The 288,358-nt window shown below is 40.8% G+C and overlaps 12 protein-coding genes across 17 annotated transcripts in view; 9 read left to right on the top strand and 3 right to left on the bottom strand.

Annotated features, from left to right (window-relative positions):
* LOC140557181 (testis-specific serine/threonine-protein kinase 2-like) overlaps nucleotides 1-893 on the top strand; it is a 35,981-nt gene extending 35,088 nt beyond the window's left edge. Inside the window, exon 6 of the mRNA XM_072681431.1 lies at nucleotides 767-893. Within this exon, the coding sequence (XP_072537532.1) occupies nucleotides 767-893 (127 nt within the window). The remainder of the gene's footprint in view (nucleotides 1-766) is intronic.
* Nucleotides 894-7,182: 6,289 nt separating this feature from the next.
* Nucleotides 7,183-10,745, top strand: LOC140557110 (testis-specific serine/threonine-protein kinase 2-like). The gene is made up of 5 exons (XM_072681298.1): nucleotides 7,183-7,997; nucleotides 8,236-8,394; nucleotides 8,648-9,114; nucleotides 9,215-9,269; nucleotides 10,619-10,745. The coding sequence occupies exons 1-5, from the start codon at nucleotides 7,183-7,185 to the stop codon at nucleotides 10,743-10,745; spliced, it is 1,623 nt and encodes a 540-aa protein (XP_072537399.1).
* Nucleotides 10,746-42,057: 31,312 nt separating this feature from the next.
* LOC140537117 (testis-specific serine/threonine-protein kinase 6-like) lies at nucleotides 42,058-42,816 on the top strand. The gene has a single exon (XM_072659318.1). It carries the CDS (start codon nucleotides 42,058-42,060, stop codon nucleotides 42,814-42,816), a length of 759 nt encoding a protein of 252 aa, XP_072515419.1.
* Nucleotides 42,817-55,827: 13,011 nt separating this feature from the next.
* On the top strand, nucleotides 55,828-59,498 carry LOC140557018 (testis-specific serine/threonine-protein kinase 6-like). The gene is made up of 4 exons (XM_072681185.1): nucleotides 55,828-56,642; nucleotides 56,881-57,057; nucleotides 57,308-57,770; nucleotides 59,493-59,498. Exons 1-4 carry the CDS (start codon nucleotides 55,828-55,830, stop codon nucleotides 59,496-59,498), a joined length of 1,461 nt encoding a protein of 486 aa, XP_072537286.1.
* Nucleotides 59,499-64,078: 4,580 nt separating this feature from the next.
* Nucleotides 64,079-66,135, top strand: LOC140556925 (testis-specific serine/threonine-protein kinase 6-like). The gene is made up of 4 exons (XM_072681072.1): nucleotides 64,079-64,893; nucleotides 65,140-65,298; nucleotides 65,548-65,995; nucleotides 66,100-66,135. Exons 1-4 carry the CDS (start codon nucleotides 64,079-64,081, stop codon nucleotides 66,133-66,135), a joined length of 1,458 nt encoding a protein of 485 aa, XP_072537173.1.
* Nucleotides 66,136-82,585: 16,450 nt separating this feature from the next.
* On the bottom strand, nucleotides 82,586-110,513 carry phf1 (PHD finger protein 1). Of its 3 annotated transcripts, XM_072692374.1 has the most exons (16): nucleotides 109,833-110,508; nucleotides 109,209-109,287; nucleotides 105,106-105,187; nucleotides 103,281-103,367; nucleotides 101,820-101,914; nucleotides 100,123-100,271; nucleotides 99,088-99,183; nucleotides 98,936-99,004; nucleotides 98,698-98,821; nucleotides 98,364-98,431; nucleotides 97,889-98,020; nucleotides 95,706-95,784; nucleotides 90,059-90,174; nucleotides 89,535-89,618; nucleotides 88,281-88,349; nucleotides 86,357-86,448 (listed from the first exon to the last, which is right to left on the bottom strand). In XM_072692374.1, exons 2-15 carry the CDS (start codon nucleotides 109,284-109,286, stop codon nucleotides 88,289-88,291), a joined length of 1,320 nt encoding a protein of 439 aa, XP_072548475.1. In that variant the 5' UTR covers nucleotide 109,287; nucleotides 109,833-110,508; the 3' UTR covers nucleotides 86,357-86,448; nucleotides 88,281-88,288. The 3 variants fall into 3 exon arrangements, with proteins under 3 accessions (XP_072548474.1, XP_072548475.1, XP_072548476.1); XM_072692373.1 differs by lacking the exon at nucleotides 88,281-88,349 and having other exon boundaries at nucleotides 82,586-86,448; nucleotides 109,833-110,499; XM_072692375.1 differs by lacking the exons at nucleotides 86,357-86,448; nucleotides 88,281-88,349; nucleotides 89,535-89,618; nucleotides 90,059-90,174 and adding an exon at nucleotides 94,514-95,541 and having other exon boundaries at nucleotides 109,833-110,513.
* A 6,730-nt stretch (nucleotides 110,514-117,243) lies between these two features.
* rgl2 (ral guanine nucleotide dissociation stimulator-like 2) lies at nucleotides 117,244-163,550 on the top strand. Of its 4 annotated transcripts, XM_072692355.1 has the most exons (20): nucleotides 117,244-117,421; nucleotides 122,975-123,159; nucleotides 138,251-138,298; nucleotides 143,093-143,173; nucleotides 144,487-144,653; nucleotides 144,842-144,895; nucleotides 147,942-148,135; nucleotides 150,408-150,520; nucleotides 151,386-151,601; nucleotides 151,715-151,818; nucleotides 152,879-152,963; nucleotides 153,685-153,741; nucleotides 154,308-154,394; nucleotides 154,511-154,543; nucleotides 155,860-155,981; nucleotides 156,073-156,162; nucleotides 157,339-157,432; nucleotides 157,725-157,949; nucleotides 159,337-159,451; nucleotides 159,712-163,550. In XM_072692355.1, the coding sequence occupies exons 2-20, from the start codon at nucleotides 122,995-122,997 to the stop codon at nucleotides 159,891-159,893; spliced, it is 2,232 nt and encodes a 743-aa protein (XP_072548456.1). In that variant the 5' UTR covers nucleotides 117,244-117,421; nucleotides 122,975-122,994; the 3' UTR covers nucleotides 159,894-163,550. The 4 variants fall into 4 exon arrangements, with proteins under 4 accessions (XP_072548456.1, XP_072548457.1, XP_072548460.1 ...); XM_072692356.1 differs by lacking the exon at nucleotides 138,251-138,298; XM_072692357.1 differs by lacking the exons at nucleotides 117,244-117,421; nucleotides 122,975-123,159 and adding an exon at nucleotides 134,937-135,050.
* A 1,636-nt stretch (nucleotides 163,551-165,186) lies between these two features.
* Nucleotides 165,187-176,079, bottom strand: dnase2 (deoxyribonuclease II, lysosomal). Its single transcript, XM_072692354.1, has 7 exons — nucleotides 175,852-176,079; nucleotides 174,542-174,637; nucleotides 174,140-174,299; nucleotides 172,885-172,975; nucleotides 171,629-171,793; nucleotides 168,236-168,463; nucleotides 165,187-167,559 (listed from the first exon to the last, which is right to left on the bottom strand). The coding sequence occupies exons 2-7, from the start codon at nucleotides 174,634-174,636 to the stop codon at nucleotides 167,192-167,194; spliced, it is 1,107 nt and encodes a 368-aa protein (XP_072548455.1). The 5' UTR covers nucleotide 174,637; nucleotides 175,852-176,079; the 3' UTR covers nucleotides 165,187-167,191.
* A 5,934-nt stretch (nucleotides 176,080-182,013) lies between these two features.
* On the top strand, nucleotides 182,014-195,751 carry LOC140556839 (B-cell receptor CD22). The gene is made up of 11 exons (XM_072680967.1): nucleotides 182,014-182,062; nucleotides 183,217-183,573; nucleotides 183,805-184,062; nucleotides 184,789-185,058; nucleotides 186,636-186,905; nucleotides 187,992-188,261; nucleotides 192,826-192,907; nucleotides 192,994-193,042; nucleotides 193,475-193,564; nucleotides 194,515-194,648; nucleotides 195,272-195,751. The coding sequence occupies exons 1-11, from the start codon at nucleotides 182,014-182,016 to the stop codon at nucleotides 195,369-195,371; spliced, it is 1,929 nt and encodes a 642-aa protein (XP_072537068.1). The 3' UTR covers nucleotides 195,372-195,751.
* Nucleotides 195,752-197,960: 2,209 nt separating this feature from the next.
* LOC140537110 (myelin-associated glycoprotein) lies at nucleotides 197,961-204,367 on the bottom strand. Its single transcript, XM_072659304.1, has 4 exons — nucleotides 204,292-204,367; nucleotides 202,560-202,952; nucleotides 198,617-198,704; nucleotides 197,961-198,330 (listed from the first exon to the last, which is right to left on the bottom strand). Exons 1-4 carry the CDS (start codon nucleotides 204,344-204,346, stop codon nucleotides 198,288-198,290), a joined length of 579 nt encoding a protein of 192 aa, XP_072515405.1. The 5' UTR covers nucleotides 204,347-204,367; the 3' UTR covers nucleotides 197,961-198,287.
* Nucleotides 204,368-208,279: 3,912 nt separating this feature from the next.
* On the top strand, nucleotides 208,280-239,003 carry hpn (hepsin). Its single transcript, XM_072680846.1, has 12 exons — nucleotides 208,280-208,298; nucleotides 225,262-225,363; nucleotides 227,466-227,507; nucleotides 228,757-228,886; nucleotides 229,482-229,592; nucleotides 229,750-229,790; nucleotides 231,095-231,260; nucleotides 231,487-231,683; nucleotides 235,773-235,868; nucleotides 236,225-236,367; nucleotides 236,825-236,989; nucleotides 237,869-239,003. The coding sequence occupies exons 1-12, from the start codon at nucleotides 208,280-208,282 to the stop codon at nucleotides 237,920-237,922; spliced, it is 1,266 nt and encodes a 421-aa protein (XP_072536947.1). The 3' UTR covers nucleotides 237,923-239,003.
* A 21,359-nt stretch (nucleotides 239,004-260,362) lies between these two features.
* On the top strand, nucleotides 260,363-287,045 carry LOC140567149 (phospholemman-like). Its single transcript, XM_072692353.1, has 8 exons — nucleotides 260,363-260,519; nucleotides 278,169-278,218; nucleotides 279,875-279,907; nucleotides 280,029-280,052; nucleotides 281,576-281,650; nucleotides 281,805-281,841; nucleotides 282,255-282,304; nucleotides 286,346-287,045. The coding sequence occupies exons 2-8, from the start codon at nucleotides 278,185-278,187 to the stop codon at nucleotides 286,363-286,365; spliced, it is 273 nt and encodes a 90-aa protein (XP_072548454.1). The 5' UTR covers nucleotides 260,363-260,519; nucleotides 278,169-278,184; the 3' UTR covers nucleotides 286,366-287,045.
* Nucleotides 287,046-288,358: the final 1,313 nt, after the last annotated feature.

Genomic DNA, 288,358 nt, shown 5'->3' with positions numbered 1-288,358 from the left:
CTGCTTTGCAACAACATCAGGTTCTCAAAAGCAGTATAACCAAATTTGACTCGACTAGTTGGAGCTCCTTTTGGTGGCAACCTGTAATCAGGGAGGCTGTCAAGTGGAGGAAGGCTCTGGGTACTCTCGATTCCATTGAGGCAGCAGGCAAAAAAGGTAACAGCTATTGCAGAGTAGTTTGGAGAGGCCATGGAGAAAGACTTCAGTGCAGCCACAAGGAGGTTCTGGAAAGCACTCCGACAACTCAGAAGGTGAAGGAGCGACACTGTCCAAACTGTGCTCAGTAAGGGTGCTGAAGCTCTGAACTCAGCTGAGGGTATTGTTGGGTGCTGGATAGAACACTTTGAGGAACTCCTAAACCCGAGGAACATGGCTTCTATCCAGGAGGCAGGGCTGGAGGCTACTGGGGCATCATCCATCTTTTCTGGCTGAGGTTACTGAGGTAGTTGGAAAGCACCACAGTGGCAAATCAAGAGTAGATGGGATTTGCCCAGAGTTGCTAAAGGCTCTAGACATTGGGGGGCTGTCTTGGTCGAGACAATTTCTAGTGTTGCATGGACCTCGGGCGCAGTGCTTCTGGACTGGCTAACCAGGGTGGTGGTCCCCATTTTTAAGAAAGGGTACTGGAGAGTGCATGCAAATCATTGATGCATCACATATCTCAGCCTCCCTGGAAAGTTTAGTCCAGTATAGTGCAAAGGAGAATGCACCTGATAGTTAACCCTCAGATTCAGGTGGAGTAATGCGGATTCTGTCCTGGCTGTAGAAAGTTGGACCAGCTCCTCACTCTCGCTGAGATTGTTGAGGGGACATGGGAGTACATCACTCCAGTCTACATGTGTTTTGTGGAGAAGGAGAAGGCTTCCGACTTTGTTCCCCAAGACATCTTGTAGGAAGTGCTCCTGGGGTATCGGGGGTGCGACAGGTGCTGATGCGAGTCGTGCAGTCCCTGTACTCTCGGTGTGAGAGCTGTGTCCGTATTCTCAGCACTGAAGCTTGTTCAGTGTTGGTGTTGGACTCCATCAGAGCTGTGCCTTCTCTCACTTCCTGTTTGTGATATTCATGGACAGGATAGCAATGCGAAGGCAAGGGCAAGGATGGCTTCAGGCGGGGGGCCGGGGGCTTGTTTCTGCTGTTTGCAGATGACATTGTCCTGCTGGCTTCCGCGTGTGAAGGCCTTCAGCAGCACTTGAGCAGTTTGAAGTGGTCAGTATAAGAATCAGCACCTCCAGATCTGAGGCCATGGTGGTCTCCCGCTCAGTCTTCTGTTATCTCTGAGAGGCTGCTGCCTCCATTGTGTCGAGGAAAGCCAGTTTCTTTTTTTCCTCCTAGAGTAAAAACTAGATATTTACCATCTCTCTACCTGAGTCTGAGCTCTGAAGATGAATCTCAGATTGGTCCAGGTGTAAGATCTCAGACCTGACCCAGAGTGTGTAAAACTAAAGAGCTGATCATTTATCATAAAGATTTTATTATAAGATGATACAATAATAATAAATATTCCTTAATAAAACACAGCTGTTCTAGTATCTTATAGAGGATCTATAAAAATGTAAAATATTACAATAAATAATTATTCACAAACAATTCTGTTTGTTGGTTTCTTACTTTCTTACTTGTTCAATAGTATAAAACCCATTTTTCTTCACAGGTTTAAATGATTGTAACATCATAGGATTAAAGAACACAGAAAAAGCAACGTCAGTAATGATATATTGAAAAGGGAATGATGGAAACAAAATTAAACCCACTTGAAATATTGTATAGAACATGTTAAAACTTCTGATATGTAGTTTATATTATTTACACTGTTAAAAATATATTATAGATTATATTCTACAATATGCTATAATAATTATAGCTTATAATATCCTATATAACGGGATATTATTTAAATTTGTACAGTTTTAGAGTGGAAACAAGGAAAGCAGCACCATGCCCAAATCTGGCAACCCAATTTATTTGAGCTTTACTTTTACTTTTACAAAGGCTGCTGTAAATCCTATTTACAAGATACTAACCATTAAAATTAGCCTCTCTATTCTCTCTATGCTCTTTACACAAACTATAAAAAAGTAGTTATTTTTCTTGTTATGTTTGATGTACTGATAATGTCTTAATAGTGATGTTAATACAATAATAAAAGTAATTATGATATAATAATAGTAATAATAATAATAATAGCAGCAATTGGTAGATTCATATTTTGAGTCTATTTTAACTTCAATGTAGTTCAAAATGGAAAGTGGGCAACTAGTCTGAGGCAGGTAGCGGTAGCTGGAGGGTCAGCCGCTGGTCTGAGGTGGGCAGCAGAACAGCCTAACGGATAATCTTCTATCAGTGTCAGGCTGGACAGGTCAGCAGTCATTTTATTTAGAAAACAGTAAAGAGATGGAATGAATTCTCTCATTTATAGATAACAGAGAATGTGACATTAGCAGAATGTGGCTTGCGACTCTGGCAAGTCTGACGATAACAGCTTAACTAAATGGAGAGAGCCAGAAGATAAAACAGACACGAGAGCACCTTAAAAAAACTGGCATCCATCCTCTCCACCATCTACAAATGTGTGCAATTAGCAATAATGGCACCAACATCTCAGATTACCACAATGCCCTGTGTCTATAAACCTCTGGGTTATTGAGCAACAGAGCAGAAGATTGACAGATCAGACACAGTAAATACAGCAGTATACAATATTACTGTTATACTGCCCAACCCTATGGTATAATCCTGTGGTAATACAAGACTGAACACTGTTGTACTCAGCCAGCATATAATCACACTCTGTAGCACAGAAAAATGATAAACTTGCTCTCACAGCTTTTCACACTGAAACCAAGCAATCAACCATTCAGTAAAATATAACTGAATACCTAAGGAAATGTGGCCTTGTGGGAATGACTACACCCTGATGGTGAATGAAGGGGAGTGAGGACACACAAAATGTGCAAGGAGAACCAGGAGAACCCAAGGTTTACTTTAGAATATTGTATTGCACCACAAACCCACTGTACGTTACAGAAACAGCACAGCTGACTCAGGTTACTGGAATATGTTGGTATTTTTATTTCATTTTAATATGTTTTAGGCTGTCATGGACCAATTACTATTCATTTTCCAATTAATAATTGGATTATTAATTATTATCAGTTCATTTAACTCAAAGATGAATGAAAATGACTAGGAACAGTACAGCTCATTCATTGAACATAAGATTTTAAGCTCAATGGGAAGAAGGCTACAGCTGATGGCCCAACATATTTTTGGCCAACAATTTCTACATATCATGTTGTGACAACATTTCTCTTCATAGTAACAGAAAATATCAAAAGAAGGATTTTTAATGGTGATTTAAATTAGTGCCTTAATCTAAAGCCTAATCCTCACTGACGGGAGCCGGGTAGCCGAGGGTCGGAGTATCTGCACTAATCTGGATCCATCGGCTGCTGCATTGTTCACAAGTCTTATTTCCACCCATGCACCACAATACTAATTTCTCTAATTTGCTTCACTTCTTTGTTAAGCAGCAGAATGGTGGTCTCCTTCACTGAGGAGAGGTCATTAGTAAATTTAACAGGGGTTGATGTGCAGGACTGGAATGAATATCTATAGATCCTGTCTGCTCTCTTCTCATTAAAGGAAACAGACATACAGGAAATAGAATTGGTTGATTGGTCCATTGGGTTTATATGTAATAGCAACTAATGTGTCCCTTCCTGTAAACTGCACTGAGGGAAATATTACTGCAGCAGTACATTTACACAGCTCAGATAAACATGAACCTATTAGCACCATGCTTTCTAATGCCAGGAGTGGGCTGGAGGGGTATAAAGCCCCCCAGCACTGAGCTGTGGAGCAGTGTGACTGTGTTCTCTGGAATGATGATGGGGCTCCATTCAGTACTTTTGAAATGAGTTGGGGAATTAGGGAGGAGGTGGGGTGGTGATCGTTTGCATGTTGGTGATTTGCTCCTCATATAAATAAAAAAATCATCAAAAATGTGTTTGATGAAGTTTGTCTAATGTTCAATTTACATTTAAGTAATGTAAAGGTGCACATATTTGTCACTGTACAGTGTGGACTGTACAGCGAAATGTGTCCTCCGCATTTAACCCATCTGGTAGTGAACACACACTGACACACACACATGTGTTAGGGGCAGTGAGTACACACACACACACACACACGCTCCAGTGCCCGGGGAGCAGAGAGGGTAAAGGGCCTTGCTTAAGGGCCCAACAGTGGCAGCTTGCCGAGCCCGGGAATCGAACCCACAACCCTGTTATCGATATCCTGGCGCTCTAACCGCTGAGCCACCACTGCCCTGTCTAATGTTAAATTTATTTATTTATAGTTCTGAACAAATTCAGATGGGCCCATCGTTACAGCCCACCTTAATTCCACTTCTAGGCTCCATATACAGTGTAGAATCCAGATGGGGCCCATGTTTTACTCCTCCTGGTCCCATTACTGACTCTGGTGGGCATACACATGTGGGGCCAACGTGGAACCCGAGGACAAAAGCTTCTGGTTCCCGGTTGGGCTACCCAAACAGTTATCTGACAACTATTGTGAACATTTGAGAAACTGGGAGTTGATAATGGTAGAGAGAAACATAAAGAGTGTATCTCCAAATAGTCCCATGACCAAGCGTAAGGGACGTCTCGAAGAAGTGGTCAATAAAAGGCTACTCATCAGAATCCACTACGATGTGATGGGCAATGCTTTTATCAGTCGTTCACATTTTAGGTGTTGACCTGCTGCCTGCTGTCCTGCTCTGGGGCCTCACACTGATTCATCCTCACCTCACTGCAGGACTATGCTTCTGACTGTTTACCTGCATGGGCTTGATAATCTCACTCACATTTTCATCTTGTGTGGCTTGACGTCACATTTACCTTTATTTACCTTAGGAGGATGGGTTCCCCTTTTGAGTCTAGGTTCCTCTTAAGGTTCTTCCTCTCGACTAGCTTGCTCAAAAGAGGCTCTTTAAAAAATCTCTGTAAAGCTGCTTTGTTATAAAAAGCCTATATAAATAAAATGTAATTGAATTGAATTGTCTTGCCGCTTCCACAAGATCAATCAGGTTTGATGACGGTGGAGTGGAGGGATGACAGTATTTCAGGGTGCTCCTGTATCTGTGTTACCTTCTTGCTCTCCTTTTTTAGTTAGACTGTTATAGTCTGATCTGCCGCACTAGCCACACTCTGACAATGTCACTACATTGAAGTTCACATATTACCATAAGCATAACAACAGAAGAGCTATTAACAACAAACAATAAATAAACGTAAGCAGGGCCGGTGGGGATATATGAAGTATGTACGAGAGCAGCATGTGTGTTATTGCACTATACACACGTGGACAAAATTGTTAAAGGTGAACTTGAAGCTCAAGGAACATCAGTGTCAGAACGCACCATCCGTCGTTGTTTGAGCCAAAGTGGACTTCATGGGAGACGACCAAGGAGGACACCATTGTTGAATACAAATAATAAAAAGCCAGACTGGAATTTGCCAAGCTACATGTTGACAAGCCCCAAAGCTTCTGGGAGAATGTCCTATGGACAGATGAGACAGAAATGGAACTTTTTGCCAAGGCACATCAGCTCTATGTTCACATAGAGAAGCCAAAACTTTGTAGTACCGACCCTGAAAATACCCAAGTGTAAGGATTTTTAGTGATTCAAATTTTATACTGTAAATCACTTTAAATATTGGTCAGAAATGTTTGGTCATATGTCATTTTGTCCTTCTAACAGATTACGACTTCTAAATGTTTAAAATGGCTCCCGGCAATGTTCTCCCACAGCCTGGTTGTCAAAATATCATAGGACGACAACATGGACCCACCACCCTTGAGGTCTAGGTTCGGACTGTAGTGCAATGCCCATCGGGCAAAAGGACCCTTGGCGCCATTGATCTTGGCATGTTAAACAAACCTTTGTCTGTCTGTCAGTGTACATTACAATAACAGGATAAACCAGATCAAATATATTTTATATTCCAGCAGATCTGACTGGAACACAGAGGCTCCAAAAAAAAAAAAAAAACACATGATGCACTGGGGGTTAACCGATGTGAGAACTGAACCTGAGGTGAAGTGGTTAGTAAACTACTCTATCTAGAACCACGACTCAGTGTTTCTGCTGTATGGTGATCAGCAGTGATGTATAAGGGGCTGCTGTTGTTGCTTCAGAGAGGTCAGACTCTCATACATTAAAGCAGCAACTGTTAAAATAAAAGCAAAAACACCCATGTTCTCCATTTTTGTTGGACAGAAATGGAATCTGGCCTCTGACTTTAACCCATGCATGCAGTGAAAACACACACACACTAGCGAGGAGCCTTTGCTGCACCATCCAGGGCACTGAGAGTGTTAAAAGCCTTGCTCAATGGCCCAACAGTGGCAGCTTGCTGAGCCATGGTATCGAACCCGCAAACCCACCATCAATAGCCTAGTACTCCAAATGCTGAGCCACCACTGCCCATTGCATAGTAACAGGAAACCTAAGTTATCACTTGACTTCACTACACAATATACTTCTTTCCACTAGATAAAGACATGACCGAAAATATTGGCACCCCTGCCTTTCTTTCAAAAAATGCATCAACATAACGTACATGTTATTACTAAATCTGAAGACTGTCAAAGTATTTTGCATTTCAAGGTAGAGCCCAGTTTCAAAAAGCTGGGTCTTTGTCAGAGGTAGTGGTGTAAAAAAAATTCAGATTAGCACAAAAAAGGGCACACAAATGTGCAACAGTAATTTTAGCTTTTAGTTTGAAAGAATTTTGTATTTCTGTTTTGTTTGTGTGACTTTTATTTTGACACATTTTCACAGCACAGTGTGTGTGTGTGTGTGTGTGTGTGTACATACAGTCCTGTACAGCCAATGAAGAAACTGACCTCACTGACCCCAGCTCACCTCTCCATTGTGATGTCATACTGATGACATCACAGAACCCTATAAAAAGGGGTGTTCTCTCCCTCATTGGCTCAGTCAAGGATTCAGCAGCTCTCGAGACACTTGATTTCTACGGTCTAAATGACAGTGATGTCATTTGGTTAACACAGTTATCTAGAGCCATCTTATCTAGAACCAGAAACAGGTTCTACATCTGATTTTCTTTCAAAACTTTCTAACTTTCAGCTTCTCTTTTAATCCACAGGGAGAAAATGGCCACTGAGACAGTCCTGAGACGAATGGGCTACACGGTGCTGCGCAAGATAGGTGAAGGGAATTTTGGCCAGGTTAAACTGGCCACCTCTGAAAAGCACCCCAACCAGGTGGCTATTAAAATAATAGACAGCAGGAGGGGGTCAAGTACTTTAGTTCAGAAATTTCTGCCCCGGGAACTCGCCATTCTGAAAAAAGTGAAGCACCCTCACATTGTTGAGGTGCACAACATTATTAAGATGAATAACGGACAGGTCTGTATCGTGATGGAGGCTGCTATAACAGATCTCAATCGGGAGATCAAGCTGCGCCACCACATCCCCACTGGCCTGGCCAAAACCTGGTTCTCCCAGCTTGTCAGTGCTGTGGTCTACCTGCACAAGCAGGACATTGTGCATCGAGACCTCAAATGTACAAATGTTCTGCTGACAGCTGATTATCAAGTCAAGCTAGCAGACTTTGGTCTTTCACGCTTTTCAAAAGGCTTCCCAGAAATGAGTGAGACATATTGCTGCACTCGTTTCTACGCTGCACCGGAGGTGATTAGGCGTCAGCCTTATGATCCAAAGAAAAGTGATGTGTGGAGCCTGGGAGTGGTTCTTTACGTAATGGTTACCGGGTCCGTGCCCTTTAAAGAAAAGCGTGCGCATAAATTGCTACGGGTCCAGCGTAAAGCCCTGCAGTATCCAGTTGGGATCACAGTGGAGGAGCCCTGTCGGGCCTTAATTTCCTACATGCTGCAGTACGACCCTTCAACTCGCCCGTCTGTGACAGATGTGGAAAAGCACCCATGGCTGCAGTCACGCCAAGAATGGTAAGCAAACCGCTGCATTAGAAATATCTGCAGGGGGTGTTTCACAAAGAGGCATTTCTCAGCTAGTCAGATAACTTTAGCCCAATGGTGAGGATAGGAATGTCCCTCAGCTCTTCTTCTATTGGACAGGCTGGGATCTGGAATTTTCTGGCTGAACTAAGAATCCTGCTTTGTGAAACACCCCCAGATTTTTTGAGCTGTTTGATTTATAATTTGTTTCTTTTATTGTCATCAACAGTGAAACGGGTGAGGCCGCAGGCCCGTCTGTAGCTGAGGGTAAAAGCGCTCCACAGGAAAATCTGTTTGGGACGCCTGAGAAACACCCTAAGGTAGATGGTTTCTTCTCCAAAACTGACGCTGATGAGCAGAACACCATTAAGCGGTTGAAGAAAATACAGTATGTTTGTTTTGTTTTGTTTTTTTATTATGAATATATATTACTTATGAATTCATTTATTAAGTGCTTCATTTGTTCCATGTGTTGTATCTCAGCTCTGAAAACACTGGAACTAAGGAGACACACTTGGTGTACTGTACATAGTATGCACTGATAAAGGTTACTCAGAGTGCAGAGCTGTTCTGTAAATAGGTAACGTACAGCATTAGTTCACTAACACTAAGGACCTTTTCTTTATTACTTATGTCCCCAGAGTTATAGGCAGGTTCACTGTGGAAGTCATTGATGAACAGGATGGGGTAAGCACTTCTCATCAGGACATCAGTTCACCTCAGGAAGACAACAGCAGTAGAGCTGGGGCAAGTCTCACTTCCCGAAGCGTAGAGGCGGTGGGGGAGGAGTGTGGCTGCTTCAGCTGCAGTCCACTTTGTGCTACAATTAAAAGGGCGGCTAAAGCTTACCTTGTAGCACCGTTCCTCAGAACCTCCCAGTCACTTCGAGGGAGGATGAAGAGATTCTTCACAGTGAACTGTAAGGTGCACAACTCCTCCAGTGCTGCCTCTACAGAAGCTCCTGCTTCTTCCAGTTCTAAACAAAGCTGTGAGGATGGGATTTCGGACATCTTGCTCTGTGGGCCGGTGGTTGAGGATGAAGCTGTTCTCCCACAGCCCACAGTGAGGCAGAGATCCAGGAGGCTGAAATTCCCCAAGTTTAAGGTATGTGAGTCGATTTCTGAGTGATCCAGATTTCTTACTGTATAATCACTTTAATATTGGGCAGAAATGTCTGATCAATCTTTGTCCTTTTGTCCTTCCAACAGATCCCAAAAAAGACGAATGCGGTTCACCCCCTGTAGATGTCTTTCATGGCTCCCGGTAATGATAACATACTGGGTGGATTCCATTCTGAAGGAAAAATCCTGCTCCATGGGCTGGTGGTGGAAGCAGAGCCTGTGCTCCCACAGTCCACAGTGATGCAGAAAACCTGGAGACTTAGGCTCCCCTTCAGATTATTCAAACTGACATTACTCAAACTGAGGTTACCCCAGTTGGCCTGAGCCTGAACAAATAACTTGGGGCGACTATCTGGACCCACCACCTCTAAGGTTTGGGTTTGGAGTGCACACAATTTGTCCATGATAGGAAACACCATGTTCAAAACCCAGAGATTGTACCTTGGTTCACTCATAGTGTCTCTTGGGTGACTTATATTTACATTTACATTCACACCTTTACACCTGACTTTACACCATTTTTAGTAATTTATAGGTTTTTTTGATCAGAGGAGGATGGGTCCCCCAAAGTGAGTCTTGGTTCCTCCCAAGGTTTCTTCCTCCAGCTCTGAGGGAGTTTTTCCTTGCCACTGTCGCCTTTGGCTTGCTCACTTGGGGTTGCAATTTTATTTGTTTTTATTTATTGATTTATTAATTTGATCTGTTATTTCCATATTTCTGTAAAGCTGCTTTGCAACAACATCAGGTTCTCAAAAGCAGTATAACCAAATTTGACTCGACTAGTTGGTGCTTCTTTTGGTTGCAACCTTTAATCAGGGAGGCTGTCAAGTGGAGGAAGGCTCTGGGTACTCTCGATTCCATTGAGGCAGCAGGCAAAAAAGGTAACAGCTATTGCAGAGTAGTTTAGAGAGGCCATGGAGAAAGACTTCAGTGCAGCCACAAGGAGGTTCTGGAAAGCACTCCGACAACTCAGAAGGGGAAGGAGCGACACTGTCCAAACTGTGCTCAGTAAGGGTGCTGAAGCTCTGAACTCAGCTGAGGGTATTGTTGGGTGCTGGATAGAACACTTTGAGGAACTCCTAAACCCGAGGAACATGGCTTCTATCCAGGAGGCAGGGCTGGAGGCTACTGGGGCATCATCCATCTTTTCTGGCTGAGGTTACTGAGGTAGTTGGAAAGCACCACAGTGGCAAATCAAGAGTAGATGGGATTTGCCCAGAGTTGCTAAAGGCTCTAGACATTGGGGGGCTGTCTTGTTCGAGACACTTTCTAGTGTTGCATGGACCTCGGGAGCAGTGCTTCTGGACTGGCTAACCAGGGTGGTGGTTCCCATTTTCAAGAAAGAGGACTGGAGAGTGCATGCAAATTATTGATGCATCACATATCTCAGCCTCCCTGGAAAGTTTAGTCCAGTATAGTGCAAAGGAGAATGCACCTGATAGTTAACCCTCAGATTCAGGTGGAGTAATGCGGATTCTGTCCTGGCTGTAGAACGTTGGACCAGCTCCTCACTCTCTCTGAGATTGTTGAGGGGACATGGGAGTACATCACTCCAGTCTACATGTGTTTTGTGGAGAAGGAGAAGGCTTACGACTGTGTTCCCCAAGACATCTTGTAGGAAGTGCTCCTGGGGTATCGGGGGTGCGACAGGTGCTGATGCGAGTCGTGCAGTCCCTTTACTCTCGGCGTGAGAGCTGTGTCCGTATTCTCAGCACTGAAGCTTGTTCAGTGTTGGTGTTGGACTCCATCAGAGCTGTGCCTTCTCTCACTTCCTGTTTGTGATATTCATGGACAGGATAGCAATGCAAAGGCAAGGGCAAGGATGGCTTCAGGCGGGGGGCCGGGGGCTTGTTTCTGCTGTTTGCAGATGACATTGTCCTGCTGGCTTCTGCGTGTGAAGGCCTTCAGCAGCACTTGAGCAGTTTGAAGTGGTCAGTATAAGAATCAGCACCTCCAGATCTGAGGCCATGGTGGTCTCCCGCTCAGTCTTCTGTTATCTCGGAGAGGCTCAGAGTAGAGCTGCTGCTCAATTGTGTCGAGGAAAGCCAGTTTCTTTTTTTCCTCCTAGAGTAAAAACTAGATATTTACCATCTCTCTACCTGAGTCTGAGCTCTGAAGATGAATCTCAGATTAGTCCAGGTGTAAGATCTCAGACCTGACCCAGAGTGTGTAAAACTAAAGAGCTGATCATTTATCATAAAGATTTTATTATAAGATGATACAATAATAATAAATATTCCTTTAAAAAAACACAGCTGTTCTAGTATCTTATAGAGGATCTATAAAAATGTAAAATATTACAATAAATAATAATTCACAAACAATTCTGTTTGTTGGTTTCTTACTTTCTTACTTGTTCAATAGTATAAAACCCATTTTTCTTCACAGGTTTAAATGATTGTAACATCATAGGATTAAAGAACACAGAAAAAGCAACGTCAGTAATGATATATTGAAAAGGGAATGATGGAAACAAAATTAAACCCACTTGAAATATTGTATAGAACATGTTAAAACTTCTGATGTGTAGTTTATATTATTTACACTGTTAAAAATATATTATAGATTATATTCTACAATATGCTATAATAATTATAGCTTATAATATCCTATATAACGGGATATTATTTAAATTTGTACAGTTTTAGAGTGGAAACAAGGAAAGCAGCACCATGCCCAAATCTGGCAACCCAATTTATTTGAGCTTTACTTTTACTTTTACAAAGGCTGCTGTAAATCCTATTTACAAGATAATAACCATTAAAATTAGCCTCTCTATTCTCTCTATGCTCTTTACACAAACTATAAAAAAGTAGTTATTTTTCTTGTTATGTTTGATGTACTGATAATGTCTTAATAGTGATGTTAATACAATAATAAAAGTAATTATGATATAATAATAGTAATAATAATAATAATAGCAGCAATTGGTAGATTCATATTTTGAGTCTATTTTAACTTCAATGTAGTTCAAAATGGAAAGTGGGCAACTAGTCTGAGGCAGGTAGCAGTAGCTGGAGGGTCACCTGCTGGTCTGAGGTGGGCAGCAGAACAGCCTAACGGATAATCTTCTATCAGTGTCAGGCTGGACAGGTCAGCAGTCATTTTATTTAGAAAACGGTAAAGAGATGGAATGAATTCTCTCATTTATAGATAACAGAGAATGTGACATTAGCAGAATGTGGCTTGCGACTCTGGCAAGTCTGACGATAACAGCTTAACTAAATGGAGAGAGCCAGAAGATAACACAGACACGAGAGCACCTTAAAAAAACTGGCATCCATCAACTCCACCATCTACAAATGTGTGCAATTAGCAATAATAGCACCAACATCTCAGATTACCACAATGCCCTGTGTCTATAAACCTCTGGGTTATTGAGGAACAGGGCAGAAGATTGACAGATCAGACACAGTAAATACAGCAGTATACAATATTACCCTTATATTGCCCAACCCTATGGTATAATCCTGTGGTAATACAAGACTGAACACTGTTGTACTCAGCCAGCATATAATCACACTCTGTAGCACAGAAAAATGATAACTTGCTCTCTCAGCTTTTCACACTGAAACCAAGCAATCAACCATTCAGTAAAATATAACTGAATACCTAAGGAAATGTGGCCTAGTGGGAATGACTACACCCTGGCGGTGAGTGAAGGGGAGTGAGGACACACAAAATGTGCAAGGAGAACCAGGAGAACCCAAGGTTTACTTTAGAATATTGTATTGCACCACAAACCCACTGTAAGTTACTGAAACAGCACAGCTGACTCATATGTTGGTATTTTTATTTCATTTTAATATGTTTTAGGCTCTCATGGACCAATTACTATTCATTTTCCAATTAATAATTGGATTATTAATTATTATCAGTTCATTTAACTCAAAGATGAATGAAAATGACTGAGAACAGTACAGCTCATTCATTGAACATAAGATTTTAAGCTCAATGGGAAGAAGGCCACAGCTGATGACCCAAAATATTTTTGGCCAACAATTTCTACATATCATGTTGTGACAACTTTTCTCTTCATAGTAACAGAAAATATCAAAAGAAGGATTTTTTAATGGTGATTTAAATTAGTGCCTTAATCTAAAGCCTAATCCTCACTGACGGGAGCCGGGTAGCCGAGGGTCGGAGTATCTGCACTAATCTGGATCCATCGGCTGCTGCATTGTTCACAAGTCTTATTTCCACCCATGCACCACAATACTAATTTCTCTAATTTGCTTCACTTCTTTGTTAAGCAGCAGAATGGTGGTCTCCTTCACTGAGGAGAGGTCATTAGTAAAATCAGAAAATCGGGTGATGTGCAGGACTGGAATGAATATCTATAGATCCTGTCTGCTCTCTTCTCATTAAAGGAAACAGACATACAGGAAATAGAATTGGTTGATTGGTCCATTGGGTTTATATGTAATAGCAACTAATGTGTCCCTTCCTGTAAACTGCACTGAGGGAAATATTACTGCAGCAGTACATTTACACAGCTCAGATAAACATGAACCTATTAGCACCATGCTTTCTAATGCCAGGAGTGGGCTGGAGGGGTATAAAGCCCCCCAGCACTGAGCTGTGGAGCAGTGTGACTGTGTTCTCTGGAATGATGATGGGGTTCCATTCAGTACTTTTGAAATGAGTTAGGGAATTAGGGAGGAGGTGGGGTGGTGATCGTTTGCATGTTGGTGATTTGCTCCTCATATAAATAAAAATAATCATCACAAATGTGTTTGATGAAGTTTGTCTAATGTTCAATTTACATTTAAGTAATGTAAAGGTGCACATATTTGTCACTGTACAGTGTGGACTGTACAGCGAAATGTGTCCTCCGCATTTAACCCATCTGGTAGTGAACACACACTCACACACACACACACTCCAGTGCCCGGGGAGCAGAGAGGGTAAAGGGCCTTGCTCAAGGGCCCAACAGTGGCAGCTTGCCGAGCCCGGGAATCCACAACCCTGTTATCGATATCCTGGCGCTCTAACCGCTGAGCCACCACTGCCCTGTCTAATGTTAAATTTATTTATTTATAGTTCTGAACAAATTCAGATGGGCCCATCGTTACAGCCCACCTTAATTCCACGTCTAGGCTCCATATACAGTGTAGAATCCAGATGGGGCCCATGTTTTACTCCTCCTGGTCCCATTACTGACTCTGGTGGGCATACACATGTGGGGCCAACGTGGAACCCGAGGACAAAAGCTTCTGGTTCCTGGTTGGGCTACCCAAACAGTTAGCTGACAACTATTGTGAACATTTGAGAAACTGGGAGTTGATAATGGTAGAGAGAAACATAAAGAGTGTATCTCCAAATAGTCCCATGACCAAGCGTAAGGGACGTCTGGAAGAAGTGGTCAATAAAAGGCTACTCATCAGAATCCACTACGATGTGATGGGCAATGCTTTTATTAGTCGTTCACATTTTAGGTGTTGACCCGCTGCCCGCTGGACTGGACCCTTGCCGCTAACCCTTGTGGGAAATCCTGACTCCTGACCCGGACCTTGGAGGAATCACTGTCTCCGTGTTTAGCTTGTGTTTTCTGCTTTCTATCACTTTCTAGTGCTTATTTTTTATATCTGTTTAGTCATCTACTTTGTCGATTCACGTGTCAAACAGGTTTGCCCTGCTCAGCAAAACACCCGCTGAGGAGCCTGTTCACAGTACTCTGGTAATAGGAGACTCTATTGTTCACGTGAAGATAGCTAGTCCTTTAGGGGCTCCAGCAGTGACCGTTAGCCGTTTACCGGGAGCCAGAGAGCCGGACATTAGCGGCAACCTTAAGCGGTTAGCAAACAGGAGATATTCAAGGATAGTTATTCATGTAGGGGTCAATGATATTCATCTGCGGCAAGCAGAAGTTACGAAGGATAATATATAATAGGGTAAGGGTACTTTCGTGCAGCATAGCCCATAGTCTGCTAGTTAGTCGGCAGAGGAGTGTAAAAGGCTGCTGACAAACCAGAGCCGAGACCAGGCCGCAGACAGACAGGTTAAACCGACCGTCTGAGAGCTGCTTTGAGGCGTCACCCAGGTTTCACTGTATTGAGACTGTGTCTGTGCCCCGAATTAAACGCAAACATAGAACATCTAGATCAGCTCGTTTTAATAATTTGATCAGTGGAAAATTCAAATTCGCAATCAAACGATAACAGCAGCAACTCAGACCTAAAGCTAAGTCTACTTAACATTAGATCACTAAACTCGAAAGCAGTTATTATAAATTAAATTATATGTGATCAGAAACTAGACGTTCTCTGCTTCACTGAAACCTGGATTAGACCTGATCAATATGTAGCACTAAATGAAGCCACCCCTGCAGGTTATAAATATGTACATAGCCCTAGATTATCAGGCAGAGGAGGTGGAGTATGCATAATCTATCAGAATACACTAGATATTATTCAAAAACACTGTAACACCTTCACTTCTTTTGAGATTCTCTACATTAATATATCAAATTCAGCCACAAATAAAAATGCATTCACACTAATTAATATCTATAGGCCTCCAGGGCCCTATTCTAAATTTTTAAAAGAATTTAGTGATTTTGCTGCAGACTCGGCAGTGTGCAGCGACAAAGTTATAATAGTAGGAGACTTTAATATTCATTTTGTAAAAGCAGACGATCCATTAACAAAGGCGTTTGTATCAGTTTTAGATTCTGTCAGAATCACACAAAACGTAACTGGACCCACACATTACTGTAACCATGTCCTAGATCTAGTCCTGACCCTGAGTGTTAGCATTGATCATCTAAATATTGTACCTCAGAGCTCAGTAATATGAGACCATTATCTAATCTTCTTTGAGCTACATCTTAGGCAAAATGTTCATTTGTCCCCCCAACACTGTCTAAAGCGTACAGTAACCCCAATGACAGCTGTACAGTTTACTGAAAAACTCCCACCCCTATTGACCTTAGCTCACACTCCATCAGACCAAACGGAGCTCGATAAATTAACAAATGATCTAGAAAATACCCTTCGATCAACCTTAGACAAAGTAGCACCGTTTAAAAGTAAAATGACAAGGCAAAAAAGGCTCGCACCGTGGTACAGTGATCAAACTCGTACCTTAAAACAAACGGTGCGGAAACTAGAGCGTAAATGGCGGACGACCAAACTAGAGGTGTTCCACTCTGACTGGAAGGACAGCCTTAGTCAATATAGAAAGACACTCATTAAAGCTCACTCAGCGTATTTGGCCTCGCTGATCGAGAAAATCAAAAACAATCCCAGAGTTCTTTTTAGTGAGATCTCTAAACTTACTAAAAGCCAGGCAGATTCTCAACCCCAGATTCCAACATCTTTAACCAGTCATGTTTTTTATGAATTATTTTAATAATAAAATAGAAAATATTAGACAACAAATCCAACCCTGCTTATTAAATCAAACATGGCCGTCACCTGGTGGAGCTGTTTTAGAACATAACTTAGTTGTAGAACAAAGGCTGGAAGCCTTCTACCCACTTCCACAGCCAGAACTAGAAAAAATTATTTCCTCAGCAAATTGTACAACTTGGGCACTTGACCCAATTCCCTCTAACATACTAAAAGAAATTCTCCCAATCATAATCAGACCTCTTTTAACAATTGTAAATTCATCCCTTAGCCTTGGGCATGTACCCTAAACCCTTAAAATAGCAGTCATAAAACCTTTACTCAAGAAACCAAATCTTGATCCTAGCGTATTATCTAATTACAGACCCATCTCCAACTTAACTTTCGTATCTAAGATATTAGAAAAAGCTGTGGCCCAACAACTCTGCTTATACCTGAGTAAGAATGACATGTATGAGAAATTCCAATCTGGATTCAGACCCATTTACAGCACAGAGACAGCCCTAGTGAAAATTACAAATGATCTCCTTCATGCCTCTGATCAAGGCTATGTATCTTTATTAGTCCTACTAGACCTTAGTGCAGCCTTTGATGCAATAGATCATACTATGTTACTAGAAAGATTAGAGAAAATGGTTGGAATCACAGGAACAGTCCTATCTTCAAATTACACAGAAGTAAGATATGGAGTTCCGCAAGGCTCAATTTAGGACCGCTATTATTTACATTTTACAAATTACCACTGGGCTCAGTTATAAGCAGACATGGCGTTAATTTCCATTTCTATGCAGATGACACACAGCTCTATATATCAGCCAAACCTGACGATAAATTCAGATTACAGAAAATGGAGGACTGTGTAAAAGATATAAAACTCTGGATGTCACATAACTTCCTTCTCCTCAACAGTGACAAAACCGAGGTTCTCCTTTTAGGTCCAAAAGATACTAGAAATAAACTATCTGACTTAATGTTAGACTTGGCTGATGCTTCCATCATTCCTGATCTAGCAGCTAAAAATCTTGGTGTCATATTCGACTCAGATTCATCATTTGAGCAGCATATAGCTAATATTAGTAGAACAGCCTTTATGCAGCTTAGGAACATTGCCAAACTAAGAAACTCCTTATCTCTACAAGACGCAGAAAAGCTAGTACACGCTTTTATTACCTCAAGGCTAGATTACTGTAATGCACTACTGTCAGGTTGTTCCAGCAGGAACCTCAATAAACTTCAGCTGGTTCAAAATGCTGCAGCCAGGGTCCTTACTAAAACTAGAAAATTTGACCATATCAGTCCAGTTCTATCAGCACTTCATTGGCTCCCAGTTAAATTCTGTATCGAATACAAGATTCTTCTATTAACATATAAAGCCCTACATGGCCTCGCTCCTGAGTACCTGCGGGATCTTATTACATATTACGAACCATCAAGACTACTTAGATCTCAGGGTGCTGGACTCTTACTCGTTCCCAAATTTCAGAAAACCTCAGCAGGTGGAAGAGCCTTTTCTTATAAAGCCCCCCAACTCTGGAATAACCTTCCAGATAATGTTCGGGACTCAGACACAGTCTCAATCTTTAAATCTAAGCTGAAAACTCATATGTTTAGTTTAGCTTTTGGTAATTAATGTTTCTTAGATAAAGGCTGCGGGTCCAGGGGTTCGCGGACCCAGGGAATTGTAGTATACTGAGATGCTGGAGCTGTCGTCTCGCTGCTTACATGCGATCACTCAGGTTTGTGGACGGTGGAGCAGATAGATGCAGGCGTTTTCAGGGTGCTCCCGTGTCTGCGTTACCTTCTGGCTCTCTCCTTTTAATTAGGCTGTTATAGTCAGACCTGCCGGAGTCATCAGACACACTCTGATACTGCTCAACATTCTCTGCCCTCCATAAAATTCCTCTCAGAACTAACTCTCTCTTTTTACAATCTCCGAGTAAATGGCCACCCAGCCCAACCTGCAGGAAGATTGCCCGCTGAGGTCCCCTCTACCTGCATCAAACCAGCTGCCACCTATCGGTCCAACCAGCAGGCCCCCCACCCACCACCACCTATAGCAGACCAGCGGCTCACCCGCCTACCACTGCTACCTGTTTAATGACCATGTTAAAACCTAAAATAAAAATGGACTTGTAACTATCTGCCACTATTAATATCACCACTATTAACTATCTGTTGTTTCTAGTTTGGTAATTTATGTTTAAATTAATGTTAATGTTTAAATAGTTCTGACCAGAGGAGGATGGGTCCCCCTTATGAGTCTTGGTTCCTCCTAAGGTTTCTTCCTCCAGCTCTGACAGAGTTTTTCCTTGCCACTGTCCCGTTGGGGCTCACTGGGGGTCTTTGATCCAACATGTCTTACGTTATTTCTTCTTTCTTCTTTGTCTCTGTCTTTTATTAATTACTAATTATGTAAAGCTGCTTTGTGATGACAACAGCTGTAAAGAGCTATACAAATAAATCTGACTTGACATGACTTGACTTGACTTGATCCTCACCTCACTGCAGGACTATGCTTCTGACTTTTACCTGCATGGGCTTGATAATCTCACTCACATCTTGTGTGGCTTGATGCCACATTTACCTTTATTTACCTTAGGAGGATGGGTTCCCCTTTTGAGTCTGGGTTCCTCTTAAGGTTCTTCCTCTCGACTAGCTTGCTCAAAAGAGGCTCGGACCCGAATCTCTGTGAAGCTGCTTTGTTATAAAAAGCCTATATAAATAAAATGTAATTAAATTGAATTGTCTTGCTGCTTCCACAAGATCACTCAGGTTTGATGACGGTGGAGTGGAGGGATGACAGTATTTCAGGGTGCTCCTGTATCTGTGTTACCTTCTTGCTCTCCTTTTTTAGTTAGACTGTTATAGTCTGATCTGCCGCACTAGCTACACTCTGACAATGTCACTACATTGAAGTTCACATATTACCATAAGCATAACAACAGAAGAGCTATTAACAACAAACAATAAATAAACGTAAGCAGGGCCGGTGGGGATATATGAAGTATGTACGAGAGCAGCATGTGTGTTATTGCACTATACACACGTGGACAAAATTGTTAAAGGTGAACTTGAAGCTCAAGGAACATCAGTGTCAGATCGCACCATCCGTCGTTGTTTGAGCCAAAGTGGACTTCATGGGAGACGACCAAGGAGGACACCATTGTTGAATACAAATAATAAAAAGCCAGACTGGAATTTGCCAAGCTACATGTTGACAAGCCCCAAAGCTTCTGGGAGAATGTCCTATGGACAGATGAGACAGAAATGGAACTTTTTGCCAAGGCACATCAGCTCTATGTTCACATAGAGAAGCCAAAACTTTGTAGTACCGACCCTGAAAATACCCAAGTGTAAGGATTTTTAGTGATTCAAATTTTATACTGTAAATCACTTTAAATTTTGGTCAGAAATGTTTGGTCATATGTCATTTTGTCCTTCTAACAGATTACGAAATGTTTAAAACGGCTCCCGGCAATGTTCTCCCACAGCCTGGTTGTTAAAATATCATAGGACGACAACATGGACCCACCACCCTTGAGGTCTAGGTTCGGACTGTAGTGCAATGCCCATCGGGCAAAAGGACCCTTGGCGCCATTGATCTTGGCATGTTAAACAAACCTTTGTCTGTCTGTCAGTGTACATTACAATAACAGGATAAACCAGATCAAATATATTTTATATTCCAGCAGATCTGACTGGAACACAGAGGTGCTAAAAAAACCCACATGATGCACTGGGGGTTAACCGATGTGAGAACTGAACCTGAGGTGAAGTGGTTAGTAAACTACTCTATCTAGAACCACGACTCAGTGTTTCTGCTGTATGGTGATCAGCAGTGATGTATAAGGGGCTGCTGTTGTTGCTTCAGAGAGGTCAGACTCTCATACATTAAAGCAGCAACTGTTAAAATATAGGCAAAAACACCCATGTTCTCCATTTTTGTTGGACAGAAATGGAATCTGGCCTCTGACTTTAACCCATGCATGCAGTGAAAACACACACACACACTAGCGAGGAGCCTTTGCTGCACCATCCAGGGCACTGAGAGTGTTAAAAGCCTTGCTCAAGAGCTCAACAGTGGCAGCTTGCTGAACCATGGTATCGAACCTGCAAACCTACCATCAATAGCCCAGTGCTCTAAATGCTGAGCCACCACTGCCCATTGCATAGTAACAGGAATTAGTTATCACTTGACTTCACTACACAATATACTTCTTTCCACTAGATAAAGACATGACCGAAAATATTGGCACCCCTGCCTTTCTTTCAAAAAATGCATCAACATAACGTACATGTTATTACTAAATCTGAAGACTGTCAAAGTATTTTGCATTTCAAGGTAGAGCCCAGTTTGGTCTTTGTCAGAGGTAGTGGTGTAACGCATCACAAAAAAAAATCAGATTAGCACAAAAAAGGGCACACAAATGTGCAACAGTAATTTTAGCTTTTAGTTTGAAAGAATTTTGTATTTCTGTTTTGTTTGTGTGACTTTTATTTTGACACATTTTCACAGCACAGTGTGTGTGTGTGTGTGTGTGTGTGTACATACAGTCCTGTACAGCCAATGAAGAAAATGACCTCACTGACCCCAGCTCACCTCTCCATTGTGATGTCATACCGATGACATCACGGAACCCTATAAAAAGGGGTGTTCTCTCCCTCATGGGCTCAGTCAAGGATTCAGCAGCTCTCGAGACACTTGATTTCTACGGTCTAAATGACAGTGATGTCATTTGGTTAACACAGTTATCTAGAGCCATCTTATCTAGAACCAGAAACAGGTTCTACATCTGATTCTCTTTTAAAACTTTCTAACTTTCAGCTTCTCTTTTAATCCACAGGGAGAAAATGGCCACTGAGACAGTCCTGAGACGAATGGGCTACACGGTGCTGCGCAAGATAGGTGAAGGGAATTTTGGCCAGGTTAAACTGGCCACCTCTGAAAAGCACCCCAACCAGGTGGCTATTAAAATAATAGACAGCAGGAGGGGGTCAAGTACTTTAGTTCAGAAATTTCTGCCCCGGGAACTCGCCATTCTGAAAAAAGTGAAGCACCCTTACATTGTTGAGGTGCACAACATTGTTAAGATGAATAACGGACAGGTCTGTATCGTGATGGAGGCTGCTATAACAGATCTCAATCGGGAGATCAAGCTGCGCCACCACATCCCCACTGGCCTGGCCAAAACCTGGTTCTCCCAGCTTGTCAGTGCTGTGGTCTACCTGCACAAGCAGGACATTGTGCATCGAGACCTCAAATGTACAAATGTTCTGCTGACAGCTGATTATCAAGTCAAGCTAGCAGACTTTGGTCTTTCACGCTTTTCAAAAGGCTTCCCAGAAATGAGTGAGACATATTGCTGCACTCGTTTCTACGCTGCACCGGAGGTGATTAGGCGTCAGCCTTATGATCCAAAGAAAAGTGATGTGTGGAGCCTGGGAGTGGTTCTTTACGTAATGGTTACCGGGTCCGTGCCCTTTAAAGAAAAGCGTGCGCATAAATTGCTACGGGTCCAGCGTAAAGCCCTGCAGTATCCAGTTGGGATCACAGTGGAGGAGCCCTGTCGGGCCTTAATTTCCTACATGCTGCAGTACGACCCTTCAACTCGCCCGTCTGTGACAGATGTGGAAAAGCACCCATGGCTGCAGTCTCGTCAAGAATGGTAAGCAAACCGTTGCATTAGAAAGATCTGCAGGGGGTGTTTCACAAATCAGCATTTCTCAGCTAGCCAGATAACTTTAGCCCAATGGTGAGGATAGGAATGTCCCTCAGGTCTTCTTCTATTGGACAGGCTGGGATCTGGGCTTTTCTGGCTGAACTAAGAATCCTGCTTTGTGAAACACCCCCAGATTCTTTGAGCTGTTTGATTTATAATTTGTTTCTTTTATTGTCATCAACAGTGAAACGGGTAAGGCCGCAGGCCCGTCTGTAGCTGAGGGTAAAAGCGCTCCACAGGAAAATCTGTTTGGGACGCCTGAGAAACACCCTAAGGTAGATGGTTGGGAGAAGGTAGATGGTTTCTCCTCCAAAACTGACGCTGATGAGCAGAACACCATTAAGCGGTTGAAGAAAATACGGTATGTTTGTTTTGTTTTGTTTTTTTATTATGAATATATATTACTTATGAATTCATTTATTAAGTGCTTCATTTGTTCCATGTGTTGTATCTCAGCTCTGAAAACACTGGAACTAAGGAGACACACTTGGTGTACTGTACATAGTATGCACTGATAAAGATTACTCAGAGTGCAGAGCTGTTCTGTAAATAGGTAACGTACAGCATTAGTTCACTAACACTAAGGACCTTTTCTTTATTACTTATGTCCCCAGAGTTATAGGCAGGTTCACTGTGGAAGTTATTGATGAACAGGATGGGGTAAGCACTTCTCATCAGGACATCAGTTCACCTCAGGAAGACAACAGCAGTAGAGCTGGGGCAAGTCTCACTTCCCAAAGCGTAGAGGCGGTGGGGGAGGAGTGCGGCTGCTTCAGCTGCAGTCCACTTTGTGCTGCAATTAAAAGGGCGGCTAAAGCTTACCTTGTAGCACCGTTCCTCAGAACCTCCCAGTCACTTCGAGGGAGGATGAAGAGGTTCTTCACAGTGAACTCTAAGGTGCACAACTCTTCCAGTGCTGCCTCTACAGAAGCTCCTGCTTCTTCCAGTTCTAAACAAAGCTGTGAGGATGGGATTTCGGACATCTTGCTCTGTGGGCCGGTGGTTGAGGATGAAGCTGTTCTCCCACAGCCCACAGTGAGGCAGAAATCCAGGAGGCTGAAATTCCCCAAGTTTAAGGTATGTGAGTCGATTTCTGAGTGATCCAGATTTTTTACTGTATAATCACTTTAATAGTGGGCAGAAATGTCTGATCAATCTTTGTCCTTTTGTCCGTCCAACAGATCCCAAAGAAGATGAATGCGGTTCACCCCCTGTAGATGTCGTTCATGGCTCCCGGTAATGATAACATACTGGGTGGATTCCATTCTGAAGGAAAAATCCTGCTCCATGGGCTGGTGGTGGAAGCAGAGCCTGTGCTCCCACAGTCCACAGTGATGCAGGAAACCTGGAGACGTAGGCTCCCCTTCAGATTATTCAAACTGACATTATTCAAACTGAGGTTACCCCAGTCGGCCTGAGCCTGAACAAATAACTTGGGGCGACTATCTGGACCCACCACCTCTAAGGTTTGGGTTTGGAGTGCACACAATTTGTCCATGATAGGAAACACCATGTTCAAAACCCAGAGATTGTACCTTGGTTCACTCATAGTGTCTCTTGGGTGACTTATATTTACATTTACATTCACACCTTTACACCTGACTTTACACCATTTTTAGTAATTTATAGTTTTTTTTTTTATCAGAGGAGGATGGGTCCCCCAAAGTGAGTCTTGGTTCCTCCCAAGGTTTCTTCCTCCAGCTCTGAGGGAGTTTTTCCTTGCCACTGTCGCCTTTGGCTTGCTCACTTGGGGTTACAATTTTATTTGTTTTTATTTATTGATTTATTAATTTGATCTGTTATTTCCATATTTCTGTAAAGCTGCTTTGCAACAACATCAGGTTCTCAAAAGCAGTATAACCAAATTTGACTTCTTTTGGTGGCAACCTGTAATCAGGGAGGCTGTCAAGTGGAGGAAGGCTCTGGGTACTCTCGATTCCATTGAGGCAGCAGGCAAAAAAGGTAACAGCTATTGCAGAGTAGTTTGGAGAGGCCATGGAGAAAGACTTCAGTGCAGCCACAAGGAGGTTCTGGAAAGCACTCCGACAACTCAGAAGGGGAAGGAGCGACACTATCCAAACTGTGCTCAGTAAGGGTGCTGAAGCTCTGAACTCAGCTGAGGGTATTGTTGGGTGCTGGATAGAACACTAGGCAGGGCTGGAGGCTACTGGGGCATCATCCATCTTTTCTGGCTGAGGTTACTGAGGTAGTTGGAAAGCACCACAGTGGCAAATCAAGAGTAGATGGGATTTGCCCGGAGTTGCTAAAGGCTCTAAACATTGGGGGGCTGTCTTGGTCAAGACACTTTCTAGTGTTACATGGACCTCGGGAGCAGTGCTTCTGGACTGGCTAATCAGGGTGGTGGTTCCCATTTTCAAGAAAGGGGACTGGAGAGTGCATGCAAATTATTGATGCATCACATATCTCAGCCTCCCTGGAAAGTTTAGTCCAGTATAATGCAAAGGAGAATGCACCTGATAGTTAAACCTCAGATTCAGGTGGATTAATACGGATTCTGTCCTGGCTGTAGAAAGTTGGACCAGCTCCTCACTCTCTCTGAGATTGTTGAGGGGACATGGGAGTACATCACTCCAGTCTACATGTGTTTTGTGGAGAAGGAGAAGACTTACGACTGTGTTCCCCAAGACATCTTGTAGGAAGTGCTCCTGGGGTATCGGGGGTGCGACAGGTGCTGATGCGAGTCGTGCAGTCCCTGGACTCTCGGTGTGAGAGCTGTGTCCGTATTCTCAGCACTGAAGCTTGTTCAGTGTTGGTGTTGGACTCCATCAGAGCTGTGCCTTCTCTCACTTCCTGTTTGTGATATTCATGGACAGGATAGCAATGCGAAGGCATGGGCAGGATGGCTTCAGGCGGAGGGGCCGGGGGCTTGTTTCTGCTGTTTGCAGATGACATTGTCCTGTTGGCTTCTGCGTGTGAAGGCCTTCAGCAGCACTTGAGCAGTTTGCAGTGGTCAGTATGAGAATTAGCACCTCCAGATCTGAGGCCATGGTGGTCTCCCGCTCAGTCTTCTGTTATCTCGGAGAGGCTCCGAGTAGAGCTGCTGCTCCATTGTGTCGAGGAAAGCCAGTTTCTTTTTTCCTCCTAGAGTAAAAACTAGATATTTACCATCTCTCTACCTGAGTCTGAGCTCTGAAGAATCTCAGATTAGTCCAGGTGTAAGATCTCACAACTGACCCAGAGTGTGTAAAACTACAGAGCTGATCATTTATCAGAAAGATTTTATTATAAGATGATACAATAATTAATAATAATAAATAATAATTAAATATTCCTTAACAAAACACAGCTGTTCTAGTATCTTATAGAGGATCAATAAAAATGTAAAAAATTATAATGTGTGTTTGGGTTTTGATTGTTCTTCATGTCTTGTTTAGTTCATGTGTTTCACCTGAGACTGGGGGTACTTTAGGAGCTCTGACACTGAGCTCCTCACCGAGAATTTCTTGTTTAGGACCTCGAGAGGTTCCGGACACAGATCATGGTGTGTTTAGGCCAGCTTCGGCTCCTTTGGTCTTTCAGACTTTGGTCTTTCACGCTTTTCAAAAGGCTTCCCAGAAATGAGTGAGACATATTGCTGCACTCGTTTCTGCGCTGCACCGGAGGTGATTAGGTGTCAGCCTTATGATCCGAAGAAAAGTGATGTGTGGAGCCTGGGAGTGGTTCTTTACCAAATGGTTACCGGATCCGTGCCCTTTAAAGAAAAGCGTGCGCATAAATTGCTACGGGTCCAGCGTAAAGCCCTGCAGTATCCAGTTGGGATCACAGTGGAGGAGCCCTGTCGGGCCTTAATTTCCTACATGCTGCAGTACGACCCTTCAACTCGCCCGTCTGTGACAGATGTGGAAAAGCACCCATGGCTGCAGTCACGCCAAGAATGGTAAGCAAACCGCTGCATTAGAAATATCTGCAGGGGGTGTTTCACAAATCAGCATTTCTCAGCTAGCCAGATAACTTTAGCCCAATGGTGAGGATAGGAATGTCCCTCAGCTCTTCTTCTATTGGACAGGCTGGGATCTGGGCTTTTCTGGCTGAACTAAGAATCCTGCTTTGTGAAACACCCCCAGATTCTTTGAGCTGTTTGATTTATAATATGTTTCTTTTATTGTCATCAACAGTGAAACGGGTGAGGCTGCAGGCCCGTCTGTAGCTGAGGGTAAAAGCACTCCACAGGAAAATCTGTTTGGAAAGCCTGAGGAACACCCTATGGTAGATGGTTGGGAGAAGGTAGATGGTTTCTCCTCCAAAACTGACGCTGATGAGCAGAACACCATTAAGCGGTTGAAGAAAATACGGTATGTTTGTTTTGTTTTGTTTTTTTATTATGAATATATATTACTTATGAATTCATTTATTAAGTGCTTCATTTGTTCCATGTGTTGTATCTCAGCTCTGAAAACACTGGAACTAAGGAGACACACTTGGTGTACTGTACATAGTATGCACTGATAAAGGTTACTCAGAGTGCAGAGCTGTTCTGTAAATAGGTAACGTACAGCATTAGTTCACTAACACTAAGGACCTTTTCTTTATTGCTTATGTCCCCAGAGTTATAGGCAGGTTCACTGTGGAAGTCATTGATGAACAGGATGGGGTAAGCACTTCTCATCAGGACATCAGTTCACCTCAGGAAGACAACAGCAGTAGAGCTGGGGCAAGTCTCACTTCCCGAAGCGTAGAGGCGGTGGGGGAGGAGTGCGGCTGCTTCAGCTGCAGTCCACTTTGTGCTACAATTAAAAGGGCAGCTAAAGCTTACCTTGTAGCACCGTTCCTCAGAACCTCCCAGTCACTTCGAGGGAGGATGAAGAGGTTCTTCACAGTGAACTCTATGGTGCACAACTCCTCCAGTGCTGCCTCTACAGAAGCTCCTGCTTCTTCCAGTTCTAAACAAAGCTGTGAGGATGGGATTTCGGACATCTTGCTCTGTGGGCCGGTGGTTGAGGATGAAGCTGTTCTCCCACAGCCCACAGTAAGGCAGAGATCCAGGAGGCTGAAATTCCCCAAGTTTAAGGTATGTGAGTCGATTTCTGAGTGATCCAGATTTTTTACTGTATAATCACTTTAATAGTGGGCAGAAATGTCTGATCAGTCTTTGTCCTTTTGTCCTTCCAACAGATCCCAAAGAAGACGAATGCGGTTCACCCCCTGTAGATGTCGTTCATGGCTCCCGGTAATGATAACATACTGGGTGGATTCCATTCTGAAGGAAAAATCCTGCTCCATGGGCTGGTGGTGGAAGCAGAGCCTGTGCTCCCACAGTCCACAGAGATGCAGGAAACCTGGAGACTTAGGCTCCCCTTCAGATTATTCAAATTGACATTATTCAAACTGCGGTTACCCCAGTTGGCCTGAGCCTGAACAAATAACCTTGGGTGACTTACATTTACATTCACACCTTTACACCTGACTTTACACCATTTTTCATCATTTATAGGTTTTTTGGATCAGAGGAGGATGGGTCCCCCAAAGTGAGTCTTGGTTCCTCCCAAGGTTTCTTCCTCCAGCTCTGAGGGAGTTTTTCCTTGCCACTGTTGCCTTTGGCTTGCTCACTTGGGGTTACAATTTTATTTGTTTTTATTTATTGATTCATTAATTTGATCTGTTATTTCCATATTTATGTAAAGCTGCTTTTCAACAACATCAGGTTCTCAAAAGCAGTATAACCAAATTTGACCTGACTTGTTGGAGCTCCTTTTGGTGGCAATCTGTAATCAGGGAGGCTGTCAAGTGGAGGAAGGCTCTGGGTACTCTCGATTCCATTAAGGCAGCAGGCAAAAAAGGTAACAGCTATTGCAGAGTAGTTTGGAGAGGCCATGGAGAAAGACTTCAGTGCAGCCACAAGGAGGTTCTGGAAAGCACTCCGACAACTCAGAAGGGGAAGGAGCGACACTATCCAAACTGTGCTCAGTAAGGGTGCTGAAGCTCTGAACTCAGCTGAGGGTATTGTTGGGTGCTGGATAGAACACTTTGAGGAACTCCTAATCCCGAGGAACATGGCTTCTGTCCAGGAGGCAGGGCTGGAGGCTACTGGGGCATCATCCATCTTTTATGGCTGAGGTTACTGAGGTAGCTGGAAAGCACCACAGTGGCAAATCAAGAGTAGATGGGATTTGCCCAGAGTTGCTAAAGGCTCTAGACATTGGGGGGCTGTCTTGTTCGAGACACTTTCTAGTGTTGCATGGACCTCGGGAGCAGTGCTTCTGGACTGGCTAACCAGGGTGGTGGTCCCTATTTTCAAGAAAGAGGACTGGAGAGTGCATGCAAATTATTGATGCATCACATATCTCAGCCTCCCTGGAAAGTTTAGTCCAGTATAGTGCAAAGGAGAATGCACCTGATAGTTAACCCTCAGATTTAGGTGGAGTAATGCAGATTCTGTCCTGGCTGTAGAACGTTGGACCAGCTCCTCACTCTCTCTGAGATTGTTGAGGGGACATGGGAGTACATCACTCCAGTCTACATGTGTTTTGTGGAGAAGGAGAAGGCTTACGACTGTGTTCCCCAAGACATCTTGTAGGAAGTGCTCCTGGGGTATCGGGGGTGCGACAGGTGCTGATGCGAGTCGTGCAGTCCCTGTACTCTCGGTGTGAGAGCTGTGTCCGTATTCTCAGCACTGAAGCTTGTTCAGTGTTGGTGTTGGACTCCATCAGAGCTGTGCCTTCTCTCACTTCCTGTTTGTGATATTCATGGACAGGATAGCAATGCGAAGGCAAGGGCAAGGATGGCTTCAGGCGGGGGGCCGGGGGCTTGTTTCTGCTGTTTGCAGATGACATTGTCCTGCTGGCTTCCGCGTGTGAAGGCCTCCAGCAGCACTTGAGCAGTTTGCAGTGGTCAGTATAAGAATCAGCACCTCCAGATCTGAGGCCATGGTGGTCTCCCGCTCAGTCTTCTGTTATCTCTGAGAGGCTCAGAGTAGAGCTGCTGCTCCATTGTGTCGAGGAAAGCCAGTTGCTGGATAGAACACTTTGAGGAACTCCTAATCCCGAGGAACATGGCTTCTGTCCAGGAGGCAGGGCTGGAGGCTACTGGGGCATCATCCATCTTTTATGGCTGAGGTTACTGAGGTAGCTGGAAAGCACCACAGTGGCAAATCAAGAGTAGATGGGATTTGCCCAGAGTTGCTAAAGGCTCTAGACATTGGGGGGCTGTCTTGTTCGAGACACTTTCTAGTGTTGCATGGACCTCGGGAGCAGTGCTTCTGGACTGGCTAACCAGGGTGGTGGTCCCTATTTTCAAGAAAGAGGACTGGAGAGTGCATGCAAATTATTGATGCATCACATATCTCAGCCTCCCTGGAAAGTTTAGTCCAGTATAGTGCAAAGGAGAATGCACCTGATAGTTAACCCTCAGATTTAGGTGGAGTAATGCAGATTCTGTCCTGGCTGTAGAACGTTGGACCAGCTCCTCACTCTCTCTGAGATTGTTGAGGGGACATGGGAGTACATCACTCCAGTCTACATGTGTTTTGTGGAGAAGGAGAAGGCTTACGACTGTGTTCCCCAAGACATCTTGTAGGAAGTGCTCCTGGGGTATCGGGGGTGCGACAGGTGCTGATCCGAGTCGTGCAGTCCCTGTACTCTCGGTGTGAGAGCTGTGTCCGTATTCTCAGCACTGAAGCTTGTTCAGTGTTGGTGTTGGACTCCATCAGAGCTGTGCCTTCTCTCACTTCCTGTTTGTGATATTCATGGACAGGATAGCAATGCGAAGGCAAGGGCAAGGATGGCTTCAGGCGGGGGGCCGGGGGCTTGTTTCTGCTGTTTGCAGATGACATTGTCCTGCTGGCTTCCGCGTGTGAAGGCCTCCAGCAGCACTTGAGCAGTTTGCAGTGGTCAGTATAAGAATCAGCACCTCCAGATCTGAGGCCATGGTGGTCTCCCGCTCAGTCTTCTGTTATCTCTGAGAGGCTCAGAGTAGAGCTGCTGCTCCATTGTGTCGAGGAAAGCCAGTTTCTTTTTTCCTCCTAGAGTAAAAACTAGATATTTACCATCTCTATACCTGAGTCTGAGCTCTGAAGATGAATCTCAGATTAGTCCAGGTGTAAGATCTCAGACCTGACCCAGAGTGTGTAAAACTAAAGAGCTGATCATTTATCATAAAGATTTTATTATAAGATGATACAATAATAATAAATATTCCTTTAAAAAAACACAGCTGTTCTAGTATCTTATAGAGGATCTATAAAAATGTAAAATATTACAATAAATAATAATTCACAAACAATTCTGTTTGTTGGTTTCTTACTTTCTTACTTGTTCAATAGTATAAAACCCATTTTTCTTCACAGGTTTAAATGATTGTAACATCATAGGATTAAAGAACACAGAAAAAGCAACGTCAGTAATGATATATTGAAAAGGGAATGATGGAAACAAAATGCTACAGATAGACACAGTAAATTCAAAAGTTAAACACACTTGAAATATTGTATAGAACATGTTAAAACTTCTGATGTGTAGTTTATATTATTTACACTGTTAAAAATATATTATAGATTATATTCTACAATATGCTATAATAATTATAGCTTATAATATCCTATATAACGGGATGTTATTTAAATTTGTACAGTTTTAGAGTGGAAACAAGGAAAGCAGCACCATGCCCAAATCTGGCAACCCAATTTATTTGAGCTTTACTTTTACTTTTACAAAGGCTGCTGTAAATCCTATTTACAAGATAATAACCATTAAAATTAGCCTCTCTATTCTCTCTATGCTCTTTACACAAACTATAAAAAAGTAGTTATTTTTCTTTTATTGTTTGGTGTACTGGTAATGTCATAGTAGTGATGTTAATACAATAATAAAAGTAATTATGATATAATAATAATAATAGTAATAATAATAATAATAATAATAATAATAATAGCAGCAATTGGTAGATTAATAGTTTGAGTCCATTTCAACTTCAATGTAGTTCAAAATGGAAAGTGGGCAACTAGTCTGAGGCAGGTAGCAGTAGCTGGAGGGTCACCTGCTGGTCTGAGGTGGGCAGCAGAAGAGCCTAATGGATAATCTTCTATCAGTGTCAGGCTGGACAGGTCAGCAGTCATTTTATTTAGAAAACAGTAAAGAGATGGAATGAATTCTCTCATTTATAGATAACAGAGAATGTGACATTAGCAGAATGTGGCTTGCGACTCTGGCAAGTCTGACGATAACAGCTTAACTAAATGGAGAGAGCCAGAAGATAACACAGACACGAGAGCACCTTGAAAAACTGGCATCCATCAACTCCACCATCTACAAATGTGTGCAATTAGCAATAATAGCACCAACATCTCAGTTTACCACAATGCCCTGTGTCTATAAACCTCTGGATTATTGAGCAACAAAGCAGAAGATTGACAGATCAGACACAGTAAATACAGCAGTATACAATATTACTGTTATACTGCCCAACCCTATGGTATAATCCTGTGGTAATACAAGACTGAACACTGTTGTACTCAGCCAGCATATAATCACACTCTGTAGCACAGAAAAATGATAAACTTGCTCTCACAGCTTTTCACACTGAAACCAAGCAATCAACCATTCAGTAAAATATAACTGAATACCTAAGGAAATGTGGCCTTGTGGGAATGACTACACCCTGATGGTGAGTGAAGGGGAGTGAGGACACACAAAATGTGCAAGGAGAACCAGGAGAACCCAAGGTTTACTTTAGAATATTGTATTGCTCACACAAACCCACTGTACGTTACAGAAACAGCACAGCTGACTCAGGTTACTGGAATATGTTGGTATTTTTATTTCATTTTAATATGTTTTAGGCTGTCATGGACCAATTACTATTCATTTTCCAATTAATAATTGGATTATTAATTATTATCAGTTCATTTAACTCAAAGATGAATGAAAATGACTGAGAACAGTACAGCTCATTCATTGAACATAAGATTTTAAGCTCAATGGGAAGAAGGCTACAGCTGATGGCCCAACATATTTTTGGCCAACAATTTCTACATATCATGTTGTGACAACATTTCTCTTCATAGTAACAGAAAATATCAAAAGAAGGATTTTTAATGGTGATTTAAATTAGTGCCCTAATCTAAAGCCTAATCCTCACTGACGGGAGCCGGGTAGCCGAGGGTCGGAGTATCTGCACTAATCTGGATCCATCGGCTGCTGCATTGTTCACAAGTCTTATTTCCACCCATGCACCACAATACTAATTTCTCTAATTTGCTTCACTTCTTTGTTAAGCAGCAGAATGGTGGTCTCCTTCACTGAGGAGAGGTCATTAGTAAATTTAACAGGGGTTGATGTGCAGGACTGGAATGAATATCTATAGATCCTGTCTGCTCTCTTCTCATTAAAGGAAACAGACATACAGGAAATAGAATTGGTTGATTGGTCCATTGGGTTTATATGTAATAGCAACTAATGTGTCCCTTCCTGTAAACTGCACTGAGGGAAATATTACTGCAGCAGTACATTTACACAGCTCTTACACAGCTGAACGGTACTCACTATAAGCAGCTTTTAAGCAGCACCTGTTTTTCTGACTCGGTTAGTCTGAATGAACATTGATAATATTCATTTTTCTCTAAACATGAAGCTATTAGCACCATGCTGCCTAATGCCAGGAGTGGGCTGGAGGGGTATAAAGCCCCCCAGCACTGAGCTGTGGAGCAGTGTGACTGTGTTCTCTGGAATGATGATGGGGCTCCATTCAATACTTCTGGAATGAGTTGGAGAATTAGGGAGGAGGTGGGGTGGTGATCGTTTGCATGTTGGTGATTTGCTCCTCATATAAATAAAATAATCATCAAAAATGTGTTTTGTGTTTGATGAAGTTTGTCTAATGTTCAGTTTACATTTAAGTAATGTCTAATGTTACATTTATTTATTTATAGTTCTGAACAAATTCAGATGGTCCCATCATTTCAGCCCACCTTAATCCCATTTCTAGGCTCCATTATACATTGTAGAATGCCCATGTTTTACTCCTCCTGGTCCCATTACTGACCCTGGTGGGCATACACATGTGGGGCCAACGTGGAACCCGAGGACAAAAGCTTCTGGTTTCTGGTTGGGCTACCCAAACAGTTAGCTGACAACTATTGTGAACATTTGAGAAACTGGAAGTTGATAATGGTAGAGAGAAACATAAAGAGTGTATCTCCAAATAGTCCCATGACCAAGCGTAAGGGACGTCTAGAAGAAGTGGTCAATAAAAGGCTACTCATCAGAATCCACTACGATGTGATGGGCAATGCTTTTATCAGTCGTTCACATTTTAGGTGTTGACCCGCTGCCCGCTGGACTGGACCCTTGCCGCTAACCCTTGTGGGAAATCCTGACTCCTGACCCGGACCTTGGAGAAATCACTGTCTCCGTGTTTATCTTGTGTTTTCTGCTTTCTATCACTTTCTAGTGCTTATTTTTTATATCTGTTTAGTCATCTACTTTGTCGTAACTGCTTTTAGGTTGTGTTTACAGTCCACAGTTTAACAAAAAGACTGAACAGCGGAGTACCCCTACAACAACCTTTATTTCTGTGCCCAAATCAGCTGAAAGCGGTAATAGTATTTTATGATGGCTGTTGCTGGACTTTTTGAGAAGTGAGAAGTGAGAAGTGTGGCATGTTTAGTCTAGACCCCTTTTCCACCGCTAGTGATAAGGATAGCATTTGTACTAAATGTGAGCTAGTTAGCTCTCTGGTGGAAAAGGTGGAGCAGTTAGAGGTGAGCATCATGGGGCTACTGAAGGATAGGCAGCAGGAGTCACTGGTAGCAGCCCCGGATGCCTTATGGAGAGCCAGCACCCCCCACTCCGGCGTTAGAGCCCTCACAACGGGGCGAATCGGTGATGTCTCGGCGGCATAGTCGGAAAGCTAAGGCTAATGTTAGCACTAAGGCCGAAGCTAGCCCACCGGAACATCACGCTCCCCCTGATTCGCGTGTCAAACAGGTTTGCCCTGCTCAGCGAAACACCCGCTGAGGAGCCTGTTCACAGTACTATGGTAACAGGAGACTGTTTACTGGGAGCCAGAGCACCGGACATTAGCGGCAACCTTAAGCGGTTAGCAAACAGGAGATATTCAAGGATAGTTATTCATGTAGGGGCCAATGATATTCATCTGCGGCAATCAGAAGTTATGAAGGATAATATATAATAGGGTAAGGATAATAATAAAGAGGTGGTTAAACTGGCCCAGACGATGTCAGATGCCGTAATTTGCTCTGGTCCCATCCCAATGAGGCGCGGTGCTGAACCGCTGGGTGTCCAAGTGGTGTTCAGAAAATCATGTGGGCTTCATAGATAATTGGTTAAAGTTTGGTTAAAAGCACTAAATGAAGCCACCCCTGCAGGTTATAAATATGTACATAGCCCTAGATTATCAGGCAGAGGAGGTGGAGTATGCATAATCTATCAGAATACACTAGATATTATTCAAAAACACTGTAACACCTTCACTTCTTTTGAGATTCTCTACATTAATATATCAAATTTAGCCACAAATAAAAATGCATTCACACTAATTAATCTATAGGCCTCCAGGGCCATATTCTAAATTTTTAAAATACTTTAGTGATTTTGCTGCAGACTTGGCAGTGTTAATAGTAGGAGACTTTAATATTCATTTTGAAAAAGCAGATGATCCATTAACAAAGGTGTTTGTATCAGTTTTAGATTCTGTCAGAATTACACAAAACTTAACTGGACCCACACATTACTGTAACCATGCCCTAGATCTAGTCCTGACCCTGAGTGTGAGCATTGATCATCTAAATATTGTACCTCAGAGCTCAGTAATATCAGACCATTATCTAATCTTCTTTGAGCTACATCTTAGGCAAAATGTTCATTTGTCCCCCCAACACTGTCTAAAGCGCACAGTAACCCCAATGACAGCTGTACAGTTTACTGAAAAACTCCCACCCCTATTGACCTTAGCTCACACTCCATCAGACCAAACGGAGCTCGTTAAATTAACAAACGATCTAGAAAATACCCTTCGATCAACACTAGACAAAGTAGCACCGTTTAGAAGTAAAATGACAAGGCAAAAAATGATTGCACTGTGGTACAGTGATCAAACTCGTACCTTAAAACAAACAGATAATGTTTGGGACTCAGACACAGTCTCAATCTTTAAATCTAAGCTGAAAACTCATATGTTTAGTTTAGCTTTTGGTAATTAATGTTTCTTAGATAAGGGCTGCAGGTCCAGGGGTTCGTGGACCCAGGGAATTGTAGTATACTGAGATGCTGGAGCTGTCGCCTCGCTGCTTACACGCGATCACTCAGGTTTGTGGACGGTGGAGCAGATAGATGCTGGCGTTTTCAGGGTGCTTCCATGTCTGTGTTACCTTCTGGCTCTCTCCTTTTAATTAGGCTGTTATAGTCAGACCTGCCGGAGTCGTCAGGCACACTCTGATACTGCTCAACATTCTCTGCTCTCCATAAAATTCCTCTCAGAATGAACTCTCTCTTTTTACCTTCTCAGAGTAAATGGCCACCCAGCCTGACCTGCTGGAAGATTGCCCGCTGAGGTCCTGCGTCAAACCAGCTGCCACCTACCGGTCCAACCAGCAGGCCCCCCACCCACCACCACTCATAGCAGACCAGCGGCTCACCCGTCTACCACTGCTACCTGTTCAATGACCATGTTAAAACCTAAAATAAAAATGGACTCGTAACTATCTGCCACTATTATTATCACCATTATTAGCTATCTGTTGTATCTGGTTTGGTAATTTATGTTTAAATTAATGTTAATGTTTAAATAGTTCTGACCAGAGGAGGATGGGTCCCCCTTATGAGTCTTGGTTCCTCCTAAGGTTTCTTCCTCCAGCTCTAAGGGAGTTTTTCCTTGCCACTGTCCCGTTGGGGCTCACTGGGGGTCTTTGATCCAACATGTCTTACGTTATTTCTTCTTTCTTCTTTGTCTCTGTCTTTTATTAATTACTAATTATGTAAAGCTGCTTTGTGATGACAACAGTTGTAAAAAGCTATACAAATTAATCTGACTTGACTTGACTTGTCCTGCTCTGGGGCTTCGCACTGATACATCCTCACCTCACTGCAGGACTATGCTTCTGACTGTTTACCTGCATGGGCTTGATAATCTCACTCATATCTTGTGTGGCTTGATGCCACATTTACCTTTATTTACCTTAGGAGCATGGGTTCCCCTTTTGAGTCTAGGTTCCTCTTAAGGTTCTTCCTCCTGGCTAGCTTGCTTAAAAGAGGCTCGGACCTGAATCTCTGTAAAGCTGCTTTGTTATAAAAAGCCTATATAAATAAAATGTAATTGAATTGAATTGTCTTGCCGCTTCCACACGATCACTCAGGTTTGTGGACGGTGGAGTGGAGGGATGACAGTATTTCAGGGTGCTCCTGTATCTGTGTTACCTTCTTGCTCTCCTTTTTTAAATAGACTGTTATAGTCTGATCCGCCGCACTAGCCACACTCTGACTGTAAGGGGTGGCTCTAAGACAAGGCCTCCTCTTCCACCAGGGGGAGGCCCCGAGTCACCCCAGCCAGTAATCGAGCCCTATTCCCTACACCTGGGCAGTAGGCTATATAGGCACACAGATCCAGTTGCCCCACTGCTGGATCTTTTGATTCTGGTGTTGTGTGTGTCTGTGTGCCTGTGTAGATCTCGAGTTGAAGGCTGAGCGTGTGTCACTCCCCTTCGTGTGTCCCTCCCGAGTTTGTCTCCCTGTGTCTGTGCAGTGTGTGTGTCTGTGTGTGCGTGTAGCACTCATACACTTGTGTACCAGAGGAAGGCAGGAGTGTCTGTCTTCCCTGGTGTGTGTGCCCGTGGGTGTGTGTATGTGTGTGTGTTTGCACACATACACTAGTTTCACAGAGGAAGGCAGGAGTGTCTGCCTTCCCTGTAACTTCTCAGTTTTCTGGTTTCTTTTGGGAGATCCTTTTTGCCCTCAGTTGTATTTCCCTCTAGTGTTTAAGAGGTAGCCAGCTCTCCCCTGGTGTCCTTTGTTTGTTTATTAAACCCACCTCTTTTTAAGTTTCATTTGTTGGCCGCCTTCATAACTGCGTCAGTCTCGCCACGGCGCGGCCTGGGTAAGAGTCCCGAGAGGCTTTATTTTTCATTTCCGTTTTACCTTCTCTAAGATTGAAAGACTCTGCACTTGGGCCCGTTGGTCACGTGATCATGGTAGCTCACTCAGTAGCGCGCTGGCCCGCCAACCTGGTAGCCTGGGTTCAAACCCCGCTGTAAGTGAGCACCACATTACACTGACAATGTCACTACATTGAAGTTCACATATTACCATGAGCATAACAACAGAAGAGCTATTAACAACAAACAATAAATAAACGTAAGCAGGGCCGGTGAGGATATATGAAGTATGTACGAGAGCAGCATGTGAGTCATTGCACTATAAACACGTGGACAAAATTGTTGGTACCCCTGGGTTAATGAAAGGAAAACCCACAATGGTCACAGAAATAACTTAAATGTCACGCCCGCGTCGCCGCGCCCGCTCTAGGGACGGTCTTGAGCCGCGGCCAGCAGGCTCTCATGAGGACGTTTATATTGACAGTCACGTTTAAGTCAAGCTTCACAGACTTTTATGTTGACACTTATGTTCAGGTTTTCCTTCACGGTTAAGTTCATTTATGTTCATTGTCTGATTAACACGTTTCACCTGAGGCTGGGATATTTAGGGGCTAGCACTAGCTGCCCACTGCCGAGAATTGAGCCAAAGTCACTGAGCCAGATTCACGGAGTCGTACTCATTGAGTAGAACTTACGGATGTTGTTCGTGGTAGTGAGCGGATCTCGTAGAGCCATACTCAGTGTACGGACAGTACACAGCTAAGGTAGTTTCAGTATTCATGCTACTGTTTGCATAGGCATAGCCTAACTAACCAAGGGCGGCAAGGTTCAAGTTCACGGTCCTATTACCCACGAGGTCGTCGGAGAAAGGCTTCCTCTCTATCCAGGTTCACGCTAGTGGTACCGTTCATGGGCGAGCCTCGTTATCATATCGGTTCTGTCTTTTGGGTTCGGCAGCTGATCTCTCAGCTCTCATATCACGTAAGTTAAAGAGTGCCTGACGAGCGCTGTTTTGGTTATCACTAGTTTCCCCAGGCACTGCATGTAGGTTTTGGTTAGCGTTATAGTTACTACTCATTCCCGGCACGCTAGCCTAGCCCCTAGTGTCTCATCATCCTCAGGTGTGCACCTTTATTTTGCCCAAGTTCATTTGTCACGGCTGTATTTTGGTTTATCCTTTGTCCCTGTAAGATTGCTGCTTTTTCTTGTGTTTACCCCGTTTATTGTTTTACTAAACGTTCTTGCTTTGGACCATCCCCTGCGAGTGTTCACCCTCGCAGTCAGACCTGACCAGTCAAGACAGAATTCTCGGCAGACAGCCTCCGAACAGCGGGGATGGAAGCCTTTATTCAGGCTGTTCGCGCCCAAGGTCAATTCTCAGGGCAACAGCAGCTCACTCTGCAGAGTGTGTCAGAGACTGTTGGTCACCTGGTGCAGCAACACGCGGACCAGCAGCAGTTCAGGGGCTCACAAAACTAGTCCAGTCTTCGTTAGAGCCTACTAGTCCTCCCAGCCCTGTCACGACTTCCCTTACTTCGTATCCGGTTGGCAATGCGGTGAGTGTTCTCGTTCCAGGGACTCGATCACGTTGCCTGTAAGGATATCCTACCAGGGCCAGTCTGTTGTTGTTACAGGACTGATCGACTGCGGAGCGGAGGGCAGCTTCCTGCGAGCGGACATCGTGGAACAACTGCACATCCCGACCGAGCCACTCCCGAGGCCCCTCCACATCACCGCCCTGGACGGACAGTGACAACCTGTGGGTCCCTGGCCTATCACTCACATCACCGACGGGTTCAAGTTCGCCGTAAGCTTCCTCCACCAGGAGGTGGCATCACCGCTGGTTCTTCCGGTCCCCGAGTACGAGATGATCCTAGGTCTGCCCTGGTTGAGCCAGCATAACCCCCACATTTCCTGGCCCGAACGGGAGATTGTGTCCTGGTCCCCGTATTGTCACGAACATTGCCTTAACCTAGCCCCACTTAGAGTCATGTTGACCTCTGTAGAGAGCCCCGAACCTGAGAACTTAGTAGTGCTGACCCCAGAGTATGCCGATATGCAGGACGTGTTCAGTAAATCCAGTGCCGCTAAGCTCCCCCCTCATCGCCCGTACGATTGCGCGATTGATCTAGTGGAGGGTGCCACATTGCCCAAAGCTCGGATCTACCCCCTCACGGGGGAAGAGTAGCGGGCAATGGAGGACTATATTACAGAAGCATTAGCTCAGGGATACATCACCCCATCCAAGTCTCCGGTGGCTTCAGGGTTCTTTTTAATCCGGCAGAAGGGAGGTGGGTTGAGGCCATGCATTGATTATCGGGCACTCAACACTATCACAAAGAGATATCCTTATCCTATGCCGTTAGTCCCGTCTGCCCTCGAACAGTTGTGGGGAGCCCGGACCTTTACGAAATTAGATCTTAACTTAGTACGCATCCGGGAGGGGGACGAGTGGAAGACGGCGTTCATGACCACCAGGGGGCATTACCAGTACCGGGTCATGCTGTACGGGTCAGCTAACGCTCCCTCTGTCTTCCAGGCATTCATCAATGACGTCCTCAAAGACTACCTCGGACGCTTCTCGGTGGTCTTTCTGGACGACATTCTAGTGCACTTCCCCGACCTGCCCACGCATGTTCGGCATGTTCGGCATGTTCAACTGGTCCTGGCGAGGCTCAGGGCCCACCTGCTATACGCTAAATTACAGAAATGTGTATTCCATGTCAGCGAGATCCCCTTCCTGGTGTAACCCTTATGAAATATGGAGCTACCAGAACCCCATATATCATTTAGAAGTGCAATAGCATGTAGCATCCAAACGAGGGCACCATACATTGTCCGTGCGTCTATAGTGGTAAAAGAAGTGGTTTCTATCGTCTTTCCTTTTTTCTCTGATGGTAGAACCGCGTGTGCATCGTGCTGCGGTAGATAGAAGATTCCTGCATGGAAATGTTGCATAATACCCCTAAAATGTTGAATATTGTCATATATTAAGACTAATACGCTGCTCTTATGTCAGTATTTCAGCTATAAAGCCTGAAAGGAAGCAGTTCTGTCGAGTATTTCCGTCGAGTATTTAAAGTGTTTAAAGAGCTCCGGTGAGTCAGAGCAGCAATTCCTTTGCTCTGCTATCTTGGCTAAACTCTGAATGGGAGATTTCACCTTACGTTAAGGCTAGTCGGTCAGTACCAGCACTAGCCTAGTGAAGCCTTAAAGTGACAGTACATGTATTTTGATGAGCTTTATAACATTTGTTGGTTGATTTTATGTACTTTAATGGTTTATGGTTTAAGTAATGTTGTTATTGGATATATTATGGATATCAGAATGTGCACTTTAAATAAGTGTAGCTATGGTTTTATTCAAATGAATGTTAAAAAGGATAAAAATATTAGTTGCAGATTAAAATAGATAAAAACAGTAAAACAGCAATTCATTGTCATTGATAAAATACTAAATTGTTATTGTGATGTATGGTAATTCCTTACATGATTAAATATTAATGTTGCTGTGATGTTTAAAAAGCCAGTTCATATTTTGTAAGTATACCATTAGTTGGTTGTAACATGTTATTCTGAACTGAAAGACAAAGAGTTTATGAGATCTTATGTTAGAAACAGAATAATTTACTGTACTGCACTATTGTGTAGATTGTTTTTTTTTTCTAGAGCCAGAAAATGAGTGGGGAAATGGTCTGATGGCGAGTCCAGCCCAGTGAGACTGCTGATGGTTGTAGAAGTGGTGTGGCCTACCATACGACTGCCTGCAGAAGAACTTTCGGATATCTCCAGTTGCTTATACGACAGCAGATAAGACCTTAAGCATACCATTTATCCTACCCGGGTAGACAGGTCTTAGACACAGTCATAACCGCATTAAGCATCATTCCTTCACTACATCCATTGAAGGATACGAACTGAACTCTATCTTGGATCCGGAACTCCACTTAATTAAGGGACAGTGTGTTTTTCATAAAAGGGACTCCTCCCTATTTTCCTATTCGAAACCATTTTTTCTATTTTGTTTAAAAGAGCTCTATTTTATTTCATTATTCTTCTTTATTTTATAAAATCAGCGCTGAATGTTTTATTGCATCATTTGTGGAGCAATAAATGTGTTAATCCTTCAACTTCCCGTCAAATCATCTCTGATTTAAAGACATGCCGCTGTCCGAACCTAGTTAGATGTTAGGGACACTTTTATTACTCCTTTTAGTAAGCACAGGTGCTACATAAATCTGAAGACTGTCAAAGTATTTTGGAGTTCAAGGTAGAGCCCAGTGTCAAAAAGCTGGGTCTCTGTCAGAGGTAGTGGTGTAACGCATCACAAAAAAATTCCAGATCATTTTTCAGATTAGCACAAAAAAGGGCACACAAATGTGCAGCAGTAATTTTAGCTTTTAGTTTGAAAGAATTTTGTATTTCTGTTTTGTTTGTGTGACTTTTATTTTGACACATTTTCACAGCACAGTGTGTGTGTGTGTGTGTGTGTGTACATACAGTCCTGTACAGCCAATGAAGAAACTGACCTCACTGACCCCAGCTCACCTCTCCATTGTGATGTCATACCGATGACATCACAGAACCCTATAAAAGGGGTGTTCTCTCCCTCATTGGCTCAGTCAAGGATTCAGCAGCTCTCGAGACACTTGATTTCTACGGTCTAAATGACAGTGATGTCATTTGGTTAACACAGTTATCTAGAGCCATCTTATCTAGAACCAGAAACAGGTTCTACATCTGATTCTCTTTCAAAACTTTCTAACTTTCAGCTTCTCTTTTGATCCACAGGGAGGAAATGGCCACTGAGACAGTCCTGAGACGAATGGGCTACACGGTGCTGCGCAAAATAGGTGAAGGGAATTTTGGCCAGGTTAAACTGGCCACCTCTGAAAAGCACCCCAACATGGTGGCTATTAAAATAATAGACAGCAGGAGGGGGTCAAGTACTTTAGTTCAGAAATATCTGCCCCGGGAACTCGCCATTCTGAAAAAAGTGAAGCACCCTCACATTGTTGAGGTGCACAACATTCTTAAGATGAATAACGGACAGGTCTGTATCGTGATGGAAGCTGCTATAAGCGATCTCAAACGGGAGATCAAGCTGCGCCACCACATCCCCACTGGCCTGGCCAAAACCTGGTTCTCCCAGCTTGTCAGTGCTGTGGTCTACCTGCACAAGCAGGACATTGTGCATCGAGACCTCAAATGTACAAATGTTCTGCTGACAGCTGATTATCAAGTCAAGCTAGCAGACTTTGGTCTTTCACGCTTTTCAAAAGGCTTCCCAGAAATGAGTGAGACATATTGCTGCACTCTTTTCTGCGCTGCACCGGAGGTGATTAGGTGTCAGCCTTATGATCCAAAGAAAAGTGATGTGTGGAGCCTGGGAGTGGTTCTTTACCAAATGGTTACCGGGTCCGTGCCCTTTAAAGAAAAGCGTGCGCATAAATTGCTACGAGTCCAGCGTAAAGCCCTGCAGTATCCAGTTGGGATCACAGTGGAGGAGCCCTGTACTACATGCTGCAGTACGACCCTTCCACTCGCCCGTCTGTGACAGATGTGGAAAAGCACCCATGGCTGCAGTCACGTCAAGAATGGTAAGCAAACCGTTGCATTAGAAAGATCTGCAGGGGGTGTGTCACAAAGAGGCATTTCTCAGCTAGCCAGATAACTTTAGCCCAATGGTGAGGATAGGAATGTCCCTCAGGTCTTCTTCTATTAGACAGGCTGGGATCTGGGCTTTTCTGGCTGAACTAAGAATCCTGCTTTGTGAAACACCCCCAGATTCTTTGAGCTGTTTCATTTATAATTTGTTTCTTTTATTGTCATCAACAGTGAAACGGGTAAGGCCGCAGGCCCGTCTGTAGCTGAGGGTAAAAGCGCTCCACAGGAAAATCTGTTTGGGATGCCTGAGAAACACCCTAAGGTAGATGGTTGGGAGAAGGTAGATGGTTTCTCCTCCAAAACTGACGCTGATGAGCAGAACACCATTAAGCGGTTGAAGAAAATACAGTATGTTTGTTTGTTTATTTATTATTATGAATATATATTACTTATTAATTCATTTATTAAGTGCTTCATTTGTTCCATGCGTTGTATCTCAGCTCTGAAAACACTGGAACTAAGGAGACACAATTGGTGTACTGTACATAGTATGCACTGATAAAGGTTACTCAGAGTGCAGAGCTGTTCTGTAAATAGGTAACGTACAGCATTAGTTCACTAACACTAAGGACCTTTTCTTTATTGCTTATGTCCCCAGAGTTATAGGCAGGTTCACTGTGGAAGTCATTGATGAACAGGATGGGGTAAGCACTTCTCATCAGGACATCAGTTCACCTCAGGAAGACAACAGCAGTAGAGCTGGGGCAAGTCTCACTTCCCGAAGTTTAGAGGCGGTGGGGGAGGAGTGTGGCTGCTTCAGCTGCAGTCCACTTTGTGCTGCAATTAAAAGGGCAGCTAAAGCTTACCTTGTAGCACCATTCCTCAGAACCTCCCAGTCACTTCGAGGGAAGATGAAGAGGTTCTTTACAGTGAACTCTAAGGTGGACAACTCCTCCAGTGCTGCCTCTACAGAAGCTCCTGCTTCTTCCAGTTCTAAACAAAGCTGTGAGGATGGGATTTCGAACATCTTGCTCTGTGGGCCGGTGGTTGAGGATGAAGCTGTTCTCCCACAGCCCACAGTAAGGCAGAGATCCAGGTGGCTGAAATTCCCCAAGTTTAAGGTATGTGAGTCGATTTCTGAGTGATCCAGATTTCTTACTGTATAATCAATTTAATATTGGGCAGAAATGTCTGATCAATCTTTGTCCTTTTGTCCTTCCAACAGATCCCAAAAAAGACGAATGCGGTTTACCCCCTGTAGATGTCTTTCATGGCTCCCGGTAATGATAACATACTGGGTGGATTCCATTCTGAAGGAAAAATCCTGCTCCATGGGCTGGTGGTGGAAGCAGAGCCTGTGCTCCCACAGTCCACAGTGATGCAGAAAACCTGGAGACTTAGGCTCCCCTTCAGATTATTCAAACTGACATTATTCAAACTGAGGTTACCCCAGTTGGCCTGAGCCTGAACAAATAACTTGGGGCGACTATCTGGACCCACCACCTCTAAGGTTTGGGTTTGGAGTGCACACAATTTGTCCATGATAGGAAACACCATGTTCAAAACCCAGAGATTGTACCTTGGTTCACTCATAGTGTCTCTTGGGTGACTTATATTTACATTTACATTCACACCTTTACACCATTTTTAGTCATTTATAGGTTTTTTTGATCAGAGGAGGATGGGTCCCCCAAAGTGAGTCTTGGTTCCTCCCAAGGTTTCTTCCTCCAGCTCTGAGGGAGTTTTTCCTTGCCACTGTCGCCTTTGGCTTGCTTACTTGGCGTTACAATTTTATTTGTTTTTATTTATTGATTTATTAATTTGATCTGTTATTTCCATATTTCTGTAAAGCTGCTTTGCAACAACATCAGGTTCTCAAAAGCAGTATAACCAAATTTGACTCGACTAGTTGGAGCTCCTTTTGGTGGCAATCTGTAATCAGGGAGGCTGTCAAGTGGAGGAAGGCTCTGGGTACTCTCGATTCCATTGAGGCAGCAGGCAAAAAAGGTAACAGCTATTGTCGAGTAGTTTGGAGAGGCCATGGAGAAAGACTTCAGTGCAGCCACAAGGAGGTTCTGGAAAGCACTCCGACAACTCAGAAGGGGAAGGAGCGACACTGTCCAAACTGTGCTCAGTAAGGGTGCTGAAGCTCTGAACTCAGCTGAGGGTATTGTTGGGTGCTGGATAGAACACTTTGAGGAACTCCTAAACCCGAGGAACATGGCTTCTGTTCAAGAGGCTGGGCTGGCGGCTACTGGGGCATCATCCATCTTTTCTGGCTGAGGTTACTGAGGTAGCTGGAAAGCACCACAGTGGCAAATCAAGAGTAGATGGGATTTGCCCAGAGTTGCTAAAGGCTCTAGACATTGGAGGGCTGTCTTGTTCGAGACACTTTCTAGTGTTGCATGGACCTCGGGAGCAGTGCTTCTAGACTGGCTAACCAGGGTGGTGGTCCCCATTTTCAAGAAAGAGGACTGGAGAGTGCATGCAAATTATTGATGCATCACATATCTCAGCCTCCCTGGAAAGTTTAGTCCAGTATAGTGCAAAGGAGAATGCACCTGATAGTTAACCCTCAGATTCAGGTGGAGTAATGCGGATTCTGTCCTGGCTGTAGAACGTTGGACCAGCTCCTCACTCTCTCTGAGATTGTTGAGGGGACATGGGAGTACATCACTCCAGTCTACATGTGTTTTGTGGAGAAGGAGAAGGCTTACGACTGTGTTCCCCAAGACATCTTGTAGGAAGTGCTCCTGGGGTTTAGGGGGTGCGACAGGTGCTGATGCGAGTCGTGCAGTCCCTGTACTCTCGGTGTGAGAGCTGTGTCCGTATTCTCAGCACTGAAGCTTGTTCAGTGTTGGTGTTGGACTCTATCAGAGCTGTGCCTTCTCTCACTTCCTGTTTGTGATATTCATGGACAGGATAGCAATGCGAAGGCATGGGCAGGATGGCTTCAGGCGGGGGGCCGGGGGCTTGTTTCTGCTGTTTGCAGATGACATTGTCCTGTTGGCTTCTGCGTGTGAAGGCCTTCAGCAGCACTTGAGCAGTTTGCAGTGGTCAGTATGAGAATCAGCACCTCCAGATCTGAGGCCATGGTGGTCTCCCGCTCAGTCTTCTGTTATCTCGGAGAGGCTCCGAGTAGAGCTGCTGCTCCATTGTGTCGAGGAAAGCCAGTTTCTTTTTTCCTCCTAGAGTAAAAACTAGATATTTACCATCTCTCTACCTGAGTCTGAGCTCTGAAGATGAATCTCAGATTAGTCCAGGTGTAAGATCTCAGACCTGACCCAGAGTGTGTAAAACTAAAGAGCTGATCATTTATCAGAAAGATTTTATTATAAGATGATACAATAATAATAAATATTCCTTAAAAAAACACAGCTGTTCCAGTATCTTATAGAGGATCTATAAAAATGTAAAATATTATAATAAATAATTATTCACAAACAATTCTGTCTGTTGGTTTCTTACTTTCTTACTTGTTCAATAGTATAAAACCCATTTTTCTTCACAGGTTTAAATGATTGTAACATCATAGGATTAAAGAACACTGAAAAAGCAACGTCAATAATGATATATTGAAAAGGGAATGATGGAAACAAAATGCTACAGATAGACACAGTAAATTCAAAAGTTAAACCCACTTGAAATATTATATACATGTTAAAACTTCTGATGTGTAGTTTATATTATTTACACTGTTGAAAGTATATTATAGATTATATTCTACAATGTGCTATAATAATTATAGCTTATAATATCCTATATAAAGGGATGTTATTTAAATTTGTACAGTTTTAGAGTGGAAACAAGGAAAGCAGCACCATGCCCAAATCTGGCAACCCAATTTATTTGAGCTTTACTTTTACTTTTACAAAGGCTGCTGTAAATCCTATTTACAAGATAATAACCATTAAAATTAGCCTCTCTATTCTCTCTATGCTCTTTACACAAACTATAAAAGAGTAGTTATTTTTCTTGTTATGTTTGGTGTACTGATAAAGTCATTATAGTGATGTTAATACAATAATAAAAGTAAATATGATATAATAATAGTAATAATAATAATAATAATAATAATAATAGTAATAATAATAATAGCATATTAACAGAAAATATCCAAAGAAGGATTTTTTTAATGGTGATTTAAATGAGTGCCTTAATCTAAAGCCTAATCCTCACTGAGGGGAGCCGGGGAGCCGAGGGTCGGAGTATCTGCACTAATCTGGATCCATCGGCTGCTGCATTGTTCACAAGTCTTATTTCCACCCATGCACCACAATACTAATTTCTCTAATTTGCTTCACTTCTTTGTTAAGCAGCAGAATGGTGGTCTCCTTCACTGAGGAGAGCTCATTAGTAAAATCAGAAAATCGGGTGATGTGCAGGACTGGAATGAATATCTATAGATCCTGTCTGCTCTCTTTTCATTAAAGGAAACAGACATACAGGAAATAGAATTGGTTGATTGGTCTATTGGGTTTATATGTAATAGCAACTAATGTGTCCCTTCCTGTAAACTGCACTGAGGAAATATTACTGCAGCAGTACATTTACACAGCTCTTACACAGCTGAACGGTACTCACTATAAGCAGCTTTTAAGCAGCACCTGTTTTTCTGACTCGGTTAGTCTGAATGAACATTGATAATATTCATTTTTCTCTCAGTTATGAATGAGAGGAAATGGTATAAATGTATTTCTTAACATTTTATTCATTACATTTAGCATTAAAACAACACTGAAACACTTCTGTACAATTCATAGATTCATGTTTGGCCCATTCTGGAGTGTGAGTACATGCTGTATGTATAGTGTGTGTATAGTGTATAGTGTATGTATAATATATGTATAGTGTGTGCATGTGCGCAGAGTGTGTGTATATAGTGTATTATGTGTATAATGTATGTATAATGTGTGTATAGTGTGTGTATAAGGTGTGTATTATGTGTATAATGTGTGAATAGTGTGTGTATAGTGTGTGTATAATGTGTGTATAGTGTGTGTATAAGGTGTGTATACTGTGTGTGATTGTATAATTTGACACAGATGCAAATGCACAAGTTCAGCTTGTCTAGTCCCTGTAGAGAAGTCCTGGCAATAGAATAAGACTCTTAGCAAGAGCAGATAAACATGAACCTATTAGCACCATGCTGCCTAATGCCAGGAGTGGGCTGAAGGGGTATAAAGCCCCTCAGCACTGAGCTGTGGAGCAGTGTGACTGTGTTCTCTGGAATGATGATGGGGCTCTATTCAGTACTTCTGGAATGAGTTGGAGAATTAGGGAGAAGGTGGGGTGGTGATCGTTTGCATGTTGGTGATTTGCTCCTCATATCAATAAAATAATCATCAAAAATGTGTTTTGTGTTTGATGAAGTTTATCTAATGTTCAATTTACATTTAAGTAATGTCTAATGTTACATTTATTAATTTATAGTTCTGAACAAATTCAGATGGTCCCATCATTTCAGCCCACCTTAATCCCATTTCTAGGCTCCAAATACATTGTAGAATGCCCATGTTTTACTCCTCCTGGTCCCATTACTGACTCTGGTGGGCATACACATGTGGGAACGTGGAACCCGAGGACAAAAGCTTCTGGTTCCCAGTTATCTGACAACTATTGTGAACATTTGAGAAACTGGAAGTTGATAATGGTAGAGAGAAACATAAAGAGTGTATGTCCAAATAGTCCCATGACCAAGCGTAAGGGACGTCTGGAAGAAGTGGTCAATAAAAGGCTACTCATCAGAATCCACTACGATGTGATGGGCAATGCTTTTATCAGTCGTTCACATTTTAGGTGTTGACCCGCTGCCCGCTGGACTGGACCCTTGCCGCTAACCCTTGTGGGAAATCCTGACTCCTGACCCGGACCTTGGAGAAATCACTGTCTCCGTGTTTATCTTGTGTTTTCTGCTTTCTATCACTTTCTAGTGCTTATTTTTTATATCTGTTTAGTCATCTACTTTGTGGTAACTGCTTTTAGGTTGTGTTTACAGTCCACAGTTTTACAAAAAGACTGAACAGCGGAGTACCCCTACAACAACCTTTATTTCTGTGCCCAAATCAGCTGAAAGCAGTAAGTGTATTTTATGATGGCTGTTGCTGGACTTTTTGAGCGTGAGAAGTGTGGCATGTTTAGTCTAGACCCTTTTTCCACCACTAGTGATAAGGATAGCATTTGTACTAAATGTGAGTTAGTTAGCTCTCTGGTGGAAAAGGTGGAGCAGTTAGAGGTGAGCATCATGGGGTTACTGAAGGATAGAGAGCAGGAGTAGCCCCGGATGCCTTATGGAGAGCCAGCACCCCCCACTCCGGCGTTAGAGCCCTCATAACAGGGCGAATGGGTGATGTCTCGGCGGCATAGTCGGAAAGCTAAGGTTAATGCTAGCGCTAAGGCCGAAGCTAGCCCACCGGAACATCACACTCCCCCCCCGATTCGCGTGTCAAACAGGTTTGCCCTGCTCAGCGAAACACCCGCTGAGGAGCCTGTTCACAGTACTCTGGTAATAGGAGACTCTATTGTTCACGTGAAGATAGCTAGTCCTTTAGGGGCTCCAGCAGTGACCGTTAGCCGTTTACTGGGAGCCAGAGCACCGGACATTAGCGGCAACCTTAAGCGGTTAGCAAACAGGAGATATTCAAGGATAGTTATTCATGTAGGGGCCAATGATATTCGTCTGCGGCAGTCAGAAGTTATGAAGGATAATATATAATAGGGTAAGGATAATAATAAAGAGGTGGTTAAACTGGCCCAGACGATGTCAGATGCTGTAATTTGCTCTGGTCCCATCCCAATGAGGCGCGGTGCTGAACCGCTGGGTGTCCAAGTGGTGTTCAGAAAATCATGTGGGCTTCATAGATAATTGGTTAAAGTTTGAGGGCAAGCCTGTTTTTTTAGGTAGGGATGGCGTCCACCCCACACGGAAGGGTGCTGCCCCACTTTCGTGCAGCATAGCCCACAGTCTGCTAGTTAGTCGCAGAGGAGTGTAAAAGGCTGCTGACAATCCAGAGCCGAGACCAGGCCGCAGACAGACAGGCTAAACCCACCGTCTGAGAGCTGCTTTGAGGCGTCACCCAGGTTTCACTGTATTGAGACTGTGTCTGTGCCCCGAATTAAACCCAAACATAGAACATCTAGATCAGATCATTTTAATAATTTAATCAGTGTTAAATTCTCACAATCAAACGATAACAGCAGCAACTCAGACCTAAAGCTAAGTCTACTTAACATTAGATCACTAAACTCGAAAGCAGTTATTGTAAATGAAATTATATGTGATCAGAAACTAGACGTTCTCTGCTTCACTGAAACCTGGATTAGACCTGATCAATATGTAGCACTAAATGAAGCCACCCCTGCAGGTTATAAATATGTACATAGCCCTAGATTATCAGGCAGAGGAGGTGGAGTATATATAATCTATCAGAATACACTAGATATTATTCAAAAACACTGTAACACCTTCACTTCTTTTGAGATTCTCTACATTAATATATCAAATTCAGCCACAAATAAAAATGCATTCACACTAATTAATATCTATAGGCCTCCAGGGCCATATTCTGAATTTATAAAAGAATTTAGTGATTTTGCTGCAGACTTGGCAGTGTGCAGCGACAAAGTTATAATAGTAGGAGACTTTAATATTCATTTTGAAAAAGCAGATGATCCATTAACAAAGGTGTTTGTATCAGTTTTAGATTCTGTCAGAATCATACAAAACGTAACTGGACCCACACATTACTGTAACCATGCCCTAGATCTAGTCCTGACCCTGAGTGTGAGCATTGATCATCTAAATATTGTACCTCAGAGCTCAGTAATATCAGACCATTATCTAATCTCCTTTGAGCTACATCTTAGGCAAAATGTTAATTCTTCTCCCCAACACTGTCTAAAGCGCACAGTAACCCCAATGACAGCTGTACAGTTTACTGAAAAACTCCTATCCCTATTGACCTTAGCTCACACTCCATCAGACCAAACGGAGCTCATTAAATTAACAAATGATCTAGAAAATACCCTTCGATCAACCTTAAGCAAAGTAGCACCGTTTAAAAGTAAAATGACAAGGCAAAAAAGGCTCGCACCGTGGTACAGTGATCAAACTCGTACCTTAAAACAATCAGTGCGGAAACTAGAGTGTAAATGGCGGACGACCAAACTAGAGGTGTTCCACTCTGACTGGAAGGACAGCCTTAGTCAATATAGAAATGCACTCATTAAAGCTCGCTCAGCGTATTTGGCCTCGCTGATCGAGAAAATCAAAAACAATCCCAGAGTTCTTTTTAGTGAGATCTCTAAACTTACTAAAAGCCAGGCAGATTCTCAACCCCAGATTCCAACATCTTTAACCAGTCATGTTTTTATGAATTATTTTAATAATAAAATAGAAAATATTAGACAACAAATCCAACCCTGCTTATTAAATCAAACATGGCCGTCACCTGGTGGAGCTGTTTTAGAACATAACTTAGTTGTAGAACAAAGGCTGGAAGCCTTCTACCCACTTCCACAGCCAGAACTAGAAAAAATTATTTCCTCAGCAAATTGTACAACTTGGGCACTTGACCCAATTCCCTCTAACATACTAAAAGAAATTCTCCCAATCATAATCAGACCTCTTTTAACAATTGTAAATTCATCCCTTAGCCTTGGGCATGTACCCCAAACCCTTAAAATAGCAGTCATAAAACCTTTACTCAAGAAACCAAATCTTGATCCTAGTGTATTGTCTAATTATAGACCCATCTCCAACTTAACTTTCGTATCTAAGATATTAGAAAAAGCTGTGGCCCAACAACTCTGCTTATACCTGAGTAAAAATTACATGTATGAGAAATTCCAATCTGGATTCAGACCCATTTACAGCACAGAGACAGCCCTAGTGAAAATTACAAATGATCTCCTTCATGCCTCTGATCAAGGCTATGTATCTTTATTAGCCCCACTAGACCTTAGTGCAGCCTTTGCTACAATAGATCATACTATATTACTAGAAAGATTAGAGAAAATGGTTGGAATCACAGGAACAGTCCTATCATGGTTCCAATCTTATCTAACTGGACGCTATCAGTTCGTGAAGAACAAAGATTTATCTTCAAACTATGTAGAAGTAAGATATGGAGTTCCGCAAGGCTCAATTTTAGGACCACTATTATTTACATTTTACAAATTACCACTGGGCTCAGTTATAAGCAGACATGGGGTTAAATTCCAGTGTTTTGCAGATGACACATGGCTCTATATATCAGCCAAACCTGACGATAAATTTAGATTACAGTAAATGGAGGACTGTGTAAAAGATATAAAACTCTGGATGTCACATAACTTCCTTCTTCTCAACAGTGACAAAACCGAGGTTCTCCTTTTAGGTCCAAAAGACTCTAGAAATAAACTATCAGACTTAATGTTAGACTTGGCTGATGCTTCCATCATTCCTGATCTAGCAGCTAAAAATCTTTGTGTCATATTCGACTCAGATTTATCATTTGAGCAGCATATAGCCAATATTAGTAGAACAGCCTTTATGTAGCTTAGGAACATCTCCAAACTAAGAAACTCCTTATCTCTATAGGACGCAGAAAAACTAGTACATGCTTTTATTACCTCAAGACTAGATTGCTGTAATGCACTACTGTCAGGTTGTTCCAGCAGGAACCTCAATAAACTTCAGCTGGTTCAAAATGCTGCAGCCAGGGTCCTTACTAAAACTAGAAGATTTGACCATATCAGTCCAGTTCTATCAGCACTTCATTGGCTCCCAGTTAAATTCCGTATTGATTACAAAATTCTTCTATTAACATATAAAGCCCTACATGGCCTCGCTCCTGAGTACCTGCGGGATCTTATTACATATTACGAACCATCAAGACTACTTAGATCTCAGGGTGCTGGAAACTTACTCGTTCTCAAAATTCAGAAAACCTCAGCAGGGGGAAGAGCCTTTTCTTATAAAGCCCCCCAACTCTGGAATAACTTTCCAGATAATGTTCGGGACTCAGACACAGTCTCAATCTTTAAATCTAAGCTGAAAACTCATATGTTTAGTTTAGCTTTTGGTAATTAATGTTTCTTAGATAAGGGCTGCAGGTCCAGGGGTTCGCGGACCCAGGGAATTGTAGTATACTGAGATGCTGGAGCTGTCGTCTCGCTGCTTACATGCGATCACTCAGGTTTGTGGACGGTGGAGCAGATAGATGCAGGCGTTTTCAGGGTGCTCCCGTGTCTGTGTTACCTTCTGGCTCTCTCCTTTTAATTAGGCTGTTATAGTCAGACCTGCCGGAGTCGTCAGACATACCCAGATGCTGATTCTCAACATTCTCTGCACTCCATAAAATTCCTCTTAGAACTAACTTCTCTCTCTTTACCTTCCCCGAGTAAATGGCCACCCAGCCCGATCTGCAGGAAGATTGCCCGCTGAGGTCCCCTCTACCTGCATCTAACCAGCTGCCACCTACCAGTCCGGCCAGCGGGTCCCCCCCCAACCCGCCACCACCCATGGCTCACCCGCCAGCCGCTGCTGCCTGTTTGGTGGCCGTGCTGAAACCTAGATGGACTCGTGCCTGTCTGACACTATTAATATCACCACTATCAACTTTCTGTTGTATCTGGTTTGGTAATTTTTATCATTAATGTTTAAAACAGTCTGATCAGAGGAGGATGGGTCGGGTCCCCCTTGTGAGTCTTGGTTCCTCCCAAGGTTTCTTCCTCCAGCTCTGAGGGAGTTTTTCCTTGCCACTGTCGCAGTTGGCTTGCTCACTGGGGTCTTTGACGCCTTATGTTATTCCTTCTTTCTTCTCTGTCTCTGTTCTTTATTAAGTACTAATTATGTAAAGCTGCTTTGTGACGACAACAGTTGTAAAAAGCTATACAAATAAATTTGACTTGACTTTCCTTTTTTCTCTGATGGTAGAACCGCGTGTGCATCGTGCTGCGGTAGATAGAAGATTCCTGTATGGAAATATTGCATAATACCCCTAAAATGTTGAATATTGTCATATACTAAGACTAATACGCTGCTCTTATGTCAGTATTTCAGCTATAAAGCCTGAAAGGAAGCAGTTCTGTCGAGTATTTCCGTCGAGTATTTAAAGTGTTTAAAGAGCTCCGGTGAGTCAGAGCAGCAATTCCTTTGCTCTGCTATCTTGGCTAAACTCTGAATGGGAGATTTCACCTTACTGTATTAAAGTTAGATATTATGCAAGAGAAATGGGGGAAATAAAAAACCAATCAGAGTTATGAAAATGTTCTAGTGCTTAGTAAAAAGAGATGGTTACTGCTAATCGCAGGCCGATGCTAACCGCTAGCTAGCGCTAATCGCCAAGTTAAGGCTAGTCGGTCAGTACCAGCACTAGCCTAGTGAAGCCTTAAAGAGACAGTACATGTATTTTGATGAGCTTTATAACATTTGTTGGTTGATTTTACGTACTTTAATGGTTTATGGTTTAAGTAATGTTGTTATTGGATATATTATGGATATCAGAATGTGCACTTTAAATAAGTGTAGCTATGGTTTTATTCAAATGAATGTTAAAAAGGATAAAAATATTAGTTGCAGATTAAAATAGATAAAAACAGTAAAACAGCAATTTATTGTCATTGATAAAATACTAAATTGTTATTGTGATGTATGGTAATTCTTTACATGATTAAATATTAATGTTGCTGTGATGTTTAAAAAGCCAGTTCATATTTTGTAAGTATACCATTAGTTGGTTGTAACATGTTACTCTGAACTGAAAGACAAAGTTCATGAGATCTTATGTTAGAAACAGAATAATTTACTGTACTGCACTGTTGTGTAGATTGTTTTTTTTTCTAGAGCCAGAAAATGAGTGGGGAAATTATCTGATGGCGAATCCAGCGCAGTGAGACTGCTGATGGTTGTAGAAGCGGTGTGGCCTACCGTACGACTGCATGCAGAAGAACTTTCGGATATCTCCAGTTGCTTATACGACAGCAGAAAAGACCTTAAGCATACCATTTATCCTACCCGGGTAGACAGGTCTTAGACACAGTCATAACCGCATTAAGCATCATTCCTTCACTACATCCATTGAAGGATACGAACTGAACTCTATCTTGGATCCGGAACTCCACTTAATTAAGGGACAGTGTGTTTTTCATAAAAGGGACTCCTCCCTATTTTCCTATTCGAAACCATTTTTTCTATTTTGTTTGAAAGAGCTCTATTTTATTTCATTATTCTTCTTTATTTTATAAAATCAGCGCTGAATGTTTTATTGCATCATTTGTGGAGCAATAAATGTGTTAATCCTTCAACTTCCCGTCAAATCGTCTCTGATTTAAAGACATACCGCTGACCGAACCTAGTTAGATGTTAGTGACACTTTTATTACTCCTTTTAGTAAGCACAGGTGCTACATAAATCTGAAGACTGTCAAAGTATTTTGGAGTTCAAGGTAGAGCCCAGTGTCAAAAAGCTGGGTCTCTGTCAGAGGTAGTGGTGTAATGCATCACAAAAAAATTCCAGATCATTTTTCAGATTAGCACAAAAAAGGGCACACAAATGTGCAGCAGTAATTTTAGCTTTTAGTTTGAAAGAATTTTGTATTTCTGTTTTGTTTGTGTGACTTTTATTTTGACACATTTTCACAGCACCGTGTGTGTGTGTGTGTGTGTGTGTGTGTACATACAGTCCTGTACAGCCAATGAAGAAACTGACCTCACTGACCCCAGCTCACCTCTCCATTGTGATGTCATACCGATGACATCACGGAACCCTATAAAAAGGGGTGTTCTCTCTCTCATTGGCTCAGTCAAGGATTCAGCAGCTCTCGAGACACTTGATTTCTACGGTCTAAATGACAGTGATGTCATTTGGTTAACACGATTATCTAGAGCCATCTTATCTAGAACCAGAAACAGGTTCTACATCTGATTCTCTTTCAAAACTTTCTAACTTTCAGCTTCTCTTTTAATCCACAGGGAGAAAATGGCCACTGAGACAGTCCTGAGACGAATGGGCTACACGGTGCTGCGCAAGATAGGTGAAGGGAATTTTGGCCAGGTTAAACTGGCCACCTCTGAAAAGCACCCCAACATGGTGGCTATTAAAATAATAGACAGCAGGAGGGGGTCAAGTACTTTAGTTCAGAAATTTCTGCCCCGGGAACTCGCCATTCTGAAAAAAGTGAAGCACCCTCACATTGTTGAGGTGCACAACATTGTTAAGATGAATAACGGACAGGTCTGTATCGTGATGGAAGCTGCTATAAGCGATCTCAAACGGGAGATCAAGCTGCGCCACCACATCCCCACTGGCCTGGCCAAAACCTGGTTCTCCCAGCTTGTCAGTGCTGTGGTCTACCTGCACAAGCAGGACATTGTGCATCGAGACCTCAAATGTACAAATGTTCTGCTGACAGCTGATTATCAAGTCAAGCTAGCAGACTTTGGTCTTTCACGCTTTTCAAAAGGCTTCCCAGAAATGAGTGAGACATATTGCTGCACTCTTTTCTGCGCTGCACCGGAGGTGATTAGGTGTCAGCCTTATGATCCGAAGAAAAGTGATGTGTGGAGCCTGGGAGTGGTTCTTTACGTAATGGTTACCGGGTCCGTGCCCTTTAAAGAAAAGCGTGCGCATAAATTGCTACGGGTCCAGCGTAAAGCCCTGCAGTATCCAGTTGGGATCACAGTGGAGGAGCCCTGTCGGGCCTTTATTTCCTACATGCTGCAGTACGACCCTTCAACTCGCCCGTCTGTGACAGATGTGGAAAAGCACCCATGGCTGCAGTCACGTCAAGAATGGTAAGCAAACCGCTGCATTAGAAATATCTGCAGGGGGTGTTTCACAAAGAGGCATTTCTCAGCTAGCCAGATAACTTTAGCCCAATGGTGAGGATAGGAATGTCCCTCAGGTCTTCTTCTATTGGACAGGCTGGGATCTGGGCTTTTCTGGCTGAACTAAGAATCCTGCTTTGTGAAACACCCCCAGATTCTTTGAGCTGTTTCATTTATAATTTGTTTCTTTTATTGTCATCAACAGTGAAACGGGTGAGGCTGCAGGCCCGTCTGTAGCTGAGGGTAAAAGCGCTCCACAGGAAAATCTGTTTGGGATGCCTGAGAAACACCCTAAGGTAGATGGTTGGGAGAAGGTAGATGGTTTCTCCTCCAAAACTGACGCTGATGAGCAGAACACCATTAAGCGGTTGAAGAAAATACAGTATGTTTGTTTGTTTATTTATTATTATGAATATATATTACTTATGAATTCATTTATTAAGTGCTTCATTTGTTCCATGTGTTCTATCTCAGCTCTGAAAACACTGGAACTAAGGAGACACACTTGGTGTACTGTACATAGTATGCACTGATAAAGGTTACTCAGAGTGCAGAGCTGTTCTGTAAATAGGTAACGTACAGCATTAGTTCACTAACACTAAGGACCTTTTCTTTATTGCTTATGTCCCCAGAGTTATAGGCAGGTTCACTGTGGAAGTCATTGATGAACAGGATGGGGTAAGCACTTCTCATCAGGACATCAGTTCACCTCAGGAAGACAACAGCAGTAGAGCTGGGGCAAGTCTCACTTCCCGAAGCGTAGAGGCGGTGGGGGAGGAGTGCGGCTGCTTCAGCTGCAGTCCACTTTGTGCTACAATTAAAAGGGCAGCTAAAGCTTACCTTGTAGCACCGTTCCTCAGAACCTCCCAGTCACTTCGAGGGAGGATGAAGAGGTTCTTCACAGTGAACTGTAAGGTGCATAACTCCTCCAGTGCTGCCTCTACAGAAGCTCCTGCTTCTTCCAGTTCTAAACAAAGCTGTGAGGATGGGATTTCGGACATCTTGCTCTGTGGGCCGGTGCTTGAGGATGAAGCTGTTCTCCCACAGCCCACAGTGAGGCAGAAATCCAGGAGGCTGAAATTCCCCAAGTTTAAGGTATGTGAGTCGATTTCTGAGTGATCCAGATTTTTCACTGTATAATCACTTTAATATTGGGCAGAAATGTCTGATCAGTCTTTGTCCTTTTGTACTTCCAACAGATCCCAAAGAAGACGAATGCGGTTCACCCCCTGTAGATGTCTTTCATGGCTCCCGGTAATGATAACATACTGGGTGGATTCCATTCTGAAGGAAAAATCCTGCTCCATGGGCTGGTGGTGGAAGCAGAGCCTGTGCTCCCACAGTCCACAGTGATGCAGGAAATCTGGAGACTTAGGCTCCCCTTCAGATTATTCAAACTGACATTATTTAAACTGAGGTTACCCCAGTCGGCCTGAGCCTGAACAAATAACTTGGGGCGACTATCTGGACCCACCACCTCTAAGGTTTGGGTTTGGAGTGCACACAATTTGTCCATGATAGGAAACACCATGTTCAAAACCCAGAGATTGTACCTTGGTTCACTCATAGTGTCTCTTGGGTGACTTACATTTACATTTACATTCACACCTTTACACCTGACTTTACACCATTTTTAGTAATTTATAGTTTTTTTTTTATCAGAGGAGGATGGGTCCCCCAAAGTGAGTCTTGGTTCCTCCCAAGGTTTCTTCCTGCAGCTCTGAGGGAGTTTTTCCTTGCCACTGTCGCCTTTGGCTTGCTCACTTGGGGTTACAATTTTATTTGTTTTTATTTATTGATTTATTAATTTGATCTGTTATTTCCATATTTCTGTAAAGCTGCTTTGCAACAACATCAGGTTATCAAAAGCAGTATAACCAAATTTGACTTGACTTGTTGGTGCTTCTTTTGATGGCAACCTGTAATTAGGGAGGCTGTCAAGTGGAGGAAGGCTCTGGGTACTCTCGATTCCATTGAGGCAGCAGGCAAAAAAGGTAACAGCTATTGCAGAGTAGTTTGGAGAGGCCATGGAGAAAGACTTCAGTGCAGCCACAAGGAGGTTCTGGAAAGCACTCCGACAACTCAGAAGGGGAAGGAGCGACACTGTCCAAACTGTGCTCAGTAAGGGTGCTGAAGCTCTGAACTCAGCTGAGGGTATTGTTGGGTGCTGGATAGAACACTTTGAGGAACTCCTAAACCCGAGGAACATGGCTTCTGTCCAGGAGGCAGGGCTGGAGGCTACTGGGGCATCATCCATCTTTTATGGCTGAGGTTACTGAGGTAGTTGGAAAGCACCACAGTGGCAAATCAAGAGTAGATGGGATTTGGCCAGAGTTGCTAAAGGCTCTAGACATTGGGGGGCTGTCTTGTTCGAGACACTTTCTAGTGTTGCATGGACCTCGGGAGCAGTGCTTCTGGACTGGCTAACCAGGGTGGTGGTTCCCATTTTCAAGAAAGGGGACTGAGGAGTGCATGCAAATGATTGATGCATCACATATCTCAGCCTCCCTGGAAAGTCCAGTATAGTGCAAAGGAGAATGCACCTGATAGTTAAACCTCAGATTCAGGTGGAGTAATGCGGATTCTGTCCTGGCTGTAGAACGTTGGACCAGCTCCTCACTCTCTCTGAGATTGTTGAGGGGACATGGGAGTACATCACTCCAGTCTACATGTGTTTTGTGGAGAAGAAGGCTTACGACTGTGTTCCCCAAGACATCTTGTAGGAAGTGCTCCTGGGGTTTAGGGGGTGCGACAGGTGCTGATGCGAGTCGTGCAGTCCCTGTACTCTCGGTGTGAGAGCTGTGTCCGTATTCTCAGCACTGAGGCTTGTTCAGTGTTGGTGTTGGACTCCATCAGAGCTGTGCCTTCTCTCACTTCCTGTTTGTGATATTCATGGACAGGATAGCAATGCGAAGGCATGGGCAGGATGGCTTCAGGCGGGGGGCCGGGGGCTTGTTTCTGCTGTTTGCAGATGACATTGTCCTGCTGGCTTCCGCGTGTGAAGGCCTCCAGCAGCACTTGAGCAGTTTGCAGTGGTCAGTATAAGAATCAGCACCTCCAGATCTGAGGCCATGGTGGTCTCTCGCTCAGTCTTCTGTTATCTCTGAGAGGCTCAGAGTAGAGCTGCTGCTCCATTGTGTCGAGGAAAGCCAGTTTCTTTTTTTCCTCCTAGAGTAAAAACTAGATATTTACCATCTCTCTACCTGAGTCTGAGCTCTGAAGATGAATCTCAGATTAGTCCAGGTGTAAGATCTCACAACTGACCCAGAGTGTGTAAAACTAAAGAGCTGATCATTTATCAGAAAGATTTTATTATAAGATGATACAATAATAATAAATAAAAACACAGCTGTTCTAGTATCTTATAGAGGATCTATAAAAATGTAAAATATTATAATAAATAATTATTCACAAACAATTCTGTTTGTTGGTTTCTTACTTTCTTACTTGTTCAATAGTATAAAACCCATTTTTCTTCACAGGTTTAAATGATTGTAACATCATAGGATTAAAGAACACAGAAAAAGCAACGTCAGTAATGAAATATTGAAAAGGGAATGATGGAAACAAAATGCTACAGATAGACACAGTAAATTCAAAAGTTAAACCCACTTGAAATATTATATACATGTTAAAACTTCTGATGTGTAGTTTATATTATTTACACTGTTAAAAATATATTATAGATTATATTCTACAATATGCTATAATAATTATAGCTTATAATATCCTATATAACGGGAATTTGTACAGTTTTAGAGTGGAAACAAGGAAAGCAGCACCATGCCCAAATCTGGCAACCCAATTTATTTGAGCTTTACTTTTACTTTTACAAAGGCTGCTGTAAATCCTATTTACAAGATAATAACCATTAAAATTAGCCTCTCTATTCTCTCTATGCTCTTTACACAAACTATAAAAAAGTAGTTATTTTTCTTGTTATGTTTGGTGTACACATAATGTCTTAATAGTGATGTTAATAAAATAATAAAAGTAATTATGATATAATAATAGTAATAATAATAATAATAATAATAATAATAGCAGCAATTGGTAGATTAATAGTTTGAGTACATTTCAACTTCAATGTAGTTCAAAATGGAAAGTGGGCAACTAGTCTGAGGCAGGTAGCGGTAGCTGGAGGGTCAGCCGCTGGTCTGAGGTGGGTGGTAGAAGAGCCTAACGGATAATCTTCTATCAGTGTCAGGCTGGACAGGTCAGCAGTCATTTTATTTAGAAAACAGTAAAGAGATGGAATGAATTCTCTCATTTATAGATAACAGAGAATGTGACATTAGCAGAATGTGGCTTGCGACTCTGGCAAGTCTGACGATAACAGCTTAACTAAATGGAGAGAGCCAGAAGATAACACAGACACGAGAGCACCTTGAAAAACTGGCATCCATCAACTCCACCATCTACAAATGTTTGCAATTAGCAATAATGGCACCAACATCTCAGATTACCACAATGCCCTGTGTCTATAAACCTCTGGATTATTGAGAAACAGAGCAGAAGATTGTCAGATCAGACACAGTAAATACAGCAGTATACAATATTACTGTTATACTGCCCAACCCTATGGTATAACCCTGTGGTAATACAAGACTGAACACTGTTGTACTCAGCCAGCATATAATCACACTCTGTAGCACAGAAAAATGATAAACTTGCCCTCACAGCTTTTCACACTGAAACCAAGCAATCAACCATTCAGTAAAATATAACTGAATACCTAAGGAAATGTGGCCTTGTGGGAATGACTACACCCTGACGGTGAGTGAAGGGGAGTGAGGACACACAAAATGTGCAAGGAGAACCAGGAGAACCCAAGGTTTACTTTAGAATATTGTATTGCACCACAAACCCACTGTACGTTACAGAAACAGCACAGCTGACTCATATGTTGGTATTTTTATTTCATTTTAATATGTTTTAGGCTCTCATGGACCAATTACTATTCATTTTCCAATTAATAATTGGATTATTAATTATTACCAGTTCATTTAACTCAAAGATGAATGAAAATGACTGAGAACAGTACAGCTCATTCATTGAACATAAGATTTTAAGTTCAATGGGAAGAAGGCTACAGCTGATGGCCCAAAATATTTTTGGCCAACAATTTCTACATATCATGTTGTGACAACTTTTCTCTTCATAGTAACAGAAAATTTCAAAAGAAGGATTTTTAATGGTGATTTAAATTAGTGCCCTAATCTAAAGCCTAATCCTCACTGACGGGAGCCGGGTAGCCGAGGGTCGGAGTATCTGCACTAATCTGGATCCATCGGCTGCTGCATTGTTCACAAGTCTTATTTCCACCCATGCACCACAATACTAATTTCTCTAAATTGCTTCACTTCTTTGTTAAGCAGCAGAATGGTGGTCTCCTTCACTGAGGAGAGCTCATTAGTAAAATCAGAAAATCGGGTGATCTGCTCATGAGGAGTTGGCCAAAATGCCTGCTAAGAGCTGCAGATATCTCATTGACAGGTACAGGAATCATTTGATTGCAATGATTGCCTCAAAATGTTGTGCAACAAAATATTAAGTTAAGGGTACCATGATTTCTGTCCAGGCCTGTTTTAGGCATGAGTTTATTTTATTTTTTTAAAATAATTCTGTTGAAGTATGGTTGAAAAGCAATGTCTGACTTTCATTGATTAATTTACATAGCATTTTATTTATTATTACTTTTGTCAGATTCAAGTTATTTCTGTGACCATTGTGGGTTTTCTTTCATTAACCAAGGGGTACCATCATTTTGTTCCACGTGTGTAGAGATATAAGGGAGTAAGACTATAGATCAAATATTATTACTAGGAGCCACAGTGGCAGGAGAGTGAGACTACAGTAACAACAGCAGGTCAGGTAGAAATAACAGTGCAAAGAGGAACTAAAGCTTTGTAGTACCGACCCTGAAAATACCCAAGTGTAAGGATTTTTAGTGATTCACATTTTATACTGTAAATCACTTTAAATGTTGGTCAGAAATGTTTGGTCATATGTCATTTTGTCCTTCTAACAGATTACGACTTCTAAATGTTTAAAATGGCTCCCGGCAATGTTCTCCCACAGCCTGGTTGTAAAAATAACATGGGACGACAACATGGACCCACCACCCTTAAGGTCTAGGTTCGGACTGTAGTGCGATGCCCATCGGGCAAAAGGACCCATGGCGCCATTGATCTTGGCATGTTAAACAAACCTTTGTCTGTCTGTCAGTGTACATTACAATAACAGGATAAACCAGATCAAATATATTTTATATTCCAGCAGATCTGACTGGAACACAGAGGCTCCAAAAAAAAAACCCCACATGATGCACTGGGGTTAGACGATGTGAGAACTGAACCTGAGGTGAAGTGGTTAGTAAACTGGAATCAGAGTAATCTAGAACCACAAAGCAGCAACTGTTAAATAAAAGCAAAAACACCCATGTTCTCCATTTTTGTTGGACAGAAATGGAATTTGGCCTCCGACTTTAACCCATCCATGCAGTGAAAACACACACACACTAGCGAGGAGCCTTTGCTGCACCATCCAGGGCACTGAGAGTGTTAAAAGCCTTGCTCAAGGGCCCAACAGTGGCAGCTTGCTGAGCCATGGTATCAAACCCGCAAACCCACCATCAATAGCCCTGTGCTCTAAATGCTGAGCCACCACTGCCCATTGCATAGTAACAGGAAACCTAAGTTATCACTTGACTTCACTACACAATGTACTTCTTTTCACTAGATAAAGACATGACCAAAAATATTGGCACCCCTGCCTTTCTTTCAAAAAATGCATCAGCATAACGTGCATGTTATTACTAAATCTGAAGACTGTCAAAGTATTTTGGAGTTAAAGGTAGAGCCCAGTGTCAAAAAGCTGGGTCTCTGTCAGAGGTAGTGGTGTAACGCATCACAAAAAACTGTTTCGGACCAGATCATTTTTCAGATTAGCACAAAAAAGGGCACACAAATGTGAAGCAGTAATTTTAGCTTTTAGTTTGAAAGAATTTTGTATTTCTGTTTTGTTTGTGTGACTTTTATTTTGACACATTTTCACAGCACAGTGTGTGTGTGTGTGTGTGTGTGTGTGTGTGTGTGTACATACAGTCCTGTACAGCCAATGAAGAAACTGACCTCACTGACCCCAGCTCACCTCTCCATTGTGATGTCATACCGATGACATCACGGAACCCTATAAAAAGGGGTGTTCTCTCCCTCATTGGCTCAGTCAAGGATTCAGCAGCTCTCGAGACACTTGATTTCTACGGTCTAAATGACAGTGATGTCATTTGGTTAACACGATTATCTAGAGCCATCTTATCTAGAACCAGAAACAGGTTCTACATCTGATTTTCTTTCAAAACTTTCTAACTTTCAGCTTCTCTTTTAATCCACAGGGATAAAATGGCCACTGAGACAGTCCTGAGACGAATGGGCTACACGGTGCTGCGCAAGATAGGTGAAGGGAATTTTGGCCAGGTTAAACTGGCCACCTCTGAAAAGCACCCCAACCAGGTGGCTATTAAAATAATAGACAGCAGGAGGGGGTCAAGTACTTTAGTTCAGAAATTTCTGCCCCGGGAACTCGCCATTCTGAAAAAAGTGAAGCACCCTCACATTGTTGAGGTGCACAACATTCTTAAGATGAATAACGGACAGGTCTGTATCGTGATGGAAGCTGCTATAACAGATCTCAATCGGGAGATCAAGCTGCGCCACCACATCCCCACTGGCCTGGCCAAAACCTGGTTCTCCCAGCTTGTCAGTGCTGTGGTCTACCTGCACAAGCAGGACATTGTGCATCGAGACCTCAAATGTACAAATGTTCTGCTGACAGCTGATTATCAAGTCAAGCTAGCAGACTTTGGTCTTTCACGCTTTTCAAAAGGCTTCCCAGAAATGAGTGAGACATATTGCTGCACTCGTTTCTACGCTGCACCAGAGGTGATTAGGCGTCAGCCTTATGATCCAAAGAAAAGTGATGTGTGGAGCCTGGGAGTGGTTCTTTACGTAATGGTTACCGGGTCCGTGCCCTTTAAAGAAAAGCGTGCGCATAAACTGCTACGGGTCCAGCGTAAAGCCCTGCAGTATCCAGTTGGGATCACAGTGGAGGAGCCCTGTCGGTCCTTAATTTCCTACATGCTGCAGTACGACCCTTCCACTCGCCCGTCTGTGACAGATGTGGAAAAGCACCCATGGCTGCAGTCTCGTCAAGAATGGTAAGCAAACCGTTGCATTAGAAAGATCTGCAGGGGTTGTTTCACAAAGAGGCATTTCTCAGCTAGCCAGATAACTTTAGCCCAATGGTGAGGATAGGAATGTCCCTCAGGTCTTCTTCTATTGGACAGGCTGGGATCTGGGCTTTTCTGGCTGAACTAAGAATCCTGCTTTGTGACCCCCCCTCCACCCCCCAGATTTTTTGAGCTGTTTGATTTATAATTTGTTTCTTTTATTGTCATCAACAGTGAAACGGGTGAGGCCGCAGGCCCGTCTGTAGCTGAGGGTAAAAGCGCTCCACAGGAAAATCTGTTTGGGACGCCTGAGAAACACCCTAAGGTAGATGGTTTCTCCTCCAAAACTGACGCTGATGAGCAGAACACCATTAAGCGGTTGAAGAAAATACGGTATGTTTTTTTTTATTTTTTTTATTATGAATATATATTACTTATGAATTCATTTATTAAGTGCTTCATTTGTTCCATGCGTTGTATCTCAGCTCTGAAAACACTGGAACTAAGGAGACACACTTGGTGTACTGTACATAGTATGCACTGATAAAGGTTACTCAGAGTGCAGAGCTGTTCTGTAAATAGGTAACGGACAGCATTAGTTCACTAACACTAAGGACCTTTTCTTATTGCTTATGTCCCCAGAGTTATAGGCAGGTTCACTGTGGAAGTCATTGATGAACAGGATGGGGTAAGCACTTCTCATCAGGACATCAGTTCACCTCAGGAAGACAACAGCAGTAGAGCTGGGGCAAGTCTCACTTCCCGAAGCGTAGAGGCAGTGGGGGAGGAGTGTGGCTGCTTCAGCTGCAGTCCACTTTGTGCTGCAATTAAAAGGGCAGCTAAAGCTTACCTTGTAGCACCGTTCCTCAGAACCTCCCAGTCACTTCGAGGGAGGATGAAGAGGTTCTTCACAGTGAACTCTAAGGTGGACAACTCCTCCAGTGCTGCCTCTACAGAAGCTCCTGCTTCTTCCAGTTCTAAACAAAGCTGTGAGGATGGGATTTCGGACATCTTGCTCTGTGGGCCGGTGGTTGAGGATGAAGCTGTTCTCCCACAGCCCACAGTGAGGCTGAAATTCCCCAAGTTTAAGGTATGTGAGTCGATTTCTGAGTGATCCAGATTTTTTACTGTATAATCACTTTAATATTGGGCAGAAATGTCTGATCAGTCTTTGTCCTTTTGTCCTTCCAACAGATCCCAAAAAAGACGAATGCAGTTTACCCCCTGTAGATGTCTTTCATGGCTCCCGGTAATGATAACATACTGGGTGGATTCCATTCTGAAGGAAAAATCCTGCTCCATGGGCTGGTGGTGGAAGCAGAGCCTGTGCTCCCACAGTCCACAGTGATGCAGGAAACCTGGAGACGTAGGCTCCCCTTCAGATTATTCAAACTGACATTACTCAAACTGAGGTTACCCCAGTCGGCCTGAGCCTGAACAAATAACTTGGGGCGACTATCTGGACCCACCACCTCTAAGGTTTGGGTTTGGAGTGCACACAATTTGTCCATGATAGGAAACACCATGTTCAAAACCCAGAGATTGTACCTTGGTTCACTCATAGTGTCTCTTGGGTGACTTACATTTACATTTACATTCACACCTTTACACCATTTTTAGTAATTTATAGTTTTTTTTTTTGATCAGAGGAGGATGGGTCCCCCAAAGTGAGTCTTGGTTCCTCCCAAGGTTTCTTCCTCCAGCTCTGAGGGAGTTTTTCCTTGCCACTGTCGCCTTTGGCTTGCTCACTTGGGGTTACAATTTTATTTGTTTTTATTTATTGATTTATTAATTTGATCTATTTTTTCCATATTTATGTAAAGCTGCTTTGCAACAACATCAGGTTCTCAAAAGCAGTATAACCAAATTTGACTTGACTTGTTGGAGCTTCTTTTGGTGGCAACCTGTAATCAGGGAGGCTGTCAAGTGGAGGAAGGCTCTGGGTACTCTCGATTCCATTGAGGCAGCAGGCAAAAAAGGTAACAGCTCTTGCAGAGTAGTTTGGAGAGGCCATGGAGAAAGACTTCAGTGCAGCCACAAGGAGGTTCTGGAAAGCACTCCGACAACTCAGAAGGGGAAGGAGCGACACTGTCCAAACTGTGCTCAGTAAGGGTGCTGAAGCTCTGAACTCAGCTGAGGGTATTGTTGGGTGCTGGATAGAACACTTTGAGGAACTCCTAAACCCGAGGAACATGGCTTCTGTTCAAGAGGCAGGGCTGGAGGCTACTGGGGCATCATCCATCTTTTATGGCTGAGGTTACTGAGGTAGTTGGAAAGCACCACAGTGGCAAATCAAGAGAAGATGGGATTTGCCCAGAGTTGCTAAAGGCTCTAGACATTGGGGGCTGTCTTGTTCGAGACACTTTCTAGTGTTGCATGGACCTCGGGCGCAGTGCTTCTGGACTGGCTAACCAGGGTGGTGGTCCCCATTTTTAAGAAAGGGGACTGGAGAGTGCATGCAAATTATTGATGCATCACATATCTCAGCCTCCCTGGAAAGTTTAGTCCAGTATAGTGCAAAGGAGAATGCACCTGATAGTTAACCCTCAGATTCAGGTGGAGTAATGCGGATTCTGTCCTGGCTGTAGAACGTTGGACCAGCTCCTCACTCTCTCTGAGATTGTTGAGGGGACATGGGAGTACATCACTCCAGTCTACATGTGTTTTGTGGAGAAGAAGGCTTACGACTGTGTTCCCCAAGACATCTTGTAGGAAGTGCTCCTGGGGTATCGGGGGTGCGACAGGTGCTGATGCGAGTCGTGCAGTCCCTGTACTCTCGGCGTGAGAGCTGTGTCCGTATTCTCAGCACTGAAGCTTGTTCAGTGTTGTTGTTGGACTCCATCAGAGCTGTGCCTTCTCTCACTTCCTGTTTGTGATATTCACGGACAGGATAGCAATGCGAAGGCATGGGCAGGATGGCTTCAGGCGGGGGGCCGGGGGCTTGTTTCTGCTGTTTGCAGATGACATTGTCCTGCTGGCTTCCGCGTGTGAAGGCCTCCAGCAGCACTTGAGCAGTTTGCAGTGGTCAGTATAAGAATCAGCACCTCCAGATCTGAGGCCATGGTGGTCTCTCGCTCAGTCTTCTGTTATCTCGGAGAGGCTCAGAGTAGAGCTGCTGCTCCATTGTGTCGAGGAAAGCCAGTTTCTTTTTTCCTCCTAAAGTAAAAACTAGATATTTACCATCTCTCTACCTGAGTCTGAGCTCTGAAGATGAATCTCAGATTAGTCCAGGTGTAAGATCTCAGAACTGACCCAGAGTGTGTAAAACTAAAGAGCTGATCATTTATCAGAAAGATTTTATTATAAGATGGTACAATAATAATAAATATTCCTTAATAAAACACAGCTGTTCTAGTATCTTATAGAGGATCAATAAAAACTAAGATATTAAAATATTATAATAAATAATTATTCACAAACAATTCTGTTCTGTTCTGTTCTCACTTTCTTACTTGTTCAATAGTATAAAACCCATTTTTCTTCACAGGTTTAAATGATTGTAACATCATAGGATTAAAGAACACAGAAAAAGCAACGTCAGTAATGATATATTGAAAAGGGAATGATGGAAACAAAATGCTTCAGATAGACACAGTAAATTCAAAAGTTAAACACACTTGAAATATTGTATAGAACATGTTAAAACTTCTGATGTGTAGTTTATATTATTTACACTGTTAAAAATATATTATAGATTATATTCTACAATATGCTATAATAATTATAGCTTATAATATCCTATATAACGGGATGTTATTTAAATTTGTACAGTTTTAGAGTGGAAACAAGGAAAGCAGCACCATGCCCAAATCTGGCAACCCAATTTATTTGAGCTTTACTTTTACTTTTACAAAGGCTGCTGTAAATCCTATTTACAAGATAATAACCATTAAAATTAGCCTCTCTATTCTCTCTATGCTCTTTACACAAACTATAAAAAAGTAGTTATTTTTCTTCTTATGTTTGGTGTACTGATAATGTCATAGTAGTGATGTTAATACAATAATAAAAGTAATTATGATATAATAATAATAATAATAATAATAATAGCAGCAATTAGTAGATTAATATTTTGAGTCCATTTCAACGTCAATGTAGTTCAAAATGGAAAGTGGGCAACTAGTCTGAGGCAGGTAGCAGTAGCTGGAGGTCAGCCGCTGGTCTGAAGTGGGCAGCAGAAGAGCCTAATAGATAATCTTCTATCAGTGTCAGGCTGGACAGGTCAGCAGTCATTTTATTTAGAAAACAGTAAAGAGATGGAATGAATTCTCTCATTTATAGATAACAGAGAATGTGACATTAGCAGAATGTGGCTTGCGACTCTGGCAAGTCTGACGATAACAGCTTAACTAAATGGAGAGAGCCAGAAGATAACACAGACACGAGAGCACCTTGAAAAACTGGCATCCATCAACTCCACCATCTACAAATGTGTGCAATTAGCAATAATAGCACCAACATCTCAGTTTACCACAATGCCCTGTTTCTATGGACCCCTGGATTATTGAGCAACAGAGCAGAAGATTGACAGATCAGACACAGTAAATACAGCAGTATACAATATTACCGTTATACTGCCCAACCCTATGGTATAATCCTGTGGTAATACAAGACTGAACACTGTTGTACTCAGCCAGCATATAATCACACTCTGTAGCACAGAAAAATGATAAACTTGCTCTCACAGCTTTTCACACTGAAACCAAGCAATCAACCATTCAGTAAAATATAACTGAATACTTAAGGAAATGTGGCCTTGTGGGAATGACTACACCCTGACGGTGAGTGAAGGGGAGTGAGGACACACAAAATGTGCAAGGAGAACCAGGAGAACCCAAGGTTTACTTTAGAATATTGTATTGCACCACAAACCCACTGTAAGTTACTGAAACAGCACAGCTGACTCAGGTTACTGGAATATGTTGGTATTTTTATTTCATTTTAATATGTTTTAGGCTCTCATGGACCAATTACTATTCATTTTCCAATTAATAATTGGATAATTCATTATTACCAGTTCATTTAACTCAAAGATGAATGAAAATGTACAGTACAGCTCATTCATTGAACATTAGATTTTAAGCTCAATGGGAAGAAGGCTACAGCTGATGGCCCAACATATTTTTGGCCAACAATTTCTATATATCATGTTGTGACAACTTTTCTCTTCATAGTAACAGAAAATTTCAAAAGAAGGATTTTTTAATGGTGATTTAAATTAGTGCCTTAATCTAAAGCCTAATCCTTACTGACGGGAGCCGGGTAGCCGAGGGTCGGAGTATCTGCACTAATCTGGATCCATCGGCTGCTGCATTGTTCACAAGTCTTATTTCCACCCATGCACCACAATACTAATTTCTCTAATTTGCTTCACTTCTTTGTTAAGCAGCAGAATGGTGGTCTCCTTCACTGAGGAGAGCTCATTAGTAAAATCTGAAAATCGGGTGATGTGCAGGACTGGAATGAATATCTATAGATCCTGTCTGCTCTCTTCTCATTAAAGGAAACAGACATACAGGAAATAGAATTGGTTGATTGGTCCATTGGGTTTATATGTAATAGCAACTAATGTGTCCCTTCCTGTAAACTGCACTGAGGGAAATTACTGGAGCAGTACATTTACACAGCTCAGATAAACATGAACCTATTAGCACCATGCTGCCTAATGCCAGGAGTGGGCTGGAGGAGTATAAAGCCCCCCAGCACTGAGCTGTGGAGCAGTGTGACTGTGTTCTCTGGAATGAGTTGGAGAATTAGGGAGGAGGTGGGGTGGTGATCGTTTGCATGTTGGTGATTTGCTCCTCATATAAATAAAATAATCATCAAAAATGTGTTTTGTGTTTGATGAAGTTTGTCTAATGTTCAGTTTACATTTAAGTAATGTCTAATGTTACATTTATTTATTTATAGTTCTGAACAAATTCAGATGGGCCCATCGTTACAGCCCACCTTAATTCCACTTCTAGGCTCCATATACAGTGTAGAATCCAGATGGTGCCCGTGTTTTACTCCTCCTGGTCCCATTACTGACTCTGGTGGGCATACACATGTGGGGCCAACGTGGAACCCGAGTACAAAAGCTTCTGGTTCCCGGTTGGGCTACCCAAACAGTTAGCTGACAACTATTGCGAACATTTGAGAAACTGGGAGTTGATAATGGTAGAGAGAAACATAAAGAGTGTATCTCCAAATAGTCCCATGACCAAGCGTAAGGGACGTCTGGAAGAAGTGGTCAATAAAAGGCTACTCATCAGAATCCACTACGATGTGATGGGCAATGCTTTTATCAGTCTTTCACATTTTAGGTGTTGACCTGCTGCCCGCTGTCCTGCTCTGGGGCCTCACACTGATTCATCCTCACCTCACTGCATGACTATGCTTCTGACTGTTTACCTGCATGGGCTTGATAATCTCACTCACATTTTCATCTTGTGTGGCTTGACGTCACACTTACCTTTATTTACCTTAGGAGGATGGGTTCCCCTTTTGTGTCTAGGTTCCTCTTAAGGTTCTTCCTCTCGACTAGCTTGCTCAAAAGAGGCTCTTTAAAAAATCTCTGTAAAGCTGCTTTGTTATAAAAAGCCTATATAAATAAAATGTAATTGAATTGAATTGTCTTGCTGCTTCCACAAGATCACTCATGTTTGTGGACGGTGGAGTGGAGGGATGACAGTATTTCAGGGTGCTCCTGTATCTGAGTTACCTTCTTGCTCTCCTTTTTTAGTTAGACTGTTATAGTCTGATCTGCCGCACTAGCCACACTCTGACAATGTCACTACATTGAAGTTCACATATTACCATGAGCATAACAACAGAAGATCTATTAACAACAAACAATAAATAAACGTAAGCAGGGCCGGTGGGGATATATGAAGTATGTACGAGAGCAGCATGTGTGTTATTGCACTATACACACGTGGACAAAATTGTTGGTACCCCTGGGTTAATGAAAGGAAAACCCACAATGGTCACAGAAATAACTTAAATGTCACGCCCGCGTCGCCGCGCCCGCTCTGGGGACGGTCTTGAGCCGCGGCCAGCAGGCTCTCATGAGGACGTTTATATTGACAGTCACGTTTAAGTCAAGCTTCACAGACTCTTATGTTGACACTTATGTTCAGGTTTTCCTTCACGGTTAAGTTCATTTATGTTCATTGTCTGATTAATACGTTTCACCTGAGGCTGGGATATTTAGGGGCTAGCACTAGCTGCCCACTGCCGAGAATTGAGCCAAAGTCACTGAGCCAACTACCACTGTTGTTCGTGGTAGTGACGGGATCTCGTAGAGCCATACTCAGTGTACGGACAGTACCCAGCTAAGGTAGTTTCGGTATTCATGGTACTGTTTGCATAGGCATAGCCTAACTAACCAAGGGCGACAAGGTTCAAGTTCACGGTCCTATTACCCACGAGGTCGTCGGAGAAAGGCTTCCTCTCTATCCAGGTTCACGCTAGTGGTACCGTTCATGGGCGAGCCTCGTTATCATATCGGTTCTGTCTTTTGGGTTCGGCAGCTGATCTCTCAGCTCTCAAGTCACTAGTTTCCCCAGGCACTGTCTGTAGGTTTTGGTTAGTGTTATAGTTACAACTCAATCCCGCCATGCTAGCCTAGCCCCTAGTGTCTCATCATCCTCAGGTGTGCACCTTTATTTTGCTCAAGTTCATTTGTCACGGCTGTATTTTGGTTTATCCTTTGTCTCTGTAAGTTTGCTGCTTTTTCTTGAGTTTATTGTTTTACTAAACGTTCTTGCTTTGGACCATCCCCTGCGAGTGTTCGCCCTCGTAGTCAGACCTAACCAGTCATGACAGAATTCTCGGCAGACAGCCTCCGAACAGCGGAGAGCCTTGAATCAGGCTGTTCGCGCCGAAGATCAATTCCTGGGGCAACAGCAGCTCACTCTGCAGAGTGTGTCAGAGACTGTTGGTCACCTGGTGCAGCAACAGGCGGACCAGCAGCAGTTCAAGGGCTCACAAAACTAGTCCAGTCTTCGTTAGAGCCTACTAGTCCTCCCAGCCCTGTCACGACTTCCCTTACTTCGTATCCGGTTGGCAATTCGGTGAGTGTTCTCGTCCAGGGACTCGTCTCCCGGTCGATCACGTTGCCTGTAAGGATATCCTACCAGGGCCAGTCTGTTGTTGTTACAGGACTGATCGACTGCGGAGCGGAGGGCAGCTTCCTGCAAGCGGACATCGTGGAACGACTGCACATCCCACATGTCGACCTCTGTAGAGAGCCCCGAACCTGAGAACTTAGTAGTGCTGCCCCCAGAGTATGCCGATATGCAGGACGTGTTCAGTAAATCCAGTGCCGCTAAGCTCCCCCCCTCATCGCCCGTACAATTGCGCGATTGATCTAGTGGAGCGGCCACATTGCCCAAAGCTTGGATCTACCCCCTCACGGGGAATAGTAGCGGGCAATGGAGGACTATATTACAGAAGCATTAGCTCAGGGATACATCACCCCATCCAAGTCTCCGGTGGCTTCAGGGTTCTTTTTAATCCGGCAGAAGGGAGGTGGGTTGAGGCCATGCATTGATTATCGGGCACTCAACACTATCACAGAGAGATATCCTTATCCTATGCTGTTAGTCCCGTCCGCCCTCGAACAGTTGTGGGGAGCCCGGACCTTTACGAAATTAGATCTTAACTTAGTACGCATCAGGGAGGGGGGCAAGTGGAAAATGGCGTTCATGACCACCAGGGGGCATTACCAGTACCGGGTCATGCTGTACGGGTCAGCTAACGCTCCCTCCGTCTTCCAGGCATTCATCAATGACGTCCTCAAAGACTACCTCGGACGCTTCTCGGTGGTCTTTCTGGACGACATTCTAGTGCACTTCCCCGACCTGCCCACGCATGTTCGTCATGTTCAACTGGTCCTGGCGAGGCTCAGGGCCCACCTGCTATACGCTAAATTACAGAAATGTGTATTCCATGTCAGCGAGATCCCCTTCCTGGTGTAACCCTTATGAAATATGGAGCTACCAGAACCCCATATATCATTTAGAAGAGCAATAGCATGTAGCATCCAAACGAGGGCACCATACATTGTCCGTGCGTCTATAGTGGTAAAAGAAGTGGTTTCTATCGTCTTTCCTTTTTTCTCTGATGGTAGAACCGCGTGTGCATCGTGCTGCGGTAGATAGAAGATTCCTGGTACGAAAATATTGCATAATACCCCTAAAATGTTGAATATTGTCATATACTAAGACTAATACGCTGCTCTTATGTCAGTATTTCAGCTATAAAGCCTGAAAGGAAGCAGTTCTGTCGAGTATTTCCGTCGAGTATTTAAAGTGTTTAAAGAGCTCCGGTGAGTCAGAGCAGCAATTCCTTTGCTCTGCTATCTTGGCTAAACTCTGAATGGGAGATTTCACCTTACGTTAAGGCTAGTCGGTTAGTACCAGCACTAGCCTAGTGAAGCCTTAAAGTGACAGTACATGTATTTTGATGAGCTTTATAACATTTGTTGGTTGATTTTATGTACTTTAATGGTTTATAGTGTAAGTAATGTTGTTATTGGATATATTATGGATATCAGAATGTGCACTTTAAATAAGTGTAGCTATGGTTTTATTCAAATGAATGTTAAAAAGGATAAAAATATTAGTTGCAGATTAAAATAGATAAAAACAGTAAAACAGCAATTCATTGTCATTGATAAAATACTAAATTGTTATTGTGATGTATGGTAATTCCTTACATGATTAAATATTAATGTTGCTGTGATGTTTAAAAAGCCAGTTCATATTTTGTAAGTATACCATTAGTTGGTTGTAACATGTTATTCTGAACTGAAAGAGAAAGAGTTCATGAGATCTTATGTTAGAAACAGAATAATTTACTGTACTGCACTGTTGTGTAGATTGTTTTTTTTTCTAGAGCCAGAAAATGAGTGGGGAAATGGTCTGATGGCGAGTCCAGCGCAGTGAGACTGCTGATGGTTGTAGAAGCGGTGTGGCCTACCGTACGACTGCCTGCAGAAGAACTTTCGGATATCTCCAGTTGCTTATACGACAGCATATAAGACCTTAAGCATACCATTTATCCTACCCGGGTAGACAGGTCTTAGACACAGTCATAACCGCATTAAGCATCATTCCTTCACTACATCCATTGAAGGATACGAACTGAACTCTATCTTGGATCCGGAACTCCACTTAATTAAGGGACAGTGTGTTTTTCATAAAAGGGACTCCTCCCTATTTTCCTATTCGAAACCGTTTTTTCTATTTTGTTTGAAAGAGCTCTATTTTACTTCATTATTCTTCTTTATTTTATAAAATCAGCGCTGAATGTTTTATTGCATCATTTGTGGAGCAATAAATGTGTTAATCCTTCAACTTCCCGTCAAATTGTCTCTGATTTAAAGACATGCCGCTGACCGAACCTAGTTAGATGTTAGTGACACTTTTATTACTCCTTTTAGTAAGCACAGGTGCTACATAAATCTGAAGACTGTCAAAGTATTTTGGAGTTCAAGGTAGAGCCTAGTGTCAAAAAGCTGGGTCTCTGTCAGAGGTAGTGGTGTAACGCATCACAAAAAAATTCCAGATCATTTTTCAGATTAGCACAAAAAAGGGCACACAAATGTGCAGCAGTAATTTTAGCTTTTAGTTTGAAAGAATTTTGTATTTCTGTTTTGTTTGTGTGACTTTTATTTTGACACATTTTCACAGCACAGTGTGTGTGTGTGTGTGTGTGTGTGTGTGTGTGTGTGTGTGTGTGTGTGTGTACATACAGTCCTGTACAGCCAATGAAGAAACTGACCTCACTGACCCCAGCTCACCTCTCCATTGTGATGTCATACCGATGACATCACAGAACCCTATAAAAGGGGTGTTCTCTCCCTCATTGGCTCAGTCAAGGATTCAGCAGCTCTCGAGACACTTGATTTCTACGGTCTAAATGACAGTGATGTCATTTGGTTAACACAGTTATCTAGGGCCATCTTATCTAGAACCAGAAACAGGTTCTACATCTGATTCTCTTTTAAAACTTTCTAACTTTCAGCTTCTCTTTTGATCCACAGGGAGTAAATGGCCACTGAGACAGTCCTGAGACGAATGGGCTACACGGTGCTGCGCAAAATAGGTGAAGGGAATTTTGGCCAGGTTAAACTGGCCACCTCTGAAAAGCACCCCAACATGGTGGCTATTAAAATAATAGACAGCAGGAGGGGGTCAAGTACTTTAGTTCAGAAATATCTGCCCCGGGAACTCGCCATTCTGAAAAAAGTGAAGCACCCTCACATTGTTGAGGTGCACAACATTCTTAAGATGAATAACGGACAGGTCTGTATCGTGATGGAAGCTGCTATAAGCGATCTCAAACGGGAGATCAAGCTGCGCCACCACATCCCCACTGGCCTGGCCAAAACCTGGTTCTCCCAGCTTGTCAGTGCTGTGGTCTACCTGCACAAGCAGGACATTGTGCATCGAGACCTCAAATGTACAAATGTTCTGCTGACAGCTGATTATCAAGTCAAGCTAGCAGACTTTGGTCTTTCACGCTTTTCAAAAGGCTTCCCAGAAATGAGTGAGACATATTGCTGCACTCTTTTCTGCGCTGCACCGGAGGTGATTAGGTGTCAGCCTTATGATCCAAAGAAAAGTGATGTGTGGAGCCTGGGAGTGGTTCTTTACCAAATGGTTACCGGGTCCGTGCCCTTTAAAGAAAAGCGTGCGCATAAATTGCTACGAGTCCAGCGTAAAGCCCTGCAGTATCCAATTGGGATCACAGTGGAGGAGCCCTGTCGGGCCTTTATTTCCTACATGCTGCAGTACGACCCTTCCACTCGCCCGTCTGTGACAGATGTGGAAAAGCACCCATGGCTGCAGTCACGTCAAGAATGGTAAGCAAACCGCTGCATTAGAAATATCTGCAGGGGGTGTTTCACAAATCAGCATTTCTCAGCTAGCCAGATAACTTTAGCCCAATGGTGAGGATAGGAATGTCCCTCAGCTCTTCTTCTATTGGACAGGCTGGGATCTGGGCTTTTCTGGCTGAACTAAGAATCCTGCTTTGTGAAACACCCCCAGATTCTTTGAGCTGTTTGGTTTATAATTTGTTTCTTTTATTGTCATCAACAGTGAAACGGGTGAGGCTGCAGGCCCGTCTGTAGCTGAGGGTAAAAGCGCTCCACAGGAAAATCTGTTTGGGACGCCTAAGGAACACCCTAAAGTAGATGTTTGGGAGAAGGTCGATGGTTTCTCCTCCAAAACTGACGCTGATGAGCAGAACACCATTAAGCGGTTAAAGAAAATACGGTATGTTTGTTTGTTTATTTATTATTATGAATATATATTACTTATGAATTCATTTATTAAGTGCTTCATTTGTTCCATGTGTTCTATCTCAGCTCTGAAAACACTGGAACTAAGGAGACACACTTGGTGTACTGTACATAGTATGCACTGATAAAGGTTACTCAGAGTGCAGAGCTGTTCTGTAAATAGGTAACGTACAGCATTAGTTCACTAACACTAAGGACCTTTTCTTTATTACTTATGTCCCCAGAGTTATAGGCAGGTTCACTGTGGAAGTCATTGATGAACAGGATGGGGTAAGCACTTCTCATCAGGACATCAGTTCACCTCAGGAAGACAACAGCAGTAGAGCTGGGGCAAGTCTCACTTCCCGAAGCGTAGAGGCGGTGGGGGAGGAGTGTGGCTGCTTCAGCTGCAGTCCACTTTGTGCTGCAATTAAAAGGGCAGCTAAAGCTTACCTTGTAGCACCGTTCCTCAGAACCTCCCAGTCACTTCGAGGGAGGATGAAGAGGTTCTTCACAGTGAACTGTAAGGTGCACAACTCCTCCAGTGCTGCCTCTACAGAAGCTCCTGCTTCTTCCAGTTCTAAACAAAGCTGTGAGGATGGGATTTCGGACATCTTGCTCTGTGGGCCGGTGGTTGAGGATGAAGCTGTTCTCCCACAGCCCACAGTGAGGCAGAAATCCAGGAGGCTGAAATTCCCCAAGTTTAAGGTATGTGAGTCGATTTCTGAGTGATCCAGATTTTTCACTGTATAATCACTTTAATATTGGGCAGAAATGTCTGATCAGTCTTTGTCCTTTTGTCCTTCCAACAGATCCCAAAGAAGACAAATGCGGTTCACCCCCTGTAGATGTCTTTCATGGCTCCCGGTAATGATAACATACTGGGTGGATTCCATTCTGAAGGAAAAATCCTGCTCCATGGGCTGGTGGTGGAAGCAGAGCCTGTGCTCCCACAGTCCACAGTGATGCAGGAAACCTGGAGACTTAGGCTCCCCTTCAGATTATTCAAACTGACATTATTCAAACTGAGGTTACCCCAGTTGGCCTGAGCCTGAACAAATAACTTGGGGCGACTATCTGGACCCACCACCTCTAAGGTTTGGGTTTGGAGTGCACACAATTTGTCCCTGATAGGAAACACCATGTTCAAAACCCAGAGATTGTACCTTGGTTCACTCATAGTGTCTCTTGGGTGACTTATATTTACATTTACATTCACACCTTTACACCTGACTTTACACCATTTTTAGTAATTTATAGGTTTTTTTGATCAGAGGAGGATGGGTCCCCCAAAGTGAGTCTTGGTTCCTCCCAAGGTTTCTTCCTCCAGCTCTGAGGGAGTTTTTCCTTGCCACTGTTGCCTTTGGCTTGCTCACTTGGGGTTACAATTTTATTTGTTTTTATTTATTGATTTATTAGTTTGATCTGTTATTTCCATATTTCTGTAAAGCTGCTTTGCAACAACATCAGGTTCTCAAAAGCAGTATAACCAAATTTGACTCGACTACTTGGTGCTTCTTTTGATGGCAACCTGTAATCAGGGAGGCTGTCAAGTGGAGGAAGGCTCTGGGTACTCTCGATTCCATTGAGGCAGCAGGCAAAAAAGGTAACAGCTATTGCAGAGTAGTTTGGAGAGGCCATGGAGAAAGACTTCAGTGCAGCCACAAGGAGGTTCTGGAAAGCACTCCGACAACTCAGAAGGGGAAGGAGCGACACTGTCCAAACTGTGCTCAGTAAGGGTGCTGAAGCTCTGAACTCAGCTGAGGGTATTGTTGGGTGCTGGATAGAACACTTTGAGGAACTCCTAAACCCGAGGAACATGGCTTCTATCCAGGAGGCAGGGCTGGAGGCTACTGGGGCATCATCCATCTTTTATGGCTGAGGTTACTGAGGTAGCTGGAAAGTCACACAGTGGCAAATCAAGAGTAGATGGGATTTGCCCAGAGTTGCTAAAGGCTCTAGACATTGGGGGGCTGTCTTGGTCGAGACACTTTCTAGTGTTGCATGGACCTCGGGCGCAGTGCTTCTGGACTGGCTAACCAGGGTGGTGGTCCCCATTTTTAAGAAAGGGGACTGGAGAGTGCATGCAAATTATTGATGCATCACATATCTCAGCCTCCCTGGAAAGTTTAGTCCAGTATAGTGCAAAGGAGAATGCACCTGATAGTTAACCCTCAGATTCAGGTGGAGTAATGCGGATTCTGTCCTGGCTGTAGAACGTTGGACCAGCTCCTCACTCTCTCTGAGATTGTTGAGGGGACATGGGAGTACATCACTCCAGTCTACATGTGTTTTGTGGAGAAGGAGAAGGCTTACGACTGTGTTCCCCAAGACATCTTGTAGGAAGTGCTCCTGGGGTATCGGGGGTGCGACAGGTGCTGATGCGAGTCGTGCAGTCCCTGTACTCTCGGTGTGAGAGCTGTGTCCGTATTCTCAGCACTGAAGCTTGTTCAGTGTTGGTGTTGGACTCCATCAGAGCTGTGCCTTCTCTCACTTCCTGTTTGTGATATTCATGGACAGGATAGCAATGCGAAGGCATGGGCAGGATGGCTTCAGGCGGGGGGCCGGGGGCTTGTTTCTGCTGTTTGCAGATGACATTGTCCTGCTGGCTTCTGCGTGTGAAGGCCTTCAGCAGCACTTGAGCAGTTTGCAGTGGTCAGTATTAGAATCAGCACCTCCAGATCTGAGGCCATGGTGGTCTCCCGCTCAGTCTTCTGTTATCTCGGAGAGGCTCAGAGTAGAGCTGCTGCTCCATTGTGTCGAGGAAAGCCAGTTTCTTTTTTCCTCCTAGAGTAAAAACTAGATATTTACCATCTCTCTACCTGAGTCTGAGCTCTGAAGATGAATCTCCGATTAGTCCAGGTGTAAGATCTCAGAACTGACCCAGAGTGTGTAAATTTAAAGAGCTGATCATTTATCAGAAAGATTTTATTATAAGATAATACAATAATAATAAATATTCCTTAATAAAACACAGCTGTTCTAGTATCTTATAGAGGATCAATAAAAATGTAAAATATTATAATAAATAATTATTCACAAACAATTCTGTTTCTTGTTTTCTTACTTTCATCGTTGTTCAATAGTATAAAACCCATTGTTCTTCACAGGTTTAAATGATTGTAACATCATAGGATTAAAGAACACAGAAAAAGCTACGTCAGTAATGAAATATTGAAAAGGGAATGATGGAAACAAAATGCTTCAGATAGACACAGTAAATTCAAAAGTTAAACACACTTGAAATATTGTATAGAACATGTTAAAACTTCTGATGTGTAGTTTATATTATTTACACTGTTAGAAATATATTATAGATTATATTCTACAATATGCTATAATAATTATAGCTTATAATATCCTATATAACGGGATGTTATTTAAATTTGTACAGTTTTAGAGTGGAAACAAGGAAAGCAGCACCATGCCCAAATCTGGCAACCCAATTTATTTGAGCTTTACTTTTACTTTTACAAAGGCTGCTGTAAATCCTATTTACAAGATAATAACCATTAAAATTAGCCTCTCTATTCTCTCTATGCTCTTTACACAAACTATAAAAGAGTAGTTATTTTTCTTGTTATGTTTGGTGTACTGATAATGTCATAGTAGTGATGTTAATACAATAATAAAAGTAATTATGATATAATAATAGTAATAATAATAATAATAATAGCAGCAATTGGTAGATGAATAGTTTAAGTCCATTTCAACTTCAATGTAGTTCAAAATGGAAAGTGGGCAACTAGTCTGAGGCAGGTAGCGGTAGCTGGAGGGTCAGTCGCTGGTCTGAGGTGGGCAGCAGAAGAGCCTAACGGATAATCTTCTATCAGTGTCAGGCTGGACAGGTGGGCAGTCATTTTATTTAGAAAACAGTAAAGAGATGGAATGAATTCTCTCATTTATAGATAACAGAGAATGTGACATTAGCAGAATGTGGCTTGTGACTCTGGCAAGTCTGACGATAACAGCTTAACTAAATGGAGAGAACCAGAAGATAACACAGACACGAGAGCACCTTGAAAAACTGGCATCCATCCTCTCCACCATCTACAAATGTGTGCAATTAGCAATAATAGCACCAACATCTCAGTTTACCACAATGCCCTGTTTCTATGGACCCCTGGATTATTGAGCAACAGAGCAGAAGATTGACAGATCAGACACAGTAAATACAGCAGTATACAATATTACCCTTATACTGCCCAACCCTATGGTATAATCCTGTGGTAATACAAGACTGAACACTGTTGAAATCGGAAAATCGGGTGATGTGCAGGCCTGGAATGAATATCTATAGATCCTGTCTGCTCTCTTTTCATTAAAGGAAACAGACATACAGGAAATAGAATTGGTTGATATGTTGGGTTTATATGTAATAGCAACTAATGTGTCCCTTCCTGTAAACTGCACTGAGGGAAATATTACTGCAGCAGTACATTTACACAGCTCTTACACAGCTGAACGGTACTCACTATAAGCAGCTTTTAAGCAGCACCTGTTTTTCTGACTCGGTTAGTCTGAATGAACATTGATAATATTCATTTTTCTCTCAGTTATGAATGAGAGGAAATGGTATAAATGTATTTCTTAACATTTTATTCATTACATTTAGCATTAAAACAACACTGAAACACTTCTGTACAATTCATAGATTCATGTTTGGCCCATTCTGGACTGTGAGTACATGCTGTATGTATAGTGTGTATATAGTGTATGTATGTGTATATATATTGTGTATTATGTGTATAATGTGTGTATAGTGTGTGTGTATAAGGTGTGTATACTGTGTGTGTGTGTATAATTTGACACAGATGCAAATGCACACATTCAGCTTGTCTGGTCCCTGTAGAGAAGTCCTGGCAATAGAATAAGACTCTTATTAAGAGCAGTGTGACTGTGTTCTCTGGAATGATGATCGGGCTCCATTCAATACTTTTGGAATGAGTTGGGGAATTAGGGAGGAGGTGGGGTGGTGATCGTTTGCATGTTGGTGATTTGCTCCTCATATAAATAAAATAATCATCAAAAATGTGTTTTGTGTTTGATGAAGTTTGTCTAATGTTCAATTTACATTTAAGTAATGTCTAATGTTACATTTATTTATTTATAGTTCTGAACAAATTCAGATGGGCCCATCGTTACAGCCCACCTTAATCCCACGTCTAGGCTGGACCTGGTCCCATTACTGACCCGGGTGGGAGCCCGAGTACAAAAGCTTCTGGTTCTCGGTTGGGCTACCCAAACAGTTAGCTGACAACTATTGTGAACATTTGAGAAACTAGGAGTCAATAATGGTAGAGAGAAACATAAAGAGTGTATCTCCAAATAGTCCCATGACCAAGCGTAAGGGACGTCTGGAAGGAGTGGTCAATGAAAGGCTACTCATCAGAATCCACTACGATGTGATGGGCAATGCTTTTATTAGTCGTTCACATTTTAGGTGTTGACCTACTGTACACAATGTATAAACCTAATTTGACCAAAAGTCATATAGAACATCGAACCAAACTTGTACTGGACAACAATTCAACCCATAAAAACAAACAAAAACAAACTAAACTAAACAAAAGAAAACAAAAATAAAAGAGTACAGTCTGCTAGTTTTTGTCCCTTGACTTTAAAGTTAACCCTGAATTGTTTTTTAAAAATCCATCTATGGTCTAAAAAACACTTCACAGGTGCATCATACATGATTTTTCATGAAGGAAAAGAAAGAAAAAAATACAATACATTCATTTCATCCACTGATGAAGTTAACCTCACTCGCATGAGGAATTACTGCTCAGACTCATCAAAGTCTCTAATCTAGAAAAGGACTGTGTTGCTTCTTTAACGTTCCATGCAGAGACGTCTTGCATCCAAAGGCCTTAGTTGTCTTTTAAGGTTTATAAATGTCATAAATGGGACAACATTTAGAGTAAAATCCAAGCGTGAACTATTCAAATGATTTAACTACAGTGAAACTGATAAATCCTGTAACTCTGCTGATCTTGGCATAATGCATTTGATTATTAATCATAATACTTAATGCGCAAAGTATACTTGCTTTTTGAGTTTTTGGAGAATTTAAGGCCATTATTTATAAAAATACATTTAATTAAGGCTAATATTTATCACCACAGCTTCCACATTAAGTAACAGATCAAGCGTCTCAAATGTACTTCAATACTTTGCGTACAAGCCAACTACTGCTGGACCTTTTGGAGGCACTCGTCCTCTACGTTATGTCCTTATAAGCCTGATGCCCAGTTCTGATTGGACTGATTGGACTAGTTTGTTTTACATTTACATCAACAGCTTTTGTCTGATGCTCTTATCCAGAGTGACTTACATCTACATCATGTTACAAGTAGGAGAATGTAGTGTTAGGAGTCTTGCTCAAGGACTCCTATTGGTGTGGTATGCCCTAGTCTTTGGGCCCCTAGTCTGCTATTGGAAGGGTGATGTTGTCATTCAGTGACTCTGTCAGGGGCCAAATCATTATGACTGGACAATAAAGGCCTATGGGGTGAACAGTGGTGAGTGCGGTGTAGGGTGAGCAGTGGTAAGTGCCTTGTGGGGTGAGCAGTGGTGAACACCCACCAGTGCTCCAACTGATAGCGGGGTGATAACTGAAGCTTTGGTCATCCAAGGTTCATTGTTGTGTGAGGGAATAAATGCTATTTTGTCTGATCCAAACTGTAGCATAAATCTCCCATTTTTTTTGGTAATGGTTACAGGAGGAATGCGTCACAAGACACAACGCAGCACCCGTCAGCAGTGCCTATGCTAACCCCTGTCCACCATGCAAAATCCAACAATAGACACACAAGACTTAATACTGGAACTTGGAGGAATGGAAGATTTTTTGCCTTGGCCTCCACATTTTCCCCAGACCTCAATCCGAACAAGCTTCTGTGGGATGTGCTGGAGCAGAAGATCAGATCTTCAACAGCTCCACTTTGCAACTTAAAGGGTCTGCTGCTAATGTCTTGGGGACAGATACCAATAGCTACCAGCGACCATTTTCACCTGTTCTTTCAAAACAATCTGAATTGTCCAGCAGATTAGTTTTTTAAATTGTTATCAATATATTTTCTATCATTACTACCAGCCAGATAAAGCTTTCCTCTTATAGTTTGTCTTCAAGATTCATTGAAAGTTCTTATTTATTGAAATCTGAGCAATTAAAAGTTTGGTTTGAGAAACCATTGACAAATATGTGATCTTATGCATGGTTATCCAGTAGAGCTGCTATGTAGGACACTGTGTGAAGACTCTGGGTATATCCATAGCTGTACATTCCTCCCTACTATTTGTGTTACAGGATTTACAGTAGGCTGCTTAAGTCATTTGAGTACGCTGCGCACACACATAATTACCACATCTGAAACTTTTAAATGAGCTCAGTGCAGCTGAATCAGTAGAAAGTAAATCTGTAGTGATTACATTCACTGAGCTAATTTAAAAACTGAAGAAACATCTTCTAGCTGATCCCCTTTAACTTCAACTTCTCTATTTTTCTTCAGTGCACACTTATTGATGGTGCAGACAGTATTTCTCCAAAACCAGAAAGTGAAGGTTTTACGTTTTACCTGCTGGATAACAGAATCAGGTATGACAAATGTGACGCCTACACTGTATGTCCAAAAGTTTGTAGACACCCCTTCTAATGAATGCATTCAGCCACTTTAAGTTCATTGCTGACACAGATGTGCAGATGCGCACATATGCAGCTTGTCTAGTCCCTATGGTTCTTTCCAAAGAACTGCCAATAGAGTAGTACACTCCATTGGGCTAGAGGGGTATAATACCCCCCAGCATTGAGCTGTGGATTAGTGGAGCTGTGTTCTCTGGAATGATGACGGTGCTCCATTCAGAACGTCTGAGATGAGTTGGGGAGTTGGAGATAAGGTATGGTGGCGATCAACCAACATCCTGACCTCACCAATGCTCTTGTTGATGAATGCAATCTAATCCGCACAGCAATACTCCTTCAAAATAGTAGAAAGTCTTCCTCCCTGGACAGTAGGGACAGTTACTCTAACAAAAACAGGATAAACTCTTTTTTTGATTTCAGAAGAAACGACAAATGAGCAGTGTCCCAATACTTTTGTCCATATAGTGTAGGTAGAACATCAGTTCTGATTTAGTGTAGTCTGCTTAGCATCTTCTGGTTACAACATGAGCTTAAAATTGTTTACTTTACTAAGATGAGTGTTTAATATGAGGTTAACTGCCGGGATTTTGGCTTTGCTCATTGTGGGTCATGTTCTGGTCTAGAAAGGGTCTACTAAGCTTGAGCACTTGAAGGTGTACTTAAATAAAGTGAATGATGAAGGTGTTATTCAACGTCTCCATATCAGATGATCCCTAGACGTGCAAAATGGACGTTTCTCTATTGCCTAATTACACTGTTGATCAGACCGGCTCTTTCTAGGTCATCGATCATTAAAAGGTTGCATATTAGGAAGGAATACCTAATTACGACTCAGATTTATCAGTATTATCAGTATTTCTCAAGGGTGCCCTTCTTCCCTGTTAAGGTAATATTACAATTACTGGTGTACTTTATGACCTCCCGATAAACATCTCTCTGGCAAATCATAACTCTTAAGACTGTGATGAGTGCATAAACAACATAGAATAGCTTATATCGTGTATATATATAATACAAATCATGATAGTAAAGTTCAAGGCATTCTAAAGGTGTTTTCTAACAGTATTCAAAATATAGGAGACGCCTGCGGGGGGAAAAGAGATCTAACAGTATAATCCCACAGAGTGAAGTTGCTGTTGAGCTCAACCTGGATTTGTTTTATGTAATTTTTTTCCTCTTTGCTTGCTGAGACTCGAGTCCAGTGCTCTGTCAGCCGCACATATACAGCCCACTCTGATCACACAGGTTCATCGAGCTTTCCTTGGTCACTCCCTACTTGTTTAATGTTATGTACTCTCGCTGTTTATCTCTAACCCAAGAGCTCCAAAGCTCCCTCTTTCTGCATCTTTCTGCCCTCTTCTCTCTCTTTCTCCGTTAGTAGACTCTCACGTTTCCCCACTCCACCAGGTACTGGACCTTCCCGTCCGGCGTGACGCGTCTAGCCAGAATCCTGACGGCCTCCCCGCCGCCCCAGCCTCTCGCTGAGGGCCCGTCCATGCTCACTCCGTTTGGGTAGGGAGTCACATCTCGCAGGAACAGTGAGGGGCACTGCTCGAACCTCTGGCCAGCTTGATGAGAGGCCGAGAAGGGCAGGCAGGGCGCCGGAAGCCGACAAGGGTCCTCTGCACTGTGGGAGATGCGAGGAGACAAAGGAGAAGATGACAATGTGAAAGACAAGACGCTGAGTCTTAATCACCAATCGTTCTTATTTAAGGACAATGGGGACACTTTTTAGACAGTTCTTAGGAAGATACGGCTAAACAAGAGCCCATTCTCATTACGATGGTCTCAAAGTCAGTCCTGGGGACCTTGAGTTTGTGTTTTCCTACTCTAACACACCTGACCCAACACCTTAGAAGCTTGTTAATAAGTTAAGAATTGTATCAGGTGTGCTAGATGAGGAACAGGGACCAGACCGGACCAACACTGTCCTATACACAATACAAAAACACTGTATAGACCATAAACATTAAGCACAGAACAGTACAGACTAGTGTACGGAAGATGGAGTTGGAGGGGGGGTGGGGGGTGGGTGGTAGAATGAATCCTTTTCACAACGACCAATGAAATGACAGTTATGTCATTGCAATATAAATTGAATCTAATATATAAATGGAAATCTAAGTTTCTAAGACAGAAAAACCAGACACAGGTCATTAGTGTTAATCACATGTTTAGGATAACAGAGCTGAGAACGCCACATTTACCGTCTGTGAACTGAAAAAGTTTAAGTTTTGAGGTTTTCTCTGTATAAAAAGCTGATGTTATAATGATTTCGCAGATGATACTGCAGTTCCAGCATAAACTGTCAATCACACTCAATGTATATTCATCTATCTTGTTTTAAAAATAAAATTAGTAGAAATAGTTAGATATATTAGATTTTTTTTACTTAAGTAAAAAAAATTAAACCCTACTTTTACCAGACTTTTTGAACCAGAACACTGGCACTTTTACTTAGAGCAGCATTATGGAGAATTGGTATTTCTTGCTTTTGGGCTCCCCCTACAGTTGGGAAGAGTAATTTGCTATTTGAGCCTCCCTTAATGACCTGCTTTTTTGCAAAGGCTGAGAGACAAGAACCGCCAGTGAAGGTGAGAGAAGCATGTGGATTAAGGTAGTAAAGTAATATTATAGGATGTTACACTAATTACTGTTACTATCATTATTATTATTATTATTAAGGTTATGTGGCATTACACAGTTTTGTGCCCTGAGTCACATAGTGCAGTGAGCCTGGAGTAGCAACAATAGTGTTGTAATGTAATGTAGTTGACCTGTAATGACACTATCACAGGTCAGTGGAGTATCAAACCACCACAGAGTCCTACTGTCTTAATCAGAAGAAATCTTGGGCTGTTGTGAAAAGGGTCCATTGTCTATATGTATCAGTGTGCACTGGATTGGACATGAGGAATAGGGATGAGGTACCTGAGACCTGATTGTATGTACACTGTAAAAAACAAAGGTGCTACAAAGGGTCCTTAAGCGATGCCATAAAAGAACGAATTTAGGTTCCATTAAGAACCGTGTTTATAAAAGAGATGTGTGAGAGAAGGTCTGAAGAATCTTCACTTGATATAACGGTTCAATAACAATTTAAAGGTTCTTCACACTCACACGTCTTTAACAAACATGAAAATGAGTTTTTCTCTGGCTTCGCTTAAAGCTGCATTACGCAAGAATTGGTACTTCTTTGCGAAGTGTAATTTGCTCTTTGAGCCACCTCTAAGATATTTGCTTTACACACATGCATTTCTGGACAAGCTGAGAGATACAGAACCGTCACTAAGGGTGTGTTTATACTTGTAGTTCGGTTCCCTTGATCCAGACCAAACAAGAAAATCATACATTGCATATTATGTTGCATTTTAGTCCTGGTTTACTTTACGTTCATACTGAAATATATATCTGCAATCAATCCAAAATTAGGGGGAAGAAATGTGACGTATGACGCACGTATGACTTCAAGTAGAGGTCTGCACAAGGAGGGGCATGTCCGCGGGTCCTGCGTGATCCACCGAGTAACTAGCAGGAAGAAACGTATGTTATGATAAAGCTTAAAAATTTTTTTACTGTGGCTGCATCCCAACTCACACACATCTGACTTTGCTACACTACACTAATGAGTGCGATTCTAATGATGACTAGTGTTGAAACACTGTGTAGCATGTTAGTGTGTGGTTTGGGACACAGCCCTGCTAAACTAAAGCATCAGACAGAAAAAGTTAAAGCACAGAGACTCCCAATTTCAGCTGCAAGAACGCCTATAACACAACTATCTTGTGACATCACGTCCTGCTTTCGGTGCATTTAGACCCCTTCGGTTTCTTAATGTGTTCATACTTCAAACGCACCACAGCAGAGTTCGTTTAGAGACTGAACTATAAAATTTGAAGCTTGTTTGGTGCGCAACAAAGTTCCACAGGCAGCGTTCACACTTACTCTAACGAACCGCATGAATGGAGCAATCACACCAGGCTTTGTTTTAATCGAACCACAGCTGACAAGTATAAACACACCCTGAAAGTGAAGAAGGCATGTGGACTGAGCCGGCAGAGTACTATTACAGGGTTTTTCATGAACATGAATGGGGTTTCGCAGAGTTACACAGTTCTCGTAAGTGTGTCCTGCCTGCCTCACCTCACTTCCATAGTGCAGTTAGCAGCGATCTGGGCCCAGAGTGGGAATTATGGAGGCGCTGTTCTATCTATGGAGCATTACCACGATTTTGAAGCTGTTATTTTAACCCCTTAAACAGCCTATGGTCACCCGGTGGGCCGAAAATGTTTTTCCAAACGTTCATTACCAGAACATAGCCCCACCGGTTTGTACAGAACTCCATGTAGCTACTGATTAATACACTTTAGTGTGTAATAAGCCTTAAGAAGATTAAGAAGTTAAGTCAGTAAAGCAACATGAGGCAGAAGTGTTCAACAGCTTTGGGAAAAGCCAATAATACGCTGAAGGCATCTGGGCAATACTTCTATAATAGGAGATGTGACCATGACAGGTGGAATTGCTGACTTCTATTACTAATACTACATGAACAGTAGCCGCAGCTCAAATAATAAAACTGTGATAACATAATTTCACAGACATCAATTTCAAAAGTGCCAAATCTATCTCCATTACATACTGCTGACTTTAATATCTCATATACCAAAACATCAGAGAGTATTAACAAACAGAAACCGGCCTCTGTTTACAGACCTGTAGTGATGCAGAGTTCGAGACAGACCCTGAGATCCATTGTATGATGGATGATACAGAGCAAACATTCTCTTGGGAGGAGACCTGTTCAAACAAACACATGTTTCACCCTTAAAATGTGTGCACTGCTGACCAACCCTGCTATTCAGAATACAGAATTGATTAATAAATCAGTGTCCAGTTCCAGTGCATCTCATTAAGCCATTCATTAGAGCAGCTAAACACAGTGTCAGTTATCAAAACATCAGGAATTGTCTAGGGCAGGGCTTCTCAGTCGCATTCTGGCGTGCCACTGCCCAGCGCATTTCAGAGCTTCCCCTGCTCCCAGCACACTCAATTCAACTAATGAACTAATTAACAGACCCCTCCCGAGGCGAGGTGGGTGTGTTAGAGCAGGAAAACACTACAGAATAGAGGGCAGTGGAGCTCCAGGATCAGTGCTGAGAAGAGCCTGAGAGCCTGACTTCCACCTAAACCCAAGGTGGTGACTGACCTTGGTGTGTTTTCAGAGAGTCAATACTAACCCCAATCCTAGTTCTTCCTCAGATTTCCGGGTGTTGTAGACGTTCGCCCCACCTACATATCCATGGCAACATGGCACCAGATCTATGGGGTTGGCAGTAACACCTGGTGGACAGGTCTGGAGGGAACAGAACACACTGGTTACAATTTACAAAAAAAACAACAACCCAATAATGGCTGAAATAATGCCTGGTATAACCCACCAACGTACTCACTCACAGCTACTGTGGTAAGGATTTAGCAGGACAGCATACCGTATGGTACTGTATTGTGGATAGCATGTTGGCTTGGGCAGTGCTGGCTCAGTGGTTAGAGTACTGGGCTATCGATCACAGGGTTGTGGCTTTAATACCCTGGTTAGCTACACTGTCACTGTTGGGACCTTAGCTCTCACCTGGCATTAACATGCGTTTTGTGTCCAGATAGTATCTCAGTCGACTTTGACTGGAATCTGTTCACACTTGTCATTAAAATGGCCCCCAGTGTGACCAGATAAGATCCCATCTTACTTTCCAGGGTAAAAAAGCACACCAGCACAAACAGCATTTCCCCTTAACTTCCTGTAAACAGAGGCTTCTCATCAAAATTGTCCTGCTCTGGAAGACTGAACAGTTTAGAGGGGAGGTGGGGCTTCTACAATGCGGTGGAACAATAGATGGTTCTCGGATTGGCGTAACGGCTCTAAGAGAAAATGCAACTGATTATTTAAATTGCAAGAAAACACACTGTGTAATACTGCTCTCATCTACCGGCAAATAAACACACACACACATACAGCGAGGGAGAGAGAAGCCAAGATCCACAGGAACAATTACTCATATTAAAAAAAATTTCGACAGGCGTATTTCCGCTTGTCTGACAGAGAACAGGAGTCTGATCACAGAGAACGGATCACATTGCATTTATACACATACTGAACATGGTTTGAGTGATCCAATCGTAATTCATTTACAATGCATTTTTAGACTTGTTTACACCTGAATTTTCGTGCGGACAAGTGAAATCTGAACGTGATCTGATCCCACTAGATAGCATGACAGATAAGAACACTTTCAGTAGATTTTCGGCCTGTTTGGTACTGCCAATTAACCCACCATTTGTATCTCTTCTTAGCACTAGCAATACTTCGAACACTAGGAGAGTAAAGACTTAACACGTCCCCTCTGATACATGCGAAGCCAGCCACTGCTCCAACACACCAGCTAACAGCTAAGAGAGCAGGATCTCCCCACCCGGAGAGAGCAAGGCTAATTGTGCTCTCTCGGACTCCGGCCACTGATGACAAAGCGGCATGGCTTGGGATTCGAACTCACAACCGTTTTCCCATAGTCATGAGTTAGAATTTGGTCCTAAAACAAAATCTTTAAAAACATTTTCATGGCAGTGATATGAAATGTAAATTAATTTTTTTACAAATATGCATAATTTCACACCAAAGACACACTGGAAAAATAGTTCACTGGTAATTTTAGGTAGAAAATAGAGCAGCTAGATACACTGTAAAAAATTCAGTGAAAAACAAAACATTTAGAGCAATTTTCATGAAAGTGTCGGCAGAGACGCATCAATATCTTCATATCTATATCAGATTTGTCCTGAATTATTATGATCCACTTTAAATAAAGTGACAATAATAAAAGTCTAAAGTAAAATACCATTATTTTTGAACTATTGCAATCAATCACCTTCAATAAAGGAACAGTGTTGAAGGCGCTGCAACAAAATTAATCTGCCAAACACTGACAAGAATTATTCTGTGGTACCCCATGGGTATACACTAGCACACAGCCAGCACAAGACAGCACTAGGACTATTGGCCTTTATTTTGCGGTTCTTGTTTGTCATTTAAGAATTGTAAACATAAATATAACAGTAATAAAATTAACCCTAAAATTACAAAGATAAAACTTTAATTGTTAGCATGGACAATCTGCATGTTTAACTACAGATTTAGTAATTCTTGTAATTTGACATATACTTGATTGTAATTAAAAAGGTAGAAAAACGACTGTATAAATTATTTATTTTCTGTATAAAAAATAAACATAATATGTCATTATTGGCAAAATACTTAAAATACCAGTTTGGCAGTTTGGTTGTTAATTTACAGATGATGACCATACATTTACAGGGTTTTGTATACAATAAAAAAAGAAAACTACTTAAAATATCTAGAGTTATTTTCCATAGAATTATTATAAAATATATAATAATTTTTTACAGTGTATGAGTTATAGACCCCTGATTCCTATCACCACCACTATAAAGAAATCAGAGTGAGTCTGTTTCTCTGCAATGAACAACTGCACTGCAAACCCCACTCTGAATGACTCTAACCCACTACACTAAATTATGCTGAAATTTTGAAAACTTGGTGAAATCCCCCTTTAAGAGTCAGAGAATATCACATAAACCCGTATCTAACCTTGCTCGTGTTGATCCCACTTATGCGCTAAGCTTTGATCTAGCACTGTTTTTCTGTCTGTGATATGCTTATAAATACAAGGACGCGGGCAAATGAGACCGGAACCAAGATCAGCACTCTTAGCTAGAGAGGCTTGATAAACAGGGGTGAGCGAGAGCATATTGTGGGTGAGTGTATGCTCGGTGCATGGCAGCAGTGTGTTAGAGCACGGTGTCAGAGTTTCGGCACTCATGCAGAATCTAAATGACGGCATTACTCGGTGGTGCATTTCCCTTCTGCACAAGTCATTTGACAATAGCAGCATGACACAGCATCTCAAAGGCACCCGTAATCTCGCTGCAACATGGCCAGATAAGAAGGCATCAAAGGCGGGACCACTGTAAACGTTCTATTATTGCTTGGGAAGTGCTTTAGCTTACATCTCATTTTATAGCACAGACTGCAGATTTGTATCCGAGGATAGTTCCCCTGCTCCTTTCTCCTGTGCAGATCTTTCTACAGTGCAGGACCGTGGCGAAGAAGGAGAAAATATCACAGTACAGTGTGCAGATGATGCACTGCCACTTTAAATTTGCAAAGCTCCAGCAACACTATTGTCAGCCTGCCAGTGCCACCTGGCCAGACTGTAATCGACGGCAAAGCGCATCTGGACAAACTGCCGAACCATCTACCAAACATGACTGCATTTTCCTGCACCCATATGACAATAAGCTCACCAGAGAAGTGGGTTTCTCAGACCCATATGAGCTAAACCAAACCAAGCAAGCCTACAGTTATTAATGTTTACCTGTAATTACAGACATGTGAAAAATTAGAAGACCCGATAAAAAAAACTTTGACATTTTGAGCATATTTAAACATCTGGATATTAGATCTTTATTTAGACAATATTGAGAGATGGGAGCAATCTAACTAAACTCATACAACTGAAGAAATGTCTTTAATAATCAACTGTAAAATGCGATTAACAGAAATGCAGTTTTCTTGTGAGGAAAAAAATAGAACACTCCACATTTATCACTACTTAAAATGGTTAAAAAAGAAGCAGGTGCAGAACATCAGCTGCAGATGATTAAAACATGGTTAGAGCAGATTCTGGAGGAGCCTGTCTTGTATTGAAACCTCAGACATTTAGCTTGGTTTGCTAGTGAGTGGTGAAGATCACCATGGCCAGATCCAAAGAGCTCTCTGAGGCCTTCAGAAAGAAGGCCGTAGATGCAGAGGAGTCTGGGAAGGGGCTTTAAAAGATCTCAGAACAATTAGAAATCAGCTGTTTAACTGTCTGCTAAATCATATACAAGTGGAGAACATTTAAAACAACTGCCAACATGGCTTAATCAGGCCTTCCTAGCAAGTTTAGTTTAAGAGCAGACCACAAAACGAGTAAAGAAGCCCCTAACAATCCCAAAATGCTATCAGGGGACCTACAGGCGGCTCTTCTCACAGTTAATGTTAATGTACAGCATCTACCATCAGAAAGAGACTGCACAAGTTTGGCTTTTATGGGAGGTGCACATGGGGGAAATCCTTGCTGACAAAATAAAAAAGAAATAAAAAAAAAAAATCAGGACAGGACTGAAGGACCTTGACACCCAGACCAGGACTTCTGGAAAGAGCTTTCGACAGAAGAATCTTAAGTCTTGCCCTGAAGTTTTTGGGTTTTTTGACAGTATAGGCTTTCTTCTTACACAACTCCAATTAAAAGCAACCATTCCTTCACAAGAAAATTATATTTCATTAAATGATGTTTAAAGATATTGCTTCAGCTGTGTGTGTTAGATTAGCTCCACCTCCCAATATTGCTCACATGAAGATCAAATGTCCAGATGTTTCTGGTGGGACTTTATTTGGAGTGGTCCTTTTTAGACGAAGTAAAACACTGATCAGACTCTCAGAAACAGATCAACAACGTCTCAGTGATGTAGCAGTATCGGCACTTTCAGTTGGTCATCAAGAGACTTTTACTGAAGACTTCATTCCAGGGGATAAGGTTAGGAGTAGGACCAGGGTTAGGGTTAGGTCTTGGGTTGGGGTTAAGGTTAGGAGTAGGACCAGGGTTAGGGTTAGGTCTTGGGTTGAGGTTCAGGTTAGGAGTAGGACCAGGGTTAGGGTTAGGTCTTGGGTTGGGGTTAAGGTTAGGAGTAGGACCAGGGTTAGGGTTAGGTCTTGGGTTGAGGTTCAGGTTAGGAGTAGGACCAGGGTTAGGGTTAGGTCTTGGGTTGAGGTTAAGGTTAGGGGTAGGGCCAGGAGGAGGGTTATGTTTTGGGTTGAGGTTAAGGTTAGGAGTAGGGCCAGGATGAGGGTTAGGATTAGGTTAAGGAATAGGACCAGGATTAGGGTTAGGTTTTGGGTTGAGGTTAAGTTTAGGATTAGCCTTTGGGTTAAGGTTCAGGGTTTTAGTAAGGGTAAAGATAAGGCTGGTTTAGTTTTCTTCATGGATAAAGTCTACTCTAAGTGCGGCATCAACAGACCATCTTCAAGATATTCACCTCAGTGTATTCAGATGTTTCACTGCTGCTACAGCACTGATATGCTGCTGATGTGTTACTGATACTCTGTAAAGAGTCACAAAGGACCACTCCGAATAAAGTGCTACCAGGTTTCCATTGGGGCTCCTAATGTTTTCACATGACTATATATTTAAGACAATGTGCAAAAGAGATCAGAGACTGCATTTCATTAATTAAATTAAAGTTAGGGATGAGTTTGGGTGGTGATCATCCAATACCCTGACCTCACTAACAGTCTTGTTGCTGAATCCAATAAAATCTTTACAGCAATGGTCTTCCACAATTTAGCAGAAATCCTTCTTCCCTAGACAGTAGAGACAGTTACTCCAACAAAAGCAGGATCAACTCTTTTTAATACCCTTAATTACAGAAGACACAACGAACGTGCAGGTGTCCCAATACTTGTGTCCAGATAGTGTACATAGAACTTAATGTCTGTTTTGACTGGAAATGGAATAAATGAAGGAGGATGCATCCTAAGCCTCCAAGGGTTAAACACCAGAAAGCAAAATGGCAGGCCGGCAATCTCGCATGTGTCACCAGGAGCGAGCTGTAAACACAAAGACAATTGAAGTTAACAGGTGAATCTCGTCGCCTGGCTGGGATTGCCGGGTCACTTTCACGTTTGAGAGGAGCTCATTTTTGATGCAGGCGGACGTGGCCCCTGCCGGTCTTCCTCCTGACCGGGCTGCAGTTAAAGACAGAAGCACTGACCTGTGTCTCCACGATGCGCCGCTTTGATTTGCGAGGCTCTGGCCCTACCGTTCGTCTCTGGCAGGGCAGTGACAGGGGGCTGTGGACCAAATGACAGAAGATCATTCAGTAACCTTGATGAGTTTCCTCCACAGAGCTGGAATGGTAGAACGTGTGTCAATACGCGGAGAAGGCATGCAAAATAATATCGCATATGGATGAGCTTTTCTCTTCAGAGAGAGAAAGGAAATCATTTTGCTTGCTACTCAACTTTTGGATGTGACAGTGGGTCTATTTTCTATAAGAAATTGTTAAAAAAGAGGAATTTGCTCCAGGAAATGGTTAAAATGCTAACCATTTAACCAGTTATTATTGTCGCTTGGCTGCACAAATTAAACTATTACACAAATGACTTTGTTAGTTACATAATGAACTGTTTCAAGACCAAGAAAGACAAAACTCTACAAAAATCAGTAATTTGAGTAAATTCAAATCATAATAAAACATCTCCTTTTCTTCTTATCATCACAAATGTTATGTTATTTGAATGAGATTGGTCCAACTGTTTCAATGAGCTGCAACATGCCGTCTACTATTGAGGATAACTGGGACTTCTAAAGCTTAACAAACCTCTAAGAAAGCATCCAAAAAAGCCAGAGGTTTAACTGAGCCAGAGCTCAACAGAGCAGAGCGCCATCACTTTTGGTTTGTGAGAAAAGGAAGCAGATCTGAGTTTGGGTACTATGATTAGATGGAAATGTGAATATTTTCCAGTAAAATCCATTTAACTACAGTGATAAACTGAACTGACAGATCCCGCCCTTCCCAAACCAGTCCTTTTCCACATAAACAGGGCATAATTGCGACCCCTGCTGTTTTTCAATTCTTGCAAGATGGCATAGTTACAGTTAGCTTGCTAACATTGTTCAGTACTGATTAATAGTGCCAGCCTAGTTAGACTTGATGATGTAGGGAGACTGGGTTTTCAGTAGTCTCTGAAACATATTTCTTAATCTGATTGAATCCATTTTTCTGATTTATCAGATATAAAAGTTAATGACCTAGAAGAAATACTGCAACAGAAATTCACTAAGAGAACAAAATGAACTAAGTCAATTAAATGAATGCAACAGAGAGGCCATTACTTTTAATTACATTAGAAATTCCAATTCAGGGGCTGCATCCTTCGGAGGTTGAGTTCAAATACAGTTGAATACCGTCAGAGCAGTGCAACTAGGCTGTCCCATGTCTAAGGCTCATTAATATGCGGCCGAGAAACCTTTCCTTCTTTTTCATGGCGATGAAGGATCGAACGGGCGAATCCTTTAAAAGCCAACAGATCTCGAGATTCATTACGTGCCAACACTGAGGTCTACGCAGCCTTTCGAATGCTATGCCTTCGTATATATTGTGTCCTTAAATCATTTTTACTAATTGTCTAACAAAAATGTCAATGTACAAAAATGTACTTTAATGCAGTCAAGGTAAATTAGTAGACCAATCCAGAAAAAATGGATGTATTCAGGGGTCAAACAGGGAATTTCCAAATTCCGAATTTCATGTGGTCAGATAAGGAGTCCTAGTTTTATGGGTTTCAGTAAAGATGCATGTATTTGTGAAATGTGTTCTCCGCGTTTTACCCATCTGTGGTAGTTCACACACACACTAGTGAACTAGGGGCAGTGAGTACACACACACCCAGAGTGGTGGGCAGCCAACTCCGGCCCCTGGGGAGCAGAGAGGGTGAAGGGCCTTGCTCAAGGGCCCAACAGTGGCAGCTTGCCGAGCCCGGGTATTGAACCGACAGCACTGTCATCAATAGCCCAGAGCTCTAACCGCTGAGCCACCGCTGACCTTGTACGATGGGAACAGTATTGTTCAATTTATGTGAGGTTCTCAGCACTCAATTCACGACAATAGCTGTGTCCCAATTCAGGGGCCGCATCCTTCAAAGGGCGCGACATACGGAGGTGTACCGTGGCCGTGACGACAAAGTGTACTGCCTACAAATACAGTATACAAGTGTATAAACCTACAATACCAGACTGGCAGATTTATAAAGCTGCTCAAATAGCTACTGAGCAATATGCAAATTCAAGTGACATTCAGGTAGAATATAAGAGCACAATTTGTCCACGTATGAGTGTGTTTGGCTGATGATCAAGGTGTGTGAGAAGAAAGCCTAGCGCAGCCCTTGTGCTGACCTTCTGCGATGTGTGATGCTGACAGGCTGGTCAGCGATGAGGGGCGATGAGTCAGATGACAGCGGGGGAGGAGCCCGCACTTGAAGGCCGAAAAGACATTTTTTCTTCTTGATCTCTTTGCCCGAGACGAACCTTAACAGCAAATGAAAATGCTGGGGTGAGAACGTGAGCCGTTACAGCAGCAGCACAGAGCTGGGCAGCGCTCTGTGTATTACGTGCAAATGCAATAAAAAAGGCAATGGCTTGCAAATTTGATAAAGTGATCTGGGGATTACTGCAGTAATTGTAAGGCTGCTATCACGTCAAGAATAAAGCTGCATCCACATTGTCTGTAATTACATAATACAGCGATTCCTCGGGCGCAATTAGGACAACGCACTAGTGCAGAATTCGAGTAGCCCACTCATATTGAGGGTTAAAAGTAGATCTGGAGAAATTACAGCACTGTTCTCTGGTTATATAAGATCTGTCTCACCTGTCTTTGTGGGAATTTAAAGCGTTGAGCAGATTGTTGCAGCGATCTTGCTTGGGTGTATCTGACAACTGAGGGACGGCAAGAACACAAAGAAACCTTCAGATGCATATAAATAACTGTCAGCCACGATGCGAATGCAGTGGGACATGCATTTCAGTAGAAGGTGGTTGTATTTAGTAACACTGGAAAAATGAGAAGAGGCGAGAAGATGGCAGTGATTAAAAACACGGCTGTTCAACCTCATAGAATGCTGAGTTTGTGCTATGTTTAATCGAGTCTTATCCTCAGGGCTGGTTTGATTAGCATGTCTGTATATACAAGATTTTCCTCGTACCGTGCCCAGCAGCAAAGAATCCCAGTTCTCGTTCGTGAAGGACATTATTTCGTGATCGAAATCAAAGTATTTCCTCTTGCAGCACAGAGACAGATGATACAGCACCAAATGGGCCAAATCTACCCTAAATGGATGGAACAGAGACCCAAAATAACATCACTTACACAAGTCGATATCACGCTTTTTTTAGTTATGCGTGCTCGCTGACCGAATACAGTAAACAGAAAGGCGGTCTTACCAGGTCATAGGCAGTCTCTGAATGGTCTCTGGTCCGTTTGTACAAACCGAGCACTGGAACTGATAAAACCTTAAAGGGAGATTGGAAAGAGGGTGGCATGTAAAACCAGTAGTGCAGCACCAGCGTAGATTTAATGCCACCGATATCCTCACCTGTCTCCATAAAGCAGAGGTTTAGTCAGGCACTGGGTGCAAGCTTCGTGAAACCACTGGCCGCAACTGCCGCACTGCAACATCTTCAAGTTCCACCTAATAAAAGAAGATGCGATGAGAACTGATGGAGGTGTTAAATCAGTCAGCCTGCATTTTAGAACTGTCTATAAGCTATAAATGCATTTGGCATCACTTTAAAGGAGTTTAAAGGAATAGTTCACTAAATAACAATAAGGAGCTTTGACTTTAAATTAATCTTACTTAATATACAGATTTTCCTTCTATAATGACAGTAGATAATGGCAAATTAATCATCAAATAACATAAAAATTTCTTGTGTGTGTGTGCGTGCATGCAACCCTAACTCATTTTACCGGATAACAGAGAATTTGATCTGAAATTCTGATCTCCATTGTTTTGAGAAATTCTCTAAACACAGGAAATCAGAATTCTTCAACTAAGCAGTTTATATAAGGGTCTTGAAGAACAGGAGGAGGAGTTTGAGGCATGGTCCTTTCATAACTCCACTTCAAGTTAAAAAATTGACCTTATCTCTAGAGACCAGAACCAGCCATTTAATACAGTCACCTTTACCGAGACACTGAAAAAGAGAATTCCCTGGAAAACAAACACCAGTTCTCAAGGTTTTCAAAAAATACTTTACATCAGAAGTCAAAGGTCTGGAAGCAAGGGCTTATGCTTAAATGCCTGAAATGTGTTTGTTAGTATAATATTATCAGTGAATTTTTTTTTTTTTCCTTAAATCAGCTAAATTACTGTGTGCCTTATTAAAGGTGAAATAGTGCAATTACTGTCCTTGTTAGTGTTTTCAATCAGGTGTGTTGTGAGGTAGGATAAGTCTAAAAAGCCATGCTTGGTAGGGCACTATTACTAATTTCACAGTTCTGAGTTTCACTATTACTGTAAAAAGTGGAAATACAGACCCAAAGACTGCTACCATATTTACTGCAGAAAAGTTCCATTAGAAAAAAAATGACATTTGAGGCCACAGTGAAAAGTGCAGGTTTGACTCACTCTCCAGGTCCGGCACAGTAGCAGTAACACTGTTGCTGGTTGGTCAGGTGCTGGGGGTCCCAGTCTAAGGACGACAGCTGATAGGGCAGCCTCAGTTTCATTAACTGCATGAGTCGGGCGAAGCGCCCTCGTTTTAAGGCTCCTCCTCTCTAGGATGAAACGCATCCTGTCAGTTCAATGCATCGCATCACTCATCACCCCCCTCCCACCCCCCTCCTGTCATGTAAGCAGATTTAATAGAGATCTTATTTGAAGATTGGAGTTGAGAAAAGAACAGCTGAAAGGGAAAGTCATTATATTTTCCGAACTGAGGTCAGACGAATAAGATTTCTATCGTCAAATGGGGTTGTCAGCCGGGGGTGTAAAACGCCAGAGCTGACGGACAGATTAAAGAACAAGCCCATTTAGCGAAGCAGACTCCCAGCCATCACCTGCAGAGCACTGCTACCTAATAAACACACAGCCCAGCATAAGTAATTCATGGACTTTCACAAAGAGTCGCACCAAAGGTAGAGATTGGAAGCGCACCCGTGCTGTTTCCTCACATCTCAAGTGCTTAAGGCAAAAACCTTGTATCTCCATTTTTATTGTTCTTCACTTTTTGACATATTGTGAATCTGGCAGTTGTTCTGTCCATTGTGCCCATGACGAATTTCATGACGAATGGACCAATAGAAATGCTCTGAAATGACTGGCAATAAAATCTTTTTACATTGACTTCTATTGAAACTTAAGAAGGGTTTTACCTTCTTCTGTAAATTTGCTATTTTGAAGATACAGGTAGCAACTTGCTTCTCATTTCCTAAAAAAAACTAGCCCATGGTCCCTAGTTGGCCCATAGCCATTGATCAAAAATTATTAAATGCATTTTTTAACAGTTATGACCTAACGAATACGACATAGCACCTCAAACTACTGATGCCCTCTTTAACTCGTTTACAGAACAAGCAAGTTCACAGTGGTCATGGTAAAACAGATCATCTGGGGTCTCTGAGGTCACCAGGTACCACCACTCCCCACCACAATGTCTTGTGCTCTTACAATACATCAAAGGAGAGCTGGTGGGACTTTTATTTCTTCAAGGTGAAAAAAAAAAGAAGGCTCACCCAGATATAAAAGTCACCGGCAGCTCTCCTTTGATCATCCACAATTTTGGGCACCCACTGTCGCCACGGCAACGAGTACACGGCGGTGCGCCTCCATCGGTCGTGTACCGTTACTGTTTTACATTACCGAACAAACTGAAACATGTACACACAGCATTACCCTGATCCACTGGTTCCAAGTGTAGACTACTGCTTACCTACAGCACACTCTTCAAAGGGTTCTTTGAGGGAGAACCCTTAGAGGAACCACTTTTGGTTCCATAAAGAACGATGTTTGTAGAAGAGATGTGTGAGGGTAATAAAAGGTTTACAAAGGTCTTCATGAAACCACTACTGGTTTTTATCTGGCATCCCTCAAAGAACCCTTGGAAGCACCATTATTTTTAAGAGTGTAGTTATAGGTAGCTAGGTTCAGTAAGTAAAAATTTACTTACTAAACTTACTAAATACCCTAAGGGGTATTGCTTTAAAAATTAATTAACAATATGGTAGGGAAAGGTAGTGAAAGGTAGAGCAATTTTTCACTCTGACCACAACACAAGTGTTCTGTCCATATCATGCAGCCCTAATTCACACAGTGCACATCCAAACCTTGGTTGCAACAGCAAAGACACATTGGCGGCAGATCCAGGAGTTGCTGTCAACCTCAGGTTCAATGGTTGGAGTATGGCACTGTGGATGATAACCTGAAATGACAAAGAAAGATCAGTTCACACACAGCTGAACCACAGTTCAAAATGCCCTTTCAAAAGTTCAATTAAATATTTAACCTTTTCCACAGGCCCCCTAGTGGCCATTCTGCTGGCTGAATGGAAGTCAACCGGTCAGATTTTTTTCTTTACTGGTTTCAATTTGCTTTAAAATAAGGTCGTGCTCATGTCACAAACTTACCAGCATGTGGAATCTGAGCTTTCAGTGCTCTTCCGCTCATGCAGAGTTATGATCACTCATCTTCTTATAAGTGATGTGTGATTTCTATTCCTATTCATGCGTTTTCTTGTTCAAACTGAGAGTTTCTGACCCCAATAAACTAAAAAGCTTTCAGCTTTTAATCAGGTTTAATGTGCAGCAAGTAAACACTTGAGCTGCCTATACCTCAATTTACATATGTGATAAACAACACCTGCACAAACTCTGTAAAAAGTGTTCTGGAGATAAAAAAAAACAACAACATCATAAAAATGGCCGTAACCAGTTTCTGGTCTTTCATAAAATGAAACTTTAATTCAGTTTAATTTGTACATGATTTTGTGCTGTAAAGTCACTTTGGAAGAATCTAGGGTATCAAAGTGACACTGGGATGGTACCTCCCTCATCTCTGGGGTAGTACCCTCAAAGGTACCATTGCAGTAACTTTAGTTAAGGGACATGACTGTACCATATTCAGCCCCTCGTCCAAATCGAATATCTTATAAATACCATTTCTACCTTATCTATGACAAGGTCTTCGCAACCCTCTACCTTGTCTAAGTCTTCGCAACCCTCCATCACCCCATCATCTCCTCATCCTTCCTTGCTCCATTTATCAGAGAAGGGGGACTGGCTTCCTACCACAAGCATAAGCACAAGCCACTTGAACTCCAGCCCAAGCTCACTCAGCCTAGAGTTCTCTCTACTCTCTTACAACCTCCTCCCAAATCACCATGCGCTGAAGGCACGGTCTGAACTAGCAAACTGAACCTTAAGAGTCATGCTGTGCCTCTGAGGGTACATTTACATTGTTTGTACCTCGATGAGCAAACGCATATCTGCACAGTAGTGGACAATACCCAGTGGTGGCAGTCACTTGTGGTAGTCAGTCAGTGGTCATGTGACTTATTTTGGGCTACATAAAAGAGAAATCTCCTCACAGTAAAATCTATGGTGTGAAGAAATAGTACAGACTTTGAACAGTGTACCAGAAACAACAGTTTATGGTTAAGATTCACAAATCAGTGCCAACTTCACATTATGACTACTTCTTAGATTCAGTTCTCCAGTCTTCATGGGTGGATATCACACAGTAATTGTTGTGCTTTAATAGGAAGATGTTGGTTACACTTGTTTGCTTACCGTGGCGGCATTTCAGACAGTTTATGAGAGGCTCTTTTAGAGGCGGTCCGTCACAGACACAACAAACCTCCTCTCCACTGGCTGAGACTGACAGAGAGAAGGAGGGGGCGAGAGAAACAGAGAATGAGAGGGAGCATGAATAGGATGTGGCATGTAAATGAACTAAACTGAGAACAAATTCTGCAACATTCAGTCCTAATAATCTGATTAGTGACAGAATACATTCAATTATCAAATAAATAATTAGAAATATTCACAAACACACTATATATCACTCTAAGGAGTAATGTATAATGTTATAAATTATATATATATATATATATTTAATTTTATATAACATTCCTACAGGAAGCCGTGGTGGTTTTCCATCACTGTGTTCATCATTAAAACATCTCAAAGGTTCTCCTCATGGAGTCTAGTGTTATTTAGAGTTCTCCTCCAACACCTGGTTTGGTAAATCAGGTGAGCTGCTGCTGCTGCTGCTGCTGCTGCTGGAGTTGAACACATCCTCCACGCTGTGCTGGCTAGACTGGGGGACATCCAGGAGAAACCTGGAACCAAGCTCTGCTTTTAAGACCAGCTCACAAGATCTCACTCACTTTCTTCAGAATGAGAAGATCTCGCTTCTTTTCACTGGATTTATCTAGAGTTTGTACAGTAAAAACTGCAATACTGCATGTGCACTATATGTACAAAAGTATGGGGACACATGCTCATTTGTTGTTTCTTCTGAAATGAAGGGTATTAAAAAAGCTGCTGCTGTTCATCCTGTTGGAGTAACTGTCTCCACTGCCCTGGGAAGGCTGTCTACTAGATTTTAGAGCATGGCTGTGAGAATTTGATTGCAATCAGCAACAAGAGCGTTAGGAAAAGGTCAAGATGTTGAATGATCACCATCCCACCTCATGTCCAATTCCCCAACTCATCACAAAAGTATTGGATGGAGCTCCATCCATCATTCCAGAGAACACAGTTCCACTGCTCCACAGCTCAATGCTGGGGGGGCTTTATACTCCTCTAGCCCACGCCTGGCTTTAGGCATGAGGCCATAATTTGCTCCAGAGAGTCCTATTGGCATTACTTTACTTCTCTACAGGGACTAGATAAGCTGTGTGAGTGTGCATTTAAGATACTTTAGGTTGCAGCCCTAGTGCAAACTGTGTTTATAATGGCTGCAACGTAAAGTAGCTCAATGCATTCATTACATCAAGACGTATAGTGTGTGTATAGATGCGTTGAAAGTTCAATTAGAACAGCTCATTTAAAAGCTTAGCAGTTTTTAAAGTACATATATCAATTACGAGGTGATATTCAGGATTTCGAGACTCATATCAGTGTTACAACAGAAAAGGGATCTTATTATATGTAATAATCTGCTGTTTTGAGTTAAAGCTATTTTGTCCCAAACTATGTAATTATACAATGTACGCCAACCAAGCGCCCAAATATGGCTTTTTTCACACACAGCACATCAGCAAAATCAAAATACTCACCAGAAATATATTAATATTAATGTTTAAAAGTAATAAAAATCCCACATATCAAAGTTAACTAACCCTAACTAACACAATCACATTTGCGCACATGTTTATACTGATCCAGTCTTTTTAGATTTAGTGTAAATCACACATATAGACTTATCAAGACAGTGAAAATGCTATTCAACAATTTCTCTTCTGATCCATTGAGCACCATTAACCCGAGCGTGAGCATATGTAACACACATACTGAATCTTGTCCTGGATCCTGCTGGCAGTGTGAATGCACTGTTGTTGCTGAGAAAGCTGCTGCACAGCAAGTGAAGGGTTAAGACTAGATTACTTACATGAATGAATGTCTTTCCTGAGGACCCAAAACTCTGAATTATCCTCGAATCTGACCAGGCAGCACTGCTTCACTACATCTACCTGAGGAGCAGAAGTTACAGGAGTTGCTGAAGCCCAGTACTAGTTATAGTAAGAGACACACAAGAGAATGAATACACACACACTCTTGACTTCTTGCGATGTCAGGATATGGGGTCCGAGATCTATCCTATGTGAATTATATATAAATACTCATATGTATTTAAACGTCCTACTTATACTATATAGAACATATACGGGTGCTGTCACTTAATAACCTTCTATGACAACTTTACAAGAGAAGGGAAAAAAATGCAATACCTTCAATGGAAGTCAATGTAAAAAGATTTTAGTCCAGCCCATTTTGGAGCATTTATATTGGTCTGGTCATGAAAGTTGCAGTAATTGTAACAACTGCCGGATTCATGATGTCAAAAAGTGGAAAAACGTCAAAAATAGAAATGCCTTGGAACGAAACTCAGTTTACATTGACTTTTATTGAATATGAGGACGTTTTTCCTGTAAAGTTGACATTTTGGACATACAAGATTCGCGTGTGACAGTGAGGATATGTAAGTGCTCATATGCAATAGCATATCATAGGTCCTAGTAGCTATATATAATAATAATATAACCCATTCATGAAAAACATGAAAAACAATTAAAAGTACACTCATGCCAAGAACCATTTAGGAACCTTTATTTTTAAGACCCTCAGCTTAACCTCAGTAACCAACGTACAAGTGTGAGGAACCTTTTTCAAGTTTGAAGAAGCCCACATAATGTAAATGATCTAGCAATTATAGGTGCATCCAAGTCAAGAACCATTTAGAAACGTTTTTTATGAAACATTTTTATGAACCTTACCCAAACCCTTAGCTTTACCCTAGTAACCCAAGTGCAAATTCAATGTTCAGCACCTTTAACAGTGTTATAGGGGTATATCTGCACTGCACGGGTTACTGAGGTGGAGCTAAGGGATAGTCTTTTGGCTTAAATAGTCTTGGCTGTACCTTTAATAGATAGAACATTATTATGTTACGTGAGCTTCTTCAAACTTTAAAAAGGTTCCTTCTACTTGCACCTCTCATTTACATAAACGGTTCTTTAAAGACTTGTCAATTGATATGGTATTTCTATGGCATTTTTGTAGGATCTTTAAAGAACCATTTGTGAGAAGTAGAAGTGTGAGGAAGCTACGAATGTTCAACACCCTTAAATTCCACTTTCAGTGACGAGTTCTTTAGAGAACCTTCTTAAAGCCTGATAAAGCTCACATAATGTAAAGGTTCTACCAATTAAAGGTTCATCCAAGCCAAGGACCATTTAGGAACCTTCATTTTTACGAGCCTATCCCTGACCCTTAGCTTAGGAATATTCAACACCCTTAAACACAGTGTAGAAGTATGACCACTTTCAGTGGACGGTTCTTTAAAGAACCATTTGTAAGAGGTAGAAGTGTGAGGAACCTATGAATGTTCAACACCCCTAAATTCCACTTTCAGTGTGTTTTGGCTTAAATAGTCTTGGCTGTACCTTTAATAGGTAGAACATTATTATGTTACGTGAGCTTCTTCAAACTTTAAAAAGGTTCCTTCTACTTGCACCTCTCATTTACACAAACGGATCTGTCAATTGAAAATGGTACTTCTATGGCATTTTTCAGGATCTATCAATTAAAGGTGCACCCAAGCCAAGATACCTTTAGGAACCTTCATTTTTGAGACCCTACCCCTTAACCTCTGCAACCCAAGTGCAATACGAATATTCAACTTTCATAGAAGTACCACCACGTTCTTTAAAGAACCATTTAGGAACCTTCGTTTTAAGAACATAACCCAACCCTTAGCTTAAGTGCAATATGAATATTCAACATGTAGAAGAACCACTTTCAGTTTGTTCTTGTCTTTAAAGGCCAATTTGAGTCAATGTGAGGTACAAGTGTGAGGAACCTTCTTAAAGTTTGAAGAGGCTCTTGTACTGTAAAGGTTTCACCAATTAAAGGTGCAACCAAGCCGAGAAGCATTTGGGAACCCTTAGCTTCATCGCAGTAACCAATGTGCCATACGAATATTCAATGCCCTAGAAGTACCACTACTTTCAGTTGAGGGGTCTTTAAATATAAATACTACTTTCAGTGGATGGTTCTTTAAAGAACATTTTGTGTAAATACGAGTTATGAGCGCGAGGAGGCTTCTTAAAGTTTGAAGACGCTCCAAATAATATAAAGGTACTACCAAATAAGTCAAGAACCATCTCGGAACCTTAATTTTTACGAGCCTTAGCTTAGAAATATTCAATACCCTCAAACAAAATGTAGAAGTATGACCTCAATCAGTGGACGGTTCTTTAAAGAACCATTTGTGAGAGGTAGAAGTGTGAGGAACCTACGAATGTTCCACCCCACTCAAATGTGTCACAGAAGTACCACTTTCAGTGACGGAACCATTAGCATAAATAAGATGTACAAGTGTGAGGAACCTTCTTAAAGTCTGAAGAAGCTCTATATAATGTAAAGGTTCTACCAAATAAGCCAATAACCCTTCTGGAACCTTCATTTTACAAGCCTTACACCAACCCTTCGTTTCACCTCAGTAACCAAAGACTAAAAGGAATATTTACCACCCTTAAACACAACGTAGAAGTAAGACCATTTCAGTGGACGGTTCTTTAAAGAACCTTTAGTGGAAAAAAGTGGTACGAGTGCGAGGAACCTTTTTGAGGTTTAAAGAAGCTCACAAAACATAAAGGTTCTACTAACTAAGCCAAGCATCATTTAGGAACCTTCATTTTTAAGAGCCTATCCGTGACCCTTAGCTTAGGAATATTCAACACCCTTAAACACAGTGTAGAAGTATGACCACTTTCAGTGGACGGTTCTTTAGAGAACCATTTGTGAGAGGTAGAAGTGTGAGGAACCTACGAATGTTCAACACCCTTAAATTCCACTTTCAGTGGACGGTTCTTTAGAGAACCATTTGTGAGAGGTAGAAGTGTGAGGAACCTACAGATGTTCAACCCCCTTAAATTCCACTTTCAGTGGACGGTTCTTTAGAGAACCATTTGTATGAGGTAGAAGTGTGAGGAACCTACGAATGTTCAACCCCCTTAAATTCCACTTTCAGTGGACGGTTCTTTAGAGAACCATTTGTGAGAGGTATGATGGGTTCTTTAGAGAACCTTTAGTCTAAACAACACACACAAGTGTGAGGAACCTTCTTAAAGCCTGATAAAGCTCACATAATGTAAAGGTTCTACCAATTAAAGGTTCATCCGAGCCAAGGAACCACCCATTTAGGAACCTTCATTTTTAGGAACTTATCCCTGACCCTTCGCTTCACCTCAGTAACCAAAGAGTAGAAGAAATATTTACCACCCTTAAACACAAGGTACTTTTAGTGGACGGTTCTTTAAAGAACCATTTGTAAGAGGTAGAAGTGTGAGGAACCTACAAATGTTCAACACCCTTAAATTCCACTTTCAGTGACGGGTTCTTTAGAGAACCTTCTTAAAGCCTGATAAAGCTCACATAATGTAAAGGTTCTACCAATTAAAGGTTCATCCGAGCCAAGGACCATTTAGGAACCTTAATTTTTACGAGCCTATCCCTGACCCTTAGCTTAGGAATATTCAACACCCTTAAACACAGTGTAGAAGTATGACCACTTTCAGTGGACGGTTCTTTAAAGAACCATTTGTGAGAGGTAGAAGTGTGAGGAACCTACGAATGTTCAACACCCTTAAATTCCACTTTCAGTGGACGGTTCTTTAAAGAACCTTTTGTGAGAGGTAGAAGACACCCTTAAATTCCAGTTTCAGTGACGGGGGTTCTTTAGAGAACCTTTACTCTAAACAAGATGCACAACTGTGAGGAACCTTCTCAAAGTTTGAAGAAGCTCCACATAACGTACAGGAGCCCTGTCCCAATCCTTGGCTACATTTGTGTAGAAAATGAAACACACACACACACACACACTCTCTCTCTCTCACACACACACACACACACACACACTCTCTCTCTCTCTCACACACACACACACACACACACTCTTACACACCAATACAATACGATCTGAAAACTCACTCTTTTGACATTGCCCAGGTACAGCAGTCCATCACTCCACCGTGCTAAAACATCTTCTCCCTCACTGACTACCCCCATCCTGAGCATGAAGTAGGAGAGAGAGAGAGAGAGAGAGAGGGAGAGAGAGAGAGAGAGAGAGAGAGAGAGAGAGAGAGACACTTTGAGAGAGTGCAGTGGAGTTAAAAGTGCAGGAGAAAGCCCTGAGGGCCTCGGGAGCGAGGCGCTCTCCGACCCAAAGGGTTAAACTCACACTCAGTGCATAGCGACAGTGTGAATGCACAGAGAGACGGAGGCATTAGCCAGCGCTGCTGTTTCTGGTGCTGCACGGCCACAACAGGGTCCAGCGTTTCCTTATGCAACAGCAGCTCGCGGGCCCGGTAAAACGCGGCTCGGGATGATGAAGATGAAGAAGAAGAGTTATGGAGGTGGCGGTGGGGTGCGGGTGGGAGGGGAGGGGAGGGGATGGGAGAGGAGGGGAGATGAGGGGAGAGGAGGGGAGGAGGGGGGCTTTTTTTTTTTTTTTTTGAATGTTGGCTAGCTGCGTTACTCTGCCGGTTCTAGACATGCGATGTAGAAATGACACCAGAGGAGGAAGAGAGGGAGGAGAAACGCTCCGGGCTTTACCTGTAAAGTCGTGCTCCTCTCTGCTGGGGTCACAGAGATTGCTGTTCGAGCTTGACATGAAAATATGTCCGACCTCCGCTGCTTTGCTGCTCTTTTCCTCTTCTTTTTTTTTCTTCTTCGCGTCACACGAGTATGGATGTGCTTTGAAAGAAGGAGAGAGAGAGAGTGTGTGTGTGTGTGTGTAGGTCTGCAAGTAAGAGCGAAAGAGCGCGCGGGCGCAAGGACCGTGCGCGCGCGTGTGTGTGTGTGTGTGTGTGTGTCAAAACGGTCAGTCAGTCAAGTCGTCAGCGCTGAGTCTGTCCGTCTGTCCGTCTGTCCGGTGCCACGCCGCTCCGTCATGTTCCCCTCTCCCCTTCCTCTCCCCCTCCTCCTGTTTTCCTCCTCTCCGCCTTCGCTGGTGTTGTTAAAACGTGCCTGACAGCGAGGCTGGAGCCGACAGAGACGCCATCATCATCATCCTCCTCCTCATCATCATCATCATCTCTCCCTCTCTCCGTGCGTGTCTCTCTCTCTCTCTGTCTCTCTCTCTCTCTCTCTCGACTTGTTGTGACGCAGACATAAAACACAGAGCAGTCGAGTGGGAGGGAGAGATAAGGCGGGCTGCTCTGGCTGCCGAGGAGGGGTGTGTGTGTGTGTGTGTGTGTAGATGTGTGTGTGTGTGTGTGTGTGAACACCTTCACACACATCTGTAAGCCCACAATGACCGACAGCCCGTGTTGACGCACCACCATGCTGTGCGCGTGCCTGTGTGCGTGTGTGCGCGTGCCTGTGTGTGTGTGTGTGTGTGTGTGTGTGTTACAGGCTGCTAACCGGTGCTAATGGCGCTAGCCGAAGTTTCGGGCCGGGCGGTGTGTGGGTTAATCGCTCTGGCCGGAGAGGGAAAACTTTTCAACCGCCTCCCGCCCTCCCTCCCACCCTCCACACACTCACACACACACACACTCACACACACACAGGTCTAAGCTGCTGCACGGACACACTCTGGGTCACTTAGAGTGATCAATTACTCCCAAATTTATCTCGCCAATTACTTTTCGGACCGCAGCTCGTCTGGCCGTGCCTAATGTTTTTAGCTAGCTGGCCAGCTGTTTTTTTGGCTGCCAAACATTCCCAAACACGTCTAAACACGTTTATTATGATATATATGTACATATTCTACATAATAATGAATAATTTATATCTTTAAATTTATATAAATGGTAATATTAGTAGAATTAGCCCATATGAGTGAATTCCCCTTACAGGCCCACTCAGGCACTCAAGGCTAGTAGTAGTAAACACAGCACAGCAAGCAGTGGCCTGCATTTAGTAGCTATATATGTATATAATAAGCATTATATTTACTGCTAGAAGTATTATTAGCCCATTTTTTAGTGAGTTTATCTCACATGCACATTAAAATTCCTCATATTGTGGCCAGTTTGAAGTAGTAATAAACATCGCACATACATACTATGCAGGACGTATAGATTAGTATATAATGATTATTGTATTATATGGTAATATTATGCCGTACATTTACTTTTTTGAATGCCGTACATTATTATTTGAATAATTTATATCTTTAAATTGATATAAATGGTAATATTAGTAGAATTAGCCCATATGAGTGAATTCCCCTTACAGGCCCACTCAGGCACTCAAGGCTAGTAGTAGTAAACACAGCACAGCAAGCAGTGGCCTGCATTTAGTAGCTATATATGTATATAATAAAAATACTGCAGTGCTGCTATAGTGGCTTAATATATAGTTATGATGTTATATAACAATATAATATATATTTTAATGTATTTACTACGAGTATCATTAGTGCTTTAGAGGGAATTCATCTCACAGGTCCATCATAACTCATAACATCATAACAGTAGCACACTATCCATGTCATATATTATATTAGTATATAATTATGAATGTTTTACAAATTAATAAGCGTTATATTTACTGCTAGAAGTATTATTAGCTCATTTTTAGTGAGTTTATCTCACATGCACATTAAAATTCCTCATATTGTGGCCAGTTTGAAGTAGTAATAAACATCGCACATACATACTATGCAGGACGTATAGATTAGTATATAATGATTATTGTATTATATGGTAATATTATGCCGTACATTTACGGCTTTTAATATTTGAGCGAATTCAGCTCACAGGCCAATTAAAAATCAGTAAAACCGGTTGTAGTCAGTATACACAGCACAGTATCTGTCAATCTAGGATGTATAGCCTAGTATATAATCATGAATATATTACATAAAAATATGCTATATGTCTAAATAAATATTCACATATGTATTTCGTTAGCTCATTAGGGTGAGCTTACCTGCCCATAAAAAGTATTGTGAGTATTGTGGTTAAGGTACAATTGTAGTAAACAGGGGCGGTGTCTATGTAGTATGTAGTATGTATAGCTTAGTATGTCATTAGAAACTTATTACATACTAATATGCTATATACCTTCAAATATTAATATTAACGTTAGTAATATTAGCCTATTAGAGGGAGTGTTGATCTCACAGGCCCATTTAAACTCCTCCTAATGTGGTCAGCGTGTAGTCGTAGTCGTAAACTATATATATAGTTGATTTAGCATATAATACTATACATAGCTTAGTGTCTAAATATGGATATATTACAATAGTATTATCACAAGGATTAAGACAGTGTCTTAAACTCACAGGTCGGTTAATCTATGTAAAAATAGACTACACTTAACAAATAGTATATACTATAGCTTTGAGGATAAGTATGAATATAATAATATGCAGTATATTTAATACTAATAATATTATAAGCTGATTATAAGCATTAATTTTGCAGGGCCATTAAAACACTACTAAGAGCTACTATTGTGGTCTCAGTAAAGTAGTAGTAGTAGTAGTAGTAAACCTAGCACAGCATTGAAATAGTGCATTTAGCCTATTAAAGTATAGTCTTGTATACAATGGTATATAATATAGTCAGTTGGGTGTTGGTCTTCATAAACATGACAAACAAACTCCTTGAAAAATTCAAATGATCCTACTTATGTTGGCCCCAATGCTAATTTATGGAAATTCATGGATCTAGATAATACTGCCACAACATATATAGTCACAGCTTATACAGCCTGTCACAGTCATGCGGACAGCATGGTTTGAGTGGTGTATTGCACGCAGCGATCAAACCCTCCCACCATTTCGAAGCTTTAAATAGGTGGTAAAGCACACAATTGTTTTGCAGTTCTGCTATTCATGTTGTGTTCAAAATGGCCTCTGGCAGGTCTTTGGAAAGCAGAAGTGTCAGTTCCTTGATAGCACACCAGAGGGCAAGCACAGTACGCTTGCTCAAAAGGAGAGACAGGAAGGAAAGAGAATTTCACCTTGCATACAGTACCACAGTCAATCCGGTAGCTTTCTGTTGCATTGCTTTGAACTGTCGACTGGTCATTTGGTAAAGAATCACTTAGAAATGCTTTGTGATCTGCAGATTATATTACCTAGAGTTTCATTTAGACCAGGGGTGCCCAGATGTTTTGTCTCGGGGGGTCAAAACGCAACGTGTGTGGTGGACCGAAGGCCGAAAAGAAAAAAGAGTATATCAGTGCTGTCACACAAATAAACTTGCATCTCCAAAATGGCAAGAAGTAAAAGCCAACTTTCAACTTTCAATGGAAGTCAATCTAAAGAGATTTTATTTTATATAACATATAATTGTAATAGGAATAGAGCATGCATTTTTTTTTTAGTTTTGATTAATTGTAATATGCAGTTCTATCTACAGTAAGAATAATACCATTGATCTCTACAACTAATAATTTTACTGCTCAGAATTACCTGGAATTACAATTTCTATGCTAATAAAATAATAGTAAAATAATAAGTCTGGATACTAGTACTAGTCTGAATAAACACAATAATCCATGTAGATCAATGGTAAAATGTGACTATATTATTAGAAAATATGATTATATAATATGTCAAAATGTGTTACATTAAGAATATGTTCCTTTATAGCCTTTATAGATCTGTAGATCTGATGTTATGAGTAATAATAGTTGTGTATGTATGAAATTAGAACTCTTTCTGCTAGCAAAATGTTAATTACAGGGGTTTTACTAGTGAAAAAAGAGCTATGGCTAGTATTACTGGTTGCATTTTAGGCTAAATCAGCTTTCCATAATTCTGGAGCATTTCTATTGGTTCGGTCCATTATTATTATTATTATTATTGTTGTTGTTGTTTTTATTTTTTAATGAACTGGGGAAATTAGCTTTAAGCTACTGTGCACCAGTGAGCTGGGATTTACTACAGGAAGCTCTAAAGCTTGGCTCGCTGGTGTCACTCATCATCATTTTAAGCTCTTAAGGTCTCTAACCACCTCCACTCCTGCATCTGTTTTATTACACTTCAGTTTACATTTGTGCTTATTATTATGTTTCATATCTTACTTGTCTCATTTCTCTTTCATTTACCAATTTTTTTGGTTACTTAATGCTAATAAATACAACTTTTAAAAGAAAAATGAATCTAATAAGTGAAATATGGTATAAAAAACATATATAGTATAAAACATGTTGTTTTTACAGTCACTAGGTGAGAAGGTTGATAGATAAACTTTCTGGCAGGACACACCAAATGTCCTCACCGGATAAGGTGAGTGATATTAGGGGAACAGGCTACGAAGTATTAGCCTGACCCAATTTGCAATAGTCTTACATTACATTTACATTAGCAGCGTTCGGCTGATGCTGATATCCAGAGTGACATAATGTGAATCATTTAAAATCACCCTGCCTGGGAATGGTGGTGTTGTTGGGCTCTGTGCTATACCAAAAGACTTCCCTGGTATAAAATTCAGCATTAACTGATATGTCAAAAATAACATAATAAATGATTATTAATTACTATTACTTATATATACTTATATATTATTATTATCGTTATTATCTTTATTGTTATATTATTATTATCTTATATACTTATCTTATATATACTTATATATACTATTACTAGCTTGTATAAAATCAGCATTAACTGACATGTTAAAAATAACTTAATAAATGATTATTAATGATAAATTCTGATGGCTCCAATTTAAGCTTAATAATTTTTTTATGTGGTAAATTCTAATTTTCTTCTAGTTTCTGTCTGTACTGTTCATTGGGATGGATATAGGTCCATATACATACTTCCACATCAAAACTGTGAGTGTGTTTTGAAGAGTAGGCTACCTAGCAGGACACAATTCCCTGCTAAGTAGCCTACTAGGAATTTGAAGCTAGTGAGGCACGATATTCCTGAAAAGTCATTGCCCCAGACACCATGCTGTTAGCTGAGCAGGTTGGGCATCATATCCACCCAGAGAGATCATGTCCAGTTACGCTTTCTTGGACCTCAGGCCCTGGGTGGTTGTGGCATTAACATGGATTGTCAAATTTATGAACTCGTAATATTGAAATATTTAAAATAATGACTGGCCTGACCCGCATAAAATCATACTGACTGAAGCGCCTTGTCAACAGGCACTTGTGTTTGCAGCTGTAGAATTATGGTTCACTATTTCAACTGAACAGGCTCATTTATTCAGCAGTATTTTAGGGCTTGGGCCAATAATGGCCTAATGAATAACTATGAAAAAGAGTCAAGGACACTGAAAGTAATACATTCTTTAATAGCTCATGACTGTTAGCTGTTAGACCCTTTAAAACCTGTACATGCACATTCAGTAAACCAGTGGTTCCCAATCCTGCCCCTGGAGCACCCCCTGACCTGCACACTGTAGAGATATCCCTGCTCCCAACACGCCCTATGTATCTAATTAACTAATTAACAAGACATTCCTGAGTTGAAGGTGGTGTTGTAGAGCAGGAAACCACCACCAACATGTTGGGAATCACTGCAGTTACCCATCAAGAAAGACTTCTGCCTCACATTAAGGCCATCCATATAAGCTGGTGTGAGGATGTATCATTTATGTCAACTTACTGACATAACCTAAGGAAGGCTACAGTGGAAAGTCATGGATATTTGGATCAGCAGGAGTTTCACATAATCCTGTTCCACTGCTGTACCATGAAGAGCTGTACCAGTGCACAGTGGCCTGCGGATATCTGCCGTTAATGCAGTGTTGGTATGAACCTTGCTGTGGATCTGTAAGGCACCGTACTCAGGTCTTGAGGGCCTCTATGGGTATGTTTTCACCATACATTGGTTTCTTTGTTCAGGCCTTAGGGTGCTTTCCTCATATTTGTTGCAGGTTTACAGTGAACCCAAGCATTAATCCAGGATAATCGCCTTAAGAAGAACTGCATTCCAACTTACTCATAAGCATGAACAACTTTAAATACTTCAGTTTCACTGACAGACTGGGACATGAAACAAAGTACAACCATTTAAAAGGATTTACTACCATCTTATTAGCTTTATTGATGCTGGTTTTACTTGTGTTATTTCCCCCCAGCCCTATTCCTGCAGGCCCCGCTCCCTGTGCTCCGGTTGGATAATAGTTTAAATCATTTAACTAAAATTAAAACGAAAACTGATACTATTAATGTAAAAACGTTTTCTTAAACTTAAATGAAATTGTTAGCAAATCCAGTGTGAATATAATATATAATATAATTCAAAACATTGCATTCTTAAAATAATGTGGTTGGTGTGGCGCAACAGATAACACCACTACCTGCCAGTGAGCTGCCACACCATGTGGGAGACTGGGGTTCAATTCCCAGTCTGGGTGACTTTGCTGTGCTACATCAATAAGAGTCCTTGGGCAAGACTCCTAACACTACACTGACCCACCTCTGTAATACGAGTAACCATGTAAATCGCTCTGGATAAGAGCCTCAGCTAAATGCCATAAATGTAAATGTAATGATTTAATTAATATTTTAACAAAATAAGCAAATTTAGTGTCATATTAAGTTACACGCTATTTATTTAAAAGCCAGGTAGCTTATTTCACTTACTTTTATTACAGTGAAGTGAAAGGAGGGAGCCCAGTGTCATTGCTGATAAAAATGAATCAAATATAATTATTAAAATTAAATAAAAAAAATATATAAATGATTTAATATTGTTTGTTTTTATATGAATGTACATTATTTAGCACTAATGCGCAATGTTATTATGTAATAATGATTAAAAAAGAACCAGGAAGAGATACTAAGTCTAAACAAATAAACTGTTATTTTTAATAAAAATCTATATTTTAATAAAGCATCATTTATAAAACTAGCAAACACTGACGTTTGTACACTTCCCGAATAAGTGTACAAAATAAAAACCAATAAATAAAAAATAATTAAAACAAATACAGCTAAACTCCGTCCTGTCAGCCAATCGCAGCGCAGGGGAGGCGGGGCTTGTCGCAAAACGGGTGCAATGCGAAACCCACCGCGTCTCGCGCTGCTGCACCAGCGGCTGGGAGGATCGGGGCCGAGCGGGCGGAGGGAGTGTGCGGATCGCACCGACTGGGTCTGATCGCCCCTGCGATCACACGATAAGGCTCTTCAGAGCACCAGGAGGGGGGAGATATGGAGCTGGAAGGAGCCTGATCAGTGAGAAGTGTCTACAGGAGCGGATGGACGCAGGGCTCGCAGGCTAGCAGGTATTTGGGTCGTGTGTTTGGGCTGTTCGCGTGTCTATGGTGGTCACAGTGGGCTAAGTTCAGCAGGGATGGGTTTGGGAAGGAGAGGGGCTCGTACTTGGACTTTTTTTTAAGCGTTATAAGGCAGGTCGTGCCCTGTCTGCCCTTTTCCGTCCCTGTGATCCCGCCTCACATCGATCTGCCTTATAAAACAATACAGTTCTCTGTTTATGTTTAACCGCCAGCCTCGGCTATCAGCTGTGTGTGTGAGGGTGTGTGTGTGTGTGTGTAAGTGTAAGAGAGAGGGTGAGGGAAGGACCCCCTGCGAGCTCAAACGAGCAGAAAGCAAGGCAGCTTTGCATTCATGCGGGGTGTGACCCAACTTAGTGCTGGGAGCTGGCAGCCAACTCACCATGAATGTCTTCAGTCATTTGCAAACATGAGCCACATGAATGAGAGGGATTGAGAAAGTGGCAGTGTGGGCTGAACTTAATGAATAGCCTGGGAGGATAAAGGCCTGAAGAAAACATCTACACTGTCCATTTGTGTCCAGCTGGGCTGTCAGAGCTGTGTAAAACACTTAAACACTTTTTTGAGGGGGGGGGGGGGGGGGGGGGGGTTATAGTAACTCCTATAAATTATTCAGTAAGTACTTTGAATTATTCAGTTTACACTATAAATTATTCAGCATCCACTATGAATTATTTGGTGTCCACTGTGTATAATGCAGTGTTCACTATGTATTATTCTGTAACTACAATGAATTATATTTAGTAACTATTATGTATGATTAAGTAACTACAATGAATTAGTCAACATCCACTATGAATTATTCAGTAACTAAAATGCGTCTTTCAGTATCCACTATGAATTATTCAGTAACTACTATGCATCTTTCAGTATCCACTATGAATTATTCAATAACTACTATGCCTCTTTCAGTATCCGCTATGAATTATTCAATAACTACTATGCCTCTTTCAGTATCCACTATGAATTATTCAATAACTACTATGCCTCTTTCAGTATCCGCTATGAATTATTCAATAACTACTATGCCTCTTTCAGTATCCACTATGAATTATTCAATAACTACTATGCGTCTTTCAGTATCCGCTATGAATTATTCAATAACTACTATGCAACTTTCAGTATCCACTATGAATTATTCAATAACTACTGTGCGTCTTTCAGTATCCGCTATGAATTATTCAATAACTACTGTGCGTCTTTCAGTATCCGCTATGAATTATTCAATAACTCCTATGCGACTTTCAGTATCCACTATGAATTATTCAATAACTACTATGCGACTTTCAGTATCCACTATGAATTATTCAATAACTACTATGCATCTTTCAGTATCCGCTATGAATTATTCAATAACTACTATGCGACTTTCAGTATCCACTATGAATTATTCAATGACTACTATGCCTCTTTTAGTATCCACTATGAATTATTCAATGACTACTATGCCTCTTTCAGTATCCACTATGAATTATTCAATAACTACTATGCGACTTTCAGTATCCACTATGAATTATTCAATGACTACTATGCCTCTTTCAGTATCCACTATGAATTATTCAATAACTACTATGCGACTTTCAGTATCCACTATGAATTATTCAATAACTACTATGCCTCTTTCAGTATCCACTATGAATTATTCAATAACTACTATGCGTCTTTCAGTATCCACTATGAATTATTCAATAACTGCTATGCCTCTTTCAGTATCCACTATGAATTATTCAATAACTGCTATGCCTCTTTCAGTATCCACTATGAATTATTCAATAACTACTATGCAACTTTCAGTATCCACTATGAATTATGCAATAACTACTATGCGTCTTTCAGTATCCACTATGAATTATGCAATAACTACTATGCATCTTTCAGTATCCACTATGAATTATTCAATGACTACTGTGCGTCTTTCAGTATCCACTATGAATTATTCAATGACTACTATGCCTCTTTCAGTATCCACTATGAATTATTCAATGACTACTATGCCTCTTTCAGTATCCACTATGAATTATTCAATAACTACTATGCGTCTTTCAGTATCCGCTATGAATTATTCAATGACTACTATGCCTCTTTCAGTATCCACTATGAATTATTCAATAACTACTATGCGTCTTTCAGTATCCGCTATGAATTATTCAATAACTACTATGCAACTTTCAGTATCCACTATGAATTATTCAATAACTACTGTGCGTCTTTCAGTATCCGCTATGAATTATTCAATAACTACTGTGCGTCTTTCAGTATCCGCTATGAATTATTCAATAACTACTATGCGACTTTCAGTATCCACTATGAATTATTCAATAACTACTATGCCTCTTTCAGTATCCACTATGAATTATTCAATAACTACTATGCGTCTTTCAGTATCCGCTATGAATTATTCAATGACTACTATGCCTCTTTCAGTATCCACTATGAATTATTCAATAACTACTATGCGTCTTTCAGTATCCGCTATGAATTATTCAATAACTACTATGCAACTTTCAGTATCCACTATGAATTATTCAATAACTACTGTGTGTCTTTCAGTATCCGCTATGAATTATTCAATAACTACTGTGCGTCTTTCAGTATCCGCTATGAATTATTCAATAACTACTATGCGACTTTCAGTATCCACTATGAATTATTCAATAACTACTATGCATCTTTCAGTATCCGCTATGAATTATTCAATAACTACTATGCGACTTTCAGTATCCACTATGAATTATTCAATAACTACTATGCCTCTTTCAGTATCCGCTATGAATTATTCAATAACTACTATGCCTCTTTCAGTATCCACTATGAATTATTCAATAACTACTATGCCTCTTTCAGTATCCACTATGAATTATTCAATAACTACTATGCAACTTTCAGTATCCACTATGAATTATGCAATAACTACTGTGCGTCTTTCAGTATCCACTATGAATTATTCAATAACTACTATGCCTCTTTCAGTATCCGCTATGAATTATTCAATAACTACTATGCCTCTTTCAGTATCCACTATGAATTATTCAATAACTACTATGCCTCTTTCAGTATCCACTATGAATTATTCAATAACTACTATGCCTCTTTCAGTAGCCACTGTGAATTATTTTGTAACTATATTGAATTATAATGAATTATTCAGTAACTCTTAACGTCCACACTGGTATTAAGTGTATGAATAAGGACATCTTTAAGATGTAAACAGACTCATTCAGAGTGGGTAGATGTGAAATAGACAGAAAGTTAGAAAGTTGGGATTGTTTACAGTGGTGATAAATGGAATCAGAAGAGTTTAATCTTTAAACAGATTACATCACAGAACCTTATTAAAGAGATCAATATGCTGCCTGAGATCGAGGCAGTTTTGAGCTAAAACATATTTAAAATCAGGCATCGTTTTTTTGATTCACCACTTTCTTTTTTTACTATCTTCAACATATAAAACTCAGAGACACAGGCCGGTTCACTGGTCACTTGGATAGTAAATAAAAAGGCAATATTCATATTCGCTGCTTGAATCCTATCACCACCACTGCAAAGAAACCAGAGTGGGCAACCAGACCCCTCTGAATGACTTGTTAACATCTTAGTTGTTGAACTTTGCAGAAATATTGAAAAATCAATGCTATTTGCCTATAAAAGCAAATTCTGGACTGTGCGTGGTGTCAGGAGAACAGTGTGTAAAGAAGGTTTTTCAGTGAACCATTACTTTGATTCAACACCATGTCCATTGCTCACTGGGGATTTTTGCTCTGTGGTCACAGTGCAGGGAAATACTGGTCATACTAGATTGTCCACTATTTCTATCATTAGAACTGTCCCAAATCTGCTAGTTCCTGAGTACTCAGTTCCATATTTCCTCAATCAAGGGGTAACAAGGTTCTTCGAGAGTTCTTTAGTAAATGGAAGGGTTCTACTGTATATAGAACCATGACAACTCAACGAACCACCTGAAAGCTGGTAAAATGGTTCCTCATATACATGGAAAAACCTTAGATGGTTCGTTATAGACCTTTTAAAATAAGAGTTTAAACATTTTCAGTTCTATATAGAACCCTTAGTACCCCCCTCAGTTCCAGCTTAGCCATTAAAATATATGTATTAATTTTTATTGTGTTTAATATCATTGTTTTATTTTACAAGCAGCATCTTTACTGTTTGTTGTTGTTGTTTTTTTTACTGTCGGTCAGTCACCAGTGTGTAAAATAGAGAAGAATAGTCTAACGAGGTTCAGTTCCTATGCTGATAGATGCCGGTTGTAGTAAGAACTTCCACTGCAGTTTGTTCTATACTAAGAGACTCATAAGAGACTCAGTACATAAGGTGTTTTTGAGCTTCTATTTTTGTACACACTTCAGTTTTCATTACGTTTTTTTATTTAAACCAGACTTGCTTGAGTTTGGGTTTAGGCTGTTTAATAAATGGAATGGTTCTACTGTATAACGAACCATTACAGCTATAAGAACCATCAAGCTTAAATTCTTGGCCTAGTCAATTAGTTCTTCATATATGAGGAAAAAAGATGCCTTTAAAAAATTAGTTCTGTGGCACAAAGAGGCTCAGCAGACTAAGACGCTGACACTATGGCCCAGAGATTGTAAGTTTGAATCCCGGGTCATGCTGCTTCGCCATCAGGAGCCGGATCCAGAGAGAGCACAACTGGCCATGCTCTCTCTGGGTGGTGTTTGGCTGGTACAGGCGGTTACCTCCGACCTTGTCTTCGCCCTCCTAGAGCATAGTGTCTGGAGCATTGCAAGCAAGTGATATGGGGAGTCCTAGTGCATAGGTCGGTTAATTGGCTTAGCTTAATTAGAGAGAATTGGGTAGAAAATTGGGTAGAAATTAAGAAAAAAAATTCCACAATTGGTCTGGGTTAAAGAACCTTTTAACAATATATATATATACATAACCTGTTTTGTCCGAGTGTACATTATTAAGGATGCGAATATACTCTTTACCCAGTTTCAATTTAGCTATTAGTGCCTTTATTGTGTTTAATGTTGTTGTTTTATGCTAATAACAGCATCTGTACTGCTTTCTAATTGGTCAGTCCCCATTCTAGAGCAGGAGAGGGTAAAAATGCTACTCAGTAAATAAGTATTTTTGAGCTTCAGCTTTGTCGCTTGTTTTATGTCACTTGTGTCAGTATTTCAACCAAACTAACAGCAAGTTTACTTGAGTTTGAGTGTAGTCTGGGCTTAGGCTGCTCTACCAACCCCTGGAACCATCTAAGTTCTTATTCTTCATCCTCAATAAACACAACCACAAGCGAGGCCTCTCTCTGTCCCCTCTGCCTTCCTGAAAGAGATTTCTATCAGCCCAGCAATCAAAATACCAGAGCAGGAAATGGGAAAAGGGAAGGAGTGGTCGGAATTCAAATTTGCAGTCACAGCTTGCCATCGGGCAATGTAAATGAAGTAAACAAATGAGCTGACAGGCTTGATGACCCTGATCCATCGCACCACTGCTTTGCCTTGGCTATAGCTGGTGCTCTGTTTGCACTCTGTTCACCAGTATGCTCTTGTTTTTGTGCCTCAGCCACCACCACCACCACCACCATGCTCCCCCGAAGTATGAGGACGGCCGGGGTAGACCTGCCGGGAGTGGGTTCCAAAGATGTGCCTCTGATTGGCTTCCGCCCTCTGCAGCCAGAGGCCGACAGTTTTCAGCCAACGGACCAAATGGGAAAGGAAGCTGGCACCAGAGAACATGCCACCTCACAGGTCAGTCTGGCAATTTTGGAGTTCAGCAAACAGAAGGGTGCAATGTCAGAGTACCGGTAGTTAAAAAAAATGGAGTAAATATTAGGAAGCAAATCTAACTGAGAATGAAAAATACACTATATGGACAAAAGTATTGGGACACCTGTTTCTTCTGAAATGAAGGGTTTAAAAAAAAAAAAAAAAAAACAGTTCATTCTGCTTTGGTTGGAGAAACTGCCTCTGCTGTCCAGGGACAAAGGCTTTCTGCTAGATTTTGGAGGAGCACTGCTGTGAGGATTTGATTGTACTCAGCGACAAGTTCCACTGCTCTGCAGCTTAATGCTGGAGGGGTTATATACTTTATACCCCATCATAGGCATGGTACCAGTAGGTTCATGTTTATCTGCTATCTTCATTAGAAGGCGTGTCCACAAACATTTGGCCATATAGTGTATTTTTAGATGGATTCTGATTCCTCCATGTCAAGTCTTTAATCCTATTCATTTGAGAATACTCCACAGTTAAACCTTAGCAGCAACTCCTTCTAGTGTGTAGTCGGGAAGCAGCTGCTGCTGTCGGTTCGCTTCAGAAGGCCTGAGGGCCCTCTGCGTTTGAATAAGAGTGAGGACATAAACAAGGGGACTTTTTTAGGAGACTTACCGAGACAATAAATAACATAAAGCCTCATTCATCTATTTTTAACCAGTGACTGTTCATGTGCTTTGAATTGAGCTTGCATGAGGATGTTTATTGTGGGTTAGTAGTGAGTGAACATGGCTCATGTTTGATTGGACATTATTGTAATTTGCTGATGAATTTGCTCTTCTGGGTGATGCTCCTGTCAGCCTCGGTCATTCCCTCTGGAGTTTCCTTCACGTGTTTAGATTGGGTTTATGTATTAGCTTTATGTATGTCACTGGTGTAGTCCTAATAACCAATACACACACACACACGCGATAAAATCATCCGACGTTACAACAGTAACAAACCTACTTCCTTGTGGATAACATTTACTAATGTGCTTTCAGTAACATTAAGCTGGCTTAAGGTGTCACATGCACTTGTAAAATTACCGTATTTACCCTAATAGCGCATACCAGGAATTCTCAGTACGACTTTCTATGCACAGAAACATAGACAACAACCCCGTACTACATCCGTTCAGTATGAATACACAGTGAATGCACCCCTACTGGTAAAACATCACATCTCAGTTGACATAGATGTAGTTGTTAATGCATTATTGATATAATCAACAGTTACCGTACTGTTCATTCACAGTCATTTTACATTTGACCTCAAACTGCATGTCTGTATACTGGGCAAGGGCTCAAAAAACATTATGTACAATGAAAGTATGTCCAGTTTGCAGTGTTGGCATCCACAGAAATAGATGAAAATCTAACTTCTTCATTGATCATCATATGAAGCTGCCAAATCAATTTGTGCTCCATGTTTTGAAGCTTGTTTTCTTCCCGACCTGTGAGGCGAGCTGGAACGTGGAAAAAATAAGCAAGTTAGAAATACCATAAAGAACCATAAAGAACCATCTTTGTAGTAGAGATTAGTAATAGTGAACGTGAAGAACCTTTGCATCAGGTAAAGGTTCTTTAAGGGTTCCTCACACTCACACATCCCTATTACGTCCCTGGTTCTTTATGGAACCAAGAGTGGTTCTTCTAAGGCATCGCTTAAAGAACCCTTTAATACACCTTTATTTTTAAGAGCATATACTAAGGGTATAAACATAAACGTATCATTAATTCATATGGTGTATATGCCTGGCAATACCACTGATTTACATGTGAATAAATTAGGACACCCCCACATTTATTGTTACTTCCAATGCCAGCAATTATGGTCAGGTGCAGGACATCAGCGGCAGATGATTAAAAAATGGTTAGAGAGGACTCTGGAGGAGCCTGTCTTATCTAAACCTCAGACATTTTGTTTTTCGTTTACTGTTGATTGTTGAAGTGAGTGGTAAGGATCACCATGGCCAAATCCAAAGAGCTCTCTGAGGCCTTCAGAAAGAAAGGCTGTAGATGCAGATGAGTCTGGGAAGGGGGTTAAAAAGATCTCTGAACACTGTCCACAAAATATTTTGGCCAGGTCAGGCTGTCCTAGCTAGTCCAGCCCAGGAGCAGACCTCAAGCCTCCAACAATCCTAAAATGCTATCACAGGACACACTGGTAGCTCGATTAAAGGGCTGTCCTAATTTTCACATGACTGCATGTAGCCTATTTGTGCTGTTTCAAACCTCAGGAGCTCTAAAAAGGGGCGTATCTTAAAACAGCAGTGTCAAATGCGGAGCATTCACTTCCTCAGATCTCTGTAATGTCTTGAGCAAGGCTGTGTGCTCTGCTCTAATTTAACACGTTGATTCGACGGCCTAAAAAAAGAAGTCACACTGACTCAAGCGGATACATCGCCATGGTCATTTCCCTCCTGTGGGGCGGGGTCACATGGCCCCGTGGTGCCTCGTGGGCCTGGTGTAAATAATGCAGAGGGGTCTGGCATGGAAGACACTGTCTCTTTTGTAAGGCGAGTGCTCAGATGACACAGCCAGGGCCAGCAGGCTGAAACTGGATGCTACCTTCCACTTGACTTTAATGAAAATGGCTAGATGAATGCACAGGCCGTTAGAAAGTGTGGGGATCTGCATGTGTGAGACCATGTGCAAGGACTTTTGGAGGGCTGCGCTGGACGTCTGTTTACCTAAAAGCAAGACCCAGTTTGGGTATAGAGTGGATGGTTTGTCCTTAGATTGCGTGACATCCATGTCTGTAACTCGGGTAAGCCTGAATGATGTCAGAGGGAAATGACTTGCAGTAACTTTCTGTAAGCGATGAGTGCTGGGGCTGTTTTTGCGGAGAGCCCACGGTCATATTCACAAATCTTTTAAATTTCCCTATCTTAACAAATCATGATATTTGGGCATTGTTATAATGCTCAAGTTCATCAGTAAAATTGCAGAAAACACCAAAAACACAGAAAAACACCCCTAGAAATACATTATTTTATATTTTGTATATTTTGTATTTTTTGTAGAAAAAATCCTGGGTGTTCAGTAAAGCGTTCAGCAAAGTGTCAAGATGGAAATCTGATAAAACACTCACAATTTCCACAAAATCACCCCATGTCTGTGACATCACAAGATGTCACAGATCTTTAGGGTTTATCGAGGTTCTGATATCTGGAACTCGATATACGTAGGGTCCTTCATATAGGAACAGCCTTCTATGACGTAGCAGCCGAGGAATCCAGCCTACCTCATCTGCAGCCTAGGCTTCGGGACACGGCTGCTGTCATTCATGCGAGGAGCGCATTGAGGAGTCTGCTTATTACCCAGTAACACACCAGTGAAACCAGTACTGACAGCAATGGTAATCTGACCAGCTCAGTCTTTCTCAGTTTCTCACAGCTTACCAGTATTAAGATCATCTTAAACGGTAGAGAGAGTGCTTCTGTGATGCTCACTCTACCATTAAGCAATGTTGAATGTATGTTGAGATGGAAACCCAGTCCTGTAGCTGAATAGTACCAGTTTAAACCAGTTTAAACTAAATTTCTAAATGTTACTGAACTGTGCCAATGCATTTATACTGAAGATTAGAAGTGAACACAGGGGGGTGCTGGGATGATAAAGTTTGGGAACCCCTGCTTTAAGCTGTAAGCTGTTAGAAACATGCCATGATAGGCTTAGGTTAAGCTGACCATTTTTTGAGGCTTTTTCCCCTACTTTACCAAAGCTGGGATCCGAATCATGGTGTGTATTGAATTGTGATTTGTATACCATTACACCACAGTTGGTTTGGTTGACTAATATTTCATAATACTTATGAAATATTAAAATTACTTAAAAAATATTCTTTTAAAAAGAGCAATCAATAATAGAGAGAGAAATCACAGTACTGGGAGAAATACGTAATGTGCACCCCCAGTTTAGCTACATACATTTGTATAAGGATTCATGGAAGTTAATGTGCTATATGTCTATATATCTATAAATATACAAGCACGCTGGGAAAACCTTATTTGAGAGTATTTAGGTTCATGGGATTTACGCTCAGAGCCATGAGACCACAGCAAAGACAACAGGCATGGGTCTTTAACTTGTGGAGGTCTAGAAAGACCACTAGTTTATTAGCTATATTTTTCAAAATCCTGCTCCTGTTTTAAATGAACCTTAAATGAAATAATACTGACATGACTCAGAGTACGTCTCTAATTGAGAGTGTTTATCTCATATCTCAGATTATTCTTATCTTTTGTATGCTAATGAACCCGATCACCATATATAGGACCTTAGATCTTCCTCTGACTGAATATGGGTCAGTGGGAGAGAAGAAAAGACGGAAAAGCTCCAGTGTGAGAAGAGAGGAGACGCACTTAGAAGGAGAGGAAAAGGAAGAGGAGGGATTCATGGAGAGAGGGAAGCAGAGCAGGAACAAGGGGAGATCTGGAAATAGCTCCCCAATGATGGATTTGTGATGAGAGAACCCACTGTAGGTGACCGTGCTGTGAGGCAGGAGAGTTGCCTTCAGTTCAGATTGACCGCCTTGGAACAGCCCAACCATCACAAACTCCATCCCACCTCATCCACCTCATCCCCACAATATCTATCACCATCCCACCTCATCCCCACAGTACCAGTACCATCACATCCCACCTCATCCCCACAGTACCATCACCATCCCACCTCATCCCCACAGTACCAGTACCATCACTTCCCACCTCATCCCCACAGTACAATCACCATCCCACCTCATCCCCATAGTACCATCACATCCCACCTCATCCCCACAGTACCAGTACCATCATTGTCCTACCTCATCCCCACAGTACCATCCCACCTCATCCCCACAGTACCAGTACCATCATTGTCCTACCTCATCCCCACAGTACCATCCCACCTCATCCCCACAGTAACCATCACCATCCCACCTCATCCTCACAGTACCCATCACCTTCCCACCTTATCCCCACAGTACCCATCACCTTCCCACCTTATCCCCACAGTAACCATCACTATCCCACCTCATCCTCACAGTACCCATGACCATCCCACCTCATCCCCACAGTAACCATCACCATCCCACCTCATCCTCACAGTACCCATCACCTTCCCACCTCATCCCCACAGTACAATCACAATCCCACCTCATCCCCATAGTACCATCACATCCCACCTCATCCCCACAGTACCAGTACCATCATTGTCCTACCTCATCCCCACAGTACCTTCCCACCTCATCCCCACAGTAACCATCACCATCCCACCTCATCCTTACAGTACCCATCACCTTCCCACCTTATCCCCACAGTACCCATCACCTTCCCACCTTATCCCCACAGTAACCATCACTATCCCACCTCATCCTCACAGTACCCATGACCATCCCACCTCATCCCCACAGTAACCATCACCATCCCACCTCATCCTCACAGTACCCATCACCTTCCCACCTTATCCCCACAGTACCCATCACCTTCCCACCTTATCCCCACAATAACCATCACCATCCCACCTCATCCTCACAGTACCCATCACCATACCACCTCATCCCCACAGTACCATCCCACCTCATCCCCACAGTAACCATCACCATCCCACCTCATCCTCACAGTACCCATCACCATCCCACCTCATCCCCACAGTACCATCACCATCCCACCTCATCCTCACAGTACCCATCACCATTCCACCTCATCCCCACAGTACCAGTACCATCACATCCCATCCCCACAGTACCCATCACATCCCACTTCATCCCCACAGTACCCATCACATCCCACTTCATCCCCACAGTACCCATCACCATCCCACCTCATCCCCACAGTAACCATCACATCCCACCTCATCCCCACAGGACCCATCACCATCCCACCTCATCCCCACAGGACCCATCACCATCCCACCTCATCCCCACAGTTCCATCACCATCCCACCTCATCCCCACAGTACCATCACCATCCCACCTTATCCCCACAGTACCATCACCATCCCACCACTGGCATGGTGGTGCCATAGGTCAAGTGTGCTGCACAGCTCCTGGGGCCTATGGTTGTGGGTTCATACCTTCCTCTGGTCTCTGACTGTGAAATTTGGTGTGTTCTCCCCGAAAACACACATAGTTGAATTGGCAGTGTGAGCAGTTGTGTCTGTGTGGGACCCTTTGATGGACTGGTGCTCTGTATAGACAAAGTTATAAGGCTGCTACTACTGTTTTCAGCTGTCTAGACCTATATTAGCCCTGTAGCTCCATGCAAATGCAAAAACATCAGATACTGCTACCACCACCACCACCACCAGGTCTTGTTGGACTGACTACTGACTGACTGATTTTGAGCAAAAACAGGAAAATGATTGAAATCTGACCAACTGTTTATTCAAAGAGTTGTGAAGGAGAGAGAGAAAGTGAGAGAGAGAGAGAGAGAGAGAGAGCAAGGGGGGGGGGGGGATAGACACTATGACACAACAGCATGTCCTGTTTCCTGTGTTTGTCCACACTTATTATGTGCTTCCTGCAGCCACAGGAAGGAGATGGAAACACAGAGACAAGGCTGTTTCTGAGCTGTGGGAGTTGAACTTCAAGGCGAAGTTCCCCAGTCAAAGCAAAACACGTCCAGGAACGCCAGTGTCCTCCTAACCTACGTTGGCCTACGTTCTGCTATTTCTTCTGACACGCTTGCACAAGACATTAGCATTTTCTCAAAGCCTTAGCATGAGTTGGCACATTCATTCCTCAATATGACATTGCGGTAGCATTGAGCCAAACCAAACATGGGCCCGACATGGGTGTGCTTGCAGCTATTAGTCCACAACGGCGTTGTCTTCACTGACAAAACCAACCCATCAACAATTATGGTCCACTCTGGTCCAACAATACACTTCACAAAGCCTGCTAGCAAACATGCTAGATGCAGAGATGCAGATGTGCAAATGCGTCTAGAAAGGCAAACCACTGACTGAAACCCAAACCTCACAGTGGTCTGCGAGTCCTTTTTCAGTTCTGCTTAGCTTAATATAACTAACTGCGACAGCTCTTATGGTAAATTAGGAAGACTAAGCCCTACAGGCCTCAGTCCATCAGTGTACTACTTACAGAGCAAAGTTCTATGGGGTTGTTTGGCTCAACTCAGATTCGGTGCAGCGCAGATACCCAGTGTTGGTATTGGGATAACACCAGTACAAAATGCTAGACTGCATAATGTGGTAAAAAGAAGTAATCCCATCTAATTCTGTGATAATTTTAGCCCCCAAAACATCACCACATAATGCAACGCAGAGAACTTGTAGAGGATCATCACTGGAGAATGTCCAGTTCAATTCCATAGTGTTTGTCAGACACTAGAGGGCGCTCCCGAAACAAGTCCACAGTGAATGGGTTAATATCAATATCAATAGTAAAATCGTAGTGTATAGTAGTTTAAAAATGCAGTAATTTCTGCAACACAGACCAACATCAAATGTTACAGCAGCACAGACATATTTTAACTCAGTTATACGCCTTTGTATACGCCTTTCTTTCGTAACCTCCTGAGACCTGGACTTTTGCTTGGTGTGCATTTTGGGATTAGTAGGACCTAACAAGTATAAAAACTAAACTTAGTCATTGTACAGGAAGTCGTTCTTGAAAAAAACTATGTGCTCATATGAGGTCAAAGGGTCAAAGTTAAAAAAAATGAAGCATCATGGTGCAGAGAAGCAGAAATGTAATGTCCCCATATGAGGACACAGGGTCTTAAGAGGGTAACGATGAAGTCATTGAGTGTGTATCGCTTTAGCAGTCGATATGAGCAGACAGAGCAGCACACACTGATCCAATTAATCTTTATTTTTTTCTAATAATGTACATGTTTAATCATGCAAAGGTAGTCGCATTAAATATTAGCATAGCATTAGCTGGCCAGGGCGTTAACTGCCGGCCATATTGCCACCAAACAAAGCTGTTATGGCCGTAACTCCGGCATTTGCTCGCCAACCAGTCATAGCCAATAGCGTGTCTATTGCCAGATCTTAAATGGCTGTAGAAAAAAGACGACATGCAGGTACGTTTTCTTTGCTTTTGTAGTGAAATATATTATTCTACTGTCAATTAAAGGAAGAATCTGGACAAGTGGTCTAGCTGGTTCTGGAAAAGTGGTCTGGACAAGTGGTTAGGTCCAGTCAACCCATTCATTGAGGACTTGCTTGCGGGCTCCCTCTGGTGTTTTGCAGTCGATTTTTGACACAACAGGAGAAAAAGGAAGTGGCCAAGCTCTTCGTACACTGGCTTTGATAAAGCGCGGGCTAATAGGTAAAAGCAACAACTTGTTTAAAGCTAGTGAGCAAAAAGATACTTGGAGAGTTGCTATGGACCACTGACGTAGGGTCATAATTCTGCAGCGCCTAGCGTCATGAACTGTGGGTCTAAGCTGAATTACTGAAGGGCCTGTATTGTATCCTGTGGTGTGGCTTTCCATATCTGATATTTTCTCGCTGGACACAAAATTCCCTGAGCGAACACTGCAGCGCACTAAATTAACTGAATCATAAGACTATAAGGCTATTCTCAGTGAAATACTCCAAACAAAGCTATAACACATACATCATATACAACATATAATGTTGTTTATGAGCCTTACATTTTTGTGTAATCTACAGAAGAAATATGTATGTCCGCTAAGAGGGCTGCACAATATGGTTAAATATTTGATATCAGGATATTTAAAGACATTTTCTTGATACATGATATTTAAACAATACACAAAAACACGTGATCAGACAAAATGCATCAGTAATGACAGTAATTCTTAATAGCTATTATTCAAATAGTCTCCCGTACTTAATACAATGATCTTTATTCAAAATGTTCAGCACATCATCTACTTCAACCAGACTAATGACACTGTTTATAAAGAAACGCGCAGTTGATTAGTGTTCCTTAAGCACTGACAATATTCTCAATATCCTTAGAATAGCATATTGTGTATCACTATAACGAAAGGTTTTCACAATTTCATAAAATATCTTCATATTGCCCATCCCTATCCAGGGGTATACCTAGGGGCATCTAGTGCACAGCAAATTTGCCAGTGTTAAATCAACACTGCTAGTTATCATTTGATTTACAGTCACAGTGTTATTATTAATGCATCAAATCTTATTGTATGGAATTAGTTTGTGGCTATTTTGTTAGTGTAGGGCTAACATATTAATGGTGGATATAGTGTCAGACCAGGACACTATAAAGTAGGGCTGCAACAAACCAATAGCTCAATTATCAAATAACTTTGATGTAGGTATCAGCTTTTAAATTTAGCTTAGTTGTTTAATATTTCCTGCTAACATAAAATTATATGTATTAGTGACTTTTATTGTGACATCCTGTTGGTTTGTATTTGTGACTTTTATTTGACACAATCTGTTTGGTTGTTTGTATTAGTTTATATTAGTGACTTTTATTTTGACATGGTCTGTTAGTTTGCATTAGCATCTTTTATTTTGACATGGTCTGTTTGTTCATTCGTAAGTATGACTTTTATTTTGACACGGTCTGTTTGGTCATTTGTATAAGTTTACATTAGTTACTTTTATTTTGACATAGTCTGTTGTTTTAGCGACTTTTATTTTGACACGGCCTGTTTGTTCGCTGGCTCAGTGGCTTGTGGTTCAGTGTTTACAGCACTCAGTTCTCTTGACAGACAGCAGCTCTGACTCCAGGCTGAGGGAGGTTTTACTGTAGATAGTAGCAGCGGCAGTAAAACTGTGTTCCTCACTGTTACGGTTAAACTTTGGCGATTAATCCGCAGATTAATTCATGTGTACTGAACCGTTCCTAGTTAACATGCGTGATGACATCACCAACTAATTTGGTTGCTGATTTTAGTCGATTAGTTGTTGCACTCCTGCTATACAGTACTGATATGATGTTGACTGCTGTAATAAACTGAAAACGAGACTCTACCATATCAGATTCAGTCAAATCATGAGATCTGGGAATTGCTGGAGAGCAGCATGGTGGCACGGCAGGTTGTGTGCATGCTGCACAGCTCCAGGGGTCTGGGGTTGTGGGTTCGATCCTTGCTGTGCTCTCTGTCTGGGATGTGTTCTCTTCATGTTCTCTTCCTAAATACACACAAAGTAGGTGAATTTGGCTATGCTTATGTACCCTGTGATGGACTGGCACCCTCTCCATACAGAATTCCTGTCTTACACACCTCCTGACCAGAAAGAAGTGGATAGGTGGATGGATGGGTGAATTGCCACACATTGCTGAGTGCAATCAAATCTTCACAGCAGTGATCCTCTAAAATCTAGTAGAAAGCCTTATTCTCTGGATATTTACTCCAACAAAAGGAGGATAAACTCTTTTTAAAACCCTTGATTTGAGAAGAAAGAAAGAAAATGAACAGGTGTCTCAATACTTTTGTCCATAAAGTGTATCAAGTTTCACTGCTTATTTATGTAGTTTAAGTGAATGAATGGCAAAACACCACAATGACAGTACCTTTGAGACTGTAAGTAGCTGTAGCTGGTAATCCATGGGTCATTAATGGGTGTTTCACCATGTACCATATTTCTAACACTGCACCCTGATCTTCCAGAAGAAGTCATGTGACCATTGCAAGCAAAAGAGGGCTGCTGAATTTCTCAGGGGTGGGTTTGCAAGAGAACCTACAGTGAGTGAAACCTGACCCTAAGTCTTTGTGCCACTTCTCATGAATTCCATCGCAAGATCTTCCAAATAAACGACGATAATGACTGGCGTCTAGCCCCCCCCCTCCCATACTCACATACTCCCCATACAACAGCCATACTTACGACTAGCCTCGAGTTAATGAACATAATGACTCTGTGTCCAAAAGTTTGTGGACACCCCTTCTAATCAATGCATTCAGCTACTTTAAGATGCACCCGTTGCTGAGACAGCTGTGCCAACGCACACAGACACACACAGCTAAACAGGAACACCATGCTGCCTAATGCCAGGCGTGGGCTAGAGGGGTATAAAGCCCCCCAGCACTGAGCAGTGGAGCGGTGGAGGAACTGTGTTCTCTGGAATGATGATGGGGCTCCATTCAGTACTTTTGGGATGAGTTGGGGAGTTGGGGATGATAAGGTGGGGTGGTGATCATCATCACCAACATGACCTCACGAACGCTCTTGTCGCTGAATGCAATCAAATCCTCACAGCAATGCTCCTCCAAAATCTAGTAGAAAGCCCTTCATCCCTGGACAGTAGGGACAGTTACGCCAACAAAAGCAGGAGAAACTCTTTTTAACAATTCTTGATTTCCGAAGAAAGAATGAACGAGCAGGTGTCCCAATACTTTTGTCCATAAAGTGTATTAAGTTTCACTGCTAATTTGGTGGGAATGCAGGAGAATAGTCCTCATTAATCAGTAGTGTTGCCTTCATGCGTGTGCTTTCTACTCGTCAAACAGGCTCGTCCACTTTGGAGGAGAGAGAGAGAGGGAAAGAGGGTGAGAGACCCAGATATAGAATGACGGAGTGTGGGACATTGACAGAGAGAGAGAGAGAGAGAGAGGGGGAGAGAGAGCGAGCAGGAGACTGTGTGGGAAAGCACACTGGCTCCAGGCGGTGTGTGTGTGTGTGTGTGTGTGTGTGAGTTAAGGGTGTTGCCCAGATTACGTGGACCGAGGGGGTTGTCTTAGCGACCAGCTCAGGTGTGTTTGTGCAGGGCCACACCACAGAGAGTGTGTGTGTGAGGGAGAGAGAGAGAGAGAGAGAGAGAGGGAAGGGGACAAAGAAGCTGATTGACTTATTGCCTTTTGGAAAAAGTGGAACACACAGCAGCGATCTGAGCGATCTGATGCGAAGCTGTGGAGCACACGGCGTCTTCCCACGGCCGGAGAGGATTTGCAGGAAGTCGGCGGAAATTTGCCAGTCCAGGCTTGTTGAGTAAGCCAGCGTTCGCTCTGCTGTTCACTGGTTTATTGGAGGAGCTGCACCCAGATAAACTCTGTGCATGTCCTAAGCCAGCATGTTTCTAGGCTTTTGGATGAATGGGCTCTTTTCATGGTGCACAGATACACTGTGATTGGGACCGGCATTGTTGTTGCTGAAAGTCATAAAGTTATGCAAGGTTAGGCTGGTCGCTCCCAATATGTGGGTCACCAGCGACTGTTTAGGATTATTAATGTTGTTTCCATGTAACATCAGCTGGACTTTGGACATTGGATTGAAGTGGAGCAGCAGTGGTTGGATTAAAATAGCGTGCTTTGGGAGATTAGACTGTAGGAATTGTTTCCATAGAAAGAGTGTATTGGTAATTGGAGTGTAATGGAGTACAGGTTTTAGGTTTGAGTTGTTTTTTTTTAAACCCGATCAATAACAAACCATTTGGAGCATTTCAACAATCCGATATTAGACATTATTGAATGGAAAGAAACCAGACATCCCTGAAAACTTTACAGGAGAGGGGAAAGCCCCTTCTGAACTTTACACATAAAAGTCAGTGTTCCAGCATTTTACTCCATGTCATTTGGAGCATTTCTATTGGTCCAATCTTTATGAAATTTTGGACCACTCTGCTTTACCGACTACATTCAAGTCTACATGGACTCCAATTATTTGCTGCTGTTAATGTTATCATTCTTACCATTAATTATTATTATTATTACTTTTATCACTCTAATTTCATTATCATCACTGCTATTGCCGATATCAGCACACCTGAGCAAAACAGCAGTCAGACTTGTGTGCTGGTTTTGTGCTGTGCTGGATTTTTTTCATCAATAATTTATAAGTAGTTTTGACCAGAGGAGGAAGGGTCCCCCCTTGTGTGTCTTTGTAGTTTTTGGAGTTTTCTGCCACTGTCGCGTTTGGCTTACTGGGCATCATGTGTTTCATCAGGTGTTGTTGTTAGGTGTTATTTCTGGATTTCTATGATGCTACTTTGTGATGACAACAGCTATACAAGCTGTATAAGTAAATTGCATTTGGTTTGATTTGATTTGATAAAAAAAAATTAGTCACTTTCACTTATTTTAATGTGATCATAAATTAACAAATATTCTACAGAAAACTTAAATATGCCACTTTTCTTGCAATTTTGGACTCAGTTTGTATTTAGATGTTGAATTTCATATATTGGAAAAACTAAAACATATTAAATGTGATGTAATTGTGTTATGTTTTCTTTCATGCCACATAATGCTTATTTAGAATTATTGCAACTAGAATTTTGTAATTATTTTGCTTAGTAAAATAAAGTATAATAAACACCTACATACATAGTAAACAGGTAAAAATAGAAAAAAGCTGAGCTCGAGGCGACCCAGTATTATTTGTAGTTATGACCCAGTGTCAGGTCTAAACAATCAGTGCTTCATTAAGTTTAATCAGGTGTGCTGGTGGTGGAATTGAACTAATCCATGCTGTGGCTGGAGGCGTCCAGGAAAGACTGGAAGACTGGTTCCTCACATACAAAGAAAGCCTCTTGTTAATTCAGAACCCCGTTCAGTACTATATCAGAACCACTCATAAAGATAAAGGAATTGGTATGGTTCGATGATAGAGCCATTGCCTTTACTAAAGAACCTACTTTAACATATATATGGTTCTTTGAGTTGGCATTGTTGGATATAGGTCAATATAGAGCCACTGCCTTTACTACAGAACCTTTGAAAAAATACAATGTGCAATACCCACCTCACCTTCCAATCTTCCCCCCTACACACACATGTGCAATTAAGAGTCAATTTGCAATAATCTGTAAATAATCTGTAAATAATATTGTTATTGTGTTTTTTTTACTTCTGTTATTTATATTGTGTATATAGTGGTAATGTATCTATGTTTTTGCATCTGAGTGTCTTGCTATCCCTTTTCTGCTGTGACACTGAAGATTTCCCCTGTGGGACTTATCTTGAAGACCAATTTTGACGTTTATATGATTTTTTGAGTTGGCATGGTTCGATATAGAGCCACTACCTTTACTAAAGAACCCTTGAAGAACCCACTTTATTATTTATGTGGTTCTTTGAGTTAGCATTGTTGGATATAGGTCAATATAGAGCCACTGTCTTTACTAAAGAACCCTTGAAGAACCCATTTTTACACTTATATGGTTCTTTGACTTATATGGTTCGTTGGCATGGTTCGATATAAAGCCACTTACTTTACTAAAGAACCCTTAAAGAACCCAATTTAACACTGATGTGGTTCTTTGAATTGGCATGGTATGCTATAAAGCCACTTCCTTTACCAAAGAACCTTACAGAACCCACTTTAACATTTATGTGGTTCTTTGAGTTGGTATGGTTCAATAAAGAGCCACTGCCTTTACTAAAGAACCCTTGAAGAACCCATTTTAGCATTTATTTGATTCTTTGAGGTGGCGTGGTTCGATATAGAGCCCTTGCCTTTACTAAAGAACCCTTGAAGGACCCATTTTAAGAGTGTAGGCTTCATCAGTGTCCAGAAAACCAGTCCTTTGTGACCAATGACTTTGAGAATGAAAGTTTCAGACTAATATTCAGTGTCTCTGATTTTGTGTGTGTGTGTGTGGGGGGGGGGGGGGGCAAATGATGTCATGCTCTGTCTCCTGAATACTTCATGACGGAAACTCTTGTCCAGTGCCCGGAGCATCGAATAATACATGACGCGTTTCTCCAGCTCTGCAGAGTGAGCCCAGATCTCTCCCTTTGCTGAGCGCATTGTGGAGGCTTTAACTGATTGATCTGAACTGCGTTGTTGTTCAGCATGTAAATACAAGTAACGGACCAGTGTGAGCTCTGAGGGCCTTAATGCTACACGCTTCACAATTCCCATTGTGTGTGCTTTCCTCCGTCCGAATGAAGCAATTGTTGTAATGAAAAAGATGCTTGTGGTGTAGTTAGTGCTGCCATTGTGGCGTGCTGGGTTTGATGGAGCTGTGCGAGAGGTACGTGGTGGGTAAAGGGCTGGGATTAAGGAGGAGTTTCAAATGCCTATGGCCTTTACTAATAAACAAAGAAATGCATGCACAGTATGAGGTTTTGGCTGAGCACTTGGTGGTGTTGGCTTGTAGGAGTGTGTTTGTGTGGTGTGTTTGTTGGCGCTGTATTTCTTACCAGCCCATCACACTCATGGTCTGCTGTCTCTGCTGCCTTCCTCAGGTCGAGGCTTCACCCATGAAAACCACCTGGTACTGCCCACTCAACCTGGTGAGCCCACTGTTCCCTGCTTAGGGGAATGATTTGTACAGATTAAAGTCATTGGTAGTTTGTTATTATTATTATTATTATTAGTAGTAGTAGTAGTAGTAGGAGTAGGAGAAGTATTACCATTACTGCCAATGCATTTCTAAGGGAGGCACAAATATGGAAATTCTTGCCCAATATTAAATTTTTTTTCTCCCCAAATCTGTCATTTCCAGTTTACATTAAGTAACTACACTTGCAGAGTGTCATAAATATTGAATAACGTCTAATACAGTCAGGATTTCTGACATTGAAACTCTTCAGCAGAGCTGGATCTTGCTTTAAATGAAGGCTTTATCAGTTAAGAACAGCAGGATATTTGGTTAAGTCAAAAAACTGCCTGATTTCCAAACCTACTGCTAGTCTGTTTGGCCTGAGGTTGGGTTAACACATAAATAACCCATTGGGAACTCAGTAACGACCCTTAATTTGCCTCAGCTGTGATGTGTTTATATAAACACCACCCACGGAAGTGTTCACGGAGTGTTGCAACCATGGTGAAGACTAAGCTGTCACAAAGCTAAAAGAAATGATCATTTCATTGCAACAAAAGAGCAGTGGGTAGAAGACCAAGATAGATATCGAACACCCTGAATATCTCTAAAGACACCATTGGAAGCACTGTAAGTGTTTGGCCTTGGGAGAAAGCCCAAAATATCGTCAAGAGGCCTTGCAGTGTAACTGCAGAAGACTTACAGGACGGCCTGATGAAGGTTGAGACAAATCTATCAGTGTCAGCCAGAAGACCACTTATTAGCCAAGCACTTACTTCCCCAATGGACGCCACTCTTGACCAGGAGGCACAAGAAGAATGGGAAAGATTGCACGAGAGAGGTGTCAGAAGCTTGTCAGCAGTGTTTCCGCTACATATGTTATTGCCGCTGCTTCTGATTTTTGTCGTAAAAATGACGTAAAATCGTTATTACAAAACTCTGCAAAGGACCCAGTGGACCCAGTCTTCCTGTCTCTTCTCACCCGAGGAGAGGCAGGGAGAAATAAAGACAGGGCAGGGAGAGAGGACAGAAAGGTAGATTAAACTAGCTAACATTAACTTCAAAAGAACATTCATCCCAACGTAATGTAAAGCCCATCGCACACCTGCCACGCTGCGTCGGCGGCATTTTGACTGCGCTACATTAAGTTAAAGTCATATGGAGATCACAGACATCCACAGCAGATCACATGTGACTTAAAATTTACCCAGAGGAAGGCGGCCAGGCTTTTGGTAAACAAACAAATGCCAAGGCCAGGTTACCTCAGTAAAAGCTACTGTCGTGGCCCTGAACAGCTTGTATCTTTCAGCTGGAAAACAGACAGCTCACAGTGGGTGAAAGATGCCATATGAATGAATTGGGTCTAAATGGTGTAGTTTCACTGCATTTCATCTCATTTATGTCATTTTCCTGATTTTAGTACCTTTCACATAAATGTCTGGTGGAGGGAGGTGGCCTTGTCTGCCGCCGCCGCTGCTGTTTACTAAAGTTGATGCATTTTTCCATTTAATTATATTAACATCACCATTATTGGTGTGAAAATATCAATATATCAAAGAATCACAATATTATTTTCTGCAACACTGTATCGATCCTCCAAAACACAGTATTGATTATTAATAAATAGTTTGCATGTGAAGATTGGTGGCAGAAATTGGTTCATGTCTTCAGATCCCACAGTTCTGATTGGATGAAAAGTCCGGATTTTATCCATATTAATACTATCGCAGTTTTTCCTGAAATTTGCTTAGAAAAAATCCTCAATACATTATCTTACAGCTTACAGTATCACAATATACAGGTAAGGTCAAAACGATTAGCCCCCTAGGAACCATTGAATATTGAATATACTGGCCAATTTTTGCAATATTTATAAAATTTCATGTAGTAAATTATTAATCCATGATATGGCCCCACTCTGATGCACTTTGGAATATTATATATAAATATAATATTATATAATATAAATATTTAAGATTTCTGTATGAAAAATCTGGTGGAAACTGAGATGGTCAGAATTATTAGCCCATGTGATTTTGTGTTTTTAAGGCAAATGAACTGGGTTTGAAACCACACCTGAGCAGTCCATTAGAACTGAACCTTATTTCAGTGACTCCAAGAAGCAGAGTTAGTGTCTTAAACTCAAACGCTTGAATGAAAGGGATAATCTAGGGTTGCTCTATAATCTTTGTAAGACTTTGTAATGCCGAAAAGAAAAGAAATCAGTCTGGACCTCAGACAGAAGAAAGAGGACCCTCATTTCCATGGTGAAGGATGTACTGCCATTTCCAAGGGTGCGTTGCATCATCGCAAGGCACAAAGGAACAAAGTCTGTTCAAAATAAATCTGTCTGTGGTAGAAAATGCAAGATTTCCAAAACTTAATAATCAGAGATGTCAACAAGAATCCCCGGATGAAGATGACCGTTGCTGAACTGGCTTCTTCTGGACTTTCACGCAAGCCTGTTTGTGAGGGCTCTTCTTCATGGTGGACTCATCATCCAAGAAAAACCCTGTTGCTCTCATAGCTCCACATCAAAGCCCGACTGACAATCTGAAGCATAAGGGTGAGTTTTGGAAGTCTATCCTTTGGTCTGATGAAACCAAACTTGAGCTGTTTGGGCATATGGATGCTGCTTTTGTTTGGCGTAGAAAGGGCGAGGCCTTCAACCCTAAAATACTGTCCCCACAGTGAAGCATGCTGGTGAAAGCCTAATGCTGTGGGACTGTTTTGCTGCTTCAGGGACAGGACACCTTGTTCGGGTGCATGGGACCATAAAAAAAGAGGATTATGTGGATATTTTGAAGAAAATCATCATGGCATCTGCTGCCAGTCTAGGGTTACGTCGTCACTGGGTCTTCCTACAAGACAATGACCCGAAGCATACATGAAAGTTAGTCAAATACTTTATGAAAGACACCAAAAGCAAGGTTCTGGAGTGGCCCTCTCAGAGCCGTGAGATCTCAATCCTATCGAGAATCTGTCGAGGAAGCTTAAGGTTCGGGTTCATGGTCGGAAACCAAGCAATTTGCATGATCTTGGACAATTTGCCAAGGAAGAATGGGCTAAAATCCCTCAGGAGACATGTGCCAACTTATTTAGAAACTACCAGAAGAGGTTGTTGTCAAAGGCTACACTATTAACGATTAGATGTCAGAGGGCTAATAATTTTGACCATTGCATTTTTTGCTTTTTGTCTGGTTTAGTTCAGCAAACCAGTAAAAATGTTCATTTGACCTTTGCCCATTTGCCTATAGGTCAAAATGACCATTTTGACCTATGCAGATGTTGTCTTTGTTCTTGTGGACGCACACAAGCTATAAAGACTTAAGATTATGGCCCACGCATTGGAACGATAAGGGTTTTATTTAATTTCATAAGGGGGGGCTAATAATTTTGACCATAACTGTATCTTAAAATATTGAACCATAACCCCTGTACCCTGCGTATCGTCTCTGCAGGTTCTTGCCAATGCACAGCCCTAACCACCGTAATATCTGAAAGTATGAAAATGTATGTATGGTTTCAACAGTAGGTCTACCAGTATTACCAGTGCTGGGATGGTGAAGGTTAGCACATGAAGCCAGCCAGCCTTTTCTGTTTGAACCGCTGCTAACACCACGGCATTGGACAGCTGAACACGCTTGGAGGAGAAAACTAACTGCCAGTTGTCTTACACTATCAAATAGTGCTGAATGATGGGGGAAAAGGAGGGCCGCCCGTAGAGAGCCACTTAAAGGCTTCGTCCAGAAACTTTTGCTACTGTTCCTGTCCTCCCCTTCCTAGTCTGGAAAAACATGAAGGAAACAATGGAGAATGATCTACTTTAGCGTCGTATGTTGAATACGTGGATGCTGCAGCTGTTTGAAGCTGTCTACCTTATTTAATAGGGCAGCTAGATGGCATCATAAAAGCCGTGCTCTCTGGGACTTTCTGTGGCATCTCTGGGATTTGAGCCTGTGATCTCCCAAAGATACAGCAATCACAGGCTTATTTCAGGGTTCATTACTTGTAATATTATACAACTGTATATGTTACACTTACTTATTATACACACACACAAATTAAAAAATATATTTCTTATAATATTTCTATTTCATTTATGTATTAAAGTAAGTATGTATTAAGTAATTATTATTTATTAAATGTATTTATTATTGTTATTATTTAAAATGTTTAAATTATTTAAAACAATTTTTAAATTAATAGTAGTTATTACTATTAATCCATTACTATTAATATAAAACCTAGGGTTTATTAGTATTAATATTTATAAAACCCTTGTGCTGATCGATAACTAAATCCAAAGCAATTCAAACTGGCTGAGCTTTAAAAGTGGGGGGAAATAAGCCAGAAACCACCGGTGGGACAATAAGGACAATATTGTAGTATTAAATATTATCAATTATCATAAATATTTGTAACTGTGTCTAATGTTTGGAGACTCCTGCTCAAATTTCTCAAAAAGTGACAATTATGTAACAAATCAAAATAGAATAGAAAACACAGTAGCATTTTATTTTTTGCATTTTTCTGCACATTTTAAAGCACAAATTCGCTGAAATGAACATCGTTTCCATAATTTAACATAGAATTCAAACAGAAACATTGAATTTGTACACATTTGATTGCTGTGCCCAACTGTAGTAGCAATCATTTTATTACTATTAAGATTATTATTATTGTTGTTGTTTTATTTTTATTTATTGTTGCTGCTGCCATTTATGTTGTTGTTTATTGATCTTATCTCCTGTCTGTGCCTCAGTCCACTGTGTCTGAGAAGGAGGAGGACGACATCATCTACACAGTGATAGTGAAGCCACAGCATGCCGGCTCCAATCTACAGGTAATAACCCACTCATTACTTATTAATGCAGGGGTGTCCGACCTTCTTGTCTTGGAGGGTTGAGGGGTGCAAAGAGCAATGTTTGTGGAGGGCTGTGGTCCATAAAACAATATACAATTAAAGAAGGCAGGCAAGGTTTAAATGCTAATACTACATTTTGTGTCAAGGAATAAAATGTCACTGAGTTAATGGGACAGGCAGAGGTAATGAACCACTTACTGCATTAAGTACTTATACCCACTGGGTCTTAGGGTATCCCCTACTCAGTACTGACAGTGTTAATAACCCATGTACTGCATTAGTGGTTTTGACAGAGGTAATCCTACACTCTCTGCATTAATGATACTGAGTAGGGGTGGGTGATATGGCAAATATATAATATTGTGATGCTTGAAGAAGTCATTTAGAAATTACCTCAAGTACAGATACAATAAGATACAAAAGGTAAATCTAATCCCTGGGAAAAAATAATTGTATTAAACAAAAAATACCATGATAATAATAATTAAAAAGAGCCTTCTCCCATAATAATTAACACCCAATTAGCTCCTTGTTATTGTTCAGTGTTAATATGACAGTTGATCTAACTGTCTAGTTTTTGAGTGTTAGAAATACTGACAATGTGTTCAGGAAATAGCACTACCTTCCAATTTTTGCATTATAATGGTTTGTTGAAAAATCATATTTAGACCATTTTTACACTTATCAGACATCAAACATCTTTGGTGTCCAAATGTAGCTTTTTTCCTCCACGTTTGCACTGGAGCTATGTGGCTAATGTTGCTAACAGACACTAAAAGCTGGTAGTCACCCAAATAATTTCCAGAAATACAGCTCAGCCCGCATCCAGGTCTTCAATAAGATTACACTTGTTGAGTTGTTGGTGTGGTTTAGGGCACAGCATGACTCACTGTGAACTGTAAACATGAACAACGTCACCTGAACTTCACCTGTTTTGTTCATCTTTATCGTTCACATTAAGTCACGCTGCACCCTAAACCCTAAATCTACGAGTCTCTGTGACCCTAATAAAGACCTGGATGCTGTCTGAAAGGAGTGTGTGAGCATGTAGTAATGGAAAATATTGTGGGTGACTATTGACTTCCACTGTTTGTTAGCAATGTTAGCCTTGTAGCTCCAGTTCAGAACTGAAGAACTGAAATATGGATGCCAAGCTTGTCCTGGTTGATTGACATCATCTAAGAAGAGTGAAAAATTGTCATTTTACCACATCGCCCACCCCTAGTACTGCCCCGCTCACCAGCCTAATGCTGTTAACCAGTGCTGTGACCCCTGTGCCTCCTGTCCACTAGTCCGCAGGTCAGCGCTCGCAGTGTGTGAAGGCCGGGACGGAGGAGAAGCTGGTCCTTCACCTCCTCCACTCCTTCTCAATGGAGGACTCGTCCTTCATCTCCATCTTCCTCTCCACCTACCGCTCCTTCACCTCCACTCAGAGGGTGCTGGACATCCTGACGGACAGGTACGCCGCAGCCCTGGGATAAATGCACGCTGCTTTGGGAGCATAGGGGTTTAGAAAGCAAATAATCTATAATAATTAAATTATAATAAAAAGTTTCAGACATTCACACAGTACCTTTTCAAGGAAAATATCACCATTGATTTCAGCCTTCGATCTTAGTATCAACAAATGTTTGTGTTTTTACTCAGACTGGGAAACCCACCAGGAGAGAATAACAGTGCCACCCGCCAGGCTTTCAACAAGTAAGTACTAGTGGTTTAATTAATCCCATTAATCACAACAATATTCTGCGATTAATTATTCTGATTAATCACAAGTCAAAATGTTAGCTAGAACATCCTTAAATTTTTGGGAGGGATAATAAATAAAGGTGTATGCCTAATAAACTGTCTATTTTTTCTTTATAATATCTCAGTGTAGTTTTTGAGAACTTTAGCTTTGGACACAGACGCTTTAATAGAGAAAATGCTTCAACAGCTTTTTAAGAGAAAAATGGATGATCAGTCATTGGGCTGGATTATTCTCAGAGCTAGTTATGATAGATAGATTTAATCCATATTTCAGCATAAATAAAGTGCAATCTATCATCTGAGCTCAGCAGTAGTGACTCTGTGTTTACATCGCTGAGGAAAACTGCTAATAAGGCTCTGTAAAGAGAGAGACCTACGGGAAGAAGTTGGGGCCAAACTTGGTAAGATGATTAAAGTGAGATAAAAAAATGTTCATGTGTAAAAGTTTGCAGATTAATCGTGTGAGTTAACGTTGACAGCACTAGTACGTAAACATACAGTATTTTATAAATCATTATATAATTATAAGTATTACTGCATTATTAGAAGGGCTGTTGGAATTCTAAAGTGGTGATAGTACTGAACTCAGTACTGCACAGTGCTGAAATATCCCTTGTTTGAATGAATACTATTTTACTGTCTAATCTGGCTGTTCAATCTTCTCAGATGCCACGTTTAAAGGGTCAGAATAAAAAACTGTGCTGTAATATTTCTAGCTTGAGTTGGGTCAGAAGTACAGTCACCCTTTGGTTTTTCATAAAGTCTGGTGTAGAGTTCAGTTCTCAGCTCATACTCCGTGTTCACTGGGTGAGGTTTAACAACAGTTATTTTTCTGATAATCCAAGCTTTTAATGGTCTGTTATTATGAGAATTATAAATCTGAACGTCCGAATCCATCAGACATGCTCAGTGTGCTAGCACTCTCATTTCTGCATGGCTTGATTTTGTGAATCGAACAAATATTACCATCATTAATTCTGTAGCAGCCTGGTTTGGTTTGTTGTTACTTTATGCCGAACTGTTCTTATGATGCTACCGCTAAATGAGTGAGTCTGTTGTTAGCTTTGCTGACCTTTACTGCATGTTTATCTGTGCTATGTATTAAATATAGTATATAGTAATTTAGTGTATTGCAGACTTTTGTTTAGCTGGCTGCTGCTGTTTTTCAGGCCTGTTGGCTGGTCTCTGAAATGCATGCAGTAGGGTAAGCAGAGTTTTGCGATGGTGTCATTTCGTTAACATGCACAAAAATAAAAAACAACCTCTTGCTCATCACTCACTCGCTAAGTAGTCGTATGCATGTGTGTCTTGATAAGGCCGTAATTAAAAGTAATATATTCTCCAGTTTATTTAGCACAGTAAACCTGTTTACAGTGACAGTAATTCTGTAATACTTGTAAGTAGAGCTGGACAATAGGACAATATTTTATCATATTGTGAAAAACGTTTTTATTGTGGGACACAATATGCTTTTATGAGTGTATTGTGGATATTGTCTGTGCTTAAAGAACACTGATTAACTGCACATTTCTTTACAAAGAGTGTAATCAGTCCTATGCAGTTGAACGGAGCGCAGCATATTTTGAGTAGAAATCTCGGTGATCAGAATGGGAGAGTTTTTGGTTTGTGCATTTTGTCTACATGACAAAATATTGGGACAAATATTGTATTGTATTGTAAGAAATGTCTTTAAATATCATGAAATACATTTTTCCAGTATTGCCCAGCTCTACTTGTTAGTTCATGCTTCGAATGCTTAGAATTACCCTAACTGGGCGACTCAACCAGCTGGTTGACTTGCGTATCCACCTTCTGAATGGGTCATCTGAAAAAAAAACATGAAAGGATGCAGGAAAACAATTTTACCAATCATTTTCGGAATCGGAATCGGACTTTATTGGCCAAGTATGCTTACACATACAAGGAATTTGTTTTTGGTTACAGTAGCTCACAGTGCACGATAACTGAAATTACAGAAGTAACAAACACACCCAACCTTCACACCAAACACACACACACACACACACACACACACAGTGATATATACGCACAGACACACCTGTAAACTTAACATGTGCAGAGTTGTATATTTAAAGTAAAGTGCTAAGTGCAGCAGTAAAGAACAGTGCAGACTGGATTAAATAGATATAAATATGGAGAACAGAGGAGTCACTGGTTGAGACGGTAGTACAGATTGTTCTGAGACACTATCAGATAAATAAAGTGCAGTACAGAGAAAGGAGAGTGAGATAACATCAGGATAGGATGTATGTATGTAGTAGACTGTATACAGAAAGTATTGTTGTAATGTTCAGCTGTTCATGAGTGTGATTTTCTTTCCCACAAATGTATTTATGAGTGTTACCGTTAAGGGATGATGTATGAACAGCAGCAAAATTTACATTTATGGCATTTTAGCTGACGCTCTTCTCCAGAGCGACTTACAAGGTTACTCGTATGACAGATGTGGGCCAATGTAGTGTTAGGAGTTTTGCCCAAGGACTCTTATTGGTGTAGTGCAGCACAGTCACCCAGACTGGGAACCGAACCCTCCATCTCCCACATGGTGTAATAGCTCACTGGCAAATAGTGGTGTTATCTGTTGCACCACACCAACCACCAAAACGCACCAGATCAGTTCACAATCAAATCACAAATAGACTTGCTTATGTGGTTTCTGACCATGTGTGACACTAGAAGAAGTGTGTTTTCTATAATAATGAACAAAATTGCTTTGTAGAGCTAAACTACAACTAGTACTAGCAGCTACTTTAAGGCCTGAATGTTGTCCTAGCGTCTGTATTTTGTCTCTTATTCCTTCTTAGCTACATTAGCCTCACAGCTCCAGTGCAAAGAAGTAAACCTCCAAACACCTGTGTTCATTAAAAATCTCTTTAAATCCAGACCCTGAGATTCATCTCCGTAACACATGCTGGGCGCATGCTGCTGAGATCCATCTGTCTGTGTGTGTGTGTGTGTGTGTGTGTGCTGTGTCCAGGGCGGTGTGCACCGTGTTCAGCACATGGTTGAGTGAGTACCCGGAGGATTTTCGGTCTCTGGGGGATCCGTCCCGCTTGCTGCGCCTCGCCCCCCTGCTGCCCACTGACACACCGGGTGCTGAACTCAAGGGCCGGCTGCTCAGGATCGCAGAGGAGCTCAGCGAGAAGGCACTGATTCCTGACCAGCCTCCAGGTCAGGCTGCAGCTGCTGAAAGCTTTAATTGCACAAGCGCTCTATGAGCCATATGGCTAAAGCCACAGTGCAAATTGTGTGGCAGTGGTGGCTCAGTGGTTAGAGCAGTGGGTTATCGATCACAGGCTTGGGGTTTCACTACCCATATCCGCTAAGCTGCCACTGTTGGGCCCCTGAGGGAGGCCTCTAACTCTTTCACCTCCAGGGCTGCGGTAGCGTGGCTGACTCTGTGCTCTGACCCTGGCTTTTCTAAGATGTGACCCCAAACTAAGATAAATAAATTTACACTCATTTAAAAAAGGCGAGACTTTATTTGTAGCGGTCCTTTATAGATGAAATTAACACTGATCAGACTCAGGGCGAGGGGTAGGATTAGAGTCAGAATTAGGGTTAGGATTAGGTTTGGGGTTGAGGCTAAGGTTAGGATTAGGGCCAGGAGGAGGTTAAGGTTAAGATTAGGGCAAGGATTAGGATTAGGTTTTGGATTGAGGTTAAGGTTAGGATTAGGGTTAGTATTAGGTTTTGGGTTGTGGTTAAGGTTGAGTTTAGGGCCAGGAGGAGGGTTAGGATTAGGTTTTGGATTGAGGTTAGGATTAGGTTTTGGGTCGAGGTTAAGGTTAGGTTTAGGGCCAGGAGGAGGGTTAGGATTAGGTTTTGGATTGAGGTTAGGATTAGATTTTGGGTTAAGGTTAAGGTTAGGATTAGGTCCAGGATTAGGGTTAGGATTAGGTTTTGGATTGAGGTTAGGATTAGATTTTGGGTTGAGGTTAAGGTTAGGATTAGGTCCAGGATTAGGGTTAGGATTAGGTTTTGGATTGAGGTTAGGATTAGATTTTGGGTTGAGGTTAAGGTTAGGATTAGGTCCAGGATTAGGGTTAGGATTAGGTTTTGGATTGAGGTTAGGGTTAGGATTATAGCCAGGAGGAGAGTTAGGATTAGGTTTTGGATTGAGATTAAGGTTGGGATTAGGGTTTGGATTAGGTTTTGGATTGAGGTAGTGGTTAGGATTATAGCCTGGAGGAGGGTTAGGATTACGTTTTGGGTTGAGGTTATGGTTAGGAAGAGGACCAGGATTAGGGTTAGGATTAGATTTTGGATTCAGGTTAAGGTTAGCATTAGAGCCAGGAGGAGGGTTAGCACCGCTCGTCGGGTTGAGTAATTGGTTAATTATCAGCTGCTTTGTCTGCATGGCTAAAAACCTTCTCCTGCAAGAACACCTCCTCAATTGCAGGTGTTTCTACACTGTGAAGTGCCATGACTGCAGAAAGCCCGGGGGTTTGTATCCAAGGAAAATAAGTCAAAGCAACAATGGACGAATCTCAGTCATAAAAAAGCGCTTTTTAAATTTACGCAATGGATCCACGGTTTTAATGAAATTCTTCTGTATGAAAGCAAACAAGTGATGAGGAGCCCTTTCACCAAACGAGCCCAGAATCAGTCCTGGGTATGAACTTGTATATTTGGGACAAATGTGAAAACACCCTTAGACTGTGTTAAATCTTACCCTTAACCGAAACCCAATACTGATTCTAACCTTAGCTTCAACTCAAAGTCTACACTTAGGGCTCTATCACACCTGCCTTGAATACGCAAGTCCGCATCAAGGACCGATTCTGGGCTCGTTTGGGGGAGGGGCTCATTCCCAATGGTTTGCATTCCGCATGTACTGCGGATCGTTTACCCTATTCTATACTTTTTTGCTCACATTTTTTACATCCATTTTTTCCTTTTCTTATTTTGCTTGGATACAAACAGTGGCAGTGAAGAACAGTGCTTTCTGCAGCCATGGCATTTCACCATATAAGAACACCTGCAAACAAGGAGCCTTTCACGTAGGATAAGGTTTTTAGCCATACAGGCGATACCCTGAAGTGGTCACATGACAAACTAAACCGATTGCACGACTCCACATATGGCACCAGAAACATATATCTTCCACACTAGAAACAAAACCCAGACCAGTGATTTCAGGTAGACCAGAGATCGGTGCTCTGGACTGCTCCTGGGCTCAAAAACAGTTTTTACACTTGACCAAGCGGACCTGGGTCCGGAAAAGCTCTAGTGTCCCTTAATATTAAACATTGCGCTGTAGGTTCTGGTTGACAGTAACATTACAAATACTGAATTACAATAATAATAATAACATAAATAAGAAAGTATTGCTATACATTTTCAAATGCAATTTTAGATTTGTTGACCTCATTTTGTTAAATTGCATTAATCTAATAATTAATTGCATACAGAAAATGACATAAATTAATGTGTCTCGCAGACACTGCCAGTAGTTTCCTCCAGACTCCTCCTGACCCTACGAAGTTTGAAGCCACCAGCATCCTGGGCTTCCCCTCCAGTGTGATAGCCGAGCAGCTGACCAAGATTGAGACGGTGAGTCTGACGTGCTGGTTACGGTGCTAGACGAGTGTTTTTACCCTTTATTTGCAAGTACTGACCCACCAATGGAACTTGTCATGGCCAGCCCCTGGTTACTCTGACACTCCTGTGAAGCAGGCAGTTAGAAATGAACAGGGCCAATTTATAATTCCATTTCATAGTTTTGATACACTGTATGGCCAAATGTTTGTGGACACCTCATCTAATGAATGCATTCAGCTACATTAAAGTTGCACCCATTCCTGCCACTGATGTGCAAAAGGACACAGACAGCTTGTCCAGTCCCTGTTGAGAAGTACTGCTAATAGATTAGGACTCTCTGGAGCAGATAAACATGAACCTATTGGCACTGTGCCTAATGCCAGGCGTGGGCTAGATGGGTATAAAGCCCCCCAGCATTGAGCTGTGGAGCAGCGTAGCGTAACCTTACCAATGCTTTTGGAATGAGTTAAGGAGTTGAGGATAAGGTGGGGTGGGGTGGTCAACATCCAACATCCTGATCTCACTAACACTCTGTGTTGTGGCTGAATGCAAGCAAAATCTCTAAATCTAGTAGAAAGCCTTTCCCTATACAGTAGAGGCAGTTACTCCAACAAAAGCCAGACAAACTATTTTTAATACACTTGATTTCAGAAGAAGCCATGAATGAGCAGGTGTCCCAATACTTTTGTCCATATAGTCTATGCTTACTGCTTTTCTACACAGTAGAAATACTGTGAACCCTAATTGTGTGGAGGTATCCAAACTTTTGACTCATGCTCAGACATCAACAAAGACCATGATCTGCTGGGAAGGTTGGATTAGATGTGGTTATTTGCATATGTATATTATGTGTTGCTATTTTATTCTTTTCCATTAGGAGCTCTTTCTGAAGCTAGTGCCCTACCACTGCCTGGGTTCCCTCTGGTCCCAGAGAGATAAGAAGGGCAGGGAAGGAGTGTGTTGGTCAGTCAGAGCCACGGTTCGGCAGTTCAACCGGCTGGCCAACGCCGTCACTGCCTCTTGCCTGTGGCAGACAGAGCTGAAGACCCAGCAGAGGTCGCGCTTTCTGGAGAAGTGGATCAGCGTTGCCGAGGTCAGAGCTGTTCAAGTACTGCAAGTCTTCTGTGCTTCTCTGCAGATGCAGAACGCGATACGTCCAATCACACACGCCTCATAAATGCTCTTTTTCTGGCGGCTCCTGAACAGGCATGTAGAGCAAGGAAGAACTTTTCGTCGCTGTATGCCATTGTGTCGGCCCTGCAGAGTAACCCCATCCACAGACTGAGGAAGACCTGGCAGGAGACTGACAGGTCAGTGTCTTATCTCCATAGCAGAGTCCACAGCACTGGCAGAAACTGCTGTTGGCCTCAGGCAAGGCATTCTCCAAGAAAACCTCCGATGTATGAGTGTAAGAACTACAGGCAGTGCAGGTGAGGTACTCATACAGGTGGGCCCATGGCAACTCGGTGCCCGAATGTCTTCTTGCCATTTTATACCTATGTCTCATGGCTGCTAGCAAACATTGAAGTTATACTATATGGACAAAAGTATTGGGACACCAACTCATTCATGGTTTCTTCCGAAATCGAGAGTATAAAAAAAAATATCCAGCTTTTGTTGGGAGTAACTGTTTCTACTGTCCAGGGAAGACTTTCTGTTAGATTTTGGAGGAGCATTGCTGTGAGGATTTGATTGCATTCAGCGATAAGAGCATTGGTGAGGTCAGGATAGAGGATGATTACACTTCTCCACAGATCGATTCTAGGGGTGCCTATATAACCCCTCCAACCCACATCTGGCATTACGCAGCATAGTGCCAATAGGTTCATGTATATCTGCTCCAGAGAGTCCTATTCTATTAGCAGTACTTCTCCACAGGGACTAGATAAGCTGTGTGTGAGTGCATTTGCACATCGGTGTCAGTAATGGGTGCCTCACTAATGTTCTCATGACTGAATGCTAAAGTGTAGAGTAGATTACTGCAGCAAAGGGGGAGGGTAAACTGCCTATTAATACCCTTGGATTAGCAGGTGTCTACTACCTTTTTTGCAGCCACCATGTCATGTCTTTTTTAACATGTGACCTCAGTAGCAGCCAATCAAAACCAACATGTTAATAAGCTAAAGCATTATAATGACCAGTGCTGAAAGAGCTGCAGACTCATCTCTCCTCAGTCAACTCCTTTATTGTGTTCTGGTGGGCTGAGCAAGCTATGTTACAGTGTACGTTGTGCACATTTCTCCATTCAGACCTGCACTGCATCAGCATGAATGGGCCTGCAGTCTGTGAGAGTGTGGCATTGTGGGAATGTAGCAGTAAGCTAGAGGTTGAGAGGTCATGCTCTTTGTGGATGTGCTGTGACCCTGGCAGGGAGGCGGTGAAGCGCTACGAGGAGCTGGCCTACATTTTCTCGGAGAAAGACAACTACTCGCAGAGCCGCGAGCTGCTCAAAGAAGTGAGTCACCGTCCAACCACAAAGGTTCTCATTCAAAACACCATCCGGCTCTTCCAGTTCGAGTGAAGATGACATAGACGCCTCCATTGTGTGGCTTGGTTCGGCCGATTTCAGCACAGGCAGTGTTACTGATGGGGCTGTTGCTATGTGCCTTTGAGCTGAAGGTTAATATGGGCTGCTCAAGCGCCGCAGTGACAAGTCAGGGAGAAGCGAACACTACTAATGATGATAATGGGGGCTAATAAGGGAAGGGAAACTGATGACACATATAGGATGAGCTGTTAAACGACAATCATGCAATCTCAAAGGATCATGTGCTTAGCCTGCATTATCAGCAGGTTTAGTGACTGTTAGTTTTAGCAGTAGCACTGGATTCTCATTATTAAAGGTCTAGTTTGTGAGTACAGTGAAGGTGTTCTTTTATCCAGGTATGGGTTGATCATTTTTGTATTGATTTGATAAACTAGGAAATACATGCAAAGTATTTTGGCCTTGTGGATGAAGGACCTCTAATTCCCTTATGCACTCATGCCCAGGCAATCATTAGGTTGCTTCCATGTTCAGGGCTATTCTATTATAGATGGATATTCTATTATTATAGTGTAGACCACCTTATACTCTATGTAGCTATAAATATTGTAGCCATATTCCCAAAATCTAGTGAACAGCACTATTTCTGAGTGCTCAGTGCTCTTTAATAACTCACTCTTGTGTTCTACAGGAGGGGACTTCCAAAACCGCTAACGTAGACACTAAAATCAACAACAGAAGACACACGGTAAGTAAGCCTGTAGTTAGTAAGTATTGTGGTTAGTTACTGAATGTGTAGACGGCTCATGAACCTGGCTTTTAAACTCACTCTCTCACTCGCTCACTCACTCGTCCCAACAAAGGCACTATTAGTACGAAGATAGCTTTGGTGCTTCACATCATCAGTACTGAGTGTCCTTGTTTTACTATTGCAGAGTAACTATATCTATTGTAGCCTTTCACAACTTAGCCTGAGACTCGGCCTCAGTCTTCCATGTGCCTTGAAGGATGAAGGGTCAAGCCGAGCTGTACTTGAAGCTTGAAGGGCCCTAGATACTTCTTGAGTTTTAAACATTGCCATCAGATATGGAGGCCCAGGTCCATTTTTTGCCTTTGTAGGCCAGCGCCAGTGTTTTAAACCACATGCAGCCAGTTAAGGGACCTCAGACTTCATAGGTCTATCATCTCTAGGGTAGCTGTACTCTCATGGTCAAGCTGTATTGATCTCCAGTGTTCTTCCCACTGCTGCTCATAAATTGGGTAACAGCAGGTAACAGAGTTAGGAGTAATGCTCGCTCTCTCTCTGTTTTGTAGTCCAGTGCTCAAGGCACCGTGCCTTACCTGGGCATCTTCCTGACCGATCTCACTATGCTGGACGCTGCAGTCAAAGATAGACTAGAGGTAAGACATACCATATCCACCTTCTAATGAGGCAGGATTTATACGGTCATGTGAAAAATGAGGACACCCCATCAAAACATTTGTCTATATATTTTCCTTTACCTTTCTCTCTTCAGAATGGCTACATCAACTTTGACAAGCGGAGACGAGTAAGTGGATTTTTCAACATTAAGAAAAGGAAAACTGTATACCTATAATTGTATGAAAAGGTTTAGGCACCTATGGTGAAAGGTCAAAAGTACACATCCTCTACAGCAGAGGTGTCCTGTTTTATCCGTAAAGGGCTGGTGTGGCTGCAGGTGTTCATTCCAGACAAGGTGGAGCTCACCTGTTTTCACTTGTTGGTCACTCAGTTGTCCAGTTGATGTGTTTGAGAAACCCTGCAGCCACTCTAACCCTTTGTAGATGAGACTGGACATCCATGCTTTACTGTTTATTGTCAGAATTTATTATATAGTGGGGCATATTTAAAGGTTATGATTAATTATATAAGCTATGTTTGTTGTTTTCATCACAGAACAATGCCATATTTGTCATATTTAATGTTGTTTTCTATGGAGCCATGGTCCTCAGAATGGGGAGTCTTTTCCCAGAAGTCCCTTGCAGGCCAATATAAACTTTTATTTGAGCCACAAAAATACAAACAAACAAAAAAAACGTGGTGTAAGATATGCCACACCATCACTACACTCCTTACTCTGTAAATCAACTGTATTTCAAGCACATCAAGTCTGGTTTTAAGAGAACAGTGACAGCACACCTAAAGTGTAATGTGCCTCAGAGTTCCAGTGTACAAGGACCCTAAATCTGGGTGCAAAGTCCGAAAAATAACAAATAATGAGTGAGGACACTGTTAGCAGCTCAGCAGAGACAACCCTCAAACCCTGCAAATCACTGTAGATGAGCTCATGCTCCTGGCAAATGAGGGGGCATTCTTAACCCAATGTGTTTAACAACTTAACAGTTGGATTGAACTCATGAAATAAAAGCTGTAGATGAAATGGAATGTTTCTCATACTGAAGAGGGGTCAGGAAAGTTTGTGAACCCGTGCTGTGGAGTTTAGTAAATTTTTCTCAGAAAATGAGCTTCATGTTGTTTGATCCTGAGTGTGCAAACTTTTGCATGAGTGTATATTCATTGTCCCTCTTCAATAACCAAAACTAGAATACATTACTATTTTGATCAAAACCAGTTAGAAATGACTATATAATGGTGTAAAGCCATCTTAACCTCACAAACGTCCATTGTGGTGCTTGGATATGCTAAACATTAGGTAAAAATAATGATAATTAGTAGATTAATAGTCAGAGTAGAGAAGCTGAAGTTCTGAGTTGCAAGAGCTTCAGTTACGAACTGCTTAGGTAGAAGCCTGCCCCGACAGGTGGGCAGTGGTTATTGCATTTGTCAGTGGAACACTTTGGGAGGTCCATCACTTGTGCCATCTTTTCCTCTTTCCCCCCAAAGGAGTTTGAGGTTCTGGCCAAAATCCGTCTCCTCCAGTCGTCCTGCAGAAACAGCACTTTCCGATCGGACGAGTCGTTTTTGCACTGGTACCACAGCGTCCCTACACTGACCGAAGAGGAAAGGTGAGTGCTGAAGTGCACCATTGATGTTTTTTGTTCCATGTAAGCTGTATATGGATGTGGCGGATGATGTTGTGGGTGCTATTTGTTGCAGCTACAGACTGTCCAATCAGATCGAATCTCATGGTGATCCAAGTCCAGGACGGGCTCTGCACCCTACAGTGGTCATCACAGAGTGTCCTGAGTAAGTTCCAACTCACACTCTCTCATAACAGAATTAGTTGTGAAGAGAGTGACAGCTACACTGTTTGTGCACACCCCTTTTAATGAATGCATTCATTCAGCTACATTAAGTTACACCCATTGCTGACACAGATGTGCAAATGCACACAGACAGCTTATCTAGTCCCTGTAGAGAAGTACTGCCAATGGAATGAGACTCTCTGAAGCAGACAAACATGATGAACCTATTGGCACCATGCTGCCTAATACCAGGGGTGGGCTGGAGGGGTATAAAGACCCCAGCATTGAGCTGTGGAGCAGTGGAACTGTGTTCTCTGGAATGATGGATGGTGCTCCATGCAATACTTTTGGGATGAGTTGGGGATGAGACAGGGTGGAGATCATCCAACATCCTGACCTCACTAATGCTCCTCCAATTCTCCTCAGTGTTCCTACTCTAGCATGATGAACTCTTACATTTGATTTCAGAAGAAACAATGAGTGAGCAGGTGTCTCAATACTTTTGCCCATATAGTGGATAATAAAGGCTTGAAAGAAAGACATTTACTGGTTGAATAACTTTAAATGTGAGCCAAGAGGTTCCTGTGCTAAAATGTAACATTCACACACACGTCTTTATGTATACAGTTACTGAACTTCAGGAATTATCTTTTAACTGACTTTTTGTACAAGCATGCAGATTGTACTGTGCCATCTAGTTTATTTCTATTGCTGCCATCGTAGAACAGCATTTTCAGGTCAGTCACCTCTAAAAATACCAGTGTTACAGATTTTGCAGTGAGCAGTTTAGCTACTGCTTGTCTAAAGACCGAAATAATCGCAAACTGCCGACACAGTCACTGCAAAAACTGCTTCATGGTATCTGTAGTATCTGTACAGTATTAACTGGCTCTGAGCAGAAAGGACTTTTCGCAGCAGCTCAAAGGCACTGTGTTTACTGAAACTGGCCAGTATCTGCAGTGTATGCAGAAATCCATATGTGTGTGTGGTCTGCAAAGCCGTCCTGCTATTAGCTAGAGCCCTTTGTTGAGAGACTGGGGCGTTTTTCTGTCTGTTCAGGATAAATCCTGTAAACACTGCATGCTGACGAGCCGCCTCGCTGAGTGCAGTTTGTGACAAATTGGATTGTTCTGTCCTCCATTTATTCTCTCTCTCTCTTTTTCTCACTCTCTCTAAGTGCCCTCTCTGCTGTGACAAGCTCTGGCGTCGATGCCGACGGAATATTTGACTTCCCTTCACCTGTCAATCACTTGCTTTCAAAGCTTGCCAAGGTAAAGACCAGAATGTGCCCAGCACCGCTGCATGTGGCCGTAATTTAAGGCTCATCTCTGAGATCAGATGCTGCATTTTGTAGAAAGTCTCTGTCCTTTCTGACCCATTCATCCTGCCATTTGACACGGTTTTTATTAAAAATATACAGAAGAGCAAGTTGATTCCCTTAACTCTGCTCTTCTGTGTCTTTTTATCTCCTTTCGCCTCCATGGACCACCTTAAGTTCTTGTTTATGATGTCAGTAAGTATCGTTATCGTTACCCCTCTATTACCGCCACCTGTTATTTTCAGCACATGAAATCCCCTTCCGTCTCCTGTCTGGATGTTGATTCGTCCCCACCGCCCACTGACCCCACCCCCTCTGCACTGACCACACCCACTGTCGTCAAATCACATCGCCGCTCTGTCTCCTGCGGCAACACCCCCTCCACTACCTCCCCAGGGGCGGGGCCGGACATGAGAATCGTCAGGATACGGATGGAGTTGCACGACGGGAATTTGTATCGGAGCATTCTGGTACTGTCTCACGACATCTGCATGAAATTAGACGTAAAGCAGCAGTTGAAAAAACTCATTTGTGACATTTTCCCCTTTGCCAATGCGTAGTCGATCAGCTAAGACAAGTTTGGTACCTAAAAGATTACGAGACTAGCATAACTAACAGTAGTGCAGTGGAAGCTTATACTCCACCCTCAAAATATACAAGACAACCACATTCACCCTCACTAGTGAGCAGTTCTGGGGAGAAGAGAAGGTTAAGGGCCCAACAGTGACTTGAATTGAACCCACAATCCTGTCATCAATAGTGCAGTGCTCTAACCACTAAGCCACCTCTGTCCCTACTGTGCAGTGCCCAAGTACGGAAGTGTGCACTGTAAAAAACAGGCCAAGCATCAAAAAGTTGAATTGAGCCTCAAAAACATCAGTAAATGATCTTTACTGATCAAAATGTTTACTGTTTATTCCCATCTGCAGGTTACAACTCTCTCCATCACACAGGGAGAGGCCTTCCAATTCTGAGATTTCTGACCATAGAGGGCTGTGATGTTGCCAAGATGTGAATTAATGACTAATAAACACTAAAGTCTGTCAGATTTAATTCTTCCACTACATCCGTGAACCGTTTAGTATTTTTAATCGCAAACATGAGCAAACCATTCAGCCCTCCGTTCACTCCAGTTCAGTTTACCCCTTAATCTACTAGAGCTGAACAAGTTGAAAACACTGTTATGTGTATTTAATATCTATTTAATAGTAATAATGTAACGCTGAACACAAATGTTTCTGTATGCTGTTATTAATAATTAATAAGAAAGAAAATCGGAATCAGACAAAATCGGAATTGGCCTAAATCGGAATTGGCCAGTCATAGGTTCGGGAAAAAAAAACGGAATCGGAAATGGCCATAAAAGTTGCAATCATTGCATTTGTAATAGTTAGTTGAGGTAAGCTCTGTTGTTTTAGCAAAAGCAGTGCACAGTCGGCACACATGCTGCTTTCTTTAAAGAGAGCTAGACATACAGGACGGATCCACTTTGCACGATCCTTCATGCATTGAAAATATGGAAGCTATTTTTTTCTCAGGAATTTTCAGTTAATGACATTAAATGAGCTTTTATAGCTTTTCATAGATTTTTTGTTTGTTTGTTTTCACAGTAGTTATCGGTAATGGTAAAAACCCTGCTTGACTGATCGACTACTCTGGGGAAAACTGTGCAAATGAGTTTCTTCACTAAACTGGCAGTATCTAATATCATGCTAATAAAAGCAATATTTCACTGCACCATCCTAGTCCTAACGGAGGAGTTCTGAGAGACGTTGCTTCTGAATGTAATATGTAATGTAATATGGATCACTCATTTTTCTATTTTGCTTTCATGCTTTCTCCCCTGCTTCGCCTCAGGTCACTAGTAACGACAAAACTCCCACTGTAATCAGCTCCGCATTAGAGAAGCATAACCAAGACCCTCGAGAGGCCTCCAAATACGAGCTCATCCAACTGCTTCCAGACGGAAAAGGTACGCTCACACCTTTTCCTCTTCCTCCACATACTTTCCATTGCATGTTCAGGGCGATAGTTTAGCGAAAATGCTAACTGCGTTCCTAACAGTGCTTTCCTGCACTGATTCCTGATTCATTGTTAGCTTCTTTACCTCCTTCATCCAGAGCATCTCTTTAATGACTGCACTGGAAACTCACTGGTCTTTTATTGTGAGTGTTTGTTACCAGAAGTGCTTTTTTGTATTATGAGTTCTTCCCATTTTTTCCCGACGGACAGAGCTGACAATACCCGCCACAGGAAATGTCTTCTATGCCATGACCTCAGCCAGCATGGACTTCCTGCTCCGAAGACGAGGGGGAAACACGCCAGTGGGCTCGCCGTCGCTCAACAACGAAACCAGCGCAACTTTTCCACGAATCAAGGCCAAGGGCCGGAGACTCGTCCGAACACTCTTCTAATGCCAGTCCAAACAATACTTGCTCTAGTCCACGTAGCTGTGTGCACACAAATGTGAAGGTAAATGTGGCAGTCCGTTTCTCCTCAAGTCCTGTAGCTTACAGTACAGGTTCTGTTCTGCTTCAGGAATAAAGGTGAGAGCAGTGTTGGACAACCGGCCACATGTTTAAGGAGCTGTTTACACTGGAACGTACATAATTTAGCCCTTACTTGAAATGTAGTCCATTAGCTAACCTGCCTAGCCAGCACAACAACGTTCCCTCTTTAGTTTTGCACAGGAGTTATAAAGTAATGATTTTTTGAGCATATAAGAAGCTTGCATTTATTAAGTTAATAAGCCCATAATAAAGTCCCAAATGCTAAACCTTATATAGTAAAAGATTGCAAAATAGATATTTTTATTTTTTATGAATTTCAAATTAAGATCTTTTAAAACAGTCCAAAGCACCAAGTAATGAGTGCCTTGATAATGAATAAAATATTCCTTAGGACTCAATTATAAGCGTGAAAGGAGGCTAACAGAGTGTGCAGAGAAACAGATGAATACAGTCTGGAATGATAGAACTACACAGTGCTGTATGGGAAGTGGAGCTTATAGAATGGTTACACAATGGGTGTAGAAATAAGGAGGAGGTATAGACTATAGACTGAATATAGACTGTATTTCAGTCCTGAATTAGGAAACAATTTATTTTAAAACAATTTTGACTTAGTATCTTAAAACACTTAATTATTTTCTTGGCAGTTTGACTTATCATTTTCAAGTAATAAATCTTGAATGACCGTTAACTCAAATTTCCATTGAGTCAAGCAGAAGAGCCAGAGTGGTATTTCATACATATTATATTAGATATTATTTATTTAATATATAATGTATTTTAATTTGTAACAAAGTTGTGAAGAAATAATCAATTATTCAATACGCAAGTCATTAATCTCACATAGCAGACCAACATTTAGACAGCACATCTCCTCTAGCTTGCATATGATGATCCTCACTGCTCCTGTGCAGAATTCAAGAAGCAACATTTGGACACATGCTTATGTAGATTTACTACATTTAGGTAAAGGTGAAATTATGTAAATATATCTATTCACAGAATCTTTCCTTTAATGATATATAGCTTAAAGTGGAATCATCTGAGATGTATGCAAAGCCATTCTGGGGAATATTATGTGAAATTCATAGTAATAGAGAAACTTACAGACATGGATTTCTTTACAGGGGTGGTGAAAGGGGGAAAAATGGGGATAATGTTGATGGTGGTGAAACAGTGGTGAATCTGAGACCGTTTTGGACCCCTCCAGTGTGAATGGAGGGCTATAGAAGGCTAAATCTTCTCAAAAGTAGTGAAAGGCCATGCCTCTGGTGTCAGGCCGAGTATTTGTAACTATCTTTTGTAATAGGTTTCTGTGATCAAACTCTTAAACTCCGACGTCCGGAACAATTCACCTCCACTGTGAACCATTCTGATTCTGTAAGTTTCTCTACAATGCAGCATTTGACCCCAACAAATGACTGTGTTTACATCTTAACGATTAAATCGTGCAGAAATTTGGAGAGATTGGTGGAATTCCCCTTTAAATGGCTTGCGGATGTTGGCTACACTTGGCTGAGTACTGCACTAATTTCAGCATGTTCATGGTTCATATTGTTTCAGCTTTAACAGTGATGAGGAAAGTGACATGTTGCTGATATAATGGCTTATTCAGATCCCCGTCTACCTCGAAAGCAACAATTACAACTACTGTCAGTTTCAGCCAATCCACAAAAAGGCTGCATTGAGCCTTGAACCATGAATAATGAACTACGGAACCACAACACATGGCGTACAGCACTTAAGGGTACTTACACAGGTTAAAACATGCCTTACAGAGAACTGTTAACTGCGGGAAACTGTTTCCGCATATACTGAGTCAATATTACTGACTGACTTTAAAGGAACAGACATGTCAAAACTGCTAACAATGCTAATGTAGCTAACAGCACATATAAACGTATACCACCACTAGCTTCCAGTCACCGCTACATTAGCACGTTTGGTCAAGCTGTTCCTTTAAGGTACGTTGTAACACATTGACCCGTATAGTCTAAAACACTGCCAATCTTCTACTTTCTCAACAAGTATGCAAGCAGACAATACGTCACGCAGTTCTGTGGTTAGGATGCATTTACACACAGTTTCACATGTAGTAACCCACCCACCACCAACACTGTCCGTAATCAATTCACTTCCTATGGTCTCGTATGCAAGCAGTGATTAACAGAACAGTTCCGGAAATTACATTACACACTTTTCCCTGAGAACGAAGGCAATCAGACAAGACATATTTGGTGTCTGACGTTTGCTTCTTTAGGTTTGCCCTGGAGCTACGAGGCTAATGTACCTAACAAGCAATGTCAGCTTTAGCCACCGGATATCATTGTGAAAACTGTAGGTCCAAGTCTCACTGTTTTGCCCCAAACTGTTGAGTTAAGTCATCACAAATACACCTGCTTTTATATTCCATCTGCTCCAGGGGTGGGCAACGGGGGCCGCAGTCCAGCATGAATCAGATGGGCTTGAGCAGGAAAACACACAAAGTCACTAATTTTGGATGAATTGGCCAATAGAAATGCTCGAAATGACTTGGAATAAACTCTTACATTGACTTTCATTCAAAGTTAAGGACAGATTTGCCTTCTCTTGTAAAGTCACCATTTTGGAGATACATGGTTTTTAATTGGACAACGCTGACTTGTTCTACTGTCAGCTTAACTGTTCATAAACAGTCAAAGCTGGAACCAGAGTTGACTTCTTCCTTTTTTAGGAAAGATGTTTTGTAAAAATATTACTAACCTTCCTTAAATAATTAATAATGAATAATTAATTAGACATTAAATAATATAATAATAGCAGCGTAATATAAATTATTTTTAAACAATATGATGTGATGCTATATGCATTCAGCTGGCACTCTGCTAATTGGTGGGCTATGAACCTCCATGTTAGCTACATTAGCCTCATAGCTCCTAAACTAAAGAGTCCTAAAGAGTCAGACGTCGTCCAGCGAAACTGGCGTCGCCGATTGATTCATTTGAGGCAAAAGGGGGAAAGTGTGTGTGAACTATGGCTTTAAGGTCAGTGCTTTTCAGAGAAGTTGAAGGGACGTTAGGCTGCATGGCTGTTAAACGTTACACACTGCACAAACAGGAGCGTTCACAGAGAACCAAACACTAAGCAAACTTGCTTTGCATTTAGAATTGAACCCGATTATTAACTCCATAGATAGGTGTACAGTAATGACGTCTTTGGTTTATAGCTTTAACACACAAAAGAAGCAGCTCTGTTGAAGCCCGTGTCAGCACGCAGCATCCCGAGACGCTGTTGAAGCCTCTTACGGACTGAAGCGCTGGAGCTTGCTGCTGCTGCCGGAGGGAGGAGCCGTTTTTTCTTTGGTTTGGATGTTTCCAGCATTCGTGGTGAAGTGCCTTGTTTATTGGGTGCTCTTGCTTCTCTGCAAACATAAGGAAAGTGTGTTCTGCCGTGCTGCTCAGGATAAGCTAACGTTGTACATTCAGTCCTGTATAGTCAAAAGCTGGATTCTGACATGTTTATGCACTATATACACACCACCTATTCTTGTATGCAATAAATTTTCATTTTGATATATACTCACACTGGGACTGTTCCTTCATGTTCTCACGTAGGGGTGTAAATCAGATCTGATCATAATTTCATTTGAATTTCGCATACTTGAACGAATTTTGGGAGATGGACTATGTCCCAACTATAACTCCTCCTCCTTCTCCTCCTCCTCCCTATCTAAACCCTCCATTCTCACTCAATCACACATTGAACAACATCACACCCACCAACCCCACCCTGTCTCCTACCTTCTTCCCTACTATTATCTTAACCACAGGGTGGCACAGCTTCATGCGCCACCTCAAGGTCAGCCTGAACTCCGGCTTGGGCTGGGCAATACGACGATATTTTATCATATTGTAATAAATGTAGTTATCGTGATACACAATATGCTATTCTAAACATATGGAGGATACGGTCAGTGCTTGAAGAACACTGATCAACTGCAGGTTTCATTACTATTAATGTAATTAGACTGGCTTAATTGGATGACGTGCTGAACATTTTGCATAGAAATCACTGTATTAAGTAGGGGTGAATATTTAAACAGCAGGTTTTAAGACTCACCCACTCCTGCCCAACACACTCCCCATGCCAGCTCCAGGTTGTGGTCCTTACTCACAATACATTGATTATAACAGATGTCAGTTGCAACATCATCTCAGATTGATGCATTTCTACACCCCTAATATATCATATTTATGTATTTCACAAATTTCAGACAATTTGTGGACAAAGTACATGTAAGGGCATTACATGCCCAACTATCATCATCAATTCTATCTAATCTACTTATCAACTACTAATCTATTCTAATCTACTTATATAGAATACAGGATTATTATCCATAAGAATGGCTAAAACTGTGATCAATATTAAATGCATTTTTGTGGAAAACTCATTTTACACAGTAAAGTCAATCAGTACCTGGACAGTGACAAAATTATGGTTACTGCCTGTTTATTGGGCTTAACTTTTTTTGCCATAGTGTTGTGTGGTCAGAATTCTGGTATTGAGACCCCAATCCCATAATAAGTGAACAATGCCAAGTAAGTGCAGGTGTGAACGGGTTCTAGTGAATTGTAAGAGATGTGTTGTGTTCCCATCACTTAAACCACATTCATAGGTGATCTGGGGATTTGAGGTGCATACTGTATGACCACATAACATAGACTGGGTAAGCTCAAAAACCTACCTGACAGCAATGAAGCACCAACACTGCATCAACCGCATCATCAGCAGATACGAAGGACGCCACATCTTTCTTCATCTTCTTGCTTGATTGATTAGAACCTGCATTAGCAGTCAACGTGATCTAAACGTCAGGGAAACGTCCGTCCACTTGTGATCAGATCAGATCACTGAGACAGATGATAATCCCAGGTATGAACAGGGCCAGAGTGATTCAAGTGCAAACTTGTAAACAAATGGTTCCCTGTGTAATGTAGCTGATCAGACAATATATTACAATACAAAATCAGTATAATAGAACAATTGTAAAAAATTAGCTAGTAGCTACATTACTTCAGTAAACTTCAGACACTACACATACCTTGGCTGATTATCTGTATTTTTGTGCCAAACTATTAGTTTAAAATAAGAAATCCCTGTTTTCTTTTGGATTCAAATCCAGTGTGGTGATGTACAGAACAAAAAATGTCTACACTTTGAACGTTTAAGAATGTTTATTGTCTTAAACAGAACACAAAACATAGTATCTCTGGCTCTGAGTGGAGCAACAGTCTAAGCGCCGACCCTACCATTGGGACACTGCAGGTTTGGTCCCAGGTAATGCAACAGTCATCCGTGGCCAGGACCCCTGAGAGCATAATTGGCTGGCCTTTGCTCTCTCTAGGTGGGTGGGTTACCCCCCTGTCCTGCACATTTTAGTGGACTCCCTGCTTTAACACACTGGTTTAAGGGCTGGTTAGTTGACTCTGGTGTGTTGGGAGCAGGGAAAGCACTAAAATGTGCAAGGCAGGGTGCCTCCAGGACCAGGCTTGAGAAACAATGCTCAAGCTAATGTGTTTGAAATGAAAATGACTAATCTGGGGAGAAAACTGGGGGTTCTTATTGGGGAGATGTATCAGCAAGGTGTGCACTAGGAGTGGAGGATTATTCATTTATACAGAGATACAGAGATACTGTAAGTGTGAGGCGAAAAGCTTTCATTCTGTCATAAGCATGCAACCCTCAAAGCCTGGGGGACGCTCAGTGACAGTCTCTCCATTCATCTGACAGGAATTTAATGAAAAAAGACAAAAGTGCCTCTCCAGTCCACAATCACCCAGCTACAATTCCCCAAAACCCAGCTCTCCCCAACCATTTAAGATGCTAAAGGATATTAATGTGCAAATAAGCCAAATAGAAAGGTTGTTAATTACATGTACCAGGCCACTCACACAAATCCGTAAACTTAATCATACAGTACCATTTTAAAAAATCTACAAAATCATAATAAAGCTCCAGTGTTTGACTTAATAAGCATACACAGCATATATGATCCCAAAACAACAGAACCCTAAAAGTGCAATAAAACCAGTAAATCAATAATACTCAGATTCTTTTAAAGTGTTGATCCCAAAATGTCTCAGTATGAATGCATATGTATATGTGCTCAGTATGTAGACCTGAGTCTGTGACAAAGTGCATCACTCAGTGTACCGTACAGCTGATCCGACAATAGCCCTTCTCGACAGTGACTGCTATGAACATCATTTCTACATATGCAGTGAATACTTAGCCTCTCTTTCACTAAAGGCAGATATGCATCCCACGCAAGTGCACAAACGCAAATGACAGCACCTTGCTCCTGCTTTAACGGGTTTCTGACTGGGTTATTGCACTATAGTGCAATTAGTTACGGTAATTGGACATGTAATGACTGTTGAACTCGGTTATGACAGGGTTATTACATTTACAGGTTATAACCGGGGTATTGCATTTACATAGAGTGGTTATAACTGGGTTATTGCATTTGCACTTGCAACTGGTTACTACTATGTTTTTGCACTTGCAGTGACTGAGATGTTGCAATAGCATTGACTGGGTTACAACTGGGTTATTTCTTTTGTATTAACCAGTTACGACTGGGTTAGTGCACTTGCAATAACTGAGTTATTAAGATCATACTTCAGACATGGTATAGCATGGCTCTTGCCCAAGTAGTGAAATCAGTGGAAACTGTGGAACCCTGTTTCATATTTAGAGCCATTTAAAGAAATAACCATTTGCACCTGCAGTAGCTAGATTCTGACTGGGCTATTGCACTTGCAACAACTAGTTAAGACTGGGTAATTGGACCCGTAATGACTGGTTATAAAAGGGCTATTAAATATACTGTTACAACAGTCATTGCATTTGCACTGACTGCTTATAACATTTACACAGGGTTAAAAAGAGTCATTGCACATGCACTGACTGAGATATTGCATTGGCATTGACTGGGTCACAACTGGTTTATAGCATTTGTATTGCCCAGTTACGACTGGGTTAGCACACTTGCCATGCGTTATTAGGAAGACATTTAAGACATGGTATAGCATGGTGTTTGCGCAAGTAGGGAATTCAAACCCCAGTTTGCTTTGTGAAGGGTAGTAGTGCTACCTACTACCTCATACAGTTAGCCTAAATAATCTGTTTTAGTGATTTTGCTTCTGGCCTATGACTCGTTAATACAGCAGACCCGACTCACACTCCTCCACCGTCCCGCTACACGAGTCACACTGCAGCGCCGCTGTCCGATACGCCTTCCACACCACGCTGTTCTGATGACATATCGTACCCCCGCCCCTCTTCTCCTCCGCCTCGTTCCGGTTAATGTCCCCCACACACACCCAGTCACTGGACACGCTCACCGCCCACTTTGAATGGTCCTCCGTGGCCTTAAAGGTCAGCCTCTGGCCCGGTGAGAGCTGGTGAACGTTCAGGACTTTGTAGACAGGGGAGCAGTCGGAATCCAGGATGCCGGTGGAGCGCCGCCAGAACTGCACTAACAGGTCCGCCTGCAGCACAGGAGCCACCCACGAGTGATACAGGTCTGAACAGGATCACACAGAGACGTTCAGGTCAACACCAGCCAGTGATAACACAGTACTGAGGAAAAAGACTGAGGACCTTAGATGTAAATCTATTTATCTGGACAGTAAGTGTTTTACTTGCTGAGAGTAAAGCTGGGGACTTGTGGATAAGGTGGGGTGGTGATCATCCAACATCCAGACAGTCAAACAGACTTATAGTAGCAATAGTAGAGATGGCTACTCCAACAAAAACAGGATAAACTCTTTTTTTAATACCCTTAATTTCTGACGAAACAAGAAATGAGCAAGTGTCCCAATACTTCTGTCCATATAGTGTTTGACATTTTCTGTGTTTTATGTTTTAGCTGAAAAGCACTTGATGGGCTTGGCTACAGTGAAAACTGTGAGATGATTATAGTCTGAAGTGTAAAAAAGTGATGCGCTGTATCAGTGACACTGTGTGCTCTTGTTTAGCCATAACAATATGAACTTCTTCCTCACTGGATTTTGTAAAAAATGGGACAAACAGATTTAAACAGTTAAAATTCATAAAAGCCTTTGCTGTCCAGTAAACCCTTGAACTCTAGCCCTTAATGGTTCAGTACTATAAAACTAATGACTTATGTAATTATGAGAGTGAGCCTGTGGGTGGTGCCAGAGTGATGCTCTTCTTGCTACCTCACAGCAAACTCTTACCATTGTCAAAAGCAGCTCCTTTAGCAAAGCTGATGAACTTCTTCCCACCCAACGAGAGCAGGGAGACGCTCCGATTAGCCGATGAGTAGGAAGCGGGTGGGGCGCTGGAGCTGTTCCGCCCGCCTTGGCTGTGTTTACACAGCTCCACCATGGTGGGCACAGACGAGGCCACGGACTCGGGGATGTTACAGTCGTAGATGTGCGGCTGGTTTATTTTCAGCTGCTCGCCTGCAGAAAAGACATCGCCTCTTTTAATAACGAGCTCAAAGCGCTCGATTATTCACTTAATCAGCAGTGTATATAATAATAAGCAAATGGAGCTTTCCACAGAAGCTGGAGATGGATGAACTTTATCAGAGCTGCTTTGAATATTTAAAGCAGAGCTCTGCAGTTATTCGTGGTGGAGTTTTATGTGCGACACATATAAATGTATCACCTTTGTACCGCTGGTTGTTTTGTCTATAATTTTGTTCCCTATAGTCCACTTAGAAAGTTTGAGTGGTTTCATGTAACAGAAAACAGTCAGTATTTAATTTTCATGACCATTTTCCAACCTCCCTTCATACTGCATATCTTATCTTTCCAGCAATGTCATACATAAACCTTGTATCTCCAAACCATCTTTACAGAAGAAGGACAGTCAATGTAAAAAGATTCTACATCTTGGAGCATTTCTATTGGTCTGAACAGCTGCCAGGGCTCCATGTGGCTCAGGAGTCTAATGCACTGCCACTATGGCCTGAGGGGGGGTGCGAATTCGAATCCGCCGCTTTGCCATCAGCAGCTGGAGTCTGAGAGAGCACAATTGGGCATGCTCTCTCCGGGAGGGTGGATGACGTGCTCTTAAAGGGATGTTGGCAGGCACAGGTGCAGTGGAGCTGGGGACCCGGCACTTTCCTCTGAGCATGTCAGCTGCCCTGCACATCTGCAGCAGTTGAAAAAGCACTGATGGCTGACTGGAGGGCACGTGCATCAATCCTTAGACTTGTAGTGCCGGGAGCATTGCTAGTGCTATGGGGAGCTACGGACAGGTGGATTAAATGGCATTAGCGCATTTGATCAACAAAAAAATATATATATAAATAAATAAAAAAAACACAACAACTGACATTATGTCAAAAAGTGAATAATAATAAAACGGCAAAAATGGAGATACAATGTCTCTTATTTATTTCTGCTTAATACACTTAATTTTGTTTTTACTTTTATATTTGAAACCATCAAATCAAATGTTCACCAAATCAAATGTTCAGCAATACATGCTAATGTAGTTTCTCCCTTCTCTTCAGAACTAGCAATTATTTCTGCCTGTCTTTTGTACATTTTAATCCTTCCATCATTAGTTCAGAAATGTATACAATTAAAAACACTGCACTTATTAAAGACGGCTGGGGTTCAAGCAAATGAACAAAGAAACTTTAAGTGCAGAATAAACTGAATAAACTGGAGAAGCTTGTTAAAAAGGCAATATTTTGTTTTCCAACCAAACAAATGTGAAGAACTGTTGGATGTTAACAGTGTTCATGCCACCTCTGTGGCGTACCGTTGTCATTATAAATTATTAATAAAGACTAGAATGCAGCTCAGTTAGTTTTTATGTGGTAGTTATACTGTATTATCATCAGGGATAATGTAACCTGCAGGGTTCTGGGTTGCTATACGGCACTATCACACTTCTATGTTGTACTTTGACACTGAATTTGGATCCAAATAATATGGTTTACTGTGATAACGCTGCAGATGATGAACACTTGTCTAAATTTACATGATCATCCAAGCATACTCCAGGTTTTCTTCTTGATGTCCCTGAGCACAGATTTGATTAATTCCACCAGTCGATCCATCCTGATCTAACTTAATGAAGCACTGATCAGTCAAATATAGCGGATGATGATGACAAATAATAGTGTCTGTACTTAAGGACGGTTTAGAAATGGCTAAGAAATCATTTCTGTATTATAGTTATTTGTATTTGTATTTATATTTCGAATTTTATCGTGCTTCTGAGAAAATGAACACGTTTAATACTACCCAATTAAAGAGCTTCTTTATTAAAAATAATTATTAAATATAATTTAATATACGATTAAACAGAATTCTCAGGTGCTCAAGACCTTTGCGCATTCCTGGATCTGTAGTGTTAAGTTGCTGTGAACTAGCTGCAAACAGTAAGGTGGACACATCTGTACTGTCCTTGCCGCAGTCATACACAAAGCCCAACAGCCGCCCGTCACAGCAAACAAAAGGAAGTGCAGCTGTGAAGTGTCATCAGCATAATGACACTCACCTGATGGGAAAGCCATAACCTACGGCTCGGTGAGAACGGCACTGTCACTATGGTTACAGTGCCAGATAGATGGATTACTCTCGCCGTAACTATGGCAACTGCACCCTTTGCATGATTTGCTCTTAAAGCATAAGTGATCAATGCGGAGGCTTCTATAGAGTGTTGTCTCGTGATGCTCTAGTCACAAACAGACAAAGCCAACGAAAGGTGGCTTGCATTTTAAGCAGCGGCATCAATTTCACACTCAACTAGTCCACCCGTATGTGTTCAGACGGCACAGTGGCCTAATGTTCAGATAAAGATATATTTGAGAGATGTTTTAAAGTTGGTCTCTAAAGTGTGCTTGTCTTTAAAGTGACAGTTTAGCTAAAAAAAATCCAATTTATACAATTTTCCTTTGCCTAGATGATCGGGAAAGACATGTTTCTTATCTGTAGATTGCTTCTTAAGTTATGTATTGGAGCTACAAGGCTAAAGAAGTAGGGCTGTTTATTGTTGATACTGGGGTCACGATTCAATTTTAGCAAGGCTATATACTGCAATTTTTTTAAATGAAATTTTAGAAAAACTGTCATAGCACAACGCTGCTATGTAGCAGTCAGGGTTTAAATACTACACCACACACTGTCTGACACCAATCATTACATGACAACCATTCATTAAACAGCAATTCTTTTGAGAATTGACAGCAAAGCATGTTATTAATGTATACTTCAAATGTATTCATATTTTCAAGATTTTTCTTAATTCCTACAAAGTAGCTAACACGCAATGGAAGTTTATATCCTGCCAATTAGAACTGTGCAAATTGCATGCCTGTTGAATCGTTCAGTAATCTCTAACAGACTTGCTTACGTGGTTTCTGACACTATGTGACAGACAGTTATTTATTAACATGGACTAAAGTATGCTGCATATCTAAGAAGGATTTTACATTGATTGCACATTGCTAGCTGGTTATCATACGCTTCCATTAGCCCTCTAGCACCAGTGCAAAACAAAGTATCTGATCAATATTTGTGATAGGAAAAAGTATATTGTACACATATTGTACACATATATATATATATAGTATATTTGTGTTTTTTTAACCAACAAGTTCTTACCTATAGTCTCAAAATGGTCCAAGGGGTAGGTGACGCAGATGAAGTTTTGCCCATTAGTGATGCCAGTGTCAGGGTACGAGAATTTGCCCTCAGTCTTGGGAGGCGGGAAATGAGGAGTGCTGTGGACCAACCATAAGCCCTGTGTGCCATCAAAGATGACAACCCCTGCACAGAGAATAACAAATAAATGGTCAAATGAAGAATGAAGTACCAGGGGCCAGTGGTTCAACCCTGCCCTGCGCAGGGCCGGCGAAACACTGCCCATCATTTGGGCTCTACTGGCTTTGCAGTGGCACACAGTGATTGGGCCCCGATGATTGCCACTTGCAATCTGTTCTACAGCAATTTCATTTATTTCAGATGAAAGCTAAATTTGAGCTGGTTGCTATGGTTACTAATGACATTAACATTTACATCAAATAAACTTCCTCAGAATTTTCAGCTAGCAGATTAAACAACATTTCCTATCAATTTCAAACAGCACATTTGGACTGTATGTATATGATTAAAGACTAATTGTTTTACATTATTGGAAATTAATAAGACTGGTGTCTGTAAATGAAAGTGTTGTGTCTTGCAAACAAAAAAACACAAAAAACAAACAAACAAAAAAACTAGATTTTAGGAACTACCACAGTGCTTGAAATGTGGCAAGTACATGTTAAGGGGCGTGCTAAGTGGTTGCTATGGTGTCACAGATGGTTGCTATGGAGTCTCAGGTGATTGCTAGGTGGTTGGTATGGTGTTTCGAGTGGTTGCTTTGGTGATTCCAGGCAATTGCTATGGTGTTGCCAGGTGGTTGCTAGGGGGTTGCTATAGTGGGGTGGTGCTAGTTGGTTGCTATGGTTTCCCAAACGGTTGCTAGGTGGTTGCTATGGTGTTAAATAGTGCTTTTCAAGCACTGTATAATAAAAGCAGCTCGAGCCAAAACAATCCGTTACTTCAACCTGAATGGGCAGCTCCTGCAGGCTGATTGGGCGGTCATATGTAGGTGCATTCACAACCATGATGATTTCCAAACACTGACTGTTTCTGCAGCTTAGTTTCCATGGACTTAGAAGTGTGAACAGTACGTTTTAACACAAGCTTCCCTTAGCAGGTGTCGAGAGATGACTGCATATAAATGAGGCTGAAGAATCCTGAATGTAAGTGATACAACTGGACACAAACTCACCCCTCACCTTTAAAGGCAGATACAGCTTCAGCAATGTCAGAAGTCTGTAGCATGAAACCCTGTGCCTGGTATCGCCACTCACCTTTGGTGTGTCCTCCACTCCTATGTGCATTTTCCAAACGGCCTTTTTCCGGTGGTTGATCATTATACAGGATGTACCCAAGTTCACCTTCCTGAAACACAGCATAGTCCTGATCAACCAACATGACATTTTCTAGATTTCATTTGCCATTATATGTCCCAAAGTTTGTGGACACCCTTTCTTTTAAGTGAACTCAGCTGGATTAAAGCAACACCACACAGCATTTTCATCTTAAAATAGCAGCTTCAGAATCATGCTGTACTGTAATAGTGAGAATGGCATCATTTGTCATTACCACTCTGGGCTGGAACACTGCTACTGCACTACGGTACTTTGGTGGAGCTGTAGGAAACCTCTCGACAGAACTGCGCAACGCTGCGTAACCCAAATCAAATTAATGTAGAATCCTGTAATATTACTCTACTGCCTCAGTCCACATGCTGCTTCTGCATCTCTTAGCTTGTCAACAAATGTACCTATTCAGCTGTCCATGAGGGGGCGCTAAAAGTGTGCTTTGGTGTTAAAAGTTAATTACGCTTCCCAACTGTAGGGGGAGCCCAGGAGCAACAAACCCTGATTCTCCTATAAAGCTTGCCGCCACGCCCAATGCCAAGTGTAAGCCAAGGAGGGTATGAAGCTCCCCCAGCACTGTGCTGTGGGTTCTTTGGAGTAATTGAGCACCATCCAATACCTATAGGATGGGTCAGAGTGAACCCTATGAACCCTCTTCTGCCAGAACGCAATCAAATCCTCCCAGCAAGCCTTCCTTATAGACTAAAAATATTCCTTCTTAATACCCCTGATTTGGGAAGAAACCCTAGATCAGCCGGTGTCCACAAACTTTCGCCCATTTAGTGCAGTATAGAGCAGTATTAGGGGGCGATGCTGCACTTGTGTATTCTAAAATGAGATGTTGGAGCCTAAGAACAAACATAACTTTTTCAGCAACTGAAACTGTCAACCACCAGCTTCTGTAGCTGTGAAACAGAGATTGATTTGTCTCTCATGCGTGCAGCTGAAAAACACCAGACAGTCGAATAAGCAAAACTACTTTCAAGTGAGAGCCAAAAACAACGCCTTCAATCAAAATTTCAGTTCTGCAAAGAAGGGGAGAGGGATGTTTGTACGTCAGCATATTTAGAATAGGAGAATAACTGAACTGAAAGCAATTACAGGCTGCTGAATTGTCATTCCGAGCAGGTTGAGCAGCAGGAACTCTTACTGCAAGCTGTGCACTAACAGAGGAACAGGGTACCTCATAGAGCGGCCCAACGGTCCTCCCTAGAGCCCCTGTGCTCTGTCCCACCAACACGCTGCCATCCACCCATCCTTCACTGTTCTCCTCCAGTAGAAGATACTTCAGACCCTGCTCTGGGGGCTCTTCGTGCAGGCGGGGGAGTTTGTAAAGGTAAAACCTAAACAGAGAAGAGGGATTTCACACAAATCTGCCTGAATAAACGTCCTGATATTGACTGAACTGGGTCAGAGACTCATTTCCTTTAACGACACAGCTTATTCAGCAGCTTGTAGGCTTCTGTGTGTGAGCTAAGATGGGTTAGAAGCACTTAATGAGGAGTCGAGACCCTGTATTCATGATTATTTGAGGGACAATCTGGGGGATAAACGTTTAGGACAAAAAACATTTGTGACAACCAACCAGTCAACAGCATTGCCTTGGTCATCATAGCAGGACAGTGAAGAGTTGGCGCCCTCTGCTGGCTGAAGCAGGAGTAGCAGGATGGACAGGAACATGCTGAGGGAATGAAACAGTGATCAGTTATTATACAATTCAGCATACAATAGAAAGAAACATAGAAACAGTTTATGTTTTTGGTCTCTTAAAAGTTTATAAAATGAAATCAATCAAATAAAATCACTTTTTAAACACAGGTGTGAAGGTGGGTGAAGGCCTTAGGTGCATAGCCCCTCACAGTAAGTAAATACACAATATATAAACACATTAAAACACAGTATATATGCACATTAGCATACAATACTGCACTGTCGGCCCAAACATATAGACTGATTTCCAGGCTGATTTCCATTATTGCTGACAATAACAAAAAAATAACACCTGCAGCTGATTCTAATTTTAGACATTTTAAGTAGTAATAAATGTCAGGGTGTTCTAACTTTTCCTCGCAGGAAAACTGCATCCCTATGATTTTAAAGACATTTTTCAGTTGGATGTGTTTAGTTATATTACTTAAATCTCCCAGGATTGGTTTTGTTTGCGTATCCCTTTTTGTATAAGCTATGACTGTATAAGCTATGAAATATACATATATACACATTTACATTTAGGCACATCTAATTAGGCCTGCCATAATAAATATTTATTGTTCCAGAAAAAATTGCAATATATGATATTATTGTCATTTAAGTGATATAATGTTAATATAACAGCATAATAATATTATTACAACTCTTTAAAAGCAATACACTGTTAATTATTAATAGCATATTAAGATATTGGAATTGGAACATAAATAAATCACTTTTTTAATAAACAAAACTTAAATAATAATATATATTCTAGCCAATATTAGCCAACAGACAGTATTATGATGACTGAGATCATGTCCAGAAATTCAGAAGTTCAATGAGTTATTATAAAGAGTCCATGGGGAAAAATACATAAGACAGTATATACAGTATATAGCTACAATATATAACTGCATTTTCAATGCCTGGTTTAACAAATGCCACTGAATTTAAGCAGGTACTAATCACTTAATTACCAAACTTTAAGTTTCTGTCCGAGTTAAAACAAAAAAAGTTTATAAAGCATATTTTGTAATTTCTCCAGTCCACCTTAAATGCCCCGCAGTTGCATTAGTATACTGGGCAGCGCTGAACAGGCGCCTGAAGACCTGTCTCATTTAAGGTGGACCAGCAAGTTCGACTAACACGTTGGCGGATAAGCAGCCTCGTAGTTGGCGCACACGACTGTAGAGCATACATTACCTCGTCGAGTTGAAGCGACAGCTGCCTTCGACTGAAACTCACATGTAAGACATTCAGCAGGTAATTTCACACACTTCAGTGTTCCGTGAACTTCCCTCGAAACTGGACTTCCTCACACCCTCGTGTTTTCATTTCCACCAAGGCGTTTCCAGACCGCCGCCGCTGAGCAGGAATGCCGCGTTCAAGTGCTGCACGAAATTGGGAAACTTCTAGCTACCATTTATTACTCGTGGTGCTTCTACACGAGCTATGTGCTTCTTAAAGTAGCAATGAACATACAGAGTGTGTTTCTCCGGACATCCGTGGTTTCGGTTTTTCTGTCGTGGGTGTGTCTTTCAGCGAGCACCGGTCAGAGTGAAGTCGTATTTACTGGGTAACCATTTGGATGCAGCCTTCTGAGGAGCGCTCGAACGCTGCACTGGGGCGCCTGCCCTGTTTACTCTATGGGGTTTAAAGGGCCCATGTCCTGCAGTTCACTCACGTTTGAGGTTTGTGTGGTTTTACGTGAACGCCGGTGACTATAAATAATATATATGTTTATATTATACATGATTTATTATCTCATTAGTATGAGGTGTTATTTCAAACTAAGATAAAGTTTCTGAAAATAATAAAACAATGTCTTCAAAATAAAAAGAAAGCATCTCAAACTACTGAGAGAGCTTCTCGAAATACTGTGAAAAAACTCAAAATGAAAATAAAACATCTTATTTAGAATTATTTTCAATATCAAAAGAGTATCTCAAAATAATGACTTTCTAAAATAATGATACAACATCTCGAATTTGATTTACTAGCTCAAAATAACGACATACCATCTCAAAATAATGACTTATCTTCTCATACTGTTGTGAAATATCATAATAACAATAAAGCATCTCAAAGTAATGATACAAAATCTCAAAATACGTACGTAAAATAAAAAAGTGTAAGTATCTCATCCATGATAACAGGAAAATTATTATTTAGTTTGTTTGTTTTTTAATGGAAAATTGTCTAGGATCATCAAGAAAGCATCTTAAAACAATGACTTTCTAAAAACAATGAATTGGTGTTTTAAAATAATGACTTTCTCAAATAATGGGACAATAATTTACAATCTTACCACTTAATTTTTCAAAATAATAAGACAGTACTCAAATAATGAGACAGTATCTCAGAATAATGATTTACTATCTCATAAGAATGGTATAGTATCTCAAAATAATGACTTATCTTCTCAAAACATTGAAATAGTGTTTTAAAATAATGAGACGGTATCTCAAAATAATGAATTATTATCTCAAAATAATGAATTATTATCTCAAAATAATGACTTATAAAATATTGAATTAGTGTTTCAGAATAATGAGACATTATCTCAAAATAATGATTTACTATCTCATAAAAATGGTATAGTATCTCAAAATAATGACTTATCTTCTCAAAACATTTAAATAGTGTTTTAAAATAATGAGACAGTATCTCAAAACAATGACATCTAAAATATTGAATTAGTGTTTCAGAATAATGATACATTATCTCAAAATAACGATTTGCTATCTCATAATAATGAGACAGTATCTCAAAATAATGAATTACTATCTCAAAAGAATTACATAGTATCTAAAAAAATCTTCTAAAATATTGAATTAGTGTTTTAGAATAATAATAGTTACCAGCTTAACACACTAACATAGCCTTTGATGTATGATCAGAACCGAGTTCATTTAAACTTCAAATACCAGTGTAATGTTTCAGCCATGGAAGGTCTCTGAACTAGCTGTGTGTTTTCTCTCAATGAGAAGCAGGGGGCAGTGTATCTTTCAGGTCAACAATTTACATATTTATTTACAATATATAGTAGATTTATACTAGATTTAAAAGGACTATAGACCAGTACCCTCTTTAACATTTTAATGCAACTTGAAGATCTTTAATAACCATGATTCAATTAAATATGAAATTAAATACTTCTGAAATAAGTGCACACAAACAACATTATCAGCATTAGAACGTAAAAGTTAATTCAGCTCCCTCATTCTCTCGTTCCATGGCTACAGCAGCTGCTCACAAAGCAAAGACAGATTGCACACAGCTCTTTCTGTATACTGCCATAAATACGTGGTGTGAACAGGTGCAAAAAAAGGAAGTAAAAACAGTGCTCTGGTTTTGACCACCTGTCACCTCACACAGCAGGTGAAAATGGCCACACCAGGCGTGGACATGTTGTGTGCTCATATTTTGGTATCGACATCTGGTCTAGTAGCATCATTAGAAGAGTCTCCCGGTCACTGAGTGAGGTGAACACAAAGAGTAGATCTCTGCAGATGGTAGAGTTTGAGCTTGCACTGTTAAAAGTATAAGATCCTTGAGGGACATTTGGAGGTTCCCTAGTTTGAATCTCTTAAGGTGCTTTGCTGGTGTTTAGCTGACTGTTGCAAGGCTGTAAAAGTGTTACAGACAAATCCCATTCAAACTAATAAATGTCTGGCAGCAGTTTGTCAAAATGCACTTATGTGATCTTAAAATGAAGATTTTGATTACTTAGTATCATGTAATTGGGCGAATAGAGTACTATGGTCGCCTTATTGTATTGTGTTTAGTAGTGTCTAAACTTAGAGGTATCTTTGAATTATTGGTCTATTCTAACTAGCTGAGGTTTTTCTTGGGTAAATAGCAAAGCACTTTGTAAGTCGCTCTGGATAAGAGAGTCTGCTAAATGCCTTAAATGTAAATGTAAATGTAATAAGGTCAAAATAGTAGTTGTTTTCTACAATATAGAAAAAAATATTTAAGCATTAAGTAATTTTTGTTATTCCACATTAATTCATCAAATTTATCTTTGCGGTTTATTTTATTTTATTTTTTGGCAAATGGATAGTGTGCAATGCAACCTCTGAGTTGCAACCCCCTCCTACCAAACTATGTAGTCATTCCCCCTAGGCTACCTTCTCTTGGGTATTGAGTTATATGCTAAATAAAGGTTGACTGCCTGGCCTCAGTGTTAAAGGCTGTAAGAGCAAGTTATCATTTGCTGTACTGCTGAGTTCGACTGTATGGGTTTTACTAGTGTGTAAAACACACATATTCAACATTTCATGAAAGAAAAAGGGGGATGTTGCAATAAGTGGAACGAGGGAAAAAATATATGTTCAGAAGTCAATATGTTCAGAAGTCAATATCATTTGGCTTTTTTATACAAGAATTTACAAAAATATGCCAAAGTGAAAACAAAAGTAAAGTGAATTAAAGAAATATATATAATGTAAAACAATTGATTGCATAAATATTCACCCCCTCCAGTTTGTGAGGAAGGCCTGCTCTAGTCTGATTTTCACACATGCCATATTCCTTTATTTTCTAATGCTAGCTTTAACTGAACTCCAGAGGATGTTTAGTGATCTGGATATCCATCATCTGACCCGTACTTTTGTGTTGTGTTGAATGTCCTTTTGTCTTTATGGTGTAATGTGTATTCAGAAATACTGATTAACCAGTGACTAAAGCTTCCAGCAAGGTCCCTTTATACTACAATCAGTTGAGACACATTCACTGCACTCAGGGATCCCTGGACCTCTGTTGAATTAGCTCAGTCACTTTAAAGGGGTTGAATCTTAATGCAATCATTCTGACATCACTTTGTAGCTGTCTGTTTTCACTTTGACATGAAAGAGTTTTTTGTAAATTCTTGTAATAATTCTGTCTAATGAAAAACATATATCTCCAAAATGGAGAAGGCAAAAATGCTCTTAACTTTGAATGGAAGTTAATGTAGAATAGGAGTTTATTCCAAGTAATTTGGAGCATTTCTATCTGTTTATTCATCCAGAACTAGTGACATAGTGTTTAGAGCAGCTACAGGGTTCAAACATTGAAGAAAACAAAAAATGAAGATACATGTTTTTCATTGGACAGCAACGATATATATTATAATGACCATGATTACATTTATAAAAGCAATAAAAGTGAAAGTCCCATAAAGTCCTTAAGTCCCATAAAAATATACATTTTAAACTTTATAAAAGTTTATAAAATACAAAAAAAAAACATTTACAGACTGTATTGACAATTGTTACAATAATAAATAATTTTGGTAACACTCAATATTTAATTTAATATTTCATTAATATTTCATTCAAACTTTTTCAGGCTAGAGTAAAAGAGTGCTGGATTTCTCCAGAAATAAAAATGATCAAGACTCTGTTAATGTGATGATAAAATGTGAGTCTTTTTTGTGATTCAGGCTGATATGTGCAATACCCCCCCCCCCCATGTGCAATTAAGAGTCATTTGCAATAATCTGTAAATAATATTGTTATTGCTTTTTATTAAAATTCTTATTTATATTGTGTATATAGTGTATTATTTATCTACATTTTTGTAACTGAGTGTCTTGCTATCCCTTTCTGCTGTGACACTGAAAATTTCCCTACTGTGGGACTAATAAAGGATTATCTTATCTTATCTTATCTTATCTTATCTTATCTTATCTTATGGTAACAAATGAGTGGTGATTTTCTCCAAGAATTAAAAATATAAATGAAGTAGTGGTGAAAAGTCTTTTTCTAGAGTACTGTGTCACTGAATCTTTGTGAGGTATGAAATTTGCACCCCTACTGAGGCGCTACACTAACTTCACCACTGGTCAGTAAATTTCTTTCCAATTAAGTAGTAAGTAGGTGGTGCGTTTCATTAACTATATAAGATCAACTTGGTTACACCTGCAGTATCTTCTTGTATTTTTCAACATCCATTCTTTAATGTTAACAAGAAGTCTCCCCTTGATGCTGCCACCACCACACTTCACTGTTGGCATGGTGTTTGTTGAAGAATTGGAAGTGAATTGGAAGTTATTATTATTATTATTATTATTATTATTTTGCTACCCATGGCTTTTTGAATTTTGCTTCATTTTGTCACATCTGCCCACAGAACCTTGTCCAACATGTTACCTGGATGTCTTCTTTCTAGTCATCCTCCTATCATATGCTGTATGTGTAATGGAGGCATGAACAGTGAATGCAGGGGTGTGGTCTCAATAGCTCTTCAGTGTGTAATGTGCCTGGGATTGAGGAGCAGCTTTGCTATTCAACTGTTTCGGTATCATATCTAATTATTTTAGCCAACATTATGCTTCAGTATATTTTTTAGCAACTCTATGTAAGTTTCTCACCTTTAGCTTTGAATATTCCCATTTTATTACTATTAATTAGTGTTAATTCCCATAATTACCATTCAGTTCCTGTAAATTCCCATGGTAAATTTCCCAAACATGGAATTTTGCACTCCTAGTTGGCCTATTGTTTGTGGTCTGTCTCAAAAGTCCTACGTCTTTGAGGGACGGCCTTGTTCAGACAGAGCCTGGGTGGTCTGGTGCAGCTTCCATTTCTTCACAATCTAACAGTGCTCACAGGAATATCCAAACACTTGGATGCTATTCGGCAGTCTTTTAATATATTGTACATGTCTATAGGTTGTAATCTGGAAATGCTCTATGGTCTTCACTTTTACAGCTTTTCTTTAGATTAACATTTTGACCACTGGAATATAAACTAGGGGGGTCTTGTGTCCAGGAAAGGTCATTTTAATGCTTCACAGGTAATGTATATATAATAAATATCTGAATATCCTGAATGATAAAGCAGTGTTTGAAGCATCTACTGGGACATTTACATTAACCTGATTGTGCTGGGTCAGTTGTAGTCACTCGGCGGTTGTAAAACACAGTGGCTGTAGGTGTCAGCGGCTTGGCACTGCTGCTCTATGCACCTTAGAGAGGTAAGATAGGGTTTCACTGAAGGCAAAGCAAGGTCTGGAGCGACTTCACAATGTGAAGGAACAGCGCAAGAGAGACGGAGGGATGGCCAGCCTTTCGCCTTTCCCTAATTCGCACTTCCCCTTTCCTTCTATCCTCCTGGGTCTCCAACATCCAGCACATCTAGTCATCATTGTCTAATAGTCATAGCACCATCTACCAAAGGAGCCTGGTCTGCTGTGTGTCACTGTAGATGGATCTGCATGCATTCTGGACAGACTGAGGACAAATCCTGGTACTGTTCATGGAACATACAGTCTTAATGGATGGATTTACCTGCAACGGTCAAAAGTTCTGACCTTTCAGGACTGTGTGGTCATTTCTTCTCCTTTACCTTGTACATGACATAGGGGTGAAGCCCGAAGATGTGGGCATCTGCAACTGTGTTGACTGTAATCTACATCGCTCTACCAGGTGGGTCGTTGTTTTGTGTTTATGTGTAACACTGGGCATCATGCAGGTTTCAGTGTAGCGTGCACTGAGCCGGTTACCTTGTGCTGCTCTTAAGTGTACAGTTACCTGGTTGCCCTTGCAATTGTAAGGCATGTTATTTATATAGCATTGATCAGATTATTTTGTTCTTTGCTTTGTCCTTTGGCTTCACAATGGCAATTACCCATTTAAATGCACTGAGTTTCAGATTATTATAATGGATTACTATAATGTTATTTGAAATAAGGCATGTTTTTCAATGTATATGTCTCTAAAATCTTCTTTTTCATTGTCTGTATTCCTCCACTGGCCACAATACACTATTTTTGCACCAACACATAAAATCATTGTGATTTAAGGGGGCAACATAGCTCATGGTAGTAGCTAGTTTTAGCATTTTCAGGCTCATGGGAAAGTTAAGAAGTGCGTGGTTTCTCCAGAAATTAAACAATGCTGAAAAAGAATTAAATTGTAGTAAAATGTGAGATTTCACAAAGCGTTGTAAAAGTTCCTTTTTCGGATTGTGTCATTAAATCATTGTGGGGTTTGAAATATGCACCCCTATCTAGTCACTAGTTATTATTAGCTGCACTGCTGGCCAAAATCTTCTTTGTGATTCAGGCTGATGTGATGGGAAATGAGTGGTGATTTTATGAAATTAAATTGTGGTGAAATATGAGATTTCATAAAGTTTTGAATCTTTTACTAAAGTATTATATCATTGAATTGAGGTTTGATATATGCATCATTACTGAGGCGATAGCTTTTTTGTGATTCAGGCTAATTTGGTCATGGTAAGTTTATGCAGAAATGAAAAATAATGAAAAGATAATTGTAATTGATGTTATAATGTCACTAAAATTAATTTATAATGGACTTGAGGTAAGAGATGCACGCCCATACTGAGGGGCTAAACTAACTAGCCACTAGATTGTTGTGATTCATATGATTCATTCATATTCACATTAATATAATTCAGGCCCATTTGGCCGTAAGAGGGTTATCAGCTTCTCCAGGAGTAAAAAAAATAAGCAAATCTAGCAACAGAATTTAACATAAGTGTGCACCCCTACTAAGACGCTAAACCAACATTAGCTTCACCACTAGCTGCTAGTTTTTCCTGTTTCTTTTTCCAGGGTCATGTAGCAGCAAGTGGGTGGTAAGTTTCTCCAGGACAGACATATGCGTCTGGGCCGGGACCACAGTAACGCTGCCCTGCCGCTATGACTACCCGTCGCCCTATACTGCCAAGCAGGTGATGTGGTTCCACATCACAGCAGAGGGCAGACGGGACCTAGCCTACCACACAGACACTAACCTGGTGAGCCCATCCTACAGAGACAGGATCAGGTACATGGGGGGCTACAAGAGATGCAGTCTGCAGATCACCAACGTCAAGCTGAGCGATGATGGCCAGTACCATTTCAGGTTCGAGACGGACCATCAGCAGGGCAGGTGGACCTCACCGGACTCTATTTCTCTATCAGTAACGGGTACAGTACATTTTACACGAATCATTAGAACCTTTTGCCCTGATAAACCTTAATGTCCAGAAATTCTTGAATTAATTAAACACCATTTATCTTTTTAATGATCACAGTGATGGAAAACCATGACTTTGACAGTGGCTTACACATCTGATTTCTGAGCTATGGTCTTATAGATGTGATAGCTCCTATGTACCAGTTGTGAGTAGTGCTTTGTGTGACTTGTATTGGTTACAGAACTCCAGGTACAAGTGCATCCAGCACGAATTGGGAACATGTTTGCGTCAGGAGAGACCGTGTTTCTTAGCTGTGTAGCTCGAGGCTGTGCAGCTGCTGGCAGGAACTTTGCCCTCTATCGGAATGGGGTCAACTTAGGATACGCAGACAAGGTGTCGACCATCTACAACTTCAACAGCCAGCATGCTGGTACCTACTATTGCAGGCCAATACCCCCTCAGAATGTCCAGTCCCCAGGCATCACCCTGACTGTGGGATGTGAGTAGGACAACACTAGTCACACTTTCCTCATACCACAGATGTGGTCCATCAGCTACATTGTGGTGTGGGGAAAGCTTTACACTGGAGCTACAAGGCTAATTTACATAACAAGGAATGGAAATAGACTTGCTATTGTGGTTTCTGACACTGTATGACACACTGTAATCTTTAAAAATGGACAAACGCATGTCTAATAGCTAAAACACTGGTAGCAAACTTGAAGTTTGTCTGTACTGTTGATACTAATTGTTGGTACATCAGCTTCAATTACTTGCTAGCTACATATGCCTCATAACTTCGCATACAGATTCTGATGTATGGCAATATACAGATTCAAAATTATTTTACATATACAATATATATGTCATAATAATAATAATAACAATAATAATAATAATAATAATATTTGAACTACATGTGGCATACACTATATGTCCAAATGTTTGTGGACACTCCTTTTAATTGATGCATTGAGTTTCTTTAAGTTCGCTAATACAATGTAAATGCACACATACACACAGCTTGTCTAGTACTGCCAATAAAATGGCACTCTCTGAAGCAGATAAACACAAGCCTGTTGGCACCATGCTGCCTTATGCCATACTTATACCATAACCATAACTGCATCACGCTGACTGGTTCGTCCTGTACTAATATGAGCAGTACAATCTCTTCAGATTCAGTACTGTCTGATAAGTATCCGGCCTAACCGATCTCTTTCAGATGCTCCACGTCACACCACAGTACAAGTCAGTCCCAGAGGGGCCATGTCAGAGGGTGACTCGGTGACCCTGACCTGCAGCAGTGAGGGAGCCCCAGCCGTGGAGAGCTTTGCCTGGTTTAAGGAGGGTGAAAGTGGCAGCGTGCCGGACAGCTTCAAACCCGAGCTCAGGCTCTGGACTCTGGACTACAGAGACCATGGGGAGTACTTTTGCGTGGCCCGCAACTCCCTCGGCACGGACCGGTCCCATCCAGTTCTGGTCAACGTTACTTGTAATTTACTTTCTGTAATTTCTAAGCATTTCTTTAACATGACTTATTACAGCTTATTACAGCTGCAGACTTATACAGTAAATGTCAATTTAACTGAGGTACATACAGCACTGTATCAGAGGTTCTACTGAATTACATAAAAGAAATCATGCAGATGCTAATGACGAAATTTAGCAGCCAGCTGATGTTGGGCATGCTCGTGGTCTTTAGAGAAGTATTTGCTGTAAATGTAAATCTGGTGACAGAACGCTCAGTAATGTCTTTCCAAAGGTATTTTTGGGTTCACATGACCTAGACATCTTAACTCTTCACACCCAGATGAGCGATATTCTTTCATCTGGCTAGTTTGAGCTTGCTGAGTTGGTGTCTGTCATTACATCTGCTTATCGGTTCTTGTGTAATATTGTTATTTTTGGCAGAACATCATGTCACACTGGCACAGATCTCTATGTTAGTACCACAAGGCTAAAGTTCAATCTGACAAATTTAGAAAGAATCAGGGAAGTGTGTGTTTCCGAAGCTGTATCTGCAGTATTTTAACAAAGAGTGCTTCTAGATCTGTTTTTGGAATCCGGAGCTCATCCGGAGCTCATCCATAGCTTATTCTAAGGTATTTTAGTTTAGTTTTTTTTTTAGATGTAATGTATCCATTTTAGCACTGAGCTTCAGTCATCAACCCCATGAAACACCTATGGCCCGCCAGGCCGAAAGTGTTACTTCAAACTTCTATTACCCACAGAATAGCCCCCCAGTTTGTACAGATGTCCCTGTAGTTACTAAGTAATCCACCTTAATGTGTAATAAGCCTTGGAGTGTTAATGGGTTAACATGCATTATCTCAGTAGCATATGATTTTTTGACTGGCTTTATCCGAGGTCATGTGTAAAAATTTCCTGGCTGGGTAAGCACACAGTCCTAAACCATAAGAGTCATTGGGCGAGACTCTTAACCTGTGGAACATGATTCTAATGTAAGGCACTCTGGATAAGAGTCTCTGCCAAATGATGTACACCGATCAGCCATAGCATTAGTACCACTGACAGGTGAAGTAAATAGCATGGATTATTTTTCATTTGTCAAAGGGTGGAGTGTATTAGGCAGCAGGTGAACTGTTTTGAAGATGATACAGGTGTTAAAAAGAGGGAAATGGACAAGGATAAGGATCTGAGACACTTTGAGACACAGATTTTGACGGCTAGTCAAAGGGGTCAGAACATCTCCAAAACATCAGGCAGGTCTTGTGGGTTTTTTCTGTTATGCAGTGGTCAGTACCTACCAAAAGTGGTCCAATAAAGGATAACCAGTAAAACCGTGACAGGGTCATGGGCACCTAGGGCCATGGCTGACCGAATAGGCTGGTCGTTTTGCCTATTAGTCAAATGGCCCCTTCCTCTCAATGTAAGTGGTTCTTGGTCACACCAAGCAACAGAAGCTGTCAGACATTCTACTGAAAGTCCAAAGTCCAGGACATTTGTGCAGAGATCGCAAAGCACAAGAGCTGTATTGCCAGTAGCTACAGGTACAATCCATGTTGCAGACTGAAGCTATATATCTCACATTTGTGTTTCTCCACTTAGACTCTCCCAAGAACACAAAGGTCCTGATTAGCCCCAAAGGTGACATCATGGAGGGCTATTCGGTCAATCTGACCTGCGTCAGCAACGCCAACCCGCCAGTAGAGAAATATGCCTGGTACAAGGTTGGTGGGGGTCAGCCCTGGGCCAGAGGCTCGTCCCAGAACCTCACCCTCTCCAGTGTGCGCTCACACCACAGTGGACAGTACTACTGCACGGCATGGAATGCATTTGGTATAGGGACGTCCCCCTCTGCCACGCTCTCTGTTCTGTGTAAGTCCTCCCTCATGCTGAGCGGTCCTTGGGCTTAATGATAGGGAAAGGTACACTAAATGGACAAATGTTTTGGGACACTTGTTTATTCATTGTTTTTTAAGAGGACCCACCAAATGTTCCTCAAGGAAGTCATACTTTTAACAGTGTAGATTACAGTTTGAGAATTACTTCTATGTAATTATGTTAGCTTGCATGTTGCATGTAGCATTACTATATGCACACTACATGTCCAAATATTTGTGGACACCCCTTCTAATGAATGCATTCTGCTATTTTACATTGCACTCATTGCTAACACAGATGTAGGAATCCACAAACTCTAGTCTATTCCCATTAGAGAAGTATTGCCAATAAAATAGAACTCTCTGGAGCAGATAAACATGAACCTATTGGCACCATGCTGCCTAATGCCAGGCGTGGGCTAGAGGGGTATAAAGCCCCCCAGCATTGAGCTGTGGAGCAGTGGATGAACTGTGTTCTCTGGAATTAAGGATGGTGCTCCATCCTACACATTTGGGATGAGTTGGGGAGTTGGAGATGAGTTGTGGTGGTGATCATCCACCATCCTGACCTCACTAATGCTCCACTAATGCTTCTACCTAATGCACAGTAGAGATAGGATGAATTGATTTCAGAAGAAACAGTGACTGAGCAGGTGTCCCAATACTTTTGTCTATATAATGTGTGTAGCTTATACTTTTGTTTAGTCCATGACCTCACAATTCAGATGAGTGATTGTTTACCACAGGATATAGCTTACACAAAACATGTATTGTGTAAGTAATATTTTTGGCTACTGCTTTTAACTTGACAATAACATATAAGAATTGGGCTTCTATACAGGATATGTTCGCATGCTATCACATGCTATGTAGTCTTTAATGTGGCGCTGGGCTGAAGTAGGAATGTCATTCTCATCAAATCTGCTCAGGTTTCTCACTGTGAAATGAAGCTTCACCTCCTGCCTGCCTTCATTAGCCCTTGAAAAGCTAATCAATCATTCTCTCTCTCTTACCCCCCCCCCCCCCCCTTTCTGTCTATTCCTCTCTTTCTCTGCTGTTCCTCTCTCTCCCTGCCTTTCAGACGCCCCTAAGAACACCTCGGTTTTGGCTCGGCCCTCTAGTGTGATCGAGGCGGGCGCTTCGCTGACCCTGACCTGCAGCAGCCAGGCTAACCCGGCCGTGGAGAACTACACCTGGCACCGGATCAATGCGGCTGACGCCTGGGAAACCCGATCAGGCCCCAGCTACACCATCGCTGAGGTCAGCTCTGGGGCCAGCGGCCAGTACTACTGCCAGGCCCACAACCGCATCGGCGTGCACAGCTCTCCTGTCCTGACTGTCCGGGTTAGAGGTCGGTGGGCTTCAAAGTGGGCTTCTAAAACAGATTCACATGTGTTTTATCCTAGGTGCCTATTTACCCCTTGATTTGTAAGAACGCTGAAAGAAGGAGGTGGAAATTGTCTTGAGGTTAGAAATTAAGCCTTTAGCTCTTTCTTAACTGTAAACAAAGGAATACAGGTGGTGTGTAAATCTCACAATGATTCCATTAACGTTTGATTCAACCATGATTCAATTCAATTACAATTCATGAAACAACATTATGTAGTGTTTTTTATCTTAAAATAGCAGATTCAGAAACATGTTGGTGCTCAACTGAGAGAACAGCATCTCTGTGAAGTCAGCACCTCATCTCCAACTCCCTAACTTATCCCAAATGTGTAGGATGGAGCACCACCCATCATCTTTCAATTAGTGAGGTCAGGATGGTGGATGATCACCACCGCACCTCATCCCCAACTACCCAACTCATCCCAAATGTGTAGGATGGAGCACCATCCTTCATTCCAGAGAACACAGTTCATCCACTGCTCCACAGCTCAATGCTGGGGGGCTTTATACCCCTCCAGCCCACTCCTGGCATTAGGCAGCATGGTGCCAATAGGTTCATGTTTATCTGATCCAGAGAGTCCTATTCTATTGGCAATACTTCTCTAATGGGACTAGACTAGACTAGATTCTCTGTCATTGCCACTCCAGGAGGGACCTGCTGCTACTGAAGTAACTTTGGTGGAGCTGCACAAAACCTCTCACCAGAACTGTGTTACATCGTGCAACCCAAGTTTATGGAAATTTACATTTACATTTACATTTACGGCATTTAGCAGACGCTCTTATCCAGAGCGACTTACAAAGTGCTGTGCTATTTACCCAAGAAAAGCCTTAGCTAGTTAGAATAGACTAATAATTCAAAAGATACCTCTAAGCTTAGACATTGCTAAACACAATACAATAAGGCGACCATAGTACTCTAATCGTCCAAGTACTCTCGGAAGATGTGGGTCTTCAGTCTGCGTTTGAAGACAGCGAGCGACTCGGCTGTTCGGACACCCAGGGGCAGCTCGTTCCACCACTTTGGTGCCAGGACAGAAAAAAGCCTGGACGCTTGTATTTTGTAGATTTTGAGGGATGGCGGGTCGAGCCGAGCTGTACTTGAAGCTCGAAGGGCTCTTGGTGCGGATCGGAAATATTACTTTAACATGGAATTTGGTATTTTTAAGTAGTTTGATTCAATTACAGTATAATATAGAAGAAAGTGATTGAGTGCATCATGAAATATCACTACGGATTGACTCCAGTTCAGTTTGATTTGATTACAGTTCTTAAGAAACAAGTTTAAGCTCCACAAAATCTCCAATTTTATAACAGTTCTCTGTAAAGCTGTAAAATGAAACCTTAGATTTTACTACAGATCAGTTTCTGTGATTGAAACGATTCAGTAAATTGTGAAATGTCCAAATTAGTACTGATTTTTTTTTCAATTCAATAACAGTTTAACGTATTATAAATCTCACAAATTTCAGCAGAATTTGGTTGAATGCAGTTACAGCTCTTATGTTGAAATCTCACATTTCAACATAATTCATTTTAATTGAAGTAAAGTACTTATTCAGTGGCTTAGTGTAGGATGAAATGTAAAATTTGAGTATAATTTAGAAAGTAATTCAGTGCATCATGAAATCTCTACTTACAGTTCTAAAGAAACGAGTTTAACTACCACAAAATCTCCAATTTTATGATAGTTCTCTATTACACTATTTAATATGAATTGATATTCATATTAACTGATATTAATCAGTTTTGGTGATTCAGTTTCAGTTCATGAAATGATTCAGTAAATTGTGAAATGTCCAAATTAGTACTGATTTTTTTTCAATTCAATAACAGTTTAACGTATTATAAATCTCAAATTTCAGCAGAATTTGGTTGAATGCAGTTGCAGCTCTTTAGGAAACATTTCAGTGCATTAGGAAATCTCAGATTTCACAATGATGCAATTTCATTACAGTTCTTAATTAATTTGTTTAGATCCAAAGTTTCAAACAAAAACAGTTTTATGAATCATGAAATCTCAAATTTCAGTAGAATTTGGTTGAATGCAGTTATAGCTCTTCATTTCAGTGCATCAGGAAATCTCAGATTTCACAATGAATCATTTTAATTACAATTCTTAATCAAGACCTCTCGCCAGATCTCTGTAATGACGCATAACTCAAGTCACATTTGTGTAAAATACTGCAATTGTACTGTAACAGCCCACAATGCTGCTGTAAGGAAATAATTAAATGCATCTTGAAATCTCACATTTCAACATAATCATTTAAGCTCAGGTTCTAAGGAAATGCTTCAGGCTAAAGGATATTTCATTAGGTTATATATTTTGGTATAGGTCAGAATAACATTTATAGATACACTGAAATGAAAGGAACTATTCACTCAATAGTGGAATATAGACAAAATGGTGGCTAACAACTAAGATCAGGCTTTATTGCAGCAATGCTCCTAAAGAGATCCACCATCCTGTAGACTTCACCTCCAACTCACATCTAACAGTCTGTTCAGTTAATCAACCACTTCTTAGGCAGTAATTAGAGGGACCAGGTGGATTCAAATAGGGTTGGAGATAAGGTCTGCAGCAAGGTCGATCTCCAGGAGCAGGGTTGGAGACCAGTGCTTTGTATTCTACTGTAATTACAAAATAGCTGCAGTTGAATCACCACCTCCAGATGGATGCACTAGGATAAACAGCTGCACTCTTCTAATATGACCTTTCACAGATGCTCAAGCTTACAGAAACTGATTTCACGTTTTTTGCAATATTCTGGTGTATTTATACAGTCGTTCAGAGGGTTATAAAACAGTTCCTTCACTGATAAATAATAACCAGTGTGCAGAACTGATTCTCCTGCAGTCAGTCTGCTTCCGTTGTGTAAGACATTTCATGTGATTGCGTTTCCCAACCTACAGTCAGCTGTTCCGACTGCAAATAATTTTGTTAGCCTGATTCTCTTTGGCCTAAAGGAGGGAAAAAAGCTTTCACAGCCACATCACATGTTTCACATACCCACGTCCTCGGCCGTAACCATCATTCCGCTTTCTCTTCAATCCTCTTTTCTAATTTCACATTTTTCCACTTCCTCTTCTCTCAAACTTTCATTTTTGTTTAGTCTCTCAGTAACACTGTGAGCTGCTCATATCACCAGCTTCTTTAAGTAATGCCATACAAGATGTTGTACTTTTGGCCTCATTAAGAACCATGTTTGAGTTGAACTACCTATTAAATGTCTCTAGATTCTTCACCAATTTGTAAAGGTCCTCCTTATTATAAATATGGTTCTTTATGGAGCCAAAACTGGATCTTCTATAGCAGCAATGGGCAACAGGGGCCAGAGTCCAGCACAGTTTGCTGATTTTCCTGCTATAACAGACCTACTAAACCTAAAGCTTAACTTAACCAAGCAATTGTCTGAGCAGGAAAAGCACAAAACTGTGCAGGAATCCAGCCTTACAGGACTGGAGGTGCCCACCTCTGTTCTGTAGCAGTGTTTAAAAGGCCTATTCCAATCGTTCGAACTCCATGAGTTCAGTGAAAAACAGGAGGTAATTCAGCCTGCAATTTTCTTAGAGGATAATGGGGAAAAACATAGACATGGTCGATCTGAACGGGAATAGCGTTGACAGATGAGCCTCTGTGAAAGAAAGAATTACCCCGGGAACCCATATGAAATGTATCTGGTTTGAACAAAACTAAAGAAGCTTTTGTTGCATTTCTTGTTTATTTTTGACAATTTTTGACAAAAAACAGTCAGGGATTTGAATTATCCGGGACTGAGCAAGCCTATATGTCTGCATCATATGAATTAGTATTGTGATTATATAGATTGAAATGTTATACACTGCTATTGGACACACTGTACACTGCAAATGTCTGATAGACTGTTTTCCCATCATTTTTTCGGATCAGCAAATAAGAACAACGCTTATTTCATCACTTCATTTTAGCTCTCAGTCTGAAGGTATTTTGTGTTATTGATACTTTTTTATTAGTTTTTCACATGGATTGTCCGGATCCACATCAACCCTTCTCTTGTAACTAAGCATAACCAGAAAGCTGATTGGCTCTTTTTGTTGAAGGACGGGACTTTATGCGTAAACAGACACCATGATGAGCATTACAAGAACTCCCATTCATATATCAACCAATGGCTGGTCACTGGGTTGGCTTGGATATTTCAACTTACACACCAGCTATTGGACACACTGTAGACTGCAAATGTCCGTTTTCCCATCATTTTTCGGATCAGCAATAAAGAACAACTGTTATTTCATCACTTTAGTCATTTTAGCTCTCAGTCTTATTGATACTCATGTGCTCATGTGAATCCTAAACCGTTCCTAGTTAGCGTAAGAAACATGTGTGTTGATGCCACCAGCTAATCGGCTATTAAATTAGTTGACAACTTGGTCGTCAATTTTAGTCGACTAAGTCGATGCGCCCTTAATTTGATTATGCTCCTCTTCTAATTTTCTCTCAATATAACAACTAAACAAAAAGATATCGTGTGTTTGATTGGCAGGTCGTCTGAAGGTGATTGCGCTGGCCTCTGCAGTGGGTGTGTCAGTCGGGCTCATCACGCTGACTGTGGCCATCATGATCAGGTGACTGAGGTCTAATCCTTATATGGATGCATTTAAGCCATGTTTATGCTGGAGCTGAAAGCTAACAGGCTGTATTTGTCCTGCAGTAAGAATATGCACCGGGTGGACATGGAAGCACTAGACGAGGACAAGCAGGTCTTTCCACTAACTTTATTCATATGTATTATTATGAATGTAAAGGGATAATATCATTTAAATCCTATTTTATGTTTTTTTTAAAGTGTTAAACAGTTACAGTTCACCTTTAAGCCTTTAAGTACATCCCATATGTATAATATATGGAGGCTAAGCGCAAAAAATAGCCCATTTTGATGTCACAACCATGAAAACATTGACGTTTGAGCACCGGTATAGCCTACAGTACTTTAACCTGTCCCTTAATGTTAAACAGAACAGAGTCTATTTACATATTTAACTGTATGTTTTCATATTCTTGGAGCTAAAGAGAGGTTTAAAAAAATTACCAAACTATATTAGAAAATAAATGTCTTAGTGAGATTGGTACTAATGTTGAGTAAATATGATGTTCTGTTAACTGAACAATTGTGTGTTTGATTATTAACACAGCTGGGTTCCCCCATGGAAGTGGACACACTATTTTATGAATGCCCCCAACAAACATTTGAGCTCAGGAAGACAAAGATGGCAGACATCCCAGTGCGTAATGTGGAACGTTTCCATTCAGATAAGCAGTTTAACATTTGATAATTCATTTCAATGCATTTTCCTGATCCTTCCAAACAGGGAAGCATTTTAGCATCCAAAGATGATGACAAAGCAAGAGACCTCTGTGAAGTCAAGCTTCATTTTGTAGTCAGCATCATGTTAAATCCCAAACCCTGGGTCTATTTAATTAAATAACTGAGATTATTTTGGTTTTGGGTCAACAATATTCTAAACTTGATAAGATTTAATCCTATGTGTACGATTTCTCCCGAATGCCACTTAAGGCTACATTGGCCAAAATGTCCCATACAGAATTCTGATATATGGCAATATACAGTGATCAGCACAACTGATCTGACCATTCGATGCATGGACTCCATGAGACCTCTGAAGGTATCCTGTCGTATCTTGCACCATGACGTTAGCAGCAGAACCTTACGTGCCCATCACCCTGTTGCTGGTTCAGAGGTTGCCCTTCCTTGAAGCACTTTGCACTGCATACAAGAAAAAGACCCACAAGACCTGTCTGATGTTCTGAAGATATTCTGACCCGGTCATCTAGCCAATCACAATCTGCCACAAGTGGCTCTGATTCTTATGCTTGCACCCTTAAGAATGGACTGTTCACTTGCTGCCTAATATATCCCTCCCACTGACAGTGGAAGCCACTGTAGATGAAGATGTAGAAGCCAATGTTTTTCACTTCACCTGTCAGTGGTGCTGTTATGGCTGATTGCTGTATAGATTTCAGATATATTACAATATATGAAATTTCTTTAATTATATCCAACATGCGCATTAGTGACAACACAGCATTAGTGGTCTATTTGTCTATGAGCGCTAATGAGAACAATATCTTTAACTAGTAGTTAATTAATCGGTTCTTAAAAAAAATCAGATCAAGCCAGTTATAAGGTATTTGGGCTTTGTGTTTGTGACAGGAAGAACCAGAAGATGTGTATGAGAGCGTTCACCCTGCTATCGTTCCCCTTAAGGAAGCCACTGGGAAAACTGATGGAGATGGGAACGATGGGAGAGTCAAGTACGTCACCGTGCATTACTCTCGCATGCCCAGGTTAGAGTCTTATTTTTTATGGCTCCAGTATGAATTCTTTTACCGTACTGCAGCTAATGACAATAATATTAGCTGAAAAAAACAGCCAAGACTGGTCAGATTGGTTAAGCTGGTTGACCAGTTTGGTCCTTGGGCAGCATAGGGTATCGTTTTCATTTGAGTTTAATGGTTTAGCTGGTCTACAATCATGATCAACCTGACCAAGCTATACCGCCAGAATGACCAAGCAAGGCCACCAGTATGACCAGCATGACCAAGCAAGATGACCCCATGGTCATCTTGCTTGGTCATGCTGGTCATACTGGTGGCCTTGCTTGGTCGACCAGCATGTCCAGCACCATCAAGCTGGTTGACCAGCATAACCAAAATCAAATACAGTATACACCATGCTGGTCAAAATCTGATAACCACCTTACAATCAAAAAATAGGTTAGACCCTCCAAAACCAGTTCCCAGCAAAAGCGGGTCTTGAGCTGAATTTTTTAGCCGGGCATAAAATGCCATAGTAAAAGTACTTAGATAATAAAGATTTGCTTACATAATAGTAGCTAGAATTCCTCTAGCTGTCATTCATTATTAGCCTTCCTATGCAGTATTTATGTGTGGTTTTTGTTCTTCCACAGTCTCGACCAGGCGCAAATCACAAAGGTACCACTGGATGGCACAAAAGAGCCTAAAGAGGGGTCCAGTGTCGTTTACACTGTATTGGCCAAACAGCCATGACAGTGGTTGGAAGAATTTAGATTTTTTATGGTTCCTGATATGCCAGATGTTTGTGCTCTTCCTAGTAGGCATTGTCCAGTTAATTGTCGAATCCACCTCATTAAATAAATCAGATATATGAGACCTCCAAAGGAAACACTGTAAAGTCCAAGCACAACAAACTATGCCAATGTGGTTTTACAATTAAAATGTGATGTAAAATAAGGCATACTTACAGTGGAGGGGGTAGTGAAAAACACATTTACAAAAATTAAAAGACTTTTACCGGCCCGAAACATTTTCACAAATGGCCGAAACACTTTTACAAATGGCGAATCAGACTGAAAGGTTGGGTACAATACACAGGAAGTGCTGCTGACGGAAGCTTGATGTTGAAAGAAGTGAATGGAGATGGGGGGGGGGGGGGGGGGGGGCAAAATGTACAGCAAAATGTATCCTCTGCATTTAACCCATCTGTGGTAGTGAACACACACACACACACTAGTGAACTAGGGGCAGTGAGTACACACAACACCCAGAGCAATGGGCAGCCAACTCCAGCACCCAGGGAGCAGAGAGGGTAAAGGGCCTTGCTCAAGGGCCCAACAGCCCAACGCTTGCCAAGCCTGGGAATCGAACCCACAACCCTGTTATCAATAGCCCACCACTGTCCAGCAGCTCTTCCTGCGTATTGTACCCAGACCTTCCCTTTGGTCTGATTCACTGTTTGTAAAGTGTTTCGACCGTTAGTAAAAATGTTTTGGGCTGGTAAAAGTGTTTCACAGCTTGTAAATGTGTTTTTTTTTATTTCTGTAAACTTGTTTGGCCCTTCTCAGCCACCGCACTACTAGTTTCACTTAGCTGTTTTTGAATGATTATGAATGAATCCATGCTGCCAGTTAGCATGATAGCATGCAAAGTTAGCCATGCTAAGACTGGTTGAATTAGCACTAAACATTATGACAGAGTAGCACTTGATAAGGGAATTAAATTGATTGGTTTGTGAGCTATTTCATAACAATCACATGCACTGGCCATTAAAATGGTTCAAGTCTAGCTTGGGCCATACTTGTCCAATGTCCATCAGTTTTGAGGTAGTACACAATGTTGGAGATGCAGGAAAAGACAATAGTCATGAACCATTCCTGAATTTGTCCCTTCACAGTCCATTATCACATCTCACAATTACCTGCAGTATATTTACTATTCTGAATATGCAAATAATAGATGACCTTATAATGTCTTATGATGTACTAATACCTAACAATGTGTATTCATTTATGATGGATGGACTGATTCGTTCCATTGATCTACACTCTTTCAATAAAACCAAGCTGGCCAAAAACACCTGCTTGTCTGATATTGTATTGTTTAAAAGGGGCCACCGAATTTGAACTGTATTTATTATATTTATTTTAGTTGAATAATGAGAGTTCAATACATGGAAGTGACACCATAAACCCAAAACACTGCTGTGTCCTGTTTCAAAAGGAAAAACCCCACATAGAGCTTCCAAAACCCCACAACTGTTTGCCTGTTTACGCTCAGAGAAGAATGCTAACTAAAAGTCGTGGCTCAGTTTATCTACGTCTCCAAAATGTACACACACCCAGTCCACTAATTAAAGCCTTTCAAGGCTAAACAGGCAGCATCTCTGCAGATATACACGCGACGGCTGGAAGCATGTGCTAGCCCAGCCCTACCAGGCCCTACTACAATGTCTTCAGCTAGCTAAACATACTCTGTGCTGACTGGACACCCACAGTCTGGATGACTGCAAAAATAATTACAATTCTTGTTACAGGTCAAAAAACAATGCTAGGCTAGGCTATGCTATGTGGCTACTGTAAGCCATCACGGTGAGATAAACCATGATTTTATTTAACGTATTTCATTCTGTGGCAAAATTCTTAAAAAGTCGTAATATTTAAACATAAAAACATCTTAAAATATCTGGCTAGAAATGGCTACATCTCTACTTGAACTTTTACATTACATAGTATAGTAGTTCGTAGTGTCAGGTTGAACATTACTATTTAGGAAATCATGCCGTAGAATATCATTATATATTATATATATTATATATTATAAAAATACATTATATATAAAAAAATATATATATATATGTATAAATCTAAATACATTATATATGTCTCATTCCTTATAGTTGCCCAGTGTTTCTATCCCTCTAGTTCTCTCACTTGCTGTCCCAAGCTGGGAGGATGAAGGCTACCATGTGCTTCCTTCCATGTCACAAAAAGCAGCAACACATCTTTTTAAGCTGCCGCTAACGTTATTGTAGCACGTTATTGTAGCAGACCATGCACAGTAATTGGGAGAGAGAGAAGACAGAGGCCAATTGTGCCCTTTGGCTGTTAATTACTATTTATGGTTAATTAATATTCATTACAGAGTGCTGTCTCCTAACAGTAGGGCCAACACTTAGACAGTTGTGCCACTCAGGACTCCGCTCCCACTATAAGTCTCACTGAGCACTTAAGAAGCACTCATATTGTGTGGTACCTAAACCACTACAACCAGCAGAAGCTCTCCCATCACAAAAAGCATGCATTATACTCAACAAGGTAAGCTTCACTTTAAACCAATGTCTTATGTTAAAAAATATATTTTTATTTGTTTATTTATTATTTTCTTCATTTGCAGTGCATTGTAGAGCTCCCAGTACATAGCATATGTGGCCAACTATGAGCCAGCCTAATAATGTCACATTAAACACAACTGGTTAGAGTAAATAAATAAGAATTCAGCATTAAAAACAGGATTGCTTGTCATTTTAAAAGTTAAATGTTGATAAAAAAGTGAAGAGGGTTAAAGAGGTATGTCTTGAGATGGAAGGTACAAATGTAACTAAGACTTTCTTTACAATTTGGGTCATTAATGCATTCATTTGATGACCTGCTGTACACTGGGCAGCTCTCAGAGGGTGCTACCTGTCCGTAGTGATCTTGATCGTGTACGTCTGAAATAAAAACATCAGAGTAAGTGTTCATGTTTTTATTTTATATATATATATATATATATATATATATATATATATATATATATATATATATATTTTTTTTTTTTTTTTTTTTTTTTTTTTTTTTATCTGAAAGCAATAGCTCAGGTGAAAAATCAAGCGTACACATTTTTCCCCTAAATTCGTATGTAGTCAATCAGCCAAGACAAATTTATATCTTTAGTTTTACACTTTAAACTGTGTTAAAGAAAAGGCTTCAGCAAGCTGGATTAACACACTTCCTCACCTTCTGACACAAACAGCAATAATGGCTATTGCTATCAGCGTGAGGACAACTCCAAACACAATGCCGATAACAGAGACACAGCTACCATCTGCAACACAGAGATTTCTCCAGTTAATACACAGTGCATACACATGAGGGGGGTACATATTTCAATACAATACTGAAAAAGAAAAGCATGGTCATTTCTTAGTCATTGTTTTTAGAGCCTTAAAGAGTCTTTCAGATTTTCTTTCGGAGATTTTCGCCCATTAAGTGTTATTACAAACTTCTATTACCAACGAATAGTCCCACCAACATTTAGCCTTTTTATTTTGTCCTGATCTACTATCTCAGCCCACTGCTGATCCCATAGGACCCGCATAAAGCCACAGAACATGCTCTTACCTTTTGTTGTCAAAAGCTGAATATCGCTTTTCATTGAATATTATAAAGCTTAGATCACAGCTGTTGTGCAAGGATGCTTTGGGGAGTAAAGGTGAGACGTCTAACCCAAGTAACTATGTAACAACTGTTAAGCATGGTGGTGGTAGCACCACTGGGGCCAAACGTCTATTGGCAAAGAATATCCCCACCAGTTTATAGTGAAGTCTCTGTAGCTACTGAGTAATACACTTTTGTGTGTAATAAGCCTTGGGGTGTTAAGGGGTTAACTGAATCCAGTTCTGTTCCCTTTGCCATGGGACAGTATACCCTCATGCTTAACAGCTGGATAGATATGCTTTTCACAACATTCTGCACTCTTTCCTATACAAACATATTGACTAGTCGTGGCCAAGAACTTCTATTTTACCTTCATCAGTCCACAGGACTTGTTTTCAAAATGCTTCAGACTTTTTTTTTTTTTAGAAATGGAATTTGGCTCTCCTTTAACCCATCCGAGCAGTGAACACACACATACACACTAGTGAGCAAACACACGCAGTGGACAGCGAGCACACGTGCCCAGCCAATACTGCGGTACCCAGGGAGCAGATACAGTTAATGGCCTTGCTCAAGGGTATCGAACCCACAGCCCGACGCACTAACCGCTAAGCCACCACAGTGTAGGTTGGCACTTCTCACTTTTTTATTTCCCATAATGCACATGTAAGCAGGACAAGCAGACTCGAATAGCAGCAGTTCACAAGTGTGTCGCCATCATGTGTTGCAAGGAAACCCCTATTTAGCATAAGCTGTGAATCACAACGCTCAGCACAATTCCATGTCGGCAAAATGAAATAACAACTTCCTCAAAGGTTGTCTGCATCTGGTCTCTTGAAGTTGCACCCATTGCTGACATAGATGTGCAAATGCACACACACAACAGCTTGTAGAGAAGTACTGCCATTAGAATAGGACTCTATGGAGTAGATAAACATGAACCTGCTTTTGCCTAATGCCAGACATGGGCATGAGGGGTATACATAGCTGTGGAGCAGTGGAGGTGTGTTCTCTGGAATGATGATGGAGCTCCATCCAATACTTTTAGGAGTTAGGGAGTTGGAAATGAGGTGGAGCGGTGATCAAAAGCAGGATCAACTTTTTTTTATGCATTTGATTTCAGAAGAATGACAGAACGAACAGATGTCCCAATACTTTTGTCCTTATTGTGTAAATAATGATGGCCTATATGTGTTTAGTAACCTATCATGCTACAATACATAAACAGTAATTATTCTTAGCGTACATTTATGATTATATACCTTGATTCATCACAGAGGGAAAAAAATAGCTGATGACCCCAAGACTCACCAATGATGGCTGTGGGATAGATAAAGCAGCCTAGATCGCAGCTGTTGTACAAAGATGCTTGGGGGAGTGAAGGTGAGGCACCTAACCCAGTAACTATGTACCATCTGTTAAGCATGGTGGTGTTAGCATCATGTTCTGGGTCTGTTTTTGTGACTGGTACATTACACAATGTGGATGTGATAATAAATGAGGAGGACTACCTCAGAATACTTCAGCATAACATCAAACCATCACCTACATGGCTGAGACATGGACACAGTTGGATTTCAATAGGACAATGACCCTAAACACACATTAAAATGGCTGAGAAATGGATAAATCACTCTTCTCACAAGAAGAGTGGTCAAATATCCAACTAGAATTCTTCATTCTTGTTGATGCCTGCCAAAAGCGTCTGGTCAAGGTGCGACTTGCTAAAGGCATTTACCCAAATTGTAGATGTGCTGTATGTATCATGTTGACCCTGTGTTGCGTTGTAGATGTTGTAACTCATTCTCAGCTCAAAGAAATCACTGAAAGCCCGATACTGACCCGGTTTTCATGATCAGTGTATGTTAACCTCTGACCACAACCGGAAATCCAGCAATTAGCCTACAGTAGTTTTACCCTGCCTATTAAAGAAATGTTTCAGCCCAGACAGGAATGAGACATAATTCCAGGCTCCCTGTATGCAGTGGTCAGTACCTACTAAAGGTGCCCCAAGAAAGGACGACCTGTGAACTGGTGACAGGGTAATGGCTCCTAAGGCTCATTAATGAGATCCATGTAGGCCTCACTTCACAACTTACAGGACTTAAAGGATCTACTGCTAACTTCTTGGTGCCAGATACCACAGGACACCTTCAGAGTCCATGCCTCGAATAGTCAGATCTGTTGTGGCGGCACACGGGAGACCTACTCGTTATTACGCACAAATGTTATGGTAGATCAGTGTTTAAGGTACAGTAACAACATTTGAATGTACACTTTTAAGGAATAGCAAGATGTTAGAAATTTCCAAGGCGCTGAACAATATTATCTTTCACAATTTTCACTTACAAGGCAGTTGCAACAGGGAAGGATGCTGGTCCAGCTTGTTTGAGGAAATGCCTAACCTTTCTTAACAGAAATGCGGAAGATGTACAGTGTGAAGGACAGGATGTGGCAGTAAAAATAGCACAGATTGTGCCATGAACTTCGGTGTGGTTTAGTCAGTTTAGTTTCATTCCAACTGTTCTCTGCCTTCACAAAATCATATTTTCTGCTTCCACTGTGGTGATCATAGAAGACCATGATATCCAGTGTAATATCTGTCAGTTCTATCTGTAGCAAACAGTTTATTACCACAAAATCAAAAACTCTTGTTTTTCTTGTTGGCTTGTAATAGAAGTCATTGAAATAACTGAAACTGAGCCTATGCTACTAGTGTAACAGATAGAGATGAACTCCTGGCTGGTCTCCCTCTGCATATCATCAGGCCCCTGCAATTAATAAAGAAAGCAGCGGCACGGGTCGTCTTCAGCCATGTTCATCTCCTCTGCTGCGTTCTCTCTTCACTGGCTTCCTGTAGCTGCTGCCCACATCAGACTCAAAACCCTGACGCTGGCCTACAAAGCTAAGAATGGACCAACCCCTCTGTACTTAATGTCAACGGTCAAAAGACAATCAGTACCAAGAGCCCTTGGCTTGACCCGCCATCCTTCAAGATCCACGCAAGACAAGCGTCCAGGCTTTTCTCTGTCCTGGCACTGAAGTGGTGGAGTGAACTTCTCCTGGGTGTCCGAACAGCGGAGGCACTCGCTGTCTTCAAACACAGTGAAGACCCTCCTCTTCCAAGGGCACTTGGGTGAAGTGTAGTGTGGAGTATTGTGGTCTCCATACTGACTTTTGTATTTAGTAGCATTTAAGCTTAGAGGTGTCTTTGGGATCCTAGTCTATACAAACTAGTTGAGGGTATTTTCTGAGGAAACAGTGAAGCACTTTTGTAAGTCGCTCTGGAGAAGAGCATCTGCTAAATGACTTAAATGTAAATGTAAATGTAGAGAAACAGCAGTAGTGTCAGTAACTACACAAGCAAGTCTGTTAGCAATGAACAATTTCAGACGAGAGTCTCAGTTTGAGGCAAGTGTGTGATCATTTAGCTATGCAGATTGTATGTGCTGTAACTACTGTTAATTGCTAATTAGCTACCGTGGCCTTTTAAAAATTAAATGTAATTAAAATGTAATAGTACCTTCCACTTGTGTCACTTGTAGGATGAGTCCCTTCTGGCCCGGCAGCTTTTCCACTGGGTGGTCCGTAATGAAGCGGAACACATAGACCCCGCTATCAGTGGTCCTCAGGTCTGTTATCCTGAAAGAGCAGTTTTTGGACCCAGTCGTGCCCAGGTACTGCACCCTGCCCTGGTACGCAGGGTCTGTGAAGATTCCACGGCTGTGGTAGATGTATGTTGGCGTGATGCAGAAGCTCTGGTTCCGACACCACATCTCCGAAAGCACTTTGTGAAGCGTCCCCTGCGATGAATCCTCAGGGAAGTCATAAGTGCATTGCACTGTCACAGAGGAACCAGGAGGAGCGTGGATTGGACTCTTTGGAACTTGTACCACCCAGTCACCGGCCAGAACACCTACACACATGAAGAGATTCCCAGTAAGATGTGGAAACGAGAGAAACGTTTTGATTCATGTGGGATCAGCAGGGCTCTGTAGTCTGCTTCTTTGGACATGGCATTGTTTGAGAAGTCAGCTACATGGCTACGGTAGGTCCAGAGCCTACCAGTGGAATCATAAATACAAGGCAGGAATACCAACTGGACATTGCAGGGTTCCACACACACCAAATAATATTCACACCTAGGGGACATTATAACATCGTCAGTTCATCCACCATGTGTGTTCTTGGAAGGTGGGAGCAGGAAACAGTACATTGGAAATACTCAAAAACGAGCTTGTCGACGTTCTACAGTTTTTGTATGCATTCTTGTGTTAGGCAACTATATATATGACAGAATTTTAGGCCACTGATGTTAGATAACCAGCTTATATTAGGAAACTAGGCAGCTTTGGTCACTTTGCCTGACATTACAAATCAATAGTGAGCTAACAGCCACTGGTAGGCTTATTCCTCTAATACTGTTCATAGACTTGCTTCAGGCTCAGTGTTTTACTGAGGGAGTCACTGTAAAACTGCATATCTAAAGCAAACAGTGTTACCTGGATGCTTGTTATGAGCTTTAAATGTCTGTATTTAAGCTAAATCTATTCTCATTGTGGGAAAGTGATCCCACAACACCATTAGCTTGGTGCTAATACAACATAGCCTAACACTAAGAACTGCATATAGCAATACGGCCATGACTTTTCCCAGTTCCCAGAAAGTCCGAACTCACATGCAGGCCCTCTTGCTTTAGGTGATTAAGCTCCATGAAGAAATATATTTGGAGCTAATTGAGCATTGTAATATCAATATCTCTGATAGCAGATTTGTCAGTTTAGAGGGCCAGTAGACTTACTTAACATTAAAGTGCTAAAAAGGGTTCTATGGAGAAATACCATAGAAATAACACTTCATTGCAACAAGTGCTGTCAGTTGAGACTACCTCTTTTGTATTCTGCTGTGTTCCTGTGTTAGACTGTTTGTTCACACTGTTTACACACACACTATATGGACAAAAGTATTGGGACATCTACACATTACACCTACAGGAGCCTTTTTGAGATCACATTCTAAATCCATAGGCATTAATATGGAGTTACGCCCCCTTGGCAGCTCTTACAGCAGTTGTGGAGCTCCGCAGTTAAAGAGTCAGCAGAGCGTTAGAGACGATTAAGATGTGTGTCCCAATACTTTTGTCCAAGGCATGTAAACATCTACTCAGATTACTTTTCTACACTAGTCCTGTTGCTGTCTTTCTGTGTAGAAGAGGTGGCAGAGAAGTGTAAACACAAAGACAGATTTCATCTCACCTGAAATGATCAGAGAAGTCCAGAGCAATCTGGTCTCAAGGTGACCTGCGTCCATCTCAGCTGCCTTGCAATGAGCTCGCCTACAAATGCAGAGAAGCCTGAATTTCACAAACCAAGCTGGGGAATCTCACTTCTCTTTTGTTGGTGTTACAAAATGAAGTTGTCTAAACAGCTTTGGTGTGTTTTGGGGGGAGGGGGGGGGGGGTTAATACTTGGTTAAATACAACCATGCATCTTTATTAAATAAACATTAATGCATAAACATTTACTCATTTACCAAAACTAATAAAAGACCTAATAAAGAAATATTCTCCTTACATTTTCTTATTTTTATGCCTTTATAAAATCATAATAATAATAATAATAATAATAATAATAATAATAATAATATTAATAATAATAATAATAATTATTATTAGTAGTAGTAGTAGTATTATTGATTGTTATGTTTTAAAATTGTTTTATACTTATTATTGGAACAGCGGTGTGGTGCGTAATGCATTCTGGGAAATTTGGCCTGTGCCAAGTCTAAACAAGTCACATCCTGGTGCATCCTTCGTAACACAATACTCAACACTCAATACTTGATTGGCTAGATGTGAACTTCTGAATGGAGAAGTACTTGGATACACAAGTACCGACACGAACGCAGATTGGGAACTGGCCTAGGTGGACCTTAAGACCAGAAGACAGGGCTTGAATAGAGCCGGAAACATCTACATCTACACAGAATTTGTGGGGACTGTAGAAGCAAACGCTGACGTGAAATAACAGCGAAATCCTGCACAGTGGTGCACCCTCTCTACTACACAGTGACGAGACACAGGAGCACATTCAGTGCAAGACTCATTCCACCAAAATGCACCTCAGAGCGCCATCAAACTCTATAACTCCTCCCTTAATGTGTGACACTATGGTTTAGCTGTGCAATACTCTTATATAAATTATACTGTTTACATTGCAGTAATAATAGCACTGTAATTCAATTTAATAAGTGTGCAATAATGTTCCATATTTATTATCACAGTTATTACTCTCCACTTTACTGTATTCTTATCATTTATATATATATATGTACATGTTTTAAGTTTTTCTCATTTTTTCTCTATTTGTTTTAAATGTATTTTATTTATCGCGTGTTTATTTATAGCATGTTTATTTTATAGTGTGTTTATTCTTACACAAACGTTTGCAAAACTACAACAACTGCAATTTCCCTCCTGGGCTCAATAAAGTATTTTATCTGAATTTAAAAAACACAAAAATAGGACATGTCCAGGGAAAGGAGGGTGTATGGTCACCCTGGATGACATAGACTTTTATTCCAATCACCTCTTAGATCCAGTCTAAAACTAAAAAAGCAAAGCTCAGATATTAAAACTTTTTTTAATGACCTCTGTAACACCTGTTAGAGTAAACAGAAAGGACGGCCTATCCGTCAGCTCACATGTCTTCCTTTCTGCTCTGCATTTGCATACAATGCATGTTGTTACCCTATTGTGTGAGTCCTGTAGGGGTGAAGCTGAAAAGCAATGTTCAATGGTCCCAAATGCTAAATAATATTAATCTTTTCAACATTATAAAGTCGGTTTTACTCCAGTTATGCTGCAAATCATAAGCAACCAGCCAAAGCACCTGCTGCCCCAGCTTTCTTTAGTGTCCCACCCGTTCTCGACAAGCCACGCCCTCTCTACTGACTACTGACCAATCCTTTCACAGGAGGAGGGATTCGCCTAGCCAATCACCGCCGAGGTAGGCGGGACCTAACGGATAATAGGTGTAGTAAAAATAACCCTGGTGAGATACCTGGCCCTTTGGGGACGGTTTTTATTTTTTTATTTTACTGACCGGAAGGAGCAGGTTTCGACTTTTGGAGACAGTTAGGGGGAAAACGGAGTGCGAAAAGACGACCTGCGAGAAAAAGCTCATTGTGAAGGAAAATAAAAGATTGAAGGCTCGGGGGAGAAAGCTAAAATGTCAGAGTGGAAGTGCTGAGAAAGGCAGCTCGGTGTCCAACTTCATGTCTTTGTTGGTCGTGCTGAGGAGTTTACCTTTACCTGAGTGAGAAAGGTGAGTGATTCTGCTCCAGCTGAGGAGAGGACAGCCAGCTTATGAGGTGAAAGGGAGATATTTTGGTCAGGATAGGGGCATAAAACTCTGTCCCCCAACAACTAAACCAGAACCAGTTCATCAGTGCGGGGATTTGTCTGGAAGGTGGTGAGACTGGACAGAGGTGGGTAGGTAGTAGTTCAGTAGCTATATGTAGTGATGTGCTCGTGTTGTGTTGTCATATTTACTTTAATATCTCAGCAGTTACTCAGTTGATGAATAAACATTAGCAATGCAAAGTTTGGAATCAAAGTTTACAACAATATTAACATCAAAAGTTTTTTGGTTGCAAACAAGATAATAAAATAAATGCAATGCTAATATATTGAAGCATTGTAACTTAATAAGTTTTAGAGAATAAGTTTTAGATCTGTTATGTGTATATATATATATATATATATATATATATATATATATATATATATAAAAATATATATATATACATATATAATACAAATCAATTTCTTATTTTATATGTAAAAAATATATCTCTATACTATATATATATATATATTTATATATATATTTAATGCCTTATATTATATATAGCATATTATTTCAACATTGTTTGGAACCAGTTTACTTTTATATTTTTAAAAAACAACTTTTTAAAAATGCGAATGTCAGTAAAGGAGGTGGTAGATGTGTCCAGAACAGTGAAAAGAGCTGAGAATTGAAAGAGAGGATTGAGAAGAGACTGAGAACTCTGATAAAAAAAAAAAATATATATATATATATAATACAAATAAATGTCTTATTTTATATGTCAAAAACATATCTCTCTTATATATTTTTTCATGCCTTATATAAACTTTATTGTTATTATTATTTTTCTTGTTATTAATTCATGCAATATACTAATAATAAATACTTTATCTTACTTATATTATTACAGCTCTTCCTGTTATCTGACACTTGTAACTTGTTTCAATACACTACCATATTATATATATAGCATATTATTTTGACATTGTTTGCAACCAGTTTACTTTTATATGAATAAAAACCAACTTTTTTTAATGCGAATGTCAGTAAAGTAGGTGGTAGATGTGTCCAGAACAGTGAAAAGAGCCGAGGATTGAGAGAGATGATTGAGAAGAGACTGAGAAATCTAATAAACAATATATATGCTGTATATATATAATACAAATGAATTTATTATTTTATATGTCAGAAATATATTTTGCAAAAACATATCTCTTTTATATATTTTTGTCATGCCTTAAATAAACGTTAATTGTTATTGTTATTCTTGTCGTTATTAATTATAATATAATATACTAATAATAAATACTTTCTCTTAAAAATATTGTTGCTGATAAGTGTTCCTGTACTGATAGATGCTGGGTGTAGTGAGAAGTACCACTGCAGTATTTCTCTGAGAGCTTTGGGCCTTTCCTCTTGGTAGTTTCCTCAGTCAGTGTTTGTACCCTTTTAAGTCAGTGTGGTTTTGAGCTACCCTGCCGACTTCTTTACTTTGTACTAAACAACAACTCTAATATGAGCCTCCATTGCTTGCCCACATCCAGAGATCTGTGTCTAGCCTGTTCACAAAGCTCATAAAAGTGAGCGAAAGGCCTGTCAAATCTGGAAGAAACTGGACCTATTTTATGGCCTGTCTTTTTTGAAGACTTTGACAACATTTAGCCTGTTGACTGTTCACTCCAAAATTCGTAACTCGCTGTGCCCTTTGGTTTATTTAACTTGCTTAACCCGTTTTTGTCCATCCTGGCAGTTTGATTTACGTGATTCCCTGTTTTTTTCATCCTTCCCAGGTTAAAGGAGAAAAAGGGACACTGGTCGTGGTGAGGAGGATTTTCGGGAGCGTTCCAACCTCCTGCGTTCGTTTCAGTTTTCTCTGCTTTTCATTTGCGAGGAGATGACAGAGAAAAAGATAGGTGAGTACTAAATGCACAGAAGACAAATTGTGCCTTCTCTCTCTCTCTTTTTTTTTGACAGCAGACATCGGACGAGTGAGCTGTTAAACATTAATAGAGAGAGCTTCTGCCGACTTATTTGTGGATAGGACCTGTTTTGTTCGGACTGAGTGTTATAGCCAGTGATTAGTACTGTAACAAGGTCAAAGGTTGTTTAATAGGACATCAAGTGATGTCACAAGGCCTATTTGTCAACAGAATTTGATGAGGGAAATTAGCACGGGCGAGAGACATACGCAGCTGGACCCTTGACAAAAAGGACACTTTCAGGCTGATTCACCATTTAAGAACATGTTCCATTCAAGATTAACCATATCTTACACTAATGTCTAGCTGGCAATGCACTTAGATTAGACATCTTTTCTCTCTTCTTCTTAAACTAAAATCCTTCCTAAATGTAGTAGGGCCACGTGCATGTCCATGTCGGCCATGTGCGCAGAAAAAAAGGTGCTGTACGTGTCCAACAAAGGGTAAACAATGCAAATATACTCAAATAAGGTCCAGTAGTCAATTTTTATTAGTAGAGTAAAGTATTAAAGGTATTGTATGCTTATGTTTTCCAGAGAAAAGACGCATATTTGCACATTTGTGTAACGAGAATCATTAAATAAAGAACTTGCAATCAGGGTGTTTGAAGTCAATGTGAAGAAAATGGCACAATGAGTCTAGTAAAAATGGATCAGATCATGTGGAATAGCTGTTGAGTGCTAACCTGCAACCAGTGTATAAAATAAGCTGAATGCTGCCTTTATTGTTGGATGCAATGTGTTAATGTTAGTTTTAGAGTTATCATGTACTGGCATTCAGATCACATGTTCAGAATTCACATTGCTATGGAAATGCCTATTATTATTTTGTTTAATCAAAGTAGCAGTAAAAGGGAACTGGGGACAAAAGTGTGAAGTACACTACTATTAAAAAGTAAAAACTTATACAATGTGAACAACATATTTCAAACTTTACACTACAAGCTACTTTTTAGATGTTTTATTTAATAGTAAGAATGAGTTTTATTTAATAATAAGAATGAGTATATATATATATATATATATATATATATATATATATATATATACATATTATTTCGACATTGTCTGCAACCAGTTTGCTTTTATATTGTTAAAAAAACAACTTTTGAATGCTAATGTATGTTCCTCAAATTATAATTTTACACTTTGTTGTAAGGCATTCTTTGTACTTAATATGGCCGCATCACATTATTGTGATTTATCCCATTATTATTGCAGAGAACACTAGATTGAAAAGCGTTAATAAAAATTAAATTAAATGATAATTTACTGTTGTAGCCTGTGCATGTGCCTTTCTCAATACCAGCAGACATACTGGGACTGTAGAGAAACTATACTAATGTGAAAGTGTAAGTTTTGTCTCAAACTCTTTCTTAAAAGGACCAAAATGGAAACAAATATATATTTGAGTGAAAGTAATGTATCTTTAGAGTAAATTTAAAATGTTTAAAAGGTACATTTTTTAAATGATCTTTACAATTGTAGATCATAGAGAGTCCACCTCATCCCAACCCCTTTTCAACAAATTCTCAACGTAGTGCGGCAGCTAATGGCTAGTACTGTTTCTTGCACAAAGATAAATTAGCATAGCTATGGAGAAAATGCTAACCTTCTGAAATCTAAAGTTTAATAACAAAGCTGGGGTTGGCACAATACAACATAATCATTATGATGATCATTTCTATGTTCATTACTTTAATCAATACCTGTTCTAAGCCAAAAATTCTTTTTTTTAAATAAGCAGGATTCATTTCCTCCATCACTTATTCCACCCCTGTAATTTTTTGTTCATTTTTTGTTCTTTATTTCAATACAATACAAGTGTGTGCACTTCCTGCTCACAGGCTTCCAACAATGGAGCACTGTGGCTTTTCTAAGATTCAAACCTATGATCTAGGATGAGTCTAGGAAAGAACAAGAAGGTATAATTATTCAGAACAGTGTGGGCTTCTTTGGGTAGGTTGTAATTTTACAGCCCTGTAGTGGCACAGCTGTCTAACTGCCTGCTTATAACAGGAGATTGTAAGTTCAAATCCCAGTAATGCCTCAGTGGTCCATGATCATGAGTTGCCCATTCTTGTGATAATGTGAGTTTCATTAGCCTGCAGGAGGGCATTAGTAGTAAACGAACTGAGCCGGAGGACACAAAGTAAAAATCTGACGACACAATTAAACATTCAAGCACTGTCAGCGGATAATGAGGCAGTGGTTTGTGAGGGCATCTTAAACATCGGATCTTTCTCACGGTGAAAGTTTTTTATGGCTTACTGTTGTTAGCATTAAATCACTTCTTTTTCAAACAGCTACAGCAGAAGCAGTCTGTTATTGGAGCGGCCCAGTGCTTTCGTTTTTCTGAATTCCTGAGCAAATATTGAAATGAAGAATTGAATTACACCTATTGTTGGTTTACTCTGGTCTGAGTTACTTAACAAGTTTCTAAACGTACAAGAGGTTTAATTTGTTTTTACACAGGACAAAAAAATCAAGAGCACCAAAATGCATCGCCACAAACCACGTAAGAACGTTCTCCTCGCTTATTGGTCTGAGCTGTCTGGGGCGGGAGCACGAAAGTAAATACAGGAAGAAGGTCCTGTGTTCTGGACTAGTGCAGATTTCTGTGCAGTTCAACATGGAGCAAGGGCAGAGATGGCATCTGTTCAGTGACATTTGGTTGTGGTTGGTGTGGCGCAATGTTAAATACCATGCGGGAGACCTGGTTCGATTCCCAGTCCTTGGGAAAGACTCCCACCACTGTAATATGAGTAACCTTGAAAGTGGCTCTGGAGAAGAGCAACAGGTAAAAGCCATAAATGTTTACATCTGTAGTAATTATCTGGGCAGTACACCTGTCTATAGAAGTCGTTTAGCTCAGACTTGTGGAGAACACCCGATAGTTTGGTCGGTTCGAGGCCAGATCACGTTCTCATCACAAACAAACCACTCTAGAGTTCATTTGGGACTGGATCTGAGACCACATCCTTTGTTAGCATGGTTGTGATTTCTGTGTTTACACCTGCCCAAACGAATCGCACCAAGGGTAAAAATGAGCCAGAATCAGATTTAAAAGACGCAGATGTGAAAATGCCCAAAATCTAAACGCTGTGAGTCATGCAGAAGCTGATGCCAGTGGACGTCTTTGACACAGTGAGCTTCAGATATATAATTCTGTTCCAGCTCATCTGAATAAACTGTGGAAAGCCGTAGATTTACGGCTGTAGTCTACCAGCCATTATTATCTTGCTAGAAGCTAAAGTGTTAGCTGATTATTTTCTCCATATCAGCTAATTAATAGCTTACGTTAGTAGCCCGTTGTTTGGTGATATTTGGCTCTCCCTGACTACAAACACCTGTCAGACAGAAAAGCCAAGCCAAAATGTCCTAGCACAGCTTAGCACTTGCAGCCAGCTAGCCTAGCATTAGCGACCAGACAGATAGAAAATGAGTAGCCAATTAACACACCCACTCAATAGGACTCCTCCTAGCATGTGCAGTGTTCCCATCACTAGGAGGGTGAGGACCATGTGTAGCCAGCCACTGCCTCTCTAGGCAACCAATGTGCTCAGAGGAAAGGGCTGAATCCCCAGCTCTGATACATCAGCCAACAGACGGCTGTGCCGACCAGCCTCACAATGGGAGGGATAAGAGAAGAGAGAGCCAGAGAGAGCATGGCCAATTGTGCTCTCTCAGGCTCCGGTTGCTGATGGCAAAGCAGCATGACCCAGGATTTGAACTTGCGAACCTCAGGCTCTGTTCATAACAACGGGCCACAAAAGAAAAACATTTCAAAATTATATTAAATCATAACCAAAATAATACCACAACAGTGAATAATATATGACCCATGACTTGAAATGTACAGGAAATGCAAGAAATTCAATATTTTAAAAGAAACCTTTTACTTGTGGTAGGCTTGCCTCTGTACAGGCAAGCCTTGAATTATTAGTCTATTCAAACTAGCTGAGGTTTTTCTTTGGTAAAAAGCAAAGCATTAAAATGTAAATGTAAAATGCTTTAAAATGTAATGTAAATGTACAGCTTATTGACAGCACATCTTGCTCGCAAGAAACTTCCTTGTGGGTGATGGATGAGGAGAAGCAGATTAACCAAGTGTGCAAATACCCAGAACTTTTTGCCACTAGTCACACATTTTTAAAGATATTTACAGACCATCTGGAACTTGATCTGGAGTCAGTTTGGTCTTCAACAGGAGCTTGAGGCTTTGCTACTGTCTGGTGTGCAACTGCCTTCAGGAGTCTTGCCCAAGGGCTCTTATTGGTGGACTGTGGTGTGCATGCCCAGCCAGGGAATCAAAACCTAGTCTGCTATGCTAGGAAAGCAATGACGTTACCCACTACACCACAACAGCTACTCCACACCATACCACACCACCATGCTGTTGAAGGCAGTTCTTTAACTAGCTAAAGCTGAACAGTAAAGAAGCGCAACTCCTGAGTTAGATGCAGAAATGAAGTTAGGCAAACTTTTGACTAAACAAATTTATGTTAACTCATAAAAGTTACCATATTTTGAATACTTTTTTGTATATTACATTTACAGTGTTAACAGTTGTTTACAATGTATTCTATAAGTCTCACAGCTCAGTGTTAACAGAATGAATGCATGTAAGAGATACATTCAGTTTGTGAGAAATGATTCATTCTCAGTAGACTCACCTCAGGCAAAGCTCTGATAAATCAAAAACTGCAGTCGCCCTCGGGAGAGCTTTTAGCTCTGTCTCCACTCAGACTTGACTACAAAGGTGTGTCTATATTGTCTGCTGAGTGCAGATCGGTAACGCCTATGGCAGGGAGCTGACTCACTCCCACACACGTTGCTGTCTACCCAGTCATTTGTTAAATAGAACCTACGTAGTTACTTAGCTGAAGTAGTTGATGAAATGATAACTGTGGGTCATGGGATAATTGAGGGAGCCTTGAGGGAACTGCCTCTTAGCGGAACGTTTTTGATTCTGTCATGGATGCATGGATAAAGGGGAAATTTTAATTGTCACCCTGCCATAAAACCACATCTCGCTCCTCAGAAAATAAATATTGCCCAAACATGTAATGATACTTGTGGCTGTTTCAGATATTTTTTATTCTCCAAACGTCTCATCTCGACCTGCCTGGACACATACAGAAGCACTCATGTGTGCAGTGTACGTCTTCAGATCATAACACAGCATTATGTGGTTATACTGGAATTGCAGATCCAGCTCAAATGTCTGTGACTCCCTCAGGACAAACTCCCCCACAGTCACATAGTAACATCCTCACCAGGCCAAACAACAGTAAACAGGGCTTTCCTCTCAGCAGCCAAGGATCTCTGAAGTGCATTACCGTCAAGGGGTTTTGGCACTGACTGAATGAGGGGATATTTAGTTTGCTTTTAAAGAGCACATACTTTTTTCATGTGGATTTTCTTTCCTCAATGTTGACTTGTGGTGTTCTTGTGACTATCTGTGTAACCAGATAACAATTGCAATTTGTCTTTAGGTGACCAGTGTTACTTTTTTAAATGTATATATTAGTCAGACTTTTAGGGTTGGCCTGAATGATTAGACCACTTGAAGACTCGTTCCTTATATTGGTATTTATTTCTCTTTGTCAACTTCAGTATATTAGTATTTTGGATATTTTGGAGAGTTAGAGGGTTGTATATGACTGGTTTCTTATAAAACCATGACAAAAACGGCAGCTATGTAGCATCAAACATGATCTTGTCATATCCAGGTTGTAAAAAAACCCTAACATTAAATGAAATAAAGAAGTTTAAAGTCATGTGTAGATATTCATACATTTTCAGAAAATAAAAATATTCAGTCCATATATTAAAAAATAATCTGAGAAAAGTCCATTTTAAATCCATTGTCTCTTTGATGTAAAATAAACAACTAATTTACCTGTCTCCGCCTACTCAGCCTGCCTCGCCATTTCAGACTGGAGTTCTCAATTTGAATTGCTTTTTGAATGAGCCACAATACAAGACAAAATATAGTCTTAAATGTGTAACAGTCTGTTGAATTATGGCCCATAAAAAAGTAGGAGAATGGTTATGTACATGTTTGGTACCTATACATTGTAAGTGGACTTCGAGGAAAAAAATAAGAAATCTAAGAAATATTTAGGTTATGGGCCATTTGGAAGCTGAACACAGCCACAGTTCTATCCCTTACAATTGTATGGCACTCTGTGCCGCATTTACAGGGCTAGCATTTAAAGGGCTAGCATTTACAGTGAGGCAAAAAAGTATGTAGGCCACTCCAGGACCTCGAAATACTTTTTACAGAGCCTCTCCTTCGTTGCCAGAGCGGTGTGTTTGGGATCATTGTCATGCTGAAAGACCCAGCCACGCTCCATCTTCAATGCTCTCACTGATGGAAGGAGGTTTAAATCTCTTGATACATGGCCCCATTCATTCTTCCCTTAACATGGATCAGTCATCCTGTCCCATTTGCAGAAAACAGCCCCAAAGCATGATGCTTCCACCCCCAGGCTTCACAGTAGGTTTGGTGTTCTTGGGATGCAGCTCAGAATTCTTCTTCCTTCAAACACGATGAGTTGAGTTTCTATTGAAGTTCTATTTTGGTTTCATCTGACCACATGATATTCATGATATACAGACCTCTCTCATCTTTCTAAGTAGGAGAACCTGCACAGTGCTTGCATCAGTGGCTGACTAAATACTTTTTTACCCCACTGTAGCTTTCTAAACTAAAGAAAAAATGCTGGACTATTTCTTACATTTAGACTTGACTAAACTGACTAAGGAATTATACATTTACTATGATTACCTTGATTTTCCTCTCTAACTTCACCTCTAGACTGTGAACCTTATGACCTTATCGTGAACAGGCAGGCTAAACTGCTTTTGGTCGAACGTGTGGTCACATGTGACATCCTAACCATTATGTAAAGCACCTTTACAGTTTAGTTTCCATATATGAACTATACATATCTATTTATGGTGAATATCTGTGAAGGTCTGTAAATGTAAATCTTGAATTTCCAAAAAAAGCAAAGAAAGGTTGGTTTTCCATGAGATGGGCCCTTTAATTATGTGAGGCAGCCAGGTGTGACGGTCTAAAGCAGGGAAAGAAACAGCAGCACACTGTGGCTTCAGGAGTTTCAGTCAGCCATGCAGTCCGAGCACTACACAAAAGTGTTACTTGTTCTCTGGTCAAATGGGTCAAATTGAGTGCTGCTCGGCCACCGGCTCAGCCGGAGGGGGATAACCCGCAAGATAAGACAGAAACTGGAAGTTAGATTAAACGATGGACACAGGCTGTGTTGGCTAATCCTCTGATTCCTGTGGTGCTATGTGTAATATAGCACTGTAAAAAAGCTAAAACTTGATTAACGACATTGTCTTAAACTGAGCAAATTGTTCATATATACCGAGTGTACACTTTGTTTGTTGTCTCACGTGTCAGCTGGCATTGGATTTGTGTTTTTCTGATGTTGACTTCTGATGTTGTGTTTTCTGCCGTCAACTGGATTGGGCTGGATTCTCTGTACAATAAGATCCTGAACAGAACTGGAGTGATTCATGGTGTCCTTGATGTTGTAGCTTTTGCTATTAGGATTACCTTGCAGTATGAACTCTCCACAAACAGCTCATAGCCTGGCTTGTCTGGCGGGTTGTGTGGTTTAGTGGCATTGTAACATTGTTTGTGTGGATTTGTTCAATTTACACATTTATACTTTTGTACCAAATGTGATGATATGAGTGCATAAGCTCTACTTGAAATCACAAAGCAATATATTTACCATAGCCTTTCACTCAGTTGAGAGTTGTCTAGTCTTCTAGCTATGCATTAGTTACCTTAGAAATGTAGAGTCATTATCAGTTTTTATATTATTTAAGTGAATTACATAAATAGTTATGTAGTAGCAATGCTTTAGCCTGTCTATGAAGACAACCTAAGAGGTTCACATCTACACTTCTCACTTTTTCTGCCTTTGATGTCACACTAATGACAAAAACTAAATATCTGAAATATGAAAAGGCCCAATTTTTCATCAAATTTGAATCATGATAAAATCTTTTAGGAAAGGCCTTCAGTAAAAGCTGTTATTTTATATAGAACCATGACAAATGGTCCGTTGCCTGGTTAAAGTGTTTGGCAACACTAAACTGTAGGCCACCGTTAATAAGCCTACATGTCAGTGCTCATAATGTTTTTTTAATGACACCTGACATAAACCTGCATTAATTTATATATGGGGGCAAATGCTGCCTTCAGATTCCTCTCAAAAGTTCCTGCTTATGCTTTTTCACCTGATTTATGTTTAGGAGGTTTTTGTCTGTCCTTAAAGAGTCACTTTTGTTTGCTGTTACTGGAACTAGAATGAGAAATGAGTGTGAAGTGTTTTAATCCAAATCCAGTTTTAATGCCACTAAAATGATTTTAGACTGTTGTGTTCATGTGTTGCTGCTGAATAACCACACCCACTATACGACTTAGCGGCTAAAAGTAAAGTTTTTGTATTGAAATGCCCCCTGGAAAGTCAGGGCCAATCAAAAAGTTTCCCACTAGTAAATACGACTTTGTTATGGCGTGATGTGCAGAACTAGCTTTGATAATGTGGTACCATTGAAATGGAAATCTACAGAATAACTGTTAGATTGGTTGTTTCTTCGATAAATTAAGCACTGGTAAAGTCATATGAAGCTGTTCGTATCACTTCAGGGGTAACTTGGGTGGCTACTTTGTTGCACTAAGCTACCTTAAAGAGGATTCAGTTTTAGCCAGTTTTGCAGACATTGCAGAAGTGGTGCCGACCTTGTAAGGAGCATATGATTTATGTACATGGAATAAACTGTTGTTTATGATCATTTGGTACAAAACTTCACTTCACACGCATAGAATTGAGGGTACGCACGCCCACTGAGTGGCAGCAGTAGCATTCAGTCCATTTACAGACTGCTGAAAGCTCAAGAAAAGAGAAACAAATTAAATGCTGCAGTTCACAGAAACAACTGGAATCCAGGCACTTGAATATGTAGGAGCTCGCTGTTTGGTGAAGTCACGCTGGGGAAAAAACAAGACCACCGTAGATTACATTTTAAAACTTTGACCTGTATGAGCCAGTCTACTAAACACGCCTGAAAACAGCCAAAAACACTTTGTGCTTGCAAATATGAGGCTTTATCCTTAAAAGGGTGTGATTCAAGCCTAAATTAGCTGGACCTACCTGACATGATGTCTTTGGACCATTGGTTCTTTGTTCGGAAAGCTGTCGAATCCATTTGGCGGTTGGTGTGGAGGAACAGATAACCTACTCCTACCTGCCAGTGAGCTACCACACAACATGGGAGACCAGGGTTTGATTCCTAGTCTGGGTGACTATGCTGCGCTACACCAGTAAGAGTACTTGGGCAAGACTTCTAACACTACACTGACACTATACCTCTGTAATATGAGTAAACTTGTAAGTCGCTCTGGATAACAGCGTCAGCTAAATGCCATAAATGTAAATGTGATCTGCCTTGAGCTTTGAGCAGATAATCGCTTGTTTCATTCCTGGTTTTGCACTCAGTCTGGCTAACGGAGGCGTGTGCCAGCAGGAACGTAACATCAATGCATACCCTAGTCAGTTGTTATAAAAGGCTTATTTAGGTGTAGTTTAGATGTAGACTCATATTTGAGCAGTTGTCGCTGCACAGTAGAACAGTGCACCACCGCTTCAGAGTGTGCTAAATCTGTCTGTTTTGCAGTCAAACAGGGCATGTGGTTTGCCTTTCCAGCAGTTCAGAAATCAGATCTTTCTCAACATTTTCTTGGTCTTCCAGACATCAACCTGACCTCATGCTTAATTACTTTATCAACTGAGAAATTGTCTACTTAAAAAATGCAGTGCTGTCTTCTTATCACCTTTTCCTGCTTTGTGGACATTGATTGTTTTATTGTTCAGAGTGCTAGGCAGATGCTTAGAGGAGTCCATGGCAGCCAATTGTTGAAGCAAGGTTTGAGGAGCATTTTCAGTACCTAGCCTTTCCTATGCACTGTGCACAAACAAGCAAATTAATGTCTGAGACATGAGCTGAGGGCTCAAATCTCTCAGGGAGCTCAAACTTTTGCATGTTGTTCCTTTCCATTTTTTCACTCTAAAATTATACAAAACAAAAAACACACTGATCTACCTTAACTTTATACCTTTTGGAGATCAGGTCATCTTCTACTCACTTAACTGTTCACAGTAACACACTGTAAGTTTGAATAAGGGCGCCCACGTTAGGCATTCAAGATATAAAGTCTCATATAAAGCAGCTTGGCTGAGTACCAGTTTCCAAAGATCCCTCTAGAAACATTAAAAGCCTTTAACATTCTAGTTCGTTTGGGGATCTGAGTGTAAATCTCTGTTCTGCGGCAGAAGTAAACAGGCTTGGATGACCCCATGTTCGTTCCCAGCATGGGAAGGCTAAGGGCAGTGACATTAGAGATTCCCCTAAAAACACACCTGTTCAAACATACTAAAAGTGTTACCATTGTACCCCCACCTGGTCCAAGACACCCAGGAGGGCTCGGCCAGGTAAATGGGCCCTTGTCCCATTGGGCATGTGTTGTTGATGTTCTGTTCCATTTAGTGACAGGCCGGGAGTCTTAGGTTTCCTGTTTCTGTGAACCAGAAAGAGAGCCAGTGCTAAGAAATGACCACTGTCATGTCCATCAAGAGATTTCTTATTTCTTATAGGTTTATTTCTTATAGGCCAGTCACAGTTATTACACAATCTTGATTATTTAAAGGAACAAAAACTTTGTTTAACGTGATTTATCACGTACCACAGGTGCAATGTCCAAGTCCAGTGTTTGTTAGTCAAGTCAAGTCAAATGTATTTGTATAGCTTTTTACAACTGTTGTCGTCACAAAACAGCTTTACATAATTAGTAATTAGTAAAAGACAAAGACAAAAAAAGAAATAACGTAAGACATGAAGGATCAAAGACCCCCAGTGAGCAAGCAAACGGCGACAGTGGCAAGGAAAAACTCCCTCAGAGCTGGAGGAAGAAACCTTGGGAGGAACCAAGACTCATAAGGGGGACCCGACCCGTCCTCCTCTGATCAGAACCAAATTACCAAACCAGAAACAACATATAGTTAATAATGGTGATATTAATAGTGGCAGATAGTTAAGAGTCCATGGTCATTAAACAGGTAGCAGTGGTAGGCGGGTGAGCCGCTGGTCTGGTATGGGTGGTGGTGGGTGGAGGGCCTGATGGTCGGACTGGTAGGTGGCAGCTGGTCTGACGCAGGTAGAGGAGACCTCAGCGGGCAATCTTCCAGCAGTTCAGGCTGGGTGGCCATTTACTCGGAAGGTAAAAAGAGAGAGAGTTAGTTCTTAGCACAGTTAGCCTACCATTTGTAAGCTAATGTTGCTAACAAACGCTGGACTTGGACTATCACCGATCATATTCCTGTAAATAAAAAAGACCACACCACCAGTCTCCTGTTACCTCCCTAGACTCCTTGGACTGCACTTTCCAGAATCCACCTTCATCTGACATCAGTACCACATGTCCTCAATCCACCAGTTAGGAACTGTTCTCTTGCTCGCACTCAGCCACGTCTCATTACATGTTGTATATCTAAACCTTACATTATGAAGAACTGCTGACCTTACTACTGCAGACTGAGAGGTCTTTCCTGTCTAGGTGTATATCGGTGTTCGACCCTGTGTATGGTTTGTCATTTTTTGTTTTTTGGATTGCTCTTTTTACTTACCCTGGCTTGTCTTCTGATTATCCTTTGGTTATGCCCTTGCTTGGTGCTCTTGCTGATGCTCATGCTTTCTGGTTATTGTTCCCACTGGTTATTGTAACACCATCTGGCTTGATTCAAGCTGAAGCATCTGCAAGCATCTGGTTAGTTAGCCAAGCATTACCATCCTAATTTATATCAAATAATACATTTTTCAGCTCTGTGGAACAAATTTGTCATGTTTTTATAGACTAAAGTAAGTCATGTGATGCTCTGAAGCACATTCATTTGTCTGCGCCAAACAAATGTTGCTTTTTTTTTATATGACATTGGTGACAGTCTAAGCCTAGTTTTTGTTAGCGATGTTAGCCTAGCTTCACTTGTTCTTAAATAAAGTAGCAAATTTCAGATATCAAACATTTCTTGGCCGATTGTCTGCACCTGGGTCAGTGATCAGTCAGGTTTGTTTGATTTTTATGATGAACTAGTCCTTTAAGCCGTAACACTCCAAGGCTCATCACATACTAAGGTGTATTATTCCGTAACTACAGGGACTTCTTGCTATTCCTTGGTAATAGAAGTTTTCTGGCCACAGCTGTTTGCGTCCAAACGAACTGAATGTGAATTGAGAGTGAGTTTTTGTTCCCTTGGTTAAAGGCAAATACGTGTAAATCAGAGCTATTTGAAAACACGTGTTTTCAAGGCATGCCGTGGGTCTTATGAAAACAACAGAAGTTCTAATTCGTACTGGTGCTAGAACACGTTTAGAGGGCAGAGGGTGAGGACTGTTTGTTTATCTGAGCTGGAGCTGCTGTGTCTCTTGTCTGTCATGTCTGTGGGGGCTACTAAGTATCAGCTAGGAAGCAAGATAGCCTCTTTTAGCTTGTACTTTAATAGTTAGTTTATAGCATTACAGTTATTTATGTAGAAATGACCATGGTCAGGTAAAATGCCATGATCCTGACAAGTCTAAATACAATGTATGCAAAAGTTTGTACAGCCATGTTTTAATCAAATATACGTTTCAACAGAATTTTGCTAAGAATTTGTTTTCTGAATGTAGAATAATAATACATCCTATAAACTTTGCACTTGTCATATGTTATAACTAAATCTGGTATTTTATAAATCAACACTGTTTCTGCAGTAGTGTTTTCTCTGTGGAGGATTTGTTCATTTATTTTCACTTAGAAAAGTTTCAGGGGTTTCAGGGGTGCCTCAACATTTGCATGTGAGTGAATAAAGCCTTGGGTTAGAACAGAAGCGATGGTGCAACCTGCCGTCTCTGGTGGGGATGCCAGCCCATATTATAATACTGTGTGTGCGCGCTCGTGTGTGTGTGTGTGAGCATGCTCAGACTCTGCATGGCAACTGCAGTTAATCATCACACCGCTGTGCCTCTGTTTTAAGCTGAACTGCTTCAGCCCTGTTGCTGAAAAGTCAGCTCTCGAGCAGAAGCTCAGTAACTTCAGAGGAATCTGAATCTGCTGTGGATCTAAAAGTAGAATAAGAGTGGAAAGCAGAGACTTTACAGATGCTGAACTTCAAGCTGTAAGTTCCAAATAACGTCTTCATCTACTCAGAGAACTCGCCCTAGCATGCAGAAGGTAAATGGGGTCTGTAGAGAAGACCTAAAATGTAGCAGAACTCATAGGACAATTTGAGGATCACTGAATTTATTATTTATTATTTTGGTTGAGATAGATGAGTGCACTTGCACTGCGGTTAACTGCTTGATGCAGTGCTTGACTTCATGTTATTTTTATTTATTTATTAATTTATTTTCCAAAGTCTTTGCAGTTTGGTCATTTAAAAAAAACTGCCCAGTTGCTAGGACTCCACCTATCACCCATACCAGTGCTGGAGGGGTGAAGCCAAGCATGTGCTCCTCCATTAAGCCAGACAACCAATTCCAATGACGGGCAAGCGCTTAGACAGGTGCGCCACTCACTCGTCTTATTCAAAAAGCTACTTGACTCATCAAAAAGCAGATATTTGTATTGCTTTTGCAACTTCTGGTGATTGAAAGGGCTGGAGGGAAAATCAGACACTGGCCAAAATATTGGATCAGAATCCATTCATGACTATTCATGGTCGGGGCAACCTGGGCCAATAAAATTATGAATATTGAATTATTGTTGCAATTTTTTTTTCTTTTTTTCTGGGATGAAAACATGTGACTTCTTGCCAATAGGAACTTGGCAACAGCAACATTTTGTAGCAGTTTTACCTTAAAATAGCAGCTTGTAACAGGAAGAATAGCGTCCCTATCATTTTACCTCAGGCCGGAGCGCAGCTACTGCACTATAGCACATGGGTGGAGCCGCCTAAAGCTGCCTAACCTGAGTCATATCTGTGTAAAATCCTGTAACATTACTCTGCTGCTTTAACATGGGCTAGCATATGGGCACAGGAGGCATTTTTTGCTACAAATAGGCATGTCTGTACTGAGCCCTACTCTGACATACATTATATGGACAAAAGTTTTGGGACACCTGCTCATTCATTGTTTCTACCGAAATCAAGGGCATTAAAAAGAGTTCAGTGCTCTTTTGTCTCTGCTGCCAGAAAAGGCTTTTACTAGATTTTGGAGGAGCATTGCTGTGAGGATTTGATTGCATTCAGTGACAAGAATATTAGTGAGGTCAGGCTGAAGGATGATCACCACCCCACCTCATCATCAAAGCTACCCAACTCATCCCAAAAGTATTGGCTGGAGCACCAACCATCATTCCAGAGAACACAGTTCCACCGCTCCACAGCTCAATGCTGGGGGGCTTTTTACCCCTCTAGCCCACACCCGGCATTAGGCAGCATAGTGCCAACAGGTTCATGTTTAATTATCCTATAATTCTCCTGATGTTTAGGATATCATATGAAGTAGTGGTCAGCTATACTGACCTAAAGCATCTCATTAAAATCTTATTAAATCTCTAAGGGAAGTTAGATCAACCTGCATGTGATTCTTTATGTAACTGACCAACCCCATGGCCAAATCTCACAAATCCTGTCCTGGGACAGACTGACACTCGCAGTGGGCTGTGTGATTGTGTGTGTGTGTGTGTGTGAGAGAGAGAGAGAGAGAGAGAGAGAGAGAGAGGTGAGTAGAACATGGCACAGGTATTAAATCCTCAGTTTGCTTTGTGTCCATGGAAGTGCTGACTTTGGACTATTGATCTTATTCTCTCTGCGGTAGTAAGTGAGCTTCATCATGCTCTGCCTGCTGGAGTCTCTGGCTTTCAGGGCAAATTTATTTCTCTGTATTATTAATATGTGTCTTTTAGGTGTTGTCCATAATGTTAAGTATGCCTTACCTGTGCTGTTATGTAGAGCATTTTAAAGATCATTTCTGCCAAAACAAAAAATAAATAGAAACAGCAGACCAATACCAATCAGATCTTCCTCCTGTGAAGGTTTTGTTTCAACATTAACAGGATATTACCGCTTCATGCAGAGCATAGACTAATAATTATGTTGTTTAATCCCCTCTTATGTGATGTCTAAATGTTGTAGTTGTGCCTTCTAAATCAGCTGAGTGTTTTTAACTAATCTTTAGTCAGAAATTCTCATAACTCACATTTTTATTTCTGCATCTCGGTTTGGTCAACAATACCTGAGTTAACCCTTGAAAGAAAATAATCAATGAGCTGAAACTTTATGATTAAATACTGTGTAAGATGTTTAGTCTGTGGCTCCTCCCCCTCAATCTGTTTACTGTTTATTCCCCTCTGCAGGTTAGAACTCCCCCCATCACATGGGCCGAGGTCTTCGTATTCTTACTATCGGCTCCTGACCATTAAGGGCAGTGGTGTTTGAACTTATGATCTCCTGTCTCTTGACAAGCAAGCAGTTAGACAATTGCACCACTCTAGAGTTATAAAACCATGCACATGTCTTTATTATGAATGGAATTCAAAATTTGCTCTTTGCTTTAATTTCACAGCTCTAGACCGGCCCTACAGTCTAACCGCTGGTCATTAAATGTAAGGAGATTATATGTTCAAATCCCAGCAAGGGCTCAGCGCTCCATTGTCAAAACCTTTCTATGTCTGGAGATGTCACGTGAAAGGAGGAGTTCAAACCTGCAGTAAACAGATTGAGGGGGAGGAGCCACAGATTAAACTTCTTATCCAGTATTCAATCAGCTTCAGCTACAGCTCATTTACTGATGTTTTTGAGGCTCGATTTAATATGTATTGTTGACCAAAATCAAATGCAAAGAAAAGAAAATAACCGAAAATGACAAATCGACCGCTGTGAAAAATTTCCATATGCCCAATTTTATCATGCACTGCCAGTTGAGCAAACAATTTGTTCAACCCTTGTTGCTCTTGTCAGTCACCTGTCATTGTAACTCATTTGAGTACAGGTCTGAATGTATGTTCACACTTCTTCAGCAACAACAACATGGGAGCATTATGGGGCTGCAGCTCTAGTTGCAGTCCAATCACTAGGGATGTACAATGATATTAGATTCATGTCGGTATCAGCAGATTTGAACGATACTTCAAGCCGATATTTAATGATTTGAATTATATTTCAAACCGATATTTAAGTATTTGTAGTAGTATTTTGGAAGTGTTGCTGGGCTACTCTGAATATATCTGCAATATTTAAAGCACTTGTCACTCTACCGACTTAAATTTGAAATTTCTTTGTAATGTTAACCCAACTAGATGTAAAACATTATTCTATATCTACTATCCAATACAAAAACATGTATCTCCATTTTTAGTTTACTCCATCGCTTGAACCTTGTAGCTTGAACTGTCTAAACTCTGTTTTGGATGACTATACCAATAGAAATGCTCTAAAGTACTTGCCATACTTATTTAACTATTCAAAGTTAAGAACATTTTTGCCTTCTCCTGTAAAATCACCATTTTGGAGATACATGTTTTTCCTTGCTACAATATATATGTACAATATACAGATATACAAATTAAAATATCAGAGATCGGCATCTGCCCACAAATACCATATCAATGCATCATTTATTTTCACTGGCACTGACAACAACCACCAAGTCTGTAGATGCTGTACTGTTACAGTATAGGCTACAGATTTTTTAGACATATAGGACATTTTATTGAGATTTATCATTTCATTGCTCTCTGATTCTGTATAGGATTTGGCTTGTATTTGACTGATTCTGTCATCTGTCTGAATGTGTCTTTGGTTTCTCTTTGACAGGAGCACAAGGGATGGCCCTGTGTAGCCCATGCCGAGTGGCCATTGCTGTGGGTTTGACTGTGGTCATACTGGGTGCACTGGGAGCTGCTATCTGGGCCCTGGGTGAGACATGCTGCTGTGCTGCTTTCAGGGAAATGTATAGTCTAGCACTGGGATGCTAAAGTCTGCTTCCAAAGACCTTGGGAGTACACAGTGTGTGTTTTTAGAAAAGGGGTTATTCTGTTCCTGGATATTGATCCCATGGGCAGCAGATTTAGAGTTGTTTTGTTTTATTTAGTTTTCTAAATGGGGTGGTTCTCCCAACAGTGGTGTCCTATGTGTTGGGTTGGACCATCTGGGTTTTTCCCATGGCTCTAATATGCCTGCCTAAATAGACGAAGGCATTGGTCAAAGCAGAAACACCCAAATCTGCTGCCCATGGGATCCCCAGACATCATCCTCAGATCTTTTGTGACAGATTTGGACCATGTAAGAGATGGGTTGGAACTCCCAGAACAGTGGGCAGAAGTTCTGCTTGTGTTAGAAGGCCAGAGTCCCCTCTGATAAGTGGAGCTAGGACTGAGAGATATGGCTGAGTTGAACAGAAGAGACCGGGTGGTGGTGGGTTTGAAAGCTGGTATGTGGAGATGGAATTTAAAGGACGCTTGGAGAAGGGGTTTCAGACATGTTTCTTCTGGATGGAGAGCATCCCCCAAGTTTCTCACAAGTTTTTCTCCCCAATTTAGTCTATTCCAATTCCCATCCATTAGCAATGACTCCTATGATGTTGCCAGCGCTGAACAAGTGAAAGCTAGCAGTCTCACCACAGTTCTTTTGAACATCAATCTTGGAGAAGAACCTATAACTGCCAATTATGTTACATCAGTGATGGCTCTCTGCTGGCTCTCTCTTTGGCTGCAGGCTGATTGACTAGTTAATTGACTATTATCCATCTCATACTAGAGTATGAGACTTGTGCACATTTTGAGTCAAAAAATGAAACATGCCTGAAAATATTGTAGGTTCTCTGATTACTCCGAAGCTCTCCTCCAATGCTACCAGATCATTCCTGTTGTTAGATGCTTTCAATGGAGCTCCAGACCTGGGAAAATCACTCGAGAGTGTGTCTGTCATTAGTCACATGTTCATACCTAGCATAAAATTCATTTTTTTGTGGTATCAAATGTTTGTTAATGTTTATAGCAATGAAGTCCATGTCTTTAGTGTCCGGACAAGGGTAGTTTTACATGGAGAGGTGGGGCACCATAATTTTTACCTAAGTATCTAAACCTTGTCTTTTACATGCCATGAAGCAAACCTTAGAAATAACATCAAGTTATACTAATCTGATTGAACTGAAATTGCTAAAGATTCTGTAATTTTTCTTAGGTTGGCTATGAATTCCCAAGCTAATGATACTCTGCATTCAGGGTGTTCTGTTTTTAAATTGACCAGTCTCTCACATCTCTGTAACTTATAGCCAGATTCATTTTTATTGCATGTGATTTGGTCATAAACGGTGCAGGCCTGCAGTGACAAGATTACCTTCTTAGTGAGTAAGAATGAAGTTTCTTACATTATTACTTAATAAGAAAACCTCCCTCTCTAGTGCAGTTTGGACAGCATAAGCTGTACATGGGGAGGTGGGGTACTGTCACCTCATCCAAATCAGTTACTTCATTTTTAGACTGCACGCTCCCGTGCCAGTAAAGAGTTTGGGGGATTTTACCTGTGATCAACTGAACTGTGGAAATAACACCAAGTTATATTAACCCCATGTGAATTGCCAATAGGTCAGCAAATACTCTGTATGTGCTAACCTACATTAAAAGGTTTATATCATCTTATATTATTGTATGGTTGCAAAAACAACCTGTTTTAAATTTTTTACAGTTTTTGTATGAAATGTTTTTGATGTTTTTCAGCAAAATCTTGTGCATGTTTTTTTGTGTCAGCAATGTTTTAATTTAGTAGCCACTCCCATCTCTGTCATTTAAAGCTAAATACCCTGTGAATCGACCATAAACATTACAGACGTCACTCCACCTCCAACAGCAGTAAAACTAATCCTGTCCGAGCCTAAGGCAGCAATAGTCCAGCCTGTGTTAGCCATACTAATTAGATTTTTTAAGCTGTTGAATGTTGCTGTCTCCTATTGCTGTAATTATGGGTTTAAGACCACAACTGTGGGTTTTTAATGGCGTACATATGTGCTTGTTTTCCAGTAACCTACTTAAGGACAGCAGAAGACACTGGTTTATATGATGGTAAGACATGAAGTGAACAAATAAATAGACTGTAACACTGTCTTGTTCCACAGTGACTAACGTAAGAGCCGTAAGAGCCCGAGTCACATGGCCCACGTGTTTGATTAGTGTTAGTCATACTAATCTGTGTTTGTAATTAGGGCTGGACCCTTTGATGGAGGTACATATATTTACAGCACTGATCTACTGCATGTGTCATGAGAAACAGTTTACTTATAACCAAGGATAGAGCAAGAGCCTGGAACAGCAACCAGTGTGTAGTAACTGCATAAACTGTGCAATGTAAACAATAAAAGGTTAGACCAACCTTTTTTTTGAGTTAACTCAACTTCTATTAGTCAAAAGTTGCATAGGCTGCATCCCAATTGTGTAGTACACAGTAGTACTATACGGTATATACTATATAATATTCCTTATAGTGCAGATGTGACAGGTTAGTACACAAGATATTAACATACTAACCCGCTTTATACAAACCGAAAGTGATAAAGCACTTCTACGCCAAAATAGGTCACTGCAGGTTCTCCTGCCGCCGTTGCAGGAGGACTTGCAGTGATGTAGCTCCTCCCTTTCTGCAGTATGTATCTTAGATATTTAAATATACTTAACTTTCACGCTCTATGCTTCATACTTTATACTCAAAAACAAAATAATATTTGAGCTGTGAAATGACACTACATAAAAACTATCTTCTGAGTAAATTTACTTTTCCATTCTTTCTTGGACACAGAAATGGTTTCACAGCTGAAGAGTGGTGTAACTGTCTAACTGCCTGCTTGTCAAAAGAGAGAAGATATGTTCAAAACATATGTTCAAACCCTATCAACACCAAAGCCTTACATGGTCAGGAGTCTGAGAATAGAAAGGGCTCTGTCCATGTGATAGGAGAAGATGGGAATCAACAAATCAATAAACAGACTGAGGGGAAAGAGTCACAGACTAAACATCATACACAATAACTGATCAGTTTCAGCTGTAGCTCATTTACTAATGTTTATGAGGCTCAAATCAGTATGTATTGTTGTTTAAACTGAAATGCCAATATAAACCTTTGACTGAACAAAGCTAAGTTAAGTCAAACTTTTCAGGCCTGTATCAGTTGATCTGACTTTTTTATATTTTAGTGTATTGTTGTGATGCTATTATCTCACTCGTCTTTTTTGTATTTCTTGAATCTATACAGATAATATATAACTAACAGTATTCTCAGATTTTCACTGCATGCTTTTCATTCAAACCTGCATTACAGTGCAGGTGAGCGTGGCGGATCAGAGGCTGCGGGTGTTTGACTCGGTGCAGCGGCGGTGGAGACATGTCTGCTCTTCCAGCGCCAATCAGCTGCTGGCTGCCATCAGCTGTGAGGAGATGGGCTTTGTCAGGTAAGGACGAAGAGAGGGAGGGAGGGAGGGAGGAGAGACTAAGACAGCAGACACACAGACAACGAGAGAGACAGAGAAAATAACAGAGCATAATTGAAAGAGCCGAGCTCCTCTATAGTGGACTACTAATGAGCACTTCAGCTAGCTACTAGCTACTTTAAGTTGCACCCATTGCTGGTACAGATGTGCAAGTCAAGTCAAGAGACTTTAATTGTTATTTCAGCTCTCCATCACAGCTTGTCTAGTCCCTGTAGAGAAGTACTGCCAATAGAATAGGACTCTCTGGAGCAGATAAATGCCAGGCGTGGGCTAGAGTGGTATAAAGCCCTCAAGCATTGAGCTGTGGAGCAGTGGAACTGTGCTCTCTGGAATGATGGTTGGTGCTCCAGCCAATACTTCTGGAATGAGGAACTGTCGAGGAACTTACATGAGCTGCACTTTTACTGCTGGAATATTCCACTTACTGGACAAACTGGGAATCCAGGGGGGAAATTTGCTACAATCATTGGATTTGACACGCAATAAGACAAGGCATTGAGTAAAAATGTCTTACTAACTCCAATGATCCTGTTGTTTCCCTCCTTTGTCTTTCCAGGGCAATAAATTTCTCTGTCACCTGTGCTTCTGAAAGTAGCCATGAGTTCTTCTGTGTAAAGGAGAGTGAGTTAACGTTCGGCAAGAAGATCAGCACTGCCTTGTATCCGTGGTAAGATTATCTATACCACCCAAGCATGCACTTCTGATTTAACAGTGGCTTTGAGCGATATTTCAATACGAAATGTCTTCAGATGGTTTAAGAAGTAAACTATAGACAATCTAAGTAACTGCGTGGCATTCTGAGTGACCCCTATCTCTTGTTTCAGCAAATGTGAAAAAGGACAGATTGTGGAAGTTCTTTGTCAAGGTAAGATATGGTGTTCGAGTCACATGCCATTGCTTTCATGACATGAAAGTTCCACCTGCCTTTTACATTATGTAAACATTTCCTGATGAATGGGCAAAAAGTGGTGTTTTGGAGGAGAACCTTTAAAGCTGCAGTCAAGGTCTTATATATCTATCTTCTGTGTCCCATGATGAAGATTCCTCACCCTGTCATCTTATCAAGGGGGTCTGGCATTCTAGCTGAAATCAGAAGCCACCTAAACTGCAGCCCAAAAGTCAAAGTTATCAGAGATTACATTATAATAATAATACTTTATTCTTATATAGCGCTTTTCTAAAACCCAAAGACACACAATCATTAGTACATAGAAACATTGGACACACAAACAATACAGGTACAACAGTAGGGGGAACATCAGCTCAGCAGTACTGTTACATGTAGACATGGAGATAAGCAAGTTAGGCAGAAGGGAGGCCATAGGTAAGAGAGAAGAAGTGAGTCTTGAGATTAGATTTAAATATGGAAAGAGAGGGAGATTGTTTGACCATGTTTGGGAGGGAGTTCCACAGTCGAGGAGCGAGTCTGGAGAAGATCACCAAAGCTACAGAGTTTGGATGATGGCACATTTAGAAGCCCAGCAGTAGAAGATATGAGAGCGCGAGAAGGTTGTAGGGAAGAAGGAGGTCAGGCAGAAAAGGAGGTGCTAGATTATTTAGAGCAGTTTCGTACAATTTGAAGCTTATGGACAGAAGAAGAACTAATGCTCTATTACTTTACTTGGATGGTTCATTATGCCTCATAGATACTCACCGGACATTTAACTGACATTTACCTAAATATGCATTAAATGTTTATTGAATGCAACTCTGACCTAACCCTAATTCTTACACTAAAAGGTTAATGTTAGGGTAAGGCTTATGGATGTTTACATTCAGTAGACAGTCATTTACATTCAACTTAGAGTCCAGTTGCATTTAAGAGACATTTACTTGAATGTTAGTTGAATGTCAGATGAGCATCTACCAGGCATATATAATAGACCATCCAAGTAAAGTGTTAATCATTATCATCCCATACCATAAGCATATGTCCAAACTCATTAATAGAACAAAAAAAAACACACATGCAAGATTTGCGTAAATGAACAGGTGTAAGAGCATTTTCCCTGGTCCTGGTCTATAATCTTGGATCATTTCAATTGGTCCATTGAAAATGTTTACAGTGTGAAAGGCAGATGTCTTTTGAAATCATATACAAAATATATTTATAATGTTTCAAACATGTTAGCAGTGTAAGTGTGAAAAGCTGTGTGTATTCTCATGCAGAATGTGGGCGTCGGATGCTCCCTGAGGAGCGTATTGTAGGCGGAGCTGATGCCCGACAGGGCTCCTGGCCATGGCAGGTCAGTCTGCAGTATGACGGGATTCATCAGTGTGGCGGATCCATCATATCTGACCGCTGGATCATCAGCGCCGCACATTGCTTCCCTGAGTAAGTCACACACTAATTGGATTGACAGTGGAAAAGTGCAAGAAGCTCAAAGTAGATCTAAGAAGGATGATCGTAGGTTTAAGTCAGGAATGTGTCTTGAAGCCATTTCTGAACAACTGCAGATTCCACTTACACATACATTCATACATACATATACATACATGTTGTACATACTGTAAATACTGTGTAAACAGGACCTCATCCTTATTTGTTTGTGTGTTCACAGGAGATATCGTCATGTCTCGAGGTGGAGAGTGCTGATGGGTTCCATCTACAACACGCCCATCCATAAGAACGTGGTGATCGCTGAGGTGAAAACGGTTGTCTATCACAGCAGTTACTTGCCCTTTGTGGATGCTAACATTGACGACAACAGCCGCGACATAGCTGTCCTGGCCCTAACCAAACCACTGCAGTTTAATGGTGAGTAAGATGTAATGTACTGTATCCTGTATGCATGTTGAGAATTATTAGTTGCAGTGAAGCTGAACAAATCTGTTTGGGATGGAAATAGTCTCACGGTTTAAGATTCAAACCTGTTGAATAGGATGTACATTGAATGCAAATGCAGTTAACCTTGTTATAAAAAAAGGCAGTTGGGTGATTCTTTAATTGAGGGTTCTTAAAAAATAAATAAAAATGAGCAATAATGTTGTTTTAATCATATCAATGGTTACATGTTTTAAAAGTTAATGATCTTTTATAGTATTTAAATATGTTATATTTATTGACTGGTATAGTACAGAAATCCTAAAGGTTTACTTACTGTTTTCTGTTTTCTCTAGCGTGGTTTCCTCTGTATGGTTGCCTACAGCCATATTGATTGCGGAACAGGGAATATTTGCTTTAGAAAGTTTAGTTTGCATTTAACTTTCATTTCTAAACAGTTAAATATGCTGTCCTGTCAGTCTTTGTTTCCTTGGTTATAACATAAATAAGTGTTACCTTTAAAAATCCTTACAGAAATCACAGGTTGTTGCAGTAATAAGATAAGATAAGATGAGATACTTTTATTGTCATTGCACAATGTACAATGAAATTGAGCAGCAATCCTTAAGGTGCTTAAACATACAATAAATAACATGACTAAAAAACAAAAATATACACACAAATTTACACAGTGTAATGACAGTAATGCTGGTGACTGTCATATATTGTTCAAAATATGCAAACTAAGTTAAATAGATATTAACATAAATTATGCATGTTTTAAGGTATTCTAAAAATACACATTATTTTTTTATTATTATTTTGTTGAAGCAGAGAAGTTTCAAAGTCTGGGTTGGGTATGAAGACAAAGTAGCAAAATGTTCATTTTTAAAACATGAAAAAGTGGAAATCATAATTTTCTGGTAGTGTAATAAATAATATATTTAATATGTCATGTATTTATATTGTAATAAAGTATTTAGAATATGAATTCATAACCTAGGGATGTAGGGTTCCCCTCATTGAAGAATCACCCAAATCAACCAATTATGCATTTACTTTTATTTCTAATGTTTAAATGTATTTTTAATTAAAATTTAATTTAATTTCTATTCACATTCTGAAAGCCATCTGTGGTGTATAAAAAGGGGTGTCACTATCTGGTCAATTGCACAAATGCAGTCGTGTTGCATAATTGACTTGTTGACTTTGTCTTTACATGAACTTAGATGACACTGCCAGGCAATGACTGAAGGGCATTTAAAGTTTCACTATAATATAATATAGATCAAGTTTCACTATAATATAATCTCAATTAGGAAAATTCCTCCTTAGTGTACAGTCTTACAGTAACAGCACTGCAGATTGCAGGCAGGAAACGAAAGTAAACACAGAGCGGTGTAGTACCTCCCTCCAGTTTCAGGTTGCTACGGAGTCTGGAGAACAAAGCTCCTCTTTTTCAGGCCCAAACAAAAGACAATGTTATCAGAACTCTCCGGAAGGGGAAAAAAGAGGAATTCTCGGGAGCTGCTGTGTAACGTGTTTTCATCATTACCCTACAATACTGGAGAAAACATTGTCCTGCAGTGTTGCTTAACTGATGGTTTGGCCAAAAATTTAATGTGCACAATATAGTTGATCAGCCAAGACATGTTTATTGTCTGACGTTTGCTTCTTTAGTTTTTTTAGATCAATGTACATACATAATAATTCACACACTTGTATTTAAATACATAAATATACAGAAGATTATTATTATTATTAGATTATCTTAGAGATCAACAGTATCCAATAAAATAGTGGTAACAGCAGTTATAAAGCCTATTTTATAAAATAATTTTATATAATAAATGTATATAAGCCCTTTTACATATAATAACAGTTGTCAAAAGCAAATAAGCCTATGAAAGCGAAAATAAACCAAAAAATATCAACAATTCAGTTGAACACATTGCCTATAAATAGTATATAATAATAGAGAAACTGATAATGTAGGGCTGTATATTTATATCTATCTATGTGAGTGTGTGTGTATAATTTAAAAAAGAAATACCTTACTAGATACAATTAAGAGATTTTTTTACATGAAAGTAACTTTAAAGGTGCAAACTAACCACATACTACTAAACTAAATGTGCTAAACAGATTGAATGAATCCATGTCTAATAGCGGCACCAAAAATAGCACAAATGTAAATGAAGAGCTAGTAGGAGTTTTATATTTAGGTTTGGAGTCCATAATTTTGGAAGAAACCCTCTGCATGTTTCAAAGAACTATGAGAAGTGAGAAATATTGTATATAAAATTACAGTTTGAACTTTGAACGAGTTCTAAAAGTATCTTGGTAAGATATCATATATAACATCATATAATATATTTTGATTCATACAGTGTAATTATATTTAATATACTATAATTATACATTTTTTTTTTTTCTTTTGGCAAAATTCACAATTTTTAATAATAAATAGCAATGAATGTGTTGAATGTTTAACGTTGTAGGAAAAGATAAATAGGAAAAAGATAAAGGAGTCAGCAAAGAATTCTGAAGGAGGAGCCCTCCTTGTCCCAAACACAGCAAAGCAGCACCTTATGTCAATACTCACTCAACCCATACATATGATATTTCATTTTAAAGGTCAATCAAAAAAAAGATAATGTTAAAGTAATGAAAAGAAATTCTTGTTTTATGAAGCCATGAAGCTTATGTCATTTTATCATATACAGATTTCATTGGCAAGCGTCTGGGTCAAAGCACTATGCAGCATTATGAAGCCAGTAGAAAGCACCTGTTCATAAAAATAAAATTTAAAAATGAGATTTTTGGATTGGAATGTAACTGGCATAGTTGTTGATCAAAATCATTTCAGATTTTATATGTTAAAATAACTAGATTTCCTAGGAACAGTGCCACCAGATCTAACTACAGAGGTTTAGTTTCTGAACTGCTCATGAGTTCGCATGTTTGTCTAGTTGTATCTAATATAAGTGTGTTTGGTCTAAACCCTTTATGATAAATGCCTCATGTGGTCCAGCAACTAATGGGCAGTACCGATTCATGCACAGGAGCTTGGCTGGCAAAAATGTTTGTGAACATTGGGAATAAAAAGTATGGATTTGAATGTCTCCTAAAAATCGAATTGAGTATTTCAATACTACTTAATAAAATAAGAATACTTAACTGCAGATATAAATAAAATGTCCTATTACTCATGTATTGTCCCCCCCTGCTGATTAGGCAGATTTTTTTTACTTTGTAAAGCACCACCAGTCTTAAGCCACACCTCCTCACAGCTTTTAATTTTATGTGCTGGAATAGTACAGTAACTCTAAGTGGAACAAGCTCTGCCTTCTTTCAGAGCAGGCCACGGTTTAGTCATGTCAAAATCAAGTCTTGAATCTGGGGACAGAAACAGAGTCAAATGACAGAAGAACTGAGCAGCCGCAGCTCACAGGAGCTACAAAGGAAACATCAGTAAGAACTTTTATCAGTCATCTTGGTTTATCACAGTATCTTTCTGAAGCTGCTTCTCTGCGGCACATAACAAAGACCTCAGTGTTTATGGATATTTTTCCCAACCTTACACAACATCACCTGATTCCACTAATGTGCTCACCACAACAAAGAAGGGGACCTAATTAGTAAAGGCAGGTGTTTTACTGCACGGCCCTCTGTTAGGCATTCAGAATTAAGTAGGTATTAAGTATGTAGAAATAAGTATTACTACATTATATAATTGATTACAGTTAGTTAGTTATTATTATAAATATTATTATTAATTACTAGACTATACATATTATTATTACAATACAATGGTATTTGTATTATATACAATATTATTATATCATTAGTCTTATACATTAACCCTTAAAGGAATGTAAACTGTGTATTTTTTGGTATATGGTACATAAATGGTATACCTAACAGAACAGTGTATTTACACTATATGGACACAAAAATATTGGGACATCCGCTCATTCTCAAGAGTTTATCCTGCTTTTTTGGAGTAACTGTATCTGTAGGGGCGTCCACAAACATAATCCTCATCTAATCCACCATTTTATCTTCTGTGTTGCATGGTAGACTATATCCAGCCAGTGTGTTTACCAACCTACGGCCAGCGGCTGGTTGACGGCCAGATGGGCACAGTGACCGGATGGGGAAACGTGGAGTATTACGGTATTTTTTTAAAAATATATAATGATATAGAGCCCATTCAGTGTATTATACAACCCCACCGCCTGAGTACCTAATTTCTAATGATTTCTTATACCTTGTCTAGGAGTATGCATGCACTCTCTCTCTCTTTCCCCCTCTGTTTCTTATAAGCTCCATGCCTCTGAACTCTATCAGTGATCTAACGTTTGACAGTAATGAGTGCTGAATACTTGAAGGAGAGGGAACGATGGCCTCCTCTTCATATCAGGCTCTTTGAAGATAGGAGCGTTTTATCCCCCTGACACCTTCACTTCTGTCTTTATTTCATCTGCCTTCTTTTATCTCCCCTTTCCTCTCTCTTTCTCTCTCATTATCAGGCACCCAAGCGAACATTCTGCAGGAAGCCAATATCCCCATCATAAGCGATGCCGTGTGTAACGCCCCTGATTATTACGACAACCAGGTCACCACCACCATGTTCTGTGCTGGCTATGAGAAAGGAGGAACCGATTCATGCCAGGTAAACAACTGGCATCAAACGAAAACTCAGAGCAGCACCTTCTGCGGACACTAGAGGACAGCATTCATTCCTATTTGACTCACCAGTACCACATGGCATCAGGAGGCCTTATTCCCCAATCTTTCATAAGAAGAAATTTCTACTTAAAACCACTCTAAAAACAAAGTTTCTAGATAGATTCTGACATTTATCCAGTGGTTTTTGATATGGAGTTTGTTCAGTTCACAAGAACAATGGGATCCATTATTCCAAAAGCAGCACTGGGCTGCTCTAACATACTGTTCTAGTTGTAGCTCTGACAGCTTTACCAGTTACCAGTGAGATAAAATAAGCACATTATTATTATTCACATTCAGACTTTTGATTCAGCAGGAGGTTATCCGAGGTCAGAGGTGAAAGTGAATGGGCCTTTGCAGTCTTAACATGTCATTTATTCATTCGTTCCTTTGTGCATCAGGGGGACAGCGGTGGCCCCTTTGTGGCAGCGGACTGTCTGTCTAAGACCAGTCGCTACAGGCTGTTGGGGGTGGTGAGCTGGGGAACAGGCTGTGCCATGGCAAAGAAACCTGGCGTCTACACCAGGGTGTCTCGATTCCTGCCCTGGATATCCAGCGCCTTGAGGGTAAGCAGTCAACCCACCACACACCCCTAGAAAACGTCTGACATATAAACCTATGACGTAAAACTTTTAAAATAGTCTTTTCCCAGTTTCAGTCCTGTAGTCAGTTAGTTCTGTGTAGTCACGTAGACGGGCTGAGTGATATCTGTTGCAGGTTAAGCCACTCTCAGCTTCCATGTGTCAGGTTTTATCAGTCAGGCAAAGGCAAACACTCGATTGCCAGCGGTTGCCTTACTGAATCATTGAACTGAACCTGAGTTATAGTATTGACCAAAGGTCTCATCGCTAAGCATCTCATATTTAAGCTTAATTAAGAATTGTAATATTTAGTGCCTCTTAAGTAAGAAATTCTTGTGAGATTGCTGACACAGTTATTTGCTGGGGGTTTATTTTGGTTGTAACCATGTACAAAATGATCTTCTCTTACTTTTCTGTCAAGGTTCTGCTCAGTTCTCTGACAATAAGCAGAAATCTGGGTTGTGAGAATACTAAGTATATGCAGATACAAGGTTTGCAGGACAGTGAAGATGTAGATGTATATGAACTCACACAGAACCTACACTATATGTCCAAATGTTTGTGGACACCACTTTTAATTAATGCAAAATAGCAACTTTACAGGAGATGGAAAAACATCTTGAGGTTCTTTTAATGGAAATCAATGTTAAAATGGAGATACGTGTGTGTATGTTCATACACACATACACACACGTATCTCCATTTTATATATATATATATATATAAATGATCAACTATGCAATTATGCTAAAATTACAAAACAATTTTCAGATTATAATAATGATAATAATAATAATTATTATAATAATAATTATAACTTCATTCATGTGACAACGATGTCTGTTTTTTACATCTTTCCACTAGACGTACGAGAATTCCCCAGGAGTCCACAAAATGGCCCGTGCAGCCACTGCATAGCCCACCAAAGACTTGAACTTGTCAGAAGAGACAGAGATCCAATCTACTGTGCTTCGCCATGAAGGATGTCAAAATGTCCCCAAGACCACCACAGTCGACCACTTTGACACAAAGGAGCCAAGTACCCTCTTCTGTGGCCTTGACATAACTCTGCATCATACATTTCACTCAACTTTCATTCAGCTGATTTCAAATAATCACCACAAGGAAAACAGTGTAAAATTTCCAGTTTCTTACACTGTAAACAGTGTAAGAAGGTCCACTGATGGCAGAAGTTTATTTCTTAACACAAGAATAGGACAAAAATGTTTTTGGAAACAAACCTGTGGACTTATTACTCTTATCTGAAATCTATTAAGAAATGCACTCTTGTCCATCTGGTTCATTAGTTATGGTGCATTAGATATGATCCAGTAGCTTACAAGGCCAGATAAAAATGTCTTTAGGATAAGGACTTGGGCTTAGGGCTTTATTGAGCCATGGCGTGCACATAGTGAAATACATGAACACATACAAGTACATGTGTGGATTGCTAATACATGCTAAGGTGGAGCGTGCAATGAGGAAGTCAATAAGATTATATGCATTATTAAGAAACCTGTGGCTTTCCACATAAAGGCCTTTATGACTGTGTGTTTAATTTATAAACATCCTGGATCGCAAAAAGTAATTGGGTACAGTGTTCATATGATCTTTTTTATTATTTCTTTAATGGACGTGAAAAGACAGGCACTAATATATAAAAAGGTAAACCAAAGACTGCTTTGTTTAGCAGCTGTAGTGTTGGTGTGGCAGTCAGTATTTCCGCTTAATACTGTGTTCAGTTTTTGTAAATAGAAGTAGCTTCTTACTGTGTTTAATTGTTGATAAGTTTTATGTCTGATTGTGTTCCGGGCTGCTATGTTGTAATTTAGATGTTCTACTATAAAAAGCTACTTCACAGTGAGATATTTAAAGGAACTTGGTAGCATTAGCTCTTAAAGCTAATTAAGAATACACAAAAAAATCAAAATCAGCTGCAACGCTCAGCTGAAGGAAATGACCTTTTGCCTATTTAAGTTGTCTGATGTACTCTGAGCTGAAGTTCTCTTACCCTGATTCCCTATATATTGTCACTCACGTAAAAACCTTGTATTTTCATTTTTGCAGATTTTCCTTTTTGACATTTTAAATGTTAAAAAGTGAAAATGTTGTTCTTTACATTGTGTGGAAATTTAAAGGTTAAAAAGTTTTTTTTCTTCTTCTATTAAGTTACAGTTTTGGAGATGCAAGGTTTTTGCATGACAGTGATGCTATGGTCCTCATCTCACTATATTTACCGTAGATGACTGAGATCTGGTCTACTGCTCAACTTTTCTTGAGGATAATGTATCAGTGACAATAACTTTTTCACCATATGCACTTTCTTCTCTTTAATATTCATAAAACTACAGTAATTGATACGAATGTATGTACATGATGAAAATTCAAACTGCTTACCTCTGACTGATACACTTATTAGAATAATGTATGTTTTAATATTTTAAATGTGAATGTTACAAACATGATGTCAAACATTGAAATAAAGTCTTAATTTTGAATAAAAAACACCTGTTTTTGGTCAAAATAGAAGTATTGGTGTAGTTGCAAATTAAATGGTTTGTATAGTTTAGCGGAGAACACCACTTATCTCCATGTACTGGACTTGCAGTGAACATGTAATGGATTTGTAGTGGAGTTCTTCAACTTATCTAAAAAATCCATAACAATAAAAAAGTCAAATGTCTGAAATATGAACAGTATGAAAAACTGAAAACTGTATAATTTATTTAAATATAAAGGTAAAATGTGTAATCACTGCATTATTAAAAGAGGAGTACATGTATGCACTGACTGGTAAACTACTTATGACAAAGTGCACATATGTATGTTCTCTACAGGATATTTATCATTTTTTATACACTTGACCTAAAATATCACAAAGATGAGCATTGCTGCCTGTTTAAAGTTTCCTAAAGACCACCACAAGATAACTACTGGAGAAATGTTATGTACACAAATGAGTAAAAAAAACCATTATGGCTTAAATGAGAAATGTTAAGGTTGATTTCTGATAGAAATGCAAGTTAGCAAAATAGCTCATGGACAAAGTAACACAAATAAAAATGGTTAATGTCTTTTCATATGTAATATGTAATATGTTTTGAATGACGCCATAAGGACAAAAGTATTGGGACACTTGCTTATTTATCATTTGTTCCAAAATCAAGTGTATAAAAAATGTGTGTATCCTGCTTGTATTGGAGTAACTGTCTCTAATGTCCAGGGAAGAGGGCTTTCTACTAGATTTTGGAGGAACATTGCTGTGAGGATTTCATTGCATTCAGCGACAAGCGCGTTAGTGAGGTCAGGTTGTTGGATGATCACCACGCCACCATATCTCCAACTCCCCAACTCATCCCAGAGGTATTACATGGAGCACCATCCATCATGATTCCAGAGAACACAGTTCCTCCACTGCTCCACAGCTCAGTGCTGGGGGGCTTTATACCCCTCTATCCCATGACTGGCAATAGGTTTATCTGATCCAGAGTCCTATTCTACTGGCAGTACTTCTCTAACCAGAGCTAAACAACCTGTGTGGGTGTGTGCATTTGCACATCTGTGTCAGCAATGGGTGCAACTTAAAGTATCTGAATGCCTTCATTAGAAGGGGTGTCCACATATAATGACCAAATAACTTTGGTTTGGACCTGTTAAAGGCCACATCAGTAGTCATCAGTCAAACAAAACCTGGACATGATGACCATCTGAGCAGAGTGTGTGCATCTGAACCGTGAAAACCCTGCAGCCACTCCTTCAGAACATGTGTTCTTTCATTGCAATCAATGTAAATGGGCATGTTTGTACTACTTTGTAAGTAAAATGCCTGTCACACAAATGACCATTCTAAAAGAGGGCACACAGAATGCGTGCTACTTACACAAGAAAGTTAGGAGAAAGGACATGGACATGCTCCTCTTAAACCTGGAACTGGTATGCACCTCTTGAACCCGGAAGATTCCTCTGAAGCCTTGCTTGTAAATGAGAAGTTCAGTGGTCATTTGTTTACTGCTGTTCTTGCTCAGGAAAAGTCAATCTTGGCCAGGAGTGCCGTTGGACCGTGGGTCAGCACGAAGGGCCTTTTACAGCCCTTTGGGACAGGTTCCAGAACCTAGCATCATCTCAGTGAGTTGGTGAGCAAGGAAGACGGTGATATATAGAGGGATGTTCTTCTATCTGTCCTGGCTCCTGGTCTTAGTGCTGGAGGTTGTTCCATCTTCAGCAGGTATGTTAAATACATAAGATTCTGCTTAATAATCTGGCTTTATGGAGCCTTTCGATGATTCAAGATGTTACTATGTAATGCTCAATCCAGCCTAGGTCTTGAAATGGGGATGGTGTTGGACATGATGTTATGAAGGGAGCTTTCCACTAGAGCTGTCATGCACTGGTCAGATGTGATCAGGTTTTCAGAACAGTGGAAGGACGACACTGGTCAGTCAGAAAACTATTGGAGAAATACTATGTATAAAATAGACGTTTATGGCATCCTATCTGTGAAACATGGTGGTGGTAGTATCACAGTTTGAGCCTGTGAGGCTAGGAAAGCTACAGCTGATGTTGAGCTGGCAAAACATCTCCCAATGGAATCTCCTGACAGTAGTTGGTCCAGCAGTACAACAGATGCATTGGTCAGAACTGGTTCTTGCAGGTCCTTGGAGCAGTTGTTGAGTTCTTGACGAAAATAACCACTACCAGTCAAAAGCCTGGAGTCACCTGGAAAGCCATATTAACACTTTTTGTAATGCAGAGATGGTTTTCTGAGGCAGAGATTAAACATAGTTGTGGACTGTATTTTTGTTTTAATGGAGAGTCTCTATTCTAAAAGCTGTTTAGTTCAATACTAGGCTTAAGCTCTGTCTGGAAAACAGGCCCTAAATCTACATTAATAACTAACACTATATGGACAAAAGTATTGGGACACCTACAGGAACTTTTATGATATCCTATTCTAAACCCATAAGCATTAATAAGCACTTTTGCAGGTTTGGAACTAGTTAATTTATTTAACTTACTGAAAATACTTTCTTAAATTTTCTGTAAAACTGAAGAAGCCAAAGCAATATTTACTAAAAATGTAAGAATGTTAGAATTCATGATAAATTCAATGACACATTATGCCACTGAAGTTGTGGCAAAATCAACAAATAAGTAATAGGTTCCCCCAAAAGTACTACGCTTGATCTTAAACACCTGAGGCAATTCAATTATTAAGAGGTTTGTCCCAATACGTCTGTCCATGTGCTGTGTGTAATTATCTATGTATATTAATTTATTCATTAGAACTTTGTTATATAGCTTTCTTTTGGCCATTTTGAATGATTTACAGCTCTGTTCATCATTCTAGTCACATCTAAAATGGTTTAAATGTTCAGATGTGTCTCAGTTGTCAGTTTCCTACAAAGTATTTGAAATCAGTGAATTACATATCACAGATGAAATAACCATTCTAATACAGTCATGCTAATAATCTCACATATAGAAATCTGGAAAGTGTTAAAAAGATTTGATTTGTTTTGATTAAATCGGTTCAAGGCAGCTTTGATCTTTTGGTTTCACTTTGTTTTTACTGATTGTCCCAGAAATCTTATCTAAAAATGTTCAAGTTGTTAAACTAACTGGTGGCACTTAGTTATCAACAACATCACAGTTGAGGCTAGGACCAGGGTAAGATCAGGTTTTGGGTTAAATAAGTATTATAAGGTTAAATGTTAATTACATCTACAAAGTGCCTGAAGTGGACCATTAAAATAAAGTGCATTTTTTCTTTTGACAAGTTTTGGATGGAAATGGGTGCATACTGTGAAAAGAGCTAGACAAGGTTTTGTTTAGGGGAGCCGACATTAGAATAGTCAAAAATCAGACAATTTCTTAGTCAAATGAAAAGAGAGAATGAAAACATCAGGCAATCTTACGTTCTTCTTCCCCATGCCTCTCCTGGCCTCCGATCTGAAGGGCTGAACTACACTATCGTCCCTCAAAATGTCACCATATCCAATGGCAATTCAGCCACCTTTCGCTGTGGCATCAATCAGTTGGCACAATTAAACTTTACAGTCCAGCGTCCTGAGACCATCTACAGCTTGATCTGCCCTGGAACTTCCAAAAACATTGCTGCTCTGGTGAGAGATTTTATTATATTTTATTATTCTCTTATTGTGTCTCTAACTTCAGACCACCTAAGACCACCTAAGCAGATTGTTTAGCTTTTAGACTGATTTCTTAAATAGAATGTATTCATTGGTTGATTTATAATTGAAAATGCTGCATATTCTTTACAAGCCTTTTTTATTTCCCTCTAGTCACTCAGTGGGCAGTGTAGTGGGACAGCTCCTGATGTTACTGCCACATGGAACATCGCTAACGTTGCTGCAAACGTTAACGGGACAATTTTCAGATGCCATGCTGACGGGCTCGGTGTCAAGACTGGCTACCTCTGGATCAGTGGTATGTTAAGTGTTGTTATAAACAAATGCAGAAATGTCATTATCTGGTGCGAGCTGATCTTCTGTCTAAGTAAAACTGGCCTCTGTTTAAACACTTGCACTATTGGCTCAAACCTTGGCGATGAAGAAAGACAACTATGACAGGCAGTTGATCAAACAATACTAAAAGCCTGACAATGATTGCATCTAGTCACAAGCTCTGCCTACAACTGTATAGAAAAATGCTAGGTTCTCCAGAATTATAATGGAGAACCAAATTAACCTCCAGTGTGATTCTAGAGAACCAAGTTACCCTCCAGTGTGATTCTGGAGAACCAAGTTACCCTCCATTGTGATTCTAGAGAACCAAGTTACCCTCCAGTGTGATTCTGGAGAACCAAGTTAACCTCCATGGTGATTCTGGAGAACCAAGTTAACCTCCAGTGTGATTCTGGAGAACCAAGTTACCCTCCATTGTGATTCTAGAGAACCAAGTTGCTCTCCAGTGTGATTATAGGGAAGAAGGTTACCCTCCATTGTGATTCTGGAGAACCAAGTTACCCTCCATGGTGATTCTGGAGAACCAAGTTAACCTCCAGTGTGATTCTGGAGAACCAAGTTACCCTCCATTGTGATTCTAGAGAACCAAGTTACCCTCCAGTGTGATTCTGGAGAACCAAGTTGCTCTCCAGTGTGATTATAGGGAAGAAGGTTACCCTCCATTGTGATTCTGGAGAACCAAGTTATCCTCCACAGTGATTCTGAAAAAAAAAAGTTATCCATCATGGTGATTCTGGAGAAACATCTGTCTGAAAATGGTCAACCTTTGCAGATAACTTTGCAATTTGAATATTGCATTTATTACCATAAAAGTAGCATTAGTGTGTGCCCTGCTCTTCACTACTTTAAGCTCAACAGGAACTGGACACCATAGGAAATTTTCCATCCATACCATGTCTCTGAGTGAAACACTGTGTCAGGGAGGATCTAAGAGCTGTCACTTTTCTCCCAATGTTAGATGTGGTGGCAAAAGGAGGTGAAACACGATACTATTGGTTAATATTGTTTGGCTGGTGCATGGTGGTGTAATCAAAAATCAGAAGATATTTTAGAGGTGGTAATAAAGTCATTCCATTTTATAAGGGAGAAAATGAGAATTACAGGAAAACAAGAACTGTGCTTTTTAAATGATGATAGGATGAATCATTTTAGGGGTGATTTCAAAATGAATCATTTTGGACATTTAGTGAACCAGAAGCATCCACAACATCACTAATCTCTCTCCCCCAGGGAGCAGTTCTTACTATGCTATGCTCTTTGGCTGTGTGATGGGAGGCTTCTTCGGGATCCTAATCATCTTTGGTGTGTCATACGTATCTCTGAAAAGATCAGAGAGACTTCAGAACTGCTTCAGTAAGTGTTTTCTTTCTCACATGATTCTTTTAATGCATGAAACATCAGCTCATATTTTGGATGTTGTTGTCTGGTTCATCCTTTAACGATCCAATGTTTTTACTGTAATTTGGCTGTAATTTGTCTGGTCTTGAATTGTACTCCTGTAAAACTGCATTAATAAAATGAACACTCTGTTTTTTTGCATTTCCAGAAGGTGACGCTGAAGATGATGGGGTGACGGCTACAGAGACCTCAAGGGAATATTGATTGGTCCTATTTATTGCAGCTCGCTAAAGTTCATGTGTGTAAATGTGGACACTGTGCACCTGAAAACATAGGTGGGTTCAGAGAGGCTGAGAAAACAACGCATTTCCCTGGTGATCCAGCAGAGGGTGTCCTTTCGTCCTGTGTGGTAATGGAGGTTCATTTACTGGCAGTCAAAAAGAAATAGAATTGCTCAGATGTACAAATTTCATATACTCATCTTTTACAGCTGTTTAGCTAAAGGCACGTGGGGTACTGTGGTGATCCCCTCTTGTACAGAAGCTTCTCTGTCATTTGCATGATTTCCATCTGGATTGACCATGTTTGTGTGTGTCCGTCTCTTGCTTCTCTGAGAAAATTACAGGCTGAATTACCTACGGTTTCATACTGGCCTCAGGGGTGGTCTGGTCGGTTTAGTCTGATCTGAATATGCACATCCCTGTGATTTTCAAGACAGATGTAGCCTCACTTTGGGAAAAGAAGGTTTTTAGCCGTTGCTGATCTGCCATATTTAGTCTCGGAGACTGCATCTCCATCAGAGAACCTCTGCTAGATATTAAACACTTTCTGAAACGCTGAACTTTTCTTCTCCCAAAACTAAAATTACACCCAGAATCTCCCCGGACATTTACAGCCCACGTTGTGAATGAAGATCATGTGATCATGTGACCATGTAATACAATTCATTCATTGCTGTCCGGATGTGAAAGTTTTATCACTGAGGAGATTATTTAATAACATACATCCCTCTGACAAAAGTGTCCAATCCAAATAGAAGAATATACACTATATGTCCAAAAGTACTGGGACTCCTACACATTACACCTACATTATGACATCCCATTGCAAACCCATTAATAAAGAATCGGCCCCCTTTCGCAGCTCTAACAGCAGCAGGTCTGGAGCTCTGCAGTTACTGAGTCAGCAGAGCGTTGGAGACTTTTCTGCACTATGGTCTGAGCTCAGCATTCGTCCCTGACCCCGCTCTGTAACTTTACGTGGTCTGACAGACACTCGGTGGCTGAGCTGCTCTCTGTGGTTCCTCCTAAACGCTTCCACTGTTCAATTATAACACTCACAGCTGATGGAGGAAGATCTAGGAGGGAGGAAATTTCACCAGCTGACTTCTTGTTGTTGTTGCAGCGGTGTCTCCTATTATATACAGAACCACGCTGGAGTTCAGTGAGCTCTTTAGAACCACCTATTTTTTCACTAATGTGTGGAAAGGCAGACTGCATGGCTAGGGGCTGGATTTTATACACCTGTAGAAATGGGACTGCATGAAACACCTGAATTCAGTGATTAAGAGTTGTGTCCCAATACTTTTGTCCATATAATGTATCTCTAACTATAGCTAGATCTCTATCATTCTGTTTAGAGATCTCTATCTCTAAACATAGGTCCCACCTGGGTTGTACACTGCACACAAGGCCAAGATAAGACCCATGTGGGATTAAGGTGGGCTGTAATGATGTTATCCGCTACAATTACAGTAAAAAAGTAAGTAATTAAATTTCAGGTAAAAAGTTTGTTTTTTAACTGTTAAAGTTTAGAATTTTTAATTAAATACAAACTAAACATCCTTGAACGGACGTGGATTTCAGCACTATACCTGTCGGCAAATAAATCTAAAATGATTGAATCCTATATAAACTGAGTGTTTGCCATCATTAAGACTTTATTTTAAAGCATGTAAACACTGTTATTAAAACATTATTATTATAAAAACTAAATGATTGATTTTAAGTTATTTGTTAAGAGTTAAGAGGGTAAAAAGAGCCTCCAATTTAATTAAAAGGAATTCATATTTTCATATATTCATAGACTAATACAAGCATGTACAGTACAATGAAACACTATTAGGCTAAGTCTCCAGTGAAGAATATGCAGGAGTTACAGTAGTGCAAGGACAATAGACAACATGAGACAGGATATTACAACATGAGACATATATTAAATACATAAAATATACAAATACAGATATGTGCATGTGCAAATGTGTGCATGAAGGTGCACATGAAGTGTAACGACAATGAATGTAAATAGCCTATAAAACATCAGTAGTAATCTTCTGAACAGTGCAGAACATACTGAAGCAACCAGAAGATGAAGAAGGTACATGACTGCTAGGCACAGCTCTTTGCTTTGTCTCTTCTCACTGCATATTCGAATGTGTGAGGAGGTAAGGTGTGTTTGGAGAAGCTCAGTAAATGTGAAAGCTCTGTTTGTCAGGTTAAATTCCTGACACTTTCTCGAAGTGAGAATGACAGAGCTGTACTCATTAAACTTGAGAATTTTGCTTCTTGAAAATATGGATTGAAATATGATGTGAACACCCGCTACGTCCAAAAGTTTGTGGACACCTGCTCATCCAGCATTTCTTCAGAAATCAATGGTATCAGCAGGGCGCTCTTCTTCCACCTTGCTGCCATAACAGCCTTTACTCTTCTGGTATGGCTTTATTTTAGATGTTGGAACATTGCTGTGAAGATATGATTGCATGAGAGCATTTGTACGGTCAGGTATCAAAGCCGGGGGGTTTAATACTCCCCTAGCTGAGATTTGCCTTCGGGCTTGGTGACCAGTCTACTGATCTTTCCTATGGAGATGTCTGCACACTTATGTTGGCAGTGCTGCTGAATTCACTAAATAGAAGGCCTGAAATATACTGTGTATGTAGTACTGTGGAAATGTCTGAGAGCATCTATTTGAACATAGATGAGCTGGTGACTTACAGTACTGTGCAGAAGGCACCTTTAAGGCACCTGTGAAAATCAGACTGAAGAAGCTGCTTATCAGGGCAGAAAAATATTAGAATAATTTTAGAATAAATACTAATAACGTTTCTACAAAATCTTTTATTAATTTTCAGGTACAATTTTAAAAAGTTTGTTTTTTTAACTGTTAATGTTTAAAATTTTTAATTAAATACAAACTAAACATCCTTGAACTAATTTGTATGGTTGTTCATCAAGAATTTTAGATGAAAGAAAAAACTACAGCGTGAAAAAGTAAGTAAACTTTTTGAAAGGACGTGGATTTCAGCACTATACCTGTCGGCAAATAAATCTAAAATGATTGAATCCTATATAAACTGAGTGTTTGCCATCATTAAGACTTTATTTTAAAGCATGTAAACACTGTTATTAAAACATTATTAAAAACTAAATGATTGATTTTAAGTTATTTGTTAAGAGTTAAGAAGGTAAAAAGAGCCTCCAATTTAATTCAAATTAATTAATGAATTAATTCAGTTGAACTTTATGGTCATTAGACTAATACAAGCATGTACAGTACAGTGAAACACTGTTAGGCTAAATCTCCAGTGCAGAATATGCAGGAGTTACAGTAGTGCAAGGACAATAGACAACATGAGACAGGGTGCATAGACAATAAGTACAAAGACAATAAATATATTAAATACAAACTACAAAAAGTCATAAATTTCCATCACTGTGTTCATTAAAACACCTCCAAAGCTCTCCTCATGAGAGTCTAGTATTAGTTCTCCTTCAACCCAACATCTGTACAGTGTTGGGTTTTGACGTCAACCCGATTTTCAGTTTCAACTAAAATTCAACGTCTTTTTGATGTGGAATTGACGCCTCATGCCAGCTAGGATTAGTCCTGAGTCGTGAGAGTAAAGGTTTATGTATTTATGTTTATTAACAAAGACGCATGTATTTAGAGATATTTAACTCCTCCCACCCTCACACCTGCACACTGCCACTATCCTACAACTACTTAAAGCCCTCAGGGCCACAACATCCCATCCATGGTGGACTCCTGTGTGTCCTCAGTGTCCTCTTTTTTGAAAAAACAAAATATGGTCACCCTCGTGATGCTTTTCTCTATGAGTGATTCATCTCTGACAGCTTGTTCTCTCCCATGTAAATCTGCTGTTTCACTGTAAGGTCTTCTTCAAATTCAGTAGGAAGGACTGGTTTTCTGATAGATGTCTTATGCTGCTCCCTGCTTGCCTACACTGTAGAATGTGGAACTAAAACTAATAATAAACACAAAAAACATCAGATTTTAAAGGCAATTTTCCTCTTCTTCTTTATGAAATAATGAAATATGAGGAACTCCTTCACTCAGGCACTCACTGTATAGTATGCAGCTTATGCGGATAACAGAATAGCCGGTAGATTAACTGTGAGACATTACCGAAGAGACATTCTCAAGAATATGTCCTGAAATTAGTTATACTAAGTGAACCTCATGAGAACCACCGCCTTGAACAACAGAGTGGCCTGCAAATATCTCATGCAAACTGAATGCAAATCTGGATCAAGCTGCTTTACTGCCCTCTGGCTCCTAACACACATACTGAGAGGGTTTGTAAAGGTTACATTGTACATGGTATCACATTGCGCCCCAAAGCTTCTAAAGTCTACACCATAAACATCAATTCTATGTGTCAACACATAGACACATTAGAGGTGACATATTATACCCCTTTTCCACAAGTTAACACAGTTCCCTGGGGGTCTTAATGAAATGGCTGTGACATGCTTTGGTTAAAATACCTTAACAATCAAACACCACAGCACACTTTTCACCCTGTTCTGAATGGCCGGTGTGAGTTCCTGATCCTCGTGAAATGATAAGGAGGCATTGCTCGTCCCATCCTGCGCCTTTGCAAACCTATGCCATATACCTATTTAGAAACAGACCTATACAAAATTAGGCACTTAATTATTCTATCAGCATTCATAGTAAGAGAATCCAGGACTTCTCCAGAATATCGCCACACATACTTCCAAAATAGGAACCTAGAAAGAACATGAGCTACAGCTCCATTCTCCCACTCAGCCCTTAACAACTACAGGAGCTCCAAAGGGTTCTTCAAGCAATGTCACAGAAGAACCACTGTTTTTGTAACCGAGATCTGTGTATAAGGAAGAAGTTGGTAGGTTCTTTACCAACAGTGGTTACTCTTCACCATCGCTCCAAGAACCCTTTGTAGAACCTTTAGTTTTAAGGTTGTAGCAGTTGAGGGTGAGGCCACTGAAGCTAATGCTAGCACAGTTGAACATCAAGCTGAACTAAGGCTGGAGAATGCACTACAGCTTCTGTATCTCAACAGAGCAAAATTACAACCACTAAACAGAGCCGAACCACAGGAGAGTATGAACTGGTGGCATGAGCAGAAAGCCTTGGAAAGCTAATGCTAATGCTAACAAGACCCAGGAAACCCACCCTTTTAGTATTGGGGCAATAAGCCCGGTGCAAAGCCAAAAACACAGACTGCTCTACATTAGCATGGAAAGCTAATGCTAATGCTAACAAGACCCAGAAAACCCACACTTTTAGTACTGGGGCAATAAGCCAGTCACTGCCAGTCAAAGGTAGTAAGTGGGCGGAGACAGGGGACACTATAATCATAGGGAATTGAACCAGCGACCTTGCAGTTTAAAGACCACTTCTCTGACCTTTTGACCACCTGCTAACATTTCCTCTAACTTTTAGGCCATGGCTGTCCCCTCTCCTTTTAGGCCCTTTAAAGAAAATGATATCTGAAAAATGTCTGTGGGAATTTTCTGATTGATTCATTTATTCATTTGTTGATTTATCTTCTTATCCACTTCTTCTCGGTCAGGGTTACACTGGGCACAGGGATGCACCCTGGACAAGGCACCGATTTACCAGAGATTCCAGTTCATTTCTTACAAATTTAGACGGACAGACGTATAATTTCTGCTTTTTGTAGAGCGATATGATGCCCATATGATCTGAAAAGTCCCAAACAGGTAGGCCAGCTTCTGGTTTGCCCTCAGAGGCCATTCAGATGGTCAGTAATGAAGTCTAGAGTAGCAATATTTGTAGAAGAAACACTTTCTCTAGGTCTTTGTCACCTTCATCTTTTTTCATCTCCTCCCAGTGCCAATACGATCCTCACACAAGTAGCCTCATGTACGACAAGCACCGCTGCACGTGCGGGCGGATGAGTGTTTAGTGTTTCCCAAGCTTCACTATTTGTCCAAATGTTTGTGGACACCTCTTCGATTGGATGCACTCAGCTACTTTAAGTTGCAACCATTGCTTACATACATGTGCTAATGCACACACACACACACACACACACACACACACAGCATGTGTAGTCCCTGTAGAGATGTACTGCCAATAGAATAGGACTCTCTGGAGCAGAGAAACATGAATCTATTGGCACAACGCATACCGCCAGGCATAGGCTAGAAGGGTATAAAGACCCCAGCATTGAGCTGTGGAGCAGTGGAACTGTGTTCTCTGGAATGATGGTGGTGCCGCATGCAGTATTTCATTGGGGGATGCTTCACTTGGGGATGAGGTGGGGTGGTGATCATCCAACATCCTGGTCACACTAACAAAATCTTGTAAAAAGCCATCTTCCCTGGACAGTAGAGACAGTTACTCTAACAAAGGCAGGATAACTCTTTTAAGAACCTTGATTTCAGTAGAAACAATGAGTGAGCAAATGTCCCAATACATTTGTCCTCAAGGGTTCTCAATTCTGCCTTAGGGTAGGACAAACCAGATGTCAATTGCAAGTCATGAACGTAGCTTAGCTCCACCAGGACTAGCGCAACTAGCACTAGCCTCTTTCAAATGCCTTTTCAATGCTGTTTAAGCCATAAACAATCAGACAGTGTTTGGGGCATAACACTCCCATGATGCAGGGCAGGCACACCGCATACAGAGATATGATGCCTGGTGTTGTAGGTGTACACAATGAGGAGGAGTTACTTTCGAAGGTAAAAGCAAAGACAGAAATGTATTTGTAGACTTGCTTTGTGTTCCGTCCATCGCATATCAACCTGCCCACTGCCTGAAATACCATCACATCCTGTGGAAAGGTACGTTCTATTTCTTCCTCAGCTTCTTCTGATTCCTCTTGGCCTTCTTCGTTTCTTTTTTACGCGTGGCATAGTTCGAGCTAGTGAGCTTTGAGCAAAGTAGCACATTGGTAGTTGCAATTGGCCTTGACCTTATAAGAGAACCTGTGTCTTAGAATAAAAATATCCTCATGCAAACTATGTTTACAACATATGTGGAATTAGCACTGCAATGGCTTTGTATGTCATGTTCATGTGTGATGAGGTATAAGGCGAAATCAGGTAGAACCAATGGAGCTACGCTTTTTGACCTTCAGTTCAAAGTCAATCAAGGGTCAAAGGAGCTGTTATTTGGGTTCTAACAGATACGATTGGGCCTAAAACATTTCTGGTCCTTTGGAGGCGTAGAAGAATCACTTTTGCTTCCCTAAAGAACTTTTTGACTTTTTGAAGGATAGATTCAATATGGTAATAAGGATCAACTGTGGTAAATGTGAAGAGCCTTTTCTAAGTTCTAAGAAGCTTCTCCTAATGTAAATGTTCTATACCAGTCAAGGAGCTTTCCACAAAGTGATAAAGGGTGGAAAGTGCCAAAGGATTTGCTTGTAAAAGTGATTTTTTTTATTATCTCAGAAATCTCTGTTTATCAAAGAAATGTGATTTTTTTAAATGGTTCTACTTTTCAATTAATGTTTTGTGTCCAGAACCATACGCCCAGGCCACAAGGCATTTAGTAACCATTATAGGGAAATGGAGAACTTGCTGTAATTTGGTGACTGAACCCATGTTAATGCCCACATTAAAATGCCAAATGGAATCAAATATGGTTCTGTGGAGTGATGACATATTAAGTCTCAGGAAATGTTCAGGTATATTTTAGAACCATGTTTTGTAAATAAGATAAAATAAATTTGAAGAAACTTTTAAGAAGTTGTGCAAAAGTTTCTACACCAAATAACATTTGTTCTGGAACCATATACACCCAGGCCAAAAACATTTGGGAACTAGAGAACCTGCTGAAATTGGGCAACTGAATTGATGCTAATGCCTGCACTCTTAAAAACAAAGATGACAAATATAACCAACCATTGTTCTCTGGAGCAAAGTCATAGAGGAACCTCCAATAACTTTCAGATTCAACAGATTATTTATTATTATATATATAGTCGTTCGTTTTAGGAGTTAAAGAATCATAAAGAACCGTATTGTAAAGTTTCTATATGTTCAAGATGGTCATTATTAGGGGTATATTTACTGCATACACTCCCCCCAAAAAGGTGTAAAATAGAACCAAAAAGGGGTTTCTAAGGAAACAATGCCATAGTTGTCACTTTTGTCTCCCAAAACCTCATAACCAGGTTTCTTCTAGAAATGTTCACTAAAGCCAAGGCTCATTTAGCAACTCCTTTTTTTTTTTTTAGAAAGTACACTCTTAAATTGTTCATCAAGGGATCTTCAGTAAAGGGAAATTGTTAGGCTTTATATAAAACTATGGACACTCTTTGCATGGTCAAAGGGTTCCTCTGTATAATGGAAAATGGGTATATGATACAGAACCACTTAAAGGACGGTTCTTTATACCACTAAAAAACCTGCAGAACTCTTCAACCTTAATTAGCTTAACTAAGACTGCACCATACAGGGCTCTCGCCTTCCTCAGCATTAACTTCAGACTCCCATTCTCCTCCAAAACACACATGCAATCGACACCAGTGAGAGCCAGAGGTGGCTGTCCTTCGACTCAAAAGAACACCGAGTTAATATCCTCACCAGGGAAGGGGGCCTGAAATTTCCAAAACAGCCCTGATACCCTCGTACGTGACTACAAGGGCACGCCAAGGGTATCCTGGAGCTCGCTGTGTCCTAGCAGCTTTGACCCATGGTTCTAATGTTTACTGTCAAAACATCAGTGCAGATCTCTCTCAGCTGCTTCTACAGCTGTATCTACTCAGCTAGCATTCCTTCTCGATTCCTCCTCAATTCCTCATCTATTCACGAACTGGCATTCACAATTGACGACGGTTATGGGTAAAAAAGTTGCAAGCAGCCTCTAGTCAAGTGCATTAAGCTCAAAATCTAAAAAGTGAGTGGAGGCTGCATGGGTTTAATGAGGATCAGAGGTGGAACGAATGACAAAATTCAGAATTTGATTAGATATGATACTGTGGAGTCTCCATTCAAAACATTTTTAATATAACAAAGATAAGCAGCCGCTGAAATGTGCTTTATAGTAATATGTTAAAAATCAAGCTTTTTAAAACTACAGTATTTGATGTTTTACAGTGTTGTAATCTAGCACTACAGCCACAGCCTAATACATTTGGCTATTACTAAGACACTAGCTAAAACATGCTAGTTATGGTACAATGATACAATGTACTGTTACACCTATAATGGTGACTGACTATGAATATTATTGTATTTTTGAATGTGTAACTGATCAGTCAGATTCATAGATGTGTTTTCTGTTTGTGTCAGGAGACAGGAACTGGGCAAGATGAGGGGCTTTGACGTGTTCGTTCTTTTGACAGGTAAACCATGAGCTTTTCCCTATGGGTTATGTTATTCAGTCGGAAGCAAGGGTCTTATCTACAGGCCTGTTAAGCATCTGAAGCACTGTAAAAACGCCAGGTCAACTTAAAATAACATCTATTTGCTACACAGTTGTTTTTCAGTTCAGCTCAACTTGACACAAATCAAACTTACCCAACTCTAGTTAAACTCTAGAGAAAAGTTTTGTAGTGTTGCACCTGAGTTGTGTGAACCGTATAGCCTTCATATTTAGCTTTTACTGAATTTACATACTATCTAGGACTCTTACAGTCACACGAAACCACCAAGCAGTTTTTTCTCATGCACCTTATGGATAGCTATGGCATCTCTAGAGTTCAAACTCACGATATTTTGATGACGTGGCTATACGCTTAGACGCTTGCTCCGGCTGGTAATAATTTAGTACACTGCAAAAACAAGAACTATCATTTTAACTTATTTAAAGTAGCAGGGTTGACTTATAAGTTCATTGAACAACAGATTGTATGTTTTAACAGATTAACAGTTTAAAACTTTGGGTAGCAAAAAATGCTACATAGCCAAACAAATTTAGGATTTGCTATTAACAAAGAGGAACGTTCCCTGGTGATTTATTTCCCTTCCTGTCAATGAATCTTCCCACCATAAGATCAGAAATGTGATGGGCCACTATCAAAGACCACTAAACTTCGTTCCACTATAAAGTTTCACTGGGTCCAAGCAGCCATGGAACCAATGGCAAATTGCAGACTTACTTCATATGAAACAAAGCTAATAATATTAATATCATAGATTTTGTAATCAGGTTAATTGAGCTGTTGATGGAACTGATTGGCTGCGTGATTACACCGCATCTTGAATCTTTTCAGTGCTGTATTAAAGATAAGGTTAATAAATTATTGTTATTAATATGGATATCATGTAATTTACTTTAAATATAATTCTGGATAATCACTGTGTGATGTCTTCATTTGTCCAATACAGTTAAAAAAATTAAATAAAAGAGCTGTATAATATATACAAGTTTCAAAACATAGCCTTCACCTCCAGCCTTCACCTCCAGTCCACAGATCACTAAAACGAAAACTTTTTTTTTTCATATATCCTCCAAAACAAGCTACTGCGGTTTACCCTCGCCTACTCCTGCTGAAATCATAAGGAGCATTTCAGGCTGGACTGTTTTTTAAATACAGGAGTAGAGCTCATAGTTTTAAAGGCACAGTCACAAAAACAGCTGGTTTAATTGCAAAAGAGGTTGAAAAATGTTCGGATTGAAGTGAATCATGGATGGAGTCTAAAAAACTATACAAACCTTATAAGTGAAAAATAAAAGAAAACATTTTAAATTTCCAATTTCCAAAAAAAACAAACAAACAAACAAACAAACCAGAAAAAAACTAATGTGGTATTTTTACATTTTTATCAAAACTATACATTTTTTATTTATGTGTTCATTTAAATCTTTAAAGCCAGATCACATATTAAAAAAATGTTTAAACATTTTTTTCCAGAATAAGGACATTTACATCTAACCAGTATTAATCTAATATGTTAGAAAATTACCACAACAGATGATTTATTTAAGGGTGTATTTTTTTTTTTTGTCAGTGTGAAGTCTTTCATTCTGTTATACAAGTCTTTCATAAACATTTGTAAATGTTCTAAAATGTGACAAACTGTTAAATACTGTTTATTTTATTATAATTTATATGTCTAATTATCTAAGTATATAAATATAATTGATATTTCTAGTTTTTGTGCCTAGTTTGTTTGCTGTATAGCACAGAGACACTGTTTTACACTTTTGTTTTTTTCTCCCCTTAGTTTTCAGTGCGTTCCTCAGTGAAGCTGAAGCAAGTAAGCAGATCTCTTTGGTCTTTTCCACTGTCAGACTTGTTTGACCAGCGAGATTTTTCCATACACAACATTAGAAACTACTGTTTTCAGCACTTTTAATAGTTTCCGCTGTCAAGCATTTGACTAACTCCCACCTCTCTGTTTCTCTCCTTATTCCTTCTTCTTCTGCACAGACCCATTTGTTTACAGTAAGTACTTCAGACCTTTTGTCCTAGACCTATTTACAGCCCCACATCCTTGCCTATGTGGACAGGGAAGTGACTTGGGGGACATTAGACTTATCAAATGAATCTGAAGTCTGATGGAGCAACATGAACATGTGTATGGTGACAACATGTATTTGCTCTCCTAGACTATGAAAGGCTGCGGATTGGAGGCATTATCTTCACAGTCCTGCTTGTAATAGGAGCCTTTTTTGTCCTTTTTTGTAAGTCTTGATTCTCATTATTCAGATTTTTTAGATGTTCTAAATGTTTTCTGTCTTTTAACCCTCAGTGACCTAAGTCAAACATTTGCTTTCTCTCCCACAGATGACAAATGTGGATCAAAGAAGAAGTGAGTCCCTTTCCAATGGTTTCTAAAATGTAGTTAAATGAGATAGTAGATCTTTATCGGGACAGTTTGAGGGCCAACACCTAAAACACACATTAATGCCAAAGCAAAACAGTATAGACTGGATGAAGATCTGTGGATGACTTTACATCTATATGTTATACTAGAAAAACTTGTCCCTTTAAATAGACATAATTTAAATAGACATAATTTAAACATAATCTGCAAACATTAAAAAAAAATGCAGACAAATAAATGTGTTATATCAACATTACTCAATGTATGCTAAAATTAATACATAAATAATAAACTTAATGAAAGCAATTTTGTTGTTGTAACATATACATTTAATTAATTTACAACCATTTTCTACATTTAAATCATGTAAATGCCATTTTTTCCAAAAAAAATTTGGGTTATTTTGCAAACTGACAGGTCTCACATCAAAAATCACAGTCCATTAAAAAGAAAAAAAAAAAAAGTAAAGTACTTTTTTAGTAGTAGTAGTAAAGTAAATATCTAATATTTAATATATGCAAGCATGCAAAAATCCATTATGCATGTGTAATTATTTAGTTATGAAAGTTTTATTTGTGCTACTGCTTCAAAATTAAATATTAAATACTGATATTGAACTTAAATTAGATATTGAACAATAATAAAAGACTTACCAACATAAATTGTCTGACTTATTCTCAGCTTCCAAAATAAACAAAAAACAATTAGTTAGTGGTATTCCTATATTCATACATTTTAATCAACAAATCAATAAAATTCTTCATTCAATTTTCTGAGCTAGCCCACAACTAAAAAAAACCCACATTGGTCCTGAATTAGACAATTTACATCTAACTAACATTAAAATTAGATTTTAAAATGTTCAATTTGAATAAATGATCATAAGATATCCATTCATTCAAGGGTGCTTATTTTGTCAGTGTGAAATCTTTTATCTTTGATTTCTAGTCGGTATCCATAATTATTTTCTACATTTGCAATATTTGGAACATGGTCCATTTTGCAAACATTTTAACCCTTTATTTGATAAAATATTTTTTATTTTATATTTTATATTTCAAAGCTGTACAGATGCCAGTTTAATAATAATGAAATAATAATGAAAACTAATGAAAAATAGTCACTAAATGTTAATGGCTGAAATGTAACTGAATGAAAAGTAAATGACTTCATTAGCTTTGTAACTCTAGTGCAACATTTAAGAAGAACACTTTGACTTCTTTTTGGTTTAGATATTTGTTTGAATCATCACTTTAAGAGTATAGGTACTTGCAGAAGCTCAGATTTGCCAGTATCATTCATCTTTTAGTATCAAAAAAGTAATTTGATTATTTTATAGCTATAGTTATATGTGTTATCCTTAACCATGTGTTCACAAGAGGAATTTGCTAAACTCTCTCTCTCTCTCTCTCTCTCTCTCTTGCAGGAAAGATGATGAAACCAGCCAGATCTAAAGAGCTCATCAGGATCCCATCAGTGTCGGCCTTCGGTTTTGAAAGCATGGGAGTTTTCCAGTATGTGGCTGGATGAGACGCTTGCTCTGTCCGACTGCTCAAAATAGAGCTATATTGATTTTTTTACTCACTTCCATCACTTAACAGTTGGAGAAATAGGACTATTTTGATGCAGTCCAACAGGGCATCCACTACTTTTGGGGTGAGCTGGAACGGGAGTAGCTCTTCCATATTCTCCTCTAAAGTTATTTATCTTAAATTGAACTCTGGAAATCTCTTCCAATGATTTTGCTGTACAAAGGCAGGGATAATACTGGTCATGCGTGAAATCAACTGAAAATAAAATCGAATTTAGTCTTCATGCCTTCATGCTCTTCTCAACATCATTCAGTGGGGAGTCGGGACAAAGCTTTACACAGGGTTTTGGTTTAGAAATGCATTTGGGCTTTACAGTGGGATTTCTTACACTTACAAAAATAACCATAAAACAAATATATGATTTCATAGTTTTTATTTCAGTTTTGTTTCTAGGTGAGATGTCGCCCTTTTCAGACTTATTGGAGCTATTTCCCAATGAGACAAGGCTTCTTTGTGCTGTAGTTTCATTCTTTGCATTTACCATTTGTCTAAAAACTTTTGTGTAGTATTACTTCAGACACCAAACTTACTGGAAACTGGTTTAACAGAGAACCGAACTATGAAAAAGTTGTTTTCCTTCTCAGGAAAACTCCTTGTTACGTTTATTAGTGTACAAATAGAAGTAGTTTGGTACCTCAGTAACACGGAATTACGCCTAATATAAAGGTGCATGTATTTGTCACTGTACAGCAAAAAGGGTCCTCTGCATTTAACCCATCTGTGGTAGTGATCAGTGGTCAGTGAGTACACACACACCCAGAGCGGTGGGCAGCCGACTCCAGCGCCCGGGGAGCAGAGAGGGTAAAGGGCCTTGCTCAAGGGCTGAACAGTGGCAGCTTGCCAAGCCCGGGAATCAAACCCACAACCCTGTTATTGATAGCACAGCGCTCTAACCACTTTGGTTTGATTTGATTCGAAACCTGTCTGACAAAATTACTCTGATTCAAAGTTTGCAAAACTTCTGTATAAGGACGTTTGATTGCAGTATTTATGGGAACATTTTACCAAAAAAAAAAAAAAACACCTTTAGGCTACCTCAGTAGTTCCCAACCTGGTCCTGAGGCCCCCCTGGCCTGTGCATTTTAAGCCATGTCCGAAACCATGTCCTATTCACTATCGCCTACATGCCAAAATCTAGATCACTACATGGAGCTCTATTATAAGGATCAAAACGATTTGGGACACGTCACCATATGTGTGTGGCCCTCCTCAGAAAGCTGCACACAAATATTCGACCCCCCCCCCCCAAATAAAAAAACAAAAACACCGCAATGGATTATGGGTATTCCATATATTTTTAGTGTACACGGTTTTTACCCTAAATATAAGGTGCATTATGGGAGTGTTAGTGTTACAGAGCACTGAACACCCCTACAAAAGTAGTGCACTATATAGTGAATAGGGCACAGTTTGGACACAGCTAACTCACAAGCCCCTCCTGAGTCCTGAGTTGAAGGTGGTCTTGTTGGAAATCTGTGGAAAGAGATGTAGGGCAGGAGGTCCTCCAGGACCAGGGTTGGGAACCACTGGAGACTCTTACAGGTGTATTGTCCTTGTCCTTGGGAACTGAACCCTAGGAAGGCAGTGTCAAGCCCACTGCACTACACCAACCTCTAATAAACGAATCGATTCATTAGCTTCAAAGAGTCAGGTGGTCTAAAGAGTTTGTTCAGCACACTTCCTGAATCCTTCACTGCCATTGGCCCTCACAGCAATGCTCATTAATTCACATACCATCAAACGTTCCCGGCTTCATCCAGTTACAGCATAAAAACAACTCGTCCACGTATTCGTTCGACTCATTGAAACGACTCGTTCAAAAGAATCGATTCAGCACACTGAATCGGACTGGACGTGATCAAATCCTGCTCCGGCGCGCGCGACAACCCAAGAACATTAAAGCCACGTTCGTCTGCGCTGTAGGAAACTCGGCCCCCTCGCCAAGCCAGCAACCTGTTGAGGTGTCTCTGGGAAAAGGGTGTTGGCCTGCCTCATTCAGTCGCCTAACTTGTCCAACGTGTTGCTGCTCCGCCGGGAAACCAGACTTTTTAAGCAGGCTGAGGTGAGTAGGCTGAAATTTCTCAGTTTCCATGAGAGTCGAGCTCATCCTTCAGATACTGAGGGCAGCACAGAGTGCCAGTGGGGGAACCAGCAGCTCTCAGAGGGGTCTGAATGTCTGTTTTGGCAGGTTCCCATTGTGGATTCACAGCACTGAATCCCTTACTGTAGCCATAAAGTCTGTCCAGCTGTTGGGGTGTGACCAGGATCTCTTGTCCTGGTTTTATGACTGTTCTCTTTTTCTGTTCATAAAGAGATTTCATGCTTTCATGATAAAGAAGAAGTCTGCTTAGACACAGAGCTCTCACAGGCTGATTCGTCTGAAGCTGCTGAAGTTCCTATATGTCAGGGTTTGACTCACAGGCTTCTGTCTCTGAGCCTTTAGTATATCTAAACAATGGATTAATTTGTCCAAATAATTAAGAATAATGAATTGCTATGTTGGAATAGTCGCCTTTCCAGTGCTTTTTACAACGTCACAAAGCAGCTTTACATAATTAGTAATTAGTAAAAGACAAAGACAAAAAAAAAAGAAATAAGACATGAAGGACATGAAGAAAACTACAATCAAGAAAGAAAGTCATTATTTATCATGAGCAAAAATTTTCAGATGCTATGAAGTTATGATTGTGAGATAATATGTCGTTTCCAAAATGCCAAGTCAGATATTTTAGAAAGTTAGTTATCATTTTACACAAAGTCACAGTTTTGAGGAGGGAAGAGTCACAATCTTGAGACAATAAGGCCTACTTTTGAGATGTTAAGTCAGACCTGAAATCAGTCATTTCCAAATGCTAATGTTTAGAATATAAGGGATCATTTTGAAAAGCCAAGAAAGTCAAAATTAGAAAATGCTCAGTCAGAATGATGAGGAAGAAAGTCATTATTATTAAATGCTAAGACAATTTTGGGCAATAAAATAAAAAATAACAATGAAAAATAAGTCAGTACTTCAAAATGCTTGATAAAAACATAGATAGAATATAAGCTATTCTTTTTTAAAGGATTAAATAAAATGGCGAGAAAAGGGTAATTATTGTAAGGTGTATGTAATGTTATATGTAAGTTATAGTTTTAGACAATATTTTAATTTCTTGACATTTTTAATGTCATTAAAAACGGTAATAATCAATATTTTGATTAAAAGAAGTCATTATTAATGACTGTGCCACATTAATGGTTAAGCAACGGTGGCTAGCTACCTGGTCATCTTCAATTTAGGTTCATATAGTTTAATATTCTACACTGTTCAAAGTAAAAGGAGGTTCTGTGGAGGGACCTCTTAAAAGATGCTTTGAAGAACCTTCAAGAAAAAGTTTTTAGAAGACAAAGGTTCCTTGAAGGTTCCTCAAAACATCTTAAGAGGTCCCTCCACAGACTTCTTCAGACTGAAGAACCTCCAAACATCCCTCAAGGACCCTGTACTTTTAACAGTGTGGATTCCTTTGCTAAAATATATACTTGAGTAGATGTGAAAGTGTATCAGGTTACTTGCCACCTCTGTTTAGCCATTACTGTGGACTTGTAACAGTGTTCTTCCTCAGTTCCATTTGAGTCCCTACATTTAGTTCCTTGTTCCTTTTTTAGGGGGTGTAATTTCATCCTGTTCTGCTGGTGATAGCACCTGAACGACTGTTGCTGTTGCTCACACCTTTCACTTCTCACTTTTGAGCTTCAGCATTTTATTTTACATCAAAAAGAAGCCAAGAGAGCATAGCACCTAACAGACCTCAGCCTCTGTGCTGGTAATGCGGGTTGGTGTTTTGCTATTGGGTTTGACCTGCTTTACTTACTTGTGTGGTATATTAGGCATCAGAAATACCATCAGAATCCTTTTGGCCCGGATAATCAATGATCCAGTTGTGGTATTCGCTGAATACAGGCCTACTGTTCCTAGGGTTGTAAAGACATGGGAGGCCCAATATTTGTGGGGACGGTGAGGTCCAGATGTTCTTGTTTTTGCCTTGATTTGTTTTCGTCAGTGGAGCTCTTCCTCATCCAATGCAAACACAGCTTGAAGACACTTCTTATAAACTAGCCTGATGGACCTCAGCGTTTCTCTATTATTTGTAGTTAAGAAAGACACAATGACTAGAAGAATCTCATATATCCGTTGTTCGTTCTTGCTGAGACATCCCATTACTTCCTTGATGCTGTATTACAAAGCATATGTTCAGTGGGTATGGCTGTGCAGTGGAAGCGTGGCTTTGGAGAAGTGAAGAAGTGGAGAGACTGAGGAAATGAAGAATGAGTCATGCTGCTAGTATGTTCCCTTCCCTCCTTAACCCAGCAGTGAGCACATGGCGAGCATGGTGCTAGTCACGCTGCTTACTATGGCTGTGCTTCTTTCAAGCCCTTCATCAGCATGATGAGTTTCCTAATGGTAACTTTGTAGAAGAAGATCAAACTGAGCGTTAATGGATGTCGTCAGGAGTTTACAGTTCAGACAGACGATTATCATCTGATTATTAATGTGATCAGGATCTGATCCTGATTCAGTTAGAAAGTACCATGTGTGCATTAGAGTGCATTGTCCTAGAGCTCACATTTTCTCTAATAGTAATATAATTACCATATAATTACAACCTTGGCTGGCATCCAGAGATCTTTTACAGAGGTTCTGCATGGGATATAAGAGGTAAACAAAGTCATTCAGAGAGGTTTGTTGTGAAAGGCTCCTTTCTAGAAAGACCAACCAGGTAGTGGATTCAGGTCAGAGTTGTTACTTAGGATATGGCCTAAAACATTGTTTTTATTCATTGTACATTTAGGCCATTTTAATCAACAAAATCTGTTCTTATGTAAAACATATTTACCACTATTTTACCATTATCTACGTTACATATAAAAAAAACCTCATAAGACACCTCTAGATTCACTGGTGGTTTTGGTTAGTACACAAAATGGCCATGTTTGTGTTGTAGTCTGTATGGAGATCCCTGATTCCTATCACCACCAGTGCTGTATAAAGAAAATTGAGTTTCTATAGAGACTTTGTTTATATCTCATCTATTGATTTTTTGTAAAATTGGTGGAGTTCTGCTTCAGTTGTTTCTAATGTCTGCTATGTAAAGCCAATGGAAACAGCATGGAAAACACTATTAACATCCAAGTTGTTGGAAATTCAGTTGTGCTTTGTCCGTAACTCCGGGCCTCCATTGGTGATAAAGCTGGAGAAGATTTCTTTCTGGGCGGCGACCTCCAGCTACTTTACATTGCACACATGATGGTGCTCCATTCAATACATTGACGATGAGGTGGGGTGGTGATCATCCAACATTCTCATTCTTCACTACTGCTCCTGTTGCTGATTGCAATAAAATCCTCACAGCTGTGCTTCACAATCAAGTAGAAAGCCTTCTTCCTCCCTGGACAGTAGAGGCAGTTTTTCTAACAAAAGCAGGATAAACTCTTTTTTCATAATTTTGATTTCAGGGGAGAAACAATGAATGAGCAGGTGTCCCAATACTTCTGTCCAAATAGTGTTTGTAAATTATCCATAAGTTAGAATGATTGTACAGTACAGTGGCTTGCATAATGTCCAACACTATTGCCACAAATTATGGCGAGCTTCTTCACGTTCGTTTGGAGAAGCCACAATGTTGCCAAACTGGTGCGTTGAGACCCTTCTTCTGGCCAACTTGTCTGTTTTACTTTCTACCTGAGAGCAAATCTCTGACTTTACTACATTACCTACCCAGATAGCATCCAGTGCAGTTAAAGTTTGAGTAAACTCCATATATACGAACACACACACACATCTTCACACACAGAAACACACATTTTTACACACATACTCAGTTCAGCATTGTCACAGTTGTGGAGCTTGAAGACGGACATAAATGCAAGTAATATATTTATTGGAAATTGTATTGGACCAGAGAACCAAACTAAAGTAGAGACAAACAGACCAAGCGAGCGACCATGAGCTGCCATTAGGATAGGATGGCAGGGCTACAGAAGAGGCACAGGTGGGACCACTAATAACAAGGCGGGTGCTTATGTGCACATGGCAGAGAAAAACAGACCAGGCAGAGACACAGACCAGGTAGGGAAAACACAAGGGCAAGACACAGGCTGCGTCCAGAAACCCCAGAAGTTACTGCTTTTTCCCACTGATCCTCCTCCTCTCCTCCATGACCCAGAAACCATTTTACCATTTTGGCCATTTTGCCGCTTAAAATTTTCCTCGAAGCAGCATCCGGCAGAGGATACATGAGAGTATCCTACCCAGGAAGTCTTTTAAAGATTTTGGAGTGACATCACTGCGTGGAAAATGGAGAAGGCAACACACATCTTAAACGTATATATTAACTAATATATCTTATCTAATACAATGAGCAGTAAAGCAATAATATACATTTAGAGTTTAGATAAAATAGTAATATAAGCCACCTGACTTATGTTATGTGGTTGGTGTGGCGCAACAGATAACACCACTACCTGCCACTGAGCTACCACACCATGTGGGAGACTGGGGTTCGATTCCTGGTCTGGGTGACTATGCTGCGCTACACCAATAAGACTCCTTGGGCCAGACTCCTAACACTACACTGACCCACCTCTGTAATACGAGTTACCTTGTAAGTCGCTCTGGATAAGAGCGTCAGCTAAATGCTGTAAATGTAAATGTAAATATACTGGAACTGAGCTTAAATGCTCCTTATGCAGTTTACACAACCTCAAGTACAGTTAATGGCCTGATTTCTAACAAGTTATTATATATATATATATATATATATATATATATAATATTTAGATTATACTGTTCTCTGTATCGCTGCAAAGAGCAGGAGTTTAATTCACAATTAACACAAAAATGACAAAAATCATCATAAATGTGCTATGCAACATCTGTGATTGGCTGGGCAGTAATAGGGATGTGCCGAAAACAAGTGATGTGATTGGCTCAGTTCATCAGTGGTCAACATCATATCTAAAAGGAATGAGCTGTCCCATTTCCCCAGTTACTGCTCCTTCTCTCCATTCCTCCTGTTTCTCTCCTCTCCTCGATTCCTCCACCTCCACCAGGAAAGGAGGAGGAGGAGAGGAGGAGTAGCAAAAGTTTCTGGACACAGCCAAAGACACCCGTTACAAGCATTTGGTTAAATCGAGTGATTTGTCCAACAAAGGCTGTTTATGTCAGTAAGATACCCTGACTAGTGCGGCCCCAAGTGGTTGAAAAATCAGGGACCTTCCGGATACTGCCACTCCCTCTGGTTGCCACGGTGACGTATAAAACAGAAAGGCCTCTAATTGGCTCCTTTGTACCCTGCAGGCTCCTTACTAAGCCCCAAGTGCCGCAAGCTCGTTATTGACCCCTTATTGTGCATTTGCTGAGAGGGCAAGATCTAGCTATTGAGGTTGAATGTACTCTTTAAGTATGTAGTTCATTAGCTGGTGATGTAGTCTGTAATTATATGGAGTCTTTTCTTACTGTATAGACACACTACGTCCAAATGTTTGTGGACACCCCTTCTAATAAATGCATTCAGATACTTTACATTGCACACATGATGGGTGGGGTGGTGATCATCCAACATTCTGACTTCACTACTGCTCCTGTCGCTGATTGCAGTCAAATCCTCACAGCTATGCTCCACAGTCAAGTAGAAAGCCTTCTTCTTCCCTGGACAGTAGAGACAGTTACTCTAACAAAAGCAGGATAAACTCTTTTTTCATACTTTTGATTTTAGGGGAGAAACAATGAATGAGCAGGTGTCCCAATACTTCTGTCCAAATAGTTTTTGTAAATTATCCATAAATTAGAATGATTGTACAGTACAGTGGCTTGCATAATGTCCAACACTATTGCCACAAATTATCACAATATTCAATAAAATCAATTATTGGTGCAATACTAATTGTCATGGCAGTGGATTTGGCGCACTTGCTGACTTGTGCAGAGTTGTGTATGCGGTGATCTGTAAAGAAGGACTATCCTGTAGCTGAATGAGAGCAAGTCATCAAAGTAGGACTAAGATTATGAACTCAGTACGATCCTTGTAATTAAGCTGTACACAGAGTCCAGTGTTTCCCTACAAACTGCTGCTTGTTTTTGTCAGTTTGGGTGGGCGAAGTGTCATATGATGTTAGGATTATATGAGGGTGTGTAAGAAAGTGTGTGTGTGTGTGTGTGTGTGTGTATGTTTATATGTGCGTTCCTGCTGCATTATACTTCAAAGTGTGCAGCAGGCTATTCTCAGTGACTGAGTTTCGTTCCTAATTTAGCCTCGCTCTGAATTCCACTCTCCATGTGCCACATCCTTTGTCTGTCGCGTGATCATGGGGTGTGAGTCTGTGTATGTGTGTGTATGTGTGTGTGTGTGTGTGTGTACATGTGCACTGAGGACTGAGTGTGGCCTAGAAGGGTATCTGACAAGGTGAATGGAATCAGCTGCACACTACATACGTACAAGGTCACTTAAAGGCACTGGCTGATAATTTCCCACACAAATACACACACACACACACACACACACACACACACATACACACACACACACACACATACATATGGTTGAAGAAAAAGCTTTAGCATACACTTTTGCCTTTGGGCATTAGCCATTCAGAGAAAACACAAACATGAGCGAGTGTCCACAGGGATTGGGTATTAACACCCCAATGGCTACACTGCTCTCTGAATGTAGAGCCAACTGGCTAAGTGTTACTAGACAAGCTCTTAACTCCCAAAGCCTGACAAACAGCTGTGTTGCTGAATGCTAATCTGAGGCAGAGGCTGGAGGCCCAGCTCAGGTTTCAGATATTTGTAATGTAGGTAATGTTAGGTTAAGCGATTGCAGCATCTTCAAAACCACAACCAAATCAAATCTGATCTTGCAGAGAACATTTGTATTGTTTAAATAGTCTGAAATTGCTTTGAGTACGTTGATTAGACAATTATGGCCAAAAAAATCAACATATTGAATATTTAAAAATAAACCAGGCTATAATGCTACGTTCAGACTGCAGACGGTTCAGACAGACTGCAGTGAACCACAGGAAGCAAAGGGGGTAATTTTATAGATTTATTGCACCAAATAAGTAGAAATCACTGGGGCAGGCCTAAATAGGACTGTGTATGGGCAAGAACCTGGCGACACAGTACATATCATATCATGATACAGGGGTTACGATTTGTTGTATTGTGAAATATTGCGATACTGTAAACAAGCCGATATATTGCAAATGTATTTAATGGAAAACTTATGGTCGGGGTTTAAACACAACACTAAATGAAGCACTGTCTTCCACCGATATTTACATATAATCCATTCATTAAAACTCAATATTATAAATTTGAGAATTGTTACAGTATTATATATATATATATATATATATATATATATATATATATATATATATGTATAATTTTCCTACACCTCTAGGCTTAAGTAATTTTATATACTCAAGTAGTTTGTTAAATTGTTATATTATGTTTGCTATATTGTAAATAAATGACTTCTGAGAAGGCTTGGTCTTGATTGGCCAGCTGGGAAGGACATGGGGCACTCTTTTAGGGGCATGTGTCGTTTAAAAATGCAAACTTGCAAGGTTAGAGAAGCGCTTTTCAATGGCACTGTGCATTGAAAGTTTTTGGACGAGGGAAAAAGTTGTGCTGACAAGATGTTGGTATATCATGGAGGTGCCAAGGTCCTGTTTGGTAGGATACGTGCCTTACACACTATGCTCGGCATGTTAACACCAGGCAAGAAAAGTTTCAAATGTGATTTCAGTGTTCATACACTTTCAATTTATGAATATTTTGAACTGCTGTAATGATCATACTTAAAGTGATGGTTAACTGGAAAATCACTTGTTTCACAGATAGAGATGATGGTGATGATGTGACCAAAGCAAAGTAAAGGTGTAGTAATTTAATCTAGGGAGTCTTTAGTTGGACCTATAGAGAGTGTAGATCTGTAAAGACGGCCAACAGTATTAACCTAAATCTGATCTCTGTCTTAGGACTAGAGTCTCATTGTACAGGGCAACACTGATTTCAAGATCAACTGTACGCGAGTTATACACCGATCAGCCATAACATTAGTACCGCCTGTGTAATATTGAGTAGGCCCCCCCTTGTTACCACAACAGATCTGACCATTCAAGGTATGGACTCCACAAGACCTCTGAAGGCATCCTGTGGTATCTGGCACCAAGACGTTAGCAGCACATCCTTCAAGTCCTGTAAGTTGTGAGGTGGGGCCTCCATAGATTGCATCAGTGAGCCTTAGGTGTCCATGACCGTGTTGCCTTTTCACCAGTTGTCCTTTCTTGGAGCACTTTTTGTAGGTACTGACCACTGCATACCAGAGACGTCCCACAAGCCCGGACTGATTTTTTGGAGATGTTCTGACCCAGCCATCATAATTTGGCTCTTGTCGAAGTGGCTCTTATGCTTGTTCATTTTTCCTGCTTTTAACACCTTCATCACCTTCAAGAACTGACTGTTCTGCCTAATTTATCCCACCCCTCGACAGATGAAGTAGATGAAGATGATCAGTATTTTTCACTTCACCTGTCCGTGGTGCTAATGTTATAGCTGATAACATGGTGTATATCCAGTATGTAGCCATCCTGGTGATGAAATGTGGAGTGAAACGTGGTGCTGGAAAGTAGAGCTCCACGTGGAGCTGCTTTCTGTGTTTGTCCCAGTGGCACAACCGGTGATGCCAATGAGCTAATCCTCTGCAGGCTAGGGGGTCACATTGGAGGGGTTTTGTGAAGGTGGCCAAAGCAGAGAGTTATGGTATTTGTGGTATTTTAAGCTATGCTCTCTAGAAGCCTCTTTAAAAATGAAATCTTATATCTTAATCTAATGAATTTCACTAATGGACTGTGTTGGACTACAGAGAGTCATTTGCCCTTTGTTCATTTCCTGAGGGTCTGAAGAAGCTGTAAAGTCTGTAAAGTTCAGTGAAGGGTTTTTCCACGCCAGCATTGCCAGCATTGCATACCAAAGCTCCCAGAATCTAACAACCCTATCAAGAATCGTCTAAGGATTGTCACTGTATGTCCAAATATTTGTGGACATCCCCTCTAACGAGTGCATTGCTGACACAGATGTGCATTTGCAGGTAGACACAGCTTGTTTAGTCCTTGTAGAAAAGTATTGCCAATAGAATAGAATCATGAACCTATTGGCACCATGCCTAATGCCAGGTGTGGGCTAGAGGAGCATACAGCCCCCTGCATTAAGATGTGGAGCAGTGGAACTGTGCTTTCTGGAATGAGAATCCAATACTTTTTGGATGAGGTGGAGTGGTAATCATCCAACATCCTGACCTCACCAATGCTGTCGCTGAATGCAATCAAATCCTCACAGCAATGTTCCAAAATCTAGTCACTGGACAGTACATCAGACACTCTTTTTTTAATACCCTTGATTCTGGAAGAAACAGTGAATGAGCAGGTGTCCCAATACTTTTGTCTATATAATGTATGTTATGTAATAACTAAAGACATAAACTGGACTGTAGTATAATTATTAGGTGGCAATCAACAAATAATGGATTTTAAGCGTTCTAAAGGTTAAGTTCATGGCTCGATTGACTTTGAATCAGCAAAGCCTGTGAACACGCCATGTACACGTACCCCCCCCCATACACACACACACACACATAGCGCCAAGTGTATTTATAATAGAGGGCACCACAGTCTGGTGTTTGCTTTTGAAAGGTCTTTTGAGGCAGCAGGGCCTATGAACTGCATGGTTGGCTCCTTTTTTATCTCAGAGTGTTCTCAGGGTAATGTGCTTTGAAGCCCTCAACTGCAATGACCCCCACACCAACCACAGCTATCCCTCCATTGAGGTGCTGCATTATGAAAATTAAACTGTAGAGGCTGAGATGGACCCTGAGGTCTTCAGAGATCATGGAAAGCTGAATAAGAGAACAAGGCTTGTTTGGGATAGACAGTATTAGGCAGCAAGTGAACAGTAGGAAGGTGAAGGTGAAGGTGATGAAATGGTCAGCCATTATGATCTGGGTCAAATAGTGATGGCTAGACGACTGGGTCGGGTCATCTCCAAAACATTAGGCCGGTCTTGTTTCTGGTGTTTTTGGTATGCAGTGATCAGTACCTGCCAAAAGTGGTCCAAAAAAGAACAACCGGTGAACTGGGGACATAATCATAGGCATATACGCCTCACAACTTCCAGGACTTAAAGTGCCGGCTGCTAACATCTTGGTGCCAAACACCACAGGGCGCCTTTAGAGGTAGTGGGTTGTTCTTGCCTAGACAGGTTAGATCTGTTGTGGTGGCACAAGGGGGACCTACTCAGTACTAGGCATGTGGTACTAATGTTATAGCTGATTGGTGAATGTTTAGGAACATACAGAAGATGTGAGTGACCTCTGTTGTAATTGGCTGACCTTTTCGCAAGTGAAAAAGGACATACCGGATCTGAAGTCTGAGTTGAAACGTTTATGCTCTGCCTGAAGTCCTGGAGTCTGTATTAAAGCTTAAGTCCCTTAAGGGATGACGGAAAAGCGCAACTCTTTTTGGATATCCGTTGGAAGGCCACAGTGATCCATTTGCTTCTTGACAGCCAGGAACAGCACAGCACTTCCTCTTCTTTTGCTCCAGTCACTGTCTTGAGTAACAATACTCATTCATGCAACATAAAAGGACGTCTGAATGTGGCCATAAGTAAATACATATGACAAATCACATCCAAGATGGTTTCAAAAGTGTCCCCACAACGTTTTTTTTGTTTGAAGCCACTTTTGGTTCCCTAAATTCTAAAATCACATGGTTCTATACCCATTTAAGGGATATTCCTATAAACCTCCTTTATAAAAATCTAAACAAATACTCATTGGACAACAGACTGTATAAACTAGGGAGTGTTTTCAGACTGACATTGTTTACATAGTACATCATGTTGGTGCTCTCCAACCCTGCTCCTGCAGACTTTAGGTCCAGCCCTAATTAATAATATCCATCTAACTACAGCCTTCAGAATTTCACAGATTAGCTACATGAAGAGTGTCAGATATGCAGGAGAGTAGATCTCCTGGAGGAGGGTTGATGACCCTAGTAGGCCTGATCATGGTTCTAGTTTGTTCTGGATGGTGTTGTGTTTTAAGAGACGTAGGGAAGGTTGTAAAGCTTAAAGGAAGAAGAGAACATTCTTTGTTTGTTCTTCAGGGCGTCGAGATAAGGTTGAGAGCTCAAGCTGATTAGCAAAAGTACACAAAGAGACAGAGATAAAGAGGGCGACTACTGCAGAGATGAGTCTTGGCCGAACAAGACCACACAAAGGAAAGAGAAGAAACTATTGTAGAAGAAGAACATACGTCCAGTGAGTCAGCCAGAGAGCCGGATACAAATCCCTGATTCTTCCTTTGCCTGGAGCGTGCGCTGGCAACCCAACGTGACTACGAGAGAACACAACACTCCCATTATAAGAACTCCACACCCTGGGTTATACTGCCTGGTAAGGGGGTCTGGCAAAGACTGGCAGGCTTGGATACAGTGCAGAATTCCTCTCTCTCTCTCTCTCTCTCTCTCTCTCTCTCTCTCTCTCTTTCTCTCTCTCTCTCTTTTCCACTGAGCTCCAAGTCACTTAGCATTTCCACTGAAACATGACCCTTAAAGGTCCTGCACAATGAGAGCAGTCATGTTTCATCTTCAGAAAATCCCAAACCAGAATGATCGTTTGTTTTCACTTTTCCACTCATAAACAAAAACTCTGCCAGTGGTTTCTGTACACTGCTGTTTGTCTTTTGGTACTCATCCAGGTAGTTCTCCAAGGGTGTGGAGGAAAAATGTTGGATGTTTCCAAGGCCATGGAGGACTGCCAGTGGTCCGTTTTATGTGCATGCCGTCCACTGCACCCTAACAACTGCTCAGGCATTTCTGAAGCATCTCGGTTTTGAGATGCTAGAAACGTCTTTTGTCCAAACAGTGATGTTAAAAAGCTACTGTGGAGGAAATGGAAAAAGGAATTTCAAAGAACACTGGGGTAGGCAGAGGTTCTCATCAGAGCCTGTGATTAAAGGCCGCATATCCTACATTCTTTTAGTAAGTCAATATTTTTTTTCCTGTGAGGTCCGTTCATAACATTCTTCTGGTTTTATGTACCAAGAAGTTGTACTTTATTTTAACAAAACCATTTCAAAACCTCTAATTTGAATAATATAAGATATAGGATATATATTTATATATATATATATATATATATATATATATATATATATATCCATCTATCTATCTATATATCTACCTATCTATCTATCTATCTATCTATCTATATCTATATCTATATCTATCTATATCTATATCTATCTCTCTCTCTCTCTCTCTCTCTCTCTCTCTATATATATATATATATATATATATATATATATATATATATATAATGCATACTCAAACATGTAGTTAACATGTTAGCAGCCCTATCTCTAGCCTATCAGTTGGAGAGGTGTTCTTTTCATGAAATTCTGCACCCCTTTCTCTCCACACTTAACCTCCAGACATCAACTTGACCTTCACTGTTCCTTTTCACTGCCATTTCATAATGACATTGGGATCTGAGGATCTGAAAAGGCTTTGCTGTCTTCTTATGGCCTTCTCCTGCCATGTGGGCACAGATCACTTTCATTTCCAGAGTGCTAGGTAGCTGCTCAGAGGTGCCCATGGCTGCTGATTGTTGGAACTAGGTTTGAGGAGTCAGAGTGTTGATAAAACTTAATAATTTGCATCATCTGGTCTTTCCTAATGATGACTGTGAAGAAGCCAAAGCTCTAACAAGCTAATTAAGGTCTGACACCTTGGTCACAAATTATGCACACCTATCTTGCTCAGATCTCTTGAGGGGAGGGGGCATTTCCTTACCTTTTTCCCTCTGACATTGTACAAAACAGGAAGGAATACACCATTTCTAGACTTAAACATAAAGCCTTTAACTTTATGCTGTTTTGAGGTCAGTTTGAAATATATGGACTCATAAACTGGGGGATGAATGGTACTCTTTAATAAAAATAAAAAAAGCAGTTTTCCATGATGTGAGCCCCTTAAAAGGAAGGTCAGCAGAACCATTAACTAAAATGATTTCTTAACTTCCTCTGGCAGGATCGTACAGCGCACAATGCCAGTACTTGGAGAGCTGCCCACATTCTCTTTAGCGTTCTCTCCCACATCGACGTTGCCTGGGAGAGAAGAAAGCCTGCTAGCTGGTGTAATTATGACTTTAGAGGAAATGAAAGAGGCCTGGATCATCCTGAGCTCCGTCTGCAAAGTTCAGGCCGGGTTTCGTTTCAGAGAACAAAAGAAAGATGGAGCTGCGTGTCAGGTTTCCATTGTGAAGTAGAACACACCTCAGCTCACCTAGCAGGTTGCAACACAACAACCGATTTGTCTCCTCGATTGCATTAGCAAAGCAAACCACCAGCCTGCTCTGTCTGTAGTTCAACCAGCTGGCCAAACAGAAATCAGAAGTCAGGAGTGTAAAGAAGTGACGGTTCCTCATTTGTAGAGGGTACAGAGCGATGTCTGCCAGTCTTGGACTCCACGGATTAACTAAATCTCCTCAACACTCCCCTGAAAATCCCCAAATTAGCTGCTGCCTTTTATCCCCAGGGAACCTCGGACAGACCTGCTATGATCAAAGAGGTGAAATATTGGACTGTATTTCAGCCCAGCATGGCTGTGGAGATCCCATTATGTTGTTCCCTCTCTGCCCACAAGGCTGCAAACGGTGGGTGGGGGGTGTGGGGGTGGGGGGTGGATAGTGGTAGTACAATGCAGTGTTACGTCAGTTGTGTGCTGGAAGGGAGTTGCCGCTCCCTTTGATTATTTAGGTGATATGGAAATTTACAGGGCTGTCTGGCACAAGCGCTTTACTGCAACATGTTCTTGCAGTGCCTCATTACCCAGAGACCTGACATTTATACCGTAGCAAAAACTGTCCATTACCTTAATCGTTTACATCATAAGATTTATGATAAATTATGATTATGAATTAGGAAATATTACAATATTTTGTTTTAGTCACAATACTAGGACAAAGCTCTGATCTGATTAGTGTTTTCTAAGTGGTATAACTAGTAAAACAATAAAATATTAAATAAGAATCACCTTTTGTGTTTAACCCTTCCTAGCAGTGAACACACACATGCATGCTCACCCTACTGATCACACACACACACTAAGGGAACAGTGAGTACACATGTCCAGGGCAGTGGGCAGCCCTAGCTGCACTGTACAGGCAGCAGTTGAGGATTGGGTGTCTTGCTCAATGGCACTTTGGTTGCACCCTGTCGGTTCAGGAGCTAATAATAATAATTATTATTATTATTATACTGTATTGTTGACATATCATTATTCATCATTATCATATATACAATAAAGTATATTCATGTAAAATATAATACAATTAAATTCAAGTAAAATTATTTGTAATCACGGATCACAATGTTAACATTATTAACGTTATTACTGTTGATAATTTATTTAGGCATTTATTAGCTACAATTGCTTGTGTTTTTGGAAAGTATTGATTATACTGTACTGTTGAAATTAAGGCCTTCTCCAAAAATGATATGTAAACCAATTTATATATGCAGTGAATTATCAACACAGGGGGGAAATTACACTTACAAGGTCAAAAATATACACCCACCCACCTTATTATGATTGATTAATGCAGTGATTCTGAAATGGTCTTTTAAAGGTGCACGTATTTGTCACTGTACAGTGTGGACTGTACCGCGAAATCCTCCGCATTTAACCCATCTGGTAGTGAACACACACTCACACACACACACACACACACACACACACACACACACACACACACACACATGTGTTAGGGGCAGTGAGTACACACACACACACACGCACACAGAGCGGTGGGCAGCCAACTCCAGCGCCCGGGGAGCAGAGAGGGTAAAGGGCTTTGTTCAAGGACCCAACAGTGGCAGCTTGCCGAGCCCGGGAATCGAACCCACAACCCTGTTATCGATATCCCGGCGCTCTAACCACTGAGCCACCACTGCCCACCACTGCCCCTGACATGCCAAGGCCTCTTAACTTGTCCACATCACACATTACGGTCCAAGCAGCTCAATCTAGATCTGAGAAGGACGATCATTGATCATTGATCATTGGCAAAAGGCTCTTGGAGTCATTTTAACTGAGTATACTGAGTCCAGAGATCATCAGTTCAAACAAGGTGAAGATGTGGTCATTCTGCCAAGGAAAGACATATGCAAGGTCAGGAGCAACCCAAGAACCCCCAAAATTGGAGTAATTTTATATATGTCTGTCAATCATGGCATTTCAATTTATTCTAATTATTCAACAACAAACAGCAACAAAAAAATCAATAATTAATCATCCCAATCCAGTTCTGAGTCTGTTTTAACCACAGTGTTCAGAGCGCCATCTGGTGTCCTCCAGACGCCATTCACGGACATTACTCTCAGTCGGCTGCGGTGTGGACGTTCTAGGTAGGTAAATAAAGGAGTTGAGGTTCTGCAGTGTGGAGCTATTTTACAGTGGAACCTGAAAACAGACCATAACATCATAAAACTCACTGAAACGCTCTGTTTTACCAGCGGGAGAACCGGAGAACCGGCGCTCACCTTTCTCTGTTTATAAACCAGCACTGAAGAGCCCGTTCAGAACTGAGTGGAGGCTAACGCTAATGCTAACACACACACACGCTGTAGAAACCCAATCACACACACACACACACACACACACACACACACACACAGGACATTCACCCACTATAAACCGGTTATTACACACCAGTAGACCAACAACCACGGATATAAGTCCACTACACACACACACACACACACACACAGGATGTTAGCGAATTGACTGCAGTGTTTAAAGGAGCTGGGAGAAGGCTAACGCTAATGCTAATACACACACACACACTATTGAAACCCAATCACACACACACACACACTATTGAAACCCAATCACACACACACAGCACATTCACCCACTATATACCGGTTATATCAGTCTGGAGTGTGTACCACTACACACACACACACACAGGACGCTAGCTACTTGACTGCAGTGTTTAAAGGAGCTGGGAGAAGGCTAATGCTAATGCTAATACACACACACACACTATTGAAACCCAATCACACACACACAGCACATTCACCCACTATAAACCAGTTATATCAGTCTGGAGTGTGTACCACTACACACACACACACACACAGGATGTTAGCGAATTGACTACTGTGTTTAAAGAAGCTAGGAGAAGGCTAATGCTAATGCTAATACACACACACACACACACACACCCACTATAGAAACCCAATCACACACACACAGCACATTCACCCACTATATACCAGTTATCACACACCAGTAGACCAACAACCACAGATATCAGTCCACTAAACACACACACACACACACACACACACACACAGGACGCTAGCTATGTGACTGCAGTGTTTAAAGGAGCTGGGAGAAGGCTAACGCTAATGCTAATACACACACACACACACACACTATAGAAACCCAATCACACACACACAGCACATTCACCCATTATAAACCAGTTATTACACACCAGTACAGACATCAGTCTGGAGTGGGTACCACTACACACACACAGGAAGTGATTGGATTTCAGTGTTGTAAAGGATGATTCAGGGAGGGAGTCAGACTGGATTATTAGATATTAAAATCTCGACTAAACTAAATCAGTCAGTCCAGAACGTCTCATTAAAGAAACTGATAATAAAAATAAAGGATTTTACTGAAGGAATTAATCAGCAGCTCATCTGATCTACACTGTGTTGAAGATCGGATCGGTATCGGCTGATACTCAGCATTAAGAGACACAAGATCGGATCTGGGAGGGAGGGGTCTTGATTGCAATCAAGCTAAATGCTCATTTTCAATCAGTAGTTTTGCTCCCTTTTCCATGTCATGGCTTATTATTATTATTAATGGCTTGTAATGGCTACTAATGCTTATGCAGGCTGTAACTGCTGTAGCGCTCCCTGAAGCCTGTTGAACAGCTGATGTTCTAGTCTGTCCTGCAGCATTTGTGCTGAAACGTGTGCTGTTTGTGTGTTTGAGTGACATCTCACAATCTGATCCAGCGGTCAGGCCCAACCTTTGCCAGGTTACTGTTGACATTTGAACCGGTATCAGCCGGCCGGCTGTGTTCAGAGGGCTCCTGTTTGTTGCCCTAGTTTGAAGCATGTTTAATCAAATCAGATAGATTGTAGAGGAGGAGGTAATGTGATTTGGGCCGGTTCTTGTTCGAGTGAAGCCAGGACTGGGCAATTATTCAGAGGTTTGGAAGGTCAGAGTTATACATTTAGAGCATAAGTGGCTTTTGAGATACATCAGGAATCGGCTTTCAGATGAACGGTGGTTACGTGAGCCGTTTTACTACTGTAACAGAATTACTGGGCCATCTTTGAGTAGCTGTTAGTAATAATGTCTGTTAACCCCTTAACGCAGCCAGGCTTATTACACACTAAGGTGTGTTATTCAGTAACTGAGTAACAGGGACGTCTGTACAAACTGGTGGGGCTATGCTTTAGTGGGGCTATTTGGGGCTATACTTTAGGCCTGCCCGGGAGCCCTAGGCTGTTTAAGGGGTTAATCTGTGACCCCTGTTCTAACCTAAAGGTGCATCTTTATTGTTTTGCAGGTGAAGCCGCATAACCATGGCACGGATTTTGGCAATGGTCTTTATTACATGTGAGTAATTCCTTTTTTCCCAATATAATAAAAAAGTGAGGCTCGGGATACATGTGTGTGTATACAGTGTGTGTGCTAGCTGGATTTAGTAATCAGTCACAGCAATAATGCAATAATACTTCAGCAGTTGAAAAAATAAGGCCAAAGGGCATTGTGATCTGCTCCACTGAGTGTACTGTCCAGCTATTTGAGGCCATGAGAGTAGTACGAACAAGAGGAGGGATGGAAATATGATCCGTATTGCCTAAAAAGATTATGGTTTAGATTAGATTAGGGAATGCAATATGGTAAAAGCTGGCTGGGGACATCCAGGAGAAATCTGGGACCAAGCTTTATTCTTTTCTTTAAAATGAGAAATTCTTGTTCCTTCACTGCATTTATATTTATTATATTATTTACCTGCATTTGTTCTAATCTGATCTGAGATCTGAGTTTTTAAAAGCAAAAGACTCTCAAGGCTCATTGGTACTCTCTTTATGAACATATAATATAACCGCCAACGCCCACATACTTCTCTGTGTCCTTTACGCTGGCATGGATGTTAAGTAATACATCCTCTAGAGGGCAGTTGTGGAGGAGGTTGTGATAATGTACTTATCACAAAAAAAATAAAAGCAGCAGCGGTAGGGCTGGGCAATATGACGATATTTTATTGTATTGTGATAAATTTTGTTATCGGGATAACAATATACTTTTCTAAGCATATCAAGGCTACTGTTAGTGTTTAATGAACACTGATCCGCTGCAGGTTTCATTACAAACAGTGTAATTAGACTGGTTTAAGTAGATGAAGAGCAGCAGATGTTGAATAAAAATCAATGTATTCAGTACGGGTCTCTGAACAGCAGTTTTTAGGAATCTGCCGCTACTCATGTATTTAGTCTGTGATTACATGTATCGTGACAAATATCGTATATCATTAAAGATTTTGTGACATAGTATTTTTACCATATTGTGGTATCAATAAAGCACTCTGTATATTTAAGATTGGGCAGGTGAAATCTGCCTCTGATAGAAATGTCATGGACAATGAGAACAGTGCAGATTTTCCTTTTAAATAAAGCAGCGAAAAAGTTGTAGCATGACGCATTTCATAAAATTAGCCTTGAGTGACCTTGCACATCCTGCGATGTGACTATTGCGCATGTGCATGTTGTGATGTTGAAATGATATATTGTTCAGCCCTAAATGGAGTTATTATAATACCTGAAAGTTTAGAAGAAGGACCACGTCCAAACTCCGCCTCTCCACTACTACGCACTGTAAAACCGCTCCTCTCTCCTATCCTTCTCGTGACGAAAATTCACACCCCACCACTACCCCTGCTCCTCCTGATGGTCCAAATTATGCTCAGCCTCCAGCTGGCAAAAGGGGATCTCGCTTCAGGTCCCATCAGCACGAAGCCCTCAGACCTCCAGCCCAAATATCTTGAATTCCTGATCCCTGCCATAGCCAAGCAAGCGTGGTCTGCACTTTGCAAACACTGAGTGCGAACAAAAGGATCCATCTGTGTCCGTGTCACTATTTTTTATTTTATGTCAGAGCATAAATGAGCCTTTATTTTTTAAGTTATGTCTTTGGGTGTCTAAAATCTCTGCACAGTACATTAAAAATGGGTTTAACTAATAATGATGTTAATCATTTTTTTATTCTCAGTTGTGTCCCTCGTTTTCGCAGAGGATCAGAAAAGTAAGATATTTTCTTATTAATCACAAGGCATATTTGTATTATATATATATACACATAGATTGCCGTGAAATGAGTATTCATGCAAGTTATATTAAAACTGTTGTTCGGTTTGCATTTACAGCAGAGGATGATCCATTCACATTCGGTGAGTAGAGTCTACACCCTCCACACATACTTAGACCAGCGCTAAAAGTACCTCAGTAAGCTCAACTGTACTAATCCAGTCAAGTCAAAAGGCTTCATTTGTCATTTTATCCATATACAAGTACACAGTGGAGTCGAAGTCACGTTCCAACCATCGCTCAACATAGAGCAACACAACCATGGAGCAACACACACAGAACAGCCAAAAAAAATTATAATATTATTAACATTATGTAGGCGACTCTTGTGCCGCCACAAAACCTGACCATTTGAGGCAAGGACTCCATAAGACCTCTATAAGCATCCTGTGGTACTGACTATTGCATACCAGGAAAAAAACACACAAGACCTGCCAGGGGACTCATAGTGGTCCAGTGGACCAAGGCACTGCTAGTATAATTGAATCCCAGGTCATGCTGCCTGCCATCAGCAGCCAGAGCCTGAGAGTGCACAATTGGCTTTGTTCTCTCTGGCTGGGTAGATGGCTCTGCCTCTCCCCACATCACTTCAATGTGATGATTGCTGGCATGAGCGTCTGCTAGTTTAGAGGAAGAATTCTGAGGGGAAATGTTACTAATTTGATAAATCTTGTGTGAAGTTTATGTAAGGATGTTTAATATGGTGAATCATATTGAATTGTATTTTTGTAGCATAGTATCATTTACTAACATGTAAGCTTGTGGGTACTGTGTTAGTCTTTGGTTACATTTACATTTAAGGCATTTAGCAGACTTAGCTTATCCAAAGCTACTTAAAAGAGTGCTTCACTATTTACTCATGGCTATTGCATTAGATTAGAACACTTTAAAGCACTTTTGTTTCAGTTTTGTTTTAATTATTGCAGCAAAGTATCGTCATCTTGACCACTTTCTGTCTCTAAACCAGTCTAAAGGACATGAACACTTTTAAAATGTTTTTTACTAAAAATACAGATAAGGCTATTGCAGGGCTGTTACAGTACATGGCAGCTTTAAAGGTAAAGGTGCACGTATTTGTCACTGTACAGTGTACAGCAAAATGTGTCCTCCGCATTTAACCCATCTGGTAGTGAACACACACTCACACGCACATGTTAGGGGCAGTGAGTACACACACACACCCAGAGCGGTGGGCAGCCAACTCCAGCGCCCTGGGAGCAGAGAGGGTAAAGGGCCTTGCTCAAGGGCCCAACAGTGGCAGCTTGCCGAGCCCGGGAATCGAACCCACAACCCTGTTATCGATATCCTGGTGCGCTAACTGCTGAGCCACCACTGCCCCCAGTGGTATCATAGCTTGTGGCTTGAGTGTTAGGACACTTTAAAGTACTGCTTTTCTAAAGTTAAATGTGCTGAAAAACTAATAATAGAAAGATGATCATTCTAATGTTAACATTGTAATATTGCTTATTAATTTTGCTGAACTGAAATTTGATTGAATCAGGACTCCACTAATGTTATGTATATAATACATATGTTATGTATGAAATGTTATGTATTGTTACACGTCTAAGAGTTTGCTAAAGAACAGATTTCTCTCTCTATGCAGATTATCATCGGCTACGTGTTGGAGGGCTAATCCTGGCAGCAGTCTTGTGTCTGATTGGAATCACCATTCTTCTCAGTAAGTTTTTACTCATGACATGCGCTCATACACTTTTCTCAGTAAAATAAGTCATGTATATATTTATCTGGACTTCCATCTGATAACAAAACTGTATGTATGTCCACCTGTGATCAGTCGTCTGCATCTAAGAGCTGGACTGTTCTTTTTACAGGTGGGCACTGCAGATGCAAATTCAACCAGGACAAGAGGTATGATAAATAAAACTGTATTGTGTCTGTATTTGTATTTCTTTGTTTGACCTTTTTTTTGCTGAACATTATTATTGATCCATTCATCATTAAATGTTTGCACAATGCAATGGAAAGGTGATTTTAAGTTATATGATGTAATTTTTTTGCAAATGTATTTCTGTTTTTGCTGTTTGTCAGTTATTCACATATTTGGAACCTGTCCGTTGTTCTTTATATCATTATGAAAAAAACTGAATGCAAGCAAATCCGTACAGCAATGTCCCTTCAAAATCTAGTAGAAAGCCTTCTTCTCTGGACAGTAGAGACAGTTACTCCAACAAAAGCAGGAGAAACTCGTTTTTATACCCTTGATTTTAAATCTTTGTTAGTGAGGTGTGGCACTAACCACTCTCTGCATTGTGGTGCTCTAGGAGGAGGACTGGAAGTAATGCAGCTACTCAACAGATGCTCAATGACACAGGTAAGTTCATTCTTATTGGTCTGTTTAAAATTAAACACAGAGAACCAACCTTTTACCTTTTAATTTAATCCGTTTAATAATTTCTTTTTTTTTCAGTTTTTTCAAAACTTTTCCTCTTTGGAATAATTAGTAATGCATGCAATTCCGGAAAAAATGAAGAGGCCACCCTACATTCTCAGTTTCTCTGGGTTTTACTATTTATAGACAATGTGATTAGAGAAATGAACATTTGCATTATATTTCATAAACCATGGATAACATTTCCCCTAAATTCCAAGTAAACATATTGTTATTCATAGCATTTATTTACTGAAATGATAACCGCTCAAAAACAACTGCTCAAATAATGAAAGGCAATTATTCATGTCTTTGCCGGCTCTCCACTAGTCTTTCACATTACTGTTGAGTAACTTTATGTCATTCATAGTCTGCAAATTTAGGTAACTCAGCTTTGTTTGATGAAATGCCTGGAATAAAATAGCTGCCGTACACATAAAGATGCAAATTTAAGAAAAACAATTAAATGGTCTCTTAATTTTTTCCAGAGCTGTATAAAATACATCATGTTTGTGGGATATAATTATTTGTTGCTATAGATATACCATAGGTGCTGTTTAGAAAATGCCAGTTCTCTCTACAGCAGTGATGCTTTGTGTGAAAAAAAACCCTACAGTAAACCAATCTAGCTTGACTGACTTGACTTGTAATGCTTGGTTAGAGCAGTTGGTGGTGTCTCCTGAGTATAGGTTCCATCTGCTCAATGCTATTTTGCCAGTGCTCCTGTGATGCACTCGTAAACAATGAGCCGGCACTCAGCACCAGGGCCTTATGGCCTGTCCCCACGGAGCCTCTTGCATAGTTTCCAGGATGACTCACTCTCGCCCTGATTTATCCCTGAGAGAAGGGATGAAGTGGATTCACAGGAGCGATATTATCACGATACTTCAGCACAATGCAATTTTATTGATTGAATGATTTAGTTCTAATCATTGTAAAAGTTTGTAGTTTATTGCTTTTGACTGTACATAGCATGCTTTTATTTATACAGTAAACAGACAACGTACAAAACAGGATTTAAATTTTACCTAAACTGTATGTCCAAATGTTTGCAGACACCCCTTTCTGATTAATACAAACAGCTGCTTGAAGTTGCACCAATTGCTGACAGAAATGTGCAAATGCACACACAAACAACTTGTCTAGTCCTTGTCTAGAGAAGTACTGCCAGTAGATAAACATGACCTTTTTGCCACCATGCCTATGACTAATGCAATGTGTGGGCTAGAGGGGTATAAAGCCCCCCAGCATTGGTCAAGTTTTAATTATTTTTCAGGTGTATAGTTCTACACAGTAGCCTTAAAATGCTTGGATAACTGTCTGATCACATGAAACAGCAGGATCAAATAAAAGGTAGAATAAATACAATCAGATAAGCAAAGAAGAAGACCAGCTTTGTCAAATAAAAGAACATATATGAGATATAAAATATGTACAGAGATAAAAACAAATACAAAAAAGATAGAAATAGCAATATACACACTTACTTTACACTTAATAGGAAACCAAACGCAGAGATGAGTTAAGTCAAGTGTAAAGTACAACAAGCACCAGGCAGGACAGACGGGTCATGTGACCAGAACTGTTTACTTTACAGAACTGGAGTGAGATGATGTTGCATCATGGTTCTACCAAAGGACGTCAGTAAGACATATTAGAATACAGCTACATGGATCATTGTTGGCACATTCTGTATAATCCTGAATGGATCTGTTGATGTTTCAGTGAGATTGTACTGCCTGGTTTATGTGGTTCTCACAGGAGAACGACCACAATAGTGGCTGGTGGCATAAGGCTGTGGCACACGTTTGTGGCATTCAGGCTATTCTAGCATGCTTCCTTTCAAGTGTGTTGGACATGTTAGAACATGAGTAGAGTAGAGGATACATGCAGCATTTCAATCCATATCTCAGCAGGCTGCCTTAATATGTGGTTTTAAGGTTTATTCAGTTATTTAAATGTGTTGTTTCTAACGTACTTGGGTCTATTTTATGACTTTGTTGTTTCCCATCAGTCAGAATTGTGGCCAAGAGTGAATATATTCCAGAACATTTTGGGAAACAAACATGTGGTTTGTGTCATGAGTCTGTCCAATGACTAAATACTTGCTAAAGTGAATAAAGGGAACTCTGATTGTCAAGACGTACGTATTCCTTAAAACAGTGAACATGTCCAATACAATCTGATGAATAAACCAAATGGAAATGTTTACTATAAAAGCTGGTTGTGCTCATGTAACACACACCCATCAGCCCTTACATTATCACCACTGACAGCCTAAGTGAATAACATTGATTATCTTTATCTAAAGTGGTACCATGAAGAGGTGGGCTTTACATATTAGGCAGCAAGTGAACAGTCAGTTCTTGAAGGTGATGAAGGTGCTAAAAGCAGGACAAATAAGCAAGCATAAGAATCTGAGCCACTTTGACAAGAACCAGACTGTGAGGACTAGCTGGGTCAGAACATCTCCAAAACGTCAGGCAGGTCTTGTGAGGTGTTCCCAGTATGCAGTGGTCAGTATCTACCAAAGGTGCTGCAAGGAAGGGCAACTGGTGAACCAGCACCTGGGTCATTGGCACCCAAGAGTCAATGATGTGATGACTCATGCCACACAACTTACAGGACTTACATGATCGTCTTGGTGCCAGATACCACAGGACGCTATCAGAGGTCTTCTGGAGTCCATGGCTCTGTGGGCCAGAGCTGTTTTGGTGGCACAAGTGGGACATACCTATAGCTGATGGGTGTATTCTCCTCACTGGCTTCCTGTAGCTGCCCGCGTCAGCTCCTCAAAGCCGATCAGAACCAACAGCCCTTCGAGCTTCAAGTACGGCTCAGCTTGACCTGTCATTCTTTAAGACCCACAGAAGACAAGCACCCAGTTTTTCTTCTGTCCTGCACCAAAGTGGTGGAACGAACTCCCCCTGGGTGTCTGAACGGCGGAGGTGCTTGCTGTTTTAAAACACAGTAAAGACCCTCCTCTTCCAAGAGCACTTGGGTGAAGTGTAGTGTTGAGTATTATGGTCTCCATACTGACTTTTATATTTCGTAGCATCTAAGCTTAGAGATATCTTTGGGAGTCTAGTCTATACAAACTAGTTAAGGGTATTTTCTGAGGAAACAGTGAAGCAATTTTGTAAGTCGCTCTGGAGAAGAGAGTCTGCTAAATGCCTTAAATGTAATGTAAATATATTGTAATTATTTGTAACCATGTGCCACTTCAGTTTGACCATGTAAATTTCAAGTGCCATTAGTTTTCAGATAAGACCATGGATAAGACCAAAATTCGTTCTCTTGGGTGACGTCACATTCAAGCGTTCAATTCAATGAGCAGCTTAATGTAAAGAGAGACTGGCCATTGGTGCTGCAACAAAAATGGCAAAAAAGGGATTGTCTATTCTTATTAATAAAATCTCTGTTGCTTGGACTATGCAGCATATTTTTTCTTAAGTATTGGACATAAACATCATTTTGAGGGAAATTTGGGACTTATTTGTCACACATCATTCATCTACACACGTCTAATGTAACATCTCACATCTCTGTGTGGGTTTGACACAGCCACACAAAGCTTTCCCATACCCCTCCTGCTTCCGGAAACTCCTCCCTTTCCCTCCTGAGTGTTTATGTAAACAAGGCAACGTGTGTTGCAGCGTTTCTCTAAATCCCTGTCTCTTATGTTGTGATTGAACAGTAATCCATAATGAAAACTTCAAGATTGGTGTTTTTAAAGCCTCACTCCAGGCCATGCCTTTTCTGGGTTGGTTGCTGTGATCCATACCGAGCTACAGGAAATGGCGACCTGCCTGAACCTTAACAATAGAAACCTGCCTTTCTGTTTTCCTGATATGGTTGGTGTTAATCAGCATTAGTCAGTTAAATGTACTTGCTTACTGAACAGGGGACTCGTTTGGAATTGTAAGACTGTTTATTATAAGATTTATGACCTCTTGTTCTCTTTTTTCTTCTCCCCATTGACAGCAAGGGCAAGTGAGTGCTAAACCCTAACCAGTGGCCCAGCTACTCAGTGTGTCTACCTGACTGGAGGAGGAGGAGGGAACAGTGGAGACCCTACAGTACCTTATTCCACCCCAGAAGTGCTGAAAATGTGCTAGCGTCTCTCTCTAAGGATGAGGCTGTTATATAGATGCTGTAGTTGTTTTATTTTATTTTTATTTACCACCTATTTGCTGCTCACACGACTCCCTGTTTGGAAATGCGACACATCACCTAGTACCTGTGGTTTTGGGCTTTTACCTCCTATTTAATTTGACTGACTTTGAACTGATTACCAAAAAACACTTTATGAAATCTCCAGCTGTTGAGTTATCGTATTTCTTATATGTTTACTAAACCGTCTCGGCCGTAGGCGCCAGCTGACCTTGTTTGAAACGTTGTTTGTTTTGCTTGTCAGTTTTAGCAATCCAGCAAAACTCTTAACCAAAAACAAAACACAAAAAAAGTTCAAGCAGTATATCGGCAGTTTTTTGCTTCGTGTTAATGTTGAAAATGAAAAGTGGCTTAATGTAGACTGCAGTGTTATGTTAAGCTTCATAGTTGAGTGTACGATGAATAAAAAAGAGCATCCAGCTGATTCTGTTCACTTACCTGTTTTTACAGCTCTTCTGTTTGTGCACTATTTTCTGTGTCAAAGACTAAAACACTAAAACAGTCAAAACCATGAAGTGTGAAGTGCTTTTCATTCATGTCTGGTCTGCTTTACAGTGTAATATGTGATACTCCACACTCATAATTCATAAATATAATGTATTTTTATATTCATAAAAACATTTTACAGATGTCCTGTAGAAACTGTAGTACTCCACCTCAACATTTAAAACCAATCCTATCCGAATAGGGCTGTTGTAAGGACTACTATGCATAAATTGTATTATTTTAAACAAACAATAATCCAGGGTTGGTCTTCATCTCAGATGAGTATTTTTAAGCACTGGGAGATGTTAAAGGCCTCATAGTCGACTTCCACTGTCAAGATATCTTGTCCACATATAAAGGTCCACAGATAAAAACAGAAAGGGTTAATGTGCCAAAACCTTCATTTTCCAATCTCATGAAAGTGGGATTGTGCTGAATCTTTCACATTTTCAGTGTAATTTAGCTATTAAGATCAACAAAGTCAGATTTTCGTAGAGTTGGATTTAGTGTGAAATGGTTTATTGTAAAGAAACTGCTCCAGAAACCAGGGCTCACCATGTCTGCAACACTAATGTAGACATTTTATCTTATGAACTTGTATTTGTTTTGCTCTGTTGACTTAAATGCACTAAACTACACAGCTTGGATCTCAGGAAGATGAAGGAGGAATCCTCTGCAGCATCCTGTGATAATCCATAGTACCCATCTGACTTCACAATACGCCTCCTATAGGAATGCTGTCCAAATTCCAGTAATGCTACTGTAGTGGTTTAGCATGAGGGTTGGTGGTGTCAGGAGTCCTAGTAGGAGCATTGTCACTATTCACGGCTTTAAAAAAGGTAAGACCTTGCAGTCAGTGTAACTCAACAGGGAGCCAGTGTAAACTGTAGATAACTAGGCCAATGCTCCGACAGTGGTGTGCACTATTTTAATGGTATTGCCCGTCCTGTAAGTGTCTGTATTAAAAAGGTGCAGGTATTTGTCAGTATTAGGGACTAAAACCCAAAAATAGTCAAAAGCATGAAGTGTGAAGTGCTTTTCATTCATGTCTGGTCTGTCTTACTGTGTAATATGTGGCACTCCACACTCATAATTTCATTACAGATTTAGTGTGAAATGGTTCACTGTAGAGAAACTGCACCAGAAACCAGGGATCACCATGTCTACAACACAAATGTAGCCATTTTATCTACTATCCAAAACAATAAATCAGTATCCCCATGTGACTTATGTATTTTATTTACATCTTAACTGTTGAATCAAGCAGATCTTTTAAAATTGTGTTATTTCACCTTTAATACAACATACATAAAATATCAATATCTGATACTCATACTT

The sequence above is a fragment of the Salminus brasiliensis genome, chromosome 1 (genome assembly GCF_030463535.1).
Source record: "Salminus brasiliensis chromosome 1, fSalBra1.hap2, whole genome shotgun sequence".
Classification (NCBI taxonomy): domain Eukaryota; kingdom Metazoa; phylum Chordata; class Actinopteri; order Characiformes; family Bryconidae; genus Salminus; species Salminus brasiliensis.
Note: the sequence above shows the minus strand (reverse complement) of the source record. Positions and strands in the feature narration are given on the sequence as shown.

What these genes read in the sequence shown, in the direction of transcription:
- rgl2 (XM_072692355.1), top strand. Translation starts at nt 122,995, where the DNA reads ATGCTCCCCCGAAGTATGAGGACGGCCGGGGTAGACCTGCCGGGAGTG. An exon ending in CTGGACATCCTGACGGACAG is followed by an intron (nt 144,654 to 144,841) that starts GTACGCCGCAGC and finishes GTTTTTACTCAG; the next exon opens with ACTGGGAAACCCACCAGGAG. An exon ending in GTCATCACAGAGTGTCCTGA is followed by an intron (nt 156,163 to 157,338) that starts GTAAGTTCCAAC and finishes ACTCTCTCTAAG; the next exon opens with TGCCCTCTCTGCTGTGACAA.
- LOC140567149 (XM_072692353.1), top strand. Translation starts at nt 278,185, where the DNA reads ATGGCACGGATTTTGGCAATGGTCTTTATTACAT. An exon ending in GGATGATCCATTCACATTCG is followed by an intron (nt 280,053 to 281,575) that starts GTGAGTAGAGTC and finishes CTCTCTATGCAG; the next exon opens with ATTATCATCGGCTACGTGTT. An exon ending in TGGAATCACCATTCTTCTCA is followed by an intron (nt 281,651 to 281,804) that starts GTAAGTTTTTAC and finishes TTCTTTTTACAG; the next exon opens with GTGGGCACTGCAGATGCAAA.
- LOC140537117 (XM_072659318.1), top strand. Translation starts at nt 42,058, where the DNA reads ATGGCCACTGAGACAGTCCTGAGACGAATGGGCTACACGGTGCTGCGC.
- hpn (XM_072680846.1), top strand. An exon ending in TGTGGAAGTTCTTTGTCAAG is followed by an intron (nt 229,791 to 231,094) that starts GTAAGATATGGT and finishes ATTCTCATGCAG; the next exon opens with AATGTGGGCGTCGGATGCTC. An exon ending in GAGGAACCGATTCATGCCAG is followed by an intron (nt 236,368 to 236,824) that starts GTAAACAACTGG and finishes TTTGTGCATCAG; the next exon opens with GGGGACAGCGGTGGCCCCTT.
- LOC140557018 (XM_072681185.1), top strand. Translation starts at nt 55,828, where the DNA reads ATGGCCACTGAGACAGTCCTGAGACGAATGGGCTACACGGTGCTGCGC. An exon ending in CTGCAGTCACGTCAAGAATG is followed by an intron (nt 56,643 to 56,880) that starts GTAAGCAAACCG and finishes TGTCATCAACAG; the next exon opens with TGAAACGGGTGAGGCTGCAG. An exon ending in AAGCGGTTGAAGAAAATACA is followed by an intron (nt 57,058 to 57,307) that starts GTATGTTTGTTT and finishes TTATGTCCCCAG; the next exon opens with AGTTATAGGCAGGTTCACTG.
- LOC140537110 (XM_072659304.1), bottom strand. Translation starts at nt 204,346, where the DNA reads ATGGACGCAGGTCACCTTGAGACCAGATTGCTCTGGACTTCTCTGATC. An exon ending in GACTTCTCTGATCATTTCAG is followed by an intron (nt 202,953 to 204,291) that starts GTGAGATGAAAT and finishes TCATGTGTGTAG; the next exon opens with GTGTTCTGGCCGGTGACTGG. An exon ending in ATTGCTGTTTGTGTCAGAAG is followed by an intron (nt 198,331 to 198,616) that starts GTGAGGAAGTGT and finishes TTTTTATTTCAG; the next exon opens with ACGTACACGATCAAGATCAC.
- LOC140556839 (XM_072680967.1), top strand. Translation starts at nt 182,014, where the DNA reads ATGTGGGCATCTGCAACTGTGTTGACTGTAATCTACATCGCTCTACCA. An exon ending in CACTAGACGAGGACAAGCAG is followed by an intron (nt 193,043 to 193,474) that starts GTCTTTCCACTA and finishes TTATTAACACAG; the next exon opens with CTGGGTTCCCCCATGGAAGT. An exon ending in CATTACTCTCGCATGCCCAG is followed by an intron (nt 194,649 to 195,271) that starts GTTAGAGTCTTA and finishes GTTCTTCCACAG; the next exon opens with TCTCGACCAGGCGCAAATCA.
- LOC140557110 (XM_072681298.1), top strand. Translation starts at nt 7,183, where the DNA reads ATGGCCACTGAGACAGTCCTGAGACGAATGGGCTACACGGTGCTGCGC. An exon ending in AAGCGGTTGAAGAAAATACA is followed by an intron (nt 8,395 to 8,647) that starts GTATGTTTGTTT and finishes TTATGTCCCCAG; the next exon opens with AGTTATAGGCAGGTTCACTG. An exon ending in GATGTCTTTCATGGCTCCCG is followed by an intron (nt 9,270 to 10,618) that starts GTAATGATAACA and finishes TCCTGGCTGTAG; the next exon opens with AACGTTGGACCAGCTCCTCA.
- phf1 (XM_072692373.1), bottom strand. Translation starts at nt 109,286, where the DNA reads ATGGGGGTAGTCAGTGAGGGAGAAGATGTTTTAGCACGGTGGAGTGAT. An exon ending in CAGGAAAGACATTCATTCAT is followed by an intron (nt 103,368 to 105,105) that starts GTAAGTAATCTA and finishes TCTCTCTGTCAG; the next exon opens with TCTCAGCCAGTGGAGAGGAG. An exon ending in TACTGTGCCGGACCTGGAGA is followed by an intron (nt 99,184 to 100,122) that starts GTGAGTCAAACC and finishes TTCTTTTATTAG; the next exon opens with GTGGAACTTGAAGATGTTGC.
- dnase2 (XM_072692354.1), bottom strand. Translation starts at nt 174,636, where the DNA reads ATGTTCCTGTCCATCCTGCTACTCCTGCTTCAGCCAGCAGAGGGCGCC. An exon ending in CCGTTGGGCCGCTCTATGAG is followed by an intron (nt 172,976 to 174,139) that starts GTACCCTGTTCC and finishes GCTGTGTTTCAG; the next exon opens with GAAGGTGAACTTGGGTACAT. An exon ending in GAGTGGAGGACACACCAAAG is followed by an intron (nt 171,794 to 172,884) that starts GTGAGTGGCGAT and finishes TTCTCTGTGCAG; the next exon opens with GGGTTGTCATCTTTGATGGC.
- LOC140556925 (XM_072681072.1), top strand. Translation starts at nt 64,079, where the DNA reads ATGGCCACTGAGACAGTCCTGAGACGAATGGGCTACACGGTGCTGCGC. An exon ending in CTGCAGTCTCGTCAAGAATG is followed by an intron (nt 64,894 to 65,139) that starts GTAAGCAAACCG and finishes TGTCATCAACAG; the next exon opens with TGAAACGGGTGAGGCCGCAG. An exon ending in TGAAATTCCCCAAGTTTAAG is followed by an intron (nt 65,996 to 66,099) that starts GTATGTGAGTCG and finishes TCCTTCCAACAG; the next exon opens with ATCCCAAAAAAGACGAATGC.